Source organism: Schistocerca gregaria, chromosome 6 (genome assembly GCF_023897955.1).
Source record: "Schistocerca gregaria isolate iqSchGreg1 chromosome 6, iqSchGreg1.2, whole genome shotgun sequence".
Lineage (NCBI taxonomy): Eukaryota > Metazoa > Arthropoda > Insecta > Orthoptera > Acrididae > Schistocerca > Schistocerca gregaria.
Genome location: NC_064925.1, coordinates 312924425 through 313140003, shown reverse-complemented (window position 1 = coordinate 313140003; position 215579 = coordinate 312924425). Strand labels below are relative to the sequence as shown.

General features: G+C 39.1%; 2 protein-coding genes, 3 long non-coding RNA genes and 2 other non-coding genes across 11 annotated transcripts in view; 3 read left to right on the top strand and 4 right to left on the bottom strand.

The window, feature by feature from the left end:
• Positions 1–52, bottom strand: part of LOC126279308 (5.8S ribosomal RNA) — a 155-nt gene extending 103 nt beyond the window's left edge. The window contains exon 1 of the ribosomal RNA XR_007550795.1: positions 1–52. This exon is cut by the window's left edge and continues 103 nt beyond it. This is a non-coding gene — a ribosomal RNA (5.8S ribosomal RNA).
• Positions 53–414: 362 nt separating this feature from the next.
• LOC126279765 (small subunit ribosomal RNA) lies at positions 415–2307 on the bottom strand. Its single transcript, XR_007551216.1, has one exon. It is a non-coding gene; the product is annotated as a small subunit ribosomal RNA (ribosomal RNA).
• An 18902-nt stretch (positions 2308–21209) lies between these two features.
• Positions 21210–41231, bottom strand: LOC126278556 (uncharacterized). Its single transcript, XR_007550721.1, has 2 exons — positions 41031–41231; positions 21210–21561 (listed from the first exon to the last, which is right to left on the bottom strand). It is a non-coding gene; the product is annotated as an uncharacterized LOC126278556 (long non-coding RNA).
• Positions 41232–41361: 130 nt separating this feature from the next.
• On the top strand, positions 41362–63353 carry LOC126278555 (uncharacterized). Its single transcript, XR_007550720.1, has 3 exons — positions 41362–41615; positions 61587–61686; positions 62991–63353. It is a non-coding gene; the product is annotated as an uncharacterized LOC126278555 (long non-coding RNA).
• Positions 63354–74780: 11427 nt separating this feature from the next.
• Positions 74781–119795, top strand: LOC126278557 (uncharacterized). Its single transcript, XR_007550722.1, has 4 exons — positions 74781–74867; positions 79297–79397; positions 117785–117900; positions 119281–119795. It is a non-coding gene; the product is annotated as an uncharacterized LOC126278557 (long non-coding RNA).
• On the bottom strand, positions 78266–173934 carry LOC126278554 (uncharacterized). Of its 4 annotated transcripts, none has more exons than XM_049978747.1 (3): positions 173117–173412; positions 140315–140548; positions 78266–79334 (listed from the first exon to the last, which is right to left on the bottom strand). In XM_049978747.1, the coding sequence occupies exons 1-3, from the start codon at positions 173183–173185 to the stop codon at positions 79206–79208; spliced, it is 432 nt and encodes a 143-aa protein (XP_049834704.1). In that variant the 5' UTR covers positions 173186–173412; the 3' UTR covers positions 78266–79205. The 4 variants fall into 4 exon arrangements, 3 of the variants coding, with proteins under 3 accessions (XP_049834704.1, XP_049834703.1, XP_049834702.1); XR_007550719.1 differs by lacking the exon at positions 78266–79334 and adding an exon at positions 104634–107108 and having other exon boundaries at positions 173117–173550; XM_049978746.1 differs by lacking the exon at positions 78266–79334 and adding an exon at positions 119862–120757.
• LOC126278553 (protein SYS1 homolog) lies at positions 173518–214837 on the top strand. Of its 2 annotated transcripts, XM_049978743.1 has the most exons (4): positions 173518–173615; positions 173874–173963; positions 196939–197006; positions 214492–214837. In XM_049978743.1, exons 1-4 carry the CDS (start codon positions 173613–173615, stop codon positions 214730–214732), a joined length of 402 nt encoding a protein of 133 aa, XP_049834700.1. In that variant the 5' UTR covers positions 173518–173612; the 3' UTR covers positions 214733–214837. The 2 variants fall into 2 exon arrangements, with proteins under 2 accessions (XP_049834700.1, XP_049834699.1); XM_049978742.1 differs by lacking the exons at positions 173518–173615; positions 173874–173963 and adding an exon at positions 174033–174403.
• Positions 214838–215579: the final 742 nt, after the last annotated feature.

Genomic DNA, 215579 nt, shown 5'->3' with positions numbered 1-215579 from the left:
TTTGCTGCGTTCTTCATCGACCCACGAGCCGAGTGATCCACCGTCCTGGGTGATCTTTTCCTTTTCAGTCTCCCACTGTCTCTTTCAAGACAGTAGCATTTGCGGGACTGAGGCGTCTGACGGCCCCTGTTCCACTATTTTTTTTGTGTCCAACGGCCTCACAGCCGATGGGCGTCGTACGGCTCCACACCGGAGCGGACAGGCACTCGGGCGAACGTCATTCAAAACCGGCGCCAGGCGCCAGGTACCGCAGGCCAGCCGCTCCAGAGCTTCAGCGCTCGTACCACACAACAACAACACTTCCGCTAGTTTTGAGAGGCACGCGTGGTTCCGCACGCGGCGCACGGCCACTGCCGTACAGGTAGCGTGTTGCGCGACACGACACGCACATCGAAAGACATGCAGTCTAGTCGGTAATGATCCTTCCGCAGGTTCACCTACGGAAACCTTGTTACGACTTTTACTTCCTCTAAATGATCAAGTTTGGTCATCTTTCCGGTAGCATCGGCAACGACAGAGTCGATGCCGCGTACCAGTCCGAAGACCTCACTAAATCATTCAATCGGTAGTAGCGACGGGCGGTGTGTACAAAGGGCAGGGACGTAATCAACGCGAGCTTATGACTCGCGCTTACTGGGAATTCCTCGTTCATGGGGAACAATTGCAAGCCCCAATCCCTAGCACGAAGGAGGTTCAGCGGGTTACCCCGACCTTTCGGCCTAGGAAGACACGCTGATTCCTTCAGTGTAGCGCGCGTGCGGCCCAGAACATCTAAGGGCATCACAGACCTGTTATTGCTCAATCTCGTGCGGCTAGAAGCCGCCTGTCCCTCTAAGAAGAAAAGTAATCGCTGACAGCACGAAGGATGTCACGCGACTAGTTAGCAGGCTAGAGTCTCGTTCGTTATCGGAATTAACCAGACAAATCGCTCCACCAACTAAGAACGGCCATGCACCACCACCCACCGAATCAAGAAAGAGCTATCAATCTGTCAATCCTTCCGGTGTCCGGGCCTGGTGAGGTTTCCCGTGTTGAGTCAAATTAAGCCGCAGGCTCCACTCCTGGTGGTGCCCTTCCGTCAATTCCTTTAAGTTTCAGCTTTGCAACCATACTTCCCCCGGAACCCAAAAGCTTTGGTTTCCCGGAGGCTGCCCGCCGAGTCATCGGAGGAACTGCGGCGGATCGCTGGCTGGCATCGTTTATGGTTAGAACTAGGGCGGTATCTGATCGCCTTCGAACCTCTAACTTTCGTTCTTGATTAATGAAAACATACTTGGCAAATGCTTTCGCTTCTGTTCGTCTTGCGACGATCCAAGAATTTCACCTCTAACGTCGCAATACGAATGCCCCCGCCTGTCCCTATTAATCATTACCTCGGGTTCCGAAAACCAACAAAATAGAACCGAGGTCCTATTCCATTATTCCATGCACACAGTATTCAGGCGGGCTTGCCTGCTTTAAGCACTCTAATTTGTTCAAAGTAAACGTGCCGGCCCACCGAGACACTCAACAAAGAGCACCCTGGTAGGATTTAAACGGGGTCCGCCTCGGGACGCGAAAGCACCCCTTCGGCTCGCCCCACCGGCAGGACGTCCCACGATACATGCCAGTTAAACACCGACGGGCGGTGAACCAACAGCGTGGGACACAAATCCAACTACGAGCTTTTTAACCGCAACAACTTTAATATACGCTATTGGAGCTGGAATTACCGCGGCTGCTGGCACCAGACTTGCCCTCCAATAGATACTCGTTAAAGGATTTAAAGTGTACTCATTCCGATTACGGGGCCTCGGATGAGTCCCGTATCGTTATTTTTCGTCACTACCTCCCCGTGCCGGGAGTGGGTAATTTGCGCGCCTGCTGCCTTCCTTGGATGTGGTAGCCGTTTCTCAGGCTCCCTCTCCGGAATCGAACCCTGATTCCCCGTTACCCGTTACAACCATGGTAGGCGCAGAACCTACCATCGACAGTTGATAAGGCAGACATTTGAAAGATGCGTCGCCGGTACGAGGACCGTGCGATCAGCCCAAAGTTATTCAGAGTCACCAAGGCAAACGGACCAGACAAGCCAATCCGATTGGTTTTGATCTAATAAAAGCGTCCCTTCCATCTCTGGTCGGGACTCTGTTTGCATGTATTAGCTCTAGAATTACCACAGTTATCCAAGTAACGTGGGTACGATCTAAGGAACCATAACTGATTTAATGAGCCATTCGCGGTTTCACCTTAATGCGGCTTGTACTGAGACATGCATGGCTTAATCTTTGAGACAAGCATATGACTACTGGCAGGATCAACCAGGGAGCTGCGTCAACTAGAGCTGAGCAGCCGGCCGCCCGGGAGTGTGTCCCGGGGGCCCGCGCGAACACGCAAGCGTCCGCTCAATTATTCTGCAAACAGGAGGAGGCCGAGCTCCCCTGCACGATACACCTCGAAACCCTCTCAGGTCCCGGCGGCGCGCAGCGCCGTCCTAGGTACTTGGTCGGTTTCGAGAGAGGCGCAATCGCCCGGAGTTAGGCGAGTAGACGGTTTTAGTGCGAACACCCTTGCTCCCAACTGAGCTTGCCGCTGCCGACAGAGGCCCGGGAGCGTGCTGTCGTGGCATTGCCGGCGGGAGACAACACGCGCCACCTATGGTGACCGGCAGCTCCAACGCCAGCGCCACACAAGGGCAAAGCCCCACTTGGGTGCAGAAGCGAACTCTCCCAGCACAGCGCACGCGCCAACACGTCCGCACAACTGCGATACAAACCACCTGCGAGAACCGCTGGGGCGACCGAGCAGCAGACGGCGTCGCGGCGCCGAGTGCCAGGCGGCGGCGCATCCTCAACGCACACAGTCCTCAATCAGACCAGCACACTGCAGATGTCCACCGCGCTTCGCACCGGGCTCGGCTGAACCAACTTTGGCCGCCAGGCGCCGCGTGCAGGGTGCGCCGCAGCGTAGCTGCGCCGCCTGCCGGGCCCGTCGGCTGGCGCTCCTGCCACTCGGCGCCCCCCACCAGCCGCCTGTTGCGCGTGCGCCCACGCAGCGCGCGGCCAACACGCCGGGCGGCCCCCCTTCACCGGCCGGGAACAGTCCCACCAAGCCACCGCCGCGTATCGCTTCATACCCACATGGGCCTAGTCACGCGTGTGGATGTGGCGGGTACCGCTGAAACAACCGGTTAATAGCTGTACCGATCGTCGCCATCACAGATTCACCTCCAGCGTGAACAACCGCTCAACAACGGATTTCCAGTTCATTTGCGTATCTTGGGCAGTAAACGTAGATGTCCACCTACATTTGCGAATTCAACAATTCTTGCATGCCAGGATGTCATGTGTCACGACACGCTACATCAGACCACATACACACTGCGACATGTGCAGAAGAGAACACGTGGAAGGTGGCCCGCGCACGTATGCGATGTACCTTCCGCGATCCACTGTCAACCGGCATCTGCGGCATGTCCCAGATATGGAACGCGGTCCACCAGGGTAGCACTTTGTGTGAGGCAATACGACAAAGTCGGAATACACGCGTCACTACATCAGACGGCTCACGCTGACCTGACCTGACCTGACTCACCGCACCACCACCCCCAGCGACCCAGGGTGACATACAATGCGTTCGTACGTTCCTCCCACACGCCTCTACGGCGTACCACAGTGCAACCTAGCTGTTATTGGGAGACGAGACAAGTAGCATCAAGCACAACATATGGAAATTGAGATTCGACACCGTTGGGCACAGCCAGCGTACGGTCACACGTATCACACTACTTCACTCTGTACGTAACGACCGATGATCGGTACAGCGTGTGGGTTACGCGTACGACATCAGCGGACAATGGACACAGACCATACCACGACGTACACTGAGGGCGTCGACATCTGAATGCAACTGAACAGCTGCGAGGCTCATTTAACACTCAAACGCCAGACCGACCAGCTTGAGAGGACAGAGACACAAAGAGGGGGACAGAGGGAGGGGGGGGGGGGCGATATAGTCCTATTGCAGTACAATTGACAGTGGATAGCGGGAATATGTGGAAAGTAAGCAACACTCGCAAGACATCTACATGAGGATAACAACGACACCAGAGATTCCGAGCAGTGAACTATGTTAGGCAAAGGGACAACGTGGGTTAGGTTAAGGGACAACGTGGGTTAGGTTAAGGGACAACGTGGGTTAGGTTAAGGGACAACGTGGGTTAGGTTAAGGGACAACGTGGGTTAGGTTAAGGGACAACGTGGGTTAGGTTAAGGGACAACGTGGGTTAGGTTAAGGGACAACGTGGGTTAGGTTAAGGGACAACGTGGGTTAGGTTAAGGGACAACGTGGGTTAGGTTAAGGGACAACGTGGGTTAGGTTAAGGGACAACGTGGGTTAGGTTAAGGGACAACGTGGGTTAGGTTAAGGGACAACGTGGGTTAGGTTAAGGGACAACGTGGGTTAGGTTAAGGGACAACGTGGGTTAGGTTAAGGGACAACGTGGGTTAGGTTAAGGGACAACGTGGGTTAGGTTAAGGGACAACGTGGGTTAGGTTAAGGGACAACGTGGGTTAGGTTAAGGGACAACGTGGGTTAGGTTAAGGGACAACGTGGGTTAGGTTAAGGGACAACGTGGGTTAGGTTAAGGGACAACGTGGGTTAGGTTAAGGGACAACGTGGGTTAGGTTAAGGGACAACGTGGGTTAGGTTAAGGGACAACGTGGGTTAGGTTAAGGGACAACGTGGGTTAGGTTAAGGGACAACGTGGGTTAGGTTAAGGGACAACGTGGGTTAGGTTAAGGGACAACGTGGGTTAGGTTAAGGGACAACGTGGGTTAGGTTAAGGGACAACGTGGGTTAGGTTAAGGGACAACGTGGGTTAGGTTAAGGGACAACGTGGGTTAGGTTAAGGGACAACGTGGGTTAGGTTAAGGGACAACGTGGGTTAGGTTAAGGGACAACGTGGGTTAGGTTAAGGGACAACGTGGGTTAGGTTAAGGGACAACGTGGGTTAGGTTAAGGGACAACGTGGGTTAGGTTAAGGGACAACGTGGGTTAGGTTAAGGGACAACGTGGGTTAGGTTAAGGGACAACGTGGGTTAGGTTAAGGGACAACGTGGGTTAGGTTAAGGGACAACGTGGGTTAGGTTAAGGGACAACGTGGGTTAGGTTAAGGGACAACGTGGGTTAGGTTAAGGGACAACGTGGGTTAGGTTAAGGGACAACGTGGGTTAGGTTAAGGGACAACTTGAGTTAGGTTAAGGGACAACTTGAGTTAGGTTAAGGGACAACTTGAGTTAGGTTAAGGGACAACTTGAGTTAGGTTAAGGGACAACTTGAGTTAGGTTAAGGGACAACTTGAGTTAGGTTAAGGGACAACTTGAGTTAGGTTAAGGGACAACTTGAGTTAGGTTAAGGGACAACTTGAGTTAGGTTAAGGGACAACTTGAGTTAGGTTAAGGGACAACTTGAGTTAGGTTAAGGGACAACTTGAGTTAGGTTAAGGGACAACTTGAGTTAGGTTAAGGGACAACTTGAGTTAGGTTAAGGGACAACTTGAGTTAGGTTAAGGGACAACTTGAGTTAGGTTAAGGGACAACTTGAGTTAGGTTAAGGGACAACTTGAGTTAGGTTAAGGGACAACTTGAGTTAGGTTAAGGGACAACTTGAGTTAGGTTAAGGGACAACTTGAGTTAGGTTAAGGGACAACTTGAGTTAGGTTAAGGGACAACTTGAGTTAGGTTAAGGGACAACTTGAGTTAGGTTAAGGGACAACTTGAGTTAGGTTAAGGGACAACTTGAGTTAGGTTAAGGGACAACTTGAGTTAGGTTAAGGGACAACTTGAGTTAGGTTAAGGGACAACTTGAGTTAGGTTAAGGGATAATGTGGTACAACCACAGTTAGGTTAAGGGATAATGTGGTACAACCACAGTTAGGTTAAGGGATAATGTGGTACAACCACAGTTAGGTTAAGGGATAATGTGGTACAACCACAGTTAGGTTAAGGGATAATGTGGTACAACCACAGTTAGGTTAAGGGATAATGTGGTACAACCACAGTTAGGTTAAGGGATAATGTGGTACAACCACAGTTAGGTTAAGGGATAATGTGGTACAACCACAGTTAGGTTAAGGGATAATGTGGTACAACCACAGTTAGGTTAAGGGATAATGTGGTACAACCACAGTTAGGTTAAGGGATAATGTGGTACAACCACAGTTAGGTTAAGGGATAATGTGGTACAACCACAGTTAGGTTAAGGGATAATGTGGTACAACCACAGTTAGGTTAAGGGATAATGTGGTACAACCACAGTTAGGTTAAGGGATAATGTGGTACAACCACAGTTAGGTTAAGGGATAATGTGGTACAACCACAGTTAGGTTAAGGGATAATGTGGTACAACCACAGTTAGGTTAAGGGATAATGTGGTACAACCACAGTTAGGTTAAGCGATAATGTGGTACAACCACAGTTAGGTTAAGCGATAATGTGGTACAACCACAGTTAGGTTAAGCGATAATGTGGTACAACCACAGTTAGGTTAAGCGATAATGTGGTACAACCACAGTTAGGTTAAGCGATAATGTGGTACAACCACAGTTAGGTTAAGCGATAATGTGGTACAACCACAGTTAGGTTAAGCGATAATGTGGTACAACCACAGTTAGGTTAAGCGATAATGTGGTACAACCACAGTTAGGTTAAGCGATAATGTGGTACAACCACAGTTAGGTTAAGCGATAATGTGGTACAGCCACAGTTAGGTTAAGCGATAATGTGGTACAGCCACAGTTAGGTTAAGCGATAAAGTTGGTTAAATTTGGTATTGTGTGGGAAGGGTGCAGAGAGAGAGGGGGGGGGGTGGATAGTGGTGGCAGTACGCGGATGCCTGAGTCACCGTCAGATACGTCACGTCGGTTCGATGCTTGTAGCAAGAGGCTGGCGGATGTGTGTCTCTCACTTCTGCAATTTTTCATGTGGTATAACACGAGGGCGGGGGATGATATTTGGTGCCCCTCTGTGTAGGATGTGTGTTGGTGGTGTTGATTTATCTGAGCAATGGTAGTTGTCGGAGGAGTGGGGTATTGTGCTTTTATAGGTGGACCTACTGCTCTGGTTATCATAGTGTCGACGGTGCAATGTGGCAGAGAGGATGCACTCGACATTGTCGCATTCCAGATGTTTACGTATTGTGTGTCTCCGTTGCAGGCCGAGAGTGGTGCATGTTCGAGTGTCTGGCTGACGTGCGATTCACGTTGTGTGCCCAGTCTTACAGCACGTATAGGGACATTCGCATAAATCATCTATATGTGGCCTTGCATCATTTACTAAGCAGTGCCGTGAGACGACCGAACTATTAGGAAAGTACTGATGTACCGCATAATGTTTACCTTCCACCACACGGCGAGTATCGACTCTGCCCAGCGTTGCCACCGCAGGCAGCGGTCACCGTCACCATTGTGCGGCGGAACGGAACATCTATATCCTCAGAGGGGCACTCTTTGCCGCCGGGCGTCAGGTCTCGCGGCCTGCCGGCCAGCGGCCACGACGAACTTACCGCATGTATAGGGACAGCGGGAATTTGGCATACTTGATATAACTCTTCATGAGACGCAAGATATAGGGGTGGATTGCAACTTACGACTGCGAGAAAAGTCCGCCGTTCATCCGCCGGAGTTGCGATTTCGGCGGGGCACGTACGGTCGCGGGTGGAGCACTTGGTGCGGCGTACGCACCCGGGTTGCGGCTCCTGCGCTGGAGGGGGGTGCAGGTTTTGTGTGGGTGGGCTCGGCAAATGAGCACTGTGGGCCCCATACATGGCTTAGTCCGCGTGGCCTCCCCCAGGTGGCGGTACCGTCGTTGCACCACGTCATGTCGCGGGGCACCTACAGATGGCGCACGTACTGTTGGCATTGCACGTGCTTCCGTCCTATCTTCATAGATGGCGATGCCGTCTTTTGCCACTCTGCCTCGCGCAGTTCACGCACATTCCCATAGGTGGCCGTACCCTCACCCTCCCCTAACGACTTATCACCACCCACACTAACCGCCCCGGGGACTTGCCAACGACACACCCTATCCCAAGTCTATTTTCTTACGAAGCATCATGTGTTATTATATTTTATTTCACATCCATAGTGTGCGGGGTATTGTAGTTCACCGTACTGCGGTGGACGCTATGCTACCAGGGGGCGCGGGCCACGACGAAAACTTTCAGAAAACTTTCAGAAAACTTTCAGAAAACTTTCAGAAAACTTTCAGAAAACTTTCAGAAAACTTTCAGAAAACTTTCAGAAAACTTTCAGAAAACTTTCAGAAAACTTTCAGAAAACTTTCAGAAAACTTTCAGAAAACTTTCAGAAAACTTTCAGAAAACTTTCAGAAAACTTTCAGAAAACTTTCAGAAAACTTTCAGAAAACTTTCAGAAAACTTTCAGAAAACTTTCAGAAAACTTTCAGAAAACTTTCAGAAAACTTTCAGAAAACTTTCAGAAAACTTTCAGAAAACTTTCAGAAAACTTTCAGAAAACTTTCAGAAAACTTTCAGAAAACTTTCAGAAAACTTTCAGAAAACTTTCAGAAAACTTTCAGAAAACTTTCAGAAAACTTTCAGAAAACTTTCAGAAAACTTTCAGAAAACTTTCAGAAAACTTTCAGAAAACTTTCAGAAAACTTTCAGAAAACTTTCAGAAAACTTTCAGAAAACTTTCAGAAAACTTTCAGAAAACTTTCAGAAAACTTTCAGAAAACTTTCAGAAAACTTTCAGAAAACTTTCAGAAAACTTTCAGAAAACTTTCAGAAAACTTTCAGAAAACTTTCAGAAAACTTTCAGAAAACTTTCAGAAAACTTTCAGAAAACTTTCAGAAAACTTTCAGAAAACTTTCAGAAAACTTTCAGAAAACTTTCAGAAAACTTTCAGAAAACTTTCAGAAAACTTTCAGAAAACTTTCAGAAAACTTTCAGAAAACTTTCAGAAAACTTTCAGAAAACTTTCAGAAAACTTTCAGAAAACTTTCAGAAAACTTTCAGAAAACTTTCAGAAAACTTTCAGAAAACTTTCAGAAAACTTTCAGAAAACTTTCAGAAAACTTTCAGAAAACTTTCAGAAAACTTTCAGAAAACTTTCAGAAAACTTTCAGAAAACTTTCAGAAAACTTTCAGAAAACTTTCAGAAAACTTTCAGAAAACTTTCAGAAAACTTTCAGAAAACTTTCAGAAAACTTTCAGAAAACTTTCAGAAAACTTTCAGAAAACTTTCAGAAAACTTTCAGAAAACTTTCAGAAAACTTTCAGAAAACTTTCAGAAAACTTTCAGAAAACTTTCAGAAAACTTTCAGAAAACTTTCAGAAAACTTTCAGAAAACTTCAAAATAAAATAGATAACACCACAATTTTAACTGTTTTATGCAACAACATATATACAATTACATCACCACAATATTACATCTACCTCATACTGCAGTATACATTTGCAACACAATTCTGTTATTTTCTTACACAAACCCTTACATGTTTCAATACATTTAACATTCCATATGTTTCACCATGTAACATACCATCACAATACTGTAACATATGACAAAGCATATGCATTAACTATTATCTGTATCTTCACTAAAGAAGTATTACATTTAACATACACTACAAAAATCAACTTGAATTGGATAACACTACATACACTTTTGCTTTTATAAATACAATCAGCAACATACATTTTTAGACCAACATTAAACATGCCAAACCACATCAGTCATTTTAAAGTAACAAAATATAGAATACTCTCACTCATAACAAGTTACTGATTTTTTGCCTTCACACATTTTACAATATTGACAGTAAATACTATATTCAGTACAAAACATCTTAATTTGATCACAAACCACATCACATCAATTGAATGGGCACTAATCTCATGCCCTTCACACTTAACTAACAAAATGTTGCAAATATCCAATCCTCTGAAAACCAACATCACACAAAACTTATTACCTATTTCAAACAAACCATCTTAACACTTTACTCCTCATGACATCCCATACTGTATCACTGCAGTAACAGATCAATAAGACAGGCAACCTCAAGATACACAACTTACACTCACATTACATCACAATGTTACAAAACCAACAACAACAATAACACTACACTTACTGCCAATAGATCTCTTCCTCTACATCCACCAAACGTGAACCAATTGGACTACAAAACATGAACCTCTATTCCATAATAAACAGGATAGACCACAATCAGCTACAGACTACACATGCTCACCCACACTCTCTCAACTACACACCTAATAAAATCAGAACACTCCCTCACTCCAATCTCAAAACATACATCCCTATACCAACTATGTCACTTTGTTAGTCACCCCCTACTACTACCAAACATGTAAACCCACATCATGGCCCACAATATACCTACATACGAAAACATTTCCCACCCACATTTCCATACATCTCCACATCAACATCTACATACTTCAAATAACTGAAATAACACAGCCAACACATTTTCATTCAAACAGTAATCTAATTACATAGATTACACTCCATTCAAGATAACCATATCATCACAATCACACACTACACAAAATCACACCACACACACACTCAGATACATTTCCACACAACTCACATTCAACATTACAGTCACATTGTGCATATCTTAAAACACCCATTACCATTACTACTTCAGATACCCAACTACACATTACAGAATACCTCATACATGTAAGACAAATTACATGCAACACCAATTACACAACTAATGAAATCAGTATCTTTCACAGTTATCTATGCACACTACATCCTTAACACAATGGCCATTTTAAACTTGTTGCACCATCATAACCTATTTACACCACACTCATCTTCAACTCTTCCAATATCTTTCAACAACATATTTCACTTCCCTGCCTTAATGCTCCACACAAACAATTCAGCACAATTTACAGACCACATACAAATACCAATTACTCACCCACGACAAATACATACAACTACCACACACCATTATGTCCAAAATTATACACCCTTTTATGCCTCTTTCCACTACATCAACCATTATGATCACCTCCACACCAGTATCACTGTTAATCAGGGGCTTCACTTCCACCAACTGTCTATCACACACAAAGGTGAACATTACCTTCCACACACAATTACTGATTTCATCATTATTTCTAAAGCATGTTGCATATTTTAACATAAATATAGCACACTTCTGTATAAACCAATTTCTCATAGCATTCACTGGAGCATATTTCCTACTAATGAATGTTTTTACATCATCTATCACTACTAATTATGAAAATAACTGCAAACACCACAACACTATGAATTAAACTTACTCCACAGCCACACATGACAAAAATGTGTCACAAGACAAATGAACAGCTTCAACAGTATCTCTAAAATCACAATCCATCACCATAACCAATTTCATCAATACTCCTCATTCACCAACGTACATTTATTTCTTCACCATCAGCACCATCACCATCACCAACCACTACCAACTTTTACATTTACAACCTAGCTTTTTGTCTACCACACTAGCATTTTAACATACCCAAATTGACATGCAAAAACATACTGCTCCTATACCTTCCAGCATACATTTAATACTTCATCTCACCATCCTCTTCCACACATTAACATTTCTCACACAATAAATAACTTAACCTACTTTAAAAACTTATTCCATTAACCTACCAAGAAATATCAACTTAAACAAATTACCTCTACAAGCCACAACAGAAAACTACTAACAGTCATTTCAGTACAGACCTAACAAATACAATAACTCCACATGTCAATACATTCAGAAAAGCCAACAGGGACACCATTTACTACATTTACCTACCATTTCACCTCCTGAATTTCATAAACATGATTAATATGTAATTCTATAAAGGAACACTTCCAAACCAGCTATAAATTTCTTCAATTATCCATGTCCACAAGAAAGGAGAAAGAACTGCCTTCTCAAATAATATTTCAATATTGTATGTTAACTACATTAGAAATGTTTAAATTTCAGCATCATCACCACATATTCCAAGTACATATTTCAGATAAACAGTTCAGCCATATGTTCTGTATGCATTTCCACAATAGCACTAAACTATCATTCACCATGAACAACCTTATGTCAGTTAATCTCTTTATCAGTCAAAGGCCTTTGACATGGTCAACCACAAGCTGCCACTAATGAAACCACATAACTACAGAATTTGAGGTGTAGCCCACAATTGGTTCCATTGATACATTAGTCAAAGAAAGCAATATATAAAAATAGGAAACACACAATCAGGCAATGCAGACCAGGCACACTACACACAAATAGCATCACTCACAGATATCATTCACCATGTTCTCATTTTCTTCATCAATGGTCTCCCAGGACACATACCAAATGCCAGCTGCCTTCTGTATACAGACAAGACTTATCCTGATAATCTGTTAAGGTTACACATTGCAACATGCACCTAATCAAACTACTTGGCATTTACAATCATGATTCAAATATAATAGACTATCCATTAATATTAAAACTACTGCAAGTATGAACATCCCTACTACACAACACCTAAACCTACAATCCAGTTATAGTTATCAGCAAAAATGACATTACAAACAGACAAGACAGCAAATTTCTTTTTCATACTATCTGTAACACACTATTGTAAACAACATGCCAGCAGTCACTAAAGCTTTGTAAAACTTGCTTCCATTACTAACACTTAAATACACAGCCAGTGTAGATACCTTTAAGCTGTTGTACCATGACATTTGAATCTGTTAACCTACAGCCTACTATTCAGGGGAAAGAAGAGTTATTCTCTCTATTTCCAAATTAAAAACAAAGTAGTACAAATGAGTACATTTAACAATACTACTGAAAACTGTAAAACAACTATTTCAACTAAAATTCTTTCAACCACCATGCCTCTATATTGGCAGTAGCTTTTTTTTTACAATACAGCACACTCACACCCTCAACAAAAAAGGAGACAACAAACACCAACAAAACCAATACACAATTACAATTATAGCCAAAAACACAAAATTAATAAACATGCAGTTAAGTGTATAGGCATTACAATATACATCCTCCCAACAGACATAGAAACAAGCAGAATCCCACAAATGACAAATTAAAGGAATTAAAGAAATTGCCATCATATCAATATTTCTTGTCCATACATGCATTTTAAAAAAACAAACTTCCTATTGCTTACAGTAATCTATTTAGTTCCAGATATTTCTACTTAATAAGTTAAATTAATTACTGCATGTTGTATATATTGTATATATCATATGTCTTTTGCTTTGTCAGTTATTTACCACATCATTTTAATTACTTACAATTACGTTTATATTCACTTGTACATATTTCAACTTAGTAAGACAATTCATTTATTGTTTCTTACTCATTCTGTCTGTATCTATTACATGTATTGTGTTGTGTGCAGTATGCAGCATTATTACCTCTCATTCACACACCACCACTTTTACATATTCTCTGTACACCACATGTTTTCTGCCATGTGAATCTTGTGCCACTACTGTCTTCTCTTATCACATACAACATTCACATACTTTTTAAAATTAACTTGTCCTGTGTCATAACATGCCTCACTATAGAAATTACATGATCTACAGGAATAATAAATCACACACTACTACTGCTACTTAGTACAAACAAATGAATTTACTACCTTCATTTTACAAAACATATATACTGTCAGGACTCTTACTTGTAAACTTATCTTCAAGACAATCAGGACCCACATTACTCTAACACTTCAAATGCAAAATACACATCTGCACTTTCAGTTCACATTACTTGATATATACATGCATTCCATTTTCAGATAAACAGCATACCTCAAAGTAACTTCATTTCCTACATATGACATGCATACAACTATCTCATGCTACAACATACATGAACTCATTTCATATTTCTTATCCAAATTTCATATGCATCATTTATTTACTTAGCTGGCAGTCTTTTCAGCACACCATGGTCAGTACTTATTTTATAACATTACAACAAATACTTCTACAGATACATCAATACAGCTTTCACATTACACCCCCCCTACAATATTAATTACATGTAACACTACTGATTTCTACTGAACATGTATGAAAAACAAACACACAAAATTCATCCATTGAGTTCCGTTATATCAATTACACTACACAGATGAAGACATCATTAGTAACTATCTACACCTTCTCATGACTTCACACTGTCTTGTACATTTATTCACACACTTTGTGTGAAACAGCATTTTCACAGTAAGTCATCCACACATTACACACAGCATTGCTGATTTTAACACTGTCCACCACCAGTAGCTCAATGGTCAGCACAATAGACTGTCAATCCCAAGAGCATGAGTTACATTCACAGTTAAGTCACATTTTCTCCACTAAAGGACTAGGTATTGGGTTGTCCTGATCATCACTTAATTCCCATTAACACACAAGACACCAAAGTGCCAGCAAATCAAAACACTTGCACCAGGCAAACAGTCTATCCAACAGAAGGCCCTCATCACAACGTTTTTATATAATGTAACAATGATCATAAACATATAAATACCCATTCTTACATCCAAGAAGAGACAATACATTGTAGAAGGAAATAACATCTATTTCCACATATACAAACACTGATACATCTGCCAGGTCAAAACGAGATACCAATGTCACATTACCTTTACAATATTACACTTTCATTGATTACATACACCATTCAACATTGACATACAGGAACAACATCTTTTACTATGTAATACTACTTCTGATTTCTTCAGTACTAACATTAACACACAATCACTTGCCTCCACAATTTTTTCAACTATTACTACTTGCAATAGTTGAGTTACACATTCTATAATACAAAAACACACTAAACATCACACTACATTACATACTCCCTAAATACAGCCTTCTATATTCAATCCAGTAATTACAGCACTATCACAGACATACAAAAAACTTTATCCTCTACCTACAAAATGTATCTGTCCTTCCAAACACATTTTACACATTTTCCACAATATACACACAATCAACTTAATCACATCCCACCTCTTTCATCACCTGCAACTCAACCAAAAATATCATTTTAGACGTTTCTGCTTACAATACCCACTTCACACATCCTCCACAAAGACTAACTTCAGCAACAACTTCATGAATAGCCATTATTTCGATATCTTAACAATCGACCACCTATACTTACCCCAACAAACACACCATCCCTACACCCTCATCATCCATTAAATATGTAACTATCACTCACTCATCAGACAAACAGCAATTTCATACAAACAAATATTGCTGCAAATTGAAATTGAACACCAGTTATTTTATAATTTGCAGAAAAACCTGCATTTATCATAATACAAACACTCATATTACATTGACACAATTTTACTCACCAGCTAATACTGCTACACATCCTCTAATACTTCCCTGCACTTTACAATAGGTAACACTACACAATACAAATAAACTTTCAGAACAATACACATCTGTCATTTCAAACAGCAAATCAATATACATCAACAAACAAACATATCACTTAAATACCTTACATAACATGCTTTGCACAACATATACTGACATGCATACATCCTTTCCATTTCATTGCAACATAAGCCACATTTCATTTACCAGGAACAATCTTACTCTTCATTACACAACTCAATCCCATACTCTGTTATTCCTATTAACCACTAACAAAAAAGGCCAAAACTATTTCCACATAAACCACTTTCCTAGTACTGCACATACTTCATTCTACATATCATTTACATGTAGTTTTAGAATCACTCATTTCATCTCCAAGGTACAGCCCACATATAAAACATCTGCAGGACCACAAGACAAGGGCACATTTGGAACTTACACCTCTTCAGGTTGTAGGCAGACACTGCAGGCAAGATACAAAGAACTGGAAAAACAAATACAACTCCAATGCCATCTACAGTATTAATGTTATTTCCACTCAAAATGTGTTTTTCAATGCTTGCTGTGCAATAGTGTGTTACAGGTACAACATCATCTTCAAAATACCTGACAACTTTCCACTACACTGCTGCAATTTGCACACATTTCATTTAGTGTTTCTAACATTGGTAAACATATCACAAACCTTTCACTAACATATAGACATTTGTTATTTTGTACATTCCATTGTCCTTATTTTGCAAAAACAATCATTGTATTTACAGCATCACCTACATAACACATTTTGCTGAAACCATTCACAGAAAATTCTTAGTGACTTTTTCTTTGTTCAGTCATTCACAAATAATACAACCCAAAAAACAGGCAAGCACACCACCCATTTAACTGCCATAAACTATAAATTTGTGTTGTTCTTAAGGCCACAAATTACCTCAGTTATCCATTCACATTATTTGAACTTTATTACTTTTGAGATCATCTGTAGTAAAACAACATAAGATTTAACATAAAAAAAACCACTTTCCACATACCATCAGTTGACAAGACCACTTTCAGATACACCTACCTCATCAAACAGCGCCACATACCATCAAATACATATGTATAAGTAAAAATTGCTGCAGAAAATCATGTAATATGCAATTTTAAGTGCATAAACTGAAATTATTTTCCAGGCACATTCGTTTCTTCACTTTCCCACACATAACAAACCATAAATAATGTATAAAGACCACACAAGTCTTGAACACACATTTTTAATTTCACTTTCTTTACTGCAATGGACAAGATAGGACAAAGTATAAAGTTATCATTGAAGAATTTGTCTCAAATGCACTGCAAAACATAGCCTTATTTCCTAAACACTATTTTATAGACATGAACAATGATTACCTATCAATATAAATTCTTTATCTCTCAAAAGCAAACAAATTACTATTTACAAGATTTGCACATAGACATTTTGGAAAGGACAAAGTATATTCTGCAAATACACAAAACACAATGATAAAACTTGCAAACAACAAATATACATGAAAACTAAACTAAAAAAACATGGCAAGCACTATGTGAAGTCACCACAGAAAAAAAACAGTTTCTATACAAACAACCAAATCATATATATATACATTATAGATACCCTTCAAGAGTAGTAAATGGCTCAAAACCCAGCTTACAGACACCAACACATGTTACTCAAATACAAGGAAACAAAATAAACCCCATTTCCTCAAACAACCAAGGAATTTTAACCACTATTTTTATTAACATAAATCCATACTCAAAGACTCAAACCAACATCCACATTATGTCTTTCTACTTATTGTTGCAGCTAATAATTCATACAAAACCCTTGTTCACAATGTAGTCACAGAATTTTACCAAACACTCAAAACACTTCAACAGTCAACTACAATTTTTCAGTGACACATCATGATTGGGTTGCTTCTAACACTGACTGTACTGTTCAAATTATACATATTGGTTTTTCTGGTCACACTTCACCAACAATACATTTCAATCCACCACTCAATTTATTCACAATACAAAAACATGAAGGCATACATTTCACTTTCAGGAAACTGACAAAGTGAATGAAACAATATCAAAGTGAATACTTTGCTTACACATACAAAATATGTCTTTTCTGTTGATTTCTCATTACTTTAATTGCAATTTCCCTGAAAATTGAGTTACAAATATTAATACAAAATCTTTCAGTCAAAAGTCATTAAAACATGACCAGGAAAGAGGGGGGGGGGGCCTACTGCACAGACTTCACAAGCTGGTCAATCACAAGTCATATTTCAATTTATACTACACATATTACAGGACCACACACAGCAGAGGTATAACATAAGCTCATAATAGAACAATTGTATAATATTACAAAAATTCTAAGACCATGTACACCACAGTACATGAACACATTATTGAATTAAGGATAGATAACAAAACATTTAAGGATGAAAGACAAAATGCACAGACACACTGACAAATTCACTTGTTTTTCACAAAATTCCACAAATCTCATCAACTCTCCAAACACCACTTACCTATAAAACAACACTCCTATCATCATTCTCCAACTATCTGCCTTCCCAAATACATGTCAACTACATTACAATTATTTTTCAACAACAACACTAATCTTCAAAATACAGTTCTTAGACAAATATCCTACAACACATGCTTTGCATACATTTATCTAAATAATCAGGTTTAATTGTCATAAACAACCAGACCTCATATTTCATCAGTAGAAAGGCATTTCAGTTCACAATGCATCCAATGTAAATCCACAAGTATGGGATTACAAGTATTGCCTACAATTACTTCCACAAGTACCACAGTGAAACCAATATATAGAACTAAGAATCACATCTGCACACTTCAAGTCACATACACTACATACAACAAATGGCTTCCCTCCAAGACCTGTCCTTCACCCTCTTCATTCCAACAATCTCCCAGAACATGGCATACAGAGAGTAGCTATCATTTTGTACAACACCACAAATAGTCTTAGAACAAGTACATGTGACATTGCACAATGCAGCCAACAAAGTATTTCTCAATCAATCTTGTTTTCAAACAAATGTACTACTAAAAAAGTGTTAATCTTAACTTCCTCACTACACATATTCTTAAAAAATGAAACGTTTTATACACTGCATAACACAGGAAAGATTACATTGAGATACTTAAGAGCAAGAAAGAATTATAAACATGTAATCTTTGGCACTAAGGTAGATCATAACTTCTTTATTATTGAGCCATCCACCAAAAATTAATGAAAGATACCATGTAACACAATAAACAATAGCCTCAAACTAACATTGTAGCCCTATCACCAATTCAGTTTAATAAAATTTGCACACATTCCATTAGTGAAGTGTGGTTAACTATTCTTAGACCTCAGGAAACTGTATCAGATATTTTAAATAAGTAGTAAGATAAGCTATTCAATGAAAGACATTCTTCCCTCTGAGGTAGCAGCCAATATTGTTCCAGATATTCTTCAGAACTTGAGGCCTTCTGATACTGTATACATATGATACTTCTAATACATTTCAAAAGCGGCCAGTTTTGTAGTAATACATCTCACTATATAAACAAATGTTTAAATTGAGATGTATTTACAGATGTGTTAATATTCTCATGTTGCACCAATTTACAAGAACGGACACTAATTGCCATTGTACTTATCACTCAGTCTGACATTTTTTCAAAGTTTTTATTCCATTATCTACTAACAGCAATGTGATTTTTCACAACATTTTATTTCTCCTGCACAATTTGGCTTTAGGAAACACTAATCTGTTCATATTATTCACACTCACTTTTTAGTAAAATAACATTGCTCAGGCTACTTGTGACATTACCAAAGCCATCTACTGTGTACATGACACTTCATGTAAAGAGATTTCTTGATTCTGGGATCTTTAACAACAATGTACATAACACATTTCATTCCTTTCTTTATAATCATAAACAAATTGTGTTAACTTGCAGCAAGAGATCACAGATACCTGATCATACATGTCATGTGCCAGAGGGTTCCATTTTCATACCTCTGTTACTCTAATGATGAATTATTTCCCATCTTATAGAAATACTCACTCCATCCTCTGTTGCTGATACAATTTTATCTCACTATTGACTCAGACTTTACTTTCTCCACAATATGACCAAAGACACTACCAAAAAAGCAATATGGTTGCACACCAATGGATTTCTTCCCAATGAGAGTAAAATGTAGCAAAAAATTTTTAGATGTTGTCATTGGGAGTAACTTGTATTGGGAGTTACACAATTACACTAATGCAACATTCTTTAAAACCATGTACTTTTTAAGAGATTTGAACAATCATGTACCTTTCCTTCACATAAGAACATTTATTTAATTTGTTTTCATAGTACTTCATCCTGTGGACACTTAAGGTAGCAGTACACACACACACACACACACACACACACACACACACACACACACACACACACACACACACACACGCACGCTGGATATTTTGATACTACCAATCAGTTACTTCAATTAGTACAAATTCAGAAAACCAAAACTACTTCTGGCCATTCTTTGAACTAACATTAACAGTAATAAACATATGCACTCACACTTCTCTCATACTTACCAGAATATCACCTTACACAGGATCTACACTGCCACTACACTACAATTAATGGTAACATTGATATACTTTACTATTTATTATCAAAAACATTCAAAAGCTATGACATTATTGATATGAAAATGTTCAACAAATTCCCTCTTGAATGGATTGAGGCTACACTCAACATATTACAGCACAGATTGCACAGTTGCTTATTGATTAGTCCTTCACTAAATTTTGTAAGTATGAAATTTTAATAACATTCAAGTAACTGTTGCAGAGTTTACCATTCCCCTTCTAATGCTGTTAATGTAAAATACTTTACTCATGTTTTTCTTATCCTAACATGTATAGCTGTTGTCACTTGAATAACAAAATTCATTTCATTATCTCATCATAAACATCCTTGGCTTTTTTCTAATTGAGTTCCCCTATACCAAGATGTGCTTTGCTGTGTAAAATCTATGATCTATAGAAACAAATATATTATGAGTGCAAATCTGTCAATATTTCATTCATGATGCATTAATGTGGCACTAACATACTACATTAGTTGGCTACATCCAAGAAGTTTCACAGAGACTGACTACACACATGTATCCAAAGACTACCTCTTTCACTGTAGAGATTTCAAAATTTCACACCATCTTTTCCATATAAAAATAACACTATGGTTTATTTGTAACTATTTATGTCATGATAATGTCAAAGTTTACAAAAGAACTTTCCATTGACTAATTTCAGAAATATTCAGCAGTATTTAGCTGAACTAACTGCACATCAACTGACATACATAAAGCTAGTCATAACCTACCTTCCAAAGTAATTCACCCATTACATCAGCCATCACAGTCTGCACAGACTAAAAGGTGCAGCCACTTTACAGAAAAATGCTATATTATGGCCAAGAACCATATTGCCAACATTTCTTCATCACAGAGGTAATGAAAATTCAAAAACAAATACTCCATCCTCAAGTGTCTCACTTACCTGTAAACAAAATCAATCCACTTACATCAACAATACACACCCTTCCATCACCATAATATATATGTTTCTTTCAATCACTTATTCACACAACAGAATGAACTGTCATCAATTCATAAATATTTTATTAGGAAACATGACCAAACACTTACAATACTTCAGACACAAACTCCAGTACAGTTACACTCACTGCACTTGTACAGTACAACAATTTATCAACTAGTTTTGAACATACAGCACAACATACACTTAAGGCAACATTTTAACTAAAATAATTCACTAACAAAATGAATCTACACTTCTACCTTATTATATACATCACTCATTTGCAAACCCCTAAAACACAGTACTATCAACACTGAATTCAACAGCCCTCACAACAGTTAAATGGCACAAAGCCAACAACAAAAGTGTGGCTAACCAGTGTACTGCAGATGCCATCATGAAACAGCACCACTCCCTGCAACAATGAATAAGGTAAATACAGTTTCAACACCACACACAAAATTAATTGTGAGCACACTACTTGTCAGCAATTCTACTTTTCTATTACCAACAAAGGGTCACACACTACTGTCATTACACACCTACCAGCACACTGCTGCAAACTCTACCAAGGTGAAAAGCAGATTCACAAAATTAAATACATTTCTGTAACCAACAATACAGGTAATCAAAGCAACCAGATGGTCAGTTGAAATGCACTGTAACAATAGTTTAGGAAAGATTGTATACAAAATGAATGCAAGAAAACCAGGAACAATTAAATAAAACCTAAGGACAATACAACTTCCATTACAAGACAGTGTCACTCAGTAACATTAGCAAAACTATTGTATGGACCATATTTACCATATGTAACTGGGACCAAATTGTTAAACACAATCTAGAAGCAAGGAATTACTTTTATAACACTATTACATCATACTGTAAGCAGAGCTAGTTGGTTGCTTGTTTAAGGGTAATCACTATCTTTTCACAATAATAGAATCAGCCACATTTCAAACATGTCTCAAAAGTAAGAGCAATACAAGGGATAAGGCTAAAATGTTACAGGACAGTCATGTTGTCAACAGTAAAATGAACACAAGGGAAGTCAGCAAGACAACAAATCCAACACTATGTTGAAGCAGCACAGACAAGACCACCTGCAACTTAAAATGTGCAACCACTAATGAGAATGTAAGAGTACATACACAAAAAGGAGACTAACCAATCTTTTTTTAAGAAAAGGGTAAAAACACACAAAGGTGAAAAGGATCTGTCAAGGAGGTGAGTCAGGAATGTCCAAACTCAGCTTACAGTGGTAGATATCCCAACACTCACCACCCTGCCCAAACACCAATGAAAGATTAAAAACCTGAAAACAGAAAAACCACTTTACCACAGAAAATCAAAAACCAGGTCAATCAGGGAATCATCAGCCAACATCAAAGTTAAAGTGCAGGGGAACCTGTAGGTAACACAGAGCCAAAAGAAAGGGGCATTGAACCACAATATGGGCTACTGACTGGAAGGCTCCACAACTACAAAGTAAGGGTGGTTCATCACACAAAAGAAAACCATGGGTTAGCCTGGTACAGCCAATGCAGAGGCAACACACTGGTTGAGACCTTTTGGGAGAGGCAAAATGAACACCACAGGCCTGGTGCCACCTTAATAACAAAGTTTATTAGACAGCAGATCAGCATCCCAAGACTTGGCCCATTACTGTACAAAGTGGTATTTTAAGTGAAGCCATAAATCCACTGAAGAAGGGGTTACAGAAAACAGGGGTGAGAGACTGCTCCCCAGCCAATCAGCAAGCCCACTACCCAGGATATCCACACAGCCAAAGACCCAAAGAGTCAATGAAACAAGCAGCATGATGAATATCAAGATGGTCATGAATGGCCGAGACAATGAGATGGCACAAAAAACACCAGTCAACAGCAGACAGCAACTCATTAAGTACATAAATAACATAATAGTTGTCTTGGGACTGTTTAATAAAGATAAGGCCCTGGGAAATTGCCATCACAGTAAACACCCCACATGTAAGTGGCAGAAGATGATATTCCATTCCAAAAGAGGACATGAAGGCATAGCCCACATGATTAGCATAATTAGAGCCATCAGTCTAAAAAACAACATCCCAAAACTCCCATATAATTTGGCATAAAAAGGAACACCATCTGGGGAATGGAATCTTTCTGACCTTGGCAGACACCCATCCAAATTCAGGGCCAAGGAACTAACCAGGGAGGGAGGGGGGGGGGGGGGAAGGGGGGATGGGGGAGTAAGGAAGAGATGACAAAGAAGAAAGCTGTGAAAATCACAGGAAGAAGACACAGAGCCTCAACCCATAAACCCACCCAAGGGCAGGAATCAGACAGGCAACAGCCATGATCTGGGCACAGGATAGAATACGAAGAATGAGTGGAAGAGAAACAGATAGCAAGTGGATAAGACACCAGAAGCTGGGACCACCAAACAGTGGAGAGGAGGGAGGGAGGGAGGGGGGGGGGGAGAGATCACAGCTCCAGTCAGGAGACTATCAACAGGGCTAGTAGGGAAGGCACCAGTGCACAAACATACCACAGTGATGGACTGAATCCAGAACATGCAGTGTGGAACAAGCAGCTGAACCAAAAACTTTATCATACTCCAAGCAAAACAGAACTAGAGCACAATAAAGACAGGAAGGAACAGTCCACACACCAAGAGGAGTGGGCAAGGAAGCAAAGGACATTAAGTTTACAGAAAAATCCAACCTTTATAAGTCAGATAAGAGGCACCATAGTGTGCTTGTTACCAGAAAGAAGACCCACAAAACAAAACTGTGGGACCACAGGCATTTATTGTGCAACAAGATTGAGCTCTGGATCAGGGTGGATTCTTGTACAGCAACAGAAGTGGACCACCCACAATTTTAGAGGAGATAATTGAAACCCAGGTGAGAGGGTCGATGCAGAGGCACACTGTATAGCTCCCTCAACTAACAAATGCAGAAATCACATACACAGCAGGGGCAACTACAGGAACAGAGGCCACAAGTTCATCAATAGCAATAAGAAAAAGGACACTCAAGACAGAACCCTGTGGGATGCCCATCTCCTGGATCCAGGGACTACTAAAAACAGTACCAACCCAAACACTGAATGACCAATAAATCATGAACTGGCAGATAAAAATCAGAAGTGGGCCCCAGAGACCCCACTGATGAAGGGGAGCAATTAGGATGTGATGGCACCAAGCAGTGTCATAGGCCTTGAAAAGGTCAAATAATACTGCAACCAAATGGCAGCACTGGGAAAAAACCTGCCACATTGCAGATTCCAAGAAAAATTGATGATCTATTGGAGACCATCCCTCTCAGAAGCCACACTGCTAAGAGGGCAATAGATCCAACAATTTGAGGACCCAATTGAGCCAACAGGCTACCATCCATTGAAGTAACTTACAAACATTTATCAGACTAACTAGCCAATACCTATCAACAAATTGGGGGTTCTTACCAGGCTTAACAGAAACCACAATGCTATCACTCCACTGAGAAGGGAAGTCATCCTACAGCCAGATACAGTTGAACACCCAGGGAAGATGCTGCCATTGTAGAGCACTCACATGTTGAAGCAGTTCATCATGAACCAAGTCTGGGCCAAGGGACATATATTGAGAAGATATAGCAGATAGAAATTCCCATTCAGTAATAAGTTCTTTGCAAGATTCTTACTCACAAGGAGTAAAACATAAGGTGGAAGCTTCAAAATACTGTTTCTGCTGAAGGAAAGCAGGCACATAGACTGATACTGATGACATTGCAAAATGGGTCACAAGATGTTCCACAATAACTAACAGGTCCATACAAAGGACATCTGGGAGGTGAAGGCCTGGAAGGGTGGACTCTCAATGCCAACCTTGGAGAGAGCATAGTCTATCCCATACCATTGACAAAGGGACAGTCAAACCAAGAGAAGAATAATCATTCCCAACATATCAACTTGCTCTGTTTCATTAAGCAACAGGTTTTAGCACAAAGCCGTTTAGAGTTAATAATGCTGGCTATGGATGGGTGCCACTTAAAGTGTTGCAAAACTCAACAGCAACCACAGGTGGCAATGGCTATGGCCATACTCCACCACAGGACTCGCCAGTGACAAAATGGTCCAGATGAGCACAGGACAGCAACACAAACAATAACACCACACACATCACACAGGTCATCAATACAACCCAAAAAAAGAGGGACAAAACCTGTGCAGTGTATAGAGGCCAATCAGCATGTTACAAAGGTAACCTGTCCATCAGGGAGCAGGAAGAGAGAGACATCATCAACAGAAAATGGTCACTAACACAAAGGTCGTTATTTGGCAGCCAGTTTTATGAGGGGAGTCGAGAGGGAGAAGAAAGAGAGAGATCAATGACAGAAGAGGTACCCTCACCAGAACTGAAATGAGTAGAGGAGCCATCATTAAGAAGGCACAAGTCCTGGTCTGCAATAAACTGGTTCATGGGATACATCATCCACAAGGGATTATCAGCATTACAATCCCCAAAGGGAAGAAAGGGGGGAAGGAAGTTGCTGAAGAAGGACCATTAAGGCAACAGGTGTAAGAGTCCTGTCAGGAGGGAGATAAAGATTGCAAACCATAACCTCAGAGCCCAAGTCAACACTAACAGCAAGCACTTCCTATGTACTTTGAACAGGAATCCACATGCTAGCAATGTCTGTACAGACCAACATACAAATGCCACCACAAGCCCACAGGTGTCCTACCTGATTTCAACAGGAAACACAGAACCCACAGAATGTCAGGGACTGAGCACGAGTAAAATGCTATTCCTGTACAGCCACACAAGCTACAGAGTAAGACAAAATAAGCTATTCAGTTCCAGAAGGTCACAATACTATCCATCACAATTACATTGGATAACCACGGAACAATGATTTAAATGGGGGCTGAGCACACTAAAGCCAGTCATACCACCAGGTCCCCACCCATCAATGACAAGGAAAGGGCAACATCCATGAACAACAGTTCAGAATCCAGTTGTGAAGCCAGAGATGGGACCTCAGGTGACACCCAAGGCTCTTTGTCTCAGGACTCATGTTTCTTCTTATTTTTTTAAACCTGAGGTCAAGGAGGGCTATGTAGCATAAAGGAGTCAGTTGCAGCAAGATCAGGAACAGAAACAGACCACACTACCTGGTGGTCAACAGACAGCAGCTCTCACAATCACATGGCAGCAGACCTTTTGCCTTGGTGTCAGGAAGGTGCATCCCAGGAGAGGCACCTTTGACTAGCAACCACCACAGGAATGGCATATCTCCAGCTGGGGAGGGGAAGCAACACCCAGAGGACAAGGTGTGGGAACCACAGGGGAGGGAGGGCAGGGAGAAGAGATGTGAAGATTTAACAAAAGCATGACTAGATGACATGGACATAGGATGGAGACATGTATACTTCTTACAAGCCTCTGTGTAGGTTAAAGAATCAAGGGACTTCTACTCATGTTTCTTTTCTTTCTTTTATACAGAGCAATCTGGTGAACATGGATAATGATTGCCATACCAATCACCACATAAAGGGAGAGGGGAGAGACAGGGACTACCGTCATGGAGTGGACATCCACAATCACCACAAAGAGGGGCCTGTGAACAGCAGGAAGACATGTGTTCACAACACAAGCACTTACAACACCTCATAGAATGTGGGATGTACAACATCACATCAATTAACCATAATCCTTACTTTCTCAAGGAGGGTATCCCCTTCAAAGGCCAGAATAAATGCACCAGTATCAATGCAATTGGCCTTAGGACCCTTCTGAACACACCAAACAAAGTGAACACACCACCATCCAAGATTGTCCCAAAGTTCTCAATCAGTTTGAAGGATGTGATCCCTGTGAAAAATCACACATTGAACCATATTTAGAGACCGAGGCAGGTAACGGACACAGGAACCATGCCAAGATGGGTACAGGTACAAACGGCCATAGATTAGACAGCTGAAGCAGTTTTGATCAGCAACAAACCCAACCACATCTTTCTCAGGCAGTCCACTTCACCAAACTTGTCTTCAATGTGTTCCACAAATAACAAAGGTTTGGTTTCATTGAAAGTACCCCATCAGTCCTGGTGCAAACCAGATAACAGGGGAACGCCAAAGCAGCAAGAGAAGCACCACCCAAAGAATCAATTCCATCCAGAGGGATAGCCACAGAAGAACAGCCAGAGGTCTGGACCCCATGTGTCTTATTTGCATAGCATTCACCGTGATACCACACACTGCAATGAGGGGCCCTACTCACAGGCACCACCCATCCATAGCAAGGGCCATGTGGCACAGCAGCCACTGCCAGAAGTTCTGATGCTCCAGGATGACAAGCAACCAATCCAAGGCTTGCATGACATCACAGTTCAGGTATCAAGTGTGAGCCCTGTGTGTTCAGATGGCTCAACAAAAAGGGTACATAGCAACCCTACCACACAGGCTGGCTAACACTGGCTATGCACCCTACCATCAGACAACATGAAAAGGTGTAATGTACTAGGAGGGCACACATCAGAGAAACTAGATAAGGTTCTCTTCCCCATATGGCTCACAGTACAAAAGAAAAATCTAGTAATGGAGGTCAAACCCCAGAGGGGGACCATGTAGTGGCAAAAGGAGGCAATTATCCAACAAGGCCAAATTGTAAAACCAACATAAGTGGTATAGCAGAGGCCAACATAACCAAGGACACCGAGAGGGAAACAAGAGAGGGAGGGCAAAAGGACCAAGGAGGGCAAAAGGAGAAGGAAATGCAGCACTTGAAAGAAGGCTGCAATAGTACAGGGCCCCATGCTCACCATCCACATATCCAGAAAAAGTTGTGAATCTCCTGGAAGGGGGGAGGCCGAGGATTGGGGGGGGGGGGGGGGGTGTTACACACAGTACACCCAAGAACTTGGCCCCCTTCAAACAGCATTGTACTGCAAGTCTCCATATCATTAGAAAAGAGCACAGGTAGTGCCTGTTTTCAATAAGGATCACAAAGCAGATGCCCAAAACTATAGGCCTATATCTCTGACATCAATGTGCTATAGAATTTTAGAACATGTTTTCTCCTCACATATCACCCAATTTCTGAAAACCCCATAATCTACTCTGCAGAAATCAACATGCGTTACAGGAACAGCTATCATGCGAGACCAAACTCACTTTATTTGTTCATAAGACCCAGAAAATATTTGAAGCTCCCAGGTAGATGCAATTTTCCATGACTTCCAGAATGTATCCAATAAAGTTCCACACCATCACCACATGACCAAGGGAAGAGCCTACAGAATATCAGACCTGCTGTGTGCCTGGATTGAAGAATTTACCAAACTGAACACAGTATGGTGTTCTCAATGGAGATACATCTACAGATGTTAAATAAATTTCTGGCATGCCACTGGGGAGTGTTATGAGACCATTGCTTTTCACAATTATATATATATATATATATATATATATATATATATATATATATATATATATATATATACTAGTACATACTGGCAGACTTTCCATGCACCTCTTCAAAGATGGTGCTGCAGTATACAGAGAAGTTGCAGAATTCAAAAATTTGCAGCAAAATGCAATAAGATCTGCAGCACATAGGCAATTGGTGCAAAGAGTGGCAACACACCCTTAACATAAATGTAATGTATTGCAAATAAATAGAAAGAACAATCATTCATTGTACAATTTTATAACAAACACTGGCAGCAGTTACTTCAGTAAAATATGTGTGAGTATGCATGCACAACAATTTGAAATGGAATAATAATATAAAGTTGTTCTTAACACAGGTGCCAGGTTGAGATTCATTGTGAGAGTCCCACACACATTCAAACTATATTTCAGTATTGGTCATCAGTGTGGGATACATACCAGGTCAGGTTTTCATGAGTTAGGGACAATCCAAAGAAGAGGGCACATTTCATCACAGGGTTATTTCATAAGGGTAATAACATTACAGATATGTTTAGCAAACTCAGATGGCTGACTCTGCAATAGGCCCTCTGCATCAGTGTACCTTGCTCTCCAGGTTTTGAGAGGGAGCATTTCTGGACGAGATCATATATATTGCTCCCCAACTTATAACTCCCAAGGAGATCACAAATGTAAAATTACAGAAATTCAAGCACACACAGATGCGTTCCAGCACTCATTCTTCCTGCAAAGCATACAAAACTGGAACATCAAAGGGCACTCCACCACACACCATTGGGTAACTTAAAAAGTATAGATGTAGATGCAGTTTGCAGGTGAAGTTAATCACAGCAATTTCTTTTTCACACACTCACACCCCCCCTTTCCACCAAAGCCCAGTACAAACATAAGGTGCACAAAAGTTACATGCAGGCCGAGTAAGAGGACAGTAACAGCAAATATACCTGCAATACATATCTCCAAATTCACAAATATTTCATTATTTCAAAAATATACCATCCATTCTTTTTTTTAGCACATTATTGCATTGGAAACGCTTCAACTGTGCAGTTTACCAAAATACCCATTGAAATGTGTAAGAGGAATCCATTCCTTGATCCTCACCACATGGTAGTCCAGGCACAAGTTAAGCCTCTAACCTTCCCCTATTACATTCACAGGGAGCCCTTTTACCATATGAAATAACAGCATTAAAAAGGTTAAGATCTCCATTCAGCTCAGGATTTTCATGACTGTGACCCAAAACACTTCATCTGCACCACATGCACAGCACCACTCAAAGCAACTGTTGCCCATCACCTAAAAAAATCTCATGCCTAACAATCTCATTCTCTTATCAAAGCAAGATCATGGCTTTTTTTTCATACATGCAGATATTAGGTAAATTTTTCTAACAGTATCAACTCATGTTTCACAACCACTCAGTCATCTCCACAATAGGCCAGCAGTGAGCTAAGCACGCATACAAGTTTACAAAATGAACTATTTTCTTGTACACAAAAGATAACTGAATCTATTAAACATCCAAATGCAAATAATGAATATGCTGTCCCAAGCAATATCTTTCTACATTTCTGCCCCAGCTGTAACTCAGAACTAAAACAATTCAATTCATGTCTGGCATATGTTCCATGAATACAGCACAACATCTGACAGAATATTTTCAGCAATAATAACAAACATACAAATACAAACAATCATACAGACTAGTTATATGAAATAAATTTATTACATTTCATCTGCTCTCCTCCTACCACACCTTTCCACTCTATCCTGTCTCACCTCCCAACAGCCATCTACTTTCAACAGTAGCTAACTACATAACAAATGTTACATACATACAAAAATAAACTATTTTAATGTTGACTAACTTAAATCCAGTCTTCACTAGCATCTGTAAATCCCCTGTTCCTACAATATACACCAAGGTATAAACTTCAGCAACAAAGACACATCACTACATCTGCAATTACATACATATACCTTCACAATGAACAAACATTTCACAACTTACAATCTGTACCACCCACAAACTCCTGGTTGAAAAGGATTTTTTGCATTCACATTTCCATATTAAATAATTATCACCATACTTTATCATTGTTAATTATAAGGTATTACAGCTCAATATTAAACACAAAACAGCTTGCATTTGCCACAGTTAACAACATACATTCTTTTCAAGTAAGTCAGAAAAAATAAATTACAGTTTTTCTGCACATATTTAACTGCACAGTACTGGTTAAGTATTCCAATACTACAAATCAGCATGCCACATTGCCAGTCCTCCACATCAAGAGCCCTGGACCAATATAAACAAAACCTGCACACCACCATTTACAAATCACAATTTTCTGACATATAACCACTTACAGCAACAGGTGCAAACACTAATTCTAAACAAAAACACATACTTCATCCATCCACACACCCAAATTTCACACTTATGAAATTAACAGATTCACTGTTAATAGATACCACTCAGCAGATTTATCCCTCATGTTCTTTCCACCCATACTGCAAGTTGAATGTGTGAATCATGACACATTACAAGTTCATTGTTAACTTGTCACAGCACACTTCACACATAGCAAGCATGACATTCAACATGATACCCATCAGAACACATGAAAATAAACAAAACCATTACGACTGACATGCTACACAAAATTAAAGTTTCCAAATACCTGTACACATATGAAATTGCAGAACAGGTAAAACTATTTACATATGCACACTCAAAAACACCTAAGAAGATCTTAAAGCCATGGAAAAATTGCAACCAAACTAAATACATTTCCTACTATTTGCCAATAACTGTACAAGTGACCAAAATTGCTATACATGATGAAGCACTGCCACATCCTTTCTTACAGTAACACTTATTCCAACATTTTCTTCTGCACACACAGGAATAGTACATCTGTCTTATACAAACTGTATAAGCACTTATTTATTTAGGACTTATTTAGCACTGCTCTGAACTAGAATACAAATAGTCTTCTGCAATATGTCAGTAGCTACAATGAACTACTTTTCCTACATTTTTCATATACAAAATATTACAAGAAATTCCATTACTTCCATACACATTGTATAAAAATAACAAACATTAAAAGTTTGTAAAATAGTACATCTAACATAAAAGAAATCAATTTACGTACATCTACCATAAATCATGCAATGGTCTGCTTCCTACATTTCATTACTGTTGCAATGTCACAATAAACATTCATAAGAAACAAACAAGTACTTTATCAGTTTCCTTCCACAATGCATGTGAAATTATACGAAACAACAATACTTTCTACAAGACTACATAGGTTTGTTTATTAAATTCACTATGTATCCAATTATAGCATCAGATTACATTACACATAAACCATTATTCAGATGCCACATACAAAAACCACAGCAACAGCACACATCACCATCTAACAGTATACTTTAACACAAAGAGAAAGGCAACACCAGGAGGAGCAACACAGACAAAGAAAACAATCAACTGATAACACACCAGCAAAACCTAATATTCTCACCCATCTCATAATATATCAAGAAACAAAGTTCAGGTCTTATTACAAACAAATACATTCAAACACAATTCACATCTACAATGGCCACTCATTTCCTTATGCTGGCATGCTTTAGGAAATTTCCCTTCCAAATGTTTCCTTGCAAACTGCAAAGTAATACATTGACACCAATCTACATAACCCACAATAATCAGGGATTTAATTCCATGTTACACCAATCAACCCCCTCCCACACACATCCAAAATAAATGCATAATTATCACTTACATTTCTCACCCTCTATTGCACAGAGCTGCATGGTGCAACTTCCAAAACTACATACACCTCACTGAATACCCAACATCATGACAATTCCTCAATCCCCTTTCTACTGGAACACCCACCAACAAAAGGACTACTAAAGAAATTAGGAAATGTGCTCAAACTTCTAAATACCAAAACTCCATTAAAAGGAGAATAGTGACCCAGTATCTTTTGTAAACAACACTGGAGAAGGATATACAGAAAGGTACCCAATACTGCAAACCCAAAAAAAAACTGCCAACAACAGGTTCATGAATTTATCTAGTAAGAAAAGTGAAGCTATATGGGCTGCAGTGAAACAACATACAGGAACTGAAACAGACAAAAATTAAGAACAAGGAAGACTGAAAATAAAAGAATTTGCAAATTATGTGAACATTTTAGCAGCAATCCAACAAAGTTTAAGAAAACTTTCCCAAATACAGCTCAACCAATAAAGAATCATATACCAAACTCAGAGGTATTGCTTCCAACTTCTAAACAGGAAGTATGTAGTTTTGTAAGGCAATAAAAGAACTCTGCAGGTCTCTATGAATTCTGAATGTATGTGTTGAAAGATGAATAAATGGTATCAAAGCTCCACTAACAGAAAGGACATGACTTCTTTGAAACTGGTTGCTTCCTTAACTACCTGAAGTATGCCAAAATTTTACCAGTCCACAAGATAGGTTACACTGAAAACACTCAACTCTAAACAAACATCTTATTGTCATGCTTTTGCAACAGTGAAAAAAAAACATCTGAGCTATCAAAGTATATTCAACCTCCTCTGCAGATACTTGCCTGGTTTCAGGCCTCATAGAGATACTGAATCTGCAATAGCAGAATTTACAAAAATTTTAAAGGCAGTAGGTAAGAACAGTTATGCAACTGGTCTTTTCCCATACCTGTCTAAAGCATTTTATACAGTTATCACCAGAAGCTAATGCATAAGTTATAGGCAGTAGAAGTAACAGGCATGATTATCAATTTTTTTCATTCATATCTACAAAACAGTTAGGTCACAACACGTATCTCCAATGGATCTACATACATTGAGAAACGTATCTGATCCTCAATACATCCATATTCAGGTCCCTCAACAAAGTTTACTGGGCCCCATTATTGTTTCTGGTGTATATAAACAATTTCCCACAACATACAGCCATGGAGAGAATATATTGTTTGCTGATGACAGAAACACAGTTAGACACCAACACAAATGCTGGAAAATTGTACTCTACTGCTGAGGGATGTTCAGAAATGGTCTCAGGAAAACAAAGTAAGTCTTAAAACAAATACAACATGCTCTACAATGAACAAAAAAAAAAAAAAGTTCCTTAAATTTCAGAACATATCCATAAATGATATGGAATGAACATACTATGAAACTATCAAAAAATATCCTCAGCATGTTTTGCACTCCCATGTCCTTGTATCCACATGCATTTATCAATGTCTGAACTGTACACTGTAGTTCCATTCATTCAGCACTCTTATGATACTTTCTGGGGAAACGGTACTCACAATTTACGAACAGCATTTAAAATGCAGAAGAGCAATACAAATTAGCAGTATGTGTGCCCACTGCAAACAACTTTTCAAAATGTTAGAATTTCTAACTGTCCCTTATGAATTTATATTTCAAACCACAGTGTACATTAACAAAAATGTAGATCATTATAGCAAAAATACATCTCTTACCTACAGTACAAGACATAAGTGTCCACCTACACAGCAAGAATACACATAGGACTCAAATTAGCTCCTTGTATGGAGGTGTAACACTAATGAACAGCTGCAGAAAATAAAAAAAAACATGTACTGTTTTAGGACAAATCTGAACTTTTGCAAGAACAGTGCTTTCACAAGATGAACTTCTGTCACAGTATTTTAAGTTTCAATAAGGAGCAAAAGTCATTGTAAATAACATTTGTCACAATGTTTAACTACTTGTAAAAAATGTATAAATATATGAATACATACAAACTGACAACACCCATACATCTAAAAAAAGTCCACATATGGACAATTAAGTAACCAACATGTAATCACTTGCAGCAACCACAACTTCACAAATCGTACACCTCAACAATTCAATCTATTCTCAAATATCTATACTGTTACTGGAGAACTGCACAAAAACCCATAAAGCTACATAATACAGCCTCAGGTTCATTTCTCTCTGTCACAAAATATCATTCCACTGACAAACTTTTTTCCTGTTTCACAAACTTGTTAAATATGGCAACCAACCCCACTATTACATCCATTAGATAGGCAATGATCCATCAAGGGAAACAAACACTGCTCACAGTTCATACATCTGCACAGAAGCAGTTACAAACAACACACACACACACACACACACACACACACACACACACACACTTTCCATTGTACAAATACAGTATGTAGTATACATGCTCACTGACAATGGAGAAAGCTAACATAATTCTACATACTTACTGAACTATCAGGAAATAATTCTTTAATAAATACTATCTTTCCACAGCTCATGTGACAAAGCACTGGAGTACAAAGAAAGTCCACCACTACTTATTGCAACATCCCTTAGAGGCAAGAACACAAAGAATTGTGTCAAGCAGCACTACAGCAAATTCTACTAGTCTACATCTGCATGATTACTTTGCTATTCACAATGAAGTGCCTGGCAGAGGGTTCAATAAACCACCTTCAAGCCATGTCTACCATTCCACTGTAATGGCACACGAGAAAAACAAGAAATTCAGTTTCTCTATGCAGGCCCTGATTTATTATTTCATTATGATAATCATTTCTCCCTATTAAGGTGGTTGCCAACAGGACATTTTCACAGAGGAGGAAACTGGTAATTAACATTTCACAAGATAATCCCATCACAACAAAAAACAACTTTCTTTTAATGATTGCCACTCCAATTCACATACCATGCCTATGGTATTATTTCCCCTACTTAACAATACAAAACAAGCTGCCCATCTTTCAGACTTTTTAAAAGTCATCCATCAGTCCTACTTTAAGCAGATCCACATCTCACAACAATACTCCAGAATACTGCACACTAGTGTAGTGTAAGCAGTCTAGTTGACACATCAGATCTGACCTACATAGACTTCCCTCCCTGATAGCTTCTCAGTAGTATTTCAGCTCACAAGATCACTTTACACCACATCATAGGAACACTCCCATTTTAGCACCACACTGTTACACTTTATGTATAGTGACCTTTGACCACCACCACCACATCCCTCCATACGCCATGCTATCTTAACACTATGCCATCCAGCAACACCAGTGGTGTCATGCACAATATAGCAATCAAACTGCCACCAACACCACAGTGTTATTTGTATAGCACTACTAAGTGGCCAGCAACAGCAGTTTAGTATCTTTTGCATTCTGTTGGTGTTTTATTTGGTAACAAAATACACAAAGCAACAACTTTGTTTTTGTAAGTTCTTGTGCCCTTTCATCATGGCAGACGAAAGATAACAGGATTATTTACAATTAATGCGTGGACATCTTGCATGACGTTCCAGACAACTTGGCCAATCAGGGTGACAATGGATAGCAAAACAATGAAAGTGAAGCAGAATCGTAGGAACATAGTGAAGCATCCAAGAAAAATTCGGCAAACACTACAGTTACTATCCAATTCGGCTGAATCGGACGGTGAAGGCACTGCCCACTGGTCTGACTGATTTACTGAGCAAAAATTATACATTTGAAGGATCTTAGGATCCAAACATATTTCCCATTGATACACAGAGCATCGAAGATAAAGCCAAATTATATATTGATTATATTAGCAACAAAACCAAAAAATATTAGTCAAAATTGCACGATAAGCAAACTATCTTAAAAATACCTAATTTGTCAATGTTAACAGACCCACACTTAGAATTTCAAGAAAAGCAAGGATCAATGATTATTAGTCAACGAATCCATTGATACACACCGATATTTCGCAAATTGACATCCTAGAAACAATTCAGACATATCAATTTAACATTTTTCCAACAGCAACAATAAAATGGATAATGCCTAACGGGTTAAAGTTCAATTAATAATTTTTTCCAATATGTTTAAAGAAACGTGATCTAAGGCAAAACATCTCAATTGATGACGGGATTATACCGTGGCGTAGACGATTACATTTTAAAGCTTACCATGCGTCGAAAATTACGAAATACGGCATACGCATTCGGATGCTGTGCAATTCCGTTATGGGATTCTTTTCCTCACTCTGGGTATATTCCGGCAATGGACCAAAAACAGTGATGGAACTATTGACACTTTCTAATGGAAATTGGCAGCACCTCTGCAATGTGGATTATTATAACAGTGTAGAACATACAGAGAAGTTCCTTGAAAATAAAATTAGTTTGGGAAAATACAGCAAAATAGAGCATTTCCGGAAAATTAAAGCGCACGAAACGCGTTTGAAGCTTGCCATCAACAGAAAGGTAACAAGCAGCCAGCAACAAGGCAAGTAATCTGAATTAGCACTGACAGCATCAAACAAACAAGTTTGTACGAGATGCACAGACAGCAAAGTCTTAGGAGATTACATAGCATTTGCAGCTAACACCCCAACACCTAACATCCTTATAAACACTTTCTACTAAATTTATTTTTCTTTTTTACACTCTTCATACCATTTTCTTTTCAGTTATCTATGCAACTTAATACACATATTGAGTCTCAACAAGCTACAATCATTACTCCATTCACTGCTATGCACCCAACATGCCTAATATTTGAGTCAACTAACATTTGCTACAGCTATTTTCTTAATCCAAAATGATATTTACCTTCGTTTCCATTTATGAAAGGTTTTCCTAGCTCAGCATAAAATGGAAATGTTCTACCTCTGACACTGAACTATTTAGGAATTTGAAAATGTATCCTCAGATCTTAATACAAACATTTGAAACATGTCTTTTCTGAAACATGGCCAGTAGCTGCTGCAGCTCCTCATGTTCTCTCTTTGCACTTAAAGTCTTTGGAATCACGAAACTAAAATGAACAAACAACTTAGTGCATGTTTCTGAAGATCATAAAACATGCATTCATTAGTTTGGGCCAAGGAAACAAATTCAGTGTAACTACATATGAAACATTTGTTTCAGTACATTATGAAAGTTCCAATTAACAAATAAGCTGTTCTATTACAACAAACAGTAGCTATCACTCAACAACACTGACACCAAATCCAGCCAATTATGGGGAACTTGGAATGTTCCAACAATCCACATCTCCATTCCCATCTACAAAAAGAAACTTTTCATCTACCAACTACACCGAATAAGTTTCCAAAAGGTTTAACTATTACAGCTCAAATGACAGCACATATCAGAATCCTACCTGCATAAAGGACTCTCTATACACTAAGTAACATGCAGCCTCACACAGCCTCCGACATAACTTATTCCCAACAATGTATCTTCTAACTGCACAGCTACATTGCAATAACCCTATACTATATGATTCCTTTTTCATGCTGGCTTCTACACACATTAATTACAAGCTTCAACATAGTTGATTACTCAATACTACCTGCAAAATAGGTAGTCCCCACACTGAAAACCGAAAGTTACACACAAAAGACATTACTATACTTCACAAATGCAGTTTCCTTCACAAAAAATGAAAATGTCCCACAAACTATGGAGACCCATGTTCTCCAAAGGTATATACTATCTCAGTTTGCTTTCTCACTAGTCTTAAGCATATTGTGCAGGACATCATACAACCTGAGATTGAAAATGAGTCCTACATCAATACTAGCAACATCAGCATTAGTTTCACCATATAAATCATTTCCTGAAACTTTTCAGTTTCTTTAGGCAAGTTCACTTCATTAACATTACTTTCCTGGCAATCCAGCTACTGTGACAGACATACCTGTGTTTCAAGCACATTCTCTCACATTTAGGAATGAATGAAAAATCACAGGCAAGTCTGTACAAAACAATTACATGTTACAGATCAACACAAATGTTTATTTTATCAGCTGAATAACACCTCTCCAAGACGTTTCATTCACTTTTCCAGTACAAATTCATTCACAGTTTCCTTCTCTACTTGGAATTATTTCAAACCATCTGTGGCTGCAATTAAAGCAACATTTCATTGTCATGAGACATTGACTCTTAACATTTTATACTATCCACAAACATAGCATAAAGGATATCACACCTATCTCAGCCTGGGGTTGAGCACAAATTCTCACAGTAAACACAAGTAGGACAAATAAAACCAACATTTTTATCCCTTCAACATAATTTAACAGCATTTCTTTTACAGCAATTACTACTACTTTCATCCACTGCAATGGAATCATTCAGTTCTCATTCACATTCTTCCTTCATTAACAAACACTATCATTTGACAAATTGGTTCAGAGGACAGTAAAGAGTGGAGAATGGGGCAGAGTGTGAGAGCAAGTGCAAACATTACATACATGAAGGGATAAGTCAAACCTTCCACTCCGGTAGGTGTTCCTGAGAATTGCATACCAAAATTGCAGACACTTTTACACTCACCAACTTCCATCCAACAGACTTATCAATGTGCTTTGAACACTGCCAAGCTGAAATTATTCAATTACAACATACTCAATGAAATGGAAAGTTGTAGTCAATTCATTATGCAACCACCTAATTACTTGCTACTCACAATAGCCATTAATCCTACCACCAAAATTACACATCTTACATGGAATGCATATTGCAAATACATACTTTCAAAGGAATAAAGTTTGCCACTTTGAACAACTGACAATAGTATTAAAACATGTTGTGTGCATTGAAACTGCACTTTTACATTTATATCCTAACCAAGATCACATAACCATAGGGCATACAAATTGGACAGGGTACTATTGAGTTTAAGCAATAGCCAACACATTCCTGCAACCTAGAGTCTATAAGACAAGTCATATAGTTTGAAAGGAATGTCATTGCCATATTGGACCATTTACTCACTGTTAAGTAGAAGCAGTTTTTCTGTATATTTCACTCATGGGCTATGCCTCAATTATTAATATTGTAACATCCAATCATTTAATCAAGTATCAAATTTAAGCATTCAATAATGTCATTCAAAATTCACAACTTTCAAATTATAAACATTCCAACATTTTTATTTCATTTCTAACACATCATAGTTCTCAACAAGGAAGCACAACCAACTAAAATTCCATATGCTACAACAAAATCCACTACAGAACTCCACACACATTTGTTACAATAAATACTAACTAGAACCACCCATTTTGATTGAAATCACAACTATGCTGACTTACATTAACACCATCAGCTCCACTACTGTTTGTCCACAAAGGTTTTCCAAAAACCTTCATAAAGCAATCACTTCCCTCAACAGTCAACTGCCACACTAACAACTGTTGTATTCCTGTATCAACATTCATTTTCCTTTAAACTGCCTAGCAGATTAAAACTGTGCCACACCAAGACTCAAACTACGAACCTTTGCCTTTGGCTTTTAAGGCAGGAGACGAGGTACTAGCAGAACTAAAGCTGTGACAACAGGACACAATTCATACTCGAGTAGCTCCGATGGTAGAACACTCGCCCACAAAAGACAAAGGTCCCAAATGCGAGTCTCAGTCCAGCACACAGTTTTAATCTGCCACAAAGTTTCATATCTGCACACACTACGCTGCAGAGTGAAAATCTCATTCGCTCTTTTCTTGTTGCACAAGACCATGGAAAACGACATCAGTAAGTTAACAGCCAAATATTTTTCACAGTTCAACAGCCTTTCATTCTATGCATACTTTAACTGGTGCAATACCAAAAATCGGGTTTTCTGATTTTGACATTTCCTTAGTATCAGGTTCCACACAACACATGACAAATTTAACATGCATTATCCATGCATATTGCTACTCTTGCACGACCAATGTCACCCCACTATTGGTCTGTATCACCATCACTACACTGCCATTTTCCGTTTTTCCTAGGAGAAATGTCCTCAGAAAGACACATCTACATACTAGTTATCTGCTGGCTTTATGCGGACATTTCACTTCTTACATTCAGTAATATTTCTAACCTAATAAAATATTAGTTAAATCATATCTGTTGACATTGGTAAGTCTTCTACAATTCCCAATGCACTGATAAATCACACAAAAATGCTTGTAAATTCATTTCATACAGATGCTACAAAGCAACAACATTATTTGCTTCAATCTCCTGTTTCCAAGTCATGTTCACTGTAGTCCACCCTGGTGTGCTCCACTACTAAGGTAAGTTTTCATTGTTGACAGAAATAACAATGAACTCCAGCTAACTATGTGCCTTCCTATGTACGTATTTAAGACTGATTCTACTCACATGTTCCTGAAGCTGCTTCATGCACTATAAATGTGTGCCATATTACCTTTACTATAAGTTACAACCTTCGCCTACAAACTACATGTATCGCCAAACTCAAAACGATTTCAAGAACGCACCTAATACACACTCAGAACTAGTCTCAACACATAATTTTCACTAAAGAAAATAGGTGAAGAATCTGTTTGTGGCACACCTTTTAATGCAGGGTTTTGTCAATTGTACTAATACGTCGAATCTACAACTAAATGACATACATAGGAGGACACTTACACATATCCTAAATCAACAATGAATACTTCAGCCAATTTCGACAACAAACTCTCATAGCAAGTACACCTGCATTCAAAAGCTCAAACTTGCCACTCTTTACAGCATATAAACTAAATCCGCTTTCAGTGACCACATCCGCAGTACGCGCTGGACCGCCGCGCTATCTGACTGCATTTGAAGGGTCGAGCACATCTACTTATAGCGAACTTGGCGGTCAGAGATTGCCGTCATCACGTCCATGCTCTGTGCAAAGCCCGCTGCCAACTTCACACGATGCCGCGCTGAATCAAGCAAATACTCGGTTGGTACTGGTCACATGACGACATCCGAGTAGCGCTACCCTCCACTTCCCGATTCCAGGAATGCCGCTACAAGTGTCCGCACACATTCATATTATTTACAAGATGAACGCGCCGTCACGTGGCTCCGATTATCCGCCTCGCGCTGTCCGGCACATCAGTGCTCACAGTTACACGGAACAACTGTCCCACAGCACATCCCACTAGGGTACCTTCGTGTACATGATCGACGCAACTGATTCCCATCTCCTCACACTCACCACGGACAACTACATATCATGTCCAGGTAAGTGCGGCGTTGGCGTATTGGTGTGTAAAAATGTTGCGTGGCGTGAAATTAAAAATTAACGAGCTCAGACCAATCATGCTCATTTCCCTTTAGGAAATATGTTAATATAGCATCGTCAAAAGTTATTCGACATTTTCATATCAATATAAAAAAACCAGACAAATGCAAGTAAGATTCGCACTGTGCGTTCCAAACAAACGTAAACATTTCACTATTTCTTTAATACCTTTTGAAGATTGTGTTGTCGGATGTCTATATCCATGACATAATGACGGACTTTTGATTCCATTGATTAGGCGCACGTTTTACCCCGCCATAGGACCATACAGCTTACTACTCCACACGCGTTTCACGTTCATACATCTAACATTTACAGACAAAAACGGATTTAGAGGGGAAAAATTACAAACGATTTTTTTTTCCGATTGATGTTCAGTAGCCTACAGAGCGTGAAGCAGCACCTGACATTACTAACTCACTGGCATTGGTTATAGCTCGTGCAAGCCACACACAACCCTTTCTCCCTATCTGCACTTCTTTCAGGACAAATAATTCTTCAGCCCAGCTCCTATGCAGGTGTCTCGCAAGGGACACCTAACAAAATGCACACTTCAATCTTTACATTAAAGTCTTTGTAGCGTGTACTACAGCTCTCTTAATATCCTAAATTGATGGAAACTAAATGTAAGTGAACAGCAGGCAATAAGTTATTTACACCATTACCGGTCCTACATCACTTATTTTAAGCCCACTGCAAAAGTACTTACCAGTTTTCGATTAAAAGAAAATTCGCAGATGTAGCAAATTTATTGTACAAAGATTTCGTCTTTAGTAACTGAGATGCTGAATCCTCAACAGACGTGCTGCACCCCTATACAAAAGCATATTACAGAACTTGGCTACAGCTTACTATGTTTCTTTCCAGACAAATGAACTATGTTGTTTCACGACGAACCACCGATAAAACGCCTATTTACTTTTCTCACACACTGGACAGGAAATCGCCAAAAAGACCGTTAAAACACGCCTCCGGCCACAGTGATTTAAGTTTTCTTAAATCACTCAAGACAAATATTATTATGGTTCCTTTCACAGAGCTCAGCCGATTTCCTTCCCCATGCTTCTCTAATCCAAGCTTGTGCTCAGTCTCTAGTGACATCCTTGTCGCCTGAAAGTGAAACACTATTCACCCCTCCACTGACTTTCACATTAAACACGAGCTAATTTGTACTTCAGCGCTCTGAACATCGTCTTACACGCACAAAAGCTGTAAATACAACAGGAAAGAATTTATGTAATTGGCAGCATTCACTTCTATACATACCTCGACATCACACGTATTACGACCCGTCAAAGAACATTTATTTATCGGATTTGAAATGAAGGGCAATTCAAACATGAAGCACCTATACTACTCATCAAACTACATAAAGTTGCGCTGGATTACCTCACTTTCAAAAACTTTGTAGGTATCTTTCGTATCAATCATTAAAGACGTTGTGCTCACAACGTTCTAGACATCGGTATTCCGATCACACTGGCACAAATATTCAAGAAAACAACTCGCGAGAATCATAGCAATTGAATAACATTCTTAGTTCAGTCATCTCCTTGCCGACACATGTATAAATCGAAAGGGTACTGAAATTGCGAACAAAAGTAAATCCACATCACCAGATCACTTATATTCTTTACCTGCAAAAAACACAGGTGCTGTCAATTACGTTCTAGGATAATGATGTACTTATCCATATCCAATGATACGGACAACAAACGTAACCACCATTATTTCCCAAATATTGCTCTATGGGAATTTTATCTTACTATTGCAATACCTGCGTACGGATTATTACTTCGTGAAGTGAAACTTTTTCTCAGTCAGCGAAATCGGAACTCCCACATCACTTTATTGTACATCAGTCTGTACGTGTTTTAACACTTTCTTTCTCTACAGTGCACAAAGGTTTCATATTGAATTTTACATAAAGTACCTAAGTCTACATTCTTTTTGGTATGTACAAATTTTACGCTTCAGAGTCCGTGCAATCTACGGCTGTAAGTCGCGTATTTTCATAGTCGCGAACTCCATCCGCAAAACCTACAGGTTAACTGTTTAAATAATGACGTCTGTACAGAAAAATACGGCACAAGATCGACCACCACTTCTCGTTTCTTCCAATTTCCTCCAATCGCAGATCAAGCCAAAGTGACCTTTACATTGTCCACATTCTTCTCCAGTATTTATGACTACAAAGTATTATTGGCAGCCTAATGATAATACAAAACTTCCAACACTATACTGTACAACAGACATGTCTACTGAAAATTATACCTATCACACAACATGAATCGAAAGTAAACTCGTGTTGGTACTGAAAAATCTGCCTAATCCCAGTCCCATATCCTACATTCTCCATAGCAGCACGTAGCATATAAACCAGCTTGTGGAGATGGCGCCCGAATTAGCATATACACATTCCTATCACCATTATTACATTTATTCAGTAGGATTTCTCAGCACTACAGGGTCTAAAAGACCTATATTAATAGAGAGACAAAACTAAAAAACAAACAACTTAACAGTAAGGAATGCACCCGAAAACACACAAAATTGTAACCAAACCAGTTTCATTCATTGCAGTCGCATTGCAAATCAACCATTAATAAAATAATCTGACAAAAAGCAGCGCTAGACCACATGATCTACTCCAACATTTTCATACCCTCATGCAGTACCACTCTCGCAAATGCAATAGATCCTTCGGACCAAATATTTCAATTTTACCTTTATACTGCCATAAGACTTTTCGTCATCTACAGTTTCGAACTGCCACACTCCAGTGCGCACTTCCATTACAATTACGCGTTTTCACTTTACTACAGCTCCAGTTATGACTTTTAAACCTGCAAATAAATTACCTATAGTCAATTAACATATGGCAACTGACACGAAGTGAGCTGCACGAATGGCGTCTCGAAAATCACAGTCCTCTTCATCTTATAATTGCAACTGTTTGCAAGACTACATCAAATATCCGAACGTACGTTCCTCCAACAATTCCCAAAATCACTTTATCCCATTATCAGATCATTCATTCAGGACACTGAACATCTTCCCCTATTCTTGTAAGATTCCTTCACCCATGTACACATTTTTTTTCTTTTCACTACTTAAAATTCAGAGCGAATGACAACACCTAGCGCCAAATAGCAGCTATCTTCGATCTCAAACCTTTCGCATCGAAGGGGTCTATACATGCACCGACCGACCATTTTACAAAGCAAATTCTTGTGTGTAGGCGGTTTGATGGAATGACCAATGAACTTTCCTTCAAGGTACATCGCGTGTATAGAACCAGCCGCCGCCGCCGCCGCCGCCGCCGCCGCCGCCGCCGCCGCCGCCCCCCCAACCATTGCACCCAACAAATTTTCATCTGTAGGCCTGTCGCGTCAATCGCACAATAACATTTCGTCGTTTCTCATTCAGAGCAAATTAGATGCTGTTCTAATATACATGGCAGCGTGCGAAGTTGATGAAGCTAGGGGCATAGTTTATACAGAAGTGTATAGATTGCAAGTGTTTCTGGAACAAAATGGCTCTGAGCACTATGGGACTCAGCTGCTGTGGTCACCAGTCCCCTAGAACTTAGAGCTACTTAAACCTAACTAACCTAAGGACATCACACACATCCATGCCCGAGGCAGGATTCGAACCTGCAACTGTAGCAGTCGCAAGGTTCCAGACTACATGCCTAGAACTGCGAGACCACCGCAGCCGGCGTTTCTGGAACACATCATCCAAGTAGTATACCAATATTGATGCAGATAATTAAGCTCCTTTCATTTTTACTATATCCTCATGGTTTAGTGTGGAACATAAAAACTCCAGCAACCTCCTTTATATCTGTTCCTACCCAATCTTATTGGAAACAGTCCTAAAACCAAAATATCGACTTCCAATAGAGGTCAATTCATAAAATATACTTGCTTCATTTTTGTAAGTAGTAAAGTACACCCCATTTACAAGCACTATGACGTGAAAACTGTGGAAATATTGTTTCAGTTCCAACAGCTGCCAAATATTTCACTTATTTTGTATCTGTTTTATTTATTACATATGCACCACAAACATGGGCAGTCTCCATCCTTCTATTATCACATGTTTTTTAAAACTACACGTCGCCTTTCATGGTACATTCACATAAACTCTTATCGTTGTGCACTTCCAAAATCAACCACAAATCACATTTGAGGAATCATCTTAGTTAATAACTGGGAATTAAACAGCAACGAATTGAACGCCCTCTTAACTTCTGACACTCGCTAGAAATCGTTATGTAACGAAGAGCCCCTCCTCACACTTCAGTCTCCCTCATTGTCGTCTTTCTCGTTAACAATGGTTTATGGTGGCCACCACCTCCGAAACGCATGATTCATCCGTTTTTAGATAATAAACCATCATCTCCAAACTTACATAACAGAACTTGGATAAATTTCTTTCCTTACATAACCTACAGCTTTTAATTCACTTCTTTCATCTGTTACAGTTACAAAAGCCAAGACAAAAACGATTTTCTTCCACCTAACACCAAGCAAAATCGCGTACAACAAACAAATTGAACTTACAGTGAACATCACAATAGGGAGCCGCCGTAACCGCTGAATGCATTCAAGCGGGGAACGTGCACGCAGCTAAGAAATGAAACGAACAGTCGAAAAATGGATGCGTCCATGGCGGCCTTAATTGTTCACCATATTTCACTGCATCTCCAGCATACAATAAAATTACTAAGTAAAAATGTCGACCTAGTAGCAGCAACATGACCACAAACTTAACTGTGCGAAATGTATGAAATGCTGTTCTTGAGGTAACGGACGCTTCACTGACGTGTCTTGCCCCATTTACATAATCAGAAAAAATCTGACATTTGAACAAAAGTGTCAACTGAGTCCTGGCCCACCACAATGTTTCACCTATATAGAAATATAGGTAAACGTAAACTACAAAAATAAGGAGTACAAGTTGAGTTTCCCATATGTCTCAAAGACTCCACCCTTTTCCTGAACATTCCCTTTTATAGTAATCTCCATTGGCTAGAGTAGTGGTTACTTCATGGCAACAATACATGAGAGCCGCAGTATATCTTTCTCTACATCTGGTGTAGTCCTCACTTTCTATGCTCTGTGACTTACACCATCCTTTAACACTTACCGTGCGGCTGCCGTAATACGTCGAGGGCGGAAAAGAAGAAAATGCGGCGGCGGTAATATTACGTCCCGCCGCGTTCCACATTGTTTTAGTATTTCAAACGCATTGTTAGCGTTCCCGCTACAACCTGTAGGTCCTGCAATGCTTGCAGTTCATCATATACCTTGTGAGGTAATGCAATATATCCGTATATATTTCCGAACGAATCCACGTGTGTTTTTCACGAGTATGTTACGTGTCGTGTCGTTTGTTTACCGTTGATTTTGGCGCCAGTATTTTGGTTTTAGATTAACTTCTTTTTACTCACAATGGCGAGTGATGAGGATGCAAAACTTCGAAAAATGATTGAAGAAATTCTTGCTGAACCTACTGATTATTTTTTTCGGATTTCGATAATGACAGTGTTTACGAAATGCCAGAAAATAACGATAGTCCAGGTAAGTATAACATCTTACTAAATCGATGCAGAACAAGACAGTTCATGTTGCGATTTGTTCTGTGACTTTCCGTATTATTTCAGACACAGATTTGTCGTCAGATGAAGGTGAGCCACCGCCTGTGTTCTCCCCCACTCATAATCGAAAGAGGCCAAGATTGAGTGACATTTCACAGGATGACTGGACTATAGTGGATCAAACACCAAATGTTTTGTTATTTACAGGGTCTCATGGTGTGCTAAGTAATGTAGGACACTTTAGTGAATAATTTTTTTTCTCATTTTATAAATGACAGGGTTATTTCAATTATGAAGGAACAAACAAACCCATATGCTGGACAGAAGCTGGCCACACAGAGCACAAAACAAATTAGGGCCCAATCATAGATTCAAGCAGTGGAGGACGCTAACAATTGCTGAAACAGACGTTTCTGCCTATTATCCTCCACATGTCAATCAGTGAGAGGCCAAGTATGGCCAGTCACTGGTGTAGTGATCCAGTGGTTAGCTGCAATTTTTGCCCCAATATTATGACAATGGACAGATTTCTGAATATTTTGTCTATGTTCCACATAAACGACAATACAAAGCAAAAAAAGAAAGGTCATGTAGACTTTGATGCCCTTCATAAGGTCAGACCTCTTCTCAATGATTTGGTAAGGAATTTCGAAGAAAGTTATCAGCCAGGTGAAGCTCTAACCATTGATGAAGGTATGTGTCCTTTCAGAGAGCGTGTAGGTTTCAAAGTTTATGTGGCTAATAAGCCAAACAAATATGGCATAAAGCTATACATTCTTGCAGAATCCAAAACTGGGTACATATACAACTTTGAAGTTTACCACAGAAGGGACGATAAACTGGACAACAGAGCTTCTGCAGTGGTAAAGCAATTGCTCGGCTCACTCCAAGGTAAGGGCCACACTCTATATGTTGACACATTTTACACCAGTGTTAAACTAGCCGAAAAACTGGCTAGAGCCAATACTGGTCTTGTAGGGACAGTAATGCCATACAGAAAAGGATTGCCCAAGGCTCTCACAGAGGGTAAACTCAAAGGGTGAACAAATATTTCGCCACAACAACAATGTGCTAGTATTGCAATGGAAAGACGAGGGATGTGTGGATAGGTACCAGGCACAAATCCTCAATGTTGCCAGTGGCTACAAGAGAAGGCAATGAGAAGTTGAAACCAGTGGCAGAGCTGGATTACAACAAAGCTGGTGTAGACCTTTTTGATTAGCGTCTTCCATATGGAGCACTTGAACACAAAACAGTGAAGTGGCAGAGAAAGCTTGCCTTCCACTGTATAATAATGACGGTTTCCAATGGTTGTATTTTGCACAATTGCATTCATGAGAAGAAACTAGGCACTCCTAAGTTTATACAGGTCTGCACTGCGTTAGTGTTACAGAGAGAAGAGACAATTGAGGATTCTCATGGATCTGCAGCAATTGCTCAATTGTTGCAGAAACATTTTCCAAACAGTGTGGAGATGGCAGAAGGGAAAAAGAAAGTACAAAGATGTTGTGTAGTGTGCAGTGCAAAACAAAAAAACATCACTGGGAAAGCTGGGAGGAAAGATACCTCTTATGAGTGCAGTGAGTGTAACATAGGTTTGTGTGTCACCCCATGGTTCAAGCTTTATCACACTGTGATTCACTAAGCAAAATAACTTGTGTGTATGTAGCTACAATTTATGTGCAAATGGTGTAACAAATGTCTTTTCATTGTCAAATGATCACTTTCCAATTCTTATTTCTTCTTTAAATTGAATAAAGTAGTAAAAATAAATTTGACAAAAATTTATTTTCGCAAAATGAGCAGAAATCTGCATCACTTCTTGGAAACAGTATATGCCTCATACACACGACTTCACCCATGTAAAGTTGAAACCTGAAGTTTTAAACCATACCTGTAGCTTTTATGTATCTCTAACTAAACGTCCTTTACAGCTATTTAAAGTCTCTTGAAAATAGAGAAAATCAGCCAGCACACAGGGAGTGGCTTACAGTGAAAGGCTTAGCATGGTAAGTATTAAAAGAATCATAATTTCAACACAACAAACACTAGGGACCTATTTTACTGAATAGCAATCCATGATTATGGATGATGAATTCACTTCTATGGTAAAAAAGTCATGCACATTGCACTTCATACACAATCCATACTTCTCCATCATATTCCATTAACTATGATTTACACTACAGTATTCACTGATTAAATATAATGCAACTCACATGTTGTACTACAAATTGTGCATTTTACAAACTCACTTTACCTAACAACTACATTTCAAATGACAATTTGACACTAGATCATTTCATTCACTTCAAGCAGGGGTTATTGACCTAGATGCACCACTTCTGGGTCACCATACATAGCACACCACTTACATTTTTCTCAGATTCAACTATCATGTACTTCTCTGAGTGTAGAATGCAATTGTTAGGAGCATAACAACCATCTGAAGGGCTTATTTCAATAGTGGTTCAATTTACATGAGCACTGAAAAAAACTGCACTTGAGATACCACAAATATTGAAGCATATAGCTACTTTCTAGAGATGAACTTTTCTCTGTTTGGATCATTAATTTCAGAAGCATTATAGGTAGAATAGTGGAGATAATGGATTTGTACCACTATTTAAATAAGGCATCCATCTGATCTCACCTGCTCAGCCTTCAAAAGTAAATACACAATGGGCAGCACTGTTCTGAGATGGATATCTCTTGCTGTCTTTCCATTTCCAGGAATATTTATACTATGTTCCTAAACTTCCATAACACCTTTCTTTACTTAAAGTTTTCCCATTCAAAGAAAAATTTCACAAAATAAAAATAGAAAATCATAGATGACAAAAAGAAAAGCTTCAGTCACAGAAGTAATTTTCTACAATATTGCTACAACAAACAGTCACTCAAACTTCTATTTGAAGCCGACAAACAAAATCCTGTCATTAGTCACACTTAACTTGTATACAATGACAATCTCATACATCAATCTTCTAAATAAATAAGAGCCATGTGACAAATTATTTAAAAACTGTTAGTTCAACACCTAAAAAGAATACTTCTATATCACTTAAAAATTCTACAGAAACAGAGCCACATACAGTTAAAAAGCAACACAATGAGTACCATATTTCACATCACAAGCCAAAGACCTCTCAGGCTAACAACAAGGAACCATTACAAAGTTCCACCAATACATCTAACACTGCTTATACTTCACTGTTTATGAAACAAACCCCAAGGATTTTCTAAACTAAATATAATCATTTACCAATTAAACCCTTAAACTGTGTAGTCTTCCCACAGTACAGCCATTATCATCCATCTTCAACCATTAATGAAAAACTGTTATTTTCCCAGAGGCCCTCAAAATAACAATTTTCCATTATTAAAGAAAGATGTCCCCAATTTTCTGTGCAATTACTGACCTTTGTCCATGTTAAGCATCTTTTCAAAAATCCAGAAAACACTGACAGACCTACAAATTTCATAAATAAACATGCACTTATCACCATTCAACAATATGGCTTTAGCACATATGTCCACCCAAACAACAATTCTTTAACTACTGAACCACACAAAAACCAACCAACATACACCAGCACCTATCTTCTCAGACCTCTGTAAAGCTCTTGATGTACCACCACTACATCATACAATACTGCTACATACATGGGAAAGAGGTGGAATAAGAAGTGTAGCATATACTTAGCTATGCTTCTACTTACAGAACCACAGATACAACATTAAACTTCTCTAAATATCTGTGTGCAGAAAAAAAATAGGCAATACCTTCTTTCATGCATGAAAAATCAAAATAGTGTTCTTCAGGACTTTGATCTAGGGCCATAACTTTCCCTCATTTATTTACATGACATATTTTGATCATATGACCTTTCCTGATGACAAGCATAGCATTGACTCACTAGTCCTGAACACCTTCAGTCAGTGTCTAATAACTCAATGAAACAACTTTCCAAGTTACATTACAAAAATCACCAAATTGTTAATAGTAGAAAAACTATATATATCAACCTACACTCCAAATCCCTCATCCAACCCTAAACCTATCCAAGTAAATTAAAACAATAATAGAATTCAAAATGAAAATGCAAACAATACATTCAGATCTATGGGTTAAACAATACTTAAAAAGGGATACACACACAAACTTATGGATTAGATTTACTTTTGTTCTAATTGATCTGTAGTCAGGTGGTCCTCCAAGATGTAGAACATGTCAGGAAAACAATAGTATATGACAAATATTTACAGCTAAAACAAATAAGCTAATGTACCATTCCACAAGTCCCAAGAGGAATGAACATTTTTAATAAGCACTGTATGCAAGTCATTTTACAAATACTAATGCACTAAATTTAAACCTATATTTGTTGACAACACAGTACACAACACACAATCACAACTCATGTGCCAAATAAAGAGTGAAAAACATAACCACAGTGGTTGCAGTAGTTTGAAGTCAAACATTTTGGGAATTCAAATACAGCACACTGTATCAACACACAATTCTGGTGGTCACTTACCACCACAAACTTATCAAAAATACACACTTTATTATGCTATGGATGACAAATATTGCAATCTACTACAAATAAACAAATATTCCAATCTACTATAAATACATCCACACCAATCCCAGCACACCATGCACAGTACCACTCCATCCTCCACAATGGATTTGTCTACTATGGAAACATTTTAAGTACAAAAGACACAACTGATGATAATTTGTGCTCTCAGATACAATCCCATGAATTCCACTTCATAAAATTTTATGTTGTGAACACCCCATGCCTGTTCATCCTCAAATAAACCTATCACACTCTCACACTCACACACACTGTCTCTTTTCAATGACATCATCATACCACAACATTGTAATTCAGCTCCATGTTTCTTTACACAATAAAGTTCCAGATCAACTAACACTAGTTCCAAGTTCAGTATTTAAAAAAAAAGGCATTTCTAACAAACCACTATTTCCATTCAGTGAAAGAATTCCAGAAAAAAGTGTTAATTGAACACTAACAACTTTATGTATACTGAATTGTTGCCAAACCTAGAAATCAACAATAAAGAAGGATGTTTTTATTGCACTTCTCAATTTTTTTAACTTTTCTGTAGTGACACAGATTATTAGTAGTAACTTTCATATAATAATAATAATAATAATAATAATAATAATAATAATAATAATAATAATAATAATAATAATAATAAATTTGTCTGTAAGTCATTACAGCAATAGACAGTCATACACCTAATACAATACAGTACAGTACATGCTATAAAAGAACAGAATTGTTAAGAACTTTCCAGTTTAATATCACAGGTCATGAAATCGTTTATATTGTATGATGGGTTTACAACTAACCAGTCAGAAAGTGTTTGTTTGTATTGTTGCTCTAGTAAATTTTGTATAGCTTGTGGAAGTTTGTTAAATAATTTGTGGACCACAAGTTAATAACTGAAAACTGATTTTGACAGTCAGTGGCAGGGTGTATAGATAGAGCTGTTTGCCCTAGTGCTGTAACAATGTATATTTGCACTGCACTTTACTTTAGGTAAGTTCTTCTTCTGTGTAGATTAAAACATAATAAATATATAGGTTTATTACTGTCATGATTTTTTTTCCTGAGTAAACAAAGGTTTACAATGAGTCTTGTATTGCCAGCCTGTAATTATCCTAATAGGTTTCTTTTGCAGCAATAGTATATAATGCACACAAGTGTAGTTTCCCCATAAAATAATGGCATAGCATATGATGCTTTGGAAAAATGAGTAGTAAGATACTCTAACATAATTTTTAGGTACACAGTGCATTATTTGCCTTAAATACATTACCCTAGACAATTTACCACTAATATACTTAATATGTGGATTCAAAGAGTTCATCATCCAAATATACCCCCAAGAATTTAACACAACTAGTATCATCTGATGGAAACTTGTCTTTTAAACTAAATACCATCTGCTGGGTTTTGCTTTAAACCAGAGTGACACTTGCTCAATTGTCTCTGTATTACATGTTTTAAGGGCATTAAGATCATTACTGCTGTTCAGAAACATATTGTCAGCATAGAGTACTGTTCTAGATTTAATAAATGATGGCAGGTCATTTATTATTATTATTATTATTATTATTATTATTATTATTAGGAAAAGGAAAGGGCCCAGCACAGATCCCTGCAGAACACCTACCTTAACTTTTTTCTATACTGGACATTTCTTTCCCAACACAGACAGCTTGCTTACAGTTTTGTAAGTATGATCTTAATAGTTTAAGGCTGTTACCTTCTACACCATAACAGTCCATTTTTCAAGTAGTAGTGTATGTTCTACACAGTCAAAGGCTTTGCTTAAGTCACAAAAAGTCACTTGAGCAAAGCATTTATCGTCAAATACTTGATGGATGTATTTAACAACATTGTCTATGACATCAATGGTTGACAGGTTTTTCTTAAAGCCATACTGTGATCCACTTATTAATCCTATGTTATCAAAGTAAACATAATTGTTGGTAAATTATGCATTCTAGAACTTTTGAAAAAACTGGGACTATGGATATTGGCCTGTAACTTGACAGAATTTTTATCTCCTTTTTTATGTACTAGAACTACTGTAGACAGTTTAAGCTCATAAGGAAATAAACACTCCAGTATACACTTTTTCATACCATATGTAAGGGGGTACACTATACCATCTATTACTTTCTTCAGCATGTTACAAGACAGGTCATATATGTCTACACTGTCTGACGGTTTTTACTGCTTCACTATTCTTAACACAAAACCAGGTGAGACCTCCGAAAAATTGAAGGTACTTGTGTTTGTTGATGACCTAGCAATATTTTTTGACAGTAACTGTGATGAGTTGATTTCAGGTTTAATTATAGCACTTCCTACTTCCTCAACTGATTTAATAAAAAAGTCATTAAATTCCTGGGGAGAGATACTGATTTTGTCACTTCTTTTATCTTTGGCAACACTATTTATTAGAGTCCATGCTGCTTTGCACTTATTGGTGGATTTCTCAATACTTCTGAGGTTGTGTGCTTGTTTGGCTTCCACAATTGCTTTTTTCAACTCATTCCTAGATCTAACAGAGGCTAAATTAGCATGGTTCGTTTTCATATTTTTATAAATATTGTACAACATAACTTTATTTTTCATAGGAGACAGCTGTTTTGTATACCAAGGATTTTGTCTATTTGGAACTTTTGCTTTTAGGACTCTGTCAGTTACTTTGCATTTCTTTATTGGTATGCAGTGATTAAAGTGTCCCAAAAATGCTTTGAAAAACCTATCAAATACTACCTTTGCTGGCAGATAATTGCTTAGAGTATAATATGTCTCCTCATAACACAGGCCAAACCAATCTGTTAGAAAGGGACAGATGAAACCTGTCAAATTTCTCATCTGTGACTATCACAAAACATGATTCTTCTGTTTTAAAATTTACAAAAATATTGTCAAGACATGCATGTTCTCTTGTAGGCTTGTTATTGACTGAATGTAAGCTGCACTGTCTTAGTAGGTTTTGGAGTTCAGTGACAGTACATTTTTGTACTGTGACATCTAATTCAGCATTCACATCTCCAATATCATAATGTATCCATCTAATATCTGTAAGTACATATAACAGCAGGTCCACTTTTTCTAAAAATACATTGGTTATATCATTAGGTGACATGTACAGGTACATTACAACTAACTTAAAACTGTCTATTACTATACCAGCAGCTTCAAATTTCTGTTCATCACACATAATATATAGATCTAATCTATTGACTCTACTGATAAGTAACTTATTAACATATATTGCCACACCACCTCTTAAATGTAATTTTCCGCAGTAGCTACTGGCTAGATTGTAATTACCAAATTTATTAAATGTAAGTTCACTCTCACTAGCCCAGTGTTCACTTAAAAGATATCAAACTTATCTTCTAATCCAAAGTCATTGACAGTACATTCTTTATCACTTAGTCCCTCAGTGTTAAGATAACAGATTATAAAATCAAACCTGTCTTTCTTTACAAATGCACTATTTTGCTGAGAGGTTATTAAATCTGTGGCACTATTTATCTTATGGGCTTCTTCCCCTTGCTGCCTTCTACTATAAAATCATTTTGATGTAATGGAGGTACAGTTTTCCATTTGTCCACTACACTTCATACTGCTTCTACTCTTGGAGGTCTCTTGGCTGCTTCTTGTTCATGGCATGATCTACGTAGCTGGGTTCCCACTGTAGGTAGTTCAAATGTTGCTGCAGAATGGACAGCTGGATCACCTCTTGGTTTTGCTGTTTGTTTTCTTAGTTCCTGAATGAGGTGGTCTACCTGTTATAACTGTAGCTACAGCTTTTATGCATTCTTTATGGTTAATTCCATGTTTCATATATTTTCAGATGTTATTACCCTTCTGTAATATTTGCAGTTACTATTTTCATTATTTCTGTACTTCAGCAGATAACACTATATTCTCAAGCAGTAGGCTATTTAGCTACACATTTCTTAGTAGCTCACATTCACTGTGTGTGTGTGTGTGTGTGTGTGTGTGTGTGTGTTTACAGAGAACAAGAGTCTGCAACTCTGTATTTCTTCACAAACCATGACTTGTCCTAAACTTTGTACTTTTTGTACAACATGTGATCCATGGGACAAATAAATTTAAAAACATTGTCACTAGTAACAAGTTCAGTAACAAATACAATCTTACATTGTTTTCACTATGCATTAGTATATAAAGGGAGGTGAAATAACAGAATCAATTTCCACTCTCCAACTGGCAATTAAACTGTATTAACCAAAACTATTCCTTTTAATAACACTACACCTAAAATTCACCCAAACTGTTGTCATTCAACAATGCCTTTCAGTTCATCAAAATACATAACATTTGGGAGAAAACTTGTAGAATGTCACTGTAGTGCATAACTGATTACAATTGTAAAACAATAAAATCATAAAGGTCTGTTCACACAATCATCACATTTCAGTGCCCATTGCTCTAATTTCCAATGGTTTCAGGATAGGAGGTAATATGGATACCACATTTGGTTCAAACCAACCAAGGGGGGTTTTGAAGCAGCTTATTGCCAGTCTCTGCCTGCAAATGCACATCACAAATACTGAACTGTTTCACACATTTCTATACTCAGGCTCACCTCCATCTCTACAGAATTTGTCATACATGTGGACACTATCCAAAAAAAGTCACAAATAGTCAGCAGTTAGGAAACAAAGAAATTAAGAACTCATACATCATGCACTACTTTTACTCCAACAGCAAAAACACAGTAAGCAATAAACATTTTTCCTTTCAACTTTTTGTGCAGGGTTGCCAGCAATAAAAGGGCTCTTAAGCAGTTTTAAATTACTTGTAAAGTTTCTACAAAGTCACTACCTGCTTCCTATCTCATATACTAGATACTTAAGATCTGAGTATTCACACATGGCCTACACATCTTTCATCAAAACCCCCTACCCATTTCAATAGGCACATGATTCTTTCTAGGCAGTAACTGATACATGTACCACATTTGGTTAACATCAGTCCAACAGTTTAGAAGGAAACATGGAATATAAAAACATATTATGGATTTCATCTTATGGAAGGAAAACATCAGCAGACATCTTCAGGTTCAGGCCTTCTGCCAAATAAAGCTGAAGGCACACATCACAGGGGTAGATGTACATGCGCCCAGAAAAGAGGTGGGAGAGGGAAAAACCCAAGCACAGAGACAAGAGCCCAGACGTGAACAGCAATCATGCACCCTGAACAGGGCCACCATTCTGGGGGATGGATGACAGTTGGGGAACAGGAGATAGTAATTTGGACACCCAGGCAAACTACAAACATGTGCAGCATAAGCAGCCAACAGTCGTTGGCACCACATCTGCAATGGGAGGACCCCAGCCTCCACAAGGATGCTGTTTATAGGGCTTGTGTGGGAAGTGCTAGTTGCAAGTCAAATCCCACAGTGAAGTATGGGGTCAAGCAACCACAACACAGAAGGTGATGCCAAACCATCATCCACACCCACAATCAAGACAGGACTGTATCAACACCTGATAGTCATAAAAGGGTAGACCAATCAGCACCCCAGCTGGTATCACTCAAGTAACAGAGCATTAAGATGCCAGCAGCATGTTTAGCTAAGCTGCCAAATATGAGGGAGCTCAACAACAGTGACTCAGCCTGTTGCCACCAATCCACCCCCCCCCCCCTCCCCAAAAGGGTTATAGGCATTAAAGTCACCCAACAACACAAAACGCAGCAGCAGTTGGGCAATCAATGCAGCCAGTGCATGCTGTGGAACATCACCATCCAGTGGAAGATAGGCTGCAGCATCCATACCCTAACAGCAACAGCCTCTAAAGGTGCTTGAAGAGGCACACACTCACTGTAAAGAGGGTTAAGGACATATACATACTCCACCAGATACCCTTTCATAAGCTGCCCAAGGCTTACAATAATCCCAACAACAGCACATCACCAGAAAGTTTTCTGGGGAGCAATGCAGAAGAAATGGTGAAAGGTGATAAGTTGTTGGAGCTAAGTAAGGTTGTGGAAACAATTGCTGCAATTCCACTTGAGAATAATATGACCTTGAGGATGGGAAGGCATTGAACATTCAATGAGGCAGTTTACACCTCGGGTTCACCTCCTGCCACCAACTGATTTCCTGAGGAGGCAATATCCACTGCATCTGAGGATCAAGCAAGATCCAGGTCCTCAGCAGACACCAGAATCTCCATCTCATCCTCAGATACAGAGCTAAGTAGTGATGAGGTGGGTCCCACCACAAGTTCCTTACTCTTAGAGGTCTTCTTCTTGGACTTGGCTCACTGCTCCCTGGATTTCCCTGGCTGGGAGGGCTTTACTGAGTCTGTATCCAGAACAGAGGAGGATTGTGAAGCCCTACAACCAGCTGCTTTTTGGCACTTCAGCTACTGGCAGGCATCACCTTCCCCACTGTTGGAAACCAGGGAAGAGAGGGATCCAAAGAAGTTGGACACTCCTCCAGCTTAGAAGTAGGGACAGATGTCCCTGATTGTTGGACAGGGGTGTTGCTCCCAAAGTAGGTCATGCAGGAGCAACAGGGAGGGAGTTGTTCCCCCCCCTCCCAAACATCAAGGGGGCTGGTTTAGTCTTCACATCTAAGAGGTGACTTGGGTAGGTGGAGCTGATGGAGCTAGAGCAGTTTTAGCAGCAATGTAACAGGTGGTCATACAAAGAGGATATAGGTGTTCACCTCCCACTTACCTCAGTGTAGGTCAGTCAGTTCAGGGTCTTATATTCCATGATTTTCCTCTGATTCAGTAAAATCCTGCAGTCTGACAAGCAATGTGAATGATGCTCTCCACAGTTGACACAGATGGGAGGCAGGGCACATGGAGTATTGGGATGTGACAGGCATCTGCAATCTCAACATGTGAGGGTAGAAGTACAGCAGCAAGACATATGGCCAGCACTTAAAGCACCACATCCAGGGAGGGATATGGGGCTTGACAACACAGCAGTAGACAATCACCTTGACCTTCTCAGGAAATGTATCACCCTCAAAGGCCAACATGAATGGACCTTGGTTGGTTTGAACCAAATGTGGTATCCATATTACCCCCATGAAAGCACCAGATGAAATGAACACCTCTCCACTCAAAATTGGCACATAGGTCATCAGACTTCAAAAGGTCCCTGTGGAATATAATGCCCTGGACCATATTTAAGCTCTTATGGGATCATGATGGTAACAAACATCCTCCAACCTGTCACAAGCGACTAATTCCTGTCACTGGGCAGAGGATGCTGCTTTTATAAAAACTTTCAAATTATAAAAACTGCACATTTTGGACAAGCCCTCCACCTCCCCAAACTTGTCCTCTAAATACTCAACAAAGAACTGAGGCTTCATCATGATCAAAGATTCCCTATCAGCTCTCATACAAACTAGGAAGTGGGGCAAATAAGTATCACTGCCATCCTTAGCTTTTCACCCCTCCCGTAGTTTGACAAGGGAGGGGAACAACATGGGCTCATACTTCTGCACATTGAAGTGAGCCCTCAAACACGGACTGCTTGCAGCTGGCCACCAGCAAGACATGCCACACTTCATTGCATGTCATCCACCCTGTTGCCGCCCACTCCAACTAAGGGCCCTCCCCACAGATGCCCCCCACCCATAGCAAGGGCCACCGTGCAGGATGGCCATTGCCAGGAGTCTCAAGGCCCAAGGGAGATAGGCATCTATTTCTTGGGATACATAGGGAATTTACACCACACACACCAGCACAGCAATTCCTGTATTGTCAAGGGGCTACAACCATCAGGGTACAGGGCAGCCCCAACACAACAGACTGGCTACCATGCTGGATATTAGGCACAAAGAAGTCCATGGATGTCATCAGCACAGAAAGCAACACTGCAAACTGCATGGCAGAAACAACACCCAGAAATGTATCCTTATCCAAGAGATGGAGAATGCCCAGGACTGCAATGCAATAACAAGAAAGGGAATGAAAGATGTCAATACACAATGGACAATGCACCATGCAAGGCACCCTTCCCAAATTGGCTCCCTTTTGGAAAAATTTGGAAGTATGGAGGTCAAACCATTCAGGGAACTACCACATAAAGGCCAAAACATGTAAGACTCCTTTTAGTCACCTCTTATAAGTAGGAATACCACAGGCCTATTCCAACCCCCAGAACCACAGGGGGGGGGGGGGGGGGGGGGAGAGATATATGAACTAGCTGCTTCTCAATTGTCCAGCTTCCTCCAACAGTAAACACGGATACAAATAAGAAGAAACAAGCATTACTTCTCTAAGCAAGTCTCTCCAACTATGTCAGAACAAATACAAATGAAACTACACTGCTGTTTAAGACAGTAAAACAAAATCCCAAACTGTCAATTCAAACCTATTATGTAATACAAAACCAGTAAATTGCTGAACCCAAATCATCTCAGCCTCTTCTATACAATCAATTATACTAAATGCATCTTACAATGTGTTACTGTTTTTAAGTGCAGATCAATCACAATTATATTAAATTATTCCAGCCTGGCAGGACAAGAAACATAAGTCAGGAAAGGACAGTTCAGGCGGAACCACCATTGAACACAACTGCATTAGCCCTACACTAGCCCACTCCTATTTTTTTTTTTTTTCTTCCATCTCCAACACTGACACATCCTTCATTCAAGTGCCTGAGTTCTGATGCTGCATGCCTCATTAACAAATACATACACTTTCTAAATACAGTTAGTAACAGGAATTTTCATCCCAGTTAGACCCATTATTGCACGAGTCAGGAAACACTTTAGAATTCTTCCTACATTTTCATTTTATGTTGTTACTTTGGAGAGGGAGATGAGGGTGGGGGGGGGGGGGGGGGTGAGGAATAAAAACATGCAGATGCACTACAGCCATTGGAGATATCACTTCATTAACTATCAGGCAATATTTCAAACAAACACTGAAATGATAGTGCAATGAACCACACTAAATGATTGACTAATGCATATATACCATAAAATGTAGAGGAAACCACATCAAAGGTGTACCTACTCTCAAAATATCACAGCAGTCCTCTACTACCTCACCATTCCAAACAAAGATAGGGCCTACCACAATCCAACAACTTATCCAATCACTTCCCATTTTGTTAAATCCCTTACTTTCTACTATCACCATGGGTTTCAGGCTCAGCAGTACTCTTCCAAGCCTGCAGAAATGTTTCCACAACCTTCCTTGCTTCTGCCATAATATGATTAATCTGTAAAAATGGCATGAACTTAACAGTACACAAGACATGCTACCAATGAAACTAATACACCATTAAACAGTATGGGGCAAAACATTATAAAACTTGTTAACAACACTAACATTTCTGTCCACATAGCTTCACCCTTGCTCCAGTGTTCCCTTCTCTACTTCTCATACTCAACTTGAGCAAGTAAAGAAATATCCAGATACCACAAATAACTACACCAGAGAACATTCTCAAATGAGCCATTTGTTTATGTGGCAGTGCATAGAGCTATTAATACCACCTGTATGCAGATAAGCACATAATTGAAAGAGCCTGTTGTGCTTATCTGTGACTCTGCAACACCTCACAGTAGCAACTTTCCATCTCATAATATTTTTACTTTCTTTAATAATACACTTGTCATGTACCTTATTCCTTTAAATTGTCATGCAAATATTAATGTAAATAATGTATTACTAGTTTTGCTGCATGAAAATACTTACCACATATCATGTTTCTTTATTAAGGTGTCACAGAATGAGAAGCATACTTAAGCTCAAAATGGCTAGACCCAAGATCCATCTCAATATTGTGTGCAGAAAAGGGATGGTAAAATAAAAGCATGAGGTATGTTTACAGTGTCTTTTGTGGTATTGGTTTGTATTTACGATAGCAATTATAGCTCTGTACATTACAAAAGGCACGGCATGTCTCTTAATAAATTATCTGACAACCATGGATGCCAATACTTGCTCTGCAATACAATCCAGAAGTTTCTTAGGTACTTCATGTGGTATTCATCTATTGTTCTGCCAACACAGCTGACAATTGCAAGATGGTCATCAGTGGATGTGAATCTTCTACAATGTCTCCTCTCACAAGTTGGATGGAAAATAACTCACAGTATACAAAGGAGAGGGGGGGTAGGGGTGGTGTACATGACTCCCACCTTTTGAAAATATTGTAATCTAGTCTATTACTTTATATTGTAAAACTCTGAAAAAATATTTGTTGAGATCTTCTACCAGGATCCAGGCATGTTTTAAATTTATCAGTTAAATTTAACCACTCAATTTAAATCCCTACAGTAGTTATGATACTGCCCCAATGAATATTGTATTCAATTTTTCTAGGTTCGAAACCTAGTTTACACATCACTCACTTTAAAAAAAAAGTATGTCCAAACTAAACATCTGCAACTATGAACAGAATATAAATTACATGTTTTATTCATAGCCAGTGGGAAACATTTTTGGAAATGCACAGGTGTTATTAACCTTGTGCTACATGGTCTTTTCAAGTTCTTGATCCTACCTACATGCCAGTATATATTTAACAAATGTTGTTAATATAATTGAACAACTAAAAAATTGTTACTTTTTGAAAGGTGACCATAAAAGTACACCAGTCACTTCACTACCCACCCTCCTTGGTATTACTACAATCATGACAAGGGAACAGAAGGGCCAGTCCAGCCATTCACCAAATACCATCTTGTTCAGAGATCTTGTTCCTGAGCTGGTCACAAAGTTCCACATTGTCATCCACAAAAATGAAGCCTGGTAAAATTTCGTCCTAAAAAGACAAATGTCAAGGAGAACAATGTAACAAGGATGTTGACTGGTGGCTGTACTGTGCTCAAAGATTTGGACACAGTAAGCCCACACTTATACCAACAACCAACCAGCTGTTAACTGCATTGGCAGAGGAATGAAACACCCCACTACAAGAAAACTAACAAATCCTGTGGCCAACATGGAAGTACATCAGAGTATGCATTGGCATCCATGGTTATTACACACCCTATTAAGAACCACATCTTGCTTTTTGTAACATACAGGGGATCTCTATAAATCACAGTGACTTCAGTGTAATTTTTGTCATTTTATCACAGTGCCATGTCTATAAATGTCACTATATATTTCTTTCAGCTAACTCTTGGATTTTACTGCACTATTGATCAGACTTTGATCAAGCTATGATATTTGGCAGCAACACATAATGCAAAAGTGGCTTTTACACCAGTGATGTATGTATCTACATACATAGGCCAATGAATGCTACCAGGACACTGCTCTTCTTCAATCTTTCATGTCATCAGCCTGCTGTCGTTCACAACCTGAAGCCATCCTCCAGGCATTTTACTGCATTGTAAATCAGTTCTGAACTGTCTACATTTCATCTGTCTTGTTAAAATTATACATTGTAATGTAATTGTTCTATGTAAATGTCACAAGTCTAAAGAGCATGAAAAACAAGTTTTGTTGTTTAATAAAGAGGCTTTCAAGCTGTTACCCAACTGCCCTATTTGTGCTAAATAACATTCACCATTCATCCTACAGCTTACAATGAAAACAGGTGCCCTGCTGAGAGTTGATTTGTGTGTAGTTGTAAATATGCACAATAACATTTCACTAATAACATATACCCAATGAAAACAAACCATGTTGAGCCATTCATTATAGTGAATGGATGCTCTCATCACTTTTCATATGCTTGCAGTATAATGAAATATAAAGCTAATAATTACATAAAGTCCTACTGAACCATTAATGACATCTTCTGACTGTTGCTAAAAGTATTACTAGGCTTCAGAATCAAACAAGTTTATGAAAAGGATAGTTTCTACTCACCATATAGCAGACATGCTAAGTACTGACAAGAACAACAAGACTCTCACAAAGATCCAGTTATCACCAACTAACTTCACCTACTCTAGTCACATCTGCCATCTACCAACTGACCTGCAACCCAGTTTACAATCTTTCCCCCCTTGATAACTCTCATCAGTGTTTATTGTGCTTGAATGCAACCCACCACCACTATACAGTGAGTAGCATCTATCCCATTCATAATACTGTCATATTCCAACCTGGATTTGAAAAGTTTATGGAAGAAGCACATATACACTCAAAAAACCAAACTGCTGCTGTTATTCTTATTGAGTACAGAAAACATATTACATAATCCCATAGTAAAAAAATTGAGATGAGTCCAGGAAAAACACAGGCTATTAAATCAACTGTTGAGTAAATGTTACACATCAAGTATGTTTCACAATTGCTGAATCATTTGAACTGGAGTGTTTGCTATGCAGAGCATAAAGCTAATTGACAAACTGTTCTGCAGAAATTAAACTTCAACAAAACAATCAATGAGGAGAATGAGATGTTTAAAATTTGGAATAACATATGAATGGTTTGAGATTGATTCTCCCACTCTTCAATTTCTAACCTGAAATCACAGTTTATTTTGCACAGTAAACTGCACAATTCACAAGTATTAACCTGAAACAATATTATTGTCCTAGAGAAAGATGTAAGTAGGCTACATCTGAAGAGTATGCTGTATCAAAGTAAAATCCAATTCACTGCTTTGCATGTAAAAATGAACACCAAAACATAAGGTTCACACACACCTGACAAATTGATAGTACATAACATTTCTTATAACTGAAGAATCAGTTACATTGGCACAACTGTGAGTTTGTTAAAGAATATATCATATGAATAAATGTTCTGCTCATTTTCTATTTCAATCGTTGCAGTGCATTGAGGAATAATTATTTGCAAACACCTGGATGAAATTTATATCTAGTTCTGCATATTGTATCAAATTCAATATTTCATAAAATTTTATTCACTACATGTGAAAATCATATTGAATGCATACACACACACACACACACACACACACACACACACACAATTAAAAGGAAATGTGGCTGAACTAAGTTTTACTACATCAACAATGTGGTTCTTATAATTAGATTTCTCATCAGTATGGACACATCTACACCTACACACATGATCTGCAAATCACACTTATGTGCCTGGCAGAGGGTTCATCAAACCACCATCGCAAAAATTCTCAATTATTTCACTATCAAACAGCACACAAAAACCAAACACCTGTCTGTATTTCCTGGTAATTTTGTAGTTCCCACCCTATTCATTATTTCATCGACACATATCACACTTATCTTTGATGTAGTGCTCCTAGATGTGCAAAAAGGGATATGTTCTCTTTAAAATTGATTGAGGGGCCATTCACAGGAAACCAGCCAGCCACACTTTTACAAACTCCATATACAATTTACATCAGTAGCTGTATGTATAATTCCATTTATTACAATACTAGCATCATCTTCACAAAGAGCCCATTCGTTTCTTGTACATTACACACATTTACATATACCAGAAATAAAAGATGGCATAACACTGAGTATTGGGGGGGCAGGGGAGAGGAGAACCCTATACAAGATTTCTCCACAGTCAGAATTATGCCCCCAGAATCTACTGGTTGTGTTACTAAATACCAGTTTGTGCATCATTTTTGATACATATGGCATTACCCATTGATTGCCCATGTCATTAAACCCATAAAATTGCAAATTATGTAAGTGTGACAATGTTAAATCAATTACCAATTAAGTCTCAAACCAAAAACAAAATATGCATTCATTCAAACATGATGCACAAGTATACATAAAAAATATGATTTCTGAAGCTTCAGTTATAGACACTTTTGTAGCAAATCAGTTCTCAATATTTACATTTGCACACTTAGATTAAAACATGAATATCTGCTTCATGTGCCAAAAGCAGGCACAAGATCAGAGGCTGTGAAAAGCCACAACTGGCACATTGACCAAAGTTGCCTCTATCCCAAGAACAGTAAAATTCATTTTTTTCTCTTCCCTTACATTAATCCTCGGAGTACGGCATAATCAATAAAATCAATAAAAAATAGCAAGCCACACACTTCAGAACATTCAGGCTGTTCTGAAGAATATAATAGAACACAGAAAAAAATGCTTTATCTGAATCACAAGCCATTCACTGTGGTGGTATGGTGTTGATACACCTACTGGTCATACATTTTAGCATAAAGTAACTTGCTAAGTGACTCTTGCTTTCACTTACAATTAGCCACAACTTCTGATATAGGAAAGACCTATACATTGGACATACATACAAATCTAAACTGTTAGATTCCTCAATTGTTACCTCTCACATACACTTATTGTTTTCCCCAATACAGCCAAGGCTATACATTGTTACTGAACAGTTATAAAACCACAAGAGCAATACAGATGACTGACATATCACAGCTGGACATGACGAAATCCCACAACTTTAGAAACACAAAACAACATAAGTGGCTGCACTGTCATCCATATTGCTACATCAAATCTTTATAAATGTATTCCTGTATCAGAAGTATATAAACAACTTGAGGGACCATGCCTCAGAATTACAGAAACGTCCGATTATAACTATCTGCTTCGACCAGACAATATTCAATAAGGCAGAAACGGGTAGTTCCAGCGTATGCAATATTGCGAAAATGACGTCACTACATAGTCATGCAGAACAAAAATAGAAACACATTACCGCCTCACTCCAAAAATAAAATGAAACGAATGGGCCAGTCGCGAAAAATTGCAGGGGCTTGGGTAGGAGACACGATACATATAAAACAGTACGGATCAGAAATATATTAAAACATTCCGCTGCACCAAAAATCCACAGGAATCGGGCATTTCCCTTGACTTACAAAGCTCAATCACAGACGCAAATACTAACACCAAAAAAACCAACACCTATAACTCAGAAAAGTGGGAAAAAAACCCAGTCTCAAAAGCCGAAATACCTCTTATTGACTACATTAATTAAAACACAACCGATCTACTACAGAAAACAACCTAAACAAAAATAACTTACCAACAAAAGCCTCCGGAGGTACTACCTTCGTTGGTCACCACGCGCACGCACCATACCAATCACCCAAACTCAAAATCACATTAGCACAATGACAACCAAAGCGCAAATGAACCCAATACCACAGAATATTACAGCACGTCCACGTTCACCACGAGAGGGCACTATCAAATACAACAACACATCTACAAACACAACCAACGGAAAAACACCGCGCCGTATTGACGTTACAAACCTCATCACGGTTACGTCAGACAGATGAAATCGTATAACATTTTTTTTTTTCTTCATGATTCTACTGCGGTTGTAATTCCCATAAGTAATAAACGGATATAAATACTAATACAGATATCTGGTATTTCGTAACACTAACAACAGGTTATGAGCCCAGGTGCCAGGTTTTACAGTACAACAAATAAAGGTGAATATCATAAACAATGAATTCATACATAACTGTCATGCCTCTGGAAATGGTGAATTACAGGCTACTGTTGTCTGACGACCTGAATTTTACCAAATGGAAATTTCCTACACAGAAATGTGTACAGGATGACACAGCTCCACAACATCCACAACAGAAAGCTTTTGTGGGAGAACTTCATAAAAATAACTCACAAATAATACAAACATTTTACACAGTTCCTTGAATTATGCCAAAAACATGAAAACTGTCTACAAATTGCAGAATTCACTAATGCAAAGTTTTGAATGGAAAGGTAGGGCTCTTCAATCTATACTAAGAGGCTCTATTGACATACAAATGACAATACATTGAAACTATTTTTTTACCTTGGGTAAGGTACTCTGCTTTGAAAGCATATGGGGCTAATATTGAAGAAACTGATACCGCACAGTTTGTTACTAACAATGCCCCAACAAAAGGTTGTAGTTGTTGCTCTGGAACCTACTCAAGTGAGCAACTGAAACCAAGTTGTATAAAAGATAGGCTATTGCGCAAAGAAATACAATGTAATAATTTTGAAGATGACAACAGGTCAGTAAATGAACTGTTTCTTGACAGCATTTATCTTACTGTAAAGTCAAAGGACATATCATATTGCAAACAAACGGATACACTTTTGTCTGCCAGAAAGGTTGGAGAAGTAGATGTTGAAAGCATTGTTTATGGAAAGCAATTTCAAATAAAAGATATTGTTGTAGTATCACTTTTACTACATCATTTGCCACTGTGTAAACTACAAATGACTGCACAATACATTATTTTTTTTTTTAAATTCAGTGGGTTCAATTCAAAAGTGTGAAAAAGAGAGCTATATCTCACAGAAAACATACTAAGAAATCTAGGCAGAGTTCTCATGTTTCAGACAGTGCTGCAGACTTGTGGCATAAACACTTAGAACATTTCAACCTCAAAGATAGGAAGATACTTCATTACCTCACAGAGGGAATTGACAAAGGGATCTTTTCTAAATGCATATGCAAATGTTTCACCATCATAAAGAGCAAACCAACACAGTTACCACATGTTAAAGTCAAACAACCACCAGAGCTGACACATAGTAAAGTATTTAGACACCTATTTCTTTTGACAGAAAGCAATATATAGTGGCTTTCACTGATGATTATACTCACGTCACAGCAGCTTACACTATTCATTCAGTCTCAAGTATTTCATACTTTTAATGTACATTACTACAATAATGGCTACTGCTCATTTTAACATTAGTCATCACATCTAGCTAGATGTGACAATGGTCATAGATACATTTCAGATGAAATGTTACAATTCCTTGAAGAAAACACTGCAGTTAGAGTTTACCATAAGATACACACCTCAACCAAATGGACTCACAGAACAACTACTCTAGCTTTAGATGAATAAATTCAAGCACCACTAAGGGATGGAACACAGCCATATTTCAAGAAACTATGTGTGTTTGGACATGATGCATACTTCCACACTACAAAGGACATTATAAAATGATTTACAACTGAATATTGTCCAAATGGTCACACATTAGTTTCCCAAAAAAGTCAAGATTGCATATAACAATAAAACTACTCAATGGTGTCAATATAAAGTATTTCAATACAATGACACTCACAGCCTGAGACTTGAGAAGAAACAAAGAAAGCACAATCTCTGCTGAAAGGTAATACAATGTATCCATAAATATTCAAACACATAAGTCACATTTAGTTTTTAAAGGATATGCTCACATAAAAGGATATGAATATAAGGAGACATGGTCTAGCTGCTCAACTCACAATACTGAAAACGTTTCTTAGTCAGGTAAATGAAGATGATCAGTTTCTGGAACAAGTCATGGTACATAACACTGACTGAAGAAATTCATATACTTCAAGGTGTAAAAATGAGAAGAAGACTTGTATGCAAACTCAATAAAGATTTGTATGGACTGAAGAAGGCATCAAGAGCTTGGAACTCTAAATTTGTGAATTTTATGAAACAAATCAGGTTTTGACAATCCCTACTAGACAGACATCTCTATATTAAAAGTATCCATGATTCTAATACTTAAAGGAATATCACAGAAATTAGGAAGAGGTTAAAACTTAAATTTCAAATGCCACAAATTGGAGAACCAAAATGATTCCTTGGAATAAATGTGCAGAAGACCAATGACCAAATGTTCATTGTGACAACTTATTCAAAAGATGCAATATGGAAGACTTTGAACTCTGCAAATCATCAATGGAAGTAAAATCCAGTGCAGATGCTTGTGTAGGTATGATACAAAATAAATTGTATAGAGAATTAATAGGTTATTTAACATATTTAATGACAGCTACAAGACCACACATCTGCATCAATTGACTATATTAGTGCACATCAAAATAAATAAACAGAATTCTAGCGGAAAGGTTTGAAACCATTTTTTCAGTATTTTAAAGAAACACTATGTTAGTCTGTGTCAGAAAAAGGGTAACTCAAATGCTCATCTCTACTATGTTGATGCTGCCTGAGGAAATGAGGAAGCTAGAGTATCTGCAGCAGGATACATACTCCAAGTTTACAAAATACTGTTTGTTGAGCTCACGGGAGGCAGACACATGTTTCACTATCTTCTACAGAAGTAGAACATATTGGTTCACCAACAGCTACAACAGATATTATCTTGAAGAACTCAAAATGTTCAGGAAGTCTCATACAGCTTTTGAATATAATCATGAACAGAAATGTCTATAACAGAAGTGGTAACATAGTCAACTGAGGCATCTGGATATTAAATACATCACACATTAGCTGTACAACAAAGTCTATCTGAATATTCAATATGCAGATATTTTAACAAAAGCAACAAAAAGACTACAGCTGTACACCACTGGCCCTATTCTACTCTCTCACCCAAGTGCACAGTTCAATAGCCTGTACACACATTGGATTGGTGAAATTTGCATATACTTAATTAAATTGGTTAGAGGCGTGAGAGGGGGGGGGAGGGGAGGAGGCTGGATGTTTAAGTAATGACTATGTAATAATTATGCTTCGACTTCTTTTCTCTTTTTCTTTTTTATATGTGCCTTTCTCTCGTTTTCTTCATTCACGACTGTAATCACAACAAACAACTATTGTTACCTTTTTCACAATATTCACCAAAGCCTCACAGCAGGCACATATTCAAAAGTTTCTGTAAAAGTTATTTAAGAAACCACTCTTCATCTAAGGTTCAAGTTACAGTACGTCCACAGTGCAAAAATCACGTTCGGGCTACTTGTCAAAATATTGAAGTTCACTGCAAATCTTGCGGTTGTGAGGATGCGATTTCTCATATCGTTTTTCACCGATGCACGTTTACGCTTCCGCAGACGTTTGCTTTCAGCGGGTGTCTACTTCATATTTACACATTTAATGAATTCCAGAGAACGACATCAATAGTCAAACGCGAAACATTATTTGAACTTCATAGCTTTGTTGGCGTGAAAGGAGGCAGCACCCAAAGCTCCACGGTCTGCCGAACTGGCACTAGTTGCGGTATTTGCAGTTTCCAACCGTTTCAAAATCGAATATTTCTTTCCTTCGTCGTATAATACTGGCATTCAAATGATTTGCCAACGCCAGAACTTAATTTCCAGTCCATTCGCGCCGAATGTTTTCATTGGTTGATTGTAATTCCATTCTCATTCGTTGACTGCACTGTTGAAGAAATAACTTTGGAGGCATACACAAAACATTTCGCAGCTCTGTCAGAGACAACATACTGTTACAATTTACTTAAGAGAATTCTGTGATTTGTACAGTCACACGATTACAATAGGTCACAGCAAATGAGGGTAGCCTTTAATTTGTCATATAATGAATTAGATACATGGGTGGTACCCAGCCAATATATGAGCAGCAGGAGAAAAAAATAAAAACTATCCAGAATAATAAATGACAGTAAAATACAAACATGATGTATAATATTTGGGAGTTATCGACAAAGTAATCACTTAATATAATCCGATCTTTCAGGTAAACATTACACTTGGCAAATAACGCGGTTGGACTTGTTATCTTGGTAATGAAAGCTTAGGTAGTAGCAGCTGGCAACAGAATAGACAGGCACGTTATTCGTATGCAATTGACTCAAAATCTTCACGTTTATAAAATGTTTCCTGCCCCATTACACATATATCAACGAAGAATATAAAAGTGATACGGATCAGGAAGGCATTATGAAGCGAGTCATACATTTCCATTGCGAATGAGCCCATCAGGACTACGCAAAGTACGTAGTGGCGTGCATTTGCCTTTGTTTATGCCCATACTTCTTCCATTCTTTTGCTGTGGTCTTATTTTCTTTCTTGAGATCACGTTGTTACAGTCTTCTTCTTTGATGTCTTCTCTTGGTCAACTTACCACTTATGAATTTTGGAACTAAAGATTTCCCTGTTTTGGATATCCTCTGATGTAATACCTGCTAGTTTCAAATCTGTTTTGATTTCACCGATCCAGTTCATTGGGTCTGTTTTACATTTACTCCCATTTTCATAGACTTCAAATATTTGCTTTGTAAGTCTGTCCAGATTCATTCTTTTGACGTATCCATTGAATCTTAATCTGCATTTGCTAATCTCAATATGATTATAAGAGTATTGTTTGATTTCCTGTTTGCCGATACTGCTCATCTACTAGTTTTTCTTATGATCTTCCATTCCTTTTTCTGAATTTTTGATATGTCTGTTTTCCCGTTTAAAATTAGTGTCTCTGATCCATATACAGATTCTGGTTTTGTGACAGTGTTCTAATGTCGTAGTTTTGTGTGCTTGGAGACATTTTTTATTGTAGACATTTTGAGTGAGTCAATAAGCAGTGTCCATCTTTTGGCATCGGACTTAGTTGGCTTTCGTTTATATTCCTTTTTCCTGAATAATTTCACCAAGATACCCGTGTTTAAATTGTGGTACCCATTCAACTTAGCCACGTTTTTTCTGCGTGAATTTTGTTGCTTGTTTGTCGCAAGTCATATATTCTGTCTTTTCAAAATATACTTGCAGACCAACTTTTTCAACAGTTTCTTTCACGAGTTCCATCTGTCTTTTGGCTTTTGAACAATCGCAAGTCAAGATCCCTACACCGTCTGAAAATTCTAATTAATCTACTGTTAATTTTCCGAGAGTAATTGGTTGGTCAATCTTGCGCCATTCTTGTATCACCTTTTCAAGGACGCAGTTGAACAGTAGTGGAGAGTCCATATCCTTGTATTACTCTTGTTTTGATCAGAAAAGGTTCAGAGATTTCCTGTATAAATTTGACTTAAGATTTTGTGTCTATCAATGTCTGTTGTATGATTGCAAGTGTTTTCAGATCTAAACACTGTTCTTTTAATATTTCGAATAGTGATTGACGATTGACTGAACCATAGGGTTTTTCAAAGTCAACAAATGTGCAAACTACACATTTGCCACTTTTCTATGATGACTTAAGATTTGTTTAAAGTTGAGAATTTGCTCCAGGCATGAACGGCTTGGTCTGAATCCTGCCTGATATTCTCCAATTTTTGGTTCTAGTTGTTGTTGTGCTCTTTCAAGAAGGCACTGGGCTAGAATTTTGTAAGCTACTGATAACAATGAGATTCCCCTATTGTTGTTTACATCCGATCTATCTTCTTTCTTGTGTAGAGTATGAATGAACGCATTTTTCCAGTCTTCCGGAATTCGTTCTGTTTGTATTATTTCGGTGATTTCTTTTATAGTATTTGGGCCTGCTGATTTGAGGATTTCCGCTATGACTCCATCTTCCCCTGCAGCTTTTTTTGTTTTTAAGGCGTTTGACCTGTTTGGTGATTGCCTCTATGTCTGGTGATAATGAATTTGAGTTAGTAGATTCAGGTTCCTGAGGCGGAAATCTTTGTGGTGGTTCATCTACATCTACAGCCATACTCCGCAAGCCACCTGACGGTGTGTGGCGGAGCGTTCTGGGCAGTTCAGTAGTTTTTCAAAATATCTTTCACGTTGTTCACCATTTTCTTGACTGTTCAGTGCAAATTGCCCATTTCCTTTTTTGGAACAAAGATTTTGCTGCTGATATCCTTTAAGTTTTGTTTTGAAATTCTTGTAAAAATTTCGCATGTTATTTCTTTCAAAGCCCTTTTCAAATTTCATTTTGCTCTTTATGATTAATTGGGCTGTCTCTTTCCTCACTGCCAAGAATGTTTTGTAATTCTTCTCAGTATTTCTGCTGTTCCATTTACTGTGTGCTTTATGTCGAGATTGGATTGCTTCTTCACATTCTTTGTTCCTCCAAGGGTGTTTTTTTTTTCTATTTTGCAGAGGTATCAGTGTTTGTGCGGTTTCGATTAGTTTGCTTCTCAGTTGCTTCCAATTATTGGAGGGCTTTTTCTCTAATTCTTCTGTGAAAGATGGTTGGAACCGGCTAGTGTCAAATTTTGGGATTAGTGGTTCACTCTGAGGTTTTAACTGTAGTTTGATTCTCATTAGGTAATGGTCTAAGTCTACATTTGCACTCTTTCTTACTTTGGATATTCATAATAAATACCTCCATGGTTTGGAAAGGAAATTATACATGGTCACTTTGGAATTCACCAATGAGTGAGTTGGGTGATCTCCATGATTTTATGGTTGAATATCCTGCAGAATTTGACCAATCTCCATCCATTCTGATTAGTCCATTTATGTGGTGGGAAGTTTCCTATTGTTTTCCTGTATTTTCTTTCGTTGCATAGCTGCACATTTAAATCACCTAGTAAGATTTTCATGTGGTTTTGTGGAATTTGGATACTATTTCTTCTAGTGTTTCTCACGATTTGTCTACCTTTGTGCGATCTGTTTTTTGTCATCATTGATAGGCATGTGTGCATTGATCAGTGTGTATGTTTTGTTTGCACACTTTAGGCTGATAATTATCAATCTATTATTTACAGGATACCCATGAATTACCGAGTTGAGTATCCTCTTTTTGACTGCAAAAGCAACTCCTAAATGTGTTGTATTTTTAAATATGTGTTTGTCTGGATTGTTGAAAAGTCTGTAGTTCTCGAAATCCGTTGCGTTTTCGTCAGTCAGTCTTGGTTCTTGGAGAGCGAGTATTTCGTTATGGATTTTTTCTATGTCATACAGCTTCCCTACCCACAAGAGAGATTTATATTTAATGTTCCGAAAAATGTATTGGTATTTGGGCGAAATTGGTCTGAGGTCTCCAACTCCCTTATGCATGTCAAACCACACTCCCCACAAATACGTTTCCTGTCACGCCTCATAGACTTGATCATCACAAGTTTTGGACCGTAGTTCAGCTTCATAGAATTGGAGTGGATAGTTCCAGAACATACATTTCCACCCACACCTCTGGTGATCAGAGGCTGACCATTTTGCCGCTTGTTGCAAGCCAGACGCAGAGAGGATTTAAGTCAGTTCATCCACCCTCTGTGCCATTGAGGTTTCCCCTCTTCTGCCTTCGAGACTGTTGACAATTTTTCTCATTCCCTCTGTTGATCCGCGGGTGCTTGTTTGCCTATGCCTTATTCACACCTGCTCTGCATATCTACAGGAATTCCCGTAGCAGCAATTGGGGCGCGCCGTGTCAGGTTTGAGGGCTCCCATCCCAGTGTCGTACGCAGTTATGCCTAGCTCTTACTCAACTCACAGCGAGACCCCAACGTAAGCTGATGGGACACGTTATTATTATTATTATTATTATTATTATTATTATTATTATTATTTACTTAAATGGAACGAGTAATTCTAGTCGAAATCACGTACGAATGAGTTCCTCATTTTCAGCAATATTTATAGCGATTTCAGTGTATTACCGATGCAGGTGTCCCTTCAGTTAGTTGCTGCTCTTGTTTTGTTTACTTGGAGTAGCCGTTCTTATCACACAAATGAATGTTAATGGTTTCGTGTGGTCCTGTAGCATAAGTAACCCGTTTATTTAAAAATCCCATACTCGCCAAGTATGTGGAAAATTTACATTACTTAGCGTAACCATTAAAATATATGCTTCACTCATAGTAGCAGTATAAGTTAGGTTAAAACAAAGCGGTTACGAGTTTCACAAGTGTCACCTCTCGCCATAAAACTGTAATTAAACGTTTCCAAATCCTGTTTGTCTACACATTTCGTATTGTTTACTATGTGGTCACATATTTTCTCAGTTCTAAACGTTTATAAAAATATCCAAACAATCTTGATAACACGACTTCACAAAAAACAACCCAAGTATGTAATTATTAATTCATTTGCCCCCTACTACATCTCAAACCAGTACAGAAACAGCGCAAAACAGTTTAGTGTATTTTTTGTTTACAAACATCCAATCACACGTTCTTCATAAATGTCATACATTCTTTCCAGTTAAACTTAATCATTCTTTCGAATGCAACCGCGCATCATGAATATATGAGCTATTACAGGATACCAATTATAGTGATTTGGTGCCAATCTTGTAGGAAATATTTTCAGTGTAAGGGTGGAATGAAGTGCAGAGAACGATACGAAACTTCTGGAACTGCAGATTATGCAGTAGGAACATTTTGATCAATGATCAGAAACGGAAAATCTATACTCCTTCAGGTGCAGCTGAAGAAACAAATTAGAATTGACTAGGATCATGGGAGATATACAAGAGACCCTCTGTTAGGACCAGGATCAGGTGCAGGAAATTTAGAGTACACTTCAACAGAAGTCAGGAAGCCAAAGAATACGTTAGCATTGCAAAGAACACAATGCTGATGCTTGGTAGTAGCTATGGAATACTTGCAGTCCCTCAGCTACGGGAAAAATTACGAGAAGCATACCAGAACACCAACATTTTCAAACCAAAGACAGGGCTAAGTCAATTTATGGAGGAATTAGGGTCTTACATCAAGTATTAAGGAGTCCTCCCAAACTCTTAGGTACCTCAGTTCCATGAAAAGAATCATAAACACACAGAGTTCTTTAATAGGTAGCCTGAAAGTAGTGCTAAACATAACATGGGTCAAGTATGAAATTACATGTGTTTCATGATTAACAGAGGAGAGGGATTTCATGATTGACAAAGGGCAGGTATCTTTTCACAAGGTTTCCCCAATATATTTCAATAATGTGCCACTTTAATGGCATGCTACATGTAGAAAATGCAAAATTCCATTGACTTCTATGCTGCAAACAATTGAAACATTAGGGCAATTGTGGGTTGGGGTACAGATGTACAACTCCCTCTGTTCAAGTGAAAGAATTATAACATAGAGATTTATATTTAATGTTCCGAAAAATGTATTGGTATTTGGGCGAAATTGGTCTGAGGTCTCCAACTCCCTTATGCATGTCAAACCACACTCCCCACAAATATAAATAGCTCATCATCAGTAGTTCATGTATATAAAATAAGTCACCAGTAAGAACAACAGATACCTACAAAAAACTGGTACATTTATTATGATTGAACATTACCACTTACCACTGTACATAACACAGATTTCTGTGTGACCTATGGTTCACATATTCATCAGCAGATTCTCTAAATATCACTAGCTTACCTATATGACAATGACCTGCAAGGGCAAGTCATCTTTCAGCAAATGTGTTAAGGCTCACATGAAGCAGGCAGCAACTACCCAATTGGTGTATATTCAGAATTAGAATTTTTATTATCCCATAACATAAAAGATCAAATGACACATCTGATGTACTGGGGACTCATCAACATTACATTTATATTACAATTACAATTTGTATATGCTGTATTACAGAAACAATATATCAACACTCCAGTTTATATTTATTATAAAGTAATTATTAACTGCTTCAGATACATCTCAGATTAGAGATGACACCCCCATTTTCCAAGTAGAAAACTTTAATATTGTTTCCTTAAATTTAGACAATTGTTTTTTATTGCTTTTATATGATCTGAAAGTTTGTTATACAATTTTGTATGTTTAACATTTGTTTGTTTCTGGTCAGTAGCTTTGTTTACTATTTTTACATTGATATTACCACACATTCATTTATTATATGAATGCAGGTCTGAGTTGGTTTTGAAATTTTCAATGAACTTCTTATGTTAGTTACACTTTTTTATATAGAGAGACATGGTAAAGAGGCACCTAGAAGGGTATTTATCTTGAACTGTAGGTAATTGTTCAAACAGTTCATGTTTGCAGTAGACCCAAGCAGCACTCAACAGCCAGTTGGCTGTGTTTAGGCATTTTGTAAGCATCCAGGATTATATGGATGTCATTACTTCCATGATCCAACAAGCTGCTCACACATCCATCCACAGCAGCTCAGGTTATCAAAGAGTCATCTAGTGCTTTCTTAGAACACTGTCCACCATTCCTTAATCAGAGGTTGTACACTGGCTATGCACAAGTTTTAGCTATTTTCTACAGTAGAAACCCTCACAGACTCTACAATGGTAGGATAATAATTAAACAGATTGTATGAATTCTATCATCAGTTCAACTTTTGCAATTATTTGTGTCAAATATTTAACTTTTGGCATCTTACTTTTTCACAACATTTTAAATGGTTAACAGAATTGTTTCAATGTTTTTCTAGAGAGCTACTACATAATCAGTTTGGTGATTACTAGGACACAATACTATTGTTTCTGTCTGTTTATAATGTTTGCATAAAGACTCACTGTTGTTTTCTTTGATATGAGATTTCGGTGTGTTTTGGGAGTGGCTGGGTAAGCCAAAAACAGTTTCATACTCACTAACCAGCTAAATTATTCTGTTATATTTTTCATTCAGTCAATCATTTGCCCCCTTTTCTCAACATTTAATATTTTTCGGAACATTATTTTATCCAAAGCACACTTACCGTCATATATTGACATTGGTTAAAATTCCCCACATGTGCATAAGTATTGTTTCATTCTGTAATATTGCACTACTAGAGCATAAAGTTTAAATATCTGACTTTATTTATGATTAAAACCTTACTCATCATGGTGCAGTAGTACATCACATACAACACACTTTGAAAACATAACAATACACAACACACTCTACATCAGGAAGTTATTTATTTAATGCATTACCTATTGAATTGCAGTCATGTGTAAGTATTATGCATCCTACATTTAATCAAACATCATTTCATGACAAAATGCTACAAAGACATCCATCAATATGCCTGAGATCATAATAGAATTACATTGACATAGAAGCTCTGGAGACAACAAAATTGACTATATAATAGAATTTCCTGGGAAATCAACATTTGCCAAAACACACTGACATTAATCACAGTAATGCAGATGACCTCCTCCTATTAAAACTGTTCATCAGTCTCATTATAACACCAGACTGATAATATTTTCATGACAGGTCACAATTAATTTCTCTCTTGAGATTATTCTTGATACAAAGTTCTGTGTAGTTAGTTCAGCATATCACAAATCAAAATGTAGCTACCCTATTCTTCTACAAATTTTTTTTCACATCACCATGAGACTTTTAAAATTATCAACTATCTGTAGTTTGAAACCTTATATTTTTATTTTAGAAGTGTTACTCTCACAGAGGTACAAGTTTCATTAATTGAATCTTTGTACAGTTACTATTTAGCATGGAGATACATAGCAGGAAAAAAAGACAAGAAAAACAGATCACACTCCATTCTGGCTCAACTGTCTGTGTACTAAACTTGCCTGATTAATTGTTCAATATCTCATGTATATTGGAAAGACAGTAGTTGTTACCAGTTCCCAACTCAATCAAACAGGAATTCTGTGAAGCATAGTAATTGCACTCGGTTCACACACAAGAAAACCAACAAATTGGTTAGAAATGTATTCCAAGGCACTACAAGATAATGAGATTGGTGGTGATCTGTCATTCCCTTGTCTTGTCCTACATCTCCATAGGTTGCAGTATTCAGTCAAAACCATTTGTGATGTATACACCATTAAAATTAATCCTTCATTGTTCAATAGAAAGTACTGTTTTTGAAACACTTATGCAACATGAATTGTGTGAATGACCCTGAATCTGAGTCCAGATATCACACCCACTTCTGTAGAGCACCTCTCACACAAACTAAGCCGGTATTTCCATTTTGATAATCTGTTACCTCTCTCCTTTTACCTTTCCAGAGGCTCTCTCCAAGATCTTCCAGGAACAGCTTTCTCCACTGAAATGATAGTGAGGAATTATTAGACAGCTTAGGAGTTGTTCATCTGTTACATTTAGAAAGGTATGGACACACATCCTGGCTATAAAATTGTGAATCTGTGAATCATCTGTAAGGTGTGCATCAGTGGCTCAATTTATTTTCAGCTTCAGTAAATTTACATTACATAACTTGTCTACAGTGACAGTCATGATACAAATTATTATTTAAATTAAGTACAAAATTTTACAGATTTTCTCAACACCACTTCCAATTTCCAGTATAGTAAATTACATTTCATTTTGTAGAATAGGCAATGCAATGATGAAGATGCACATTCTTTAATGATATAATTTTAACAAATCATTAATTTTATATACATTACTAACAAAACAGAGTAACAAAAATGTGAGGAACAAGTTGTTGCTGGCCTGACACTCAATATCTGATGTTTCACAAAGAAACCATTACCTTTACAAGTCCAGTAACCTCAAAAATTAACAAGTAATAAACTTCAATGGTTACAGATGAATTCCTTTCAGTTTGCCAACTACAGACTCAATCATACAAGGTTAAACACTCCTGTTGGTCATACATATGATATATCAAACTATAATTCCATAAATACATGCCACAATTTTAATTGTTTGCTTGAATAGTAAGCCCCAATAACATTTAAAAGCTTTACAATTTAGATCATTGTGAACTGAATAAAATAATTCAAATATTATTGACTGACTGACAACATAAAATCAATTATTTAATATCTGATAAATTAGCAGAAAAGAAATGCCATTAATGAAAGTATATTACAGAAATAATTTAACAGTTGATGTTCAAAAATACATAAGTACATTCTTCACTTAAGGACAAATCCTGCTTCAGCCACATAACAATGATTGAGCAATGTCATATTACAGTAAATGACAGATATAAATCTATAGGGGTTGATAGTGCCTGTTTGTTTTCTCCTTCAGCAATTTAAATGTTACTTCACAATCTTTAAAAACAGAACAAACAAACAAAAAGTAACAATAAGGACATGGAAAATATCCAAATTTTCAGTTGCTCAACCAAAGATGTCTGGTACAAATCCTGTTGAGATATCATGGAATGAAGTTAACAACAACAACTGGCTGCAAGCCCAAAATCTCTTCAAACATCCGAAGCATCCATCAGCAAAATCAGGTTACAACAGTCTTGTGTTTATGTCAAAAGTCATGCTTTATGAGATAACTTCTGCTTTATATAGCAAATACCAAAGTATTTCAAGAAGCTAAAATTAATGACCTTGCAGCTGTTTCATATTACATCAGAACTGTTTCAGAGAATGTATTCATTGCATGATTTATTCACAAAAATATCTTGCACAGACCTGAAGTTAGAACAGGAATGTGCATGCATATCTTGCAAACTAGCATGGATTACACAGTTGACAGTGAGCTGCTCACTCACCTAAGATTTGGTGGTGATCAACTAACACAATGCTACAAGTGCTAAAAGTCAGTAAGTACAATATTCTGAAGAAATCATACATAGAGCAGCAGTCCTTCAAGTTAAGTCCCATCTCTAATGATCATAGCTGTTGACATGACGTAAAACAGCTATCTACCTTCTTCCTTGTTTAGTCATCAGTCTCCTGACTGATTTGATGCAGCTAGACACAGATTCTCCTCATGTGCCAACTGCTTCATTTCACAGTATCACTCAGGTGCTGAAATTATCTGCTGTGTGTATTTGATGATGATGATTGGTTTGTGCAGCACTCAATTGTACAGTTATCAGCACCCATACACATGCCCAACCTTTGCTCAGTCCAATCTCACCACTTTCAGGAATGATTATGAAATGATTAGGACAACACAAACACCCAGTCATCTCAAGGGAGGTGAAAATCTCTGACCCTGCCAGTGTGTATTTGAGTTAATGGTAGTATGTCAAATAAGTGTCTTTAAATGCAAATTGGGTAGCCAAAAACATAATTATAGGAAAGCATCTCAGGCAGCTTGTTTGCAGAGCCCAACAGCAGCTGCCTGTTGTCACTAAAGTGCCATCAGCTTCTTATCAGTGCTATATGTGGCACAAGAATTTTTCTCTTAAAAATAATTTTTATCACAATCAACAGGATAATTAAGGTTTGTAGCAACAGGCATTGCACACTTGTACATCATACACATTACAGAGTCATTCTGAATGGAATTGGAGAGATCATTTACAAACTGGCCATAAAATCCACAAGACTTGCAGGTATTTGCAATTCTTAATTGAAAATGAATTTCTGCAGTGGAAAAAAAGGGAATATACAACACATCTGTTAAAATACATGAGCCTACTACCTCTACAGTTGCCTTCAGTCAGGAACCTTTAACTCCAAATGTAAAGACACAAGACATCTTAAATTGACAGGCACCAATGAAATGAATGGAAAGTGTCCTGCAGAGATGACATTACTTGTACTCAGAGATGAAATTACTTGTACTCACAGGTGGAGCATACCAAGTGGATTTTGTGTCATTCTACAATCGTTATAAGCAAGAGTTAAGCCAACTACCACTGAGTAAACCCCAGCTATAGACACTGCAATAGGAATTCCATTTGACAAAGCTCTGGACAATGTACAAACAAGTTTGCAGGATTCAAACCTGCAGAGAATCCATTTGACTATCAAGCAGAGCTTGTGTAACATTTCAACAAGACAAGACCTGCACTCCATATCAGTCTGGCATCATAATGACACAATCAATGCCAGTACTTGGGTAAAAAATAAGAAATTTTGTGTGTGTGTGTGTGTGTGTGTGTGTGTGTGTGTGTGTGTGTGTGTGTGTGTAAAAGCTTACCCATGAACATCAAGGAAACTGTCATACTAGGTATAATGACAAATGCACATAGTGAAATGTTATCAAATATTCACAGAACTCATGGGCCTAGCAGGTATGGCTTTGAAGTTGTCACTCTATTATAACAATATGTTTCCAAGTGCTTTCCTAATTTCAGACGGGAAGTATGTCAAGTCACAGGTTGGACTAATTTGCCTCAATGTGTTCATGACAGAGGTGACAGAGTTGTACAGTATTGCATGGAACAGGAGCTCCTAAGAGTTCCCATGATAATATCTTCATAGAAAAAAGTTCTATGAACAAAATTATATTACAAAACCAATAGTCAATGGCCTCTCACACCATGACATGCAGTTCCTTCTGTTAAATGTTAATACTGAACAGGATATAGAACCTGTTAAAACTGAGCTGAAGAGGGTAATCAATAAGCCAAAAATTGATTATTTTAGGACACTCCTCAGAGACATTCACTGGACTGATGTTTACAGTGCTCATGGCATGAATGAAAAATATAACATTTTAGCTAATAACATACTTACCTTATTTGAACACTGTTTTCCCCCAAAACCAAGGTTAGACCAAAGTCTACAAAGAAGCCATGGATTACTCAAGGAATAGGGGTATATTGTAAAACAAAAAGAAAACTGTATCTGTCAATCCGAAACAGTTCGGATGTTGATGCTATAGCACATTACAAGAAATACTGCAAAATATTAAAGACTGTAATAGAAACATCAAAGCAAATATATTACAAGGAACAGATAGTCATATAAGATAACAAAATACAGACAATATGGGATTTAGTAAAGGACAAGACGAGTAGAACCAGATATAATGAGGGAAGAATAGCATTAAGAGTAAATGATACATTGGTGACAGATGTGTATAGTGTTGCAGTCGTTTTTAACAAACACTTTATAACTGTTACTGAAAAGTTGGGGTTGTCAGGTTCTGTAGCTGCTGCTATGGAATACCTCAGACCACACATTTCAAGTAACTTCCATAATATGAATTTGACCCTCACTACCCCCACCAGAATTAATGTCCATCATAAAATCTTTAAAATCGAAACCATCTAGTGGGTATGATGAAATATCAACAAAATTAATTAAATAATGTGATTCTGAGTTAAGTATCATATTAAGCTCTCTGTAACCAGTCATTTATCAGTGGAATATTTCCTAAATGGTTGAAATATGCTATAGCATCAAATTTTCGTCCAATTTCAATTTTGCCAGCATTCTCAAAAATTCTAGAAAAAGTAATGTACAATTGGCTTTATAAACTAATTATCTCAAATAACATACTGTCAAAGTCACAGTTCAGATTTCTAAAGGGTTTTGATATTGAGAAGGCTGTCTACACTTACAGTGAAAATGTGCTTAATTCATTAGAGCAAAAAATTGCAGGCAACTAGTATATTTTGTTATCTCTCAAAGGTATTTGACTGTCTAAATCACAATATCCTTTTAAGTAAATTAGAATATTATGGTGAATCAGGAAATGCTGCAAAATGGTTCAAATCTTGTATCTCTGGAAGGAAACAAAGGGTGTTATTAGGAAAGAGACATGTATTAAGCTATCTGGCATCATCCAACTGGGAACTAATTACATGTTTGATCCCACAAGGTTCCATTTTAGGACCCTTACCTTTTCTTGTGTATCTCAATGAGCTTTCATCAGTAACATTACCAGATACCAATTTCATTTTGTTTGCTGATGATACAAACATTGCAATAAATAGCAAATCAAGTGTAGTCTTAGAAAGATCAGCTAATAAAATATTTGTGGACATTAATCACTGGTTCCTAGCCAATTCTTTGTCACTACACTTTGAAAAAACACACTAAATGCAGTTCAGAAATTGTATGGAGTTTCCCACGAGTATATGCCTAACATATGATGAGAAGCAGATAGAAGAAGTGGACAGTGTTAAATTCTTGGGATTACAGCTTGAGAATAAATTCAACTGGGAGGAGCACACCACAGAACTGCTGAAGCATCTTAACAAATCTCTATTTGCAATGCAAATTGCCTCAGACATAGGGAATATAAAAATGAAAAAGCTGGCATACTATGCTCACTTTCATTCCCTAATGTCATATGGGATTATTTTTTTGGGGTAATTCATCAAGCCAAGCTAAAGTTTTCCAAGCACAAAAACGTGCAGTAAGAGTTATATGTGGTGTGAACTCAAGAATGTCCTGCTGAACCCTCTTTAGGGAACTTGGGATTCAAACCACTGCTTCTCAACATATTTATTCCTGAATGAAATTTGTCATTAAAAATATATCACTCTTTCAAACCAACAGCTCAATTCATGGAATCAATACTAGAAATAAGAATAATCTTCACAAGGATTTAAAGCCACTTACTCCTGTACAAAAAATTGTGCATTATTCAGCAACACAAATTTTCAATAACTTGCCAGCAGCCATAAAAAGCTTAACAACCAATGAAATTCGAGTTTGAGAGAGGCCTAAAGGATTTATTGGTGGACACCTTCTTCTACTCCATTGATGAATTTCTCAATAGAGCCAACTGATTTGTGTGTGTGTGTGTGTGTGTGTGTGTGTGTGTGTGTGTGTGTGGTAATTTCAGTGCAGTAATCTGTTCATTGTAAGTAAGTATTGTAGTAGTTCTATTACATGTTGATTAGCTTATAAATAAAAAAAATTTGTTATTTTTAATTCAGTGAATTAGTGTTTGTAAAATGATTCTTTCTTATAGTGTTTATTAGAAAATGACAATCATTCCACTTGGGACCAGTGGAAGGTATAGTAGCTCATTTGTATCTGTTGTAAATATTTTTCATGTATTATGGTTTTTCTGATATGTTCTACATCCTGGAGGACCTCCTCACAATGGATTTATTTATTTTTCATCATCCCAATTTATTTATTTATTCATACATGGAACAATAAATATTGTATGGATGTCATCAGTTTACAACACATGAGAACTGAGGAATGATCACATTTGTGACATAGGATTTGTCAGGATACATTTTAACAACTGTGTAATATTTTTATATTTTTTTTCTATGCTGAATTCATATGAATCTATGTTATGTTTAATACAATATATAGCTATTAAGTGTTTTTATAACATAATTTCTTATGTGCTTGACAGACATATTCCTTGATGTTGTCATTTCATTTGTCACATTTATGATATCATATATTCTTATACAGTTGAGCAGAGCTATTCACTTATACAGTAGTGATATTTTTTAAGCATTCGGTTCTTAATCTTCTTATGTGCTTGACAGACATAATCATTGATGTAATTTCATTTGTCACATTGACTTAAACATACACTCCTGGAAATGGAAAAAAGAACACATTGACACTGGTGTGTCAGACCCACCATACTTGCTCCGGACACTGCGAGAGGGCTGTACAAGCAATGCTCACACGCACGGCACAGCGGACACACCAGGAAACGCGGTGTTGGCCGTCGAATGGCGCTAGCTGCGCAGCATTTGTGCACCGCCGCCGTCAGTGTCAGCCAGTTTGCCGTGGCATATGGAGCTCCATCGCAGTCTTTAACACTGCTAGGATGCCGCAACAGCGTGGACATGAACCATATGTGCAGTTGACAGACTTTGAGCGAGGGCGTATAGTGGGCATGCAGAGGCCGGGTGGATGTACCGCCGAATTTTTCAACACGTGGGGCGTGAGGTCTCCACAGTACATCGATGTTGTTGCCAGTGGTCGGCAGAAGGTGCACGTGCCCGTCGACCTGGGACCAGACCGCAACGACGCACGGATGCACACCAAGACCATAGGATCCTACGCAGTGCTGTAGGGGACCGCACCGCCACTTCCCAGTAAATCAGGGACACTGTTGCTCCTGGGGTATTGGCGAGGACCATTCGCAACCGTCTCCGTGAAGCTGGGCTACGGTCCCGCACACCGTTAGGCCGTCTTCCGCTCACGCCCCAACATCGTGCAGCCCGCCTCCAGTGGTGTCGCGACAGGCGTGAATGGAGGGACGAATGGAGACGTGTCGTCTTGAGCGATGAGAGTCGCTTCTGCCTTGGTGCCAATGATGGTCGTATGCGTGTTTGGCGCCGTGCAGGTGAGCGCCACAATCAGGACTGCATACGACCGAGGCACACAGGGCCAACACCCGGCATCATGGTGTGGGGAGCGATCTCCTACACTGGCGGTACACCGCTGGTGATCATCGAGGGGACACTGAATAGTGCACGGTACATCCAAACCATCATCGAACCCATCGTTCTACCATTCCTAGACCGGCAAGGGAACTTGCTGTTCCAACATGACAATGCACATCCACATGTATCCCGTGCCACCCAACGTGCTCTAGATGGTGTAAGTCAACTACCCTGGCTAGCAAGATCTCCGGATCTGTCCCCCATTGAGCATGTTTGGGACTGGATGAAGCGTCGTCTCACACGGTCTGCACGTCCAGCACGAACGCTGGTCCAACTGAGGCGCCAGGTGGAAATGGCATGGCAAGCCGTTCCACAGGACTACATCCAGCATCTCTACGATCGTCTCCATGGGGGAATAACAGCCTGCATTGCTGCGCAAGGTGGATATACACTGTACTAGTGCCGACATTGTGCATGCTCTGTTGCCTGTGTCTATGTGCCTGTGGTTCTGTCAGTGTGATCATGTGATGTATATGACCCCAGGAATGTGTCAATAAAGTTTCCCCTTCCTGGGACAACGAATTCACGGTGTTCTTATTTCAATTTCCAGGAGTGTATATTTTTATACATTTGTGCAGAGATATTCACTTATGCTATAATAACATTTGTCATGGATGTGGTTCTTTATATTCTAATACAGTTGAGCATACAAATTCACTTACACTGTAATAACATTTATCAAACATGTGATTCTTTATAACAGTTTTAAATTTTTCCTCATTTTCCAGCTCTTTGATATGTTTTGGTAGTGCTTTAAAAATTTTGATGCCTTGATTACATACATGTTTCTGACTTCAGGTCCTTGTTACAGCTTGTAGGTGGAGATCTTTACATTGCTGTGTATCATACTTATGATAGTCTGTATTTGTATTCATTTTGTCCTGATTTCTTTTGATCACCAACAGACATTTCAGAATGTATAATGATGGAATTGTTAAAATTTTCAATGCTTTAGAAAGGGGCCTATAGTGTATTTGAGATGTGCTCTGGGTTATTATCCAAATAGTGTGTTTTTGTAATTTGAAAATTTCATTTAGACGACAATTTCTTTTTCCCCAAAATACTACCCCATACGATGCAATGGCCTGAAAATAGCCAATATATACTAATCTGGTACAGTCATTACTACAAACTCTTGAACTTATTCCAAGTACAAAACATGCTGAATTTAGTTTTAGTGCTAAGCTCACCATATGGTCCTTCCAGTTTATCTTCTCATCAATGTGCATACCCAGGAATTTTGCACCATGTACTCTTTCAAGTTGTTTGCACTCCATGGTGGGATTTAGGTCAGCATGTTCACTTATTTTTCCATATTGCACATAATTAGTTTTTTGGCATTCAGTGTTAGCTTTTTTGCACTAAACCATTTTTGTATATCTTGTAGGATGTGGTCCACAGTACTGTGCAATGACTGCTTCATATCACTAACTATTAAACTAGTATCATCAGCAAATAACATGATTCTAGCTTTCCTCTCTGCCACCTGAATATCATTAATGTAAATGAGGAACAGCAAGGGGGCTTAACGCACTTCCTTGGGGTACTCCTACTGTGACCTCCCTTGGATGTGATCTTAATTTAATTTTTTGGTTAACATTCGGTGCTGTAATTTCAACCACCTGCATCCTCTTTTCCAGATACAACTCAAACCACTTTTTTACCATTCCTCTGATACCAATAGCTTCAAGCTTTTCCAAAAGTATGCCGTGGTCAACAGAGTCAAAGGCTTTTGACAAATCTAGATTTATCCCAACTACGCTTTTTCACTCTTCCAGTTTACTGATTATTTCTTTTGTGTATTCCAGTACAGCTGTTTCAGTACTTCTCCCAGCTTGAAATCTATGCTGATTACTGTTTATCAGATTGTGGATATTAAGATAATGTGTGACTCTGTATTTCAATAGTATCTCTAAAACCTTAGAGAAAGATGGTAAAAGTGGAATGAAAGTAAATCTAATCTAATCTAATCTAAAGATTAGATTGTACCATACATGTAGACAGAGCATGAAAAACTAATGTCAAGAGTAAAATTGCAGATCTGCATAAAACAAATGAGGCATACCACTTCATTAAATCAGTGCTACTGATCAGAAATGTAAATACATTTGCAGAATCACTGCAGAGGCTCAGCAGTGACCCTGAAACATCAGGATTCACTTCATACTTCAAACCCCACTATGAGGGAAATGTGCAGTGTTTGGCATACTGTCCTAAGTGTATCCCAGTCTCAACACCAACATGCATGTGGAGAGTGTGCATGGGAGCTCAAAGGAGATACATGGTAATGTAAAGCATACATAGTGACTGGACAGAGGAATATCTATTTTGATCTCACCAGGTACAGCCAAGATGGCTGACAGCCTTATACCAAATTAGGAGGAAAGCTTACAAGCAAAGTGCAGGACATTTATCATCACCACAAAACCAGTTTGTTAATGGACAGGATCCTCATCACTACAGTAGATGGTAGTTCAGAGCCACCATGTTCAAACTTTTGCAAGGTTTACAGTGTCAAATATAACAGAGTAAACTGTGAATCATAATTAACATGCACTGAATGCAGACTGCACATACATAGGTAATTTGTACATATGTGGACTACACTATTAGATTTGTTATGTTTAAGCACATTCACATTCATTGCCAAGATGAGTGTGGTTTAAGATCCCCTGGAAAGTCCAGAAATATCAAATTGATTGATTAGCAATGAGAGAAAAGAAATTTCCACCAAAGCAGAAACCTACTTCTACAGCACTGTAGACATCATTAGCTTACTTAAATGTTCTCCACTATTCTCAGTGGAATGACAGAAAGTGAATTACAGTTAGCTAAAAAAAGCAGTGTTATCTTTAATGCAAATATAGGTACTGTTCAACCTCAAAAGTTTCTTCAGAGAAATGGATAGGCACCAGTAAAGAAAACTTATACCACAAACTAGGCTCTTTTCTACCAAGGCAAAAACAACACATAACATTTCTCTGGCTGTGAAGAAATCTAGTTCTTCACAATTGGACCTGTAAATAAATCAACATCAGATTAAATTCAATTAGACATGACATTACATTAATACTTGTTCCATACATCATGAATACAACACATCATAATGAAGTCAAGTGCACCAATTTAACAAAAGCTTTCTTTGCATGACATATTTCATTTTTCTTTATTTTAATATATTTGTTATTGTAAAATTACTAACTATCTCCAACAATTCATCCGCTGATCAGTTGTCATTCAGAAAATCTTTAATTTATTTTCAAATGCTGGTTGGCTATGTGTTACACGCTTGACACTGTTTGTCAATTGACCAAAGACTTTATGGCAATACAATTCACCACTTTCAGTGCCAAAGTTAGATTTAAACCAGAATAGTGAGAATCAGCATTTCTAATAATGCTATAGCTATGGATATTGCTCTTGATTTTGAACAGAGATGGGTTATTAATAACAAATTTCTCAAGTAAAATGATAGGCTTCAGATGATTTGTAGAATACAGTGGATATGCAATCAGTCTACAAAGGGGATTGCTTATAAATAACTTATGCAACCAGTTCTAGGATATTGCTCAAGTGTTTCAGACCCACATCAAATTAAGATGAACATGGGGTATTTGAAAGTATATAGAGAAGGGCACCACAAATGGATTGATCCATGGGAACATGTCACAGAGATACTGGAGAAACTCAACTGGCAGGCTCTCGAAGACAGACTTAAATGGTCCCAAGGAAGAAATAATGACTAGGAATATACCACAACACCTTACATATAACTCACATAGGGATCAAGAGGATAACATTATAATAAATACAGCATACACGGAGGCATTCAATCATTCTTCCAACCTCCATACATGAATGAAAAGGGAGAAACCCTAATAACTGGTACAATGGCATGTACCCTCTGCCATACACTCCATAGTGGTTTACAGAGTATAGATATAGATGTGGATGCAGATATATTTTGAAGATACTGTGTATCCCCTTGTTCCTGAATAAATGTCTGCAATATGATCTAGGGTGGGCTCCAGCTATTATTATAATTACGCACTTTTGTGCAATGAATACTTGTTTTCCTAAATGAACAGTAACCCTCCATGGTAAGCTAAATTACTAGGTTAATCACCAAAATTTGAAATAACCCTAATTGCATAAGTACTGAACTCAGACATTTCAGAGGATCACTACTGTCTTTCTTCCAGTTCTACATCTCATCAATACACTCAACCAAACATTCTGAGCAATCGCCCCTAGCTACAGATTTTATTAATAACGTTAGGCAGTTTACTCTGCAGAACAGTATCAACTGTGTGTTACCAAAATTTAACAAGACTACATTTGCAGAGAACCACCTAATAACATTCTGAAAGACATTATTTACAATTCTGTCAGCTGATTCTTGTTGGTTTGGTGTGATTATTATACTTGCATAATCAGAAAAAAGAACTAGCTTTGCATCTTCATGAATATAGACTGGCAAGTCACTAATATATACTGTATTAAGGATCTGGACCCATCACTGTACACTATGGAACCCTTTTCTTGATATGTCCCCAGTCTGAGGACTGTGCTAATTCTTGTGCATTATGTGAACTGTTTATTTTCAGCATTCTGCATTCTTACAGTTAGATATCAATTCAACCATTTTTGCACTGTCTCACTGATACCACAATACTTAAGCTTCTCTCAAAGAATTTCATTATTTACAGAATCCATTGGGTGATTACTTATTCAGGGCAGTCAACATTTGATCAGTGAAAATATATGTAACATCATCTACTGAACAGCCTTTCTGGAAACTAAACTGACAGTTTCTTGGTACTTTATTTTTTGAAATATGCAAAGCTACTCTTGAATACATGATCTTTTCAAGAATTTAGGATGAGGCTGTCAGAAAACAGAGTGGGTGGCAGTTGTTGGTATCAGACCTTTTCAAGCAATGGTTTAACAATTGTATATTTATTTGTATCAGGAAAAATTGTCTGTTTCAGTGAGCTATGACATTTGTGGTTCAGAATCCTACTTACCTGTTGGGAACAAGCAATTAATAACTTTTTGTTGCAAACAAGCTTTTAGTAACTTGGTGGGAACATTTTTAATTCCAAGTAAGCTTTTGCTTTTGACAGACTTTACTATTTTCCTAATTTCAGAATGAGAAGTGGGTCAAATTTTACAGCCTTCCCTTTTCTTACATTTTCACAGTGGGTGTTCGTCATTTGTCTCTCATTGATTTGTACAGTTATTCCATGCAGTGTTGCTTGTCTATTACTACTGACAAGTCTACCCAAACACTGCTGTTCTTGATCATTAAGTGAAAGCTGTTGGCCACTGCATTCTCTGTGGTGTGAGATAATACCTGAAATTTGGTATTCTCAACATACTCTTGACACCGTGGATCTTGGACTGTGGCACCAGACAACAAATGCAAGTGCCTTTGCTAACAGCACCTCACCTGTACTGCCTCCCCTGGGATTGAGACGATATCAGTTGGACTGTACATGACTGAAAAACTGTGGCCTCTTCAGGAGAATCCCAATTTCAGTTCGCAAGAGCTGATGATAGTGTTCAAGTCTGGTGCAGACCCCCCAAAGCCGTGGATCCAAGTTGTCAACAAGGCATTGTGCAAGCAGGTGGTGGCTCTCTAATGGTGTACACTGTGTTTAGATGGAATGGACTAGATCCTGTGGTCCAACTGAACCAATCATTGACTGGAATTGGTTCTATTCAGCTAATTCGAGACCATTTGCATCCATTCACACCAAGCAAGGTGGCACAGGTTAGCACACTGGGCTCGCATTCTGGAGGACAACATTTCAAACCCGCATCCAGCCAGCCTGATATAGGCTTTCTGTGATTTGCCTAAATCACTCCAGGTAAATGTCAGGATGGTTCCTATGAAAGGGCACAGCTGATTTCCTTCACAATCCTTCCCTAATCCCATGGCACCAATGACCTGGCTGCAAGGTCCCTCCCCCAAATCAACCAACCAACTCACAATCACATCCTTTCAAGGAGTTCATGTTTCCAAATATGTCACCTGACCACAATTGTTCACAACTGGTTTTAGGAACATTCTGCAGAATTCGATCAAATGATATGGCCACCTAGCTCACCTAACTTGAATCAAATAAAACATTTATGGGACCTAATTGACAGACCAATTCATGCACAAAATCCTGCACCATCAATACTTTCACAATTGTGGCCAGCTGCAGAGGCAGCATTGCTCACTATTTCTGCAGCAAACATCATACATTCACACTGCCATCATCAGGTGCTTTGTAAATACAGAAGTAAGTTATGGTCATTATATAATGGTCAGTAACTATGATCAGAAAAGTTATAATACATTCACTTGGAGTTTTTACCTTACATGTGATGTCATTGCTGGCAAGTCCTGTCTTTTATTTGTAGAATTACTAGTTTCTCCTTATATGTACATTGGAGACATATATCTGAGTTTACTCAGTTTTTATGTATGCTATTTCCCACCTGACAGCTTAGACGATTCGATCATCAATATTGCATGTTTACTATAATTACCACCTCAAATAAGTAATGTGTGTAAATTCAGTTTTTTTTATTATTGTTATAGATTTGATTCTATTTATGTTTTCGTCTGGAATTTCTTTTAGTTTCAGTTAAGGTTATTTATTTTCTATTTTTCATAACAATTTTGTTATTGTCTATGATTTGTGAAGTTTTCTTGGTGTTATGTTTTTATACCGTACTCTTCATGTTGTTATCACCATAACTATGCATATGTATTATTTAGTGTCTCTCATTCATTACTTTACCCATTTCCTTGCATTATAATGTGAATAAAATTACTGTGTCCTTTTTGTGCTTTGGGTAGCTTCTTCATTCAGTAACTTTGTGGGGCTGCTGTATGCAGATTAGATTAGATTAGATTAGATTAATACTTGTTCCATAGATCATGAATACGACACTTCGTAATCATGATCTATGGAACAAGTATTAATCTAATCTAATCTAATCTAATCTAATCTGCATACAGCATGTGAATTAATTTCTATTTCATTGAGGAAGTTCGTGATTGCCCCCTTATGCATAATGTGGCTCATTTCTAGTGCATCATTTCAAAACAGGAGTTATCAAGGACATTAGAAAAATGTTATAAAATCACTGTAATGTGGTGTATTATTACATGAATTATTCTTCCTTACTTGCTAATATCAAAAGAGTTTTTGTACTGCAGAAGCAAGCCTTGAGGATCATAGCAGACATAACACCAGGAACTTCTTGCAAAACCCTATTCATTATACACAATATTCTCACAGTTTATGCCATGTACATACTAGAAATAATAGTGCTACTGAAATAAGACACTATGATCAAAAAGAAGCATGGATATTCACAACCATGAAACAATGCATAGAAAAGATTTTCATATGGTTAACAGAACATTAACTTTAACAGTGAAAAGCCCCTATGTCAAAGGAGCTGTTTTTAATAACTTGCTACCAAAGGACGTTAAGTTATTGACAAGGGATACTTTAAAAAAAGCGAGTCGAGCAGTGACCTATCCAGAAATGCAATTATAACTTGAATTTATCACAAATTAAAATTTAATAAGAAATAGTCTATCAAAAAAGTTGTAATTGTAAAAACTTTATTCTTAGTTGAAATGCACATGCATGTAAAATTACATGTTACAAGCAATACATTGAAATGAGTGGAATTGAACTGAATTGCTATGTTGCACTGGTGACCTCGCAAGAACAAAATATTCCACGTATTATAGATACCAGTCCTCCCCACTTTCAAGTCAGCCTGACAAGGCTGAATTGTCTTCAGTCCTGAGGTCAGATATGACATAGTATCTCAAGTCTACTTCTGCAGCAGTTCCAGGTGGGAGAGGGGACTGCAGTCCTGAAGTCCAAATCATGAACACATCTCAGGTCTTACCCACCTGCTTTCAGAGCAATACACTCTGCACTGAAGTAAACATTTAATCATAACTCAGACAGGACGCATTACTTCCAAGTAACAACAATACACATAAAGATTTATTTATTTATTTATTCTTCCAAAAAATCATTCCACATTGTGGGACACAGAACAAACACAAAACACATCAGTAACATAACACAACACAGTAAAAATACAGTATTATTTCCACAGATACATAAATTTCAGCTCTATCCACAAAAAATCTTACACTCCTTGCAGTAGCTGCATTGTCTTCTTTCAGGTCTCTTGTATCTCAAATGTTCTACAGATTCTGTTACTCATTTGAAGCAATGACCTAATAAGAATCCCTTTCAGGTTTTATAAAAGAGTGTGAAGGACAGTATGACTATCAACTTATATGTAAGGCTATTGTAAATTTGGACACCACTGTTTGTTGCAGAAGTTTTGTAGCATGAAGTCCTTACTGACTGGACATCAAGCTTAGCCCTTTGTCATGTATCACACTCATGGATATTAAAATTTTCATTTATCTCCTTTACATTTTTTTTTTTTTGACATACCTACAGATATCTAAATGTACATACAGGGAAGTAGGAGAACTGACAAGTTTTGACAGAAAGGTTTGCAAGAATTTGTTTGTCAAGCATGTTGCATTGCTCCTACTGTTCTTTTCTTTATTGGGTTATGGAAATGATTCATCTAGGTGTTGTATTGCCCCAGAACACAATTCCATACAATACGCTGCTATGGAATTGAGCAAAGTAGACAATTGAGACAGACAGTGCTAAAACTTGCTTTAACATACAGTAATCCTAGCCTGTAACATCTTTTATTCAGTGTCCATTTATTTTATTTACATGTTTATGCCATAAAACTTGGTTTCCATGGAAGATGAAATTTTATTGAAGTTTTCTGTCTGACTGATGTATACATCATCACCTTTTAAACAAAATTTAGGAATGTTGCTTCTTTGGTGTTCATTAGCAGTTTGTAAAAATAAATAAATAAATAAAATAAAAAAAACTTTGTGACTCAACATTTAGGTATAAATCATTTATGTATAGGAGAAAGCTTTCTGCATCTGAGAAACATATCATAATATTTTCCTTCAATTCATTTATTTGTATTTTCAAGTACAATGTGAACTGTCTGTACTTGGAGCTTCTCCAACAGAATTTTGTGGCCTAGTATGTCACAGTGGTCAAGTATAAAATCATAGATGGCAATAGTTATTCATTTACTCTTCCTGAATCCATGCTGAGTATCAGTGACAAGTTCATTTATCTCTAAATATTTAATCTATTACATATTACTTTTTCTGTGATTATTGCAACCTGACAATAAAGCAATTAACCTATAGTTTTCTTTAATTGAGTTCTCTCCTTTCTTGTGAATAGGAACCAATTTAATCAATTTTTAAACAGTCTGTATGTGTGCCTATCAGAAAACAGGAATTGACTATATCTGCAAGAGGCAATCTGCTAATACATGACTTTATGAGGCAGCCAGTAATACCATCAACTGCTAATAATTTTCTCTAAGAGTTGATGCAACATAAATGTTTTCATCTGGAGTTGTTTCACAAACAGAAATTGAACAGAACATGACTCCTCTTTCTTTTTCTGTTTCTTTCTAGAATCTGTTTTGTCACTGACTAGTAAATAAAACCTGAAATGATTTTTGGTGCAATGCAGATCAGTTACACTCTTGTTCTCATGGTTCAGAGTGATATTTTCATTTTAGGGGACACTTTATTTCTTTTCTCGTTCATTATTTTCCCATTGATAGAACCCCCAAAACTCAGGGGTTGTAATATATCAGAATGACCAAGACCTATGGTTTGGGAGAGAAGGGTGAGTCACACCAAAGAATGCAGAAAAACACTGGCAAGTATGTCATTGATTTTATTGTATTAGAGGTACACAGCAGGTCTTCAGCTGATCTCAGTGATGGCACCACATACAATGCATGTATGGCTCAACAACAATGCCAATGCCAGAATCTGCTACATCAGCATCTAGCACCAAGCCTTGCAGACATAGTTGGTACTCCTACTGACAACACAGTTAAGTGGCTTTCATGTGTGCTGGGCTTTATCTGGAAGCCAAGAAGACGGCTAGCTGTTCCCTCAAGCACAACTCATGGACCTAATGTAGCGCACCAAAGAGAAACAGCCAAACACTGTGATTGTAGTGACACTTAGCAGCTCCGGCCATCCACCCACACCAGCTCAGTTGGTGACCACAGACAGCTCTGCACACTGTAGACTGCAAGTTCATGCCCTGGCCCCACCCCTCAGACAGCAGCATGCAGTCAGTATCATCCAGAGAGCAGAAGCTAGCAGCCCTCTCACTCCTTCTACCAAAGCAGCTCCAGCGTGCAGCCTACCTCACCCCTGCTATGACTAGTCTGGATATTAGAGGTTGGTGGTAGTTTCAGCAGCCCACTTGGCCACCGATATTCTTCACCAGGAGGTTGTCATGGTTGGCCTGCAACTTATAGAATCTCATTCTCTGCAGTTTAAACACAGACGGAATGGCAATGCCACTGGCACCATTTGAGCCTCTGGGCTCACTTATTTACACATCTTTTGCCTACACCTGTGAGGTAGCTCCTCTACAGGAGACAAGTGGAGTGCTCTTTAATAATTACATCAGCTTTCCTCAGCTTGCTTTGCCCCTACACACAGGTCACTACATACAGTTATAACTGCAATGTGTGGCTTCTGCACACCATGTGCCCTGTGCTGATCTAATTACTGCACAACAGTATACAGTGCCCACCAGGCTATGCTTGCAAACAGTGTTATAAGCCTGCCTCACATTGCAGACATCTGCCATCCATGTGACAATCAGTCCCATAACTACTACCTTCCAGCCATACCTGCACAAAATTGACAATAATTCCCCAAATTCACTTATTTGTTGCACAGCACATAACAAACTTAGTACTGGCCATTTTGTTTGCCTAGCATATCAGTCTGAATAAATTTCTGAAGTTGGGGGGGGGATGTTATTGCTTTGTCTGTGTCTCAGTAACTACCTTTCCCTAAAAGTTGAGATTTTGAAGTCTGGTGTTATCCATCTCTTTGCCTTTGAAATTTTGCCTCGTATTACTTGTATTTTGAAAGGGAATGATGCAATTTCAAAGCAATGACTGAGGACATACATATAAGTTTTCTTTACACAAAATAATTTTTTTTAGTTGCTACTTCACGTCTAAGAATTCATCTATTGAGTAGAAGGAGCTCTCATTCAAAACTTCTTTTAATATGCTTTCAAATGTTGGTTGGCTATATGTCAGACTTTTAATACTATTTGGAAAAATATTCTGAGAGTCAATTTGCAGAGAACCACTTAATAATTTTCTGAAAGAAATTATTTGCACCAATTTCCTCAGTTGATTCTTGCTTCTTTGGTGTGATTACTATACTTGTATCATCACCAAAAAGAACTAGCTTTGCATCTCCATGAATATAGCATGGCAAGCCATTAATGTATATTTAAAAAAAAAATAAGGGACCCAAGGCTGAACCCTGTGGTACACCGTTCTTGATACCTCCCCAGTTACAGGACTCTGCTGGTTTTTGCAGACTATCTCTACTGTTAATTTCAACCTTCTGCATTCTTCCAGATAAGTATGAATTAAACCATTTGCACTGTCCCACTCATACAACAATACTTAAGCTTATCTAGAAGAATGTCATGATTCAGACAATCAAAAGCCTTTGAGAAATCACAAAATATCCCAATGGGTGATTATCAGTTATTCAATGCATTTAATATTTGATCAGTGAAAGCATATTTATCACTTTCTGTTGAAATGCCTTTCCGAATACAAAACTGACATTTTCTTTCTACTTCATTTTTACAAATATGTGATGCTATTCTTGAATACATTAATCTTTGAAGAATTTTGGGTACCACTGACAGAAGTGAGACTGGGTGGTAGTTCTTAGCATCAGATATATCGCCTTTTTTATGCAATATTTTAACAATAGCATGTTTCAGTCTACCTGGAAAAATGCCCTGTTTCAGTGAGCTACTACATATGTGGCTGAGAATTCTACTTACTTGTTGGGAACAAGCTTTTAGTACTTTGTTGGAAATGCCATCAATTCCATGTGAGCTCTTACTTTTGAGTGACTATTATTTTCCTAATTTCAGTAGGAGAGGTGGGCTAAATTTAAATTTTATTAAATTGTATAAGTACTTCCTCTTCCATATACTGTCTTCCATTTTCTAATGAATAACTGGATCCTATTTTCTCTCCAACACTTAAAAATGACTTTTAAAAATGTTTCCTACTTCTCACTTCTTGTTAACAAACTTCTCATTGTGTTTGATAGAAATGCAGTCTTCCTGGCTCTCAGTTGTCCTGTTTCTCTTTTAACAATATTACAAATTGTTTTAATTTTATCATCAGATGTGCTAATCCCAGACATAAGGCACATGTACTTCTGGACTTTTTAATAACTTTTCTTAATGCAGTGCAGTAGTTTCTATAATGTTTCACTGTTTCAGTATCATTAGTACTCCTAGCTATAAGACACATTTCCCCTTTCTGTTTACAAGATATTTTTATCCCTTTAGTAAGCCATGGCTTTTTACATGGTTTCTTACAATTATATTTTATTGTTTTCTTAGGAAAACTGTTTTCAAATATACTCACATAGGTATCATGAAATAGGTTACAGTTTAAATTAGTACCATGTTCCCTGTACACCCTGTGTAAATTTCTTCCCACCTATTTTCTGATAATAGGGAATTGAATATTATATAAGTTGGAAAGTCTTGTTGTTACAATTCTTTTGTAGTTCTGGGTGGGCAGCAAGTAGCTTTGGAGGTTAAAAACTTGAGCTTTATGATCACTAAGGCTTGTACATAGCATTTTGCAGTGCAGTTTCTATTCAAAAATATCTGATCCAGGGCAGTGGCAGCATTTTTTGTGATTCTTGTTGTAGCATATTTTAAGTTGACAGTATCTGTGAGGTTGAGCAGTAGCTCTTTTCTTTTGTTGGTTGCAAGAAATCAGTGCTGAAGTGCCCACACACCACTATTGCTTTATTGTCTAGGTGGAGCCTGTTCACATATTCTAGCTGATTTAAGAATGACTCAGATTCACATTTGGGGAGCATAAATACACACTAAAACTGTATTTGCCTTAATGACTTCCCACTCAAAGTCCCATTCTGCATTGAGAAGCTGAAACTTATTAATACATTCATATTTTACACCTTTTATAATTCAAACAATATGTAGTTGTAACTTCTGCCACCAAATATAACATCAACACAAAATGTAGCAGGAAGAACAAGAAGGCACCGTATTACAACTCATTCAAGCTTTCCAAGTGATTTATTGTTTCCAACTACAGCCCACCCACCCCCCCCTCCCCCTCCTTCCTCTTGATCTGCATCACTGGGTCCCGCAATGCTGAGGACACCACGTCGCTGTCTGCGAAACAGCTTGGTGTGGAATGGCTGTCTCAGCAACCAGAGCATGCACTGCTGTGTGTCGGCCTTGTACAGCAACAGAGGTGTGGCCTTGTCACAATGCTACAATGCTGGCAGTTGACTCAGCACTTTGTGTGAGCCGCATGCAGCCAGCTGCATGCTTCTCACCGGCAGGGCTAAGATTGCAGCGACAACAAGTGCCCACAATTTGGAGTCCGAATCTGCGGCCCTCACCTCAGGATGCCTCCAGCGTGTGTTGGAAGCCAGGACAACTGCCCACAATAGCGAACTGTGAAGTGGCCCACCACTGGCTGGCTACAGACCCGGCATCAGCCTCAGAGGGTCAAACCAGCAACCCGCCACGGACTGAAACACTGACGCCCCATCTGCTGCTGCGTGTAGCTGGTGGTGTGACATGACCCGCCATCTAGGAGAGCTACCACACTTGAATGAATTTCATTAGAAACCCACTCCTATTTATATGTGGCTGTGTGCCTCTGTTTTGCCATACACGCCGCTTTGCATCATGTACTCATAGCACACTAGGTTGGCTGGTGGGGTCCTCCCAACTGTGATTTGCAACATGCAAAACCACTACATATAGTCTTTCAGCAATTTGATAGCCCTGTGGCTTCTATTCTACTTCACAACTGTTGGTATGCATAACTCACTGAAATCTGGCCCACACCTGGCTCTAACTTGTGCTCAGAATATTGCACAAACTTAAATTTCCCTATCCTAAATGGTGGTGCGACTACAAATTACAGTACTTACATTGTATTGTATTGTATTGTATGGAACTGGGGACCTAGAAACAATGGAGAGGCTTCAACCTCACCATAGCCCTTAGTGGTTCACAACCCCACAACAGGCTACAGCAGTCTACTCACTGACCCCACAACACATCCAGGGTTATTGTGTGGTTTGGCCCCCAGTGGACCCCCCATCCCCCCTCCCCCCAGGAACATGTCACATCAGATGAGTGTAACCCCAATATTTGTTTGCATGATAGAGTAATTATGGTGTACATATACAAGGAGTATGTGTTTGCAAAGCAAATGCCACATAGAGTAACTGAGGCAAAATTAGGAGAAACAGCCTGGATTTGGCCGAGGCAGATGGCAAACTGCTTTAAAAACCATCCACAGACTGGCCAGCACACCGGACCTTGACACTAATCTGCCAGGCAGATTTCTGCCAGGGACTGGCACACTTTCCACCTAGAAAGCAGTGCATTAGACCCCATGGCTAACCAGACAGGCACAGTAAATTTTAATAACTGTTTCTACAAAAATTATTTGCTAGTATGTACCAAGGTATAGAAAATAAAGAAAATTTGCTCAGTATTTAGCAAGTGCTCTGAAATGCACAGTACATTGATAAAGTGAAGTTCTGTATGTAGTAAAATCTCTACAACCAAAAGTTTGTTTGTTATTGACAGAATATTTTGATGGCAAACAGAAGGGCCTTTGTTTGCTGCAACTCATTTTTTACCAGTACTGATTTTTACATTAAGATTAGAGTTCATTAACGGCATTTTTAATACACCACTTACCTCATTTTTACTATGCAAGGATTTTTCTCTCAAAATCATCTGTTGGGAGCCTGGACTCTTCTTCTGAGTTGACTTGTTGGAGTATGAATCTTTTCCTTCAATCAAATGTGGACCATTTGTGAATAAGAGGGAGATGATTGATGTTTTGTGAACAAAGAACATCTGAAGAGGGATCTGTTTTCTTGCATGTTGTACATCTCATCTCCAGTTTCTTGACTACAAATCTGCTTATATTTTTCACCACAAACTGCTACCCCAGCCCATTTCAGTGTAATTCATATTTAGTGTGCATTCTACATCCTATACAACTGAGATCAGCAGCTTCTACATTTTCATGTTGTGTGCATATTTTCAAGAGCAGTACATTTCCAGTGCTAATCTCCTTGTTTACTCATGACCACAGAAGGAAGTCATATAGATGTGGAGTACTCATTACCAGGACATTTGTGCAAGTAAAGTGTCGTGTCTTAAACACTTTTTAAATTCATCACTGGCTTTTAGGGTTTCATTTTTAAATACATCATTTGCTCCTTCAAACAATACAATAAAAATACTTTGGTTGAATCACTAGCTCTAGGCAAGTGGATGAGTTTTCCTATTTGAGGCATGGGAACACCAGGCTTAACAAATGCTGTTTTTGTTGCAAATATTGTGCCATTTACCCAATCCCATGACCAAGACTGTCAGCAAGGATAATAAACTTTCTGTTACTTTTTCATATTATGACTCTTTGGCACCAGAACAATGTTATGAAAAGGTAAGTTGCTACTCACCATATAGCAGAGATGCAGAGTGACAGATAGGCACAACAAAAACTCACAAATAAGCTTTCAGCCAGCAAGGCTATTTGTGACAGTCTTCTTTTGTGCCTATCTGCAACTCAGCATCTCCACTATATTGTGAGTAGCTTTGCTTTTCCTAATGATGATATATTCCATCCTGGATTTTCCTTTGTTTGATCATTGGTACTGTACATTTTTATGACTTTCAGAATCAAACACAGATACCTTTAAACCTACATTAAACATTGGAGGGTCATATTTTCATATGTCCTTTTTTGTGTCAATTTTGGAGCTCAGTATGTTTCATAATAACAATTAAGACATCCTCTTTTCTTTTTCCTCATCACTCTACATCTGGATTGTTTATCTTACCATACCTGTTTTCAGAATTACTAATAGCATAGTTCATCTTAACCTGATGAAATTACACTACAATTTGTTGAGATTTCCTGGTGAATATTGGGCATTATGGACAGTTGCGGCTTTTCATATTTTTCTCGGCACATTTGCATATCTTTAGTTAGATGTATTCCTCCAAGACCACTAAACTTGGTATTCTTTTGAAAGATAATAGAAGGCATAAAACTGTATGTTGAGGGAGAGGGTGAGGGAGAGGGAGAGGGAGAGGGAGAGGGAGAGGGAGAGGGAGAGGGAGAGGGAGAGGGAGAGGGAGAGGGAGAGGGAGAGGGAGAGGGAGAGGGAGAGGGAGAGGGAGAGGGAGAGGGAGAGGGAGTTGGAGAGGTGAGATATCTGTCGCACATTTCCAATTCAGCATATACTCCTAATCTAGAATCAGATCTGGCAATCAGTTTCTTCAAAATTGTGCAGACAATGAACCAACTTTCAAGTGAACACAGATACAAGTATGTGACATTGTTAAATCAATAGCCAAACTAAGAAAATCAGCATCTGAGGACATGTATAGCTTATAAAATTGTATGATTAAAAAATAATGGATCTCATATCAAACCTTCTTTGTATGCAAATAACCAGAGTGCCTAAAAAGAACAGTTGTCATTCCTATACATAAAAATGGTAACAAGTCAATGCACACGTAATTATCATCCAATTTCACTAGTAGTTATTCTTTCCAAAATAACAGAATACCACATACAACAGGATATTTGTACACATTTGCCTGAAAACAGTATTCTGACTCCGACTCCGTCTCAGTATGATACTATTTACAGTGCCTGTGTTATTCTGAATTACAATGCTAAGTTCCTAGGCAGTGCAGCAACTGCAGCCATTATGAAATATATGAAATGTATTGACAACTGTGAATATGGACAACCGTCAGCTGTAGAATGGAATGACTACAATGAAAGTTTCTGCCAGACCAAAACTCAAATTGACATTTCTTACTTATCGCAAGGGCCCGCCTTTACATATGGCTACCTGTGCATGTCTCACACCCAGGCCCTGGTTAACAACATATGAAAGTTTGTGTCTGGCTGTGAGTTGTGCATGGATAGCCAAATGTTAGGGTTACTGCTCACAATAAGCAGAAAATCGGGGTCCGAGTCCCAGTCACACACAAATTTTCATTGTAGTCATTACATTCTACAGCTGATGGTCTTCCATATCCACAATTGCGAATACATTTAATGTCAATCTCAAAATGGTTTTAGTTCCAGATTATCAACAATAGAGCAGATGAAGACATCATTTCTTTTATTACAACCTCATTTGAATGAAGGTTATCTGCTACAGCTATTCTAGTACCCTTCAGCAAGGCATTTGATTCAGTGAACCATACAATATTACTGAAGGAACTTTGCTGTTTTGGAGTCAGAGACTCAGAACTCTCCCTCGTAAGCTCCTATCTCACTGACAAGAAACAAATTGTAGTTTACAATACCCAAAGGTCCCAATACTTAAATGTAACTTGAGGCATTCCTCAGGGTTACATGCTTAACCCTTTATTGGTTATAGCATTTGTGAAACAATCTTCTAAGTAACACACCCTGTAAATCAGTACTTTATGCCGAGTACACAATATTCATTAGCTCTGGGAAGGATTTAAACAAAGTGAAACTGGAAAGCAAAGAATACCTAACCTGTCAAGTACATGGTTCAAAGCCAATGAGCTATCCATCATCAACTATGAAAAAAACTGTGAACATCATTTTGAGGCCGGCCAGAGTGGCCGTGCAGTTCTAGGCGCTGCAGCCTGTAACCGAGCGACCGCTACGGTCGCAGGTTCGAATTCTGCCACGGGCTTGGATGTGTGTGATGTCCGAACGTTAGTTAGGTTTAATTAGTTCTAAGTTCTAGGCGACTGATGACCTCAAGAGTTAAGTCGCATAGTGCTCAGAGCCATCATTTTGAGTTTATCAAGCAGTGAATCTGAGTGCTTTGATTCTGTGTATCTTGAGATTGACAAAGTCAACACTTTTCAATCTTTATTCAATTTCATGTTTATTACAGGAAAATTAGGAATTAAATACTGAAAATCACTTATTTCAGAATGTGTATATTTTGAATAATGTTAATACTCAGGTTAAAATAGCTTGGAAAAAATTTATATAACCAAAAAGCAGTTGTTTCATCAAAAACCACCATCCCAAGGCTGACTGCAGTCAGACACACCCCTGCCCACCACTTGCCACTTCCACTCACCCAAAAGTGTCTATGTGCAGTAAACACTTTGCTCCCTGATTGGCTCAGAGATTTGATAACATGCCCATGGCTGAGCCATGTGCATCATTTGGTTCAAGTTGTCACATATTTCCTCTATTGACTTAGCCAATGGCATTTGTTTCCACAAGACCATTTATTTTACAGTATTAGACACAATCAAACAAGAGGCTACACATAAAATGAAAACAGTGGCACAAGAAAGTGTGAAATTATTTTAGGTTTTTCACAGTTACACACATAGCTTCTCAAGTACTCCATGGTACTGAGTAGCATGTTAATGTAGCTTAATGTTGAATAAAATCATAAACACATTTTACAACTTAATTACAACTAGTGACAGGTGAAGCTTCTGAGTCTATACATTTGCAACATCGCACACACTCACGCACTCGCACACACACACACACACACACACACACACACACAGATGTCCAGTACCCTGCAAATACAGCAGTGCATAGTACCCTACACAATCTCACATTCAGAACTGCACATTGTTTATGAATGAACAAGATATTTTACATGGAATACTTAATTCATAAATTACGTAAAAACACATGATCACTGTAACACTTCTGTTCAAAATACTAATTCAGAGTACAGAAAACATTTGACTGAAATTACTATTGACATTGAATGTGGCATGTAGTACACTGATAAAATTAGTTGCTACTAGGTTATTATAGGTATTTGTTTTCACTGTAATAACTGTTGGTCATTAAAATTTTGGACATTGCTTGCTTAAATGTAGGTACTTGCTGAACTACCTAATTTAAGTGTAACAAATCAAAGGCTTTTCTGCTGTTGTCACAAAATAGATTAGATTAGCTAAAACTAACAGTCACAAGTATATGGCAATTAAAATATATAACCAGTTGTCTAAGAATGCATCAATCAAGTCTGACAATTTTTTTAAAGAAAATGTACATAACTTCTAGTTAACTAATACATTCTATCCATAAGAATTTTTAGAAATGCCCAATATCAGCTTAAAAATGTAAAAATTTATTTTGTAAAATTAATAGGTTAAGTGAACTGACAAAGTCTATTGCATGTAATAATGCTGAATGACCAGTAAAGAATCTGTTTGTGAATCAGATATATTTTTTCCATTATCCGTGCCAGAAATTTGTTATACACTTTAGCACTCTGAACACTTGTTTTGTGCTACAGCCTTGTTTCCTCTTTCTATATGGATGATGTGGCAGATTCTTGTGTTATATTAATGCAGATCTAAGCTCATTTTGTAATTGCCAGTGCACCTTTTAATGTTAATTACACTTTTTTGTAGAGGCTTGGTAAATGTAGAATACTTAGTTGTGAAACAAGTGGTTGTAAGGTGATAGCTTTGAATTGTTGGTAATTATTCTAACACCACATTTCTCTAGTGTGAAGATGGTTTTTGAATTTCTCTTCTTATGACCCCAGAAAATGAGGCAATAGGTAATAGCAGTGTGAGTGTAAGAGGAGTAGAAAATTCTGCTACACTGTTTACTAGTCACATTACTAGTTACACACAGCACACAGTGAGCAGAACCTAACTTATTATCAAGGTAGTGGATGTGGACTTTCCAGTCTAAATTTTCATCTGTACGGCCACCAAAAAATTTTGAGGCAGGTGCTCTCGTAAATTCTTTATTTTGTATTCTAAGGTCCAGATCATTTTGTGACTTTGTTTTCTTATAGTGGATATAAAGAGCTTTTACAATATTTAAGGTTAACTTGTTCAATTCAAAGCAATTTTGTACATATTCTGAACTCTAGTTACAGATGTTGTAATACCTGGTTTATATCAATTATAACAACATATTTATCATCAGCAACAGGTTTATATGAGTACCACTGATTGTAATCTTGATGTCATTTACATAAATTAGAAATATGAGCAAAGAATACTTCACTGTGGTAGCTCAACAGGTACAGTCTGAAAATCAGATCTGTAAGCAATACATTTTTAATGTCTACTATGAAGATCAGACTGAAATCATTTTTTCACAACTCCTCATATATCAATAGCTTGTGACATGTCCAGAAAGGTATCATGATGGACAGTACCAAATATCTTCAAGAATACCAAATATATTTCTTTTGTACTGTTGTTTTGAATGGGTACAAAATATCCCTCACATATGTTGATTTTATATCCATGTTTAGTACCTTCAAATAAATGAACAAGAAGAATGATTTGAGAATTAGAGTATTCTTTGTTAAGAAGATAATTATCTAGACCATTTTGTGAACTGTTTCATTTTTGCTGTCTGCAGTTGTTGTTATATTCTTGTCCAAGGTATTCCTTTCAAGCTACATGTAGCACCAAGAGCAGTTGGGCTGCCCGTGACATCATTACAAGTAGCTGCAAAGAGTCCCAGGTCTTTTGCAGCTGTCAGGTATACCAAGAATTGGAGCTGTCAACAAAAAATTAAATTGTTTCTTGTCTGAGAAGAAGGCTAGTCAATCCTGCTTGTCTGTATTCATCTATGTTTGTGAAGAAATAATAAACTGCATGAAAAAAAGGGATATTGTCAAGGGTTAGCCAACATTTGTTTCACTGAAGACAAATGGTAATCAAGATCCTCACAGTTTCTGTATACAATAGGGTCCCATTAATCCGAGTTAATTGGGACCTGACCTTGATCAGATTACCAATTTCTTTGGATTAGTTGGGATTATGTTGACAAGTTTCTAGAATGAAGTATACCAAGTGGATACGTAGGTACACCACGGTAACAAATGAAAATATGTGTGGGAACAATGGCTCACTCTCACTCCCTGCCCTTGTTGTTGAGCCCTTTTGAGACCTTCATAGTGTCTGATGTCAGTGCACTGCCAGTTGGCTTGCAAAGAGCTTGGATATGTTAGTTATTGATTGCTGGCATGCACAACAGTTGTATTGTATTCATTCAGGTGTAGTGGTGTACATATTCTCGTCATGAGTAAACAGAAACATACAATATTAACTCTCAAAGAAAAACTGAATGCTATGAAGCGGGCAGACAATGGTAAGAATAAATCTAAACTGGCAACAGAACAACTGGGTGTTGACAAAGCAACCATTTGTGATTGGAAGGAGAACTGAGTGAAGCTTGAACAGTCCTGTGCAACATCTTCGGGAAAAACACTCTCAATATTCAGCAGACTTTGAAACAGTCCCAGTATGATAAAGTGGATGAAGCTCTTTTCCTTTGGTTTATGCAGGAAAGAGAAAGGGGATCTCCTTAGAGTGGAACACTGGTTTAGGAGAAGAATGTTTACCTGAACAAGTTTAAGGAATGGTGATGAGTCTTTGGACAGATTCAAAAAAACATTATGGAATCCATCAGCTAACAATTACTGGAGAGAAGCTTTCTTCTGGCCATGATGCAGCAAAGGAATACTTGGGTGAGTTTCAAAAATGATAAGAGACAGGAAGTATTCTCCCCAACAAATTAATAACACTGACAAGACTGGCCTTAATTTTAGGACATTGCCAACAAAAAGCCTTGCATCAAAAGCAGAAGACCATTCTCCTGGTTTTAAAATGTGCAAAGATCATGTGACTTTATTTGACTGATTACATGCCATCTCACCCCAGCAGTGAGGAATTAAGTGATGGAGAACCTGTAGCAAAATTTTTTCCACCAAATGTTACACCACTTCTACAGCCAATGGACCAGGGCATACTGAAAATGTTAAAACTGATTTACAGAAAACAATTTTAAAGAATGCTGATCCAAGATGATAGCAATTCTTTAGTGGACAACATAAAAAAGACCAATGTGAAGGATGTTGTTAATTGGGCCACTGAGGCATGGCAGAATATTTCAGAAAAAAACTCTGAGAAAATCATGGAGAAACCTGTGGACCTAGTTGACACTGAAAAGGAAAATTTACTACAAGTGATACACACACTCCCTGGATGTGAAGAAGCTAGTTAAGAAGATGTAGATGAGTGGATGGCAGCAGAGGGAGCATGTGTGGAGAACCTTACTGATGCTAATTTAGTTGCTGCTGTGACAGAAGTGACAATGAGCCTGAAAGTGACAAAAGAGAGCTGGTGCCACACAGTGATGCAGCAGAAGCACCAGACCCCGCACTACGTTATTCAGAGCAAAAGCCCACTGCTACACTTGCTGATTTGATGTTTATTAGACAACGGCACAACTGTGCATCATATGACAGACTGTCTTCATTATGCCAAAAAAGAATGACTGTCATGTAAAAAGTAGGGATAAAATGTCCACTGTATTTTAGTAAGTTTGACAGCTTTTCTTTCATTGTTATGTACTGTTTAAACCTAATGATTTCTTGCCAATTTTTCTAATACATGTTTACTGTATGGTGTAAATCAAAATAGTGTTTTTGTACAGCAGTTTACCATACAGTTTTCCATACTTAGACTAACATTTTTCATGTTTGGATTAACCAAACTTTCGGATTACTGGGGTTCATATTAGTGGGACTCTGCTGTACTCCCATTACAATATTTTCAGTGAAATGGGTAACAGCTGATTTTGTAGTCAATTCTTTGCAAAAACCATGTTGGTTTTCAGACAAGAGATTGAATTTTTCATCATGACTGTCTCTATTGCTTTTCAAAATACAGGTAACAAAGATATTGGTGTACATTTTCTCACTTCATTCATATTTCGCTATTCACACAGTGATTCTTCATTTTTGAAATTGTTCATCTTTGATGAAACACTCCCTTGATAATAATGACGCATTTATTATGTGTGAGAGTGGTTCTGACATGACACTAGCACATTTTATTATGACTGAACAAGGTACTTCATCAATCCCTGAAGATGTTTTATTCTTCATTGTTTTTTTAGTATTCTTAGAAATTCTGATTCATTTCTGGAGCATAGAAATATTGAATTAGCACTTTGTTATCTTGAAACGAAGATTCTACTAATCCTAAGACCATATTTACTCAGTTGTCAATATCAGTTACATTTTCCAACAGCCATGCAACTAAGATCCTATTTTATTTCATTTTGACAACAACCAGTTTTGGTATTCCACTACAACAACATCTTCAGGCCCCTGCATAATAAAAGAGTATACATGTAGGGAGTCGCCGGCCGCGGTGGTCTCGCAGTTCTAGGCGCGCAGTCAGGAACCGTGCGACTGCTGCGGTCGCAGGTTCGAATCCTGCCTCGGGCATGGATGTGATGACCACAGCAGTTGAGTCCCATAGTGCTCAGAGCCATTTTTTTGTAGGGAGTCTCTCTTACATCCAGCACAATACACTAAAACATGAACATATTTGTTAACCATAAAACTATTAAGCACCGTAGATTTACAAAAGAACATGTGACAACACCAGAGAGATCAGAACTAGACAGTATACAATCAGGAGGTATGACTAGACAGTATACAATCAGGAGGTATGCTGAAACAAAGTTTCTTTTTTTTAAATATAAAATCCTATATAATTCTTATAGATGATACTTGATACTACAAGTTTCCTCATCTGTAAGAATTATATACAATTTTATATTATTTAAAGGAAAAGAGACAAGCTTTGTTTCAGCAGAGCTCCTGATTATATACTGTCTAGTTCTGATCTTTTTATTGTTTTCACGTTCTCTTGTAAATCCGTGGTTTTAAATAGTTTTGTGACTAATAAATGTGCACACATGTTTTGGTCTTTGTGCTAGATGTACAGAGAAATTTGGTTTAATGGCACTACTTTCATTTGTAGTTTTAAGCACTTTCATGATTACACATCACTTTCCATAAGAATGCTTTGTACTCCCTGATATACACAACATGTATACTCTTTCATTATGCAGGGGCCTCAAGATGGCTTGGTGGAATGCCAAAACTGGTTGTCATCAAAATAAAATAACATCTTACTTACTTACACATCTGTTGGAGAATTTTATTGATATTGACAATTACTTAACTGCCTGATGTGCATGATGGATCAACAGAGAATTTTTACTCAGGTTGACTGACTGGGGAATTTATGAGATAATCATTTATATAATGTGTTAGACTAAGATATCTGAGTAACACTCCACAATTGTCTTTTAAAACAATATCATCTTCCCTTTTAACAGTTTTTTTCCATTTCATTTTTACTACATTCCATATTGGTTTTGATGTGTTTGCTGTCCCTAGAATTACTTTGTCATTGTACATTGCCTTAGCTTTTGTGATCACCTCCCTCTAAACAAACAAACAAACAAACAAACAAACAAACAAACAAACAAACATTCTTATATGTATTCACATAGCCCACAAGGTGTTTATCTTTGTTGTCCTTTTTGATTTGACTGAGATGTTTTTAGAATTTGACTACATACACTGAAAGCAGGTGATATGCACTAGCTGCTGTTCCTTGGCATGACACAATTTTTTGTAAACTGTTTTTGAGAACATATCTCAAATAGACACATGAAAATACTAGAAGAAACAAATATTCTATGAGTCATTGATTGATTGTTTTTGAAAATACATTTTCCAAGGCTTCCTTTGCTAACATCTGAATAAAAGTATTTACTTTTTCTGTACAGAAGTGCCTTTATAGAAGAATTTATACATGTGAGAACTATATTATGACCTGGAAAACCTAAGTTTACATTTAGTGAGACCATTTTCCATATCATGTAAGCAGAAAGATGACAACTCTTGTTCCATTGGCGTCCATAAAAGAGTGATTTCATGTGAAAACTGTTTAGGATACTCAAAGGCTGTCTCTTTTTGTCACTTAACATGTTAATGTTTTCACATTAAAATACTTTCACTTCATAACTAAATAAAGTACTTAACACTGCTTCCAGTTTTCTTTTTCATGTTTTTATTTCCCATTCATGATCTGTGCCTTAATATGACAATTAATTAGTTTTTTTTTCTCTATGGTATATGATTGAAAATGTTTTTTTTAGTATTTATTTATTTATGCATTTATTTTACCTGGCAAGATTAGGGTCTTCAGGCCCTCTCTTACACCTAACCAGGCATACTCAGATTGAGATGGTCCACCTTTATTTTTGCTTTAATTTGTAACTCTGCAACTGTATAAATGCATGCTCCACCATTTTACTTACAGTGCAGCAGTAGTAAGATGGTAATTTAAAACTGCTGGTGTTTATAAAACAATTCATTAACTATTGCACCAGAGTCCAGAGAAACAAATACATGAGACATCAGCAGAATCATGAAAACCTACTTCTACATCTACATCTATATAGTCTGCAAACCATTGTGAGGTGCATGGCAGAGGGTATTCCCATTGTACAAGTTATTAGGGTATCTTCCTGTTCCATTCATGTGTGAAGTGCAGAATGAACAATTGTTTGAATGCCTTTGTGCATGCAGTTATTACTCTGATCTTATCCTCTCAATCCCAAAGTGTGCAACACACAGGAGGTTTCAGTATATTCCTACAGTAATTATTTAAAGCTGGAGCTTGAAACTTTGTGAATAGACTTTCTCAGGACAGTTGATGTCTACCTTCAAGGATGTTTCAGTTTAGTTCAGTTCCTTGAGTATCTCTGTGATACTCTCCCATGGATTAAACAAACCTGTGACCACTCATACTGCCCTTGTCCATATACATTCAATACCCCGTTAGCCCTATCTGGTACAGGTCCGACACACCTGAGCAATGTTCTAGAACTGGTTGCACAAGTGATTTCTAAGCAATCTCTTTTGTAGATTCATTGATTGATTGCTGTTCAAAAGGAAACTAAAGTTATTTCTCGTCGAACAAACTTTCTATAAAATGAATGAATACTTGGAGTTATGATGTACAAGAGTGGGGGAAACTGCCTAAGAAAAGCACTCCCTTAAAGATAAAGTGTGATGCTGTTACATGTAGTTTAACTGAAATTGTGGTGATAAAATGTAAATTTATCTATCTGTTTCATTATGAGAAAATGTGAACTCCCACTCTCTTGAGCATTTGCTTTAACCTCTTCTTAAGGAATGCAGTTAAAACTTGTATTCATTCAAACCATGACCATGAAGAAAATTTACACCCTTATATACATGTCAGTAGCATAAAATATGCACTGTCACTTATTCTACTATTTTAAACAATCACTTAAACTGTTTTTGGCATAATGCAGGCTTTAATACTGCACGCAAGTAATTGTTCTTGTAAAATAAACCAATGTCTGTGCAATGTGATGTATAAATGTTAATGTACTACTGTAATTGCATCAGTTGGCCTGTCCTACACTGGCTGTATAATATGTATTCAACAGCACCAAATAAATAAATAAATAAATAAATAAATAAATAAATAAAAATACACCCTAATATTTGTGTGAGTTGGCCAATTCCAGTAGTGACTCATTTCTATCATGGTCACAGGATACTACATTTTTTTGTTCTTTGAAGTGAACAATTTTACATTTTAGAACATTTAAAGCAAGTTGTCAATCTCTGCACCACTCTGAAATCTCATCAAGATATGACTCAATACTTTTTCATCTTCTTTCAGTTAGTACTTCATTACAGATAACTGCATAATCTTCAAAAAGCCTGATTTTACTATTAATATTGTTTGCAAGGTGATTGATACCCAACATGGACACACTTCTCTTGGCACACACAAAATTACTTCCACATCTGAGGATGAATCTCAATTAAAGATTATATGCTGCAATCTCCTTACCACATAGACCTTAGTCCAGTCACAAATTTCACTTGATACCCTAAATGTTCATACATTTGACAATAAGCATAGATGTAGTATTGAGTCGAATGCTTTTTGAAAATCAAGAAATACAGCATCTACCTGATTGCTTTCAGTGTGTCAAATCAGAAAAATGTAAATTGTGTTTCACATGATTGATGTTTTTCAAATCCATCGTGGTTGGCATTGAGAAGGTCACTCCCTTCAAGATCCCTCATTATGTTTGTTTGAGCTCAGAATATGTCTAAGATTATACAACAAATCAATGTAACTGATATCAGACAACAGTTTTGTCGATCACTTCTACTACCCTTCTTGTAGAAGTGTGTGATCTGTGCCTTTTTCCAAGAACTGGGCACAGTTTTTTGTGCAAGGGAACTACAACAGATTACAGTTAGAGGAGGAGCTAACTTAGCCACAAGTATAGAATCAGACTGACAGGGTTTCTATTGAGATCTGGAGCTTTGTTTAATTTTAACAATTTCAGCTGTTTCTCAACACCACTCACACTAATACTTTTTCATTCATCTTTTCAGTTGTACAGGGATTAAATTGTGGCAATTCTCCTGTGTTTTCTTTTGTAAAGGATCCTTTGAAAATGGAGTTAAGCATTTCAGCTTTTGCTTTGCTACCCTCAATTTCAGTTCCTGTCTCACTCACTAGTAACTGACACAAACTTTGATGCCACTGACAGCCTTTACATACAGCCAGAGTTTGTTTGTTTGTATTCCGTGAAAGATAACTTGACAATATTCTGCTACAGTAGTCAGTCAGTCAGTCAGTCATTGAAGGCTTCATACATTGCTCTCTTGGCAGCCAAACAAACACAATTCTTTCAATCTATCTATAGCCCTTCACTTTGTTTACACCTATTATGCAGTACTCTCTGTTTCTATACAGTGACTCTTTGTTTATTTGTTTACCATTCAGCCCCCCCCCCCCCCCCCCCCAATTATGAACTGTTCGACTAGGAGCCTATCTTTCCAAAGCATGGTTAACTATTATTTTAAACTCAACCCAGATTTCCTCTTCTTGCTTCTGCCCTGTGCTGAAAACTTCCAGTTGCTCATTGAGGTTCAACACTACTGACTTCTTACCTGGTTTACTGAACAAATATATCTTTCTGCTTGATTTAGTTGTCCTGTGTACTTTGGTAATCACTGGTGCCACAACCATGTCATAGTCACTGGTACCAGTTTCAATGTGAAAAACCTCAAAGTGGTCAGGCCTATTTGTTGCCATTACATCCAATATATTTCCATTATGAGTGGGGTTCCTAACTATCAGGTCCAGGTAGTTTTCGGAGAAGGTATTTAGTAAAGTTTCACAGGTATTGGATGATTTAAGTCTCCACTGATGATTACAGTATGACCAGGGAATTTATGTAAAAGTGAACTGAGGTTTTCTCTAAAGTTTCAGTTACACCAGGAGATGAGATGAGTCTGGTGGCTGACAGAAGGATCCAGTTGTTATCATTTTATGCACACTCCTGATATCAAGTCTTGCCCAAACAATCTCACATGCAACTTTAGTTTCCGTCTTGATGGGTTTGAGTTTCTTGTCTATTTAACAAATACATCACCTCCATTTCCCATTTGCCTATGCTTTTCGTATACACTTCAATTTCCCCCAAAAATCTCACTGCTATCAGTTTCAAGTTTCAACCAGCTTTCTGTGCCTAGTATTATGAGAGCCTCACTGATTTTTATGAGCACTTCTAACTCTGGCACTTTCTTGCAAATGCTGCAGCAGTTAACTATTAGGATTTTAATACTCTTCCTTGTGGGACAAGTTTATTTCTATCTTACACTGATATGTCTGGCCTTACTACAGTTATTGTTATCTGGATTGGATAGATAGTCTAATCTCACACTTTGTTCTTGAGGCTTTATATATTTTGACAGATTATCCTGAATGTTTTGCAAGTAGTTCTCTTTTTTTTCATTGCCTGGCAACACATTGAGTTTTGTCCCGATATTTGCCACTTACCTGCAAGTTCTCAGGGTGATTTGTTACAATGTTTTCCTTTGTCTCTGAAGCCCTAACGAAACCTCATTACATGGCTCCACCTTAAGCAGTGTTGTGCTGTGTATGAAGAATGCAGTTCAGTGTTGTACTGTGTATACAGCAACACGCATTAACCATCTCAGCAACTATTTATCAACCTCTTCAACCAGTTACATGAAATTGGTTGGTAGTGTAACACCTACACAATGCAGCTGATCCACATATTAGCTCCCACACAATCACACAAGAAAGTGTAATGAGTCAGGAAAGTGTCCTACACATTCTCCATCAACAGCTACATGGAAATGATTATGACGATCATGTTAGCTTCAGTACATAAGCATTAAGTCAGGCTACTCCATACGTATTATGTAATTTGCATAGTGATGAAGCCATATTTACCAATCATGACAAGGTAAACCATCAAAACATGCACTATTGATCTCTTCACAATTCCTGTTGGCTTCATCAGGTCAATCAACAACATCCATGGAGACTGAACATGTAGTGTAGGTACTGAATCATCAGCTCATCAGCCCATTTCTCATAGAGAGAAAATTGAACACACCCAAGTATTGCAACCTCCTTACAGTCCATCTTCCATGAATGCTAGAAGACATTCCTCTGCGGACTAGGAGGAACCTGTGCTACCAACATGATGGCTGTGTAGCCCATAGTACACAAAATACTACAGCATGTCTTCACAGATTGTTTCCAAATCATTAGATTGGACATAGAGGAACTGTACCTTGGTTGGCCCATTCACACAATTTGACACCAGCTGACTTTTTTCTGTGGTGAAAGACACTGTCTACAAGACATACCACCTACACCGAAAGATATGGAAAGCAAAGCATATTATAAGAGCCTGATCAGATATCTCCACTGAAATGCTAACACATGCACAGCAATAATTTCATATCAAACTAGAAACACTTATTTCTATTGCCATTGCCAGTGGTGGTCAGTTCTCTTGCTACTGGTCAGAGTCCACATAATTGGTGTACATACTTGTGTTGTTTTTAAGTGTGTGTTACCACAGGTTCTGTGTAAGAGTCAGTGTGGAAACATTTCAAAATACAGTAACTCATCAACAACTCACACTAGAATGCTGCAACAGACAAACACCACTGACATTCTAATTTATTCTACTTTTAGTTTGTTATTGGCAGTGGGCATGGTTGCATTTAAAAAGTGAATGTTTGCACAAAAAATACATATTCCAAGTATTATTGAAATCTGTTGATACGCTAAAAACACAAGCCCCTGACTACCAGCCATTCTGTGAAGACTGCACATTAGTAGCACGTTCCCTTTCTGCAATATTTGCAGTGCAAATTTTATGTAATTACTCTGCATTTCCTTGTAGATCCCTTCATTAGGTGAGCTTAGTTGTTTCTACAAGATTTCACAAATGTACCCTAATGTGCATTTGATATCTTTCATCATCTGAAACTACACTTGGCACTTGAGTAATTTCCAAATAGTTTCATGACTTTTATAAAATAAAAAAGTGCACAGGAAAGTTGGCTGTGCAGACAATGTGTGTGTGTTTCACAAGTTTTTTTTTTATTAAAGTTAATTTCTTCCGATTTTGTTTTGGTAGTTAATACTCACTTCGCTACCCCAACACCAGTGACTAGTGTCTGTCTAGCATTTTTCTCTGTCATTTTGTGAGAGGGTCAAGAGGAATATCAATAGAAGTCATTAGCTTCAGCCACTGACATAATGCTAATGGCAGGTGCCACATTACCTTCTGATGCATATATTGACAGTTTTGTTATTAGTTGGCAACGGCAAAAAACACTACTGGATACGTCGGCCTGTACCTTAGTCCAAGGTATAGGTTCGGTTGGAAGGTGACGGTTTGGTTGTGAGTTATCTAAGCCAACAAATGTAAAATTAAACAAACCTGGTTGTAATGACAGAGTAATCTGTCACTTAACACCCATTTTACACAAAAAAGAGAAAAGAGAGAGAGAGAGAGAGAGAGAGAGAGAGAGAGAGAGAGAGAGAGAGAGAGAGAGAGAGAGAGAGAGAGAGAGAGGGGAGATACTCCTGTTTGTAACATATGTCGCATTTTCCAATGTCCAATGTAACGTAAAAACATGCAACCCATATTGAACATTCCTGTATATCCTTTCTGACTGACACATCTTCAAAAATTTTTTCCTGTAGTTATTAGTGTCATATAGTGTCATATAATCATCAGAAGTACTGACATTAGCACAATTGAGATTATTGGTCAACTGGGACTGTTATTTTCTTGACTGCAATTAATCTCTTTTAGCCAGATTCCAGGCTGCCCTGCAATTACTTTCAGAGTGTAAAGTAAAGTACACACACTTAGCAATTTTTAATTGTAGGTATGCACAATTTCCTCATATTTATATATGTGGCCTTGGCAACCACACACTGTGATCATGTGTTTATGTGTTGCAGTTGGATGAGTGTGTATCGGTATGTTGTCTATTCTGATGGAGGCCTGTTTGGTCAAAAGCTTTGTTTGACACTCTTCTTGTTGTGCCTATCTGTCACTCAAGCATCTCCTCTATATGGTGAGTAGCATAATATTGTTATATACATATCTTTATTCTCATTTCTATTACGACTCATACCAGGATATTTAGCACTACCGTAAGTTTAGTATTTTATCCATCCTCGGCATACCTATCACATTATTCACAAGAGACAACAATAAAATGCATACAGAAAAATGCCATGGTCCTAAAACTGCACAGAAGCAATAAGTAATAGAGTACCAAACTCATTAATATAATAAGGTTTTGTAGTTGGCAGGAGAGCCAACACCATGTTATTAGAGGAGGCCAAAAGGCGTGAGGTCTGGAACAGGACAAGGAAATTAGAATTTAGAAGCAACGGACGTAGCTGGTGGGATACTTAACTTTAATCCATTAATGATTAACGTCACTCTTGACGGTACATAGTTCACAATATCAATAGTAACTGATAATGGCACCTTGCTAGGTCGTAGCAAATGACATAGCTGCAGGCTATGTTAAACTAAACTAAACTATCTTCTAGGCAAATGAGAACGTAAGTAGGCAGTGAACCATCGCTATCAAAGTCAGCTGTACAACTGGGGCGAGTGCTAGGAAGTCTCTCTAGACCTGCCGTGTGGCGGCGCTCGGTCTGCAATCACTGATAGTGGCGACATGCAGGTCCGACGTATACTACCGGATGGCGGCCGATTTAAAGGCTACCACCTAGCAAGTGTGGTGTCTGGTGGTGACACCACATAAGGGCTCTTAGATGCCTACATGTAGGTCGCAGTATCTGCATATCTAAGAGCTCTTCTTGTATTAATGGGTTCAGTATTGTATTTATTTCTTATTGCTGCTGTATATTTTAGGATCATGGAATTTTGCTGTATGCACTTTATTGATGACACTCACAAATAATGCAATAGGTGTAACCTTCTGAGGAAAAATACCAAGTGTCCAAAAACAGTAAAGAAATTAAAGTTTCTTTTATGTAACTGATTGCTCATTATATACTGTTAGTTTGTTTACTTGTTGAATGTAGCACTTGTGGGAATGATGCTGTTTCTGAGTAATGTTATTGTGAGATTTAGTGTTAGCTGAACATGTCTTATCTTACAGTGTGTGTTTACTGTCAGCTTGGAAAACAGAGAATATTATTTTATTTTATCAGTATGCTGTTTATAAAACAAATATATAACTTTTAACTGGTTTCTCATAATTTTTATCTTACTCTCAGAAACAATTCTACATACCTGTTATCTCATTTTTCTGTGGAACTGGAAACTGACTTTTCTGTTTTAAGCCATAAAATTAACATTCTCTGATACTTCTCAAGTGTTTCAAGGTGGTTTTTTGTGTATATTACTAATTCACTACTAACACATAGATCTGGCCTAATAGCCTTTTGAGTGATACAGCAATCTGCTTCCACAGCTGTGTGGTCTGCGTATCTGGTGGAAACACTGGTGACCCAACTTTGATTCCCAAGCACTGCTAGGAATTTTTCCTTGGTGGGAGAACTGAAAGATTGTGCTTTTAGCATCAAGAGACTAACTCAGTAACTGCCTGCTTAAAATAAGTAGTAAAATTGATACACAAGCTACCAAAGACATTTACACATGTGTCTTGAAAGAGTAGGAAACCAAGGATGTTAGAATATGTATGACATTTATTGTTAAATAACAGCTACAGTGATGTAATTTTTACTGTAAAGACTTAATTCCTTGCAACTTGTTATTGTTTCAGTTTATCACAAACTAGCTTTTGTGTAGCTTCAACTTATATTATGCTGAAATCTATTACAAAAATGTTAATATAAATTGCTTTTTTATATATACCAACACTGTACCAAGTGCGATAGTTAGTTATCCTGCAGCAGCTAGCATTTTGCCAAGGAGAACACATTTCATACTCCTTCAAGTTTACATTGAAGACATCATATATTGATATGGAAAAGAACAGTATCATTATTGCTGCACAAACATATTTGCAGCTCAATGGATCCAACACTCTCATTTATTTATTTATTTATTTCTGGTTGGAAAGGTTCAGAGAGATTCACTAGAAAGCAGGATTCATTGATAAACACCAATTTGTGGTGCATATTATCATCTGTGTGTTTCATAGGTCTCCAGAATCTGAGAAGAAACACACTAATGAGTGTGTCAAAAATGAGAACAGTGTTGTTTGTGCAATTTCTGTGTAAAATGCCAGCCATTTATTTCTGTTAACAAGAGTCTATTAACCATGTATATGACAATAATGAACATGCAAATAAAACAGAAGTATATCAGGATGATGAAAGTGTATCAATATATGTACAAAGTTACTATTCTATCTCAGGAACACTGAACCAGGTTACTGTTCTAATCCAGGAACACTGTACTTTGTACTTTGTACTTTATTGCTCAAACAGTAAACACATGTGGAAGACAAGGCACAACACAATTAACAATACATATGTGACTGATGGAGCCTTGTGCTTTGGCCTACATATTCATTAGCTCCGTCAGGGGCCTTCTGTTGTATTAACAGGCCTCTAGTGGCCAAATGAAGCACAAACTTCACACTCAAACTATGAAACAGCACAAACACAAAATTGTTAGTTCAGTACCCCTCTTCCTTCACAAAGAAGTGGTCACTGTGCTCACATCCATTTCTTCTGTGGTCACCGTTGGTTAGTGAGTCATCCAAGGCACTACCACCAATATGTACAGTTGGAAGTGATGTGAGTGCTGAGAGGTGCAGCACTTGCTCCCTGTGAGTGACCATGTTGTAGGATAGGCAATGCAACCTCATCATCCATTTCCAAATCCAAGTCCAACCCCAACCCCAGGGAAAGAGGCTGAAGTGAAGGCAGTGGAACAGGCAGCACAGGCTGAGATGGAGATGGCAGCAGCAAAGGCATCAGCTGAAACAGCGCAGGAGCCAGGGTTTACCATGGCCCCCAACAGCTGAAGGGGTTACCCACAGCAGAGGAGATAGGTGTGAAAACATTGACAGCACCAGCACAGAAGGTGACAGTACCATCTGCAATGTCAGAGGCTGCTTGCAGATGGAGGAAGCACACCAATGCACAGCCTCCCAAGTAGGTCATATCTGGTCAATGTGACACAACATTCTCCCTCAGCCATGTGGATGACACACAGGTGGCAGTTCCAAGTACTCTCAATTACTGTGCCACACCTATTTTGACCAGCAGTCCCAAACAAACAGCTGTGCCAGGCCTGAAGCATTGCAGTTGCCAGTGCCAGAGGACTGCTTGGCATCAGCAAAGCAGGGTCCAGGGCTGACAACTGTGCAACAACTCTGCTGGACTCTTATTGCCGACAGATGTGAGGAACCAGTCAAGAGCTACTTCCCATCACACATCAAAAATATGTTTTTTCACCATAGTCTTAAATGTTCATACCAATCATTCCACTTCCTCATTCAGATGAGGGTGGAAAGGAGGAGCTGTGACACAGCAAACATTACTTTCTTCCCAAAACTTTTCAGATTCCTGAGATACAAAAGGTGCCATTGCCAGTGACTAACATGTACAGAATATCTACCATTGCAAAAAGTTTTGACAAAGCAAAGCATAAATTGTTGCTGCCACATAAGTAGACAGACAACACAACACAACACACCACATACAGAAGCTTACAATAAGCACCAATTACAACAAGCCACTAGAAGTTCATAAAATGTCCCACAAAATCTGCTTGAATTCATTCCCAACGCTGCTGTGGATCCAGCCTCAATGACAAAGAAGCATGGGGAGACACCTGATGGCTGGTACACTGTGGCAGGCTGCAACAACTCACACTGTTTCCTCATCAACATGTGGGCGAGAAACATGTCTTCATGCTAAAACTTTTTTGCGTGACACATGCCAATGGTCCACATGAAATGCATAACCTTTGAAGAGCAGACATGACTACAATCTGAGGGGCAGTGTCCTCTGTAGCTAACAACAGCACTCCCAAGCAAACAGAAAGATAATTTTGCAATGCAAAATAATTTCTCAAAGGATCAGGAGCACACCCCTGGGGAATGTCTTGCAGAACATGTTGCTAAAAAAATAAAAAATAACTTAACTTAACTTTACTTTACTTAAAAAACGATCTGCATCTGCAATTTTTGTGCTAGTAATGGGAAAATCATCAACAACATTTTCTACTTCCAATTCTAAATGAGAACAAAGCAAAGCAATTCCTCTACATCAGGCTCTGGGTCCAGACAAATAAGGTATGCATGTTGTGCCATAGATCAAACATGTATCTATTTATCTCATACTTACATTGTGAAAGGAAAAGGAGCCCACAGCTGTAAGCAAAGTGCAGCTTTGTCTGGCTAGGATGCCAAAGCCTCAAAAAGAGATCCAGTAGTTTGTGGTCTGTGTTCATGTGAAACATAGACCCATATAGAAAAGCACGAAATTTTTTTACAGCATTCATGATTGCTAAAGCCTCTTTCTCTGTCTGAGAATAACACCGTTACAGTGAATTTAAAGATTTAGAGGCATATGCAATGTTGTTGTTGTTGTTGTTGTTGTGGTCTTCAGTCCTGAGACTGGTTTGATGCAGCTCTCCATGCTACTCTATCCTGTGCAACATGCTACTCTATCCTGTGCAAGCTTCTTCATCTCTAAGTACATACTGCAGCCTACATCCTTCTCAATCTGCTTAGCGTATTCATCTCTTGGTCTCCCTCTATGATTTTTACCCTCCATGCTGCCCTCCAGTACTAAATTGGTGATCCTTGATGCCTCAGAACATGTCCTACCAACTGATTCCTTCTTCTGGTCAAGTTGTGCCACAAACTCCTCTTCTCCCCAATTCTATTCAATACCACCTCATTAGTTATGTGATGTAGCCATCTAATCTTCAACATTCTTCTGTAGCACCACATTTCAAAAGTGTCTATTCTCTTCTTTTCAAAACTATTTATCGTCCATGTTTCACTTCCATACATGGCTACACCTCATACAAATACTTTCAGAAATGACTTCCTGACACACACTTAAATCTATACTCGATGTTAACAAATTTCTCTTCTTCAGAAACGCTTTCCTTGCCATTGCCAGTCTTCATTTTATATCCTCTCTACTTCGACCATTATCAGTTATTTTGCTCCCCAAATAGCAAAACTCCTTTACTACTTTAAGTGTCTCATTTCCTAATCTAATTCCCTCAGCATCACCCGACTTAATTCAACTACATTCCATTGTCCTTGTTTTGCTTTTGTTGATGTTCATCTTATACCCTCCTTTTCAAGACACTGTCCATTCTGTTCAACTGCTCTTCCAAGTCCTTTGTTGTCTCTGACAGAATTACAATGTCATCGGTGAACCTCAAAGTTTTTATTTCTTCTCCATGGATTTTAATACCTACTCCGAACTTTTCTTTTGTTTCCTTTACTGCTTACTCAATATACAGATTGAATAGCATCAGGGAGAGGCTACAACCCTGTCTCACTCCCTACCCAACCACTGCTTCCCTTTCATGTCCCTCGACTTATAACTGCCATCTGCTTTCTGTACAAATTGTAAGTAGCATTTTGCTCCCTGTATTGTATGCAATATGGGGTTCAAAACTGTCCACATACTTATCAGCAAGGATGGTACCATGGTCAAGCTGGGACACACCTATCTCTAATACAAGGAGCTGGCCCAGCTGAAAAGTGACCAAACAAGGGGCCAAATGCAGCTTGGATTTCAAAAACTAGAATGCCTAGTCACAAACCAGGGACTAGTATTACAAAGTTCTAAAAATAATTCAGAATGATAGTTATATAGCACTAGATAAAAGTTTGCTTTGGTCAGCAATACAACATTAGAGTGTCAAAGCACTGTACAAGGCCTAAATGTGCTAACAGTAACATGACATGGGAGAGAAAAAAATAGCATTTTCAGTTTTTATGGGTTAACTGGCTCCAATCAAGTACAAGGGCAGTGCCAGTCAGGGCTCTTTTCCTGTATGTCAGAAGGGTTGACAATGCATAGCAAGGTATTTTGTGGGCCAAAATTGAAACCATTCCATATTCTTTGCATATTATTTGTGGTTTCATTGGTTTATGTAAAGTCAGCAAAATTGCCACCGCCAAAGCTTACATAGATTTTTCAACATTTTCTTTGGAACCACAGTTGTTGTGATACTTTGGTAAAAAAAACTCAGCTCAGTTAATGAACAATTTCAGTAGAGATAGATTTTGCCTGCCAGTCAAATGACACATTCATGTGATAAATATTTTGCCCCAATTTTTAGATTACAGCCACAGTTTTTCTGAATACATTGGGCAACCTGTGATTATATTTGTAGCAATATTTGACAGAGTTGCTGAAACTCACTGCTGCTCTCTCACTGGATACTTACAATCAACTGTTGGCATAGCCCTTTCTGCTCCTGTGAAATCTCACAAGCCATCATTTACTAGTACTCTGGTTTTATACTCTTCAGGATTAATTTACCTTAATAATCTGTTCAGTAATACAATGTCCTAGTAAAGAAAACTCTCTGGAGTTCTTGACTCATTGTCAGAAGAAAACTGTACGCCGAGAAGTTATACAGAACATGGTTGTGATAAGGTGTAAAAGGTATAACAGAATGCTAAAAATTTTAAAATCTTAATTGCCTTCACATATACATGTATAAATATTAAAATATAATGATGAGATAGTTTCATTTGTCAGTGCAACCATCCACAGATCATTCTCATATTAGAAGCTGGTTGAACAAAAGCTGGATGCACCAGTAATAACAAGATCATGCAAATAACTTGCACTTGTATAAGAGACAAGTTAAATGGAAAATTTATTTGTCACAACAAAAATGAGAGAGGTTCTACAACATGGATAAAAATCTTAGTCAAATATAAATATAAAAAGGGTATTGTAACATCACCTAACTTGTGAAACAACAAAATAAAATGTTGGTGTCCAATCAGACTAACTTGGTTTAATACTCATTCAAGGCCATAAAAGAACATATTTGGAAAACTACACACTTCCACATAAATGTGAAGATTTGCATGAGTCACTACTAATGATAAGGCAATCACCCCTCTCGAAAGCAATTATGTTTTTCAGAACAATTAAATACACCCTTGGTTCCCAACTAGGCAGTTCCAATGCATGTAAACCAGATGTACAGGACAAAAGTCACTGCACACAACAGTGAAATACAACTAACCAGACAATCAATAGTAGGTGTACAGTGACTAGATTCTGGGAAAACCAGAAAACTGGGTTATAGCATGTATTTAAAGCTATCTAAGGAAGATTAGAGTTTAATTTAACTTCCCATTGACAACAAGATCATTATAGACAAGGCACAAGCTCAAATCATTTCAAGGATGGGGAAGGGAGTTGCCCAAATCTTTTCAAAGAAACTACCCCAGTATTAGCCAGGAGCAATTTATAGAAATCACAAAAAACCTAAATCTGGATGACTGGATATGGATTTCAACTATTGTCCTCCCAAATGCAAGTCCAGCATGCTAAACATAGTGGCACCTTGCTCAGTTTAAAGCAATTGAGTGGAGGGATCTCTGATAATACAAAATGTAAAGGTCATAACAGTTACATACCTTCCCTGCTGGTAGCTACTGACAAGAGGTTTCCTAACCTTCCCACTGTGCCATCAGTTTGAAACAAGCTGAATTAAATAAGAATATTAAAAACAAACCTCTGTCATATCTTCTGTATAAATCACCACCAGCTCACACATGGTGAATGTGCCTTGCACATTTCTGAAGGATGTGTTCTAGCAAGTATGTTTTTAGGACTAAAATTAGCAATGGAGGAGCAGCTGTTTTTGCAAGCAAATTGCTTACCATTAGCTATGACACATGAAATGTTAAAAATAATTTCTAAGAGGAAGTTTTTAAAACTAAGCTATGCCATTTTCTGGTATTAAGCTCATACTTGTCTCTGTCTACAGTAACCCACAATCTGATGATACTGGATTTGCTGAACATGTTGAGGATCTCACTATCTGGAGATTAAATATGACAACTTCAAGCTTGTGTTTACTGAGGACATTAATCTTTAAATTTTGTGTAAAACAAACTATGGCCTGTGTTTTGAACTGTTTATGAGCTATCAATTTTTATTGTATTAATGAACTTCCTACAAGACAAGATGCATGCTTGGAAATATAATTACCACTCCATAAGAAAAGTAATTAGAGTGTGGTGTAATAGATCCAATGTTACCAGATCATCTAGGCTTATGGATGACTATTGAGAGTGTTAATTATAATGTACAGCAAAAGTTCTTTGTTAAGGAGCTCAAAATGTTAAAAGCAGATCACATATGTTTCAGGAACATGTTATCCAAATCTGAGTGGGAAAGTCTGGGCAACTTTGACAATGTTAAAAACTACAAACAACTAAGAGAGTCAACACTGATTATCCACCAAGCACACTGAATAAACTACACTGGTACATGCAGTGTTTGAAAATAGTTTTTACCTTTTCCATCATGACAAGACCTGGTCATCCTGTTCTGGAGGAGAGTTACAGAGCACCAAAAAATTGTTATACAAGATGGAAATGCAAGTCTCTCAACAAATGCAAAGTGGCTTGGAAGGTAGTAAACTCCATAGCGGAAAAAAAAACACAAAACCAAGCAAATGATTTCTATTTTGCCTAAGGTGTAAAATAACTTCATAAGTGAATCATGGAAAATTTGCTACCTCTGAAGTAAAGGGAAATAATTCTGATGGTACTTTACTTTACTCTGGACAATTTAGGCTTACCTAATTTGATACATTACTTTCAAATAGACTCATGTTAGTTGCCAGATTGTATACCAAATTGTGTCTAAGCTAGGTAACTCATGTAGTGGAGTTAGGTATTGCTTCTCAAATTGCATCCTATACATATCATTGATATTATAGTCTCTCCTCTGACTTACTTACCTTATAAATCACACATTTCAAGCTGGAAAATTCCATAATGCCTTCAAATCCTAAGTTGTTCCAATTTATAAGAACAGATATAAAAACAGTTCTGACAGTAACTGGTGAATATCTATCATTCACAAAATACCTGAGACAATAGAACACCACATTAAAACACAGCTATGAAGCTACTTTGAGAACAATAAGATAAACTCTTCTTCACTGTATAGATTTTGATCTGGTATACCCACCATCTGGTTACAGGTGTTTGCAAAGTTTTTTAAAGCCATTCCTCTGCCTAAGCTTTGCTCCTTCATCTGAGTAATTGACACTATATCTTCATCACGCTGTTCCAGGTAAATATTGTTGTTCCAGGTAAATATTGTATTATAAGTCAATGTTAAGGAAGCTTGTATTTGCCTATGTGCTACATTTTATATTTTGTAAAAATATCCTACATGGAACCAAACCTAAATGCAATCTTACATGCAACAGAGATTACAAATAATCCTTTCAAAATTGCTTGTAAATATGAAAACAATTACTAGTTTTCTCCTAGATTATGTTTATATATTTGCAAAGTGAGGAACAAAGCGCAGTTGGCATTTTGTGTAACAATGATTTTGGATTGTCCTTTGATAATTGTTTGCATAAATGAAAGCAATTACTAGTTTTCTCCTGGATTACGTTTATGTGAACAAGATCGGTAATTGGGATATAGAAAACTGAATTCCCATATAGGTCGCAGCTCATATATATTTACACTTGACACTGCATCTGTACAGAATGAAGTATAACAAAGAACCGACTAAAGTAAAGTAAAGTTAAGATGGAGGCTCGACAGAGCACTTAGAGTTCACAGATATCAAGTTTCCTGGACGATACAAACTATCAAATCCACAGAGCCAGCCCCCCCTCTCCCCCCTCTCCACAGTACGGTGTACTACAGATATCCAAGGGTGAGGGAGCAGTGAGAGGCAGGTCCAGTTACAGTCAGTCAGCCTCCATGGCCAGATGAAACAGTGGTTGCCCCAGGAATAAGTGGGCGGGCCGGTCGACAGCGAGGTAGAGACGTGTGTGGCCCTAAAGTGGATCGAGCCGACCGTAGACATGAAAGCACATAGTGATGCTCGGTCACACTCACGCAGGAGTTTGAAGTTGTGTGCAATATTGATATGTAAGGGAACATCTGACAGCGGGGCCTCGGTATCTGTCAAAAGAATGAGCACTCGGCCATTGAACGTCACTATAGAGTCATCGTTCACTCGGTGCATCGGCATGCTGCAGGACAAACTGATAGTAGGTGTGTGTGTCTCTGACGTTGGAAGTAAGGCCACGAAACCTGCACAGGGTGAAACAGGAGCGAGGTTGGGAAACCAGTTAATGGTGCTGAACAGTCTTTGGCGGAAGAGGTGTGCGGTGAGGTTGATGGGAAGCACCACATCTTCATTCTCGATCAAGGATGCATCATCTGTAGAGTCCGACTGCAGCGGTGTGAGACCATCAGGGTCGACGAAAGCCGGTTTCAGGCGATGCAGAGGAACTGTCTGTGTGTGATCTTTAATCATGATATCAAAAGACATGTCTCCCCAACCCCCACAGGACCTTGTGGAGGCCAAGATAAGGAGGTTGAAGAGGCTGCCTAACCGCATCATCACACAGCATGATTTTCATGTTCCTCCACTGAGCTGCAGAAAACGAGAATGTCGTCCAGATAAGCAAAGCAAAACTCCAACTGTCGCAAGATAAGAGTCAGTGAAACATTGCCACATCTGCACCGTGTTCTTTAGGCCAAACGGCATGAAGTGGTAGTGGAATAAACCAAGTGGTGTGATAATAACTGTCTTAGGAATGTCTTCCAGCACCATGGGAATCTGGTGGTAGGTGCGTTTACAGTCAATAACACTAAAATTGTGGTGCCTGATAACATACGAGTGAAGTCATTGATGTTCGGCACTGAGTAATTGTCCATGACGGTACAAGCGTTTAAGCGACTGTAATCGTCACTCATTCGAAAAGATCAGTCATGTTTGGGGATGATGTGGATTGGTGAAGACCAGTTGCTCTCTGAAGGTTGCAGAACACTTGCCGCCAAAAGTTCATTAATCTGCTGCCAGGCTGCACACAACTTGATAAGGTTCAGGTGGCGCTACCTTATGCCTAATAGGAGGACTGACAATGGTAACTATCTTGTGTGTCGTTCCATCAATGACGGAAGAAACTGAGAATTGCACACGAGACTGGTTAACGCCCTGGCGTCGAGTCTTCGGACGAGTAGGGTGTAGCAAGGCATAGCCGTTAGCACGAGTGGGGAAAGGTAGCACACAAGTCACACGTCTCTTATGGGGGCATGGTGTGCACTAGTGTGGAGGGCGGTGGGTGTGTGTGCAGCGCAGAGTGAAGGGGAACAGGCAGCGACTGTCTGCTGTTAACCTTGCACTGAACAACCTGTATGGGCGAGAGTGGTGCTGGCATAGCACGTGGGGCCACAGTGGCCACTGGGTCGTGTGGCCGGTAAGTGAGAGAGGGGGAATGTTTATCAACAAGTGCAGTAGCTGTCCGAGAGGTGGGCATCGTCACAACGTGTGTGCAATTGTCATTAACAGCACTGTTTGAAACTTGCGGCACTGGATGAGGTGAGCGCAACAGGGCGGTTGGAACGTCTTGTGCAAGTAAAGTATGTGGACTAACCTGGTCAGTAATCTGACAGTAAGTCAGTAATGCAGGTTGCAATGTTGCCCGTGAGGGTGGAGCACTCACATGTGATACCGTATGTTGTGGTGGAAACAGAGCATTTGAGATAGGTGCGGGTGCATAGTATGTGAGTGTTCGTAGGATGGTGGAGCACTGAACCCTATATGACGTTCAGAAATAGTTCGCAATGAGAAAAAAGATCCATACCAATGCAGAACATCCACAGAAAATGTAGAGAAGGAGATGGGGTCACCGTAACCTTTACTGAGCCTGAGGTAAGTAATGCCGACGCATTGACAGCTTGTAGATGTGACTTCATCTGTGAAGAAGTGGGTGGAACCATTAAAATAGCTATGATCGACACATCAGCACCAGTGTCAACAAGAAAAGGTAGACCTGACACAATGTCAGTCACATAGAGACAACCACTCGGCCAGGCAGACAAGTGAATGGAGTGTAATGTAAGAGGACGCCTGTTAGGTACCCCACAGGACTCGGCATCTCGTAGATCATGTAGGGTCAGCATTTGGGTGTTGGCATGGCAACCTGCACTTCTTAGCATCATCGCCAAACACTTTGTGGTACCAGCAGAAAGGATGAGCAGGAGATGGAGACTGCGACAATGGGGATGGCTTGTCCTCGTTGATTTGTGATTAGACCAGTACGTAAGGTGCATGGGCGATCCTGCAGTGCTCGGACAGCAGAGAGAGTGAGCCGATGCTGCCGGGAGAAGTAGACGAGGTGACGGTTGAGCAAGCCCTGCCTCTGCCAGTTGAAGGTCAGTATGCGGGGGGCGGCTGTGCCAACGAACAGTGTGGAATGAACTGGTTGCTGCAGCAGCAAATACAACTGGTCAGCGATGTGTAGGTGGGAGCCAATGGACTCGAACAAGTGTGGTAACAGATGAATCTGTAGATCAGTAAGTAGTTTGGCAGACCACAAAGCCCATAGTGTGATGTCAGGCATGGTATGCTCGTTTACAACCAATCAAAGGCGGCACCAGAGTTGTGAAGGGGTGCGTTCCTCCAGGTGCTCCTCGTAGAGAATCTTGATCATTAACTTTTTGTGACGAAAAGGAAAATCGTTCCATTATATTATTCTTTGCAAACTCATATTTTGGTGCAAGTGATGGTGAAAGGATCAGGTCACAAATCAAATCCGAGAGGTCGTGGAGGTGTGTGATGACGCAGAGGAACTTTGAGTTGTCATCAGACACATGATGTAACTCAAACAGGTGCTCAATGAGCGCAAACCACAATGCCAGGTTGTCCTCGTATAAGGGCGGTAGCTTCAGCAGGCGGCCAGAAGTGGATTGTGACAGTACTGGCTGAAATGAGGTTAAGTCAGAGGCCGGCGCGGTAGGTCGGAAAAAACATGGTGCGGACAGTACCGTGGAAACGGGCGGATGGACAGCACACAAGGGGGGGGGCACAGAAACAGGACCATGAGTGATGAGTACCGGATGGAAACAACCTGCTTCTCAAACAGGGCAAGAGACCAGCGCGGCAGACACAGGTAGTGCTGTGGGAGCAGCAGGCGGCTGAGTACCAGAAGCAGGGAACCCCACAAGAGAGGGGGTGGGGAGTGGGGCGTTGAGAATGCCACCCGCATGGAAACTATCTAATGCATAGCATGCCTGTACTGCATGTGGCGGGCCAGGGCCACTGAGGCAAGGTAAGGGGTCCATGTTATGCGAAACACTGAATTGTGCATGTAAATTAGACACAAGTGGAACACCATGCGTGCAGAACAGATGCATGCAGAAGGGATCCGGCACAGTTTGTAGTAATGGTGGCATTGCACACAGCCTGACAGTAACTGATGTAGCATGCTGGTGGGTGGTTAAACACAATTTCGAATGGAGATCACTTTGTTATTGAAGATTATAAGAGACACAATTTGAAATATCATTCAATTCACATTTCATTGTCAGGTAGGCATAATCCAGTGATGTGAAACCTGAGTCCATTGTTCACTTTGCTGGCACAGCAGCTCAGTATGTTCGGTCAGAGGGTTACGTGCCCTCTGTAATAAAAAAACTGAGTTAATGGATCATCAACGAACTTAAACGGATGTCTTATGACGTCCACCCCAAGCAGACTAAGCGAACAAAATGAGATTTAAAAAAACTCTAACAGCATAGTTGTCAACCATTGAAAATTAATGAGTTTAGCACACAGCACTGGTTGAGAACACAAATCACTGTGCGTAAATGATGAGTAGGCCATTGGCAAAGAAACAACAAAACGCGGTGAGCGGAGTTGTGCTTCCACATCTTCTAACAAGACATTGTTTGGTGTGGTCATTGCATAGTGCATATAGCCTGTTCCAGAAACATCAGTGTGGAAGACACGAAACATGAATGAACTGTGGGGTCACCACTATGGGAACGGGATCGGTAATCGGGATATAGAAAACTTAATTCCCATATATGTCATAGCTTGTAAATATTTAAACTTGATGCTGCATCCATACAGAATGAAGTATAACAAAGAACTGACTAAAGTAAAGATGGAGGCTCGACAGAGCATTTACAGTTCACCGATATTAAGGTTCGTGGTCAATACAAACTATCGATGTCATATGTTCAAATATCTGCAAAGTAAAGGTTTATTTTTGTTAACTAAATGCTTCCCAAGAGGGACACTACAGCATTTTGCATTTACACTGCCATTAATTTGGATTTGTCACTATCATATACTGTATATGAACACATACTTCATGAGAAAGCACCAAGCAGTGTGCTGTGATAGCTAAATGAGCCTGCCACACTTCTAAACAATTCTAAAATTTATAACATATGATCTGTACATTGATAGTGTACAACATTCATCAGACTACAGGGCATCAGTCACAATTTTACTTGATAGCAGACGGCCACGGTGGTCTCGCGGTTCTAGGCGCTCGGTCCAGAACCGCGGGACTGCTACGGTTGCAGGTTCGAATCCTGCCTCGGGCATGGATGTGTGCGACATCTTTAGGTTAGTTAGGTTTAAGTAGTTCTAAGTTCTAGGTGACTGATGACCACAGATGTTAAGTCCCACAGTGCTCAGAGCCAACTTGATAGCAGATATACATCAGTGACTTTGTACACAATAATGAGGGTGGACTGCATTACAAGTTTATTTCAGTTCACTTGGTTCCTTGCACTTCTATGATCTATGTAACACGTGTAATATACAAAGATTATGCAACATACAACTCACTGAATGGACTGAATACATGTTGTGGAATTAAAACTCCCATAAACAATTATGCAACTGTTGTACTCACAAGACGATGTTGAGTACTCATTTTTGCTCCTGTCATCAGTTCAAACAAACATCTGGAATGACCAGAGTAGAACTAAATATCATAGCTGTGAAAACATCTTTCAGTAGATCATACACAATGTTGTTAGGTGTATGTTGTCAGATAAAACATCTTTACACCTAATCATACGAGGGGGGACCCCCCCAAAAAAACCTAAAAAAAAATTTCTTTCTAGAAAGCATATACTCCATTGTTTTCAAATAAAACCTTAATCTCCATGGAAGTACTCTCCATTAGCATTAATACACTTGTCCAAATGTTCAGTCCAATGTTTGAAGCACCTTTTAAATTCGTCCTCTTTGATGCCTGCTAGCACTTTCATGACATTGCATTTTAAGTCTTCCACATCTGCAAAATGCTTGCCTCTCAAGTCTCTTTTCATCCTCGGGAATAGGAAGAAGTCCAAGGGTGCTAAATCCGGTGAATAGGGCATGTGAGTCAAGACAATCGTCTTCATTGAGGCCAAAAACTGGTGAAAGCTGAGAGCCGTGTGCGTGGCAGTGTTGTCGTGATGCAGGAACCACACACCAGAATCCCACAAAATCCAGAAATTTTTGTGACAAACTTCTGTGAAGCCATTTCATAACCTCCAAATAGAATTTTTTGGTTTACTGTCTGGTTTTCAGGGACAAATTCAGAGTGTACAATCCCTTTGATGTAAAAAAAAAACATTGTTTTCACTTGTCGAGCCTCTTTTGGTCGAGGTGAGCCAGGTGACTTCCATTGTGATGACTGTTGTTTACTTTCTGGATCACCCATAGCACCATGACTCATCACCTGTAATGATTTTTTTGAAAAAATGTGCATCATCTTTGAACGCGTCTCATTTCGAGACAGGCTTGAACGCAATGATCCGTTTGGTCTCTGGTAAGAAGCTTCAGCACGAATTTTGCTGCCACTCTTCGCATCCCCAAATCGATGGTCAAGATGCGCTGAATTGAGCTTCAGGACAAGCCGGACAAATCTCAGCAGAATGACTCAGCAGAGCTCCTAGTACAACCCTCTGGCGGCACAACCTGATACTACAAGTACACAATGTGCAGCATTACAATTCCGGTTACTTTTGGGTCCTCTGTCATACATCTATTCTGTATTCTGCAAACCGTGCATGGCAGACAGCACATCCAATTGTACCAGTTACTAGGGCTTCTTCAGGTTCCACTGGCACATGGAGCACAGGAAGAATGATTTTTAATGCTTGCTGCATTTATTCTAATCTTATTGTCATGATCCCTGCATGAACAATACACAGACAGTTGGGTTATATTTCTTGAGTCATCATTTACAGCTGGTTCTTCAAACTTTGTTAGTAGACTTTATCAGGGTAGTTTATCTCTATCTTCAAGAGTCTGCTAGTTCAGTGTTTTCAGCATTTCTGTGACACTTTCCCACATATCAAACAAAGCTGTGACAATTTGTGCTGCCCTTCTCTGCATACACTCAATATCCCCCATTAATCCATTCTGGTATGGGTCCCACACTTGACCAATACTCCAGAATAGGTCACATGAGTGATCTGTAAGCAATCTCTTTTGTAGACTAAAAGCAGTTCCCCAGCATTCCACCAATAAACCAATGTCTACCACCTGCTTTACTCACAAGTGAACCTATGTGGATCATTCCATTCACCATACATACAAAGTTTCGCACCCTGGTATTTGTATGAGATAGCCAATTCCAACAATAACTCTTTGATATTATACTCATAGGATACTATGTTCTTTCATTTTGTGAAGTGCACAATTAATCATTTTTGAACATTTAATGCAAGTTGCCAATTTTTATACCACTCTGAAATCTTACCAATTTCTGAATGAATATTTTTGCAGCAGCTTGTTTTTGACAATATTTAATTATAGATAATTGCATCATCTGCAAAAAGTCAGATGGTACTAATAACATTGTCTGCCAGGTCATTAATATACAACTTGAACAGCAAGGAACCCAAAACACATCCCTGGGTCACACTAGATGTTACTTCTACATCTGACAATGACTCTACATCCAAAATAACATACTTGATACCCCATGTGATCATACTTTCAACAGTAACCATAGGTGTCATACTGAGTCAAATGCTTTTGAAAAATTAAGAAATGCTGCATCAACTTGAATGCCATGATCCAAAGCTAGCTTTCAGTATGTCATTTGAGAAAAGTGTAAGTTGGTTTTCACATGATCAATTTCTTTCAGAATCCATGCTGGTTAGAATGGAAGAGCTCATTCTGTTTGAGACCTCTCATTATATTGGGCTCACAATATTTTATAAGATTCTACAACAAATCAATGTCAACGATATTAGACAGTAGTCTTCTCATAGACATGTGTAATCTGTGTTTTTTTTTCATGAAGTGAGCACAATTTTTATTTCATGGCATCTACAATAGATTATAGTTAGGAGAAAGGCTAACTCAGCCACAAATTCAATGTAGAAGCTCACAGGGATTCCATCAGGACCTGAATGTTCAATTTTAATGATTTCAGTCTTTTTCTCAACACCACCAACATTACTACTTATTTCCTTCATCTTTTCAGTGGTCCAAGGATTAAATTGGAATAGTTGCCCGGGGTTTTCCCTTGTAAAGGAACATTTGAAAATTGAGTTAAGCATTTCATATTTTACGGTGTTACCATCAATTTCAGTTCCTGTCTCATTTGCTAGGGAATGGACAATAACTTTGATTCCACCAACAGCCTCTACATACAGCCATAATTTCTTTGGATTTCTTGAAATTTCATTTGACAATGTGTTATGGTAGTCACTGACGGCATCATGCATTGCTCTTGACAGCCAAATGTGTTTCATTCAGCATCTCTCTATCTATAGCCCCACACTTTGTTTTACACCTATTATGCAGTAATCTTGGTTTCTTTGGAAGTTTCTTTACAGTGACTGTACACCATGTAGGTTCCCTCCCATTATGAACTGTTCTATTGGGTACATACTTTTCAAAGTGAATAACCTCAAAGAGGTCAGGTCTGTTTGTTGCCATAAGATAAAGTACATTTCCATCATGAGTGGGAAAGTCTCCATCAGTGATTATAGTATGATTAAGGAACTTACATACAAGTCAATTAAGACTTTCTCTAAAGTTTCTGTTACATCAGGAGGTGAGTCTGGTGGGCAATAGGAGGATCCAATTATTATTTTATGCCCTACCCTGAATCATACCAAGTCTTGCCCAAACAATCTCACATGCAGCTCCAATTTCTATCTCAATGTATTTGAGTTTCTTGTCCCTTGCATCAAATACACCACCTCCATCCCCCATTTATCTATCCTTTTGATATGCACTTAAATTTTCCTCAAAATCCACACTGTTTTAAATTTCGGGTTTTAGACAGCTTTCTGTAGTATCTAGTATCATGTGAACTGCTCTGCTTTTCAGGAACACTTCAAACTCTGGCACTTTGTTGTGAATGCTTCAGCAGTTAACCATTACAAATTTAATAAACTCACAGCTACTGTTGGAGGGTCTACTTCTTCTTCTGCAGTTCTACAACTCATAATAAGTCTTGGCCTCTTCAACTATTTCCTTCTATTTATCCTAGACCCTTACGTACATTGCAATACAAACATTTATTGATATATAAAAGCCAACTTTGGAATTTTCCCTTGTGCGAGACCACTTGTACAAGATCATGGGTCAATTTATAGTTCTAGCTTAACATATTTTACTGCTCACATCACTTCTTCTGCATAATTTTTCATTGATAGCATCAATACCTGTTTGTATAGTGTATTGTGATATATTTTGAAATTTCAAGCTCTCACAATTGCCATGATAAACAAGTTCTGTTATTAATCTACTTTCCCCTTAAGGAGGAGTAATTCTGCCTGTGATCTGCATTTATGATAAAGTAACTCTGTTTTCAAGTTTGCTAACAACTATAATTAACATCAAAATGTCTTAGGAAACTAGTAATTTTTACCATAGTTTTGTGTTGCTTTAATAGAAATCTCATTTTGTGTATCTGCTTCAATTCTTACAGGTAACTAACAACCTTGTAGCTCAACAGATTAAAAGACAATCAGCAGGTTCAATTCAAAATTAGCTGTTCACTGACTTGTTATACATTGCACCAGTCACAATGCAGCCCCACTGTGAATGCTGTCCTCAAACACAGGATGAGGTGGTTGACATTCATAATCAGCTAGAAATCACTCTGACTACTGTTAAACAATTGGAAGCTGCTGCAAATAGGTGTGTTGGAAGAGATCCCCGAGAGTCATGTACCTGTGATACCTACACCAGAGGTACCTCAGATACTATCCTCTCCTGTGGATCCCATCTCCTCTGGAGAAAGTACAGGATCTGTCATTACCCATCCACTTGACAAGCAGCATGTCAGTGGTATATCTAGGCATCTTGTACTGGGCAGATGGCGAGCAGTGAGGACACAGGGCATTGTACCAATTCCCATGGCCAACAAGTCTGTGGTCCTGTCTTTCACTGAAACTGGAACTGAGCCAATGGGGCCCATTTCACCTGTTTTAGGGAAACCTGTTTTATAGTGCCAGGAGGAGACAACCAAAAAAGGGTAGGAGTCCCTTAATTTTCAGCACCTCAAATATATGGTGAATGATGGTATCCCTTAGGGACAAGGCAGCAAGTGACACAAAAGGACACCCGGTGGACTCAGTGTGTATGACCAATGGACACATTCAACATGTTCAAGAGACTATTGTAGCAGACAATGAGGGAACAAGGTGCAATCAACTGCAGATTTTAGTGCGTGTTGGAACAAATGAGGCCTGTTGTCTGGGTTCAGGTTAAGAAGACAAGTCTTGTGGGCAGAGTTTCACCAAAGTTCACAATTTGCAGGATTGTCCCCAGAACTGAATGTCACCCTTTGGTTTTGAGTTCAGTGGAAGGACTGAACTAGAGACTTTAGTGGTTCTGTGACAAGCTAGTCTATGATAGGCTATGAGTTCCTGGACTTTTGCCATAGGGTTGAGAACTGTAGGGTCCCCCTAAATGGGTCAGGTGTGCCAGGCTGCTACTCAGGCGGTTGACTGTGTGTGGGGTGCACGCAAGATTGGATTAGGCAACTCTACATGCAATGCAGGTAATGATAGCTGTACGAAACCAGGAAGTATCAGTGTAAGATAAAGGAAAAAAAAAGCCTCCCATATGTGAGAGCATTAAAATCCTAATGGTAAACTACTGAAGCATTCACAACAAAGTGCCAGAGCTTGGAGCACTCATGAAAAGCAGTGAAGTTCACATAATACTATATTGCCAATGATACAAGTATAGCTATTACACCCAACAGACAATTAACTGGTGAAATTGTAAATGATGTTTTTCAGAAAATCATTAAGTGGTTCTCTGCAAATGGGCTCTCATTAAACTTTGACAAAACACAGTACATACAGTTCCACACAGTAAATGGAATGACACCATTAATATAGACTTCGATCAGAAATTGGTAGCTTATGTAGAATATTCAAAATTTATTGGTGTATGCATTGATGAGGGGTTGAACTGGAAAAACACATTGAAGATCTGCTGAAAAGTTTGAGTTCAGTTACTTATGCCATTAGGGTCATTGCAAATTTTGGCAATATACATCTCAGTAAATTAGCTTACCACACCTATTTTCGTTCTCTGCTTTTGTATGGAATCATATTCTGGGGTAACTCATCATTGAGTGAAAGAGTGTTCATTGCACAAAAGCGTGTAATCAGAATAATTGCTGGAGCTCATCCAAGGTCATTCTGCAGACACTTATTTAAAGAGCTAGAGATCTTCACTATAGCCTCACAATATAAATATATTCACTTATATAATTTGTTATTAACAATCCAAATGAATTCAAAAGTAATAGCAGTGTACATGGCTACAACACTAGGAGAAAGGATGATCTTCACTACTCAGGGTTAAATCTAACTTTGGCTCAAAAGGGAATAAATTATGCTGCCACAAAAGTCTTTGGTCACTTACGTAATAGCATCAAAAGTCTGACAGATAGCCATACATAATTTAAAAGGAAATTAAAAGAATTTATGTCAACTCCTCCTACTCATTATATGAATTTTTGGATATAGTAAGTGGGTAATTCCCCCCCCCCCCCCCCCCAAAAAAAAAAAGACAAATAAAAATATTAAGTGTCATGTAATATTTTGTGTAATGTAATATCTTGTATAGACACCTTTTATTAACTTGACATGTTTTCCACATCATAACAAAGTGTCATATCCATGATCTATGGAACAAATACTAATCTAATCCAATCTAATCTAATCTACGGAAAGCTGGTTGAAACTTGAAATTGATAGCAGTGAGAATTTTGGGGAAAACAGAAGTGTATATGAAAAGGATATGCAAATGGGAAATGGAAGTAGTGTATTTGTCAGACAAGAAACTCAAACTCACCGAGATAGAAACTGAAGGTGCCTGTGAGATTGTTTGGGTAGGACTCAGTATCAAACGTTGGCATAAATTGATACTTAGAGCCCTCTGTCACCCATCACACTCGTATCCTGATGTAACCAAAAACTACAGAGAAAATCTCATTTCACTTGTACATAAGTTCACTGATCATACTGTAATCGTCAGTGGAGACTTTAATCTTCCAGCAGTTATTGAGAAAATTATAGTTTTGGTAGTGGTGGGTATGATAAGACATCCTGCAAAACTTTACTAAATCACATTTCGAGAAATCAAAGTAATTCTGGTTGTATGTAAAGGTTGTTAGTAGCACCAAAGTTAACATCCAGTCCCTCGCAAATAAGACAGAAAATGAAATTGATGGTAACACAGCAAAAAATGAAATGCTTAACTCCATTTTCAAATGTTCCCATACAAAGAATTGTACCACTGAAAAGATGAGGGAAATAATTATTAGTGTTGGTGGTGTTGAGAAAGAACTCAAATTGTTAAAACTAAACAAATCTTCAGGGCCTTATGGAATCCCTGTCAGAGTCTATCCCGAATTTGCAGGTGAGTTAGCCCCTCTTCTAATTATAATCTACTGTAGATCCCTTGATCAAAAAAATGCACTCAGTTCAAGGAAAATGCACAGGTCACACCTGTCTATGAGAAGGGTAATGGAACTGATCCAGAGAACTACTGTCCAATATCCTTGACACTGATTTGTTTTAGAATCTTAGAACATATTTTCAGCTCCAACATAATGAGATATCTCAAACAGAACAACCTCCTCACTTCCAACCAGCATGAATTTAAAAAATCGTCATATAAAACCCAACTTGCACTTTTCTCATATGACTACTGAAAGCTAGCTTTGGATCAAGGCATTCAGGTTGCTGTAGTATTCCTTGATTTTTGAAAAGCATTTAACTCTGTACCAGACCTATGCTTAATGTCAAAGGTACAATCACATCAGATATCAAGTGAAATTTGTGACTGAATTGAGGACTTTTTGGTAGGGACAATGTAGCATGTTATCTTTGATGGAGAGTCATTGTCAGATGTAGAAGTAACTTCTGGAGTCACCTAGGGAAGTGTGTTAGGACTGTTGCTGTCCACATTGTTTATTAATGACCTGGCAGACAATATTATTTGGCTAACTATCACCGAAGTTAAGTACCGTTGGGCTGGGCATACCTGGATGGGGGACCATCTGTTCTGCCGAGTTCTGTTGGCAAGTGGGGTGCACTCAGCCCTTGTGAGGCAAACTGAGGAGCTACTTGATTGAGAAGTAGCAACTCTGGTTTCAGAAACTGACATATGGCCAGGAGAACAGTGTGATGACCACATGCCCCTCCATATCAGCATCTGGTGACCCCTACGGGCTGAGGATGACACAGCAGCCGGTTGGTACCATTGGACCTTCATGACCTGTTTGGGAGAAGTTAGTTTAGACCATATCATTAGTAATCTCAGGCTTTTTGCAGATGATGCAGTTATCTATAATGAAGTACTGTCTGAAAGCAGATGCATAAATATTCACTCAGAAATTGATGGATTTCAAAGTGAAGTAAAAATTGACATCTTTCATTAAATGTTCAAAAATTGAAAATGCTGCACTTCACACAACAACAACAAAAAATAGTATCCTATGACTGTGTCATCAAACAGTCACTATTTGAATTAGCCAACTCATACAAATTCCTGGGTGTAACACTTTGTAGGGATACAAAAAGTAATGATCACATAGGTTGAGTCGTGGGTAAAGCAGGCAGTAGGCTTTGGTTCATTGATAGAGCAGTGGGGAAGTTCAATCACACTACAAAAGACATTGCTTACAAGTCACTCGTACAATCATTTCTAGAATATTTCTGTAGTGTATGGGACCCACACGAGATAGGACTAACTGGGCATATTGAACATATACAGAGAGAGGCAGCTAAACAGTCACAGGTTTGTTTAATACATGGAAGAGTATCACTGGGATACTGAAGAAACTAAACTGACAGACTCTTGATGACAGATGTAAATCATTCTGAGAAACTCTATTAGCAAATTTTCATGAACTAGCTTCAAAGTGTTACTCTAGTGATATACTACAACCCCCTAAATATCACTCCTATAGGGATTGTAAAGAGAACATTAAAACAATTACTGCACTCACACAGGCATTCAAACATTCTTCCCACACTCCATACATGCAAAGAAAAGGCAGAAACCCTAATAAATGGTATAATGGGACATACCCTCTGCCATGCACCTCACAGTGGTTTGCAGAGTATAGATGTATCCCATCTTCTGAGGGTCTCCTATGACTCCATCCTCCTATCCAGTTTTCAGTTGACCACAAGTATTTCTGCGTCATTCATCCATGTGACATCCTAACAGGCTGATCTTTGGCATGCAATTCATGGTTGTATCTCATCCTCCATCTCTCCCTTTCACAAATTGGGCTAATGATTCTCCTGAGTATCCTTCTCTTGAATGCATCCAGTGATTGATTCAGCATCCTTTGCTGCTAGAGTCAGGGTTCCAGAGGCATATGTAAGCAATTGTCTGATCAGTATTTTATAGATATTATGGCAGTTTTAGTAAGGGGCCTTGAAGATAGAAGCTTTGTTAAGGCAAAATAAGCTTTATTAGCAGCAATTAGCCTCTGCTTTATTTTGTACCAGATATCATTTAGACTGGTTACAATCAAATCCAAATATTTGAAGGTCCAAATCTTTCAATGGTATAACTACCCATCATTATTTCAGATGGCATGTTCCCCCCATGCACTTTCTCAACAGTTAGGTATTTTGTTTTCTGCTAATTGATATTTAGTCCTAAATTCCTGCCAGCCTGTTAAAGTGCAGTGAATGTCTCTTCCATTATCATCAGAGTTCTTCCTACTATGTCAGTGTCATCCTGATAGTCCAGTATCTGCACAGATTTATGAAAAATCATTTTCCTACTCAAGATATTTGCTTCTCTCATCACTCTATACAAGATGGCACTGAATAAAAGGCATGCCAGTGCATAACCTTGCCATAATCCAATTTTAATTTCCAATGTATTTGACAACATTCCTCCATCGGTTGCGAAAGCTAGTAATTCTGTGTGTGTGTTTGTGTGTTTTGTTCATTGTGCCTGTCTGCCGGCGCTTTCCCGCTTGGTAAGTCTTGGATTCTTTGTTTTTAATATATATATATTCCGCGTGGGAAAAATATATCTAAAAACAAAGATGATGTGACTTACCAAACAAAAGTGCTGGCAGGTCGATAGACACACAAAATTTGAGCTTTCGCAACCAGCGGTTGCTTCGTCAGGAGAGAGGGAAGGAGAGGGAAAGATGAAAGGATGTGGGTTTTAAGGGAAAGGGTAAGGAGTCAGTCCAATCCCGGGAGCGGAAAGACTTACCTTAGGGGGAAAAAAGGATAGGTACACACTCGCACACACACGTGTCCATCTGCACATACACAGACACAAGCAGACCCTCTCCCTTAAAACCCACATCCTTTCGTCTTTCCCTCTCCTTCCCTCTTTCCTGAAGAAGCAACCGTCGGTTGCGAGAGCTAGAAATTTTGTGTGTGTGTGTTTGTGTGTTATTTTATTGTGCCTGTCTACCAGTGCTTTCCCACTTGATAAGTCTTGGAATCTTTGTTTTTGGTATATTCTTCACACGTGGAAGTTTCTTTCTATTTTATTTACAAAATAATTACTGAGCTTGTCAAAAGTATTGCTTGTATGACTATATCTGTTAATTTCGTTATTTAAACTAATAATTCAGCCTAACCTTTGTGACAGAAGGAATTGTTAAAAAGAAGGGATTTTTTGATGTATTCAGTTTATTGAATGAGTTATGTAATTTCTGTAACTTCAACATCGAACAATGCATAGTTTCAGTGCCTATTATTGTGAGGATATATAAAGTACTGATTTTAGCCCAGAGACAGTCAGTCCATGGCTGATTTTCAAACATGAAACATGTATTGGTTAGATTAACAACAATGCATCAACTTAACAGTGGGATAAGTTTAAAACAAATAGGTCGTGAGTTAGAACAATTAATGACAATTTCTCTTTAATTTATTTGAAAAATAGTGTCACATGTATTTTATTATTCTGCATGAACTGTGAACAGTGAGGTTACATTTTTACTGCTCACAGATTTTCAATGGCAAACTATTGTACCAGTATGTAGATGTTGCCTGCAACCTTAATGAGGCTTATCAACATTTACCAATAGTGAACTGGCCACATAATTGTGTAATATTAGGTCATTGTGAACAGTTAAAGTAAAGAACTGTGAAACGAACTTGTGGAACTGTCAGCTAACATCATTTACAGTAGTCAGTGTTGAACTTCCACCCCCCCCCCCCCCTCCATTTTTCAGCCAGTATAACAATGCAGTACATCAACACCAAGCACTATCAATGAAGAAACAAAGCAGGCAAATGTCACAGTGTCAGCACTAATACCTGTGTTTGTCAGTCCATTTGTCAAGTGGCAGTTGTTTCAGAGCCCATAGTCCTCCTGAGAACATCAGATAAAGCAACAGTTGCCACCATTGCAGAGCTCCCAGTGCCTACAAAGGCAGAGCCTTCCTTCAACACTGCTGCAGTAGCGCCTACAAAGCCCTCCCAAAGCTTCCACCACAGGGGAAAATAGGCAGTAAATCATCAGATCATGTCTATGTCATTCAATTTGACAGTTCTACTGCTCCTGCTTCAGAGCCAACCGACTGCAAAGTCTGCCAGGGGCAGCCATCTTGCCCCAAGGCCGAACCTCCATCTGTAGCATGCTCCCCACCCCAGTGGAAAGACAGGGTGAAAGGGAACCTCCATGATAAATGACTTCCATGCTACAGTGGAACATAAATGGGTTCAGGACTCATGTGTAGGAACTGAAACTCCTGGCACAGGCACACCTTCAATGCTCGTGTTTATGGGAAACATTTCAAAGCCACTAACACTCCTGTGCTACAGGGCTATAGCCTCCACCAAAAGGACAACCTGACTGGGGAGAGAGCCAAGGGAGGTGTAGCTCTGTTTGTCAATAACACACATTATCAACAACCACTGCTGTTCATGTGAGTCAGAAGATCTGCTCCCTGTATTTACCTCCACAGCATGCAATTGATTCTGAAGCTTTTGCAGGCCTTATAGCACAACTCCTCCACCCATTCCTCCTACTGGGTGATTTCAATGCCCATAATGTACTATGGGGGTTGACCTACATTTGCCCCAGAGGACAAAAGTTGGAGAACCTCATCATGTCTCAGAACCTGTGCACCCTCAGTACAGGCAGTCCCACTAATTCCTCAGCTGTTACTGGGTCATCCTCAGCCACTGACCTCTCTCTCTCTCTCTCTCTCTCTCTCTCTCTCTCTCTCTCTCTCTCTCTCTCTGCAACTTTCTTTTCAATGACCACTTCCCACTGTGGAGCCACATGCTAGACTAGATATAGGATTGCCTGCATCTAGTAAAGCTCACTACGCAGCCATGGCACACTTCCTTTCATCCACAAAGACAGGATGAGGTCCTCCTTACCTGTCTTTGCATAAGTCACAGCCCAATGACGCATGGCTTCTTGCTCCAGTGAGAGGACTCTCCAGAGGGTAGTGCTTGTGGCATACAGATCACTGTGTGCAACATTTTACTAGACTGTGTTTTATTTTTAGACCAGAGGACAGTGGCAGATTTGCCAGCAGATCTGCCCTGTATTTTCAGTGACGTTGAAACAATGTAGTTCAAGTTTTACAGTTTTGTGATCAGTCCAACTTGTGTCCTAAAATTTTACAGAAACAGAACTGTTTTTAATGTGTTAAAAGGGAGACAGGCTCACCCAGTAGTCAGCCAGTCAGATTTCCCTGTGCCTTTCTGTTAGCTTTCTGGGGTTTTACTTCTTTTTTAAACCCATGTAAAGCACCTTTCACCCTTCTCTGCTGTATTAAGGTGTGTCATCATTCTATAGGTCATTTTATCGAGATTTGTTTCTTTTAATGTGCATAGGGGCACCCATAACTCACTGCTGAATAATAATAAAAAAAAAAAAAAAAAAAAAAAAAAAAAAACAACTGTTGCCGACAATTTTAAACGTTTATTTGTGAAACTTCCTTTACTCTCCTATAAACATAATAAGTACCTTTTGCATATACTGCAAGAAAATTTCTCTGTGGAAAAGTATTTAAAACTGTATCTTAAGTGTATCCACACACCATAGGCAAATGTCATTTGCCTCTCGCCTTTGGTTGCCCACGTTGGATTCACAGCTTCGAAATCATTTACACTGATTTCACTACATGCCCTTGACTAATAAAACACTGTAGAAAATCTCATTGAAAATGCAGAAAACTCAATGAAAATATGAGCAATAGAGTTGTACAAATTAAGTTTTTTAGTAAACTTACATACTGGACCCCATTGCATTTTTTTGTGTATGTACAATATAATTACACAATATGCTATAAGATCCTCATCAGGGACACATCTATTCTGAATTTACCTTGCAAAACATTATGATGAAAAGCGCGTTTAAAAATGACAAAAACATAATTATTGGGCTAACATGCAGGTCACTCTGTTACCATAACCATTATTTCGCATTCGCATTCATGGGCTTTGCCAAATTATCACTTTTCATCCTAACCTACTGTATTTACTCGAATCTAGGTGGCACCTGGAAAATGAGACTCGAAATCAAGGAAAAAAAAATTCCGGAATCTAAGTCGCACCTGAAATTTGAGACTCGAAAATCAAGGGGAGAGAAAAGTTTTAGGCCGCACCTCCAAATCGAAACAAAGTTGGTCCACTGTAATATGAGACACAATTTAGGTAGAATGAATGACGATACAGCTAGAGTAGTTTGGTTCTAGTCGTAAGCTTCGCAGTTAAAATAAAGATTTACCAGGTAGCCACTGATATACGTCAGGCGCTCCGTCCGTATTTATACAGGTGCCCTTCCTTTTTCACGTGCTTCGTCTGGTTTGAATTGATTGCTTATATTTCTTTGATCTGATAAGTGTCGTTCTCTTTGTTATAGGTGTTTACGTCACTCTACGCTGAAAATGCAGTACAGTACTGTGTCATGCATTGTTTGTCGCATTCTGATACTGACTACTGAGTGCTTACGGCCTGTCGCCGCCCGCGGCATGGCTTGCTTTCTTGCGCGCTACCGCCGCTTACAATTTTTTTTTTTTTATTTAAAGGTAGGAATCGTCTCATTAGAGAAACAATGGCAAGAGACTGCTATTTGTTGTTACTTACATTGCTGCTTTCTTTGATAGTGATCAACAAGAACCAAATAATAGACTGCATATGATAGAAGATGTTCTGAACGGGAGTTTGTCGAAAATTTATCTCCATTTGAAAATCTGTGCAGACACCACTTTACAACATTACATTCCGCACAGAAATTAGTCATCTTAGATTTAAAAATCTAGTCAATTGCCGTGCTTCATTTCTGACTGTATCACTATTAGGCATAAGAATAATATGAATATAAACATGACAGGATATGTATTTTCTTCCGCGTTTGCTGTTGTCTCGCTCAAGTTTCGTAGTTTATTAGGCAGACAGGATTTAAATGAGATAGCAGCAAACACGAAACACTACATGGCAAAATGTTTATATTCGTATTATTCTTATGCTGAAGAGAATAGTGCATGTGATTCACAATTCATAATAGTTCCTATTAGCAACTATCTCTTCTCACAGGTAGGAAAAAATTCAGAACGTAGAGTTGGCCATATTGACAAACATCCCAAACAGTCTTGCCAGTCGGATTTTCGTTTGTTGTTGTGGTCTTCAGACCTGAGACTGGTTTGATGCACCTCTCCATGCTACTCTATCCTGTGCAAGCTTCTTCATCTCTAAGTACCTACTGCAGCCTACATCCTTCTCAATCTGCTTAGTGTATTCACCTTTTGGTCTCCCTCTATGATTTTTACCCTCCACGCTGCCTTCCAATGCTAAATTTGTGATCCCCTGATGCCTCAGAACAGGTCATACCAACTGGTCCCTTCTTGTTGTCAAATTGTGCCACAAACTCCTCTTCTCCCCAATTCTGTTCAATACCTCCTCATTAGTTATGTGATCTACCCATCTAATCTTCAGCATTCTTCTGTAGCACCACATTTCGAAAACTTCTATTCTCTTCTTGTCCAAACTATTTATCGTCCATGTTTCACTTCCATACATGGCTACACTCCATACAAATATTTTCAGAAACGACTTCCTGAAACTTAAATCTATACTCGATGTTAACAAATTACTCTTCTTCAGAGACGCTTTCCTTGCCATTGCCAGTCTACATTTTATATCCTCTCTACTTCGACCAGCATCAGTTATTTTGCTCCCCAAATAGCAAAACTCCTTTACTACTTTAAATGTCTCATTTCCTAATCTAATTCCATCAGCATCACCCGACTTAATTCGACTACATTCCATTATCCTTGTTTTGCTTTTGTTGATGTTCATCTTACATCATCCTTTCAAGACACTGTCCATTCCGTTCCACTCCCCTTCCAAGTCCTGTGTGTTCTATGGCAGAATTACAATGTTAACAGCAAACCTCATAGTTTTCATTTCTTATCCATGGATTTTAATACCTACTCTGAATTTTTCTTTTGTTTCCTTCACTACTTGCTCAATATACAGATTGAATAAGATAGGGGAGAGGCTACAATCCTGTCTCACTCCCTTCCTAACCACTGCTTCCCTTTCATGTCCCTCGACTCATATAAATGCCATATGTTTACTGTACAAATTGTAAATAGCCTTTTGCTCCCTGTATTTTATCCCAGCCACCTTTAGAATTTGAAGAGAGTATTCCAGTCAATATTGTCAAGAGCTTTCTCTAAGTCTACAAATGCTAGAAACGTAGGTTTGCCTTTCCTTAATCTTTCTTCTAAGATAAGGCGTAAGGTCAGTATTGCCTCACATGTTCCAATATTTCTACAGAATCCAAACCGATCTTCCCCAAAGTCGGCTTCTACTAGTTTTTCCATTCGCCTGTATATAATTTCCGTTAGTATTTTGCAGCTGTGGCTTATTAAATTGATTGTTTGGCAATTTTCACATCTGTCAACGTCTGCTTCTTAAAGCCTGAGGATATTTTGCCTGTCTCATGCATCTTACTCACCAGATGATAGAGTTTTGTCAGGACTGGCTCTCCCAAGATTGTCAGTAGTTCTAATGGAATGTTGTCTACTCCCGGGGCGTTGTTTCGACTTAGGTCTTTCAGTGCTCTGTCAAACTCTTCATGCAGTATCATATCTCCCATTTCATCTTCATCTACATCCTCTTCCCTTTCCATAATATTCTCCTCAAGTACATCGCCCTTTTATAGATTCTCTATATACTCCTTCCACCTTTCTGCTTTCCCTTCTTTGCTTAGAACTGGGTTTCCATCTGAGCTCTTAATATTCATACACGTGGTTCTCTTTCCTCTTTAATTTTCCTGTAGGCAGTATCTATCTTACCCCTAGTGAGATAAGCCTCGACATCCTTACATTTATCCTCTAGCCATCCCTGCATAGCCATTTTGCACTTCCTGTCGATCTCATTTTTTAGACATTTGTATTCCTTTTTGCCTGCTTCATTTACTGCATTTTTATATTTTCTCCTTTCATCAATTAAATTCAATATTTCTTCTGTTACACAAGGATTTCTACTAGCCCTTGTCTTTTTACCTACTTGATCCTCTGCTGCCTTCACTACTTCATCTTTCAAAGCTACCCATTCTTCTTCTACTGCATTTCTTTCCTCCATTTGTGACAGTTGTTCCTTTATGCTCTCCCTGAAACTCTGTACAACCTCTGGTTCTTTCAGTTTGTCCAGGTCCCATCTCCTTAAAGTCCTACCTTTTTGCAGTTTCTTCAGTTTTAATCTACAGTTCATAACCAATAAATTGTGGACCGAGTCCACATCCGCCACTTACAATTTAAAACCTGGTTCCTAAATCTCTGTCTTACCATTATATAATGTGTCTGATACCTTCTAGCATATTCAGGATTCTTCCATGTGTACAACCTTCTTTTATTATTCTTGAACCAAGTGTTAGCTATGATTAAGTTATGTTCTGTGCAAAATTCTACCAGACAGCTTCCTCTTTTATTTCTTTCCCCCAATCCATATTCACCTACTATGTTTCCTTCTCTCTCTTTTCCTAGTCTCGAATTCCAGTCACCCATGACTAATAAATTTTGGTCTCCCTTCACTACCTGAATAATTTCTTTTATCTCGTCATACATTTCATCTATTTCTTCATCATCTGCAGAGCCGGTTTGCATATAAACTTGTATTACTGTAGTAAGTGTAGGCTTTGTGTCTATCTTGGGCACAATAATGCGTTCACTATGCTGTTTGTAGTAGCTTACCCACGCTCCTATTTTTTAATTCATTATTAAATCTATTCCTGCACTACCCCTATTTGATTTTGTATTTATAACCCTATATTCAACTGACCAAAAGTCTTGTTCCTCCTGCCACCGAACTTCACTAATCCCCACTATATCTAAATTTAACCTACCCATTTCCCTTTTAAGTTTTCTAACCTACCTGCCTGATTAAGGGATCGGACATTCCATGCTCCAATCTGCAGAACGCCAGTTTTCTATCTCCTGATAACGACATCCTCTTGAGTAGTCCCCGCCCGGAGATCCAAATGGGGGACTACTTCACCTCCGGTATATTTTACCCAAGAGGACGCCATCATCATTTAACCATACAGTAAAGCTGTACAGTTGTAGTTTCCCCTTGTTTCCAGCCGTTCGCAGTCACAGCAAGGCCATTTTAGTTAGTGTTACAAGGCCAGATCAGTCAATCATCCAGATTGTTGCCCCTGCAACTACTGAAAAGGCTGCTGCCCCTCTTCAGGAACTACACGTTTGTCTGGCCTCTCAACAGATACCCCTCCGTTGTGGTTGCACCTACGGTATGGGCATCTTTATCGCTGAGGCATGCAAGCCTCCCCACCAACGGCAAGGTCCATGGTTCATTGGGGGGGGGGGGGGGGGGGCGGCGAATTTTCATAGTACATTGAAATGCTGTTACATTCGAAGATCAACAATATGGAATTTGTATTTATTTCATTGGATAATGTATGAAAATGCAGTGGTTGAAACTAGGGGCGGAGAAAAAAACTCATCTTCCACCTTTTTTTAAAAATTTATTTACTGACACAGAAGTTTTGTCGTCAGTATCTATCTTTGCGCCTGAAAAGCATGCCTGTGTAGCACTACATATATTCGACGACAGATGTTAGTTGTGGTGGCACCTATCAACATTTTTCAGAACTTCCGCTTACTTTGCACTCGATTCTAAGCTGCAGGCAGTTTTTTGGATTACAAAAACTGGAAAAATAGTGTGGCTTAGATTTGAGTAAATGCTGTAGATTCTGGCTGCACAGCAACCTTCATTCTGGCTGCACTGCAGATCGCTCTGTCACCACAACAAAGATTTTAAGGGGTGAGGGAGAGAGAGCAAAATCAATAGTTACATAGTGATCACATGTTGAATTTAACCCCCCCCCCCCCCCCCCCCCCACATACACACACACACACACACACACACACACACCAAGATTTATGTACAAAATTGGAAATAGTTAACCATAAAGCAGTGTTCACAAGTTACAATGCCATGTGGTAAATACACAGGTAACTTTGCATTGAAAACATAGACCATGGGCTAAGCTAAAGATTTTTTTTCTCCACATATGTTGGTTTTTTTTTATTCAGCTCACAACCAAAGTCATATGAACCTTTCAAACCTAAGCCTCAGGCCTCTATATATCAGTCACTACAACCTAGTTCTCAAGGAAATGATGTAGGGGGAGTACACACTATCACTGCACTCTAGCACACATTCCTGAAGACTTCACTTCAAATGGGATCCATGAAGCATTTCATCAGTTAATCCTGATAGAATTCATCTACTGAAGAGTAGCATTTCTACCAGAGAATATCTAGCATCCTTTATTTCCAAGAATTTACATTCATACTGATTTTTTTCTATTAATTTGTTAAACATTTTGTGGAAATTAATAGTGCAGTTTCATTCAGCATGCCTCTTGTAGGACGAGTGAAATTATCATTGTTCCTCTCACTGACTGACTTAAATGGTTCTTCTTAAATAATTTTCCTCCAAACATTAACTAATAAAAGTGTTTGTAAAACAACTGGCCACTTTGTACTGTACAGTATCCATACATCAAACCATTTCCTCCTGAAGCTGCAGTACCAGAGATATTCTTTGAATTTGCCCCTTGCCGATTGTTGAAAAAGAAGTCAAATGTGGGTGCCATTGTGTTATCAGCCTAAACTTCAGTATCAGCCCAGACTGAAGGAAAATTGTTAAATTACTCTATGGACAGAAATAGTCCCTCTCCCATAAAATAGAGGGACTAGCAGAGATAGTTCGTTTGCAATACTCTTTTCTCCTGCTGTGAGAAGATATCAAAAAGAGAAAATAGATACAATTAAGTTATATTATTGTAGCACACTTGCATGTAGCATAGCCTAAGGTAATACATGCACTTGTCAATAGTTTACTTCCCTGTGTCCCATTTTTGAAACTGCTTCTAAGCTTGCACTTTAGTTTTTTGTCATTATTTCTACATAAAGAAAGTTTACACACATTAAGTATGCATGTTGGTTCATGCTTATTCCACCCAATCACAATATTTACTGAGTATGTAAAGGTAGCAGGTGCACTGTTTTACTGTGTGGCAGTGGGCCGGGCCTGTAGTCCAAAGATTGGTTGGATGCAGTTCTCCGTGCAACGCTATCCTGTGAAAGCCTCAATGTACAGACTGAATTAACATTGGGGATAGGCTAAAACCCTGTTACACTCTTTTCTTCAATCAATGCTTGACTTTCAGGCCCTTAGTCTCTTATAACTGATATCTGGTTTCTGTACAAGTTGTAAATAGACTTTGGCGCCTTGTATTTTATCCCTGCTACCTTCAGAATTTCAAAATGCCTATCAACACTGGCAATAGCTTTCTGTATTTTTACACAAGAATATATCACACATGCAGCTTGTAAGAATGCATGTGGACTCCTCTCCCTGTTACATTTTGCTTCTTCTCAAAAATTTTATTTTTGCAAATATTTTCAATAGTGTTATTTTTGATATCAAAAATCTCAAATATTAACACAAGACTTAGGCAATTTGACATTATTATCCATTACATTCATTTGGTTAGTTAGAAGTTATTCATATGATTAGTTTAGTTTACCAAAAAACTGTGATAATTACAAATACCACTAATTGTAAATTTAGTTATCATTATGGAGATGGTACCTGTTCTTTCAGACATGTCCAAAAGAACAGATACCATCGGTGACCATGCAGCTCCCTAAAATGAAATGATAATTAAATCAATACCTTAAGCTGTCAACAGGCATTGATATACAGGGTGTTTCAAAAATGACCGGTATATTTGAAAGGGCAATAAAAGTACATTTTCAAGCGGACAAACTTTCGAAATTACAGTAGTTACAATTTTCAACAACAGATGGCGCTGCAAGTGATGTGAAAGATATAGAAGACAACGCAGTCTGTGGGTGCGTCATTCTGTACATCGTCTTTCTGCTGTAAGCGTGTGCTGTTCACAACGTGCAAGTGTGCTGTGGACAACATGGTTTATTCCTTAAAACAGAGGATTTTTCTGGTGTTGGAATTCCACCGCCTAGAACACAGTGTTGTTGCAACAAGACGAAGTTTTCAACGGAGGTTTAATGTAACCAAAGGACCGAAAAGTGTTACAATAAAGGATCTGTTTGAAAAATTTCAACGGACTGGAAACGAGACAGATGAACGTGCTGGAAAGGTAGGGCGACCGCGTACGGCAACCACAGAGGGCAACGCGCAGCTAGTGCAGCAGGTGATCCAACAGCGGCCTCGGGTTTCCGTTCGCCGTGTTGCAGCTGCGGTCCAAATGACGCCAACGTCCACGTATCGTCTCATGCGCCAGAGTTTACACCTCTATCCATACAAAATTCAAATGCGGCAACCCCTGAGCGCCACTACCATTGCTGCACGAGAGACATTCGCTAACGATATAGTGCACAGGATTGATGACGGCGATATGCATGTGGGCAGCATTTGATTTACTGACGAAGCTTATTTTTACCTGGACAGCTTCGTCAATAAACAGAAGTGGCGCATATGGGGAACCGAAAAGCCCCATGTTGCAGTCCCATCGTCCCTGCATCCTCAAAAAGTACTGGTCAGGGCCACCATTTCTTCCAAAGGAATCATTGGCCCATTTTTCAGATCCGAAACGGTTACTGCATCACGCTATCTAGACATTCTTCGTGAATTTGTGGCGGTACAAACTGCCTTAGACGACACTGCGAACACCTCGTGGTTTATGCAAGATGGTGCCCGGCCACATCGCACGGCTGACGTCTTTAATTTCCTGAATGAATATTTCGATGATCGTGTGATTGCTTTGGGGTATCCGAAACATACAGGAGGCGGCGTGGATTGGCCTCCCTATTCGCCAGACATGAACCCCTGTGACTTCTTTCTGTGGGGACACTTGAAAGACCAAGTGTACCGCCAGAATCCAGAAACAATTGAACAGGTGAAGCAGTACATCTCATCTGCATGTGAAGCCATTCCGCCAGACACGTTGTCAAAGGTTTCGGGTAATTTCATTCAGAGACTACGCCATATTATTGCTACGCATGGTGGATATGTGGAAAATATCGTACTATAGAGTTTCCCAGACCGCAACACCATCTGTTGTTGACAATTGTAACTACTGTAATTTTGAAAGTTTGTCTGCCTGAAAATGTACTGTTGTCCCAAGCATATTGCAACAAACGGTGTATTTCTATCGCTGCTCGTTTAGTTTGTATTGCCGTTTCAAATATACCGGTCATTTTTGAAACACCCTGTACATTAACAGGGACAGATGAAAATATGTACCCCAACCGGGACTCGAACCCGGGATCTCCTGCTTACAGCCACACAGAAGGAGGAGGTCAAAATGGCCAGTTAGCTGTAACTACATGGAGATGGAATCTGTTCTTTCAGACTGGGCACTGATCTCCTCCTTCTGTGTGGATGCACATGCACTGCCGAAACTCTTACGGGACTTGGTAAGATTGTCTGCCGCGAGTAATGAGTGTAGTGGGCAGGGGCACTATGAATGTAGTGTGTGGACATTAAGTTTGGAATGTGGGTCTCACGGGGAGCGTGCAAGGGATAAATCCCTGCAGTCGCACTACCCTCTGTGCCTTCAGTGGGTGAGATGGATAGAGTATCTGCCATGTAAGCAAGAGATCCCAGGTTTGAGTCCCGGTTGGGGCACACATTTTCAATTGTCCCTGTTGATGTACATCAACGTCTGTCGACAGCTTAAAGTATTGGTTTAATTATCATTTCATTTAGTTATCATTATTTTCAATGTATATTTATACCCAGTTACTAACTTTCAGATAGAATAGAGGAAAAATGTGGATAATTTATTATAGCATTTATACAGCAAATGCTGGAAATATGTTAGCAAATTCTGCACTAATTTAGTTGCAGAGTAATTAGCATTAATAGTTCAAACATTCTAACTGAAGTAGAATACCATAATTTGGCAAATAATGCAGCAGAATCTTCCCTTACTACTCATTTGCTCAGGAACAAAAATCTTTAACCGTAATTTATAAAAAGACAATACCTGAATGTATTCACGATGTATACGCGGACATGGGGGAAAAAAAATTCCTTTTTTTCCGGATTTCCTGGTTAAAAACACAGTTTCTCCAGTTGAAAATACATATTTTCCATGTTAAGTGACAGTATACTTTCCCTCGGAATTGTAAAAGTTATCAACCCTTTGAATGACCGGTGCAGAATTTTTCAGTGCTTTAGAGAGAGAGAGAGAGAGAGAGAGAGAGAGAGAGAGAGAGAGAGAGAGAGAACATGTTTTTGAAAGATCTCTGATGTCAGCAACATGTACACTGTATATTTTCGTAATTCGATATGCTCCATATTTTCGTATTACGAATGTATAAATTTGAATTCCACCAAACATAGTACGTTAGTTCCCGCAGCATTCAAATTGAGATTGTGACATGATTTTGTAAGCAAATCATACCTTATGTCATGTGGTCTCTCCAGAAGATGACACCAGATACTCAGAGCATAAATGATATATGACTTAGTAAGCCAATAGCAACATCACTGTTATGTAGTGCAAACACACAGACAGGAAAAGTTAATGGTTTAAATTAATGCACATAGTGTAGCTAGGTAGAAGAAAAACTACGCGTCTACATATAATACAGATCTCGAAGATTAATAAGCTACAAGAAAAGCTAACCTTTCACTTGTAATATTGGTCTTTCTTTGCATGTGTTCCACTTCATGACACATCACACAAAAACGTGCCAGTAAAATTCCAATAATGACACAAATGTCTGTTTTTCTAGGCTCGAAATTCTTCTTGAGGACTCAAAGTGTTAAGTTTTCAATGCGAGTCAAACGCTCTATGGTTTAAGAAATTCATCACACATTCTCACACGTAACATAGATCATCTTGCATAAAAGGAAATTTATTTGGATTGTAATGCTTTTCAAAGAACCATTCGCAAAATTTTTCTGCTACCTGTCAGAAATAAGTTCATTTCAGATTTTCAGCAGTTGCCAGAGCGTGCCAGAAAACAGGTGTTACTGCACTTGCATAGCTAACAATGACCTAAGGAAGCCCATATATTAATACATGTAAAACATTAAGAGATCCTACACTACATCATAGATGAAACTGGACACCAGAGGATACTCAGGAGAAAAGATTAATAAAAGCAAATTTTTTTAACAAACTGATAAAAGTAACTTTATGGAAACATGATGCATATACAGATATACTGAACAAACTGTCCCACAAATATCTGTACATAAATATATATTTCCACAGTAGTCATACACATGTACACAGCAAGAGACATCAATGCAGTCTCTAAGAAAATATATGGCAGCTAGATTTCCCAATTTCATTCAAACATCATGTTGTTCGTGGTCAATATGACCTATTGAGCCCCCCCGCCCCGCAGTACAGAGTGCCACAGGTGAGTCTTGACTGGAGACAGTGTGGGCAGTGATTCTGCTGGTGGTCGTATGAGATGGTAGGTGCATGACCAGGACCACCACCTTCGTCGGGGTGAGGTGCGGAGATGGAGTGACGGGAGGCAGGTCCACCTCAAAGTCATTGAGCCAGCGAGGGCGGACGATGCAGCGCCTGGCCCTTGAAGGTGCAAATTGTCATTGGGTCGCACTCACGAGGGAGGGTGAGGCTATGCACAACACTGGAGTTTAGCTTGTCATTTGGTAGCAAGGTCGTGGTGGCTGTGAATAGAATGAGAACTCGGTCATCAAGAGTTACGATTGAAATGTCGTCCACGCTATGTGGGGGTACATTGCAGAGCCAGGTGACAATGGGAGGGATTGCCTCCATAGTCAATGAGGTAGTAGCGAAACCCGCACACGGGGTGGTGTTGACGTATTCGAGATTCCCGCGAATGGCGACGGGGACGTGTCGGGTGAAAAATCGGAATGGTGGCCCAAGGAGAAACATTGTCGGACTCCACGGCGAGAGACAGAGACTGGCTGGAGAGAATCTGACTGAGCCAGCAGGGGGGCAACAGTGTAACGAAACAGTTTGGGGAGAGCCTTTGATGATAATGTCAAAAGTTGTATCGCCCCGCCAGAGGACTTTAAAAGGGGCCAAGGATAGGTGGTTGCAGAGGTTGTCGGACTGAATCATCTCTCAGCATCACTCAGGAGCAAGTGTTGAGGGTGGTTGGCATGTAAGTGTCCAGCGGATAGTGACTGATAGGTGGGTGCAGGTGCACATATTTGAAGTGCGTGTGCATGCAACTTATGAAATCGGGGTAGGGGAGGAAATCATTGGGTACCTGAGGCTGAATGAGTTCCCCTGGTAGGACAGGATTCTCCCCGAAAGCGAATTCTGAGACAGTTCCCTGTAAGTCGGGCTTGAAAGTTGCGCAGAGGCTGAGGACCACCCATGGAAGGGCTTTGGACCAGAGGCAGTCGTGGCACCTGAGGGCCATTTTCAGAGTGCAGTGCCACCATTCTACCAGCCCGTTGCTTTGTGGGTGGGATGCTGTGGTATGAATTTTCTTTATGGCGCAGATATTACATAAAATGGTGAACAGGGAAGACTTAAACTACCGACCCTGGTCGGTGGTGATGGTGGTTGGACAACCGAACCTAGCAATCCATGAGAAGATGAAACCCTTCACCAAGGTCTCGGCTGTGATGTTAGGCAAAGGAACTGCCTCTACCCAGCGGGACATGCGGTCGATGGTGGATAAAATGTATCTGTGGCCCTCCAACAGTGGAAGAGGACCAATAAGATTCATACGTACATGACGAAATCGTCCAGGGAGAATGTCAAACCTGCCCAATGGTGGGGTGATGTGGCAGCCGATTTTGTTAAGTTGACAGGGGACACAGCTGCGTTCCAGGTCTGACAGTCCCATTTTATATTTTTCCAAATGAAATGCTTGGAGATGAGCCATGTAGTGACGCAGACGCCAGGGTGAGCGAGGTTATGCAGCGTGTCGAAGGCCTGCCGCATTACATGTGTGAGTGTAGATCACTTTGAGTGTTATGCAATTGATCAGTAGGTACACAGTTTTGAATATGTTCACTTCAAACTTCACACTTTGGGGAGCACAGTCCAGCGACACAAAACCCAAGCCCATTGTTTGTGTCAGCGGTGTAGCACTCGACCACTGTACAGTGACAAAGTTTGATGTTAACGTGGCTGTAGATCGCGAAATGCTGTGAATTAATGGTGGAGGAATGAAGAGGTCTGGTGATCGTTATTGAGCTTCCAAATCTTTGGGCAAAGTGTTGGGTGAGGCGGCCATGGCAACATGCACATAAGCTGTTGATGCTACAACACCCAGCATGGTAGCTGCAGAAGATGTGCAAACTTCAGGGTCACCAGTATGGGAACGTGATGTGTATAAGAGTATACTGAACAAACTGTCCCACAAATATCTGGAACTAAATATACATTTCCATAGTAGTCGTACACAGCAAGAGACATCAGTGCAGACTCTAAGAAAATACATGGCGACTCGAATGTCCAATCTCATTCAAGGATCATGTTGTTCATGGTCGATATGACCTATGAACACCACAACTTCATTGTTCTGCAACACAAAAAATGCTTGACTACCAAATACGTGCAAATAAAAAAGCAGAAATTAATAACATATTTTAGCTTTCCATAATGATATGAATGTATTTTAATTCACTTAATAGCTCCCGGACACAGAAATCCATATTGTTTTCATTTGTCATGAGAACTGTAAACGAATAGGAATCACTAAACTTAAACACAGATCATGTGGAGACAATCTCACTCCCCCCACTAAAACTCGGACTGCTCTGAACATGTGCAAATCAGGTAGCTTGGGCGCACCAGAAAAATTTTTCTTATTAGAGTCAACACAGTTGAATAAATAATAGTCAGTTAAAGACATTTAGCACCAGTAACTATATTTGCACTTCCTGGTAAAATACATCAAACATAACAACCAAGGAACATTACATTACTCAGATAAAACTCAGAGCTTACAATAGCACCAGAGAGGTCTATTTTATTCCACATGATGCACTTTACCACTGTCTCACACAAAATGTATTGTTCACACAATTCCAACAGCCAACCTTTGGACATATATTTTGTGGCTTGCCCTCACAAGAAAAACCAAATAGCCCCACAACCTTTACAAACTTTTCTTTGTCCAAGGGTTTTGTCGAAAGGTCTGCCAACATGTCTTCTGTACACAGGTAGTCCACGGTGATGTTCTGTCGCTCTATGTGGTCCCAAATAAAATGGTGCCATATATCAATATGTTTTGTTCTAGCACTAGTCAAATCATTTTTAGGTAGGTTAATGGCTCCTTTATTGACACAGAAGATCGTTACAGGTTCCATGATTAAATTGTGTTCTATTTTACACATTAATGTTCTTAGCCACAATGCTTCCTGTGTGGTGTAAGATAGGGTCATATACTCAGCCTCTACGGTACTCAATGCAACAGTTTTTTGCTTTTGACAGAACCATGAAATGAGACACATCCCCCCTCCCCCTACCCCTATTAATTTAAAGCAGCATTCAGTGGTGGAGTGCCTATCTCCCAATTCACTCTCCCAGTATGCATCGCTTTAACCTTCTAGTTTTGCATTTCCTTCTGTATTGCATATTAGTTTGTGGTTTGCAATTCCTCTTAGATATCAGAATATCCTTTTCACAACTTTTCACTGTGTTTCCTATGCAGAGATTGAACTTACATCTAAATACAGTACATACAAGTATGTGTAAGAAAGGTATATATTATGCTGGGGTTATATTACATAACCACATGCATTTGCTTACAAAGATGCCCACACTAAATAATTTAAAATTAAGTTGAAACAATTCTTGATTTGCCACTAATTTTATTGTGTCCGACTTTCTGGAGCAGCATAATGAGCAAACTTCTCTTACACATAACATAATAATATCGACCCTCTGTACTTTTTGTTATGCTAACTTACTGTGGACTTGAAAAAGATGGAATAAGAGACAATGAAAGCAGGAAGCTGATACTAAACTCCAACTCAGCATGCTTTGGACACACAGAATGGGCTGCCACAAGCCAAGTTCAATGAACTTGCATATTAACCAAAATCTTTCCAAAAATGACTTACATTTCCAATAACATTTTTTGCTATAATCTAATAATTGCATACTACAATATTGTGAAAAGGAAAGTTGCCACTCACCATACAGCGGAGATGTTGTGTCGCAGATAGGCACAACAAAAAGACTGTCACAAACATATCTTTTGGTCAGTAAGGCCTTAGTCAAAATTAAACACAAACACAAACATGCACACACATGGAAACATAACTCACACACACAACTGCAGTCTCAGGCAACTGAGGTCACACTGTGAGCAGCAGCACCCGTGCATGATGGGGCGCACAACTACAGTGGTCATTAGTGCCCAGACTAAATTATGAATGCACTGCGAGGCACAATGTTAAAACAGCAACAAAAAAGAACAACACTATAAAAGGCACTTAAACAGCATAATCAAATGTCACTAGACAGGTTTGTCAAGTGGATAAAATGAAGAACACAAGCAGCTGCTCCTGCGTCATCCACTAAAATTTCATCCAGAGTAAATGGCAGGCCAAGATCAATGCGCAGTGTATTAAAAGTCGGACAGGATGTTAAAATGTGGCATACCATCAGCAATTGCCCACATGGGCAGAACGGCGCTGGTGCAGCTGTCGTCAGACGGCGGTGACTGAACCGGTAGTGTCCAATCTGTAACTGGTCCAAAACGACCTCTTCCCACCGAGAAGGGCGTGAAGAGGTCATTCAAGCCATGGAGAGAGGTTTCAAGGCCCGAAGCTTGTTTTCAGTAAGTGTAGACCAATCAGCATGCCACAGCAATAAAATAGGCTGACAAAAGACCATGCTAAAATCAGATGAAGGCACACAACAAGAAGCTGTTCGAGGCTGGAGGACCGCAGCCTTCGCCGCGGCATCTGCAGCTTTGTTCCCAGGGATACCGACATGGCCAGGAACCCACATAGAGGTAACTGGAGAACCGTCGTCCACCAGCTGCTGAAGAGAGCTTTGGATCCGGTACACGAAAGAGTGAACTGGATACGGATCACTGAGGCTCTGGTCGGTGCTCAGGGAATCAGAGCAGATGACATAAGCAGGATGTCGGTGGCAGCAGATGTAAAGAACAGCCTGAGAGAGGGCAAATAGCTCAGGAGTAAAGACCGAACAATGGCCATGGAGCCAGTATTTGAAACTGTGTGCCCTGACAATAAAAGAACACCCAACACCATCATTGGTCTTAGAGCCATCTGTATAAATGAAGATTGTATTAATGAACTTCGAACGAAGTTCGACAAACCGCTAGTGGTATACCGAAGCTGGGGTAACCTCCTTTGGAAGCGAGCTGAAGTCAAGGTGAATGCGAACCTGAGCCTGGAGTCAAGGTGGCATTTGGCTCTAGCCCACTCTAAAGGTTGCAGGGAGTGGAATATCAAAATGCTGAAGGAAGCGACAAAAGCCAACTCTAGGGTGCAGCAGGGCAAATACCTACAACATGTATTGATGATCGAGAGAATCGTCAAAAAAGGAACGATAAGATGGGTGGTCGGGCATTGATAATAGCTGACAGGCATACTGACAAAGCAGTATATCGCACCAATAGGTTAGTGGAAATTCACTGGCTTCAGCATGAAGACTCTCGACGGGACTAGCATAGAACACACTGATCGCAAGACGTAACCCCCGATGTATAGAGTTGAGGCGGCATAAGATGGACGGCCGTGAGGAGAAGTATACAGAGCTCCCATAATCCAGCTTTGAGTGGGCGATCGACCGATATAGTCGAAATAGGATGGTTCGATCTGTTCCCCTCGACATACTGCTGAGAACACGGAGGACATTTAGGTAACATGTACAACGGGCAGCCAAATATGACACATGTGGAGAGCAGTTAAGTTTCCTGTCAAATGTAAGACCTAAAAATTTTGTTGTCTACACGAATGGGAGAGCAACGGGACCGAGATGTAAGGACAGTGGGAGAAACTCTTTGTAGTGCCAGACGTTAATACAAACCGTCTTCTCGGCAGAAAAATGGAAACCATTGGCAACACTCCAGGAGTAAAGACAGTCAAGACAACGCTGAAGACAGCGCTCCAGGAAACATGTATGCTGCGCGCTGCAGTAGATGGTAAAATCGTCCCCGAAAAGGGAGCCAGATACATCAGCTTGGAGGCAATCCATTATGGGATTGATTGCTATGGCGAAGAAAGCGACGCTCAAAACTGAGCCCTGTGGCACCCCATTCTCCTGGCGAAAGGCATTGGACAGCACAGAACCTGCACGTACCCTGAACTTTCGATCCATTAAAAATGCACGAATAAAAATATGGAGGCGACCGCGAAGGCCCCTTGTATACATGGTGCAGAGAACGCCCACCCTCCAACAGGTGTCGTGAGCCTTCTCCTAAACAAAGAACACAGCCACTGTCTGGCGCTTCCGCAAGAAGTTATTCATAATGAAGGTCAACAAGGTAACCAGATGTTCAACAGCAGAGCAGCGCCTACGAAATCCACATTGCACACTGGTATGTAGGCATCAGGATATGAGCAGCCAAACCAAATGAGAGTTAACCATTCGTTCCATCACCTTACAGACACAGCTGGTAAGGGAAATGGGTTGATAACTGGAAGGCAAGTGCTTGTCCTTCCACGGCTTAGGAACCAGGACAATAGATTTGCACCAGCATGTGGGAACATGACCATCAATCCAGATATTATAAGTACGCAGAAGAAAACCTTTACCCGCATGAGAAAGTTTCTTCAGCATCTGAATATCAATAGAATCAGGCCCTGGAGCGGAGGAACGTGACCGGGCAAGAGCACTTTCGAGTTCCTGCATGGTGACTGAGGCATTATAACTTTCATGATTCGAGGAGCGGAAGTTAGGTGGCCTTGCCTCCTCTGCCTGTTTTCGGGGAAGGAAGGCAGGGTGGTAATGAGCAGAGCTCAAAACCTCTGCAAAAAATTGGCCAAAGGCATTGGAGACATCTTCAGGGGGCCACAAGGACATCATTTGCGACTGTCAAGCCAGAAACTGGTGAGTGGACCTTAGTGCCAGACAGCTGGCACAGGCTACCCCAGACAACAGAAGAAGGAGTAAAACTGTTGAAGGAGCTTGTGAAAGCAGCTCAGCTGGCTTTCTTGCTTTCTTTCATAACATGATGACACTGCAAACATAATCGTTTATAATTAATACAAATCACCATCACAGGGTGGTGTTTAAAGGTGTGTAAAGCACGTCAACGAGCACGTATAGCGTCTCTACATGCTGTGGCCCACCAGAGGATTGGTACGCGACATGGAGAACTAGTATGAGGGATGGAATATTCAGCAGCAGTGAGAATGACTTCCGTGAAGTGTTCAACCTGACTATCGCAGCTTGCGAAGTTTTGATCCTGAAATGTCACCCTGGAAGAGAAGAGCCCCCCGTCTGCTTTGGAGATGTTCCAACTTTTGGTCATGGAGATGAGGTATGATGCAAGAGGTGGATAACACAAGGGGAGTGGTTGCTTGAATACGTATAAAAAAGAGCGTACCACTCAAACCGACTTGCAAGTTGGGTAGTACATGTAGAGAGGTCTAAATGGGAAAAGGTGAGAGTTGTGTCCAAAAGAAAAGTAGGGGCGCCAGTATTGAGGCAAACAAGATTGAGGTGGTTGAGAAGGTCTTAATAGGGAGCCTCTCGGGCAGGATGCTGGAGAGCCCCAAAGGGGATGGTGGGCATTGAAATCTCCAGTCAACAAAAGTGGTGCAGGTAGCTGAGTAATAATTTGCATAATGTCTGCCCTAGTATTGACAGATGATGATGGAGTGTAAACAGTAAAAATGTAAAATGTGAAAGTGGGGAGAGTAATTTGGACAGCAACTGCCTGCAGGTCAGTGTCCAATGTGATGGGATCGTAGTAGATATCATCCCGGACCAGCAACATAACCCCTCCACGAGCTGGAATAACTGCCACAGGGGGTAGGTCAAAACGCACGGAGGTATAGTGTGCCAAGTCAATACGATCACATGGGCGTAGCTTTGTTTTCTGGAGAGCTACTACAAGTGGACAGTGCAAGTATAGCAGCAACTTTAAGTCCTCTCGATTGGAGCAAATATTCGAATGAAGAAGTGCCATCGTGAGAAGAAAAAGAAAAAGAAGAAGCAAGAAGGGGACAGTTTGTAATGCTATTGTAAATATAATACTGCCATTAAACTGTATATTTAAAAAAAATTTTTGTCCCGTAATAATTTTGAAAAATTAAGAAAATACTATAATGAGAGTAAGCTTTTGTTAAGTGTAGTTTATCTATTTAAAATAAGCTCTTTGATGTAGGTGGAATAAATGTATTAAAACATATTTTGTAAAGAATTATGTAATATTTCAAGTACAACTATAATTAATTAAGTCAATTTTGTATGTATATGTTGTCATGCAATTGCAGATGGTTCATACTTAGGGTTTTTGTAAGCAGAAGTGTAAATTGAAAAGGTGTAGGTATCATAGGTAGAACGGAGCTCTGTTCTGTGGTGGAATGGAAAAGGTGGTGGGGCACGCGAATGAGATTTTGGCGCACAAGTGTCTCACACAGTTGGTAGCTGCCCTGCAAGTAGTGAACACGCATTACGTTGGTCAAGCACTAAAGGCCCCGAATTTATCCGCAAGACTGGGTTTTTGGCCTCGGACATGTTCTACATGATTGGCACAGTACAGCAATAAATTAATAGCTCAGAAATTTGCAATTTTATCATCGCCACCAAGAGGAAGACAGAGCTATGTACATCAAGAGCCATATTTGCGCAATGTTACTACGCAGCACCACCTCATGCCACCTTCGACAGCAGTAACAGGCAAAGTACTTTATTTAGAAGTGTATCACAGTATGAACCAACCCTCTTCAGTCAGTGGAACATAAGTGTTAAGTGTACCTTTGTGTTTAACCATGATTTTCCTATGCCATTTGCCTCAGTATGGTCCTTACCTAAACGAATTTATTCTGAGTATCCTGATGTTTGTTGAACCTTGAATAATAGTAAATTACTGGCAATGGTACTGTTTTGGTAGTAAATTCTGAAAATAATTATTAAATACTAAAGTTTGCACATATCAGTTTAAGGGCCACCACTTTGTGTAACCGTGAGGACAAGTTTTCAATAGTAGTTCTGAAAGTAAAGTAACATAATTGTTTAACTGCAACAATCTTAACAATAATTGTTCGTGTTGCTACTCCACGTCAAAGAAAGTCAGACAAATATTGGTGTTAGTAAAACGTTAACAAATAACAGTCCTAAAGAAATGAAATTTAGTCATGCTAGATAATAGTTTTGATCATATGAATGATAGCTATAAGTTTACTATTTTTTTGTATCCTTGTTGAAACGTGTGTCTCTTCTTTAAATAATTGCTGAAGTATAGTGATAAATTCCATAAGTAACAGAAAGTGGGATTAATAGTAATTACTGCCAAGTGACCGTAGTAAGTGAAAGTAGTTATTTATTCAGTGTTGAAAATTGACTTCATTTTTTTGTGTAGCCACTGTGCCTGATTTGGGCTGGTGGCCGTTTTATTAAGCGAAACAGTTTATTGTTATAACAGGCTTCATCTGATAAAAGGTTTCCAAAAGTAATTATTCTCACTGCTTTCCCCCAAACTGTATGATTCAGAGAAAAATAGTTTGATACTTTACCATTGGGTTGAACACGGTTAAAATCTCTCTCCGAGAGTCGATGGTTTTGAGTGTTAGTGCTGCCTGATTTTGTGGTGGTGTTCCTGCCATTACTTACTACATGGTTCTGACATTCCGAATCGTGGATCTTCAGTCTTTACAGTGGTAGGACTTAAACGTTCTGGTACCGTATTGACGAGAATGTGAAAGGGTCATTGCAAGTTCCTTCTTCAAGGCCCGTGCATGTGACTTCTGGGTCTTAGTCTTGGCAGAAGCTGATGAAGGTGCTTGTGTCTCAGGGGTGACGGGAGGAAGAGGAGACATTGACCGGGCGATCTTAGCACTGGCCAAACGGACGACCATAGAGTGGGCTTCCTACTAGCAAAAAGCTTGTGAGCAGCCGAGGTGGACACTTTCTCTTTGAACCGAATTTCCTGTATACAGCGTTCATCCTTGTAGATGGGACAGTCGCGAGAGGATGCTGCATGGTCACCCCGACAGTTCGCGCAACGAGGAGATGGAGGTGGACAGTCACCCTCATGGGCATCCCTTCCCCAAGTGACGCATTTAGCCGCTTTAGAACAAGACTGGCGGGTGTGGTTAAAACGCTGACACTGGTAGCAGTGCGAAGGTGTCGGGACATAGGGGCGAACAGAAATAACCCCATAGCCCGCTTTGATGCATGACGGCAGCTGAACACTATCAAAGTGTCAAGAAAAGTGTCTGGGTCAGTACAAGGTCATTGTTGACCTTTTTCATGACCCTACGGACAGCCGTCACGCCCTGCTCAGAGAGGAAAGACTGAATATCCTTGTCAGTCTATCCATCTAGTGATCTAGTAGAAACCACACCACGCGACGAATTCAAAGTGCGGTGAGCCTCTACCCAGACAGGGAACATGTACAGCAGTGTGGCCTGAAGGAGTTTTTGTGCCTGAAAGGCACTCTCAGTTTCAAAAAACAAGGTACCATTACGCATCCTGGTACAAGATTTGGCAGATCCAGCAATGGCATCTACGCCCTTCGGAATAACAAAAGGGTTGACAGATGAAAAATCCTTTCCGTCCTCAGATCTAGAAATGACGAGGACTTTGGGACAGGCGATAGTACTTTTGTCACTGGTGGCTGGTCAAGTTTCCGTTTTTGGGCAGAAGCCAAGACAGAAGAAGAAGAGAAATCCATTGCGGGTGAATCCCCCATGATTGCCAGCATCTCCAATGGCACACTCCTTGCTTGTGGGGACCCTCTCAGAGGGCGCTCCTGCCTTAGGTGAATGTTTACACCTCAGGTCACACCTACCGAGAAACGGACGGAGGGACCAATCGGCATGGTCGGAAGGTGTCAGCTCGGGCAATCACCCCTCCCTGGGCCTGGCCTTTACTAGGGAGTCGCACAGGCTCTACTTGTCGACCCAGGGCAGGGAATTATGCTTTACCCCATCACAGGCTATGCGTGCGAACATGTTGGTCGGCCTTCAGGCACGCACAGGGAGGAAAGAAGAATAGGAAAAAAAGGGAGGGACGGAGAGAAATGACAGACTGTCTCAAACACCGAGGCGGAGACCAGAGGGTGGACAAGAAAGCAAGGAGAAGAAGGCAAGGTAAGAAATAAGGAAGGCAGTGAGAAAGGGAGAAGGACAAAGAAAGGAAACAAACAAAGGAAGGAAGAAACCAGAATAAGCGAAAAACCAAAATGACCACAAATGTAAGTCGTTGAACCATCTGTCTCTGGACTCAGGCGCAAACTACCCCCTTGACGGGGAGGGACTCCTTTGAGTCGCCTCTTATGACAGACATGAATACCTCGGGCCTATTCTGACCCCGGACCCTCAAGGGGGCGTGGTGGGAGTGGTGACTGGGTGTGGTGTAAGGAGGAAGCCGGAGCAGTGATGGGGAGGGATACTAAGGTCGGGGTGGCGGAAAGTGATGTGTTGTTGGGGGGTGCGCAGGAATTAGATGGAAAGTGGGTAGGGCAGCTATGTGCAGTTGGGAGATTAGACAGAGGGCAGCAGAGAGGTTGGGAGTGGGGCCTGGGGGGTGGGAGGTGGGGGGGGGGGGGGGAGGGAAGCAGAAAACATGAGAAGTAAAAAAACTGGGTGCAATGGAAGAATGAGGGCTGTGTAGTGCTGGAATAGGAACAGAGAATGAGTTGGATGGGAGACGACAATGACATGAATGTGTGACATATTGCACGAAAAGTTCCCACCTCTGCAATTCAGAAAAGCTGGTGTTGGTCAGAAGGATCCATAAGGCACAGGTTGTAAACCAGTCATTGAAAGGAAGGATGTCATGTTTGGCAGCGTGCTCACCAAGAGGGTGGTCCACTTGTTTCTTGGCCACAGTTTGTTGGAGGCCAGTCACATGGACAGACAGCTTGTCGATTGTCATAGAATGCCCAGTATGCATGGCAATCAACAGGCTGTCTGTCTGTCCACATGAATGGCCACCAACAAACTGCAGCAAAGAGACAAACACGACACCTTTCATTTCAGTGACTACTTCACAGCCTGTACCGTATGGATCCTTGTTACCAACACCAGCTTTCCTGAACTGCACAGGTGGAAACTTTCCCTGCAATATATCCTATGTTCCTGTAACCTTACTGGCCTCAACCTTCATTAGTCATTGTCCTCTCCCATCCACCACCTTCTCTGTTCCCATTCCAGCACTACACAGCTCTCATCCCTCTATTGCACACAGTCTTTTTACTTCTCTTCTTTTCCATTATCCCCCCACCCCGGGGCCCACTCCCAACCTCTCCACTGCCCTCCGTTGAACCTCCTTACTGCATATAGTGGCCCTACCCACTTTCCACCTCATCTCTGCACACTCCCCAACAGCATGTTATTGTCTGCCACCCCTACCTCATTGTGCCTCACCCTCCCAGCCCCAGCCTTCTGCTTACCCCCAACCAGTTGCCACTCCCATCATGCACCAGTGCTGCTGCTCACAGTGTGGCCTCAGTTGCATGATACTGCAGTTGTGTGTGTGTGAGTCGCAGTCGCATGAATATGTGTATGTGTGTGTGTGTGTGTGTGTGTGTGTGTGTGTGTGTGTGTGTGTGTAGTCTAATTTTGCGAAGGGCTTAGTGGCTGAAAGCTACATTTGTACTTTGCAACCACGTAAAGGGCTCCCCCCCCCCCCCCCCCCACCCACCTCACCCCACAAGGCACGTCCAATGAACTTCCTCCACATTAAAAAATGTGCATAACAAGCTAAATCTTTCCAATAATTTTTTTTTTATTGTTATACAATAGTTACATATTACATTCACAAATGGCAAAACATCTTTTTGTAAGTCAGGTACAAGACGCAAAAAGTTAACTGAAATAGGGAAAGGAATTACACAAAATACAACTTGTAATTTGTAAGTATAATGTACAACTCAACAAGTAAGGGCAGCTGAACTCGCACTCAGATAAGTTTATATGAAAATGCATACATTTCAATCAAATTGTTATAATTGTTACAAATCACACTACATTACTTCTGTTTCCTCATTCTGGGACAGTGTGTGGGTTTGTAATTTTCTTTTTGTTACCTTGAACCCAGATAAACAAATACCTCAAACACCTACATAATGGGTGACTAACCCCTTGATCACATTACAGCAAAGCGGTACTTCTGTATGTAAATCAAAAACATAATTTACAATAGTTTTCTTACTGGTACTTGCTGGTAACTAATTTTCCCTATATTTCTTAGTGAACCTTTCTGCAGTCCTTAAAATGTCCAACTAAACTTGTGAAATGTACTTTAAGCCCTCAAAGTCCGAAAATTCATTTTGTTCTAGGTCATCATGTCCACTTTTGTCGAAAATATGTGCACTCAGCACAAACCCCCTTTTTCAAAACAGCAGATACTGAAATACCCACTAACTAATGCACATTATTTATGTCTAGGCCACTTAAGTCATCAGTGGAAGCACTTGGTCTACGCAAACTAGTCGGAACATCTGACTTAAGGCCATTCTGATTACTGTCAGAGAAACTGAGCAAAGCTCTGTCACTATTAAGCAGTAGTTTGTATTACTGAATGGTGTCAGAAACTGTATCACAGTAATCAATTTGAGTTCTTTTCTCACAGCTAATGCAGAAAGATTCAAACCAGCTCTCTTACATATCTGGGCAAAAATGTTTTCCAAAGAATACCTGCTTCCCATCAGGTATCTGTAGCCCTTATTGAAAAGCAGCTTTAGCCAGGCATATAAATGATAGTGTGCTCACAAGATAACCTGTATGCAATGGCTCCCACCCAGAATCTCCTATCTTGGTTTCATCAACAATTTTCACAAAATTTTCCAGAAACTCAAAATTCTTTTAAATTGTTTTTCGTCAATAATGTCTTAATTGTTCAGGACATCAATAAAGTGGACCATTCATTCAGAAATCTATTACACCATGCTATGGTAAAAGCTTCAGCTGGCAAAATTTGTACAGTTGCTGACATTTCCTGTGCACTAGCTCTTTTCAAGGACAGATATCTTAATGCAAGGCCAACATTCATTTTTTTTTTTTTTTTAATTTTCTGGTAGAGGTATATAGCTGTTTGAAAGAGGGCGTAATGATCTGAGTCTACTCTCACTGCTTAACTCCATAGTCCACAATTTTGAAAGATGAGATGTGACCACTGTTGAGTGTAACTGTCTTTATCTGCTACTTTCTGAGAGATAACAGTGTTACTGCTCCAGATACCAGAATGCCAATTTCTTACAAGTTGACAAACACTTGCAACAACACAGGTATCAGATCTACCATGTTGGAAAGAAATTCTTCAGAGCACATAACTGAAATACCCACTCCACATCACAGACTTCTGTTCATTCCTCCCATATCAGAAACAACAGCGGAGACATGTAAATCAGTTTCTGTTGTCTTATCAATAAGGGCAAAAGTGAGAGTTCCAGTATCATTTCCTGCTGTGCTAGGGCCAGTAACATTAATTTTGTGTAAATATTCAACCATCTGCTTCCAGTAATATGTAACACCTCTCAAAATTACAACAATCAGATGGCTACCTGTTGCTGAACAGTTTCCCATAGCAAAGCAAAAGAATCACAAAACATCTGCCTCTAATCATCAGATCGATCACTGCCAGAGGCTTCCATCTCATCAATCATTAGGACAAAACCCTTTTTAATATCTTTCAGAAGATCTACTTTGATCTGAGAAATACAAAAATACATTCAGAAACTCCAAAATATAATTTCACACCACTAATATAATTGCTCAGGGTTTCATATTAAGGATTTATAACCTTCTTTGCCCAATATAAATATTAACTTCATACCTTTTACAATGCTGTCTGCTGATCACTTCCAAATTGTATTGTTAGTAACAAGTCTATTGATCTGTTCTGAAGTCTGGAAATTACTTAATGTCCTCAGAATGAGATTTTCACTCTGCAGCAGAGTGTGCGCTGATATGAAACTTCCTGGCAGATTAAAACTGTGTGCCCGACCGAGACTCGATCTCGGGACCTTTGCCTTTCGCGGACAAGTGCTCTGCCAACTGAGCTACCGAAGCACGACTCACGTCCGGTACTCACAGCTTTACTTCTGCCAGTATCCGTCTCCTACCTTCCAAACTTTACAGAAGCTCTTCTGCGAACCTTGCAGTCTTCTAGTCTCAGTCGGGCACACAGTTTTAATCTGCCAGGAAGTTTCATATCAGCGCACACTCCGCTGCAGAGTGAAAATCTCATTCTGGAAACATCCCCCAGGCTGTGGCTAAGCCATGTCTCCGCAGTATCCTTTCTTTAAGGAGTGCTAGTTCTGCAAGGTTCGCAGAAGAGCTTCTGTAAAGTTTGGAAGGTAGGAGACGGATACTGGCAGAAGTAAAGCTGTGAGTACCGGACGTGAGTCGTGCTTCGGTAGCTCAGTTGGTAGACCACTTGCCCGCGAAAGGCAAAGGTCCCAAGTTCGAGTCTCAGTCGGGCACACAGTTTTATTCTACCAGGAAGTTTCATATCAGCGCACACTCTGCTGCAGAGTGAAAATCTCATTCTGTAAACATCCCCCAGGCTGTGGCTAAGCCATGTCTCCGCAGTATCCTTTCTTTCAGGAGTGCTAGTTCTGCAAACTACAAATGCCATTGATTACCAGCTACACACACACACACACACACACACACACACACACACACACACACACCGCACTCTTCATTCTTGCGCCCTCCTACAATGATATTATACAGGATATCCCAGGTACTCTGGCATCTGCAGTAACTGCCTTCATTTTTGTGTTACAAGGAATATTTAACACTTTTTCCCACCAAATGTCCTGACACTCTAACCCTTAAAATGTTTAGTTGCAAATTGCTTAACATATTCTCCTATCATGTTTATGGAAATGTTTACGCTAGAAAACTTGCAGTTGATAGCAAACTGAGAAATCAATCTGGGAAACACTGAATTTATTGTAGGATAAACATCTTTTATTCACTAACTCACCATTTCTTATATATGCTTTTTCTCTGGCTCTCCGCTACGGTCGCAGGTTCGAATTCTGCCTCGGGCATGGATGTGTGTGATGTCCTTAGGTTAGTTAGGTTTAAGTAGTTTTAAGTTCTAGGGGACTGAGGACCTCAGATGTTAAGTCCCATAGCGCTCAGAGTCATTTGAACTATTTTTGATCTCTGGCTCTCAACTGGAAGTTGAGGATAGGGCACATCAAAGAAGAGTAGGGATGACATTTGGTTGCAGGTTGTTGTTGTCTGCCTGGTTTTGCTCAAACTAGCTTTCTTCAAAATGGACCTCGAGTAATAATTGCAAATATTTTGATAGCAAAAACGTTGTCATTAAGGAATATTAATTTACTCGTATAAAATTAACAGCTCCTTAAGGCGACTTTTGATTTTATACAGTTGTTCTAAATAAAATCAAGAGAAGTAGCTTACTTTAAACTTACAATGTTACGTCGCGTTATATACACAAAACCTGCAGCAAAATTATAATAAACACACTCCTTATATCATTATTTCATTACCGTCCCTCTGCCAATGTGTCTCACCGAGCGAGATTGCGCAGTGGCTACCACACTGCCCTCGCATTCGGGAGGACGACGGTTCAATCCCGCGTCCACCCATCCTGATTCAGGCTTTCCGTGATTTCCCTAAATTGCTCCCGGCAAGTGCCGGGATGATTCCTTTGATAGGGTACGGCTGACTTCCTTCCCCGGCCTTCCCTAATCCGATGACCTCGGTGTCTGGTCTCCTTCCCCAAAACAACTCAACCCTCTGTCAACGTGCCTAGTCCCAAAACAAAGAAAAATTATTTTACTTACAATACACAGGTAGCTTTTCGAGTCTGGTATTCAGTCTTGGCGTCTTAAACTTACAAGGCACCTCTTACGCCCATCTATATCTGACAGAAACCAATGAAACTTATAACCATCTGTCTGCTATTATTTGAGCATTTTGGAGCTGCACACCCAACCATTTGACGTTGTGAAACAATAAAATTAAGCAAAATTCATCATTTCGCTTTTCTTCGCCACACGAAGCATACAGTATTCGTGTTATTGCGTATTATTCAGTTCTGTACAATCTAGGGACATAGTACAAGTACTCTATTAGAACTTTACTGCACTCTGAAGGGAAACATTTCCATCATAAACAATAAACATCGATATTTATCTGCTAACGAAAATACGTAGAAACATCTCAAATAATACTTATAACTGAACAAAAAGAGTCTCTTTACCTTAGCCATCGTGTTTCCTTTTTTTACGAAATTAATACCGTAATAAGGAAATATATTTTTCTCCTCCATTGTAGCTGACTGTTCCACTTAAAACGTTATTTAATGAAAATTGTTTTCTTGCTTATATTCAGTGTGGGTGACAGCTCTATTCTGTTACTGTAAGGCCTAAACCTAAATAATTCTTCGCATTTAAATTTCTGACATCGCTTGTGGAGTAAACCTCAACGGAAAAAAATATTCAAACTGTCACGGGACAGTTGCAATTTGTCACTGAAACAAAATACAAGAATAAAATTAAGATGAAACAAAAACACAAGATTCACTGCTATCACTTGAATCTTCGTGGAGAGGTTTTCAGATGTTAACAGACGACGACGCCGTTAAAACTTTCTTCCCAAGAAACCTTGACGTGACGACACGTTGATGGGCTGTGTGAATGGAGCTATTTGAAATGCTTTATGGAACGTTTCGACGGTACGGGACATGACATGACGTGATGGTCAGTGTAAATTTCTCTTTTACACGTTATCTTTCCTTGTGTATTTCAAGCCACTATCTATATTTCATTTTCATTTCATTTATTATCATCCTGTGCATCATTTACATGATATAGGAATTGTCATAATATTGTCCAGAATATGCGCAGCAGAATATTACAAATTTCGATCAAAAACATAAAAATTAACATTATATAATATGTTGAAAATTAAAACATTGAATTAATGGGTTATTCTTTTACATGTTCTGTCTTCATCAGCATTCCTATACACTGCCCTCCTTTCTGCCTTCTAAAGAGCTGCCAAAATCACAGCGTTGTGGCATTACTTATTTTGTGAAGCGAAAGGATGTAAGTATGCTTCTCTTAGTCTTCCCTTTATTTCCCAGAGATGTGAGGTATATCGAAACCAAAGATATTTTTTTTGGTGAATGCGTCATAGGAAGCACTTGTCATGTGTGTTGACGTCGGAGTTTGTTATGATGAAAGTTAAGTGAAGCGATGGAGAGTTTTCTCGGCTGTGGTGTTGGTGGTAAAGGCGTATGAAAGAGAGCGCAGTATAGGATTACGTGCTTGTTTAGTTCCTTTTCCGTGACTTTTCAGTATCAGTTTTGAGAAAAATGAAGAAAATGACAGGTCAATTCCGCAACACAACGTGGGATCCAGTACTGATTATATCGCAAATCGTAGCCTTACAAAGTGTAATGTATGTTGGTCTCGGACTGTGGATCACCATCGTAGATTTTATCGTCGGATCATCTCGCTCATTAGACCACATATTTAAGTATCAGGTTGAGTATCAAAGGACGAGCATGTTTCGTCAAATCACCAAGTGAATAATTAATTATAAGAACAGTTTTAGTAGTAATGTGATTGTGTGGTGAGGGACAAACCGTTTATTATTCCTATTACCGACTCGTCCCCGTTTGTTCTATTTATATTGCCTATCATTACCGGAGTACTGTTCATGTTACAAATGTTCTATTTTCTTGTGTGAAGTGATGTAGTTTTCAGTGTAGCAGGTGATTATAAACGTTCCTTGAAACGTTGTACGCAGTGAAATATGTTATGAAGTTTCGTCTCTAAGGCATGTTAGTGATAGGGAAATAGTTTATCAGTTCAATACTAATATACGATCCCACAAAGTTCGTACGCCATTAATCAAGGAGTAATATACGATCCCACAAAGTTCGTACGCCATTAATCAAGGAATCAATTATACTGCTCCACCAACTCTCACCTTTGAATCTAACCAAGGTTTCAGTATACATCGCAGATCATTCTGTCATTATAAACTACACTGTAAAAAATAATATAGTTATAAAAGAGGTGTTATCGGAGTTTTATTCACTTTCTGTTTCTGTATGTCTTATGCCACATGACACATCTCAATCAGGTTGTGGGATGAAGCCAGCATTTGGTATCGGAAGGTTTAGATGACCCACGTCCATCAAAATAATGACTATCCTTGTGAGATACCCGCCTGTGAACACTGACTTGAGACTCACCATTCGAAATGTTTAATAACAGTAGAAATCTGGCTTTGGTATCACTTTTATTGGTTTCAGATTTCAGCCATACTTACAGTCTTCCCACTTAATGTAGCTCTGGGACTGAGCTGTAGATCAGTCACACCAGTCTTCAGTCCACATATGTTCTGTCATATCACCAGTCAAAACCAGCGGTGAGATTCACTATCCCTACTTGACCACATAGGAATATGCTGTTGCATTTTTAAGTAACACTAAATAAATCTTAAGAAAACTGCTAGACTGTAGCTTTCTCTCTGACATTATGGGAGATGATAGCCCCACAAGATTATTTCATTTGTGCACTGACTGTTTTCATTCTGGAAAGGTATTGGACATAGTTGCATTATTGTTACAGCTGTGTATATGAAGTAAATGTGACTCATTTAGTAGACAATAAAGATTCAATATTCAGTCAATCCAGAGAGATTTTCTTCTGGCAGTTATTGTTTCTTTCGCCTCTGGCAATGATTAGTATATATGGAAAATTTCAAATGAAGTTGTGACTCAGAGTTCATGTTAAACTGTTAATAATTAGCTGCTTAAGTAAGTTAAATACTGGAAGAAAGCCAGAGTGTACCACCTCCAGTGTGGATGTTAGCTGTCACATATTTGAAAGAAAGCTTTCTCGAGATTTATATTAAGAGCTCCATAAATTTATTTACACTTTTAGGCAAAGTGTGGAACACACTTTTTAAACAATGTGGTTCCAATGAGATTCATTACATTTTGCAAAGTCTGTATTGTAGTCCATTTGTATATACATGTGTGTTTAAATCTTATTTTACCTAAGGATTGCAGATCTACCGTGTGTGACCAAAAATATGTAGGAAAATCCTTCCAGTGGTTTAGTTAGTTTTGTGATTCCCTCTTCAAAACTTCAAGATTTAATATCAATACAAAATGACTTGTGTTGAAACAAGGCACCAATCAAGCAGTTTTGAATAAAGTTACTTTGTGATTGATAAATTGCAGCTGTGTGTGTGTGGGGGGGGGGGGGGGGGGGGGATAGCAGTATTTCCAGCATACAGACAGCTGCATTTCACAAGACATTCCGCATATCTGCACAGCAGGCAACACAGTGAGCCACAGTGCTCGAGAATGAACTACACTTGGTTGGGCCTTACATACTACTCGACTTGCTGAAATGTCAACAATAAATTGATTATAATTGGAGTGTAAAGGTATGATGTTTTACACAAAAAAATTACCTGGTGGCAAGAGACAGAGTGAGGTACAATGATTAAGGTGTCTGAGCCTTTTTTAATTATTGGGGATTGGTCAGATCCCTGTTTAACATCCAGGTTTGACTTGTCAGAGGTTTTTTTTACATTGTTTAAAGCATTAAAATACAAATTAGATAAAACCACCAAAATGTTCACAACTTCCTAAATGGCTTCAGAAAGGTAAACATTACCTAGTGGACCAGTTCAATTTTGAGACTTCTTCATTGAATAATGCTTTTGAACACAGTTTTTGTTGTTATAACAAAAAGTGTTTTATATAGTGCTAACATAGGAAGCAGGCTACACTGCAGATTGTTGTTACCACATCCTTGCTTCACATTCATTGGCTTTGCCACCTACAACCAAATTAACACTTTCAAACCTAACTTAGAACTCAGGGTACACTACAGTCAGTCTGTCACCACAATCAAAATTTCAGGAGAGGGAGTGCCTCCCACCATCACACTCTAGTCAGGAAGATGAACGAAGTAGTGGAGTTCTTCTGGGTATTAAACTCTCTCAGGATTTCTGGAAATAACTCATAACCAAATACTGACACATTGCTTGTGAACATAGAATAAAGGTCCACTGCCTTTCTTATGCTTGGTTTCCTTATTGTTGGATGGTCGAAAAACTTTATCAAGATTAATAGCTGAAAATTTTCAAATAATGAACTGCAGTTAGTTGTGCCAATGATCTGGTTACAATGAATGTAATTTCACATACAATTACAAAAATACTCTGCAAATCACATTTAAGTGACTGGCAGAGGGTTCATCAAACCACCTTCACAATAACAGTGTGCAGAAAAAGCAAGCACCTGTATCTTTCTGTGCGAGCTCTGATTTCCCTTATTTTATTATGATAATTATTTCTTCCCATGCAGGCCATCGCCAACAAAAATATTTTTGCATCCGGAAGAAAAATGTGGTGAATTTTGTGAGAAGATTCCACCGCAACAAAAAATGCTTTCGTTTTACTGATGTTCACTCCAAATCTGGGTTTATGGGAACATCAGATTCCACCCATCAGCTTTGACCAATGACGTCACCAATATGGCGGAAACGATCATTCACAACAACTCCCATATTGCGAGTATGGCGTCATTATGTAAACATGACATCAAACTTGAAAATAGATTGAAAAACCATCAAATACATATTCCTCCGATATTATAATGAATCTCACGGGACAAGCGGGGTAAATTGCGGGTTTTTGGGTGGGGACAAACTTGTAACAAACACACACTCCTAAACCAAATGATAAAACCGGTAAAATAAACCAACCATAACATTCGCAAAATCAACTACAAACAATATCCAATGGAATCAAACACATCCCTTGACCTATATAGGTCGATGGAAAGTATCAGTACCAATTCAGAAACCACAAAACCTACAACCATTTCCACAATCATCACTACCTCAAAAACCACAAGAAAACACCAAATCTGGAATCGAACGCTTCCCTTGACCTATATAGGTCAGTGGAAAGTATCAGTACGAATTCAGAAACCACAAAACCTAAAACCATTTCCACAATCATCACTACCTCAAAAACCACAAGAAAACACCAGATCTGGTTCCTTCCCTTGGCCTATACAGTTCAACAGGAAGTATTGATACCAATTCAAAAACTGCAAAACCTACAACCACTTCCACAATCATCACTACCTCAAAAACCACAATACAACACCAAATCTGGAACCAAACACTTCCCTTGACCTATACAGTTCAACAGGAAGTATCGATGCAAAAACAGACATAATGTCTTATGGATCAACAGCAATCAGTGAAATTATAATGTTACTTAAAAACCGTCTTCATTGCAAATATTTTTATTCATATGACCGGTTTCACATGTCACATGTGACGTAGCATGTGAAAACTGCTGGATTTGGACGGGTTACTCCTGTAACTGAAATATCAGATCTGAAGATGGTTCTGAATGAACCGAAACCGGTCATATGAATAAAAATATTTGCAATCAAGACGGTTTTTAAGTAACATAGGAAGTATCAATACCAATTCAAAAACTGCAAAACCTACAACCACATCCACAATCATCACTACCTCAAAAACCACAAGAAAACACAAAATCTGGACCTATATAGGTCAACAGAAAGTATCAACACCAGTTCAAAAACCACAAAATCTGGAATCAAACATATCCCTTGACCTATATAGGTCAATGGAAAGTATCGATACCACTTCAAAAACCACAAAACCTACAACCACTTCCACAATCATCACTTCCTCAAAAACCACAAGAAAACACCAAATCTGCAATCGAACACTTCCCTTAACCTCACAGGGTCAACAACAACACACAAAACCAACTCACCAATAACAGCAACACAACCCCCCGACGCACGATCCACTAGTCATCTAACCAGATAAAAACATGAAGAAAAAGAAAACCAAAACTCACCACATGAAAGCTACGGGGCTGCCTACTAGATCGAACACCACAATCTCTCTCTCTCTCTCTCTCTCTCTCTCTCTCTCTCTCTCTCTCTCTCTCACACACACACACACACACACACACACACACACACACACACACACACAGAAAAAATGACAACTAAACACACTTACCAACCACTCCCCCCCCCCCCCCCCAAAAAAAAAAACTATCCAAAACAAAGTAAAAATAACCATTCAGTCTACAACTAAAAAAAACAACTACAACAAAATGAATCCTCCATAGAAAAACAAAAATCCACAACCATCACCCACCTTCCTCCCCGTGAAACCTTACCAACACCCCCCCCCCCCTTGCCACTGCCAACCCCGCCCTCCCCCCCCCCCCCCCCCTCCCCCGCCACAACCTCACTACTCACTAACCCACAACTCTGGGCCTGTTCATCTTACTAACAGCCCTTAAGAAAACCCTACAAATACAGTATCCCTCAGGGACCCTCTTCCGCCAACAGTACTCATTAAAATGAGCCAGAAGGTTGGAAGATCTCCTCTTCCCCCCTCCCTATTACAGATTTAACAGCCCCCCAAAACCTCTATAGTATTTGTACAGGCCCCACTATCATGATTCTTGAAATCTGCATTATGATTAACAATCAGATGCTTGTAACCCTCCCGACCCAACCCACTATAAGACGCAAATCCATCAGACACTACTGTAGTACCTTGTTCTACATAATCTTGAATCAACCCCACTAACTTCCTCTTGGTACGATTTTCCAAAGCCCTAAACACACACTCAGAACAACTAGACCCCGATACCACAGCCCCCCCACACCCATAAATCAACCACAGGCTTACCCCTTCCGTACTTCCTTCTATCAAAATGTGACTCATTAATCTCAACATTTACTCCAGGCCCACCCAACTTATCCCTGTATTTAATATACTCTGAACAGATCTCCCAACAAAAAGAATACCAATCAAGGACCGTCACTCACTCACACCCACCTCATGTGCACAAAAACCGTGTGAGGACTGACAACAAAAATAACTCAACAAAACAATTTCATGCATGCCCAATGTAGATTTCTCGAACCAGGCACCCAGGCGAATGGAGCGCCAAACATTGTCACGCCGGCACCTCCACATATAGCACCCGAGACACCGAAACTTTCATCAACTTCATATATTCTCTGCACGCAGAGCACTTCACTAGCTCAGCCAATAGTCCAAAGAGCTGCAAAAACGTAATGAGTGACATAGCTGTGTCACCCATCATTCCCCACAGCCGAAAACTGTTCAGTTTATCCATTCCTAAAGACAAAAAAAGTGATCTCAAAAATTCAAACACGACAACCCTCATACAACACTACATTACTATAAAATAAAACAAAGATTAAACCATCAGCTCACTGCACAATACACCACCAATCTTCACTTACAAGCAGAACAATGGCTGACAACGTCAACAACTCAAATGAACCAAATAAGACACACACCACACAACCCACAAACCCCACCAGAGAGCACCACCAAACCGCAACGACACGCCACCTACAAACACATCACAAGCACACACTAAATGAACAACAAAACGCTATCTGCAACCTACAGACACACCACCAGAGAGCACCACCAACAACACAACAAGACATCTACATACACGCGACACTCACAAACTAAACTTTGCGCCGGCGTGGCGTCACACACCACAACAGACTTACATCACGGGTCAAAGCCGACGCGTGTTATTGGACCCTTCTGGTGACCCCCAAATCTTTTATCATGTCCGTGACACTCTCTCCCCTATTTCTTGATAATTTAAAATGTGCTGCTCTTCTTTGATCTTTCTCGATCAAGTCTGTTGATCCTATCTTGTAAGGATGCCAGACCACCTGGCAGTACTCTCATAATTGTAATTCCTAAGTATTTAGTTGAACTTGTGGCCTTTAGATTTTACTGATTTATTGAGTAATTGAAGTTACACAGTTTCCTTGTAGCCTCCGTGTAAGAATTTGGGACATAGTTATCTTACATGGTGACTATAATGGTCTGTTGAAGATCACAGTAGTGCCTGTCTGTATTTTGAAGAATGTTCTGTTGATGGACTCAATCTTAGCATGCTAAAATTGTAGTCCAAATTAGGTGGTGATACTTCAGCTGAGAGTTGGTGAAACCAACAAATTTATCACGGCAACAGCTAGTTTTTGAAAATGAAGGTTGTGATGATGGACTGACTTTTAGTGGAGTCCAAATTAGATTGGAAGATGACAGTTTGGTTGAGAGTTTGTACATTGCCTGGAGAAAAAAAGAAATAATTGAAGCAGCCGCAGCATGATGCCAGGAGTAACGTCAGAGCGGCTCTCCAAAAAAAATGGAAGTATAAGACCTCTCACCAGGCCACTGTTATACTTACTGACTATGACCTAATGTCATGTGCTATGGCTCCCCACAGTGTAACATCAGGAGTAACACCACAATACCTCTCCAAATAATTGGAAGAATGGGACCTCTCCCCAAGTCACTATTATACGCACTGAACATGACCTTATGTCATGCCCTATGACTGTCTGCAACATGACGCAAGGCATAACACTTCAATGCCTCCAAAAATCTGACACAGATTGTTGCAGGCAGTCCATTACTTGTTAACAAGATGTGACGCCAGATGTGAAAAGTTGTGATCTGCGTGGTGCACAATACTGTGATCCTTCCTTCTGATTGTCAGATGTGGTCAACCAGAGTCTTATAACAAGTATGCCTGCCCTCATGTTCCCATGGAGTCCACATTGGGCCACTATCACATCCAAATGCCCCAAAAATCTTGATGTTGTACAATTCAGTCAACCGGCTGATTGGAGACCCACAATGAGGTCCCTTTTAAACTCATCAGGTGCTGATAACGTTGTCTCACACAAATGTGCTGCATCTTCACTCTGTGATCACTGAAAATCTTATGCTCTTCACAACTCTTATATATCCTACCAGATATGGTGACAACACTAAGCATGAACTTCATGTATCCACTCCGGTGGGCATTCTATCTGTCACAGGGAATTACAACTGTAATCATTTACACACTCACCAATGATGTGCAGCGTACAAAGTTACTTTGATATCTACTCATGTCTTCTGGGTGTTTCACTTCTTTTTATCATGCAGTGTATTTATGTAGACATCCTTGATCAAAATCCTTAGTTTCCCACTGTGATATGTCATTTTCAGTTTTTTATTGTTTGAAAGCAGTAATAACAAGAATAGCCCCATCAGAGCCCTTATATTCCCATGAGAGACTTAGTGCTTTGACAGGTAAAATATAAGTGATTGTGTGAGGCCACCATACTCATTGATAGTGTCACTGATCGAAGCATATACTTGCATCTTATTCTTCAGTATTACTGTAGATACAGAATGGTTTATTGACTCAGTAATATCTCATTTGCAGAAATGAACCTCTATGTTATATCTTTTAGCTGATTGCTGATTAGCTAGGAATGGATCATAATTAATTTACTAAGAACTTAGCTTTCTGGTTCATCATCTTGATCATCTCTTTGCATCTGGTGATTTATTGCTCTCCACTTTGCTCTGTTTTGAAAGACATCCTCCATAATGCCCTGGCTCTGTTTTGATTGTCTTCCTTCCAAATCTTGGTTAATCTGGTTGGACTGTCTCCTTGTTGGCTGGTTTATGGGTACTTCCAGTTCTTTCTCTGGCCATATTCTGCCTGTTTTCTCTCTCCCTCTCTCCCCCTCTGTGTGTGTGTGTGTGTGTGTGTGTGTGTGTGTGTGTGTGGGTGTGCGCGCGCGCGCGCATGCATTTGTGTTGTTGTTATCATCATTACAAAACACATACATATACGTTGATAACATATTTACAGTTTGGTGTTTAAGTTTGTCAATCAGGTCATAACACTTAGTGTCAATTCGTGCATGTCTTTCAGACCACTTTTGAAAATGTAAAGTGGGCAGTTCCCACAATATGTCTTTCTGGGTGTTCCTCTGGAACATTTTCATATGCAGCATTTTCAAAGTAACCCCATTTCAGAATGTGACCACATCTCCATTGTCTTATTTGAATATGGTTGAGTCTTGATCATTCACGATGAAAATATCAACCCCACAATCATCTTCATTGGGTTTTGAATTAGATACGTGTTCCAAGGTGGATGTTTATTCCTAAAGTCTTTCCACTTCTCACTAACGTCAATACCTTCTCACTGAACACATATTTGGGAGGACAACAGCTCAAAGCATTGTCAGCCTCCCAGATTTAGTTTTTCCATGATTTTCCTGTGGCAAATACCAAGGTGATTTCATTGAAAAGGGCATGGTGAATTTCATTTGCCATTCTTCTCTGGCTCAAGCTTGTGCTCCATCTCGAATGACCGCATTTTTGAAAGGACGTTAAACTATAAACTTCCTTTCCTTTAGAAAGCTTCTGTGATCAGAAGATCAGCCCAAGCTTGCTTGCTTGATTTCAGACAAAGCTGGTGGATTCGGAAAAATGCTTTTCGGAACTGAATTCAAATGAGACCATGTCTTCTTAAGAATTTCTACTTTGCCAGTTTTTTCCCCAAGACCTGGAGTACAAGTAACCCCAGAATGGAAAAGGATTCAACATAGTGTGTAGTTATCTTATTAATTCTGAACACCATTTCTGTTGTACTTTGTCCAAATGATATTTTCGATCACAATAATACTTTATTCTTTTATAGTGATATGGGACATACTTCTAATGCTTTGTGTCCATGTCAATATAATTTTTTCATTAACTAAGGAACACCCCTGTCAAGTAGAGCATTAAACATCAAAAGTGAAAGCACATGGCATTGTGATACACATCCTGGTATTGTGGCAGCAGTGTCTTCTGCTTCACTGCACAATAGAATCAAATTAACTTTGTGATCAATAAAGCATGGCAGCCCTTTCAACACCGTACACATTAATAATATTTGTCACTGTCTTGTGGTAACAAATGCAGGGAAGTGCAATGAAGGGAAGTTGAAGTGCTGGAGTCTTTTGTAGTATGACATGGTCACACTCTCGGAACAGTTTACTTACATCAGCTCCAGCCTCTGGGACCTAAGGATATATAGGCTCTATTAAAACATCTACTTCTCAATTATTGCCACAGTGCAGCAGCAAAGAATATGTCCAGTGTTGTTTGGTAGGCTTGGGAATTCATGGTTCAAGGAACTAAAATGGATGGTCCCAGTCATGAAATAGAGCCATTTCCCACTGTCCTGCACGTGGGGATAGTGCACTGGATAAAGTAAATGTGTCTAGCATTTATTAGATCTATGAGGCTGTCGCAAACTGTGAAATGTTAATGATGGAAAACCTATTGTCACGAGAGATAATGCAACTTTTTGAGTCTCGTTTGCAAATAGTCGCACGCACGACCTAGATAGGTCAAGGGAAGCGATCGATTCCAGTGGATTTTTGTGTGTAGTGGAATTTGGGGAGGTTTTGGGGTCTTGTTATTTTAGTGTTTTGTGTCATTTGGTGTAGTGGTGTGTGTTTATATTTAGTTTGTCCCCACCCAAAAAAACCCAATTTCCCCCCGCTTGTCCCATTAGTTTAATTATATTTTTGGAGGAATATCTGTTTGATAGACTTTCGATCGATTTTCATGTTTGTTGTCATGTTTACTTGATGACGTCACAGAAGCAGTATGGGAGTTGCTGTGAATGGTCGTTTCTGCCATATTGGTGATGTCATTGGCCAAAGGAGAGGGGTGGAATCAGACGCTTCTGTTATACCCATATACACACATCAAAAAAAGTTATGCATCACCCCAGTTTCCAGGACTCCTGTAGATAGATGCTGACTTTGGATATTGTATCACAGACACAGTCCCTTCGACTGTTCAGAGATGTCTCTAAACCTGCCCAAAGATGTAAACAACCATGCATGAACAGTGCCTATTAGACAGAGGGGGTCCAACAGCTGATCAATTCCAGTCATTCCACCAGGAAAGAGTACATGGCTCACGTTTTCTGTACTTCAACCATGCCTAGATGGTCAATACCGCAGTTTGATCACATCCACATTGTTACTTTGTGCCAAGAAGTGCTCTCAACAAGGTAAGTGTCCGTCTCGGAGTGAACCAAACTGATGTTGTTCAGACATGGAGGAGATACAGAGAGACAGGAACTGTCAATGACATGCCTCGCTCAGGCTGCCCAAGGACTAGTACTGCAATGAAAGGCAGAGGAACCCTGAAAGCAATGCCACCATGTGGAATAATTCTTTTCGTGCAGCCATAGGACATTGTGTTACGACTCAAACTGTACGCAAGAGGCTACATGATGCACAGCTTCACTCCCAACGTCCATGGCGAGATCCATCTTTGCAACCACGACACCATGCTGTGCAATGCAGATGAGCCCAACAACATGCCAATTGGACAGCTCAGAATAGGCAACACATTCTCTTAACCAATGAGTGTTGCATATGCCTAACCAGACAATTATCGGACACATGTTTGGAGGCAACCAGGTCAGGCTGAACACCGTAGACACATTGTCCAGCGACTGCAGCAAGGTGGAGGTTCCCTACTGTTTTGGGGTGGCATTATGTGAGGCTGACATATGCCACTGGTGGTCATGGAAGGTGCTGTAATGGCTGCACGATACGTGGATGCCATCCTCCGACTGATAGTGGAACCATATCGGCAGCATTTTGGTGAGGCATTCATCTTCATGGACAACAATCCATGCTCCCATCGCGCACATCTTCTGAACGACTTACTTCAGGATAACATCATCACTCAACTAGAGCATCCAGCATGTTCTCCAGATGTGAAGCCTGTCAGCATGCCCGGTATAGATTGAAAAGGGCTGTTTATGGACGACGTGGGCCACCAACCACTCTGAGGGATCTACGCCAAATCTCCATTGAGGAGTGGGACAATCTGGACCAGCAGTGCCTTGATGAGCTTGTAGATAGTAAGCCACAATGAATACAGGCATGCATCAATGCAAGAGGACGTGCTACTAGGTATTAGAGGTACCGGTGTGTACAGCAGTCTGGACCACATCTGAAGGTCTCAGTGTATGTTGGTGCAACATGCAATGTGTGGTTTTCATGAGCTATAAAAAGGGCAGCAATGATGTTTATGTTATCTCTGTTCCAATTTTCTCTTCGGGTTCCAGAACTCTTGGAACTGAGGTGATGCAGAATTTTTTTTCATGTGTGTATTTCAAGTTCTTGCAAGATGTTCAAAGACAGCCATTAAGCATTGTTTGTAAAACTTCAAGATACATGTCTGTTGCTCCAACATAGTGTTAAGTTTCTGTCAGTTTATCTTCAATGCTGCCTTATTATTTTATAGTCTAGTGTATTCTCTAAACTGGGCCTCAAAACTTCTACTTGTCCAACTTATATACTGTTTGTAACAGTTGTTGCACTCAATCTTATAAGCAACCAATGCACTAACTTTACAACTTGATTTATTTGTATCATGTTTTAGCTTAAAACGAAAAGTTTCATTTGTGCAAATGCCCAGTTTTTGCCCAATTGGGAGCTGGTTTTCTGAAACTGATGCAGTGCCGTATCTGACATTGTTCCTCTCTATTCTATAGACATCTTCACTTCCCGAATAGCTGAAGTGGTTAAGACAACTGACCATCATGTGTTGGAAATCCAGGTTCGAATCCTTGGCAAAAATTTTCGCATGGCACTAATAGGTAGTGCATCTATATCTCACACAACAAATGCCAAGATATTTGTTTTCAGCAAATTCATTTCGAATTGGTTACTTTGTATCATTTTAGCTTAAAACAAAGAGTATCACTTATGCAAAAGTCTGTTCTTCGTCTGTTAGCCAGAAACTCTTTGTGCTGTTGTATGACATCCTTCCTTTGTATTCTATAGGCTTGTAGATAAATTTTTCTGCTTGATGTTCCTCTTTTAAAGCAATAGTAGCTGTTTCCTGCATGTGCTCTGCCCCTCCTCTCTCTCTCTCTCTCTCTCTCTCTCTCTCTCTCTCTCTCTCTCTCTCTCTCTTTCTTTTTCTCTTTCTCAAAAGACCACTTCCATCTTGTAACCATTACTTATAGCAACTTGGATAATACTGGTCTTTTCAGTTTCCTATCTTGCTCTCCAAAAGTTTGCTTAAGCAATCTGTTATTTAAAGAATGAAATATGTGAAGGTTAGTGCTTTTCAGCCCAGAGTTAAATTTAGTGTTGAACATGAACCTAAAGGGGCACCTAATCTGTTTCTTTGATGTAATTGTCAGTGAAGCATTTACAGGAAACCCACTTGCGCCATTCTAGCTTCTACATCATGGCATCCAACAATACGAGGCTTCTGAGGAGGAATGGTCAGTATTTAAGGATACAACAGGAACAATTGTTCGAACAAAATAGTCTAGTAAACATAGGCTCTAGAATCCATACTTTAAGAACTCTGAGCACAACTACAACTTTGATACTGTGAAATGAATGTCTTTTACTGTGAGCTCTTTGCTTTCCTTATATTGGGAGGAGATGGAATGAATCTAAATAAGGAAAAAAATGTCCATTGAGCATGGACTCTAAAACACAAACTTTAATAGCTACAGGCACTTACTCAGTAGGAGAGATGCGTTCCACAGAATTGAAGATGTAGTAGTGCTCATAGTCCATAAGATATGCATTTTAGAGCCAATTGTTTACTAGACATCCTTGTCATACCCATTGAATATTGACCATACTGTTTATAACAATGGCATATTTTTGTTACTTAGTTAGCAGATTGCCTAAGCTACCATTAAATAAACAAAACAGAGGAAAAGAAATGCTCATTCTCAAGCAGATTCCTATAAGTTATGGTTACGAGGCTACAGTAGTCACTAAAATGTTTCAAAAAATTAAGACAGAGCTCATACGGAGAACAGATACAAGTGCAAAAAGCTGTGTTTGTGTCTATAGAACAGAGAGGATGGATGTTAGATATGGTAGCACAAGAGTTTCAGAAAACTGGTTTGAGAGTAGGCTTCTGCATAAAAAAAAACACTTTGTTTTAAGCTCAAACATGATACAAATAAATTAAGTTGTAAATTTAGTCCATTGGGTGCTTATAAGATTAATTGCAACAACTGTCATAAACAGTATATGGATCAGACAGGTAGAACTTTTGAGACCCAAGTTAAAGAACAAATTGTAGTAGAGAGTAATAACACATCATCTGAAGATCATTTAACTGATAGTAAACACTAGGGAGGACCTAGGGTCACCCATCTTGAAATTTTACATGCTATGCCTAAAGGACTTTTTTAAAACATTTTGTAAGAACTTGAAATATGCAGATATCATTTGAAAAAACCAGATTACATACCCGAACCTCAATGTATCTTCCAGAATTCAATGTTCTTCAAGATTTTTATTGACATACTCAGATGGGCCAGTCAGCAGAAAGTCTCCAACATTGCTAAAGCCTCACTTAGTAAAATACCACCTTAGTAGCTCACCACACTTTCTGGCAGCATGGTTACAGGCAGAATGAGTGGATTTAATTATAAAGTGAAAAAAAGTTTCATGTATTAATGTTAGCATAATTACTTAAATTGCTTCTTAATTTTAAATTACTAGTATTATGACATTTAAACAGTTCTATGTTACATTTCAATATTGCACACAGTCAGTATTTTTTTCCTCTTGTCTTCCCACCTTTCTCCCTCTGCTCTCCATCATCCATGACACATTGACCTCTATGGTGCATAGTAATTTAGTAAATTGCTAGTCACCATGTAATGTTGCCACAATCATACTTTCATGTTGTTAGCAGTTTCTTACAGCTTTGATTATGTTATTTTTTAAATAGTTTTGACTTTCCACCCTTTGACTAATCAGATACAATTTTATGGATTTTAAATATTGTCAATCTGTTACCTGTAAATTTAAGTACAATTAAATTTTTTTAATTTTTTTCCCATCTGTTTGCCACTGAAATAGCTATTGTATTTACATGAAACTAATGTGCCATCAAATGTAATGTGCACCCCAATTTTAAAGATTAAAATCATAAAAAAAGACTTCATTGTTGCATCACTGGTAGGCTAAACTTATTTTGCACAACAATGGTTGTATATATGAAATATCAAAACATCATCAAATTTTAAGTGATCCAGTCTTAAATGACACAGCCAGTATTAAAAATGAATGCCTAATTTGATTACCTACATGACATGCAAACAAACATACTGTAAATTACAGGCATTATTAGTCGTTATTCAATAATGTCATCATTACTGATATCCTCAGAGGAGTCTACATCCGGAACAGATTAATTTCCTTTTTCCCCCATCATCCTCAGTGTCATTCTAGAGCACATCATCTTCACTGCCATCCATTTCTGGAATTTTGTGGTTAGTGATGCCTTTCCAGGCAGCCAAAACCCAGTATGCCATAATGTGGAGTGCAGCATGCTTAATTTTTCCTTTTGGAGTTGGTCACAGGTTGGCTCATACAAAAATTTTTAGTGTTCCTGAACATAACGTTTCAAATGTTTGTTTATAGTAATGTTCAGAGGTTGTAACACAGGAGTCATTCTTCCAGGAATAATAACAAGGGCACCGGCTAGGCTTCTTTGTTTACATCATCAGTGAGATGATCATGAAATGCATCAAGGCAAAGCATTGATGGTAGCTTAGAAAGCCCACAAGGACAGAGTTCCCATGCATTTAGAAGCTGGTCTTGCCTTGGTGTGTTAACAACTGCAACCACCTGTTTTGATTCATTCCTTATGGTGTCACTAGTCACAGGTTTCCCATTCTTTCTCAATTCATGGATGAATTCCAAAAATTTTACTTCAGCATCAGGATGTCTTCCTTTGCAAGGGCCAGTGGATTTATTTCTAGTAGCATTACTTGCAAATAATGCCAATTTCTCTTTCTTCCTTAAGCTACATTAAACTCGTCTCACTCTCCTTTTACCATAGTTTTCAGCATAAAGAATTTCTTTACACTTGACAGAAGCATCGTACAATGTTCTTCTCTGAGGGCCTTCCGTTTTGTGACTACCTAATACAAACACACAGCACAGTAATAGGCCAATTCTAATGTCATGAAGTTGAGAACTGGAACACTGCATTGTGATGTAAGAAACAATACTTAAATTTCAGTGAGATTGCTGGTGAACAACAGATTCAATTTTTCACTTGAATGTAATGCACTATCAAATCTTATGCCTTATTTTTACATTTGAAGGTGATCATTACATGTGAAACTAGTTACCAAGGGTGACTGTATGCAGTTGAGACTGCTATAATAAATATTGAAAAACGCTGTAAACAATGTTTTTATTTCATGTTTCTTTGGATTAACTGAAGCCCTTGATGCTGCTTCACCATCTCACAGCTAAAAAGTCACCTTCCAGACTGATCTATGCCTTGAGCTACTCTGCAGATTTGTATTTCGCCACAACTAACATTTTGTATTCGCATTTGTCAACTTGGCCAACTCACAACCAAATAGTCACCTATCAATTTTACCTACACCTAGGGCTGTACTATAGATCAGTGTGTTACTCCATTCTACAGTCCAAAGAAAAACAGAGCTGCAAAGAAATATTGTCACTGTTCTCTTGTCTTCCTGTTTGTGCATATATGACCTCACACACCACAGCATCATTACATCACAAGACAAAGCCGACATCTGATGTCGATAGGATCAGTTGATTCCTTCCCCTACTTTAGATCGTGTTGATGATACGTTTTCAATCACTTTATTAGATAGCAAGCATTCCATTCTGCGACACTTGGTTTGTGTCCAGCAGCATATCCCTGTAATCCATTTGCTTACGTCTCTCAACTCCAAAGTTTGGAACAGTGTGGCACCATTTTCTGGAGTTCAGTGACAGCAATTTATTACAAAACTTTTAAATTTCTAATCATGTCAGAACAGTTTGTCTGCTGATGTTCTTCACTCCTCTGATTGAGACTGTGGTTCTATATGTACCTATCTACCTTGCATTTTATTTCACAAAAGCCACTGTTGAATTAGGTGCCTAAAATTTGTCCATAACTCAGATTGAATAAGCAAATCAGAGTACCAGTAACAAATCTCTTTTCAGCCCTACACCGTCCTCACTGAATGTGTATTTTGACTGGTAGGGCTAGTTAACACACAACTTTATACAGTCGCATAATCTGCTTTAATGATGCACTGTAGAACTTTGCTTAATGAGCTCCTCTCATAATGCACAATTCATGTAGCAAGCAAAACAAATTGTAAAAAAATTACTGACTTAATGAGCGATGTTTCGCCTGATGAGTGACGACGATTCGAAGTGACGTCACCAGCTGTTCGCATGCAGTGGGGAAATATTCAACAGTATGAACACCTTTCATTTTCAGCACCAGCATATGAACAATGTCTTTAGTACATACTCCAGTCAGGATGTAGTGCTTCTTCTGCTACCATCTTAGTGCAGCTGGTCATTACACATTTTTCTAAACTTGTGTTTTTTTTGTGTGCATGTTTTTAATAATCTTCATAGAAATGCCCGCGAAGATAAAGCCACAAGAAGACAACCATGAGAGATAGAAAATGACCTTAGAAATGAAACATAAAATCACCGAAAAATGCGAACAAGATGTGAGTGTTGATGATGCATATATGTAGTCTGTCTACATCAACTATTTGCACTATCCTCAAGAACAACTACAAGATTAAGGAGAGACATGCTCCTAAGGGAGTGAAAGAGTATCTAAACTATGGTTTCTTATTCTGGACGATGTCGAAAGGTTGCTCCTTACATGGATAAATGAAAAGCAATTTATTAACAAGAACATCATTTGTGAGAAGGAAAGAATGATTTTTTCTGACCTTGTTAAGAAGACGCCAGGATCATCAGCATCAAAATAAATGTTTAAGGGAAGCCATGGGTGGTTTGAGGAGTTTAAGAGAACAACCGTCAGCTGGCTCCGACACAAAGGCAGCAGAGAAATTCATCGGCAACTTCAAGATGCTCATAGATTCTGAGGGTTATCTGCAGCAACATGCTTGTAATTGTGATGAGATGGGTCTATTGTGGAAAAAGATTTCAAAGCTTACCTTCATAAAAACAGAGGAGAATGTATTTTCTAGTCACAAGCCAATGAAAGACTGTCTTACACTGCTATTCTGTACCAATGTAAGTGACAATTTGAAAATTAAACCATTGCATGTTTACCATTCAGGAACTTTATGATACTTCAAGAAGTGTAAAGTCCAGAAGAGCAGGTTGAATGTGATGTTTAGGTCCAACAACAAGGCTTGGCTGACATGTGATCTATTTTGTGATTTGATCAATGAAGTGTTTGGTTCTTTGGTGAAAAAATATTTGCTTGAGATGAATCTGCCACTCCATGTCTTGCTTGTTATGGACAACGCTTGTGCCTGTTCTCCAGGCCTACAAGAGTACTTCCTAGAAGAATTTCAGTTCATCAAAATCTAATTTCTGCCTCCCAACACTACTCCATTACTCCAGCCTATGGACCAGCACAGTATTTCTAACTTCAAGTTCTACACTAAAGTGCTCTTTAAGCATTGCCTTAAGTTGACTGAAGCTACCAATCTCACTCTCAGAGAGTTTTGGAAATATCACCTCAACATCAGTGCCTGCAACAAGATGATCAGTGAGGCTTGGAAAGGGGTCACCAAAAGTACTCTCACATCTGCTTGGAAGAAGCTTTAGCCACAGTGCTTTGTCGAATGTGACTCTGAGGCATTTGTGTCAGTACCTGTGGAGCCTGAAGTCGATGAGATTGTCTTTGGCCAAGAACCTGGGACTAGAAATTGATAACAATGTTATTGATGAGCTTGTAGAAGAGCATAACCAAGAAATGACCACTGAAGAGCTTATGGATTTGCAGTGTGACAGCAGGAAGCTGTGGAGAGGAATTCTTCAGAGAAAGAGGAGGAGGAAGAAGCAGTTAACAGCAAAGCAGCAGTCTTCTGGCACAATAAGAGAAATGCTGAAAGTGTGGGGATTGGTTGCATCAATTGAAAATCATCACCCCAATAAAGCAGTGGCTATGTGCACTACAAGTTTGACAAAAATGCTTTTTTGCATTTTCACCGAGTGTTGAAGCATTAGCGGAAACAAATGACTATAGATAGCTTCCTAGTGAAGAAGAATTAGGTTATGTATTATGAATAATAAAGTGCATAGTAGTGTGTGTATAATTTCCTTGAATAAATGGCATGAATAAGACAAAACTTTTAGCATGGAACACATTATTGTATTTCACAATAATTTTTTATATGGGATAAATTGTTTCACTTAATTAGTGTTTCACACTACGAGTAAGATTCCGGAACAAGTTATGCTCGCTATGCGAGATTCCACTGTGTAAGCGTATGCTACTTAACTTTGATGGATTTGTTCAATTATTGACAAATTTCCATAACTAATTTATTCTGTTGCCCATGGTTTTACTTCTGGACATTCTTGCTAAGAAACTATGGATTATTTGTCTATATGAAATTCATTGATTGTGAAATCGTGTTACTGATCCTGAAATGATGGTGTACAGCTAGCCTTATGCTTTGTCTGCCTGAACCAAATACTGGTTTATCACAGATTTAAATGGCTTCATAACAAATAGTGGTAGGCATATCTACCAAACAATAAAACTATGTTTGTGAGACCCGAACACGCTGGTCAACATGTCATCTACTATAAGATTGTTCACCATGGTTGCTAAAATTTGTCCCCTTGTTCCCTTATCCCTATTTCTCTGTTGAAATAACTAACACGTGGGTCATGCTAAATAATACTGGAAATCCCTGGATGGAACAATAGATAAAATACAAAAAATGCAACCACTCACCTTTAACAGACTAACATGTGGCACATAGGCATACATAACAGAACATTGCATTAACTAGAGCAATGAAGAATGTCCTACCAAAAATCTTACACACATCTTACACACATCCACCTACTCAACATTCAGAATATATTTGTCCATTCCTATTCCAGTGATTCCTGCTCCCTTAAAAGGCAGGGCCACACTTGAAAGCAGCCTAGTTGTACATCAGCTATGGTGCAGTTACTGTGCAACATTCTATGTTGGCTTAACAAATAACCAACTGGTTACTCACATGAATGATCACAGCCGAACTATTTCAAACCACAAACGGACCGCCTAGTTTCCGAACATGTTGTACACCACAACATAAATGACTTCAGCTGCTTCACTAAGCATGCCATTTGAAACTACCTTTGAGCACAAATTTTTCTGAGCTATGCATGTGGAAATAGTCTTGCAAGCACATTATGTGTTCTCACAATCCTTCCACCTCCCCCTTCCCCCCACTTCTCCTCTCCCTCCCCTCCTCTCTTCTCCTCTGCCCCCTTCTCCTCTCCCCCAACCTTCCCCCTCCTTGTCCTTGTCCCTGACTGTGTCTTAACCCCTACCTTCCTATCTTTCCCTGTCCCCCTCACACCCTGTCTCTCTCCAGCTTCACCTTCCTCTCTTCCCCCACCCCTCCACTGAAGATCAGACGTGCACAACTGCTCACCAGTTACATTGCACACTTCATTGCTCTCCTGAACATCCCAATTACCATCTTCTTTTCCCAACCATGGCAGTTCACCTCCCGCATAGGCTGCCCAGGTCAGGGCTAATGATTGCAGTTTGCGTGTGATCGCTTCTGTCTGAACTGAAGTCCTTACATGTACCACGTCTCCTCAAAATCAATTCACGTACACCACCGTGGTTTAGCTGTAGGCCGAAGCTTTGCCTGGACCTTTAGTGTGGCCCTAGGGACTTCATTAATCCTGCAGCTCTCCACAGTCACTTCGCCTCGATTCTTGAAGTGTTCTGTGTTTCTGAAGTGGTTTACACCAACGGCTCGATGGCTGATGGTAATGTTGGCTACGCCTTTGCCCACAGAGGTCATATTGAACAGCATTCCTTGCCCAATGGCTGCAGTACATTCACTGCAGAGCTGGTGGCCATACCTCGTGCATTTCAGTATATCCATTCATGCCCTGAGGAATCGTTTCTTCTGTGTACAGACTCCTTGATCAGCTTACAAGCTATCAGCCAGTGTTACCCTCTCCTTCCTTTGGCAGCAACCACCCAAGAGTCCATCTATGTCTTGGACCAGTCCCATCATTCAGTGGTGTTTGTGTGGACTCCAGGACACATCGGCATCCCAGGCAACGAACTTGCCGACAGGCTGGCCAAACAGGCTATGTGGAAACCGCTTCTGGAGATTGGCATCTCTGAACATGACCTGCGTTCTGACATACGCCACAGGGTTTTTCAGCTGTGGGAGATGGAATGGCATAACAGTATGCACAACAATCATTGTGTCATTAAGGAGACTATGTATGTGTGGAAGTCTTCCATGCGGGCCTCTTGCAGGTAATCAGTTGCCTTCTGCCGGCTCCACACTGGCCACACTTGGGCGACCCACGGTTACCTGCTGTGCCATGAAGACCCACCTCAGTGTCGGTGCAGTGCCCAGTTGACAGTGGCCCGTAATCTGGTGCATTGTTCCACTTTGACTGCACAGCGATGAAATCTTGAGTTACCAGACTTGATGCCACTCATTTTATCTGACATTGCCTCATTGGCTGATTTAGTTTCATTCTTGAGGGTGGGTTTTATCATTTGATCTTAGGTTTAGCACGTCATTTGTCCCTCTGTGTCCTCCACCCTAGTGCTTTTAGGGTGGAGGTTTTAATGTGTTGCAGAGTGGCTGGCTTTTTCTTTTTGTTCTCGTGGTCAGCCAGCCACTGTAATCTGCTCTCTTGTTTTACTGTCTTCTGTTTCTGGCATCTCTCTGTTTTCTTGTCCTCTTTTGTTCCTTTTAGTGTTCGTTGCGCTTCCTTCCTTCTTGCGGTTTTCCATTTTGTGTTATATTCTTGTCTGTTTTATTCTCACACTTAGGGCATTGTTTTATTTGGAACAAGGGACTGATGACCTCATATGCTTCCTTCTCCCCTCTTTTCAACCAACTGACCCTCCCTCCCTCTCCCCCTCCCCCTCCCTCCCCCTCTCCCCCCTCCCCCTCCCCCTCCCCCTCTCTCCCCCTCCCCCCTCTTTCCCCCCTCCCCCCTCCCCTCTCTCTCTCTCTCTCTCTCTCTCTCTCTCTCTCTCTCTCTCTCCCCCTCCCACCCCCCCCTCCCTCCCCCCCCCCCCGCCCTCTGTCCTGTCATTGTTTCCCAATTCCACACTCTCCTTGTCTCTATTTCCACCTTCCTCTTTCCGCTCCTCCCCCTCCCCACCCCCCTGTCCCCTCAGAACACCTTTCGTTGTCATTGTGCAGACACTGAGTCATCTATTTTTTCCACTGCTGCCTTGAGCTATTTCTTCCCTTGCCTCATGTGTCCCTCCCTACCCCACTGCCCCTCCATCAGGCAACTGTTCTGTAATAGTCAGTGTCTTCATGTCTGCAATATGTGCCGTTGGATGCCTGTGTGGTTGTGTGTGTGAATGTGTTAATTTTCACCCAGAAAAATAGCCAGAGCTTGAAAGCTGTAAATAATGTGTTCTACTGCGTGTGACTGTGTGCCACAAACATACAGATCACTCAATTTTTGGGAGAAGTGCAAAAACATTTGCTGCTGGACGGAGCTTCACAAATAAATAGTTGAGTATAAAAGTAACAGAAATTAATGACAGAACAACATTCATGATAGATGTTGAACAGAGAAATAAACCACAGCCCAAGTAAACAGCATACTTAGCTGCAGACCATCTTTGCAGAAGAGAGACACTATGGATGGGAAAGATTGAAAAAATTCATGTTAAATGTAGGTAGAATAGATTTAAAAAATTGCTGACAGGGTGTGTTTCTGTAGTTCATGTACAGTATTATGGATAAATAATAGATCAAAAGTCATGACACATTCACAGTATTAGGAATTGTATAGTAGTAAGACCTATTTTTATCACAGTGTACTACAATTTGTAACACCGTTGAATTAAACTATGTCTCTTGCAATGTATTGGAACTGCACAGATATTATTTATTTTGTTCGCAACAAATTGAAATTGTAGATATTACATTAAATTGGCTTTACATGTTATTTATTTTATCTTCTTAACATGCCAGTGGAAAATTATTATTGCCCAGTGGCATATTATTTAATTATTTTAAGTTGTTTTTCTGTAGATTTTATGATGTTTATTTAACAATTTTGCTCTCTCTTTATTTCAGGAGGTTCATGTACGAGATGTTAATGGAAAATTAATCATTACTGCATTTGTCTTAAATGCTCTTGTTGGGTAGGTCATTATTGCTGCAGATTTTTTTTGTTTGATAGGTATTTTATTAAGATCTTTCATGAGTTAATATTTCAGTGTTGTAAATCTTTCAAGTCCACAGCTTGGTGAACACAGTTGATTCCACGATTTGTATTAGTACTTAATTTCATTAAATTTATTTAGTGTCATGTTCATTGAATGACATGTCTGTTTTTGGTGGGAGTAATGTTCAAACGAACTTGCGCACATTGTAACAGATAACTTAAAAGTTACAATAGCAATTGAAAACTTAAACAAAAGGAACATATATCTGTTTCATTCATTGCCCTTTCTTTATTACAAACGCAGGTCACTATGGGCCCCAGCCATTCCAATGCTTCAGTGGTGAGGTTGTGGATGTCTTGTAGCACACGCTTGAAGGAGGTATTGGGGCAAACCAGGGCCAGGTGGGTGATTGATTGCTCTTTGGCTCAACATCGATCACATTGGAGGCATTCCGACACTGCCCACTGAGTCAAGCTTTTGTTGCAGATGCCATGGTTTGTGCGAATCTACACCGACAGCTGCATAGATACACTGAAAAATCATCATAAAGTGCATGGCAGAGGGCATCCTATAGCACTACTTGTTCCACTTGCAAATAGAATGGGGAAAACGCGACTGTCCGTATGAGCCCTAATTTTTCGTTACTTACCTTCATGGTCCATATGTGCACTGAATGTTGGCAGCAGTGGAATCATTTGGCAGTCAGCTTCAAATGCCGATTCTCTAAATTTTCTCAATAGTGTTCTTCAAAAAGAATGTTGCATTCCCTCTAGAGGTTGCAATTCAAGTTCTTTAACACTTAGGTAACCTGCCTCTGAATTGCTTTGATGTCCTCCTTCAATCTGAGCTGGTACAGATCTCAAACACTGGAGCAGTAATCAAAAATAGGGTGCACCAGTGCCCTATATGCCGTTTCCGTTACAGATGAACCACGCTTTCTTAAAATTCTCCCAATAAACCAAGGTTGACCATCCATAATCCCTACCAAAGCCCTCATATACTTGTTCTATTTCATACCACTTTGCAACGTTATGTCCAGATATTTAAACAATGTGACTGTGTCGAACAGTACACTACTAATGCTGTATCTGAAACTCACTGGTTTGTTTTTCCTACTCATTCACATCAACTTACATTTTCCCACATTTAGAGCTAGCTGCCATTCATCACACCAACTAGAATTTTTGTCTATGTGATCTTGTATCCTCTTGCAGTTACTCAACTTTGACACCTTATGTACACCACATCATCATCAGTAAACAACCACAGATTTCTGCCCACCCATCTGCCAAATCATGTATGTAGAGAACAACGGTGGTCCTGTCACAGTTCCGTATGAAACTCCTGATGATACCCTTGACTCTGATGAGCACTTGCCATCAGGAACAACAAACTGGGTTCTATTATTTAAGAAGTCTTTGAGCCACTCACATATCTATGAACTTATTCCATATGCTCATGCCTTCGTTAACAGCCAGCAGTTGGGCACACTATCAAATGCTTTCTGGAAATATAGGAGTATGGAATCTGCTTGTTGCCCTTCATCCACAGTTTGCAGTATATCTTGTGACAAAAGGACAATCTTAGTTTTGCATGAGTAATGATTTCTAAAACCATACTGATTCGTGGACGTAAACTTCTTAGTTTCAAGAAAATTTATTATATTCATACAGAGAAAATGTTCAAGGGTTCTGCAGCAAACTGAAGTTGGGGATATTGGCTCTGTAATTTTGCAGGTCCATTGTTTTATCCTTTTTATATACCGGAGTCACCTGTGCTTTTTTCCCAGTCATGTGGGAGCTTGTGCTGGATGAGAGATTCATGATAAATGCAAGCTACATGAGGGGCCAGTGCCATAGAGTACTCTTTGTCAAACCAAATTGGGATTCCATCTGGACATGGTGACTTATTTGCTTTCAAATCTTTCAGTTGTTTCTCTATGCCAGGAATACTTATGTTGTCCATATGGGAGTCTGACTGATGATTTTTCTCAGTTCCCTGCCAGATCTTTTGCTAAGGTATGACTGTGGTACTTGTTGTATGCGTCACACACAGATCTTTTCACAGAGACACAAATCTCTACTAACCTTTGCTTGTCGTCATTTGTGCATTCTCTTTTGATCCGAGAGTGCAAGAGCCTCTGATCCTCAGCATTTTCTAAATTTCATTATTAAACCATGATGGTTCTTTTCCATCCTTTATCCACTTACTCTAGGCACATAACTCCCCTGACCATGACTTACAATGTCCTTGAACTTTGCCCATAATCCCTCTGCATCCATCTTACTGTAACTAAGTGGAATTAATTCACTCTCTAAGTGAGATGCTCTACCTAGCAGAAACACTCACCTATCCTTCTTGACTGCTTTATTAACTTTCGTAAGTATAGTTTCAATAATGACATCATGATCACTAATCCCTGTTTCTATACTGACAGTCTTACATCATTGTCTTCAGGGAAGAGAAAATCCTGCTACCTTCAAAGTTGGACCTGTCATGAGATGAAGGTTCATGACATTCTGATCTTGCCAGAGTGATGTCCAGTGATCATTGATGTTGAAGTCATTGAGCTGATTGGCAAATGCTACAGGGGGTGTCTTGGCTTCAGTCTCAGTTGCTGTCATTTGGGGAAATCAACACAAATGGAAAGGGATGGTTGACATTACATTTTCCCCAACTGTGATTTGAGGGCTGCCAGCCATTTAGTTTGGAGGTAAGAGATTGTGGTAGTCATTGGAAGGCAATTGTTCTAATAGTTTCTGTTATGGTTTGGATTGCCTGGTTTAGTTGTTTGTTGGCAATGTTGGTATGGCAACTGTTGATTCACACAGGAGCTGAGTGTATAAGGGCTGTTATGCTAATTCTTGAAGTTTTATCAGTAGAATACCACAACATACTGCCCAGCTTCTGAATCAGATGTGTGTGTGTGTGTGTGTGTGTGTGTGTGTGTGTGTGTGGTTTCTTTTTTTTTGTGCTGTTTGAAGGTGAGTGTTCTTTCAATAGTGACACAGAGGTATGTATGATGTGGATTATCTTTCAATGTGACTCCATCATAGTGAACAACAAGAGTTCTTTGAGCTTCTCTGCTCCAAAGATGGAACAATGTGACTTTATTTTTGTTTGGAGCCAGCTGGAAACCATCTTTTTTGTAGTATTCACTAATTATGACAAGGTCTTCTGTTTGGGCCAAACTCAAACACTGAGTACTGATGGTCGTGTTATCTGTGTACATGAATTTCCAAGATGTTGGTAATGTATCTGTGATGTATATGTTAAACATTAGAGTAGCTGATATAGATAATTGAGGTAGGCTAATTTGTAGACTATGGAAAATACTTTACTTTCCATAGATGTGTTCTTGGAAAAATCTGACACTGAACATCTTGTTGAGTAGATGAAGAAAGTGTATGCAAGGAATAAGCTGTTATATCATGAGTGTCAGTCCTTTCCAAACTGTATCATAGGCTGAACTTAAATTAAGAAATGCAACTGATGTTTTTGTTGTTGTTGGAATCTTCTGCCTATGTAGGCTATGAGAAAGAGGACCTGATTGCAGCAGCTTCTCCCTGTCATAAAACCATCTTGCTTATTGGTATGCTGTTGTTTACAAATGATGTTAGACATGCATAAAGCATTCTTTCAAGTATCTTGAAGCAATTGGTTAAAAGTGCAACTGGTCTGTAACTTTCTGGCAAAGTGATGTTTTCCTTAGGCTTATGGGTAATAATAATTTTGCTGCTCTTGAAAGGTTTTGTTAACTTGCCTCTTGCAGAATATCATTGTAAAGATTTAAAAGCCAGTACCACATGTTGCAGCCACATGTTCCATTAATTCTGTATATATGTTGTCTAACTGTGCAGCTTCTGTGCATTTTTACAAGTTGATTGCAGTATTGAGTTCATTCATTTTGATGAGGTCAGATTTTCATGAATTATTTATTTATATCTTAGTTATAAACTATAATACTGAACTGTCAAAAGAAACAAAAGATCTTAATCAACAAATTTGTGTTTTTTCTGTGAATATTGTTTCTCTTCGAACACACAAAATTACTGTCCTGTATTCAGCTTCTCTGGAGCACATCACCAGTCTCATCAGGAGAAGCCTTTAACCCTCAATCCAAATCCCACATTTGGTCATCCTGATATCATCCAATTCAGATTATGAGTAGTCACTTGGCCAGGGTTTCATAAAATCAGTGCATGTTGTTGCAGTTCTAGGACCCTTGTGGTTATCATGTTCTTGGCATATGTCATAGGTATCATTAGTTTTAACTTTTGTGACTCAATAGGGACCTAAGTTCTTGGCCTTTACCTTTAGTGTTGCTCCAGTTTGTGTTCATTATACTCTCACCAGATCACCAACTTCAATCTTCAAGGCTTTCTTCTGACGTCTGTGAAAGTTAGCTTGGTTTTCTTCTTGCACCTTGCTGATCTGTAGCTTAGCATCTTCCATCAAATTACTGCATCTCTCTAAAAGTGAACTACAAATTTCTTCTTCTACAAGGTGTACAACTTTGATTCCTCCGTTTTTTCCCCGACATTTGAGACTTTAATGAAACAAATTGGTTACACATGTCATTCAAAGTATTTTCCATCGCTGGCCACTACTTTCTCCCATCTTTCGGGCAGTGTACGAATCCCATGTCAAAAAAAATTGTTTATCTTTTGAATTCATCCATGAATCGATCCAATTTTGACTTCTTCATGAGATCAGAAGTGTTGGTCAGCCAGACCATGTGCCATTGATCTAAATAGGTGATAGTCAAAGGGAGCAATGTCTGGAGAATACGGTGGCAGGGATAGGACTTCCCATTTTAATGTTTCCAAGTATGTTTTGACCCTTTTTGCAACATGGGCTTCAGTGTTGTCGTGCTGCAAAAACATGCCTCTCGCTGTTTGTCTTTTAATGCTCTGCTCGAACACATTAATTGCATTCGATAACAGGCACCTGTGATTGTTTTACTTGGTTTTAACACCTCATAGCACATGACATCGTGCTGGTCCCACCAAATGCAGAGCATGATTGTGGAGCTGTGAATATTCAGTTTGGCCATCAACGTGGAAGCATGGCTGGGATATCCCCATGAGTTTTTGAGTTCAGAGATATTGTAATTAACCCATTTTTCATCCCCGGTCACAATGCAATGCAAAAATCCCTTCCGTTTTTGTCTCTGAAGCAACTGTTCACAAACACCTTTCAACGTCTCTTGGTTTCAGCTCACACGGGACCCAAGTTCCTTCTTTCTGAATCATGCCCATGGCTTTGAGATGTTTTGAAATGGCTTGCTATGTCACTCACACTAATTGTGCCAATTCTTCTTGAGTTTGACATAAGTCTTCACTCAGCAATGTCTCCAATTCTGTATCTTCTATAACATTCTCTCTTCCACCACTATGGTGCTCTACAGTGTTAAAATCACTGTTCTTGAAGCTTTGAAACCACTCATGACACATTCTTTCAGTAATACCCTTACCTTACGTACTTGAGAGCATTCAATGAGACTCAGCCGCTAATTTCTTCTATTGAAACAAAACAGTAACATCTCCCACAAATGACAAGAATTAGGCTTGTAAACTGACATTTTCAATCAAGAACAACTCTATGATGCAGATACAAATCAACTAATGTTTGAATGAGGTTATGTTGACCGAGGCACCAAGCTAACTGCCTAATGTCTGCAATCTCTTTTTTTTTTTCAACTGCTATTTACCGTTGTTGCCACCTACCGGCAAACGGCGGGAGCAAAGTTGTACACCTTGTAATAATTTTATGTTGTGAAGACCAGTCTGTTTATGCATCGTAACTCTTATCACAAATTAAAATAGGGTTTTCCAGTACTTCTGTTGGATGTTGAACTGATAGTACCACCTTGTACCATTCATTAGAGCTATCAATACTAAGCTTAACAGTGATTTTAGTCAAAGTAGACTTGATCCTCTCAACCTGTCCACTGGCTGTAGGAAGTCTGCCATTATTAAAGTGTGTTCCTTCTGTAGTGCAGTACTCCTTGAATTCTTGAGAAGTAGAGCAAGTCCCTCTGTCAGAAATTACTTGCACTGGATTTACAAAATTGTTGTTAAGCCCATCTTGCTAGTTGCTTCTATTGATCTTGTAGTCTTACACGTGATAAACTTGATAAATGCATCAAAAATTCTTAGTTTTAGCTAACATTTTTGGAGAACAGCAATCTTGTAAGCTATGAAATTAGTGAAAAACAGTCTAGAGCGTAATGGTTATTTTATGTGAACAAACTGGTTTCGGCCTAGTCTTAGGCCATATTCAGAATAACACCATCAACTGATGTTGATGACATCCAGAACTGTCAGTAGACCTCAGTTGCTGAAACAGAGCAGTTTCAGCAACTAAGGTAGGACTGTTCCAGATGTCGTCAACATCTTCTGATGGTGCTATTCTGAAGATGACCTCAGAGCAGGCCGAAACTGGTTATTTTAAATAAAATAACCATCGCAATCTAGACTGTTTTTCACTAATTTTAAATAATTCTTAGAATGTGGTTGTATCCTTTGTGCTTTGATTGAAGTGGTACAATATGATCCATGTGATAAGCCCATAATGGTTCACTTTATTGTGACAAGGATAGTTGTTATTCACCATGTAGGGGAGAATGCTGAGTCATGTACAGGCACAACAAAAAGACTGTCAGAAAGTGAGCTTTTGACCAACAAGGTCTTTTTTTGAACACACACACACACACACACACACACACACACACACACACACACACACACAAACGACCACAGTCTCTGGCAACTTAGACTGTGGCTTAAGCTGCCAGAGACTGTAGTCGTGTGTGTGTGTGTGTGTGTGTGTGTGTGTGTGTGTGTGTGTGTGTGTGTGTGTGTGTGTGTGTGTTCGACAAAGGCCTTGTTGGCCAAAAGTTCACTTTATGACATTCTTTTTGTTGTGCCTATCTGTGAGCCAGCATCTCCACTGCATGGTGAGTAGCAACTACCCTTTTCATAATATTTTTATATTCCATCCTGGATTTTCCATTGTTTGATAATGGCTCAGTTTCTTTGAATAAGGGATGAAGGAAACTTTATTTCCTGATTTCTTACTTACAATTAAACATTTTACATAATTTAAAACCCTTCTTTTGACCTTTTTAGTCAAATTCAGTTTATAATTTTGTTTTACTTCCTCCTCAGTTTGCTTAACTCAGTTCTTATCCACAAGCTTGATGATTTTACATTGCATAGTATGTGAAATCGCCAGAGTCTCTCTTCTGTCATAAGACTTGAAAAGAATTCCACATCTTATAATAAGGTTTTCATAAGGCCGTTCTTTGAGAATGCTCTTGACTGCTGCTAAACCATCATCCTTCTCTTGAGCATACTGTCTCTAGCAATTAAACCATCTGCAAAACCAAGCAGTTCATTCATACACTGACTTAAGGCACCTATATGTTTCAGCCTAGAATCAGAGTGGTATTCGATAGTGTAAGAATGCTCTTCCAAGGCTAAAGCCCATCTTGCTATTGATGGTGACAAACCCTATGTATCCATAATCTTTTTGATTTGCAATGCAATCGATTAAAATTTTAAAATGTATTCCTCACAAAGACACACTGAATTTCCTTAAGGCATTAACAATAGTTAAAACTTCAAGCTCATATCTATTGCATTTTTCCTCTTGAGGTGTTTTTTACTCATTTATGAGACTGGATGGAACTTGTCACTGTCTGTAGATTTTTGCAAAATATTTCTCCAAAACATTCTTAGCTTGTGTCCCTGTGTAACTCAGTTTTGCATGTTGGGCTGTAGCTTTTTTAAACTGGGTCCAACGAAAGAATATCTTTGAGCTTGAATACTTGTCTCTGCTACTCTTCAATCCTATGTTCTCGATTATTCCTCAATAAATCACTCAGGGGTTTGGCAGTTGCATACTGATTTGAGCAAAACTTCCTAAAGGATCCTATCAGACATAGGAACTTTTGTATTGCTGCAATAGATTTTGGTTCTGGAAAATTTTGAACAGCTATTGTCTTCTCAGGAGGAGGTCAGATTTGTCTACACTGTATAACACACCCAAGTAATTAAACATTCCTCTTCAAGAACAGGCATTTTACAAAATTAATTTCAAGCTGTATTCTTCTGCAGTTTCTAACACTAAATCAATCCATTGAAGTGAAGTGCTTCATAATCACTCTTTGTTGATATTATAGTATTGTCCATGTAAATAAGTATGATGTTCTCTTGAGTCAATCCCAAAAAAAATTGTAAAATGCTGGAACACTACAGGTGAATTTGATAAGCATGGTGGAACTTTTCTAAACTGAAACTACACTGAGTGTGCCACAAACAATGTATATTTTCAGCTTTCTTCTTCAACACCAATGTGGAAAAGAAAAACATTCTGGAGGTCTAGCATGGAAAACACCCAGGTATCTTGTAGTTTATCTAAAAGATCTTGTATGAGGAGCAATGGATAATGATCTTTCACTGTGATCGTGTTTAATTTGTGATAATCTCCATTTTTCTTTTTTACAACTAGCATATTCAGATAAACTTGGTTCTGTTATTCGATGATCATGCCACTTCTGAACATGGATGTTAACAATTTGTTTCACTCCTGGTGACAATCTTATGGGCCTTCTACATACCGGTTGTTGTTCTCTCACAGTAATCTTCATTCTGACATCACTGGACTTTGTCTTCATTGGGGTGTAATTAGTCACTAAATCCTCAATGTCTTTCTTTGTTTCATCACCAACAGAGTTTTCAGTGTCTAATTCTTCTTTGTGTGTCATGGATACATGTAAGATGAGCTTCCCCTTCAAGTTTTCTAATTGTAACTCCACCCTTGTTTATTAAAACTTCAATTTGATCTAGAAAATCAATTCCATCTACCATTTCTAAATTCATTGTGGCTCTGGAAACCACACAAATATGTTTCAATTTGCACACAATCAGTCTCGACAATGCCTGTAAAATACGCATGTGGAGAGATGAAGTTTTTTCGAGATCCTGTCAAGACTCCATCTGTTTCTTGCAAAATTGGAGTATCCACAGACTAATGAACATCATGTCATAATAAATTAAATTGGCTGCCACAGCCAATTAATGCCTTCACTTCTCAGTTAGTTATCCATACATATTTAAATTTGCAGTCTTAACACTGTTTGCATTCATAATCGCCTTTTGATTATTCTTCTCGTTCATTGTTGTTGTGGTTGCAGTCACTTGACTTGTGACTGCTTGCACCACAGTTGAAACACTTTTTGTTTGGGTCCCAAGCTGTGCTTGTAGTATTTCTGTTACTTGAGTCTTTAGCCTCTTTCTTAACGGAGTTTAAATTTTCACTGCTGCAACTTTGTTAATTTCTTTTCAGCAACAGTTTCACAGCTCTTTCATAACGCCTCATTTTTTCCTTAAACTTTCTCACACTTCCAGTGCCTTAAAGTAGAAGTTTTCTGCTGGAGTCAGCTTCTGTTCCATCAGTCACATACTGAAATAAGGAGTCAAGTATTATTGGCACAGCTGGCAATTTCCTTCATTACAGGAAAATTTTCTTGAAGAGACCCTTCTTGTTTCTTATTTCATTGAGCCAGCAGTTGGTTAACCTCCACAGCTTTTGTTTTCATGCCAAACTCTTCCTGCAAAACTTTCTTAAATGCAGCCCACAATGTAAGACCCTTCTCACCGTGAATAGAAATCTTAGCCAAACCTTCAAGTGATTTTGCAAAAACAAGCATATGCAGTTCACTCCAATCCATTAAAAATGCCATTTACTCAAAAGTCTATGATCCACTTTTTAACAGGTCATCTTCCAGTGACCTAAATGACTTAATTGCACCCTCAACATTACTAAATGACAGAGGAAATTTGCATTGATCTTGTGAATGCAGTGAGATTAGTGTTTTGCTTTTATCTCTTGTTCCAAAATCAAAATCTTTTTTCCATCTTCTTCTCAAGTATACTTGATGTTTTATGACTACCCATTTGTATTTCATCCTCTTCTTCGTCATCAGCATTGTCACAATCCCCTTCACATTCTGTGTCATCATTAATTTTCAAAGTAAGTTTGTCAGTGTTAGATAAATAACAAAAAATCTCAGTAGTCATTTCATTATTCTCTAATAGCATGGCTAAGTTGTGTGTCTGTGGTTTAAAAAAAAGCTGTCAGGATTATATCCTTTCCTCCATCTTGCAGATTTGAAGATAGGTTTCTGTTTAAAATCAAAAGAAGTTGTAGAGCTTGTAGTGTGAGTTTGAAATCTCCCTCTCCCCTGCGTGTGTGTGTGTGTGTGCTACAACTCGTGCCTTGTACATTAATTTGGCATATTATAATTTTGGAGGCACTTATCAAATGGTCCTGAGAGTTTTGTTTGCTGCTTTCTTGTTACAATGTGTTTGATAGGAGATCAAAAGACAGTCTGGCAGTATTAAATGATGGAGAGGGCAGCATGAGTACGTACTGTTACAGATGCAAGCAGCTTTACCACAGTCCCGTCCCCCAGTTTTAATATTAAGACCGAAAATCAATTTTGTGTGAAAAGTGTGTACCTTACAAAGCTTATCAATAAATGATAATGAAGTGGAAATGTTTGAAGCAGAAGGAAACCTGCCTACCAGATGCCGAAACAAAAAAAATTCAGTAAGGGGGGGGGGGGGAGGGGGGGGGGGCGAGGTGTTGAGATGATGAGATGGAAGAAGTAATGTTGGACAACTGTTGAAACTTCACCAATTTTAACATAAAAGAGAAAACAAAATTTAATGGGGAGAAGTAAAAAAGAAATTGACACAGAGGAATTTAGGGAGATGGAAAATAACCCTGAAATGTGGTTCACATGAGAAACAAGACATGGATAATGAATTGGAAGCATAACACACAAGATCAAGTCACATTTTAGAAGTGCCTGACAGATTGTAGTTTTGAGAGTTTTGTTTAAATTTTCCACAGTTTGTGTGCTGACACGTTATAATGCTTATGTTAAAGAGCAAGTTTTTGAGACTGAACTAAACTACTGCAAGGACAGTACTACTGATGCACACATGATTCAGAAAGTTTTATAAGAATTATTAATCTAAGATCTTGATCTAAAGACATTTTGAAATCATTCACTTTTGTAAACAGACAGTTGTTGTCTGGAAGACTAAGCTTGGTACAATACCCCCCACCCCCCACAGGGATCACAAATCTTTTTGAGTATGTGCTTGGCTACCATGGGGCCCACAACTTTGCACCACAACTTCCCTTTCTGTGCTACAAGCATATGTTTCCACTATCCCTTTCCCCCCTCTGTCTTTCTAACAGAAAGTCTTCCCTCTGTCTTTCTAACAGAAGGTCTTTTGGTGCAGTTCCTGCTTGGCCCTGGTACATGTTTTAGGACCTTAGTTTTCCATTTCAGTTCTGATACTGTCTACACTTTTCATTAATAAATACTTGGTCCCCATTTTTGGGTTTGACCTGCCACCACTTTTCCAAATTTTTCAGAAGTGCATATCATGCAGGGAAAGTCGCCCAGTGTGATATGTGTTCCACCTTTGTGCCTTTCCACCTTAGCACCTTTCTTTTCCAATGAGATAGTATGCTGAAACACAGCTTAGTGGCCATCCCATTGTGAGGGGGTCATCTAGTACTTGCATGGTGGTAGCCCCTGACCATGCAGGGACTGCAATATTGTGCCTGAACTGAAACTTCCACATGTATGCCAAGGAGTATGTGCCCATGGTGCTGGGGCATGGGGACTCCAAGCAACAGATTACTGACCAGGTAGCCATTGCTGAGGGTGGGTGGCTCCCACGGGGGAAGCACCTGTTCAGAGTTTGTGGCACTGTGGTGCATGACTTGCATTTGAAACAGATGAAGTTTTGTCCCACTTGTGGTCATACGGCCCCATCAGCCTATTCAGAAGGAAAAAAAAAACCCTTATTCAGCGCAGAGAGATGGCCACAAAATGTTTTCTTGGCTGGCTTCACCATGGGAGGAACGTAGGGCCAAACAACAAGCATATAAATACTCCCTCCATAGAAATACTCCCTCCAATACTTGATTACAAGGACAGATGGTGATTCTTCTTGGATTAAAACAGCATCCCCTGCCCAGTTAAGGGTGTTGCTTGCCTGTGACTAGCTGGGTAACATTCAGGTGACTGTCACTCCCGATAATAATCTTAACATGGTTCAAGTCATTATTTTCTATCTCTTATGTCTTAGATGTGAACAATAGAATGATGTGGGGCATTATCCATAATGAGCACTGATGGCTTTGTCAGATTTGTAATAAGCAGTGTCATGAACCATTTTGAGAAAACTGTGCTGTTGATCACCCTTCTGTGTTGAAAGTACCTGCATATAAAATAATAATTTTCCCCCCTTTTCCAACAGGCACTGCCATTGCATTCTTGGACATTTCATTTTTCCAGCCGCTACTTGAAGAATGGCTGGCATTAATCCAAGTTTCATCTCACCATGTTACAGCCCAGATTTTGCACAGAAATCTACAATGCCATGCAACAACACCTGTCCTATCCATTAATATATCATATCCATTAAACACTTAGAAGCTGAAGCCTATGTTTTGTGCACAGTTATGCAGTGAAAATTTGCTGCCTTTAAAAAGATCATCTTTATGAAGGAGCAATGTAGTTAATTTGGGATTTTCCCTTCTGTTATAATAGCCTGATTACATATAGCATGTTTGTAGGAATTGGTCAAATCTCTTACTTTTTCCTTGGCTGCTTTTTTCCTGGTGTCTGCAGCCTTGATTTGCCACTCTCATCACAATCTATATTGTACTGTTCTTCCCATATCTTTACAACAGTGTTCAGTTACTTTCAAAGCTGTTCAGTTCCCTTATCAACCTGATTGACAGGATAAAAGGGCTCACTTTTCTCCTTTTCTTTGTCTACATAGTCCATCACTGAACATGCAGATTCACAAACCTGGCTGTGTAGCACGATTTTCTTCCCCAGTTTCACTTCACATCTTGGTCTCGCAAGTTATGCAAGCATAACTCATCACAGTGGGCATAGTTTGAAATTAATTTAAGCAAATAAACTCATAAAAACAAAATAAACTATGAACTAGATTTCTAGTTACACAAACAATGAAACACATGCATGTCAATTTTACAACATGGCAATGTGGCTTGTGCTACCTGCTCGAGCCCAGTCCATTACTGGCTGGCGTGCAGTGGTCACCAGACAATACAGTAACAATACTGAGCTGTCAGTACCAAAGACACATCTTCCAGACTACATTGTTCAATATGATTTAATGTTTGAGTAGGTATTGAAACGAAAAGTATTTTGATTCGTTGCCCATAAGAGAAAAAATATACTGATTTATTTTAAGCCATTAAATGGCCTGCATTGGCAAGAAGAAGAAGAAGAAGAAGAAGAATGTAAGCCATAAAACCAGTAAGATTATAGCAAAAAATTAAATTAAATTTCGTGTGGCACTGTTGGTCAGGGATATCCCAAGGTGTGGGTTCAGCTGCCCTGATGAAAAGGGTGTTTCTCATCTACGCACATTGGCCCCTTTCCTACAGATAAGTGAGAGATGTGTCATGTGTATTTGTGGAGTGTAGATGAGTGTAATGAATGTGTGTACAACGTAGTGTCACATTGTGTTGTGTGATTATAGCCAGAAGGAGAGGGTGATACCTGGTGCCAGCACATAGCTTACTCCCCTTTAATAGCACCAAGGGAGCAGCTGAGCTTTATATCCCAATCCTACAGATGAATTAACATCAGTAGTGTCACATGCTCTCACTTGACGAGACAGTACTGCTACCGTCTCTTCTCCCCATGCCAGCAGAATCCTGGCTGTGAAAATTTCATACACCACAAGGATTCAGACCATCAGCCTATCTCAAGAACTGCACAGGCACGTGTTAGTGACCTCAACTTTGAACATGGGTAATACAGCCAAGATATTACTTGTAGTACTTTTCTGTGTGGAACTATGCTTTCATTGTATAATATATTTTTATAATACTAGAAATACCAGAATTAAATTTTTACTATTTGATAAAAGTTCAGGTTTGTGATAAAAACAGCTCTAACCTAAAACATCTTTGTCTTCTAACATTTGACAGCAACTTAGGCAGAATTGACACATTATTCTGGCATTTGATGTATCAGGTTGGTTTGTTTTGATCTGTTTTGGGCAGTGACCAACATTCGTTTGATAGGAGATATAAGCTCAGATGAAAATCTATTAATGCACTCCTTAACATGTGACTAAATGCTTAAAACTGAAATCAACAACACACATGAAAAATCGTGAGTTCTTTGACAGATGATCAAATTTTTGTCCGTTACCCACATATGATTAGACTAGTGACACTTGATATACCTGTCCTTCCAGCATGTATTGAAAGGAAATTGGTAACACTCTGGATTGATTTCACATTCTTTTATTTACCATTCTATGGGTAGTCAATTACAATGAATGTGAATTATTGTATTATCCAGCAGCATATCTGCAAGGTCCGAATCCAGACAAGGTTAAGACACTAGATTTGTGATTCTCAGGTTTTCTTGGTGCAAATGATTTTAATGATGTGATTTTGGCATTCTGCCACGTTATTCTTTCCATTTTATGCACAATAGTATGACAATCATACCAGTCATCATCTTATAGGTGCTGCAAGTTTCATTGGCATGTTTACTCGCTGCTTGGACTCCAACCAGACTGTGAACTATTGTTGTCACACCTCACAGTGTATAGCTTTATGTTTTTCAGACCTTGCACTGATGATCTGTGAAACACATATTCTTTCAGCTTTTTCAAACTGTGGCGGATATGATGGCTGTTAAGATTTTAATAAACTGAGTGCTGGACCCCAAGCGTTATTTAAATTAAAACTACCATCCCTGATTATTTGGTTTTCTGACATCTTATTTCAACAGAATCCTTAATTATGCTATCCCAGAGGCAGTACCTTGAATATAATCATGAAATTAAATACAATGAGACCAGTATTGTGATGTAAATGCTAAGTTTGTGGGGCAGCATAGTTAGTTTCTGTCATGAACAAGGACAGTGGTTTCAATTTGAATAACGCTTGGGGGTCAGGCACCCAATTTATTACAATCTTGTTGGTCATCATATCCATCAAAGTTGGAAAATGCTGAGAAACTTTTGTGTTTTACAGAATACTAGAGCAAGGTCTAAGAAACAAACGTGTCAAATAGAGCAGTGGACATCGGGAATCGAACTCAACTATGAACAATAGTTTACAGTATGGTTGGAGTATAGGCAGCAAGTATACGTAAAAACAAAACTCACAGCATGTGAAGAACACAGTTGGATCACTTCTTGAAATATTGTGCATAAAATGGAAACAACAGCTCGATAGAACACCAGGAAGCACACAGTTAATTACTAGATTTGTATTTGAGCAGCCATATTTGTAATTTCTATTTCCACATATCAGTACAGGTGAATGTCGTTATAACCTCACCTGTAAAGAGACAGCTATGTCCTTTCATTACTTTTGTTCTGACAGAGTTAGTGTGGAGTCTTTATAGATCTTTCTTTAACCGAGAAATGACTAAGATGTTCTTATTTGTGATATATACATCGTTGTGTTTTGGGAACAACACAATGGTACCACTGTTCATCATGAAATATAAAATTTGACTGTCATATATATAATAGAAAGAAACTTCCACATGGGAAAAATATATTAAAAACAAAGATTCCAAGACTTACCAAGCGGGAAAGCGCTGGTAGACAGGCACAATAAAATAACACACACGCAGAATTTCTAGCTTTCGCAACCGACGGTTGCTTCTTCAGGAAAGAGGGAAGGAGAGGGAAAGACGAAAGGATGTGGGTTTTAAGGGAGAGGGTAAGGAGTCATTTCAATCCCGGGAGCGGAAAGACTTACCTTAGGGGAAAAAAAGGACAGGTGTACACTCGCATACACACACATATCCATCCGCACATACACAGACACAAGCAGACATTTGTAAAGGCCTTAAAGCCCACATCCTTTCGTCTTTCCCTCTCCTTCCCTCTTTCCTGAAGAAGCAACCGTCAGTTGCGAAAGCTAGAAATTGTGTGTGTGTGTGTGTGTGTGTGTGTGTGTGTGTGTGTGTGTGTGTTTGTTTTTTATTTATTGTGCCTGTCTACCGGCGCTTTCCCGCTTGGTAAGTCTTGGAATCTTTGTTTATATATATATGGAAACAGACATAAACAATTGGGTGTTTCAATTGAAAACACGTCTAGTTTCTCTTCAAATATTACGTGGGCTTTTACTCTTAACATTAATTGGTCCATTTATCACCAGTTCTTTTTTTTTTTCTTTCTTTTGTGATTGATGAAAATCTTTGTAATCTATTATTTTGCTCAATGAATAATGGAGGCTGTAAAGAAGATACGAATTCTACTATAATTATTTATTTCTCTTATGTTTGATGCTATATAATGCACATTTGCCTACTACATTAAGACTGAAACTGAACTTTCTAAAGAGTATGATCTTGTTATATCTTTAGTTAACATATTGTAGGAATAATCGTAATACTGATATACAATAAAAATGAAGTATGATAAATATAAGGGGCAATCAAAAAGTTTCGGTTTGAAGGCCACACAGACCAGAATCAGTATGCCAATTGGGCAATATTATCATGAACACTGACACACTCATCCCGGCAATGCACCAGCTTCAAGATACCCATTTGGTAAAACACTGTCTTGCTTCATTAATAAGTCTGTAACTGCATGCTGCATATCCTCATCTGAAAGGAATTGTCAAATCTTTGGGGCATTTTTTCAAGGAACCGAAGTCACGATAATCCCATCTGGGAGAGATCAGTACTGTAGGGCTGGTGCTAGTGTGTCTCCCATTTACATTGGTGTAACATCTGCGTGCTTTGCAACATTTGCAATATGACATATGTTATCATGAAGCAGCAGCAGCAGCCCATTCATAGTTTTCTTGGACATTTCTCCTTAATTGCATGCTATAATTTCTCCAGCTTTGGTCAGTACCATTCCCGAGTGATGGAGACACCAGGTTCCTTGAATTGCTGTCTGTAATGGATGAAGCTAGCCTCACAGATCAACCAGCATCTAGTGTTGAATCACGATCAGCACAGAACTTGGTACACCATTCCACAACTGTGGTTTTTGGCCGGCATGTTGCCCCATACACATCCTTCATTCTCCAAACGATGTGCACAGGTGTGTGTCCTTTGGCGGTAAAGAAAAGCACCAGTCCTTTTTGGGGTAATGCTGCCATAATTTGTTTTCTCATTTACCACATGCACATCAGAAAGACACAAATGCCACATTAATCCCTTGCCTACATGTTGGCACTTGTATACCCACATCAGAGTCGCGCTTAATTGCATATATGATGCAGCAATTCCCTCAGATGGAAACATTTTGATGGCCACTTACATATTCTTGTCTTGCATCAACAACCCCAACCCCTTTTGGTATGATGATAAACCTTGATTTTAATTTCTTTTCAGTGCTCTAGGACTGTGGTTTATTGTGCAGCGTACAAAGCAGTGCTTGGATTTTTCTTGTACAGCTCATCTAATACACCTCATTATATGCTGGTACTACAACAGCCACTTCCCAAGTGCTTTCTCATGGTGGTTATTGAATATAGTGTGCCTCACAATCATGTGTGTGTGTGGAGAATTTCTTTGCATGAGGACAGAACTACAAGCAATTCCTTTAAATATGGGACCTAAAGCAGACCTGTGATGATTAATGGTGCAACAGATGACTTTAAATTTCCATGTTTGTGCTCGTTTGACTAGGAGAAATGTAACATTTGTCTTAAAAATAAAAATGTTCTACAGCTGCAAATGCATTTCATGAAATTTGATATGGAAATATAACAGACTGGGATATCATGTGGAGAAGTCAACAATTAATCAAAAATACCAATGGATATAAAGATAGAAATGGTTACATAAGATCCATTTTTTTCATATAATTGCCCTTTTGCTGTGATTCTTACCCCTTTAAAGCTCAAAGTCTTTAGATTTTTGCTATAGATGTTACAGGATATCCTGTTCCATCATTGAAATATTAGCCTGCAAGACAAGATTTAATTAGCTACAGTTAATTTTCCAGACACTGAGAAGGCATTCGCTCCACAGATATTTTTGAGAGTGCAGCTGCCAGGCAAGCATAACTAAATCGATGCCTGTAAGATTAGCAGCGTAAGTCTACAGCAAGAAGTACTCAGATAGAATAGTGGTTATGCACACTTAAGAATTTGTACTATCAAATAAGGGAAAATCGTGGATGGAATGTAACAATATTATTAAAGGGTAGTTGCTACTTACCATATAGCGGAGATGCTGAGTCGCTGATAGGTACAACAAAAAGATTGTCAGAGAGTGAGCTTTTGGCCAGCAATGCCTTTGTCAAAAATAGACAAAACACACTCATATGCTCATGCTCTCTCTCATGCTGACACATATCTCACACACATGATCACAGTCTGTAGCTGCTGAGACCAGTGTGTGTGTGTGTGTGTGTGTGTGTGTGTGTGTGTGTGTGTGTGTTGTTTATTTCTGACAAAGGCCTTGCTGATAGAAAG

Bases quoted from the DNA above. Each gene is read 5' to 3' on its own strand.
- LOC126278554 (XM_049978746.1), bottom strand. From the start codon at position 173,185: ATGGAGGAGAAAAATATATTTCCTTATTACGGTATTAATTTCGTAAAA. The intron at 140,549-173,116 runs GTAAAGAGACTC...TCTCCCAAACAG, and splicing joins AAGGAAACACGATGGCTAAG to GTCATGAAGGTCCAATGGTA. The intron at 120,758-140,314 runs GTATGCCCAGCC...GCGCTGTTTCAG, and splicing joins ACAGATGGTCCCCCATCCAG to CTGATGCCTTTGCTGCTGCC.
- LOC126278553 (XM_049978742.1), top strand. From the start codon at position 174,233: ATGAAGAAAATGACAGGTCAATTCCGCAACACAACGTGGGATCCAGTA. The intron at 174,404-196,938 runs GTTGAGTATCAA...TCTTTATTTCAG, and splicing joins ACCACATATTTAAGTATCAG to GAGGTTCATGTACGAGATGT. The intron at 197,007-214,491 runs GTAGGTCATTAT...ATTTCTTTTCAG, and splicing joins GTCTTAAATGCTCTTGTTGG to TGCTCTAGGACTGTGGTTTA.